Source organism: Schistocerca gregaria, chromosome 2 (genome assembly GCF_023897955.1).
Source record: "Schistocerca gregaria isolate iqSchGreg1 chromosome 2, iqSchGreg1.2, whole genome shotgun sequence".
Taxonomy (NCBI): Eukaryota; Metazoa; Arthropoda; class Insecta; order Orthoptera; family Acrididae; genus Schistocerca; species Schistocerca gregaria.
In genome coordinates, this window is record NC_064921.1 from 822,838,923 (window position 1) to 823,101,898 (window position 262,976).

At 41.4% G+C, this 262,976-nt stretch overlaps 1 protein-coding gene across 1 annotated transcript; it reads right to left on the minus strand.

The window, feature by feature from the left end:
* Window positions 1-92,966: 92,966 nt before the first annotated feature.
* LOC126335157 (juvenile hormone acid O-methyltransferase-like) lies at window positions 92,967-242,063 on the minus strand. Its single transcript, XM_049998130.1, has 6 exons — window positions 241,880-242,063; window positions 190,672-190,900; window positions 167,434-167,654; window positions 164,320-164,452; window positions 134,556-134,703; window positions 92,967-93,395 (listed from the first exon to the last, which is right to left on the minus strand). Exons 2-6 carry the CDS (start codon window positions 190,849-190,851, stop codon window positions 93,211-93,213), a joined length of 867 nt encoding a protein of 288 aa, XP_049854087.1. The 5' UTR covers window positions 190,852-190,900; window positions 241,880-242,063; the 3' UTR covers window positions 92,967-93,210.
* Between the last annotated feature and the right edge of the window lie 20,913 nt (window positions 242,064-262,976).

Below are 262,976 nucleotides of genomic sequence, written 5' to 3' on the forward strand. Positions count from 1 at the left end.
CTGCCAGTGCAGCAGTAGGCCGGCCTAACAACTGCGCCAGACACTCGTTGTCTTGCATAGCCGCTGCCAACCGCAGCGCCCTATTCTGCCTCTTTACATATCTCTGTTTTAGAGTACGCATGCCCATAGTACAGTAGTTTCTTTGACGCTTCAGTGTAGTATTCACATTGAGGTGAAGAAAGAACGTTTACGAGAGATAATGAAAAAGAAAGCCGACGCACAAATACGGCGTCATGACGCGATATCGCAGTTTGCTAAGTTCAAAAATGGCAGCCTAGTTCTCGTTAATGAAAACGACAAATCAAGCGAGACTGATATTAAGATTCCAAACTTTAAATTGATTTATGGTGGACCATTTAAGACTGCCAGTATACCTCACACGAATGCTTACTGTTTAGCTTCTCCCAATTCTGGCAAGCTGTTACGTGTTCGTAACATTGCTGACCTGAAGTTGGATCAGACAAGAACTGATTATTCTGAGAAATAATTTCCAGTGACGACCTAATTAAAACTGTAATTTTCAAGATTCATTCAAAATTTATTTCTTGAACCAGACTATCATCAACGAATTTTAAAACAGTATAACGAGAAATTTAGCATAAAGCGTAAATGTTCTGGAAGCAACTGAAATGAAAGGGAAACCCAAGCTGTGACCAATATGTGTAAATGTCACTCTGGTATTTGCATCATCTGTCAGTTTGTAAATAATATATTGTAAAAATCTTTGTTACCATGTATTATGTAAGCGAATACCGAAGCACTCAGAAAATGTGTAAGTTTCAGGTGTGTGTATGCGTGTGAATATGGACAATGTTGAGTTACCCAGATTGACAGAAGTATGAGGAATCTTCTAGATTACTCGGGAGTGAGTGTCCGAAGCATGCAAAGCAGGTGGAAGTTCTGGAATGTCACAACACAAACTGAGAAATCAAACGTGCCACTGCGCCATACGCAACAACGCCAGCTCGGCACTGTGCCGCTGCGGGCTCTTGGAACGCTGTGGCGTCCTTTGTAAATAGGCGTGTGGAACGCAGTGTTTCCCTTTTCAGCACAACCTCTGTAAACCTTTGTTGTAGACATTTGCTTCCTCGGGACGCTTGCTTGAATCACACAAACTCTCATAATGAGAAAAGAAGTCTATTAATAATTATGATATTTATGACAAATTGTCTAAAGTAAACATTGTAACAAGAGATTTCGTGTCTCGCTTCTTATTCTTTTAGTCATTTCTTATATAGCTTTAACTATATTCCTTACGTTTTCTTGTACAGCAGTGATTGGAGTTTTCATTTAAAATGTATTGATTTTTTAAAATGTTATGGTATACTGTGATGATTTGAGTTATAATGTTACAAATGGTTCAAATGACTTGGAGCACTATGGGACTTAACAACATAGATCATCAGTCCCTTAGAACTTAGAACTACTTAAACCTAACTAACCTAAGGACATCACACACATCCATGCCCGAGACAGGATTCGAACCTGAGACCGTAGCGGTCGCGCGGTTCCAGACTGAAGTGCCGAGAACCGCTCGGCCACACCGGCCGGCTGAGTTATAATGCCACAGTGCTGTCATGCTAATTAAATTCCCGCACTTAATTATGACAATTAATGAGATGCTTAATGAATGGTTAACAAATTTTATGTAAACAAAATTGAATGGATTTACCCTTCTGCATTTCCTTTTGTATTCGTCAGACATTCCCCGATTCTTTTTTACCTTAGGAAAAACTCAAAGAATGTAGGGCATATTTACACCAAAAATGCAGATGAAATAGCTTCTGTACCATACAATTTGTTTCACCGTTTGATATCCGTTCATAACTAGTGCTGTAGTTTTGATTCTGAATGTGTAAGCTTTATCACAGAAACTATATTTAATACATAATCGATTCAACAGTGTATTTATTTCTGTGTACACACATCAAAAAAAGTTTTGCATCACCTCGGTTCAGAGAGTTTCGTAACGTGTACAGGAAATTGGCATAGAGATAAACATAAACAGCATTTCCGACCTTTTTATTGCTTATGAAAACCACAAATTGCATGTTGTACCACCATACGGCGAGACCTGCACAGGTAGCTCTCCATATAGCTGTACACACCGGTACTTCTAACACCCACTAGCATGTTCTCTTGCACTGATGCATACCTGTATTCGTCGTGGCATACTATCCACAAGTTCGTCAAGACACTCTTCTACAGATTGACCCACTCCTCAACGGCAGTTCGGTGTAAATCCCTCAGGATGGTTGGCGGGTCACGTCTTCCATAGACAGCCCTTTTCAGTCCATCCCAGGTATTTGCGATAGTGTTAATGTCTGCAGAACATGCTGACCACTCTAGTCGAGCGATGTCTCAAGATGAATGTCTCTCCAATATGCTGCCGATATGATTCCGCTACCGTTCGGAGGATGGCATTCCTGTATCGTACAGCCATGACCACCAGCGACATACGTCGGCCCCACATAATGTCACCCCAAAACGGCAGGGAACCTCCAACTTGCTGCACTCGCTGGAGAATGTGTCCAAGGCGCTCAGGCTGACCGGGTTTCCTGCAAACGCGTCTCCGACGAGTGTCTGGTTGCAGGCATATCCGACACTCATCGGTGAAGAGAACGCAATGCCAATACTGAGCGGTCCATTGGGCACGTTGTTGGGCCCATCTATACCGCGCTTCATGGTGTCGTGGTTGCAAAAATCCACATCGCCATGGAAGTCGCGAGTGAAGTTGCGCATCATGCAGCCTACTGAGCACAGTTTGAGTTGTAACACGACGTCCTCTGCCTGCACGAAAAGCATTATTCAACATGGTGGCGTTGCCGTCAGAGTTTCTCCGAGCCATAATCAGTACGTAGCAATCATCCACTGCAGTAGTAGCCCTTGGGCGGCCTGAGCGAGCCATGTCATCGACAGTTCCTGTCTCTCTGTATCTCCTCCACGTCCGAGCAACATCGCTTTGGTTCACTCCGAGACGCCTGGTCACTTCCGTTGTTGAGAACCCTTCCTGGCACAAAGTAACAATGCGGGCACCATCGAACAGTGGTATTTACTGTCTAGGCATGGTTGAACTACAGACAACAAGTGCCGTGTACTTCTTTCCTGGTGGAATGACGAACTGATCGGCTGTCGGACCCCCTCCGTCTAATATCCTCTGTTCGTGCATAGTTGTTCACAACCCTGGCCGAGTTTAGTGACATCTCTGAACAGTCAGAGGAACTGTGTCTATGATACAATATCCACAGTCAACGTCTATCTTCAGGAGTTCTTGGATCTGGGGTGATGCGAAACTTTTTTCGATGTGTGTGTAATTGATCGTAATTATAATGAATATACTGTAAATTGCTGGGTAATAGCCAAGGGAAGTTTATTTAACTGTCCCGAAAGCATCGACGAAATGGCAGTAGCTGTCCCATTGTTTATCTTTGCGTATGGAGAGTCTCTGTCGCGTTGCGAGGAGAGAGGAAGCAATGTAGCTTGAGTCATGAAAGGGTGCGCAAGTGTTTGTTGGGCACTCCCGCAGACGCAGTGTTCCGCTATGATCGCGCCAGTGTTTGCTCACCAAATTCGTTACTTCGCGAGTATTGACAACACGGTAGGAGCGGACAGGCAGAGGAAGCTGCAACTGTATCTATTGCCTGCACCATAATTACCCGTGGCTCTGGAGATGACTCGCGGTTACCAACCAGCCTCAGCAGCAATAGCGACAGTTCAGCATTGTCGTCGGCTACATTCTACGTCGTCTACACAGCTACAATTATAAACTGACACAGACATTACCTAGAGGCATTTCTTTCTCAAAGTATCGCTCTTCTGAATAGTAAAGTGCAATAGCTATAACTTTTAGGGTACCTGCGTTGTCATAGTCCTCAGTTTCAGTCTAAATTTTCTGCCTCAGTAACAGTAACTGTTCATTCTCATATTGTATAACAGAGGCTTAACTAATTTGCAATTTTGAGTGTTCATTCGTTTAAATTTACCCAAACTTTCAATGGAAAAACTAGTAACTGAAGATACAGCAGAAATTAAGAGCGCACAGTTTCGTTTATTCAGTATTTAGCTTAGCGAGTGACTTCTTTTGGCTTGGTATGTATTTTACTGTTGTTATTTTAAAATTAAAATCAGTTCCTCACTCGCTTACAATAAATTCAATTCAATCTTTCAATAATCAAAAGTAAATTGCTTGAATTTTTCTAATGTTCAGTAAATGTGTAGCCAAGAAAGATGTATTGATGGCAAACACGTTCCATGTGCGGCGTAGCTTTCGTGGAGCGAGGGCGGAATGTTGTGTTGATGCCGTGGCGTCCAGCACCTATGTTACAAGTTATGGAGAGGTAATTGAAAATGTTTACCACACAAATTTTGCGTTTAATTTCCGTGTTCACAACGCAGTATCATTATTTATCCAAAAGTTGATGTATCTCGGTTTCCTGTGTCGTGTTGGGAGAACAACATTCAACCGCGACGCTACGGTTACGAAAAAATAATGTGGACTTGTATAATCCTGATTGCAAGTTCTGCATGAAAGAAACACATATCGTTTTGACTGGCTGAATATCACGACAGCAGGTACTTTCTCGTTCGTATATTGTACCCGAAATTTTACGGAGCATCCGCGTCGCGATTGGGTCACGAGCATGCTAGTGTTATAAGCTGTTCAATTGTGTAGCACCCTAGGAAGAACTGTGCCACTTGTCGACTGATAAAACATCCGTTGAACAGTGATTATGTTTTCTATACACCGTGTTTTTGCATTGGATGCCATCAATTATACAGAAACCTTACACGGTTCTAGGCGCGCAGTCCGGAACCGTGCGACTGCTACGGTCGCAGGTTCGAATCCTGCCTCGGGCATGGATGTGTGTGATGTACTTAGGTTAGTTAGGTTTAAGTAGTTCTAAGTTCTAGGGGACTGATGACCACAGCAGTTGAGTCCCATAGTGCTCAGAGCCATTTTTGAGCAACCTTACACATCACAACAGACACCTACTTGGAGTACAAATACTGATCACGACCATTGTGGAATAATGTTAGTTGTGAACAGTGCAGCCCCACACTGTGCGAATGCTTAACAGAACACAACGAATTCTACCAGATCAGCTTGGTATTGTTGGTGTGAATGGCTGGTGTGAATGGCTCCTGTCCGTGCTAGACAATAATTATTACAGGAAACATCATTGCAGGCAGTGCAGAGAGCAGCAGATAACCGCCACGGGAAAGACCAAGTACGTGGGTTTAGGCATACGGTCGATAAATATCCAGCCCCGTTCCTGTGTGTAAGGAGTGTTGTACAGTCTCGAGTGCTAAAAGGCTAGCTTTTATTTGTACTGTATATCTACCAACTTTCCCTGCCAGGCGTGTTACAAGCCTTCTGTTTCCACGCCAGTGGTTATTTGCTTAAATTTCTTTGCTATTACATTTCTGAAGATTGTGGGGACTCAATTCCCTAGAGAACTGGCGATCGTTTAAATGTTTCATGCAGTAGTTTAGTCTATCTGGATATATCACAGTAACTACAATTAACGAAACGATAGGCAGATCAACATGAAGCTAACGAATTAATCTGTGAGATGTGTGAGAATCAAACGTTTTACCAAATAATGTCCTTATAATCGATTGAGACAGACTGCAGGTCGGTTGGGGGCGCGTGACATTCAGCTTCACCTCGAGAGTTAACTGCGGTTGTCTGAGAGTTCTCACCCTGTAGGTCTTGACGTCAGATGCCGAACAGGACTCATGACTGGCCAGCGCAGAAAGCATTCAGGGAACCTTATAAGGACTTACCAGGAAAACAGTGATAGAGCTATCATGGAAAATTTATCTACTGTAAGGACGTTTCCAAGAATTCTAGTGAAACAGAGAGAATTGTCTGGAGAGTTTAATACTTTGTACTTGAGTTTACAATCAGTTTAAAATCAGATTCCAATAAATTCCATGAATACACGGGGACATCAGAGCCTACATTTGATTATATTTGGAAAAGCTCAGTGGACACTTGAGAGTAGTTGCACCAATTTCCATTCAACTATATTGCCAGAGGAAAAGCTTATAGTTACCTTGAGATAAGTAGATCTGAAATTTTTGTTGGTTTTTCTCAATTTTATTTTTAACGAAAATAGTTTTAACAATTGCTTGTAATATAATTGCGTACGCTTCCGCGGCCGCAGTCAGTCGACATAAAAGTTTTCTGGGTGTGGTACCGCGTCATACGTATGAAACTACTGCTGCTGGAGAAAAACTAACGTTTCGGCCACGGTTGCAGAGGCCGTCGTCTGGGTCTACTGGTGCGTCAATGGTGCATAAATTGACATTCACCCTAAATAACGAAAAGTGTGAGGTCATGCACATGAGTGCTACAAGGATTTCGTTAAATTTCGATTACACGATAAATCAGTCAAATCTAAAGGCACTAAATTCTGCTAAGTACATCGGAATTACAAACAATTTAAATTGGAAAGAACACACAGAAAACGTTATGGGGAAGACTAACGACAGACTGCGTTTTATTGGCAGGACACTTAGAAAATGTAACAAATCTGCCTACACTACGCTTGTCCATCCTCTTTCAGACTACTGCTGTGAGGTGTGGAATCCCTACCAGATAGTTCTGACGGAGTAGATGAAAAAGTTCAAAGAAGAGCAGCATTATTTGTACTAACGCGAAATAGGGAAGGGAGCCTCACTGAAATGATACACGATTTAGGAGGGACATAATTAAAACAAAGGCGTCTTCGTTGCATAGCAATCTTCTATCGAAATTCCAATTACCAACTTTCTCTTCCGAAAGCGAAAAAAATTGTTGACGCCGACCTAGATAGGGAGAAACGAACACCATGATAAAATAAGAGAAATCAGGGCTCGTATGGAGAGATATACACTCCTGGAAATGGAAAAAAGAACACATTGACACCGGTGTGTCAGACCCACCATACTTGCTCCGGACACTGCGAGAGGGCTGTACAAGCAATGATCACACGCACGGCACAGCGGACACACCAGGAGCCGCGGTGTTGGCCGTCGAATGGCGCTAGCTGCGCAGCATTTGTGCACCGCCGCCGTCAGTGGCAGCCAGTTTGCCGTGGCATACAGAGCTCCATCGCAGTCTTTAACACTGGTAGCATGCCCCGACAGCGTGGACGTCAACCGTATGTGCAGTTGACGGACTTTGAGCGAGGGCGTATAGTGGGCATGCGGGAGGCCGGGTGGACGTACCGCCGAATTGCTCAACACGTGGGGCGTGAGGTCTCCACAGTACATCGATGTTGTCGCCAGTGGTCGGCGGAAGGTGCACGTGCCCGTCGACCTGGGACCGGGCCGCAGCGACACACGGATGCACGCCAAGACCGTAGGATCCTACGCAGTGCCGTAGGGGACCGCACCGCCACTTCCCAGCAAATTAGGGACACTGTTGCTCCTGGGGTATCGGCGAGGACCATTCGCAACCGTCTCCATGAAGCTGGGCTACGGTCCCGCACACCGTTAGGCCGTCTTCCGCTCACGCCCCAACATCGTGCAGCCCGCCTCCAGTGGTGTCGCGACAGGCGTGAATGGAGGCACGAATGGAGACGTGTCGTCTTCAGCGATGAGAGTCGCTTCTGCCTTGGTGCCAATGATGGTCGTATGCGTGTTTGGCGCTGTGCAGGTGAGCGCCACAATCAGGACTGCATACGACCGAGGCACACAGGGCCAACACCCGGCATCATGGTGTGAGGAGCGATCTCCTACACTGGCCATACACCTCTGGTGATCGTCGAGGGGACACTGAATAGTGCACGGTACATCCAAACCGTCATCGAACCCATCGTTCTATCATTCCTAGACCGGCAAGGGAACTTGCTGTTCCAACAGGACAATGCACGTCCGCATGTATCCCGTGCCACCCAACGTGCTCTAGAAGGTGTAAGTCAACTACCCTGGCCAGCAAGATCTCCGGATCTGTCCCCCATTGAGCATGTTTGGGACTGGATGAAGCGTCGTCTCACGCGGTCTGCACGTCCAGCACGAACGCTGGTCCAACTGACCTTACATTATTTGCGATAATAAAAATGCACAGGTTTGACGTCATTTTCTTTTGTAATACTTCTCCAGCTTATTATGCTTAGAAACGTAAACACTTTAAGTTTTCTAGTGGCACTTTCTTCACAAACCTAAATAAATTCATGCCACTACTGCCCACTCTGAAAACATTTAGATATGCATAGAATCAAATATTGGGCAACAAAGAGCTTCGCTGAAGATTGCTTTTCTGATCGGCTCTTAACTTCAAATACCACATTGTCTGATTACGAGGGCGTGTAGAAAAGTAATACATCCGATTTTTTTTTAATATCGGCTGTTACATGACAATTATATTTGCCGGTAGACTTTTCCGCATCGCTGACGCAAGTTGCAACCCTCTACCGCTAGAGGGCTCCAAACTATAGTATCCAGCATGGCGATGTGTAACGTAACAGTGTCAGTGTGCTACGAGACACTCAGAAACCTGAAGGCGCGAATTCCACGATTTTGTCCGCATATAGAACACCCTGTCCTTCAGCACGACAATGCCAGACCACACACGAGCGCTGCGACATCTGCAACAATCTGACGTCTTTGGTTCACCGTCATCGACCATCCTAGATACAATGTCGACTTGGCTCCATCCAATTTTCAGCTGTTTCAAAACCTTAAAGAACACCTTTGAGTACTTCAGAAGTGAGGGCGTGGCTCCGTCAACTACGTCAAACATTCTGTAGTGACGATATTAACAAACATGTTCCTCCTTGGAAGAAATGTGTTATCCGCCAGGGTGCCTACGTTCAGAAATAAATATGTAGGAATGAAAAATGAAGATGCATTATCTTCATCAGGTTGGATTATTTAAAAGTTGTAAGAGTTTTCATACATAAAATCGGAGACATTACTTTTCAGCACGCCCTATTAGTTCACACTACTTGCGGGGTAAACTTTCTGCTTGTGGCATTGTTGGTATTGCAGGGTACACAAAATTTGCCATGAGACTAAATTATGCATTAGTAACCCCTTTCGTAATAATCTGTGTTGCTTCTCTCAGTGATTACCAGTGAAGGTATAAATTACAACTCTTCTTAACAATATATTTCCTTTCGCCATCATTGTCGACATGAAGAACGACTAAAGGTGCAAACCTTTAGTAGTTTCTCTGTTCGGTTACTTCACTCCGTTCGATTGGTAAGCTTTCTGCTTACACTTCTGTTGGTGTTTATACTATAGCAGTAATCCTTTAGTAGTTCTTTATTTCGACAGAGGTGCGAAACGAATCACTTATGTGCCTGATGTTCAAGTGAGAGAGAAGCCAAGGAATTAAGGAAGCAGGGGAGCACCATGTTGACATCCTGGTAATAAGAAACGGAACACTAGCACAGTTGTGATATCTTTGACAGGAGTACCGTCAAAACTGTGCAGATCAGGATACTCTTATAGTGCCATTTAAAACTGACAGGCTTTTCCAAACAGATAGATTACGGGAAGATAATTACATATAAATGTCTATAGTTAAATCTCTGTTAACAACAGACTAGCCGGGGAATTTTGTTTGTGCTCTGTGTTGTTTGTCATTTCCGTTATTAAATATTGTATCTTGTTCAAGCGGTGGTGCATAACTCCCAATTACAGTTTTCTGGCCATAGCCACCATTATGTTAAAGTGGAAGTAGTATTTCGGCTCTTCACTGCTTCCAACGTCCTTTGATAATCCATTCAGTTTCTCCATACGCTGTAGCAAATCATCTAAGAAATTATCTTTCTGGTCTTCCGGAACTCGGTTCAGGAATGGACATACTGACTTCAGAAAATCTAAAAAAATAAAAAGGCAAATATTAGGTTACGATGAAAAATCACAAAGCATACAAATATTATATCTGAATAATGATTTAAGATATCGAAAGCAGCATTTTATCAAGACAAAGTTCGAAAAAGAAGGATGTTCTGCAGTATGTTCAATGCTTCAGACTTTATCTATCGAGGCACTGTTAATTAGTTGTTTGTTCATCCATAGAGAATTTACAGACCGTGTCAGACATATCATCTTAGTAGAAAAACAAAACAATTTTAAAAAAATCGAAGGTGCAGCTCTAGGAAGCCTACATAATTAATTTTTCCCTTTATTGTTTTGTTTTATTCATTGTGTTTAGTACTAAACGTAAGGCGTTCAGATAGTAGCTCTACCTGGACATTAATTTTTCATTGTTTCTGTTCATAATTATCTATTCTACAGAACCGCCCATTTTCGACAACACAGGGTGATTTCTTCCCCCGGGTACCAAGTCTATGGATTGATCCATGAGAGGATACGGAACAGAAACGTCTAATGAACTTGTGTCCGGAAATTCATGATTTCTTGCTATTCGATCACACAATGTTAGCCAGGCTGCGCTCTAATGCACGCTGCACCATGCAGCCATAGCTACAGTATGTGTTGAAAATGATTTTCGAGTGCCTCAAGGCATGTATGTACGCGCTGTAGCATACGCTGTCTCACACGTTCACGTCGGCCAGGCTGCATCCGAACAATGTCAAAGGCAGCATGAATATACTCCTTCCTTGTCTACATATCTGGAACGGGTTTCTGTGTACAGGATACTTCTGCGGTGGCTCCATAACCAGAAACCACACCGGTTGAGATCCGGTGAAGGTGAGGCCATGCAAATGGACACCCTCGTCCGGTCCACCGACCTGGCAAGACACGATTAAGATCCGTCCAGTAGGCTGGATAACCATCATGTAGCCGCCACGTAACCGTTCGAATCATCAAGGCACTTCTTCCAGTAAGGGAGACAAAGTCACAAAGTCAACCGCAAGAAACGCCGATAGTTCCGGCCCGTTAGGCAACGCTGAAGGAAGACTGGCGCCAAAAGACGATGGCCAATTATCCCGGCCCACACATTCCGGCTGCTCTGATGCTGATAATTTGCTGTCACCATACTATGGGGGTTCTGCATATTACAGCACAGATCACTCATACGAAAGTTGAACATACCACTCCTCGTAAAGGTAGTCTCAGCTGTGAATAGGGCAGACAACACAAATCCCAGAATCGTGGTTGCCTGGTGAGGAAACCAGTGACGAAACTGCTCCCGATGTGGAAAGTCTGTCTCTAGAACGCCCTGCACACGTCTGAAGTGATGAGGGTAGTAACAACTGGCGGGCAAACCGAATGGTACGGTCGCCTTCCTGATGTGTTAATCATATTTTCTTCCAAGTCTGGTGTTCGAACATTTCGGGTACGTTCTTCATGGTTTCCTGTTTCCTGAAACGACCCTGTATCAGACAGATGGCGATACACTGTTGCAAATATTGAATGCTGTGGCTACTGTCGGTGAGGATAGCTCTCCTGGTACAATCTTGCTGCTCCCCCCCCCCCCCCCCCCTTTGCCATTTGCTTTTCCGCAAGTGAACACTATGTCGGAACCATTGTGTACAACACAGTATGATGCCCACTTCAACCTAAATCACATAGAGAAGTGAATCGGATACAACGTTACCAATTACTATGGCAGGAGAGGGTTCTAGGGCATGACATCTGAGGAGCTGTACCACCCTCTAGGAGAAAACCATGCATACTGTAAGTGTGGCTGCATGGTATTGCAGCTCGTATTAGACCGCAGTCTGTATCAAACTATGATTGAATAAATGATCTCTAGCGTGGAAACCATGCATATTAGGATGTATGTGCATTAGACATTTTTTCAGTATACTCTCAGTGCATGGTGAAGAAAGAGACCCTGTAGAGACTTACCAATCGAGTTGTAGGGCCGTGAGTAACATGAGAACGCGGACTGCAGACATGTGGCATGGCTGGTGCGTTGGTTTTCGTGCGTTAACTCACGGATAAATCATTTAAATTAATACGTGTGCGTATTGATGGGAACTGCAGAAAGAGAGCGAGTAATATAATGTGAACTGTGTGTCTCAGATTTGTTCTTGAATAAAGTGTGACAGGTTTTGGGCACAAATCGGTAGGTCACTGGTTTGCATGGTAGCTCGTTTGAGTGTTTCGAAGACTGTACTTTTACGTGAGTTAATCTAAAACGGACCCAAAAACATTTTTACTGTCGTCCAATACCCAACTCGCCATACTATCTTGGAATACTGCAGCCGTGTGAGCTGCAGTCACAGCGAGGATTTTTGAAAAAGGCTGCTAAGCTTATAAGGCTCTTAGCTGGATAAATAATGTAGTACGGTATGAGATTTTCACTCTGCAGCGGAGTGTGCCCTGATATGATACTTCCTGGCAGATTAAAACTGTGTGCTGGACCGAGATTCGAACTCGGGATCTTTGCCTTTCGCGGGCAAGTGCTCTACCAACTAAGCTACCCAAGTACGACTCACGCCCAGTCCTCACACCTTTACTTCTGCCAGTATCTCGCCTCCTACCATCCAAAAGGCGAAGGTCCCAAGTTCGAGTCTCGGTCCGGGTTACAGTTTTAATCTGCCAGGACGTTTCAATGCACTACGGTATCTGGTTTGTCTTTAAAACAGAATTTGCTCTGGTCATAATATTTTGTCAATCTGGTTTCCCGTTAAACAAAATTTGCTCGAGTCCTAATATTTGCTCAATCTAAGACAATGTTTGCAAAATTTTTGAAAGCATTTTGTAGATGGAGCGTAGCGATCGATATAAAATGCTAAAGAACCGTAATTACACGAATCTCGCTCCGTCTGGTGTCACCAGCAGCCATAACGGCAGAAAGAGCCTTAAGATGGTTCGAGAAACGAGCCGAAACCTGTTGCTGACAAATGAAAAATCTGGAAACGCGATCAGGACTGTTTTTATTTAATTTTTAAGACAATGTTGTCATTGGAACAGTACGAACACATAAATGTACTGTTCGCTCCATTCCGCACCCTATAATTTTTTTACTATTTAGTAAATTGGTAGCCATACTTGCTCTCATTCATTCAGTGGATGAACCACGTTGTATAGCGTCATGTTCCTGACGTAATACATAAATAAATTAATGAAATGAAGATATATACAAATCCATTACACTGGGGGCTGACACACCTATTACAAGTGTACTTGGTTCTGACCGGTCGAGAACTGTAGCCTTTGCAATATTCAAACCTGACAGCTGGTGTACATGTGTTTGAGGTTAGTTAGTTTACAACATTATCTTAAATTTAAGGGTTGTGCAAAATTAGTGTATTTCACGTAAATACATATTATTCAACAACATTTTCACAGTATACTTGTGGGAACTAAATGTCAGAGAATGACTCAATATTTCATACTGCCCAATGTTATTGGCTGTCTGTAGGTAAGATTGAAAGTTGTGTAATATATTATACAGCACGCTGACGGATCTACTGATATTAGATTTTAAGTAAAATCTCTCATGCTAATGGCGCTGGCTAATTTTGAATGCCTATCAGAGCAGTCTGTTACGGTATTTATTTTCTGCATTTTGATGTGTTGTGAAATGGAAATGGGTTCGAAATAGAGGAACGGTCATTTATTATTGAAAATATTTAGTGGTTTCCAGTCTCAGAAAGTACCTAATTGTTGCATTACACATTTACACAGTAAATTAATATTGATGGAGAAACGCTATTTAGGAACATATTTTTTATTATATTTGAAGTATTTCCCGTAACTTACAAAGACGTACTACAACAAGAATGGAACATATAATATCTAGCATACATACCAAGACTACATATATTGGGCCAGGAGGTCTATACATGTCAACTCAATGCTGACACACATAACACATATTTCGAGCCCGAACATTCAACACTTCCTGTTGAACAAATGCTTTATGTGCTCACAATAATCATGAACACTACATCGTTTCGGAGCACTACGCATTGTACTCTATGTTGTTAAACCATACAGTTTTTCAAATACCTGGAATTTGTCTTTACTGAGAGCCTTGGTCAATAAATCAGACCTACTTCCTCCCTAAACAAACAGTTTATAGCCGTATCCTTCTGTTTTAGGCCATACCTAATACAATGGTACCCAATATGAATGTGCTTGAATCGTACACTTGTTATTTGCTTCTCAGCTAGCTTTACAGTTACCTTGTTGTCGGAAAACACGTTGGTAGGCTCAATAATCGTATGTGGCTCAGTTTCACCTATTTGAGTTCTTAATCATAACTCTTCTGGTATGGTGAAAGACAATGCCATATACTCAGCCTCAACTGTAATCAAAACCACTGTTGGTTATTTCTTGCAAGGCCAGGATGTTAATCCTCCCATCAACTTGAAACAGCTGCCTGTAATAGAATGTCTGTTATGCAGTTCTTTTCCCCAGTCTGCATCAATATAACTTTCCAGGTTCTAGTTCACTGTTTAACAACTACTTAATTGGTAATCAACAGTTCCCTTTAAATATATAAATTTTCTTTTAACTGCAACCCAACGATTAATTCTATGGTCTTGGCAAATTTTGTTCACAATATTAGTAGTTAAGGCACTATTTGCCGTGGAAGTTTGAGCTGATTATAAAAGAATTGCCACTGCCTGCAAATAAGGAAATTGCTTTTTCACATTCTACCTTCGTTTTCTACTAACAGATTTGTGGCAGCCGTGCCGAGAAATGCGCGACCTGTAGCTAGTGCCGGCTCAAACTAGCGGTGCCCGCCGCCACTACACCAGCAGATTTACCATTTGGCTAAATTTTGGGAATGGTGCGAAGTGCACATGCTCGCACAAGACAAAGTAGGGACCAGTGTGAGCTGAGCAACGGACCAATATAGACGTGTATCCATGTGTATAATTCTGTTTGCCGCAAACCAAAGCGTCCAGCTCTGGACCAAAGTGTCGAGCTTAAACTGAGTTCGCCACAACGCGATCTGAAAATTTTAGACAGCACCACCCGCACCGTTACGTCGCGACCACAAAGTACACGGCGCACAGTGTGTGGGAAGACGGTTATTGGTTTTGTCTGTTCACGCGTCCATTGTTTCATTGCCGTTACGCGATCGGATCACGTACTCCATAGTTAAGTAGTGTTTTCTTTCCTTGTGGTGCACTCGTAAATATCATTCGTAGAAAAAGAAAATGGTTCAAATGGCTCTGAGCACTATAGGATTTAACATCTGAGGTCATCAGACCCCTAGAACTTATAACTACTTAAACCTAACTAACCTAAGGGCATCACAACATCCATGCCCGAGGCAGGATTCGTACCTGCGATCGTCGCGGTCGCTCTGTTCTAGACTGAAGCACCTAGATCCGCTCGGCCACATCGGCCGGAGTAGAAAAACTCTCTAATTCCTTTTCTGTAGCTTTCTTCCAATAAACTGCACTCGAGATAACCAAGGCTTCTTCAACTGTAGGAGGTTACTGTTGAATATTTGAGCATCCACACACATTCTATATTCTGGATACAATTTAGATTATATTGTACACGATGAACGCAGCAAATTTACGTCCATTGCTGCTGGTGTTTCCTGGTTCTCATTATCCTTCTCATCTTCAGTGATCATATCTGATTGTACATGAACAGCTCTTTCATGTACTTAAAATTCAAAATTTTCTGGTGCTTTTGAACGCTCTTGGACATCTTATTCTGATTAATATGTGCCCATAGTTTTTCACTATACGTTTCATTCTCACCAATTATAAAAATGTTACCTCTCTGCTGGTTAGTCCCATTTTTGATTCATGCTTACGATTCAGTAACCTTGGAAATCTTCACAATTTCCAATAAATATGATTTTTAAATTTAGAGCCCCATTTTCTTCTAAGTAGTTGGGGAACTTGTACCATGGCGTTACGTTTAAATATTCTTAGATGGTCTAGATCTGCCTTCTTTCCAGTCCAAATTTCATATGTGGTCGTGTTTGCTAAATCTTCAGTAGGCGATTTACTATTCAGATACTCTACACTTGATTCTGCTTCTGCCCATTAACATATGAGTAATTATGGATCCTTTAAACATGCTCCTTGCTTTTTATAGAATTTTTCTGTTAGCCAGTTTTGCTACTGCGTTATCGTCAGAACTAAAGCAAGCTGTAGTTTGATTTCTGATTCCAATTTCACTCAGTCGTTGTCTAAACTTTTTATTGACGCATTCGGTACTATTTTCTTACCTGATCACTTTTATATTCTTACTATTCCTTCTTCCAGCTATGACGCGAAAGTGGCAAATATCTCGCTCACTTTGTCCTTGGTTCCAGGGAAATAAGCGTCGGTATATCTCGAAAAATTACCAATCAAGGTAAGAAAACAACAAGATTCCTATTCCATGGGCCCAAACGTATGTGCGTATCAGCTGTGAAAGCTCAGTACATCTATTTTTACTTGTTTTAAACGATAATATGGCTTAATTTCATTGTAAACAAGACTTTTTCTTGTGTAATTGTTTTTCCTTGGCATTTATAACATCGAACAGGTTCTTCTTTTTATATTTTCGATACGAAACCATTCCTATGTCCTGGATAGAATATTTTTATATATTCTTAATATCTTGAATTTTACGCTGTCACCTGTAATTGGTTTACCTGAATTCTCTAGGCCCATTATTATGTGGGAGAACGTAGAGGTAGTTTCACTAGTAACAAGGTACCAATCCATTTATTAGAGATGTCGAATCCAATATTTCTTAAACGATTCAAAGTGGAAGAAGATTTTGTTCGCATATTCATCAACATTTTTACATTTGTCTAGACGTGTGGTGATAAGCTCTCTTTACAAATTCATTTTCCTAATCAAACTGCATTCTTCAAAAGCTCTTCTTAGATTGTCCCATACTTCCTTCGCCGTACTGGCCTTTTCTGTGTGAAGATAATTAACATGATCCGACTAGAAGAATTAATTTGGATTTTGCCTTACGATCTTTGTTCTGGAAATCTGAATCTGTGAAATTCAAGGTTCCATCAATGACATCCGAAAGATCGTCCAAGTGCAGATAAGCTTATACTACAGACTTCGAAGCTGCATATTTATCTAGACCCATGAACTTCTCAATCTGCCTCATTTGTGCAGAAGTTCTTTGCGCAGTTGCAATACAAGTACTTTGAGTTAGGGACTTCCCACAAGTAATATTAAGTATACCACAATTTACTGGTCAAAGTTATTCAATTCGGTCTTCCTAGGACCATAACCAATTGAATTTTATATTTGTACAGTAAAATAATATATGTGGAGAAATACTGTTCACGAAAATAGATTTTATTTATTATATTTAAATTGCTCCTGGCAGTTTGCAAAGGCAAACACACAAAAGCATACAACGCAAATCTAACGTAGATAGCGAATAATACATATAATAGGTGAAAAGGTCCATACACATTAACTCACTGCCAATACACATAACAAATCTTTTGTTCACCAAATCTGAACATAAATGGAACGATTATAGCAGTCACCATGAGAAAATGGAGCAATTCTATCAGTTGTTGTCGAAATATAGGGAAACTTGCCTGGGAGCACATAAGCTTCATTTAGCAAAGAAATTAAATTCATTGTTTAAAAATTATAGGAAAGAACTGAAAAGAATTACAAGTGCATCGAAAAGCGAGGCTGGTGGTTCCGAGCTATTGGAACCACCACTTTGGTGTGTTGGTGGCTTGAGTTTTATGCAAGGGCAAGAAATTTTTTAACGCAGTTTAAGTAAAATTATGTGTACTTCTTGTTTTCAAAACTCGATGTAAATAAATAAATAGTAATCATATATAATCAGAATTATAGATGTAATCACGTGAAACAGTGTATCTCATGTCGAGCGTCCATCCTCAGAAATTTCCGATACTCATTTGGCTCGCTTTTTGTCAAGTCACTTAGGACGTTTACATGTGTCAATTCTCCTCTCTTATTATATCACTCCTTTATTCGTCTACGTTTTCTCTTTTCTCACATGAGTACAAAACCAGCACAAGAGCCATATAAGAGCTGGCATCAGTATTTGCCATGTTTGCAAATCCGGGATTTGACACCAAATTGTGCCATGTCGATTCATTGTCTGGAACCAGCTGTTGATATGTTGCACGATATTGCTGCGCAATATTATTGATAGTTTAGGGGCCACTTAATGAGATCAGGCAATCACTTGATTCCACAGTCATTAACACTATTTGAACTTGGTCGACCATTCACATTGTATTTGAAAGTTGTCTTATAATTTGTCAACTTCCAAATATCGTATTTCACGCACCTCTTAAGGCCACGTCGCACTTCCCATCGTGTCGTGTCATGTTAAAATATTCCACTTCAAATAATAGCACTCACACTGGCCATCACATAACGTCACATCAAGGCAATATCGAAGTTTCTCGGGTTCAAAATTTTGAGACAGCTGACGTCATCGTCCGTTGTTGACCATGTGACCTCAGGTCATTTCTTCCCAACACTCAGCCTTGCTCTTCGTTTCAGGTTACGTCATAATATTGTTTCCTGGGTGAACATTTATTATTGAAAGGGGGAATTTTCATCAGGATGACTCACTTGAAAGCTACAACAAGACAACCAATGTACATATTGGCGACCCTGCCAAGATGAAAGAACGTAAGTTTCCAGAGTTGTCTAACGAATATAATTTACGTATCGAATTGTTATTTTTGTTAATGTTCAGAAATATTTTCATCTATTTGTTGATCATTTTGTTCTCTAAAACAGTTATCAGTTTGGCATGCATTTTATTACAGAATATCGTTGCTTATGCTGAGAACACAGAACAATTTGCGTTAAAGCATATGATACACGTTCTCTTCTCTCTTTCTTTAAGCACTTAATTGATCAGTAATGAGTGCATACTTGGCGTGGCTCAAAAGAGTTTTCTCACTTCGTTCTTGACAAACTCACTGTGAGGGAGAATAGTAAAGAGTACTTTGTCATGCTTATGTGATAATTACTGTGATATTTAAGGACAATATGGAAAGTAATTTTTTGCTGTTTGTGGTCTAAACACGAATGGCGGTTGCTAATGATTACTTCTTGCATTATTCTGCATACTGAAACAAGAGATTGTCGAAACCGGTGAAACATTTCTCGAATTAAAAGTATAATCAGCGTTTTGTTATTTAAGTTTAAATTTGGAGTGTTATATTTTTTTCAGATAGAAGATTGGCAGATGTTAAGCATCAGGATGTTTACGATTGTTGCAGAGTGAAATAATTTACTTTTCTTGCAAACGTTTTTTAGTGTTAAATTGATAAACATTTTCTTCTTACCGTGTGTTGAAGTGTTGTACTGTGTTTGAAGAACTGGATTCTGCATTGCTAATTTTCATTCTTAATCATTGTATATTTTGGCATGTGAGCTGATTTTCTGGATTTGGATGCTTGTTCTTTGGAAGTGTGTTTTCTGTGTAGAATATTGGTGCTGATATACCATTTATTTTGTTGAACTTTGAAAGTCGTCTGAGCGGCTCTATGCGCTACAGTCTGGAACCGCGCGACCGCCACGGGCATGGATGTGTGTTATGTTCTTACGTTAGTTAGGTTTAAGTAGTTTTATGTTCTAGAGGACCGAGGACCACAGAAGTTCAGTCCCATAGTGCTCAGAGCCATTTGAATCATTTTGAAAGTCGTCTGCTCCTAAAGAGAAGCAAATCTGGAACTTCTGTGATGTGTTTCAGCAGTTGATTCTATGATAGCATAGACAGTACTACAAATGGCTGATTCAGTTTTTAGTGACTGTGGTGTCGAATTAGAGGACCCCCCCCCCCCCAGGTACCCTTTATCGCACTTGTTCTGCACGGAAGTGCCAAGCAAACTGGTATAGGCATGCGTATTCAAATAAAGAGATACGTAAACACGCAGAATACGGCGCTGAGGTCGTCAGTGGCTATATAAGACAGCATGTATATGGCGCAGTTGTTAGATTGCTTGCTGATGCTACAGTGGCACGTTATCAAGATTTAAGTGAGTTTGAACGTGGCGTTATAGTGGGGGCACGAGCGATGGGACACAACATCTCCGAGGTAGCGATGAAGTAGGGATTTTCCCGTACGACCATTGGACGAGCATACCGTGAATATCAGGAATACGGTAAAACATCAAATCTCCAACATCGCCGCAGCCGGAAGAAAAACCTGTAAGAACGGGACCAACAACGACTGAAGAGAATCGTTGAGATTGACAGAAGAGCAACCCTTTCGCAAATTGCTGCAGACTTCAACGCTGGGCTATCAACAAGTGTCAGCGTGCGAACCATTCATCGAAACATAATCGATATGGGATTTCAGAGCAGAAGACCCACTCTTGTATCCTTGATGACTGCACAACGCAAAGCTTTACGTGTCGTCTGGTCCCATCAACATTGGCATTGGGATGTTGATGAATGGAAACGTGATGCCTTGTCAGACGAGTCTCGTTTCAAATTGCATCGAGCTCATGTGCGTGTACGGGCGTGGATACATCCTCATGAATCCATGGACCCTACATGTCAGCAGGGGACTCTTCAACCTGGTGGAGGCTCTGTAGTGGTGTGGGTCGCGTGAAGTTGAAGTGATATGGGACGTCTTATACGTCTAGATACGACTGTGACAGGTGACACGTACAGAAGCATCCTGTCTGATCACCTGCATCCATTCATGTTCATTGTGCACTTCGACGGACTTGGGCAATTCAGTGGTGTCCGTTCCCTCCAGCACTGCTTCCGATGTTAGTCGAATCCATGCCACGTCGTGTTACGGCATGCTCGCGGGGTCCCAACACGATATTCGGCAGGTGTAATAGTTTCATTGGCTCTTCAGTGTAGAAGACTGATGGAAGAGGGATTTTCAAATAATTTAAAGCATACTAAATTCATTCGTTACTTTAAATTCCTCTCATTTCATTAAATTTACCTTATTTAATTTTTGGTTGGAGCAATCTAGAACTTAACAAGCTTTGCTTAGGATTTAGGGTCTGGTGTGATGTTAAGGATACTGAAGGATAGTGTAGAGTATTTAAGTTATTGAGTACAATCAGGCAGCGCTTCATATAAACACCTTTCAGAATGTTGTTAGTTATTACAATTTTACCAGCATTTTCCTTAACGTATTTTCAGCTCTTAATAGTTTCCCGAACGAAACCATGTCTCGAAACATGGGAGAAAATCCAACGAGAGTCTGATCGTATGTGAGGTACACCAGTGGCAAGACGCAATCCATACATTTACTGAGCGATAACAATGCTGACGTCACTGTCGACAGTGCCACTAAAGTAGAGTTACTAAACACAGTTTTCAGAAACTAGCATACCAACGGAGACAACGTAAATATTCCAAAATTGCAGTCTAGAACAACTGCCAACATATGAGTAACTTACAAGCAAATATCATAGGTTTAGCGAAGCACTTAAAACACTTAAGGAAGGCAAATCTTCCGCTCCAGATTGTGTACCAATCAGCTTCCATTCAGAGTACGTTGACACAATGGCTCTGTACTTATCAATCATATACAGTCGCGCTCACGTGGAAAGATCCGTCCCCAAGTACTGGAAAGTTACACATGTCATACCAATACCCAACAAAGGAAATAGGAGTAATCCGCTAAATTACAGACTAATATCCCTAAGGCAACCTGCAGAAGAATACTGCAACATAAACTGTGTTTGACCATTATGAGTTACCTCAAAAACAACGATTTATTGACAAACAGTCAACATAGATTAAGAAATATTGTCCTTGTGAAACACAATTAGTTCTTTATTCTCAAGAAGCAATTACTGCTATCGACAGGACGCGTCAAATTGAGTCCATATTTTTAGATATCAAAAAGGCTTTTGACACCGTTTCCCCACAAGTGACTACTAATTAAATTGCATCCCTATGGAGTATCGTCTCAGTTGTGTGACTAGATTCGTGATATCTTGTCGGGAAGGTCACTTTTAGTAATAACTGACGGAATGTCATCGAGTAAAACAGAAGTGACGTTCGGCGTATCCCAAGGAAATGTATTAGGCCCTCTGTTATTCCTAATATGCATAAACGATTTAGGAGATATCAGAGCAGCCATCTCAGATTTTTTGCAGGTAATACTGTGATTTACTGTCATATAAAATCATCAGATGGTCATATTGAATTGCAGAATGATTTAGACAAGCTATCTGTATTGTGAAAACAGTGGCAGATGAATCTAAATCATCCATGTGATCACTAAAAAGAATCCGCTGAATTTCAGTTGCAGGATAAATCACAAAATTCAACAGGCTGTAAACCAGCTAAATACTTAGGGATTACAACACAAATAACTTAAATTGGAATGAGTTCACAGATAATGTTCTTGGGATATCAAACCAAAGATTGCGATTTATTCCACATGAGACAGGATTCATGAAGGCCACCTAAGAAGTTCAAAGAAGGACAGTTCGTTTTGTATTATCACGAAATAACGGGAAAAGTGCAAGGGATATGATAAACGAGTTGTGGTGGCAGTTATTAAAACAAAGGCAATTTTACCTGCGGCAGGACCTTCTCATGAAATTTCAGTCTGCTATTTATCCTCAGAGTGTGAAAATATTTTGTTGACAAACACCTACATAGGGAAAAATGATTACCATAATAAAATAATAGGAATCAGAGTCCGCACAGAAAGATTTAAGTGTTCGTTTTTCCCGCGGGCTGTTTGAGGGTGTAACTGTAGGAAAGTAGCTTCAAGGTGTTTCGATGAATCTTCTGCCTGGCACGTAATTGTGAATTGCAGAGTAATCCTGTAGATGTAGATGTGAATGTTGTAGTACTGATTAGAAAGAGACCCACTATTTTAGCTTGACTTGTTGTGTTACCCAAAACATGTGTTGTTTTGTGGGTAACTAATTACTATATACTGTGCTTTTTTGATAGTAATGATGTTGTAAAAAAACAGAATTTCCAGTTTGGGTGCTTCACAGTACTAACTGATAATCTGTAATCACTGAAACAAAGTAAAGACTACATGATGCAGAAGATGTTTACTGTTACGATCGTTTTGATAGTCATTTCCTTTCACCATTAGTGTAGTGTGTGACTCAGTAATGACTCCTTCTTCTTATGCACTTTTCCTTTAGGCTTTACACGATTCACATTTTATGGGCAAGTTGCTGTAAAGGTTACAATGTAAACTTGTATTACGTAAATTAATCTTCTTTTTATGAAACGTTATGAAGAGAAAAGAAAGGGCGAGGGTAATTCGTTTCAACGGTCTTGATAAGAAAATAAAAACCAGTAATCTAGAACTGAGCAAAAAACTTAGCTGAGAATATAGAAAATAGTGTTGCTACCGTGAAGGGACAGCTGCAGAAATATGAATCTGTTAATGGAGAGGTTACCATGAAATTCAATGTATTTAGCTTTCAGTAGAGGTGGGATTTCCACACAAAATTTGATGTAAGAATTTCTAAAGTTGAGGCTAAACCTTCCATTGTTGCGCAGAATTGGTTAATCTCTGGTGGATTTTAATGAACAAATAAGCAGTTGCAAAATAATTTTCAAAGTTTTAGGGAAGAGTGTTAAAACAATAAGACAGCAGTGGAACGAAATCAAGCAGTAGTTACTCACATTGAAGAACAGATTTCAAGTCATGCTACATTGAAACCGGTGTTAGAAGATAATTCTGAAAAGTTAAGGCTTACTTCAAAAAATAAATGTCAGAGGGTAAGGAAGAGATTACTAAAATGGATAAGAATGTTCATGAATTAGTTTATGACTGTTATGGTTTTACTCTCCGTGTTGCTGTCTGTGAGTATGAAGAGATGATATCACTGTTGAGGTTTAAGGTAACGAAGATGGAAAATATCAGGAGGACAAGGGAATTAGGACAAGATTGTCTATGACTGAAGAAAGGTTAAGTGTAGGTACTGCATGTCACTGTTACAGTAGAGATCACGTACTGCAAAGTGATATGGATTCAGATCATGAAGACGAACCAGATCCTTTGTGCCATTACGGAGTTGGAAAACCCAGTGTAGTCATAGAGAGGTTGATCAAAAGAATGAGATTTCTGAGGGTGTGTCTGAATTTGCTTATAGTAATTCCTTACCTGTCAGGAATACAGCAATAGTCATTCATCCTCATGTTTGTTGGAGCAATTTGATTTTATACTTCTGCCTAGTCTCCCCGCTGGTCACAAGACTGCATTTGTGAACGGTTACTTGGAAAGTGAATTTGCTGTGCAGGTACATATATTAACTAGAAATTGTGAATCCTATGAGGTGTTTAGGCCTATGTGCCTGACTGCTTATTGGTCTGAGGCAGCACAATACTGACCTAAACACGGACTTGTAATGATGTAAAATTTTTGCAATTGTGGCTTATACAATCCTGCTTGATTATTTGAACATATGTTATTGAAAAATCGATTCTTATACAGCCCTTATAGTCTTGCAACGTCGATTCGTATTTGTGTAATGAAACTTTTGTCACATTTACATCAAATTATTCTAGCTGCTTGAGTGAAAGATGACATAGGTTGTCAGAGTTCATTACAGATGTTGTAATATGATAATAGTGATGAGAATACTTCTGGAAGGAGTAATAATCAGTCTGTGTATCTTGACTGAAGTCTACAAGGGATTAGAAATTACGATCGCGAGCAATATATTGACGACGAAATAGATGTAATGGTAATCATGATGATAGGACAGGTAGAGACGGTTGGAATGGTAGACGCTTTATTTACAATAGAGGTAGCAGGTTCATAGATTGTAGTAATCACGCAGAGATGAAACGACTTGCTCAACATTGACTAGTGTGGGGAACTGCATCATACTTGCCATCAGATTAAAGATCACAACAATAACAACAAGAGTGGCGAGGCCTTTGCCATAACGGACCTGTTGATATTACATGTATGCACTATCAACTTAACCAAACACGGCCATATAATTGGAAAGGTACACTTACTTCAACGAGACCATAACCATGTTCAAAGATTAATAACAATGAAGTCTAAAATCCAAATTCCACGGAGTATTCAAAGGGCAGATGCGATTCATTTTGGAATGTTAGCACCATGGAAGAAATAAACAACGGCTTTCCTGCAATGTCTGCCACTGCCGTTTGTTTACCATCTCTGCAATGCTCTCGCGTCTACTTAACGCGCTGCTCCTTACTGGCTCTATCTCGTCTGTTAACCCAACTTGGTAAGGATCTTACTCACGAGTAAGCCTTAAGAGTGTTTTGTGAGGTACTCGCTTCGTGAATGAATTACATTTCCTCAAGATTTTTCCTTTACTTAATTCTAGATGCGTGGTCGCAAACATTCCTGTTTAAGAGCCAAGACTTACGTTGTTGGGCGGTAGTTAAATCTGTTTTAGTGGTCGTCATATGTTTCTGTAGAAGAGCCAATACTGGCATTGTGGGGTGTGTGATGCCATGACTAATAACGATACATAATTTTTTTCTTTCTTTTACTACCTTGTACTCCATAGGTATGTTTCTGATGACGTAGAATAATTTTCATTTGGTTATATACTGTAGCACATGAAGTGTGTGTGCCTATACCGGACATTTCGTGTGTTAGACCGGTTTGAAATCTGACTTTATGGTGGATGTCCTAAACGGACGTTGTATTATGCAAACGCTGTTGGTTTTGCAGAACGATGCCTGTGACAGTGACAATACACTCGTGAACAGACAGTATAGTCGTCGGTTTAGAACTGAGCAGCACTCCATTAATTGTGAATTTAATATTGCGCTTTTTCTTGACTACGATATATGACATGTGCCAAAACACTAACTGCCAATGTGGAAACTGTGAACTGTTTTGCTATATTAGTGACTGACTTCGTGAGAACGGTAGATGGACTGTCTAGCTTCGCAATTGGCAAAGTATAGCAAGTGGAAGGTTAATTTAAACACGATGTGGACTGTGCCAAACTATCCCCTGTGAAAGTTTCAGGTGAACTAATACGACCCCCAGGTGCTTCAGCAGCAGTTACTTTGTTCCGGCCTACGACAAATGGATGCTACGTCACTTATTACCACTGCCAGCCAAAACAGCATGAAAAGAACGAGGATATTTTAATGCCAGGGACATGACTGGATGAACAACTTACAATAGTCATATCAGCAACTTCACACTGTTTACACCGCCGTCGCCACAGCACGCCGACCCAGAACAGATAAGACTTAAAAAACATTGTCCTCTTCGAGAAACACAATTGTAAGCAATTTAATTGCTTTATGCTCTGCAACAGACTAACGCCTGTAAATAAAAGTAGTGTATTGTAAAGATTGTTCACCTTCAGTGATTGTTGACTCGATCACTAACAGCAGTAACTCTCATCATCTATTTGGTTTTGCTCTTCAGTGTATTGGTACTAGTCGTTGCATGAGTTGTATGTGTCTTTTGGAAGGGTGTGCTTCGATGTGTGTATACAGTAATTTAGACAGGAGAATTTATGTGTTGCACTGGCGAAATGCGGCCAGACGTGTAAGTTGAGGCATCTGCCATTGAAGTTATTTACACCGACCAATTACAAAGGTGTAGCTTATACGCCATTGCTTCAAGTTAGCGTATTAGAAGAAACTTTGAATCTGACAACTGCCATTGTACGTGAGCTTAATGTAATATTTCCATTCATTCATGTTTAGATGCTTATTTATATGGGTTTGACTATTACTGGTAAGCAAAGCTATAGTACATTGTGTCATTATTTATCAAATTAACTTCAGATTGTTTTACTGTATTCCAAAATCAAAGGATTTTATTATCAGAATTTTAACATGGTTGGGAAACTTCTCATATGAAGGTGTGTCTTTGAAGTTTCCGGAAGTAAAACCGGTTCGTGGGGTTTACACAATTTTTTTCATATAGTTTTTCTTTAAACCTTTTCTGATTACAGATTCACGGTCATAGTGAATCTCCAGGAATCGTTTCGTTCACAGGTGGCACCTGGGGCCTCATATGTACTGATATTATTATTAATCAGTAACCTACACGTTACACACCTACAATAGACTAACTGTAGAAAGGGCATGATGAGTTGGATGCAACCCTACGAGAAGAGAAGTACAAGAACCAGCATATCCAAAAATGAAACAGGTAAGGCAGTCAGTCTGCTACAAGCTACAGTACGCGTAGTTCAGAATCCCCGAGAAGACACAACGACAACACGATGCCGACAACAATGTTTAAATGAGCTTGTGTTTTGATAACTGTGTCTTGACTTGCAGCAGACTTTAATTCTGCAAACATTAAATCCTATGAGTGTTGTTTACCATTTGAATGATTGCATTGTCATATTTAAACAGAACAAAAATTTACTAATGAAGATTGTCCTCATGTTAATGTTTTTGTATTCTCAAATAAATATGTAATGAAATGTTCAACCTGTGTGTAAAGTAGTACAGTCCTCCCCCCCCTTCCACCCACCCCCTGCCACACACACACCATTCCTCTCTGTGAGTTATGTTGTTCACCCCTAATGGAGTGAGGACAATTGGCACTCAATATCTAATTTAAATTTCAGTCTCTCCATATGACAAGAAAACCAACGACACTCTGCACATCTGCTCCTATGGCTCGTTCTACGAGAAGTTGGGTCAAACCTGCAACCAGCTCGTCCTGGAACTGGTCCACCAAAAACACTGCTGGCCTGTCGAGACATTGTCCGGAACTGATGCGGGAATAATTTTCTCCACAGAATCCTGAGGACACCTCATCTTCGCGTCAGCTGAGGTCAATCTTGCAGCGAGAGAAAATTTCTCCACAGCAGCTGGAGGGCAAGAATCTTCATATTCCCTGAGGCCAGTCTACCAAGTCCGGGTAGTTGTAACATCACAACGAGGGGTTCATCAGGAATAACATTCTAATGTTTAACCTGCACACACACTGAGCAAGGAATGCACACTAGATAAGCGATTAGCGACTAGAGAGGCAGGGGGTCTGTAAAAGCATTTGATTTACAGTTTGGGCCCACGTTTGCTGCTTTCACCCAAACCTCCAAGGTGCCACACACTCAGATCCGTACGCCATATTGGATGTCTATAGAGCATCAACCAAAACACCGATTTAATTCGAGCTGCGTGCTGTCATCTGGTAGAATATGCGTAAACGGTAATTAAAAGTAACACTACGGAACACTGGAAAAGCGTATTGTGAGCGATTGTTTTGTAGATCTCGGGGTGTGTTAGTTGGTAGAGTGTGAGGTCGTCGTACCATAGGTCCCGGGTTCGCACCCCTTTGATTAAAAATCCTTTTAAGTGTTTAAGCGTGAAATTTATATGGGATAAACTACTGCTAATACTGGATTCGTATGAACCCCACGAAGACATTAGTGTTCTTCGTGACAAGCTCGCACAAAATAACCTACCAGGAAACAAAATTGCAATTCACGTAATTCCAGCAAACACAACCTTAATTTATCAACCATCCGATGTTCGTTGCTTCAGAGTGTACAAGCATATGACGCGTAAAATGTGTGATGGTGCTCTAGACTCTTCGGAAGAGATTAGTCAGCAACAACGGAAAAATCTTAAGCTGCAGCACGTCACATACAGTCAGTTTGGTTCTCCACATTTGCATAATGCTCACCGTCACCGGTAGATAATGGCTTAAAAACTTCGACAAAGTTCTGTTTCAGACACAATGTTTCATTCGGCAATCTTCAGGGGGGATCCACAAATGTAAGCTTTATCGAATGTTCTTGGTGAACAAAAGTAATTTTCTTCATACCCTTCTCCTTAAACAGCCAGTACCGTGAAGCCTTAATTCCTGAATGGATCACGCTCTTTATTATTACGGCTATTACTTTTATTACTGCGACCATTATTATTATTAGTATTACTTCTGGACATGTGATGGAACTGTTTCTTCCTTTTTGTTCTGGTTGTATATTCTGTGAAACTGCAAATGTACTCTGTAGGTTTACTACGTGCTTTCAATGAAACGAATCGAAAACAGACTGCCAAGTGAACAGTTCTATAAACATGACGTAGTTCCATATAACACTTTCACTCGTAATGTAGTAAAGAAAAATTGCAGTCATTCGGTTTTAAACCCAGTATACTTAGTACAACGATCTATTGCTCTACCAACTTCCCCACGGAAACTATACCTGATAGTTACTGATCGTAATGCTTTTTGTGTGCTACATAGTTCTCATGTTGCTTTTAATTAACGTTACGTCGTTCTACTGGACGACAGCACATAGTACAAACTAAATCGGAGTTGGTTGACACACTATCGACATACAACGATTGGTACAGGTCTGAGTGTCGGACAGTTGGAGGTTTTGGCGTTAGCTGCACCCAGGCACATGTAAAGCGTTGTTTCTGAGACACTGGCTGACACTAAAGGTAAAGGAGCTGCTCACCTCTACGCTGCATCTCACTCGGAAAGAAGACCATCTCCGGCGTTACGTCGCAGCGCAGCACCTGGTAGCCCTCACTCTGCAGCAGCTGGCGGAAGTCGCTCTCTGGGTCCTCACTGTGCTGGTACGGAGAAACGAACTGCTCCACGTCCTGAGAGGAACGGCAAAATCCGTGAACATCGACGCTCCACTACAACGCTTGCAAACGATTTGTCTACAGAAAAGAATACACCACATTCTACTCCCAATCCCATGCCTCATGGCACATATCCCCGTAATAAACCTAGATGCAACAACTGTCCCATACGTCCTTCTATAACACCCCCCAACTTCCCGGGATTTGCGAAATTACATGTTAACAACGACCGGGAATTATGAATTTTGACCCGTGTCGGGATAAGGCATCCGAATCCGAAGTAAAGAATGATTATTCCGCGGGAAACAGGAGACTTATAAATTGATCGTTATTGAATGAGTAATTTCATAATAATGGAAATAAATTGGATGTAAATTTTGCCAGTGGAAATTTTGCCGAAAGAAATGATTAACTTGTAAAAGCAATTAAAAAATCGGTCGCCAGCTCAACTGATTAGCGAAAGTACTGTTAAGTACGTGAATAATTGTGTCAAAGATAAAGTTTACCTGTTTGTAGCGCAGCAAGTGGAACGTGAACACTTACGTGAGTGCTGTGTCAGGCTCAGTAGTCAGATAAAATAATGTCATAACAATCTAACTACACTTAAACATTAGTGGTTAACTTTCAATAAGTATTTTGATACTTATTTTGTTCATAATTTGTCAGCTAAGTGCAATGCTGACACCACAGATAATTGTCTATCTAGATTTTGAATAATGGACTGTCATTCTGTCTTTAAAATTACCTACTTTGCACTGATTAATCTACTGATAATGAAATATATTGCCAATAATAGATTAACTATGTTTTGAATGATAATAATTCATTAATGAGGCGATTGTCAGGTGGAATAAGCTTTATAATTTCATGAAATATCCTTGAACTAACTTCATCTGAAAAAATGGTTCAAATGGCTCTGAGCACTATGGGACTTAACATCTGAGGTCATCAGTCCGCTAGAAATTAAGAACTACTTAAACATAACTAACCTAAGGACTTCAAACACACCCATGCCCGAGGCACGATTCGAACCTGCAACCGTAGCGGTCGCGTGGTTCCAGACTGAAACGCCTAGAACCGCTCGGTCACACAGACCGGCCACTTCAGCTAAATATGCACGGAAATAAATATTAATAATCAATTTTATTACTTCATTCTATTATTAAGTTAGTACGGTTGGCATAAGCTTATAGAGGGCAACAATTAACTATGAAAGCCAATCGTTCAAAACAGTTTGAAAATTACTTTTCACCGTCTATGCTAATAATTTGATAATTAACATATTTTCTCTTGATAATGGCGTGACACACTCAGTTCAATAAGATAAGTAAGGACCGGAAGGAACCTACTTGGTGTTATTGTTGGGAGGAATGCAACATTTCGATTATGCAATGCTTGTTGTTAATTGTTCATTTTCAGAGAAAAGCACAGTCACTGGCAAACCTACTACAATTTTATCCTACGAAAATTACGTACATCTTACTTCCCTCGTTGTCGGTGGATCGACGGAAGTCTACGGCGGCGACACAATGTGGCAGGGGGCTTTTACTGTTGCGACTTGGGCCCACAGTGCGCTTCACATTTAAGCCCTCGTTTCTTGAGCACTATGCCCATTAATCCATTATAACTTGCTGGGCCATGTTTCCAGATATGCCGACCATTACTTTCGCGTCGTACTTAGATCGACACAGTAGCCGTTAGATGTAACATAGCTAGGAATAGCAGCATTAGACTGTACATCTTACTCCGAGCACGTCGCCACTGTTGCTACTGCCCGCTGGCGCGCTCCCGCGCCCAGCGGCACGACAAAACAATCTCTCTGACTTCAATATGCCCTGACTTGCCAGTGTAAAATATTACATAATTTAAACATAGTATTTACAACACATATTTACACTAGACAATACATCGTATACAAACCGTTTCATGTGTTAAGTAAGCGAAAAAATTCATAGCAAGGACTGCGTTGTAGCGTCACACTTCCACCATCACCTACTCCAGTCCATCAAAGGCAGGGCTACCTGTGAAACCAGTCAAGTGATCCAAAAGCTAAGCTGCAATTACTGTGCTGCATTTATGTGGACGTGACTGCTAACAAGCTGTTCGTCTGGATGAACGGCCACTGACAAACTGTGGCCAAGAAACAGCTGGACCACCACATTGCTGAGCATGCTGCCAGCACAACTTTCTTCATGTCAATGGTTGCTTCACAGCCTGCACCACCTCAATCCTTCCCACCAACAGCTTTTCTGGAATGCTTAGGTGGGAACTCTCCCTGCAGTATATTCTACGTTACTGTAACCCTCCTAGCCTCAACTGTCGTTAGTCTTTGTTCTACTCTCTAGCCCCTTGCCTGTTCCCTTTCCAGCACTACACAGACCCACAGTCTTTCTATTAGTCTCCTTTCCCGTTAACCCCCCAACCCACCCTCTGTCTAACCTCCCGCCTGCACCTAGCTGCCCTACTCGTTCTCCATGGTCCCTGTAAGCTCCCACAGGTAGCACTTTAGCGTCCCCCAGTCCACACTGCTCTCTCTCCCCCTCCCCCCGCCACCAGGCTTCTCATTACCCACACCACAGAGTCCCGTCTCCCATTATGCGCAGCTGATCCCAGTGTTGCTTCAGCAGCCAGAGACTGCTGTGGTCTCTAAGGGGTGTAAAAATTGTAAGGTTCCAAGTCGATGCAGTCAAAACATACAGCTATGTATGTCACATATTTCCATATTCGCAAAACTCATTCATCAAGACCTATAGGATACTTACGTTGACTTAGAATCATGAAATTTGGCTAGAAACAAGGTTTCACAGTACAATTGTAAAGCAAAAAAAAAATCGAAAATGCTTAATTTGTAAAACTATAACATGAAAAAATATTTTTTGGGTGTTTTTCTTCCATCTGTTTGTCTGTCCTTCCCTTAAGACAAACTTTCTCTGTAACAGGTTGGTGTATCATATTCAAGTTCTATGGCCCCTTCACAGTGTAAAAATTTAAGCTTCTAAGTCAATACTATCAAAAGAAATGGCCGATTATCACATATTTTGATACTTGAAACCTCACTCACCAAAACCTATAGCGTACTTCCCATTGAATTAGCTGTATGGTACTTGACTTAGAATCAAGAAATTTTGTAAGAATCAAGGTTTCGCAGTACAAGTAATTTAAAAATCCGAAATTATTAATCTTTAATTATATAACACGAAGAAAAATAATCCGTTTGTCATTTGTTATCGACTTCAAATTTGAAGGTAAAACATTATCGAATGTCTTGGAATCCCTGCGGCCGATATCTTGCCAATATCAATAACGATAACAGGAACAACTAGTCAGCATCATCATCGATTCCCATAATAGAGGGAAATGACACCATGATTCCTGCAGTGCTGTCCATAATTCCGTATGAGTGCGAGGGGTTGGAGATCTCTTCTGAGCACGTTCCAAGGCGTCTCAGTTATGATCAAAATGTTCATGTCTGCGGAGTTTGGTGGCCAGCGTCAGTGTTTAAATTCAGAAGAGTGTTCCTGGAGCCACCCTGTAGCAATTATGGATGTGTGGGGTGTGGAACAGTCCTGCTGGAGTTGCCAAGTCCGTCGGAATGCACAATGGACATGAATGGATGCAAGTGATCAGACAGGATGCTTACGTACGTGTCACCTGCCAGAGTCGTATCTAGACGTATCAGGGGTCCCGTATCATTCCAACTACAGACGCCCCGCAGCATTGCAGAGCCTCCACCGATTTGAACAGTCCCCAGCTAACATGCAGGGTCCATGGATTCATGAGGTTGTCTCCATAGCCGTACACGTCCATCCGCTTTACACAATTTGAAACGAGACTCGTCCAGTACACGAGAAAGCCTTCTGCTCTGAAAGCACATATCGATGAAGTTTCGATAAATGGTTCGTATACTGACACTTGCTGATGGCCCAGCATTGAAATCTGCAGAAATGTGTGGAAGACTGTCATGCTGAACGATTATCTTCAGTCGTCATTGATCCCATTCTTTCAGGATCTTTTTCTGGCCACGGCGATGTCGGAGATTTAATGTTTTACTGGATTCCTGATGTTCGCGGTACACACGTGTAATGGCCTACGGGAAAATCCCCACTTTATCGCTACCGCGAAGATGCTGCGTCCCATCACTCCTGGGCTGACTATAACACCACGTTCAAACTCACTTAAATCTTTGTAACCTGCCATTGTAGTAGCAGTAACCGATCTAACAAACGCACCAGACACTCTTTTGTCTTACGTAGGTGTTCCCAGCCGCTGCGCCGTATTTTGCCTGTTTACATCTCTCTGTATTTGAATGCTCATGCCTCTCCCAGTTTCTTTGGCTCTTCAGTGCAGCTTAAAAATATTCCACATGTGGTTCAATCTGCATGGGTGTCAGATTATCTATAGACAATGAGAGTAGGACATTTTGGTAGATTATATCTCAGTTCTAGCTCACTAACTGATTCGTTCCTCGTGAGCTAGCTCACTAAAACTTACATAGAACTTAACAAAACATCTACTTTTCAGGTCTAAATCACTTAACTGCTTATAAATTACTTAGAAAAGTTAATGAATCTGAAAATTTTTTCGTATCACGTTCACCAATTTTCAAATTATTATATTTTTCATACAGAAGGTGAATGCAAGAAAATAAAATTTAATATTTCATATTAAATGTAAATGTAAGAAAATAAAATTTAGTATTTCCTTATAAAAAGTGAACGTTTGAAAATGAAACGTAATGAATCATGGTGAATATAAGAAATTTATCCTTTGCTCAACATTTTCCTAATCCTTTTTTGTTGAGCAGCCATACGATTTTTATGAACTCTCGATTGTACTTAATTTTTTAGTGTCCTTGTTTTACCAACAGTTCTACCACATTCACATGTAACTTTAATTTTCTTATTTCTCGATACACTTTCTTTACAAATCCATCTTTTCATTACTTATCTTTATGAAATTCATTAATATTCTTTTTTCTAGACAGTCACCACACTGCTTTAGCTGTTTGATATTGTCCATTTAAAGATTATGAAATTTAATAGGACACAATTAACTTCATTCCTAAAAAGTGCAAACACCGTCCACTGTGCTAGTCCTATAAACCGAGCTTCCGGGCACTGACCTTCCCTACGTCAGTGCATCTTGCTTCTGAGGTAAAAGAGGGCTCCATTATTTCGGGATGAAACACACCATCCGCTCCTTAGGACGGGTCTTAAACTTACCCTTACGTGGTGATAGATCGTACAGAAGCGAGAATAGGAAAAGTTTTGTCAAATAGCTAGTTCTTCTGTAACCACTGACGCTTTGATGATTTCATGAGATAATGGTCAAAATACTTCAGTCTTCATACTTGGTTTAGAGCTTTGACACAGTAAATATCCTCTAAAATGGTATATATATTAGGTATTCGAGTGACAAAGTACATTCTACAAGCACTACTTCCATCAGTTCATTTTGGATGTAAATAAGTTATTTTCTTCACATTTTCGTATTTTATTTGAAGTGAAGAAATGTGAATAACATGTAAATGATAGTATGAATACTGAAGATAACTTTAAAAAAAATTATTTTATGTTTAAAGTAAATCATGTTCCGCTATTATTTTCAATGGATCGTCCATCACCTCCATCTCTGAAAGAAGTTTTGAAGTGCATTAGACTGGCGCGAGAGAATGTTTCATGTAAGTCATACTACAAATAGAGCAAAAGAATGTATACGTAAGTTCACTCAGTGTGCACTGACGGAAATTGTTGCTCTAGGTCAGTATTATCTTTATCTAGAGGCCACCTGCCACCGGATAAAATACGAGTTGCAAACTACTAGTTCAGCTGAAGCACACTTGTCCTGCTGCCAGCGCTTTCCATCGATCTCACGCAAATCTTTATTGATTTTGAAAATTCAAAATGCTGATATAATCTACATAAAAAGAACTATATACAAGAAATACAAAGAGTAATCATTTTCTAATTAACATACTAAATTTTTCAGTTTTGTTTTCTTTATCTTCCTGAAAATATTTTAAAATGAAATGAAAACATGATTTTCAAATTTCTTTAACTTTTTCTAATTTTTATTCATTAATATAGTTAAAAACGTTCAGTAAATATTCTGTGCCAAGCATTCTAAGTTAAATTTTTCTTACTATACATTCCTACATACTTTGAAGTATCTGAAGGAATTTGATCATTAAAAGTTCCACGCAAAAATTCCTAGTGCTTTCCCATGAACTTACAATATTATTTCTACATGTCACGTTAGTCACATAGATAGGATAGTTTATAATGAAATTACATGGAATTACGTCAGCATCTGATATGAGTACTGTAACTCATTTAAAATCGAGAAATGGATTGTATGCTTTGAGAATATTATTTGGTGGGTCAATATTCCAGCTTTCCTGTGGGAAAATTTCATTTGTTCCATTTAATGTAATCGAATAACGAAGAGTGAAGTAACTGATTTTTTTACAATATCTATGAAATGTAATAAATTCGAAATATGGCATATCAAATTCTGCAGAGCTATGTGATATCTAGTTCGAAATTTTTCTTACTACTCAATCCTGCTACTTCTACAGTTGTACTTCATAAAAAGATATCTTAACGTTCAATTTTTTCAGAATATTTTCTCGTTGTTCTAACTTGTAAGTTGATTCATATTTTATAGTTAGTACACGAATTTCCATCAATTCTATTACAACTTTTCCTTCCTTAGGAAGTCTATCTATAATTTCATTCCAGCAACATTAAAATCAAGCCATCTAAGAACTGCCTCTCCAGAACTAGAAGACCTACTAAAAATTGCGTTATCGCATGTAACCTTTAAAAAATCCACCAGGAATTGATAATAGATAAGGTACTATATTTTTCTTACTCTTTTTTCTGTTGTCTAGAATATGTCCTTCTAAGCTTATTTTATTAGTAACAGATAAAGTCAAATGTAACAGAGCTGTTGATAAAATCAAAGAATGTGCCACACTTACAAATATTTACTATTACAAACAGTCTTGATCACGATTTATTTATCAAAGTGACCGGTTTCGACCACTACTATGGTTGTCTTCAGATCTACAGGTTGTATACAAAGCTTTAATTAGAGGGCTACATACATTAAAGAAGATACATAAAGTTATAAAGCTATAAAAACATGAATTACCATTGAGTAGGAACCTCTTTCTGTCGGAGAATCAATACTGGAGAAACCAGTTTTTCTTCTTTATTGTTATTTTAATCACCTTATACAAAGGTGGGCTGTCAGCAGCATATTACGCTCCTCTTCAGCCGCCAGTGGTACAAGAAATATGACATAAAGGTAGTAGAGATAATACAATAAAAATGGCGGGCAAAAACTGTAGACACGATAAACAATAAACACGAAGCCATTCACGCTGGACGAGAAAAAACACTAAAACCCGTTGACACAGCAAACAAAACACGGACGACTGCGATGACACAGGTGAACATTGGTGGCGTAACGTCTAAAGAACACTAAACACAAACGAAGACACACAAACCAGACACAGATGGCGCACGAATGTCCACTGAGTGTGTACGACTCCAGGCACCTGCCAAGAGAGGAGAATGGGGGATGGGAGAGGGAGAAGAGAGAGCAGAGATTACATGGGCAGGAAGAGAGGGGGAAGGAGGAAGGGAGGAAGGGGGAGGGGAAGCCCAGGGGAAGAGGGGTGGAGGAATGGGGGATGGGGGAAAAGCAGAGAGAAGGGAGGTAGGGTGGCCAAAGGAAAAGACACCGGAAGTGGGAGGGGAGGATCAAAGTTGATAGGAGCTATAGTGTCAGAAATAAAAGAAATGTGAATTAGCAATATGCAGTCTAAAAGCATATAAGCAAAAATTCTAAAACAGATAGTCAGTCATAAAATAATGTTTGGTGAATAAAATTACAATGTAAAGATAAAATATATCCTAGAAGTCTTGATATTTTTTTAAAAAAATTTAAAAAACAAAGAACAGAAAAGTAAATATTCTAAAGAAGATCAGCAAAAAGCTCAAAAAAAATGTTTATCTTTGAACTGAAGGTGTTCGTTTAAAACATATAATGGATTACTTTTGTGAAGTGAAAAGATTTCAATTTCTTCTAAGGTATTTAGCAGTTTTCCCTTTAGCGAGCGAGGTGGCGCAGTGGTTAGACACTGGACCCGCATTCAGGAGGACGACGGTTCAATCCCTCATCTGGCCATCGTGATTTAGGTCTTCCGTGACTTCCCAAAATCGCTCCAGGCAAATGCCGTGATGGTTCCTTTCAAAGGGCATGGCCGCCTTCCTTCTGCATCCTTCCCTAATCTGATGAAACCGATGACCTCGCTGTCTGGTCTCCATCCTCAAAAACAACAACAACAACAGCGGTCCTTTTGGCACAGTATGTAATATTTTCAAAGTGTTAGGAATGCAACCCTCAGAATGTTTGTAACCATCAAGATGTCGACCAAATATTGATTTGGTACGTGCAGTACCAGTAGTATGTTCTTTGAAACATGTTAAAAAGTTATGGCCAGTTTGGCCAATATACTGTTTTATCACAGTCATTACATGTTATTTTGTAAACGCCTGACTTTTGGTATATATTTGAGTCTCCAATTGTGTGTTTCAGTTTCATTTGTAGGGGGTTATTTGTTTTAAATGGTATTGTCACGCTTGTGTTCTTAAATTATTTATTTATTATATCTGAAATAGGTCCCATGTATATCATTTTTGTAAATTTCTTCTTGGAATTTGTAAGAGCATCCTTTGTTTTTTGTAATTTTTGATATAACAGATCAACCTGATGGGAATTATAATTGTTAGCAACTGCTATCTGTTTTGATGTATCAGTTTCCTTCTGGACTGAATCATATTGGAGAGGAAATTTCAGTATCCTATGTATCATAGTTTTAAAAATGCCATTTTTTATCATGATGGATGGCATGATTTAGCATTTAATATTATGTCAGATGATGTGGGTTTTCTATAAATAGAAATTTTATTTGTAATTGTGAACTCCAGCAAATTAATACTATTGGTACTTTCGTATTCTACTGTAAATGCAAGTTTTGGATGTAATTATTTGAGTTGTTAGCGAAAGCCTCAATTTCTTCCTGTAATTTAGCTCTACAATTGAGCAATGCAAATATTAAATGTAGGATTGCTGACGTAAAGATTGCTGGAAAATGTGCACAATTTATTAAGTCTGTAATATGTGACATTGCACATAAAACTAAAAATACCATTACTAATGAAAAAGATAAAAACAGACATAATAATGAATTAAAACTAGTAAAACAAATCAACCAGAAGTTAATAACTAATAAAGCTATTGCAATCAAGGCAGCTAAAGGAAAGACTCTTGTCATTGTTAGTGAACATGATTATGTTCCCAAGACTTTACAACTTTTTAACACTAATGGAATAACTGAGGTTAATAATGACCTGACTTCACGATTTCAAACAAAAATTAAAAAGCTGATTGATGACAGCAATTCTTTACTTTCACCTAAAGATAAAATAACACTTATAGTTATGAACCCCACTTTACCTAAGTTGAGATCACAAATCAAATTACATAAACCAAATTTACAAATTTGTCCAATGTTAACAATACCAATAGTCCCTCTTATAATGTGAACAAAAAGCTTAATCAGATCCTAAAATCCTTCTACATTTATAAAGAAAATTATAGTATTAAAAACAGTTTTGAATTAACGAAGTTAATTTATGATGTGGATATTCCAAAATCGCAAGGTTCGCATCGTTGGACTCACAAATCTTTACACGAATATACCTATTCAAAACACCATCTCTATTATTAATGATAACTTAACGATCACAAAATCAAGAGCCCCAAAGTAATAATAGAATTCATCAATCTGTTATGAATTACTCTAGATTTTAATTATTTTTCATTTAATAATAAAATATACATACAGGAAGATGGACTTGCAATGGGGAATTCCCTGGCTAGAACTATAGCAGATATCTTTGTCAATTATGTTGAAATTCAATTTTTCAAAAATAATCCAGAAATAAAAAATAGAATTATGTGCTACAAAAGATATGTTGAAGACACTTTGCTATTATATAACTGCTCTAAGGAAGAAATTGATGCTTTCGCTAACAACTCAAATAATTTACATCCAAAACTTGTATTTACAGTACAACACGAAAGTAACGATAGTATTAATTTGCTGGGCCACAAAATTACAAATAAAAATGGAAAACATAATATTTCTATTTATAGTAAACCCACATGATCTGACGTAATAATAAATGCTAAATCATGCCATCCATTAAGATACAAAATGGCATTTTTTAAAACTATGATACATAGGATACTGAAATTTCCTCTCCAATATGATTGAGTCCAGAAGGAAACTGATACATCAAAACAGATAGCTGTTGCTAATAATTATAATTCCCATCAGGTTGATATGTCATATCAAAAATTAAAAGAAACAAATGATGCTCTGACAAATTCCAAGAAGAGATTTACAAAATGACATACATGGGGCCGGCCGCAGTGGTCTCGCAGTTAAGGCACTCAGTCTGGAACCGTGTGACTGCTCGTGACTGCTACGGTCGCAGGTTCGAATCCTGCCTCAGACATGGATGTGTGTGATGTCATTAGGTTAGTTAGGTTTAAGTAGTTCTAAGTTCTAGGGGACTGATGACCACAGATGTTAAGTCCCATAGTGCTCAGAGCCATTTGAACATATATGGGACCTATTTCAGATAAAATAAATAAATTATTTAAGACACAAGCGTGAAAATAGCACTTAAAACTAATAACCCCCTACAGATGAAACTGAAACACACAATTGGAAACTCAAATATATACCAAAAGTCAGGCATTTACAAAATAACATGTAATGACTGTGAGAAACAGTATATTGGCCAAACTGGCTGTAACTTTTTTAACATGTTTCAAAGAACATACTACTGGTAATGCACGTACCAAATCAATATTTCGTTAACATTTTGATGGTTACAATCATTCTGACGGTTGCATTTCTAACACTTTGAAAATATTATGTACTGTGAAAAACGGACCACTGCTAAATAACTTAGAAGGAATTGAAATCTTTTCACTTCAAAAAAAGTAATCCATTCAATGTTTTAAACGAGTAACTTCAGTTCAAAGATAAACACTTCTTTGAGCCTTTCGATGATCGTCTGTAGACTGTTTATTCTTCTGTCCTCTGTTTTTTAAAATTTTATTAACATTGTTAAGACTTTTAGGAAATACTTTATCTTTAAACTATAATTTTATTCACCAAATATTATTTTATGACTATCTGTTTTAGAATTTTTGCTTGTACGCTTTTAGACCACATATTGCTAAATCACATCCTTTTATTTTTGACACTATGACTCATAATTTTGTAATTTTTCTTCGCTTTTCATTATTTTTATTTGCTTATAAGACTGGCATATAACTTGAGGCATGGCAATACCTTTAAAAATTGTCACTTCATAGACAATATTTCATATATACAGACAACTACTTCGTATTGAATTTGTGCAGAATGTAGTATACATGTCAGCTACAGATTATTGCAGCTTACCCATTGAAAATCGTTTCAATAAAGACATGTTGCAGCTCAATAATACATCGTCTGACGCGACACTCTTCGCCATTCCACTTTCACAACAACTTCATTGGACTGATGCCTGCTGCCACACCTTGGCACCGTTGTTTGCCCTCACCATGGCAACCAATAGTTCGACTATCGACTTTACAACAACTATCAGTGGAAAGAAGCCTGCTGCCTCATCTTTGGAACGGCGTCCAACTTCACCATGGGAACTAGTGGTTCCAAATGGTTCACTAACAGGCCTTGAGAGGCCAACCCATGTACTGCCAAACCAAAGTTCATTTTTCCTACATAGTTAAATATTTTTAACGCTTCCTAATTGACAATAGCTGTTTAATAAGTTAAGTTTAGTGTGTATTTAATTCTTGACAATGTTCTTTTAACTAAGAAACTTTAAATTGTCGTTAGACTTATAACTCATTCGTTAGTAATGACATCATGCAGCCTGAAGTGGGTGGAGCCTCCATTATGTATAGTAAGACGTGCACTGGTCTCTCCAGTACTGATTCTCCAACAGAAAGAGGTTCATACTCAATGGTAATTCATCTCTTTATAGCTTCATAACTTTATGTATCTTCTTTAATGTACGTAGCCGTCTAATTAAACATTGTATACAACCTGTGGGTCTGACGATGACCACAGCTGTGGTCGAAACAGGTCACCTTGATAAATAAATAGTGATCAAGACCGTTTTTAATAGGAAATATCAAATAATGTGCGATTCTAGATAAAATGTTATTTCTTTCCTTTACAGTCACAAAATGAAACAGTTTTGTTACATTATTATTGGATTTTCCTTAATACGATTCGGATTCATCTGAATTAGCTGTAACAGTTCTTAAGTTCACCAAAAATTGTGCATAGTTTGGATGAAGTCATCAATATTTATTTCATTCTCTGTAACCTCGTTGGGTACAATGAAATTATGTTTACTTTTCTCATTTGCTAGGAATGATTTTTTTTTTATTTCCCGCCACTTTCAAGTTAACAAAAGCGACCTAAGAAGTGTGTTCGTATTCCCAGGTCCACCATCTTGGATCGCCATCTTGTATTCTGATGTCATGTCAAATATTACATTATATCCTAAGTGATAGTACTTTCGATAATAAGCGAAATTGTGAGATTACATGACATATAGACACATACTCTGCAAGAAACTTCACAAGGCATGGCAAAGGATAGATAGTGTTGTAGCTCACGTTAGGGGTTCTCTGCCACACGAAAAGTTGTCCCGAGTAGCGATAAGTCGACGACGTCTGACAGAAACGAACATGGCGCCCTTGGTAGTAGAGGGGGCGTGGCACGGTCGCTTAAAGCTGTCACTGCAGAGAAGACTCACCTCGCGATGGACAGGTATAGGTAGCGACGCGGAAATGTCAGACTTACGCGTGGTTGGTGCGTCCATGTACTGGTCATCTGATTATGTGCGATGCTTGTATTCGAAACGATTTACTTTTGTGTTTGTGTTTCTGTACCATAAAAGGTCAGAGAAGCATAATATATCCTCTTAAAGAGCTCGAAAAGCTGAATATTTCATTATAATTGTATCAGTAGCATATAAAATTAACAGAGATTCGTTGCGGCGAAGAAAATGGTAACGCATAAATCTTGGAAAGCTTGTCAACGAAACATGATAAAATAACAATCTAGGAATCAGATGCATTAGTTACAAGAAGTCTGTGCTAACAGAAAAGGACGTAATTTGCCATTGGAATGATACGACTCTTTGTTTCCTAATAGTAATTTTAGGCAGTTTCAATAATTTAGAGATAGTGTGCAGTCATTGTAGTTATATTTGTTATCATTTATGGGAGAACTGTCGTGTAAACTGGTGTCTATCTCGGATTCGCCTGCGATGCCGTCAACCCGCAACGCATCTCTGTGCAGCGGGTTATCGTCAGTCCATCTCCTGCGGTCATGCTGGTTCCCTCAGTATCTTGCTCAATCCACAGAGGGCGTCCCGGTAAGCAGCTAGAGGGGCAGAACAGGCGTCACCCCACACACGTATCTCTAGCTGCATTCGCTGCAGCTTCGCTGGACAATATGGAAATTATAACCTTCCGCCACGCGAGTATTTCTCCCAGCGCGGAGCCGGTCAGGCAGTTCTGTCTTCGACAGCCAGCGACTAGAGTACCACCACTATTTGGATACAGCCTCAGATGGGACGTCGCCCGCGATGTGCGCTCTGAGCCTTTGTGTTCCGCGCCGTGGACAAGTGGCGCTGTCCGTGAGATTCAACTTTGCATACGTACTTTGTTTTGAAGACAGACTTTTCATTACTCACGAGAACGTAATCTAAGCTCTCAAGAATCTATTTCGGTTTCGTTTAAGAACTTGTTATTTGTGATGAAACTTTCCTTCACAATACTAGGAAGAATCGCTGGAAAACGTTTATTTACTTCCGTTGCGCTGCTTCAGAAACAGTGAATTTGTTCTAAGTTTACATTTTCAAATAAACGAAGTTAAATTATGTCGACTAGTGATATTGTGGAAATATCTCGATTGAGAAACACTTCAATCACATCTTAATGTAACATCTTGAATTAATCAGCACAAAAGCGATCATTAGAATCAGGTGACCTTAGTGATATAGGGAGGGGGGGGGGGCAATTATTGAACTACATGAAATAAAATCATCACAGCTTCTCTGAATGGTTTGCGTCAGGAAGTTCAAACTGGACTGTGACTGCACTGTTGGCTGCGTAGCATGGTGGGAATTAGCATGCGCGTTGTTGTTTGGCTTAGCAACGAAGCTCACCTTCGTTTGAATGGGTTCGTCACTAACCAAAATAATCGCGTTTCGGGGACTGATAATCCGAATTTCGCCATCGAGAAGTCTCTTCACTCTCTGCAGGTGACTCTGTGGTGAGCAATGTCTAGTCACGGATTGTCGGTTCGATTTTCATTGATTGTTGATGCCACAGTGACTACCGAACGGCACGTTACGGTTTTGGAAGATGGTTCCATCTCCATTAATCAAAGTGACCCTCATTTCGACAAGATATGGTTCGTGAGAGACGGAGCTCGACCCCATCGAAACAGGAGAGTGTTTGATGTTCTGGAAGAGCTCTTTGGGGACACACATTATGGCTTTCAGGTACCACTGCATGGGCCTCAAATGGCCGCCATATTCTCTGGATCGGAACACATGCGACACCTTTTTGTGAGGCTATATTAATGACCCCTTTAGCAGCAATAACCCCAAAACCATCACTGAGCTGCAAACAGCCATTCAGGAGGTCATCGACAGCATCGCTGTTCCGACACTTCAGCGGGTCATGCAAAATTTCGTTATTCGTCTGCGCCACATCATCGCCAATGATGGCTGCAATATCGAACATGTCGTAATCTAAATCCGAATATTTGTAGTGACGTTCATATGTTGATTAAATTGTGTGCACACCGTAGTTTGTAACTAATTTACGTTTTATTTAAATAGTTCAATAATTCTCACCCTGTAGAAGTCGTAATGATATACTGGTGCAGATTCCTCTCCTAAGAACTGGTTGGCTTGTATCATGCGATTGTTTTCATTTGCGATGTGTTCAGAACACCAAATCAAACACACAGACATTTGTGTAAGGACAAAATCCTCTGCTTCCCACAGGAGGTTTTTCACAGAATTCCTGGGCTAACGTTAATACGTTCAGACTTGAAACCTTCGCTTATGTATCTTCGACGGGATTATCAAGGCAGCCCTTGTCCAGTTTGTCCCACTCTCCAGTGACGATTCTGCGCAAGTCGCAGAGTATATGGTCGTTGTCGATGTGCGATTGGTTTCGCACTATCGAAGATGAACAGGTGCTCAAGGCCATAAAGCATGAATTTTACAGTCAATGTTTACTGGGCATTGTTGGTTCAAATGATCGTTCCTGTCATATTTCTCAATACTGATCACTGCTCTCTGGATACCCGCTAGGTTTGTGGCTTGAGTTCAGTCGAGAATCGTATTTGAGAGGATGTGCTGAACTTGAATGACTCCGAACTTTTTTAATTCGAAAACTTGCAAAACTTTTTAAATAAAACAAACTTTATTAATATCTACTTCATTATCTTTCATGTCTATAGACTTATTTCTCAACGCAGTCACCTCGGTGACGAAGACATTCCCCCAACTAGATGCCAGTTTGTTGATCAGTCATTGTAGAATATTTGACTTTCTGACGGAACGAAAACCTTACCTCTAATTACACTGCTTCATAGCTATTAAAGCGAATTTTCTAAGCTGTACTTTAAGCTTTGGAAAGAGTTTGTGCTCTGTCACTAACAATGATGTTGTTGTTATTGTGCCCTTCTGTCCGAAGACTGGTTTGGTGCAGCTATCCATGCTATTCTATACTGTGCAAGTCTCAACATACCCAAATAAATACTGCAGGCTACAAGGTTTCTTATCTACTTACTGCACTCATCTCTTGGTCTCCTTCGACGATTTTAACGCCCTTCATTACGAGCACGAACAGCCCAGCGTCGGACATTAGTGATGACGATACAATCATCGCCATACACAACTTTCATTCTTCTATAGATTTCAATTAGATGCACGTTGTAGGCGGTTAGACACTCCATTACAACACATTGTTTCTTACGCACCGACATAGTAACGATACCTACCGCTATTTTACACGCTACAATTCGAAACCACATTACGTCAGTCGACTGAGAAATAAGCCAGACCTTTAGTACCTCTACCAGTATTGAGAACAGAATTTCCAGCCGAAGTGGGCGAGCGGTTCTAGGCGCTACAGTCTGGAACCGCGCGACCGTTGCGGTCGCAGGTTCGAATCCTGCCTGGGGCATGGATGTGTGTGATGTCCTTTGGTTGGTTACGTTTAAGTAGCTCTAAGTTCTAGGGGACTGATGACCTCAGAAGTTAAGTCCCATAGTGCACGGTGCATGTTTCAGATCGTCCAGTTCGTGCGTCGTGGTCTGGTACGTGGGGGTGGCTCGCCACTCTGTACTACGGAACATAGCGCACCAGCCAGAGGGATGTACAGGGCGGTCGGTGACGTCCTGGAAAACTTGTAAGGGTGTTGCAGGGTAGGTTGACTGGGAAATAATTATTAATCATTTCTGATTCTGTTATTGTTGAAGTTAGGTAAACAAGTATTTGAACGCGTGAATTCAAGCAGCGTACCGGAGAAGCTTTTTCTAAATGGGTTCTTCCTTCGTTTCCTCAGACAGCACAAACGTAGCTTCTCCTCACCTATCTTAAACTTATAACTTCCGGAAAAGGCACATTTTAGCTGGTGATGAGCATTTGAAGAACTGGTAACTCACAGACTAACAGATGTCTGTGCATCACCGCACTTTTGACCGTGCCAGTGCTTGAATTGCTAATTAAATCGGACTTGCCCCAACGTATGAATTTTGTCCTCAGCAATTACTTCTCAGTACAGCCTACCCTGCTACCCCCCTACAAGGCTTTCAGACTGTTTATGACCACCCTGCGACATCAAAACTATAGTTACTTCCAGTTCACCTAGAATCATTAATTTAGGCAACAAGCAATATTGCACAGTTTAAGTAAATTTGTAATTGTATCACTAGAAAAAATATCTTTTTGTCATTTGATATCCGACTTCAAACATGAAATTAAAACATTCTCGAAAGCCTTGCAATTTCTGAGACCAATATTTTGCCAGTATCAATGTTGATAACAGGCAAAAGTTGTCGATATTCTCGGTTTCCGGTACGGATGAACTGTCTATATGCATAATTAAGATTGTATCGAAACCTCACAGCGCGAGACCTGAACGCAAAGGCCAATGTTTCGCGATACTGGAAGTTAAAAAAATCGTACGGTATATTGAAAGGTGGCAGTATGGACTAAAACAAGAAAAAAACTCCAGTTTACATGGGATAGAAAATGTATAACTTAAGTGCTATGAGCATTTGTTCATATAGGCTCGTGTGAAAGAAATTTCTAATACTGAACAAATGGTCACAGCTCTTAATACATACGTTTTAGAATCCAAGTTTACTGGATATTTTTGTCTTGGTTTGGACCACACCATCACCTCTCAAAAATAAAAACTCCGTCCGAACAGGCCCTGAAAGACCGAACGGTACCGATTGGTTATCGTGTCATCGTCCGCCCACAGGCGTCACTGAATGTGGATGTAGAACGGCACGTGGTCAGCACACCGCTCTCCCGGCCTAAGTGAGTTTACGAGACCGGAACCGTTACTTCTCTATCTAGTAGCTCCTCACTTTGCTTCACAAGGGCTGAGTTCACCCCGCTTGTCAACAGCGCTCGGCAGACCGGATAGTCACCCATCCAAGTGCTAGCACAGCCCGACTTTGGAGATTTGACGGATTTCTTCCTGTGGGGATATTTAAAAGATAAGGTGCAACAGCATGTGGCAACAGGCCGTGAAGATATGGTCGACAACATCGGAAACGGCTATGCTGCTAATCCCGCATCTATGCTTCTGTCCTATGTACGGTCATTTGGAAAGTGGATCATTAAGTGTACCACTTAATGGCGACACTACATTTGAACACTTACTCGAAATGGAAAAGGAGAGTAGAGTTCGTCGCGAGCCATGGCCACAGTGCCGCGTCAATTACTCCCTTGTTCGATGTGTCGGAGGAATACGACGATGCGAATGGGGTTCCAATTAAAAGTTGCGAAATACTGGCCTGGAGGTGCGGGCCCAAATGCTATTCAAGGGCCACTGAGTATCATCTCATAAATGACGAGGGGGACCATTTCTGTTCCTCTGATTACAGCGTCATCTGTGGCGAAAAGAAGAAAATGCTTCAGACAATAGTATACAGATTTGGCCGTAAAATCATAATCTGCAATAAAAAAAACAGGGGTTCCCATTAAAGATTTCAAAGTTGCCCATACCAGACACGCACGGTGTTAGGTGTCTGGTTGAGTGTGATATCATTGGATGTCCCCCTCCGAGACAAGCAAATTGGAATTTTAATTGTTTTTTGATCCGAAGTGTAGTGCGAACAAATTGGGAAATTCAAACAAAATCGGGGTCAAATTAATACGCAACACAACAGAGAAATCCGGGAAGTACAAGATCAGCTGACACAGGTAATATAATAATTACGTATTTCAGACACTCGCGCTCCAATACGGGAAGAGGGACATAGAAATACGGAACAGCCACAAAATAATAACACGGGACCCTTCGGAAATTATAAAAGAAATTGGCAAGGTACACCGAATTTTGAGATGGAACCGCCGAAACGAAGTAACAATGACCGACATGCGACTCGCCGACATGATGATTTTGACTATAAGCTGTTTATTACTGCACGTAAATTCAAAAGATTTTAGAATTCCGGCAACGACATTCATCCACAAGCGTGGCTTCATCAATTCTCTCATTGTTTTCCTCCCAACTGGTCATTAGAGCACAGATTAGAATTTATGTATAGCTATTTAGAGAATGAACCAGCTGTAAGAATGCGATCGGCCATTCACGATTGCCACAGTGAAGGAGAATTTTATCATACCTTCCTCTCAGCATATTGGTCTCAAGCTACACAAAACCAAGTTAAACATAGCATCATAATAATGAAATATTTCGAACAATCTGAATTTACCAGTCTTGTGAAATATTTTGAAGACATGTTGCACAAGAATAAGTACCTGCCAAACCCATACAGACCCTCAGAACTCATCCGCATTTGCTTAATGAAATTACCTGAACATTTGCGACATATTATTCTGACAGGACGTTGCAAAGACGATATTGAAGCTTTTCAGGGACCCTTACAAGAATTGGAAATTGACACTGACAATCGCGGGATACGAAAACAGGAATACAACAATTACAGGTCACATCCGTCACAATTCCGCGATGACAGAAATAATAACTGGACACGATAAGGCTATTCTTACAACGCAAATCGTGAACAAAACAGACACCACCCATATGACAACCACTGGTAGAGTAATATTTACAGTGAAAGATCGCATTTCCGTAGTAATGAATATAACAGAGACAATAATAAAAATAGACAATATGGCAACCAGAACTATTATTATCACAGGAGACAGAATAACTTCATTCGCAACGGTCCACCGTACAGTGATAATTCTGGAAGAAATTCTCCACCACTTAACCGACAAGAAAGAAACTACAGGAACTACCGACATGGCGACAGACGAAATAATCGTAACGACAGACTTGAATTGCATCTGAACTGGCGAGATTCAAACAGGGCAGGGCCCTCTCGACAGTGTGAATTTGTAGATGTTAGGCTTCCAAATCACAATAACGACGCTAGCCAACAAAGAGACAGACAATGACTTGCGCCGCAGGCAGCCACGTGCGCCGGCTGGCTCAGAGAAAAATAACATAGACGCTAACCTTGAGAAGAATTCCAGTATTCTTTACCACTGTATACGGCATGATAATTGCATTCAAGTTCAAACTATGAAGAGTAAAGGATTGCACCACACTTCACATGTAAAACTGTTTGTTGAAAGATAATCTGCTTTTTAACTTTGTCTTTGCCATAAAACTTTTCACTTCACATTTCTAGTATGCTTTGTCAGACTTAAGAAACTGTTACTTCGCAACAATGTTTGAAGTTAAATATCCAGTCAAGAACCTGGGCAACTTATTTAGACAGTAATTACGAATGTATTGTTATAGTGACCAGACGACACAGTGTTACTGTGTGTGTACATTCTTGATTGTTAGTTGCACAATTACGTAACGACTATAAGGCTCACATACTTAGAACATGTTCCGGTACTGCTAATGAGATTTTAATGCAACATTTTGATGTACTTGAAAATACATTCTGGATTTAAAGTACTTTCTGAGAGATACCAGATGACACAGTGGTTTCTTTACTTGACAGCTACACGATTATATCACGAAGATACTAATGAGTGACACAATTTATATTATTGCTTTTGTGCTGTATTTGCTTTATATCTGCACAGTTTTTCTGAATTCTCCTGGAAAGTAAAACATGTTTCAGTACTAACTTTGGGGTATAGCTACAATAAGACAGCCTTTTTTGTAGCACGACAATATGTTACAGTGTAGTACTTTCTTGATCACGGAACTGTACGTAATAAGTACGATATCTATACTCACAGCATTTCGCTTTTGTTTATTATGAGGTAAGTACATTGACTTCCACAGAACTTTGCTTATGGACGACGATAATTACGACACTTGGCACATTTTTTAATCTTAAGTAATGACAGAGATTATGTTACAACAAGACGCACAATTTAGCGCTACAGGACACGCATTTGAGTGATTAATTTTGAGGAGAGTTTTCCGTGATACATTTCATTCCATTGCTGTAATCTCTAACACCTGAGGGTATAATTACATTAATCCTCAGGGGGGTACACGCCTACTTTGTGTACCATGTGTTTGGCAAGCACAAGGAGCCCTAGCTAATATGATATTTGCTTATACAACTTCACACATCGATACCATATTTCTCTAACACTTAAATTACACAGCTATCTGATCATTTAACTGAGAGAGACAAACGTTTATTTTACTACATCGGTCATAAATGTTTAAGTAATTACACAGTTGGATAACTTCACACTTATGAAATTGTATTTTGACTGTACTTTGTGAACTGTTCATATTTTTTCGGAACCATTGTGATACTATGAGGGCTCTGAATGATGTATTTGATATGGGATCATGATTTTAAAGTACATTTGAGGTAGATGACACTATTGAAAGAAGCAGAGAATTATTTTTGGTTTTGAAATTATTGTAGGAAGTTACGACGATTTTGAGACTTGGATGAGCTTTTATGATGTTATTATTACGATGACGATGTGTATTATGCTGTTGAGGTATGTTTATGATAAATAAGCTGAAGCTATATGAGAAATTTGATTATGCTACACATTTATTATGATGAAATATTGGTGTCGATGAATATTTACATGTGTAATAAGGTAAGGAATAATGAGTGGCGGTTAGGGACTCTGACTTCTGAAAAAAAGGATGTAGGAAACCAAGAATCGTACTTTAAGAGTTATGAAATGTGTGTAAATGAGTTAATGTATCACAATGCCAGAGAAAATTTTTTGGACACTGTTATAATTGTAGGATATCGTTTCTACACATTTGTAACGCAAATATTTCGACCTGTGGAATTATATTTCTATCAAACTGTCATTGTAGCAGAAACTGATGTAAATATTTCGGTAAGGAAGGTAGGTCACTGTAAGCACCCAGCTGCGTGACAGTCGCCTGGAAAAAAGCCATTAGTGTGTGCCTTTCAGAGGCACAAGTGAAAAAAAATAGGCCATTATCCTCGCTATTGACATTTCTTTGTAGAAAGCATCGCAAATACGACACGCTCAAACTTGAAAACATATGATTACACAGTGGAGCTCTTAATTTATGATATTTACTAAACTGCCTAATGAAATGATGAGAATCATTTCTACATTTATTGTCTTTCTAGCTGAGAGATTGCTCATTTTGTTTAATATCTAGTGTCTAGCTGCACTGCAGCATTGGTTAAAATAAAATTTAATAGATGTACTAATATCACTATTTTCTGTCTACAGACCCAGTAAAGAATAATTTTGTGATGTACTTTCATATAAAAGGGAGCACAAATAGACATCTCCCTTCACAGGAATTGCATAAATAATTTCTAATGACTTGGTAACTTTCTTGCAGAGTAAGTTTTGTGATACATCACTCTAGTGTTAAGAGGTGACATAGGTATTAGACATGGCCATTTTTACTGTAATATTTTTTCTGCTTGACCTTCGCCAAGTTTAGGTATAAGTTATAGCATTTGCTGTTGCTGTTAGCTATGCATAGTGCTACTGAATGTCTCTTTGTATTACTTTGTTAAGCCAGTTTTACTACTGATTTATTTTTCTTCTTGCTGCACATTGGCTCATATTTGTTGTAATGTTGCATTTGCTCTGGTTATTTAGATTTGCTGCTGCTTGCTTTGACAATTACCATTTTTTTCATTGCTGTTCGTATTAATTGTTTTGTGCTGCTGCATTGCCTGATCCTTTAGTTATCTGAGTTCAGTAGATTTAAGTTAGCTTAAGATGGGGTAGGCTATATAAGAGAACGAGCTGTGATGAATTGGAAGAAATGCATTGAGAAGCTATACGAAAATGGTTTGGCCAAAAAAGAATTTTGAAAGAGGATATGAACAAAGAAGTCGGGTTTATGGACAACAGGTATAGGTAGGATTTTCTTGGAAATGAATGATGAGGCAAGATAATGGAAAATAAATAATGAGGTAAGAAATATGTGAACATATAAATACAGAAAGAATGCTTGGATAGGATTTTTTTGGTGGAAACAAATGTTGAAATAAGAGAAAAGGTCTATGGAATGAAGTTTTGGGTTGGACTGCAGAGCCAAATGTTACACTGAAAACGAACCCTGTCTTTCCTTTCGTATTATTCCGCTATATGTGTTTATGTACCCTTGTGTATTTGTCTTTTTCCTGTCTTTATGTGTTTAGATAATAATATTTATGTTGTAGAATTTTTCAACTACTATGTTATTTTTTTCATAAAGATGTTTAGACATTATTTATTCTGTTTTGCTTTAATGCTCATGTGTGAAATTAATGTTTTGAAAACTATTCTCATTATTTTATTTATTTACTTATGTCATAATTCCTGTAACACTGATGTATATGTTATTTCGATTTTTTTGTAAAGCCCGTATTACTACTAATGTTATCTGTATTGTTATGTTCTTTAATTATGTATTTTGTGGCTTTGTTACATTATTCTCATGTTATAAAATTAAAATTGACACCAGTTCATCAAATTAAGTAACTTGTAAGCATTCATTTCACTGCACATATTTCTGTTGGTCATAGTATATACACAATATGTGAAAAAAAAGAAGACCGTTAGTGTTTGGACGTGTGTTAATAATTCAGCAAGGGACTTCTTAACAGCATTGCTGGTTCTAAGGACAATTCCAAAAACTTTGTGAGTGGTTTGTGAGTGGTTTATGGACTTGCTATATTCTCTGCAAGATTCTTCGATGGTGATTGTGCACCTGCACAGTCGCAACAAATGACTGCTGGCTGCCTCTACAAGGACTACAGTGGGTCTGCATTTTTGATGGCCCAGCAACACCATTATTTCTACAAGGACTGCAGTGGGTCTGCACCTCTACTGGCCCATCAATACCATACATTTTACCAGGACTACAGTGGGTCTGCTGTGTGATGACCTACCTACCAACATTCTTCACAACTTCGACTGACTTTGTGGTGGGTTGGTTTGCTCTGTTGTGGCCCATCACCTGTTTGCATGTCAAGAGTCAGCATTGTCTTTCCGTTGGAAGGACAACACAACTTCTTCAAGACTACATGGAAATCCACTACTTCCGTGTGCATTTTCTTTTAATCCTCAGACTTTGAGAAAAACACTGTTATTTTACTGTGATGAACGATCAGAACTGTCTTTATGGACTGTGAGAAATCTTTCATTTGCTAACTATGCCTATCACTAGTTAGTGCCTTCAGTAGTTTGAATCTTTTATTTAGCTGGCAGTAGTGGCGCTCGCTGTATTGCAGTAGTTCGAGTAACGAAGATTTTTGTGAGTTAAGTGATTTGTGAAAGGTATAGGTTAATGTTAGTCAGGGCCATTCTTTTGTAGGAATTTTTGAAAGTCAGATTGCGTTGCGCCAAAAAATATTGTGTATCAGTTTAAGCACAGTCATGCATAATTGTTCTCAGGGGACGTTTCAAAACCAAGGCCGAAATAAACTGACTATGGCATCCCAGTTATTTACGCTTTAATGAAATTTATCGTTAATAATATACCTCATTTTTTAAACCAACAGTTCGCCACGTGGGAACAATTTTTAAGTATCTTTACAAAAGTTTAAGGTTACATACTCCAGTCCGGACAGGTGTCCATTATTCAGAAGCACACATTAACAATATATTTCCAGCAGCCATAACGACATTAGCTAGTAGTAAAGTTCAGTTTAAGAAGATCATAACGGATTTATTGGTGACCCACTCCTTCTATTTCATTCCTGAATTTCTTACTAGAACCGTTTATTGGACACTTTGTATATATTAATAACATCAAATAACACGAGCTTTTCGTAAAATAAGACTTCTGTACATCTCCAGACCCGTAATGTGATCAGTATAAGTAAATGTTGTGAACCGATTTTGTCTTTGGTGGTGCACGGTTAGAACAGCCTGAAAATTATAATATACACCACAGTGTACCATACGAGTACGTTTACATGTTTCATGACAAGTTGGTTACTAATAGCATACAGATTATAATACGAGTTGCTGTTTTCCTTTTTCTGTGTATCTCAACGGCGCTGCGTTCATAATCACTTGGGAAACCTCCCTGGTGGATGAAACCGATTCTATCGTTCAATAACAAAATTACAACTGATGCCGTGGTATGTTTCCAATTAGTTACAACATGCGGATACCATAAACAATCATTTTAAAATTTAACCCTTAACTGCACATAATTTAACTTCCAATAGTCTTTCCCTGCATTTTTGTATGATTTTTTAATACGATGACATTAATCATGAGACCGTGCACGCCGTTCTGCTCTCTAGCAGCTGCGCATATGTCTCTGTGTTAAATGGCAGCATCATAGACCACACAGTAATTTTTATGACTCTGTACATGTTTGTACTACATTTGACGAGTTACTCACTGTAACGAAATTGTGATACTATGCTCAGTCATTTTCTTTTATTTTTATAGGGTAAATATTGTAAGGAGGTAGAAGTATTTGCGAACTAATATTTTCTGTCTATTTTAAATATGAAAATCATGAGTTACCAATCGACACAGAGCATCTTTTTATAGATGTGCGATCAAGACAAATTTTATATTAAAGATCAAGATAAAGTACTCAACAAACTTTGATCGTGTCGGGTCTGATAGAATTTTAGTTAACGTTCCTTCGAGGGTTGTACTCTAAATGGCACCAAGCGTATGTCCCTTCGTTATCTGGTGGTGATAGTGGGGGGAGACCCTGCATCAGTTAAGTGACAGTCCTAAGTGGCACATGAGTTGCTCCTACATAGACTCATATGATTTGTGGTCGCTCCTGTGTCTGGCGTAAGAAATCTGTTGGTTGTTTCTTAAATAAAAATTTAAAATAACTCGACTGTTTACATGAATAACGCAATTCACGCCAACGTGTACTGAGACCCACCATTTACTTCTGAAAATTTGTTACAAAAACACAATGGCGCGTTAGCATTGCGTCCAATAAGCTCCAGGTTTACCAGAAGAAAAGTGACATCTGCCTCTCACTTTTTTTAATGTCGCTGGAGAAAGTGAGACGGCGTCAGAAATAAAATCGCTCACGTGAGCTTCCAATCGATAGCGAAGAATACTTGAGAAGAAAATATAAAGATGAAAACGCTACATAAAAGCACGAAACCGAACGGAAGGTTACTTCATCGCAACTTGGGGAGTTCTGATGCAGTACAATAGCTGTAAGAGAACACTATATCATTAGGCTGGTGACAGAAATGCAAGCGACTACAAATCTGTGCAGCTAAGACGAACCCATTTCTGTTAATACTATTGAACTTTGTCTATCAAACTGTTCTGGGTTGTTGGCCGCATTGTCAATACACTAACTGTCCGACGTTTCGACCACTACTGTAGACGGCTTCCTCAGGGCTTTGTGCTGAGCTACACTTAATGAGAGAGAGAGATTTGAGAGCGGACAGGGCGCAAAGCGACTTACACATCCGAGCGGAGCACCGCGATGATCGTACGCATACTGAGCGAGGGCACGTCGCTGCCCTCATTTGACAACGAGTAGGAAGTGCTACGTCCGTTTCTGATTCGCCTGTTTCCACGAATGGCATGAAGTAATCTAAACGCCAATGAGATACGTCCTTACCCACCAATGACAAGGAATAATATAAAGACTAACAACGTACGCCGAACACCCCTTCTCCTATCCTCAAGTGCCCCATACTGCCGCCTCCTGAAGAAGCTCGTTTGAAGTAGTGGCCGAAATGTCGGGCAGTTTTATATATTGATAATGCTGTCAACAGCTCAGAAGAATTTTATTGATAGTGACAGCTAACGGGCTCTGCTAACCGGTATACTACGCCTTCCACATAGCTGGCAACTGTTTCTACACAATGCTGGTGTCTACTTTGAAGGACAGTAACAGGTGCTAACATGTAACTCTTTTGTATCGGCTGTGAATAAATAGTTCCCACTATTTATGTTTCAACCCTCGTATAATACTTATGGTTAGCTGGCTTTCTAATGTCACGTATTTTAGTAATGTTTTAAATTTCACTGTGGAAATTATTATACAATTTTATTCCGTAACAGGAAATGGTGTTTTAAGGTTTTGTTTGTTTTTCTTTGGTAAATGTAATTACGAAGTGGCTTTCGTCCTCTGGTGATTTGAAGAACTAATAGTGAAATACTTATAAATTAGCTGTACACTTCATACAAAATGGCCTTAATTCAGCATACATATTTGTTGCTCAGTAAAGTTTTAATCTGTCCTAGATCAGGTGCAACTGCCACAAAAAGATCATTACATGGGATGTTGATCGAACTAACTGACTATGGCATCGGGAGTATTATACGCGTATTTGTTATACTGTAATACATTCAGACAATTGAGCGAGGTACACATTTTATGTATCTGCATGGCCTGTTCCTTAAAAGATACTTAACGACAGAAAGAGTGGATATATGGCTGCAGTTTGTTTCACACTATCGTCTAAGTCTAAGTCGTTGCTGAGGCGTGTTGACCCCGGCTTATGCGTTGCTTTAAACCTTGGCTGTTACTCTGCGTTTTGTTTCCCGCGGTTATTGCGGTTATGCCGTGGTTCTTCCTCTTTTTATGTGTGGCACCAACGGTGTGTATCGATATTTGCACCGTATACCATCTTCGGTCTGGTGTTTATAGTTCCAGCTTGCCGGTGCGCAGCCAATCCGTCAGTTGGAGCGGATCAGCAAGCAAGTCTCCGCGTGGCGCAGTCGGCCGGGCCCGCTGTCGGTCTCTGTGCATTGTCAGGGGGCGTGGGGGCTGTTCCCAGTGCTACGAGGTTCGTGGCTCACCGGCCCAGGACATGAAAGTTGAGTGGTGATCTAACTACCGAAGCCACGTCTGTTCACGTTGTTCCCTTGGTTGGTGGTTCGCTGTTGGTGGTATTCCTGAGAGCAACAGCAAGTGTTCGAGTTGGTGAAGATTTAGCCTCCGTGTGGTGGAATTAACTACACTCCTGGAAATGGAAAAAAGAACCCATTGACGCTGTGTGTCAGACCCACCCCACCATACTTGCTCCGGACAGTGCGAGAGGGCTGTACAAGCACGGCACAGCGGGCACAAGAGGAACCGCGGTGTTGGCCGTCGAATGGCGCTAGCTGCGCAGCATTTGTGCACCGCCGCCGTCAGTTTCAGCCAGTTTGCCGTGGCATACGGAGCTCCATCGCAGTCTTTAACACTGGTAGCATGCCGAGACAGCGTGGACGTGAACCGTATGTGCAGTTGACGGACTTTGAGCGAGAGCGTATAGTGGGCATGCGGGAGGCCGGGTGGACGTACCGCCGAATTGCTCAACACGTGGGGCGTGAGGTCTCCTCAGTACATCGATGTTGTCGCCAGTGGTCGGCGGAAGGTGCACGTGCCCGTCGACATGGGACCGGACCGCAGCGACGCACGGATGCACGCCAAGACCGTAGGATCCTACGCAGTGCCGTAGGGGAACGCACCGCCACTTCCCAGCAAATTAGGGACTCTGTTGCTCCTGGGGTATCGGCGAGGACCATTCGCAACCGTCTCCATGAAGCTGGGCTACGGTCCCACACACCGTTAGGCCGTCTTCCGGTCACGCCCCAACATCGTGCAGCCCGCCTACAGAGGTGTCGCGACAGGCGTGAATGGAGGGACGAATGGAGACGTGTCGTCTTCAGCTATGAGAGTCGCTTCTGCCTTGGTGCCAATGATGGTCGTATGCGTGTTTGGCGCCGTGCGGGTGAGCGCCACAATCAGGACTGCATACGACCGAGGCACACAGGGCCAACACCCGGCATCATGGTGTGGGGAGCGGTCTCCTACACTGGCCGTACACCTCTGGTGATCTCAAGGGGACACTGAATAGTGCACGGTACATCCAAACCGTCATCGAACCCATCGTTCTACCATTCCTAGACCGGCAAGGGAACTTGCTGTTCCAACAGGACAATGCACGTCCGCATGTATCCCGTGCCACCCAACGTGCTCTAGAAGGTGTAAGTCAACTACCCTGGCCAGCAAGATCTCCGGATCTGTCCCCCATTGAGCATGTTTGGGACTGGATGAAGCGTCGTCTCACGCGGTCTGCACGTCCAGCACGAACGCTGGTCCAACTGAGGCGCCAGGTGGAAATGGCATGGCAAGCCGTTCCACAGGACAACATCCAGCATCTCTACGATCGTCTCCATGGGAGAATAGCAGCCTGCATTGCTGCGAAAGGTGGCTATACACTGTACTAGTGCCGACATTGCGCATGCTCTGTTGCCTTTGTCTATGTGCCTGTGGTTCTGTCAGTGTGATCATGTGATGTATCTGACCCCAGGAATGTGTCAATAAAGTTTCCCCTTCCTGGGACAATGAATTCACGGTGTTCTTATTTCAATTTCCAGGAGTGTATATTTGTCGGTTTGGAATTCAAGTTCACCAGTGGAATTTTCTGCCTTGTGGCCGTTAGTGTTCCGGTTACCTGCCCAAGTCGCTGACGTAAGATCAGGCAGTGTCCTTTCCTCACCTGTTGTCGCTGACCAACATGGTGTGCATTTTTTGACAGCTTAATGTACTTTTGGTTGTGGGCGGCTACGTCTGTAACTTTTTGGTTTTGGGTTTCTCGTATACTGGTCGGTGGTTAGCAAGTCGTCATGTCGGTGGGACCCCTGACTGTTTCTTGGTTGTGTTGCCGGCGGATCGAGTATAGTTTGGCCGGCTTCTTGTCTCACCTAAGCTAACGTTAAGATTTCAAGGGCAGACTGAGCCCCGTGCAAACTTCTAAGCACCGTTGCCTTTACTGCCTTTCGTGTTGGCGTTTAAATGTGTATTTTTAATGGCTCATAGCCGATGGTTGGAATTTGTGTTCTTGTAATTTCTTTTTTTTAAATCAAAGGCCTTCAGCTGTTATAAAAGTAAGTTTTTCTAAATTGGGAAAGTCTTACACTGTCTGAAGAAAAAGCTTGGACCTTTTTGGCTGTTGAAAATTTATTGTATTGTTTTAAAGCATCGGCCTTCAGCCGCTTTAAGTTTTAAGGTTCTTACTTATCATGTATTACATTCTTTCAAGATAAAGCTGTGGGCCTTCTGCCTGTTCAAAATTAATCGTAGTTGTCTTGTCCTTAAAACAATGGACCTTCAGATGCTTTAAAATTTTCGATTCTTTCTTATCATGTCTTACATCACTTGTGCTTATATACTATTTAATGTTAAAGCATGGATCCCTCTGTCTCAAAAAATATTTATAGCTGTTGTATTTAATTCATGGGCCTTCAGCCATTTTAGAGTTAATGTCGTTTTCTGTCGATAATCAAGCTTAGAAGTTGCTCTGTAATGTTTGGACAACTACATAAAGTGTTATGTTTGGAGTGTAACTGACAACCGCTCATTCTGGCCCACTTCAACATTCATACTACTTGTCCTGTCCTGTGGGTTTAGCTGGACGTCTCAGCTGCTTTCAGGCATTTTATTCAGGTTATCGCAAATGCAATTGTAACACCCTTAAGATGCTAGCATATGAGCAGTAGGGTACTGAGGCTCCCAGGACACTTTTGATATCAAATTGATATGTAAATTTATTCAGTTGATCAATTATTACTCCCACCCCCACCCCTATAACAGTCCCACCACCCACTGCCACCTACACCCCCACCCCAAACCCACCACATCCCTAGATGACATCATGTGTTTTCCTGGACATTGCTCCCCAACGCCTCACCCTCACCCATTCCCATTGGTGCGAATTGCAAATATGATGGCAATTTCGAATTATGGCGAAAATATCGAAATTTGATGGCAATTAGTTTGTCCCTCCGCTACCCTGACATCCCACCCCACCCCCACCCCACCCAGGAAGTGGTCTGAAATTCAAAATGATGTTGCTATTTCCACGACTCGAAATCTGGTCCTTTTGGACAGAAAGTCCAAGTGCACCCGCAACACAAGGAAACTGTCCAGATGCAGGAGAGGAAGCTTAGGTTAGTATACTTTATTTAATTTGGTTGGGAAATTGAACTACAGATTGGTCTTAATTATATAATTAATCGTAGTTATCAGTCCTAATTACACAACTATATGCATAGCACTACGTAAGTTATGCAGAAAATAGCAAGATGACTCAAAAATTTCCATCCAACTGATGTTATCTCTCTCGGAAAAGATTTCACAATACCACTCAACAGAGAGAAGTTGATTGTTGTTCTGGTCTTCAGTGCTGTGATTGGTTTGATGCAGCTCTTCATGCTACTCTATGCCTTGCAGCTTCTTGCTTCCCAGTACCTACCGCAACCTACATCCTTCTGAATCTGCTTAGAGTATTCACATCTTGGTTTCCCTCTACGACTTTTACCCTCCACACTGCCCTCCAATACTAAATTGGTTATCCCTTGATGCCTCAGACCATGTCCTACCAACTGGTCCCTTCTTCCCCAATTCTATTCAATACCTCCTCATTAGTTATGTGATCTACCCATCTAATCTTCAGCATTCTTCCGTAGCACCACATTTCGAAAGCTTCTATTCTCTAACTATTTACCGTCCATGTTTCACTTCCATACATGGCTACACTCCATACAAATACTTTCAGAAATGACTTCCCGACACTTAAATCTATCCTCGATGTTAACAAATTTCTCTTCTTCAGAAACGCTTTCCTTGGCATTGACAGTCTACATTTTATATCCTCTCTACTTCGACCATCATCAGTTATTTTGCACCCCAAACAACAAAACTCCTTTACTACTTTAAGTGTCTCATTTCTTAGTCTAATACCCTCGGCATCTCCCGACTTAATTCGACTACATTCCATTACCCTCGATTTGCTTTTGTGGATGTTCATCTTATATCCTCCTCTCAAGACGCTATCCATTCCGTTCAACTGCTCTTCCAAGCCCTTTGCCGTCTCTGGCAGAATTACAATGTCATCGACAAACCTCAAGGTATTTATTTCTTCTCCATGGATTTTAATACCTACTCCGAATTTTACTTTTGTTTCCTTTACTGCTTGCTCAATAAACAGATTGAATAACATCGGGGATAGGCTACAACCCTGTCTCACTCCCTTCCCAACCACTGCTTTTCTTTCATGCCTCTCAACTCTTATAACTTCCATCTGCTTTCTGTACAAATTATAAACAGCCTTTCGCTCCCTATATATTACCCCTGCCGCCTTCAGAATCTGAAAGAAAGTATTCCAGTCAACATTGTCAAAAGCTTTCTCTAAGTTTGCAAATGCAAGAAACGTAGGTTTGCCTTTCCTTAATCTAGCTTCCAAGATGTCGTAAGGTCAGTATAGCCTCACGTGTTCCAATATTTCTACGGAATCCAAACTGATCTTCCCCGAGGTCGGCTTCTATGAGTTTTTCTATTCGTCTGTAAAGAATTCGCGTTAGTATTTTGCAGCCGTGACTTATTAAACTGATAGTTAGGTAATTTTCACATCTGTCAACACCTACTTTCTTTGGGATTGGATTTATTATATTCTTCTTTAAGTCAGAGGGTATTTCGCCTGTCTCATACATCTTCTAAACATTCATGGTGGTGTCTGTTTGTTCTATATTGTGTCTCCCTACCACTTTCACTCAACGACGCTCTGATCGTGTTTTTTAGGGAATTAACTAGTTTGAACCTGGGACCTGTTGCTGGCAAGGAGACTCCAGACCACACATTACATGTAGAATTCAGAAGAGTTCAGTGAGACTAGCGATGATATAACCAAATACCTAATGATCTCAGCGTCAGCTCCACTGCACTCCCTGTGAAAGAATCTTAACACTAACTAAATTTAGTGGAAGGGGTTCAAGGCTTTCCTATTTTTAGTTAGCTGGTAAAATAACGTCGAAATAGCAGTTACGCTTACCATTGGAAATTTTATTCTACTCACAAAACATCGTTTATAAATTGCACTATTGATAAAAGGAAGTGTTTTAATACAGGATGGTAAAAACCAACTGCGTTCAACAAAAATGTGAAAGAATATTCCCTGAATGGGTTTTCAAGCTCTACAATGGATCGAAGGATGACCTATGCCATATCACATCTATAATCTAGGTGTAAATTAAGTTTCACAAAAGAGCAAACTATCAAAATGTTCTACAATGACCCTCAATTATCATTAATTACTTATCTAACTTGTCGTAAATTACAGTGGCTGATGTGGTTTCTCAATAACTGTATAACAGAAAAATCATCGCGTTTCAGATTTTTACTTCAAGTGGCAAATATGAACACCATGAGTTTTAATTAACGATCAGATGAGACTTCTGCAGTTCTGAGTGAAGCCTTATGCGGTCATAAATGCGGCATCGCGTGCCTTCGTTACCTTGTCGGTGTTTAGGCAGCGTCAGGGCAGCGGCGGGCAGGACAGCTCCGCTCACCTCGCCATCTCGGAACTAACTCTCCTCTTAACTTCTCCTTACTACATTTACCGAAGTTGGTTTAAAAATAAAACTATCTGGCTGTGTTTTCATCTGACCAATCAGGGTCTCAATGTTAAAGTAAAGCTCCGCCTACAAAAATTCTGTCTACCCAATGAGAAACGTTATACTTTTCGTGGTGGGGCAATGTTTTTAAAGTTTACAACGTAACAGAGACGCTAAAAAGTCCCACGCTAAAACCTGCAGCTGGTGTGGTCCTTTTAGCGTTATCGTAAGATCTATACTGTTCTTCTGGAGGGCTCTATCTTTTAAAATCTGCTGGGGGGGGGGGGGGTGATCCTTGACGTACCTGAGACGCGAAAAAGTCTCACGCTAAAACGTGCCGGTGGTAGTCTTAGCGGTAGGCTGCCGGAGTGGGTGTCCAGTCCGTCCCTTATTGTAGGGCCTTCTAACTTAACACGGTTCTGATCTCGGCTTCTGTTCTCGTTTCTCCCCTCGGAACTGCGTCGGTCTCACGGTGGGAAGGTACGACATGCATTTAGGCATTCTTGTGTTAGTCTGTGGTATTCCATCTGCTCACTCGTTACTCGTATTACTTTGGTTAATTTAATGTCACGATTTATTCGGAGCTCTGTGACATACTACTGGATTTGCTTCTCATGTCAGGGTTTTCATGGAAGGTGTTGGATTTGCCTGACACCTTACAATCTTGCTCACCGGATGGTAGAGTTTTGTCAGGACTGGCTCTCCCAAGGCCGTCAGTAGTTCTAATGGAATGTTGTCTACTCCCAGGGCTTTGTTTCGACTCAGGTCTTTCAGTGCTCTGTCAAACTCTTCACACAGTATCATATCTCCCATTTCATCTTCATCTACATCATCTTCCATTTCCATAATATTGTCCTCAAGAACACCGCCCCTGTATAGACCCTCTATATACTCCTTCCACATTTCTGCTTTCCCTTCTTTGCTTAGAACTGGGTTTCCATCTGAGCTGTTGATGTTCATACAAGTGGTTCTCTTATCTCCAAAGGTCTCTTTAATTTTCCTGTAGGCAGTATCTACCTTACCCCTAGTGACATAAGCCTCTACATCCTTACATTTGTCCTCTAGCCATCCCTGCTTAGCCATTTTGCACTTCCTGTCGATCTCATTTTTGAGACGTCTGTATTCTTTTTTGCCTGCTTCATTTACTGCATTTTTATATTTTCTTGATCATCAATTAAATTCAATATTTCTTCTGTTACACAAGGATTACTACTAGCCCTCTTCTTTTTACCTACTTGATCCTCTGCTGCCTTCACTACTTCATCCTCAAAGCTACCCATTCTTCTTCTACTGTATTTCTTTCCCCCATTCCTGTCAATTGCTCCCTTATGCTCTCCCTGAAACTCTGTACAACCTCTGGTTTAGTCAGTTTATCCAGGTCCCAACTCCTTAAATTCCCTCCTTTTTGCAGTTTCTTTAGTTTTAATCTACAGGTCATAACCAATAGATTGTGGTCAGAGTCCACATCTGCCCCTGGAAATGTCTTACAATTTAAAGCCTGGTTCCTAAATTTCTGTCTAACCATTATATAATCTATCTGGAACCTGTCAGTAGCTCCAGGCTTCTTCCATGTATACAACCTTCTTTTATGATTCTTGAACCAAGTGTTAGCTATGATTAAGTTGTGCTCTGTGCAAAATTGTAAAAGGCGGCTTCCTCTTTCATTTCTTACGCCCAATCCATATTCACCTATTATGTTTCCTTCTCACCCTTTTCCTACTACCGAATTCAAGTCACCCATAACAATTAAATTGTCGTCTCCTTTCACTATCTGAATAATTTCTTTTATTTCATCATACATTTCTTCAATTTCTTCGTCATCTGCAGAACTAGTTGGCATATAAACTTGTTCTACTGTAGCAGGCGAGGGCTTCGTGTCTATCGTGGCCACAATAATGTGGTCACTATGCTTTTTGTAGTAGCTTATCCGCATTCCTATTTTTTATTCATTATTAAACCTACCCCTGCATTACCCCTATTTATAACCCTGTATTCGCCTGACCAAAAGTCTTGTTCCTCCTTTCACCGAACTTCACTAATTCCCACTATATCTAACTTCAACCTATCCATTTCCCTTTTTAAATTTTCTAACCTACCTGCCCGATTGAGGGATCTGACATTCCACGCTCCGATCCGTAGAACGCAAGTTTTCTTTCTCCTGATAACGACGTCTTCTTGAGCAGTCCCCGCCCTCAGATCCGAATGGGGGACTATTTTACCTCCGGAATATTTTACCCAAGAGGACGCCATCATCATTAACCATACAGTAGAGCTTCATGCCCTCGGGAAAAATTACGGCTGTAGTTTCCCCTTGCTTTCAGCCATTCGCAGTACCAGCACAGCAAGGCCGTTTTGGTTAGTGTTACAAGGCCAGATCAGTCAGTCATCCACACTGTTGCCCCTGCAACTACTGAAATGGCTGCTGCCACTCTTTAGGAACCACACGTTTGTCTGGCCTCTCAACAGATACCCCTCCGTTGTGGTTGCACCTACAGTACGGCTATCTGTATCGCTGAGGCACGCAAGCCTCCCCACCAACGGCAAAGTCCATGGTTCATGGGGGAAAGAGAGTAGTTTAATAATTGTATTACTTGTAAGCTTGCAGCTGAGGACTGTATCTATCGCTGTTTGGCGTCAGAGTTCGCTACAGATGCCTGCTCGAAAATCACACTACAGCCCAGGTAATCGAAGCCAATACATGCTACTGCAGCTGACGGAAAACGGTTCACTGTTTTAATTACACAGTGAATTGGTCGTGAAAAAAAAAATAAATGGGGAAAAATGTAGTTCCAAAAGATGGCCGAGGGGTGGCAGTTGAACATGCATTTTCATCATGGTACAGCTAAGAACTAGCAAAATTACAGGCACTCCCACCTCTCATAATTCACTCTCCTACCTCCCTCATCCCTCCTTCCACCTTCTTTATGTGGTGTGGGGGGGGGGGGGCATAAGCGCTTTCAACTACTCAACTGCTACAGTGTGCCATGCAGTTATCTATGGCATACTCCCATTCTCCTTGGTCGCTGGCTGTACCCAGCCTTGAGGTGATGGTCTAGGCATCGGCCCTTCGCAAACATAAAATGATGTAAACAGTATGAGGTAAATTAGTGCCTGCAAAAAAAAAAACCCTGTCGTGTGTGTGTGTGTGTGTGTATTACGAACATTTCAGACACATGAACTAACACAGAATGCAGCCCTTCACTCCATTTTCTCCACGTCAGAGAAAACACGATCATTTTACATTCGACAATAACAAACCATAATTGAAGAGGACAGTACTCTTTTGTACATTATGGCAGGACCAGTTTTACCACTGCAATGCTATATCACACTAGCGTTTACAAAATGTTCATTAGAGTCTACCTTGTAATAGAACTTCCTATAAGATTTTATTGTGTCTATCTCTTCCGATACATCGAAACTATATATTGTCTGCGTGCTTACATATGACATTATTGCTCCATAATTTTAAACATTGGTGTAGCTTTGAGATACCTATATCCAACCAAACTTTAATCAATTACACCATTCCTTATCATAGAACCTCCTATAAGATTTTACCAAATCTCTCTGTCTTCTGATGCATCGAAAAAAAAATCATCTTTGTGCCGACATCAAGCACATTACATATACACGTGTCACTCCATTGGAGTTGGTGGGCAGTGGTCGAAGTCTCTTGCGCAGATGTGCACAAAGATTTTCAACTATATTGGAGGAAGACCATATCCAACAGACCATCAATAACAAGAGAGGATTCCTCTGTTATTCCTTCATAAGCAGTTTAGTATATTGTTTTGTCTTTTTTGTTGTTGTAACAGTTCCAAGCTGTATACAACTACAGCTTTGTGCACTGCCACTTTTTCTACTATGTCCTCAAGGTCTGTTTCACGTGCTAAACCGACATTATTACGTTTCAGTCCATTGGCTCTTACAGAAAGCTGAACACCGCATGGTGTAACTATGCAGCTACCACCACATACAGGTTGGTAGAAATAAAATGCACAGGTGATGTTACGCAGTGACAAAAGTCAGGAATACATCGCAAGAAGTTGAAATTGGAAGAGCTGGCGGCATTGTAGAACATTTCCAAGAGCTATCTGCAGGTGGTACCCCATACAGTGAATCTCATCTTCCACAGCGATGGGGTAGCGGATATCTCAGCGTTCTGTTTCGAAGAGCATTGTTACCTCATTTTTCAGTCATGTACATGATTACTGTTCTAGTGTTGACCCTCGCTGAAAGGTGTTTTCACAGCACATGTGCGGCAGTAATAATAAAAAAGGTACTGTTATCTTACTGGTGGAAAGAAACCATCTGATGGCCATTGCAGCATATAGAAATAGGATAGGTCTCCAGAATTAAGAAAAGCATCCAAATAACTGGGAAAGTGATGACCCCAGCGTTTAATACCATGCTCCACAGTGACAAGTATCATATATCCAGTGTTGCGACTAGGCTCTTTCCATCTCAGCCAAATGGTGTCAGTCGATATTATGTGGCAATGAAAAGCTTATCAGTTGATGGATTGGACTGTCAAAAGTCTTTCAATATGGGATGATGCACTGTAATACACGCTGCAGTTGACGGTGTGCGAATTTTTGGAGTTTCACCAGTCGTTCCGTAATTTCAATCAATGCCAGCCAGTGACACAGCACAATGCTTCCCAGTTTCTATACCAACACTAAATCCCCCCTCCAATACTTTGTAAGTACCATATCCCAGATTGTGAATGCAGATAGACGACTGCCCAGTTCGACCACTCGGTCATATACACCACATACTAGATTGCGAAAGCAAATAGATGACTGTACAGTATGTCCATTCAGTCACATACACCAGACTATACCACTTGTTCCACAGTTTGGACACCACACAGCAGAATGATTACCAGATTCTGTATCATAGCTAAATCACCCGTCCACTACAATGCAAGTACCGTATACTGAATTGTGACTGCAAATAGATGACTGTCATGTACATACATTCGGTCATATACTCCAAAGTATATCAGACAGTGTTCCATACCGATGCAGGTAGGTTATCTATATATTCCACCACATCTATCATAGTGCACAATATATGGTTTCGACTGCTCATCTTTCCCTGTATGATGGTTGTCATGGAGTATTCTCGCATTTGTAGGATAAAATTGGAGATTGGCAGACCCCTCCCACATTTTCCTTGTCGAATCCTCCCTGGAACACTGTCGCCAAATTAATTAATTTATTTTTTATTTATTTACACTTCAAATTCCGCTGGACCAAATTGAGAAACAAATCTCCAAGGTCATGGAATGTGTTAGTCCATGACATAACAACTTAAAGTAATAACAGATAACAATAAATGTTCATGAACCCGAAAAAAGTTAGTCCACAAGTTTAAGTAAACGCTATCAACAATACAATAAGAATCAGCTTAATTTTTCAAGGAACTCCTCGACAGAAAGAGTCCCCCTTGAGGAAACTCTTTAGTTTCGATTTGAAAGATCTTGGATTACTGATAAGATTTCTGAATTCGAGTGGTAGCTTATTGAAAATAGATGCAGCAGTATATTGCACACCTTTTTGCAGAAGAGTTAAGGAAATTCGATCCAAATGCACGTTTGATTTATGCCGAGTATTAACTAAGTGAATGCTGCTTATTCTTGGCAATACGCTAATATTGTTAACAAGAAATGACAGTAAGGAATATATATATATTGAGAGGCCAATGTTAAAGTACCCAGACTCGTGGACGGGGTCGACATCAGGTTCGTTAACTTGCTCCTCTTATTGCCCGAACCGCCCGTTTCTGAGCCAAAAATATCCTTTTAAATATAAAACCATGCGACATAAGCGAATGAAAATAAGCGAAGTAGACTAATTTTCGTCTCGAACGATCGGTCACTTATGATACCGTTCGAATAGTGAAAGTGGCAGTATTAAGTCTTTGAACAAGATCCTGAACGTGAGCTTTGCACGACAGCTTCCTATCTGAAACCTAGAAATTTGAACTGTTGCGTTTCACTAATCGTATGCCCATTCTGTGAAATTATAACGTCAGATTTTGTTGAATTGTGTGTTAGAAACTGTAAAAACTGAGTCTTACTGTGATTTAGCATTAGTTTATTTTCTACAAGCCATGAACTTACATCATGTACTGCACTATTTGAAACCGAGCCAATGTTGCACACAACATCCCTTACTAGCAAGCTAGTGTCATCAGCAAACAGAAAAATTTTAGAGTTACGTGTAATACTAGAGGGGATTTCATTTATATAAATAAGGAACAGGAGTGGCCTCAACACTGATCCCTGGGGCATCCCCCACTTGACAGTACCCCACTTAGACTCCACATCACAGCCGTTATCAACATTGTGAATAGTGAACTTTTGCTGCCTGTTGCTAAAGTAAGAGGTGAACCAGTTGTGAGCTACTCCCCTTATTCCAAATTGGTCCAATTTCTGGAGCAATGTTTTGTGATCAACTCGATCAAATGCCTTATTTAAATAAAAATTTTTTCAAGCTTTCGAAACCTTTTGTTTAGCCCATCCAGTACCTCACAGAGAAAAGAGAATATAGCATTTTCAGTTGTTAAACGACTTCTAATACCGAACTGCACATCTGGTACATAACCGTGTGATATAAAATGATCAATTATCCTTACATACAAGCCTTTCCAATAACTTTTGCAAACACTGATGGCATAAAAAAATGGTTCAAATGGCTCTAAACACTATGGGACCTAAGATGAGGTCATCTGTCCCCTAGAATTTAGAACTACTTAAACCTAAGTAACCTAAGGACATCACACACAACCATGCCCGAGGCATGATTGGAACCTGTGACCATAGCGGTCGCGCGGTTCCAGACTGAAGCGCCTAGAACCGCTCGGCCACACATGCCGGCACTGATGGCATAGAAATAGGCCTAAAATTATCTACATTATTCCTTTCTACCTTTTTATAAAGCGGCTTTACTAATGAGTACTTTAATCGCTCAGGAAACTGACTTCTCCTAAAGGAAAAGTTACAAAGATGGCTAAATACAGGGCTAACATGTGGAGCACAGTACTTTAATATTCTGTTAGACACTCCATGATAACCATGAGAGTACTTAGTCTTCAGTGATTTAATTACTGACTCAGTCTCCCTCGTGTCTGTAACACGGAGGAGTAATTCAGACATCAATCTCGGAAATGCATTTGCCAAGAAAGTTATATGATTTCCTGTATAAACTAAATTTATATTTAATTCACCAGCAGTTCTCAGAAGAGATTGTTAAATACTGTACATGTATCTGATTTATCAGTAACAGAAATATTTTTACTGCGAACTGACTTGATATCGTCGACCTTGTGCTACTGACCAGACACTTCGTTCACAACTGACCACATGGTTTTAATTTTATCCTGTGAATCTGCAGTTGACACCCACTACATTCCACGTCTCGTGAAGAAACAGAGCGAGCAGTGACTGTAACTGCCATTCAGTAAAGACTTCCGCATCAGTCTTACCCACGGCATCCATCCTAATGCACAAGACGTCTCCAGATCAGTGCATATCGAGGAGGGTAGCACCTCTTATCGGTGTATAGTAGACCTGATAGTGTTTCAATGATATAACGGATGGATAAGAATAAATGTGTGGTTTATACACGATGGAGCTCCAGACAGACGGAGTTTGAAACATTTCATGTATATCAACTGTGCTATCAATTCTGAAGTATTATTACACTGTCTGGAGTCACTACCAGGAAGGTACCAGCATGAGAGAAATGATTATAGGGCATAAACACGCATTTCTGTAGCTACAACATTCTGCCCCTGAAAATGCTATATTGCTAAAGCCATATGGTTTCTGAAGTATTAATCATGTGGAATTCAACGCTCTTAACACTCCAATGCACGATATATTTGTGTGACATCGGACAGTTACCCTGCAAGTTTACTGTCTCAATCACTAATTCGACAAACTTTAAAATGATAAAACTACTTCGTTTTGCACTACTCTGGTGACCTAGGAAGGCATCGTCAGTGTATAACCACTGCTCGAGCAGCTTACAAACTAACTAGAGCGAAGACAGGACACTGCTGTCTGTCTCTTATGAAATTAATGGTTTTTATATGTCTTTTTGAAAAGGAAGTTGGAAGACACTATCCCAACAACGTAAAATTTAGTGACTTGGCTTCAATGCGTTTCCGGAACCCCTGTTGCCATTGACATTAAACTGTATGTTCTGAGTTTACTGAACTACAATAACTGCTGTCGGAAATAAAATTTTTTAATTACACAGTTAAAATTTTGTGCACTTTTTTGTACGTTATCCTAAATAATTTTAGTTGTACATAACATTATGTTCTTGTTTTAATTCAGTAGACTCATATATATATATACTCCCTGAAGTTTGAATACTCCATTCAAAGTGATTTTTGAGATTAATGGAAAAATGCAACAGAAAACGTAAATTCTCATGAACGGCTTCTGAAGTTTCGAAAGACTGTAACTCACGTAATATATGCTAATTTTTTTTATTTTTTGTCACTCAGAAGCATCCTGCACCATAGTGTGTATCATACTCTTGATATTTTTTGCGAGTTTATTCTTGTTTTCTTCTTTCTGGACTCCTTAGTGGCCAAGTGTGCTGCATACACTGCCTTATCAATGCAAACCTTGGCACTTTTCAGGTTCTCTGATGCAGTTTCCTCCAGCATTAATTTCCACATACTGTACCACTTTCACCGTACCAATGTAGCCATCACTAAAAGCAATAACATTACTGAGCCCCCACTTCATTCTAACAAAAACATTTTTTGGTAAGGGAATCCATATAACATTATTTAACGACTCATTTGGATTTTGAGTCTGACTATGCACACTTCAGCAATCCTGGATTTTCCAGGTATCTCATCATCATCATCATCATCATCATCATTTAAGACTGATTATGCCTTTCAGCGTTCAGTCTGGAGCATATCCCCCTTGTAAAATTCCTCCATGTTCCCCTATTCAGTGCTAACATTGGTGCCTCTTCTGTTGTTAAACCTATTACTTCAAAATCATTCTTAACCGAATCCAGGTACCTTCTCCTTGGTCTGCCCCGACTCCTCCTACCCTCTACTGCTGAACCCATGAGTCTCTTGGTATCTGTCAATAGGATTTATGATATCCATGACTGCTTCTGGAAGGGAATGATTACGCTGTATGAACTGTTTGAGTAGTGGGCATTGCGGTAACTGCACCATGAATCAGGTCCAGGAGGGCAAAGGTGGTGTACTTGTTTTTCATTCCCTTTACTCCAAATCTATTACCATGAAACCCACGTTTCTTAAAAACAATTCGTTTTGGAGTCGTACTTTACTTTTTGAGAGATTTACCAATATATTCGTCACTTTTCCTCGGAAAAACGTTAGCACTTCTATATACAACGCGTGTTTATACTGTGAAACGATACGACACTGTTTTTGACAGTGCTACCAATACAAATACGTAATTTAACCTTTAGAACACACAAATCCACAGCTTTCTACATACAAAATTACCGATTTTATTAGATCTTGAAGTAATACACCTAAAAATTTTAACACAATCGGGGTAGATTATATTTAAAAAATAAACTAAAATACTTCGCATATGAGATAAAAATCCGAAAATATGAAAAAAAATTCTGTACTAACTGGCCTTAAGTCGGTAAAGTATGTACCCTCAGTGAGATTTGCCGATTCAGTTGTGCTTATTATTAGTATAAAGGGGACAGCTATGTCTCACTAGAAAACAGAGTGTGGGAAAACCGACCTGAATATTTTCGATAGCTGATACATTGAGGTACAACCCACTCCGTGCTACACGAAACTGCACACGAAGAAGCAGCTGCTGCTTCGTACGAGGGACTAAGCCACATGAAACGTAACTCTCTTATTGCTGTTTACAGTAGCATCACCACAGCTCTGGTACCATTCCTCTTGTACAAAGAAAAACTGGTCAGATCTTAGATAGTTTTGCTCATGTGGGATAATACAGCAATTTCATCCTAACACCACATATCTTGAGTATAATCTTATCACACTAATGAGGGTGGTGTACGTGGCTTCAGTCCACTCTCCTACAGAATACGCTAGGGAATGGGTTAAGTCTGATAAACGCATTGATTGTTCTTATTATTATTTAAGGAATAACATGGGTTGTGAGAACCAACTATAATTCAGTAATATCTACATTTGACAGCATGTGTGAGAATACAGCTATGGATTGGGATATATATGTTTCGCCTGCTTTAAAATAACGCCTTTGTGTAATACATATGTCGCCTCTGTTGAAGTATGTGCTACGAAAATCCACATAGCTTGCAGAGGGAGGGGGTGGGTTGAAACTGAACGCAGCGAGAGAGTAATTGTTAAGCTTTTCTCAGTCTTGAGTGTCCTGGTGCCCCCAACCCACCTCAATTCCCTGCATTTCATGATTTTTTCCCCTAAGTTTATATATCCTCAGACAGTTTAACTAATTCTGAAAGCTTTTTTCGCGATTTTACAAATTTCATTGTATGTCCCTATATTTTACTTATTTTCACATTTATTCCTCATAATTATATAAAGTTTTCCTCTATTTTTAGCAATTTTATGCCATCTGTTTCATATTTTTCCGTATGTATATGGTCATATTGCTGGCGTATCCATGCGCCGTTTGATTTTATACGAGGATATTTATGTGTTCTGTACACCAACCTACTAAGAAATATTAAGAATTCCCCTCTTACCAATGATCTAAGGGCATTCATTTTTGGGTACGAAGTTCATGAAACGTATAGTAACACTCGCCTCGTACCTAAATGAGACTCAACGAATGGTATAGATTTGCGACTCGTAGTCTGTGAACAAATCATTGTACTGCTATGAAACATCTGAGAGATTTGTTGCAGACTCATGTAGCGATGCAATTGGTGGAAACTCAAAGTCTGGCAATGCTGTACACATTCATCTGATCCTCCCTCTGTCGTGTATGGATATGCAACAGGAAGTTGACTTGTGTACAGAATTGATTTCTGCTGCTGCTCTCATACCTTTTCCCATAAGTATATACTCTTATTTCTTACCAGACAAGCTTCGCTACTTTTCATTAAGAGTTAGTTTTTCCTTTTAATCCTAGTAATATGTTATCCGTTAGCGGACAGTGTGTCAACTGCACTGAGTACCCTGGAATGCGAGAATTTCCCTTCCTCGTACCTACAGAGTACACACCCCTGGCAACGTAATTTATATACAAACAGCAAGTTATGCTTTTGTACTGCAACCATCCACCGCTGACAGCCCTCCATGCATGCATGCATGCATGATAACAACTGCGGAGTATCGGTTTCAGCAGCATCTACGTTATTTTAGACGCTGCTACAGCCCCGCAAATAGCGAAAAACTCTTTGCAAAACGATTCTATTTTATTCTGCTAATGAGTATAACATCAACATCTTCGATGCAAATTATTTTACCAACATTTCGTAACAATATTGTCTATGTTCTCCAGTAATAACCAAGGCATCCTGCTACGCCTACCACAGCTCTTAAAGATGCACGTCGAAGGCACTTTACCAACCAAATTTCGCTATTTTGTGTGCTAGATGTCCGCTGGATGGATGGAGCGTCCTTCGTGAGTATTATTCGTATGTACAAGGTAGAACAGAACATTAGTCGAATGGTGTAGCATAGCTCTGTACTCGGATGCTGCCACTCACTATCAAATATTCTACAGAAGCTATGTATTACCTCTATTTTCTGTATGTTTGTAGCCATGTGTTTGTTGCAGATGGCTCCAATAAACCCGACCCGGTCTTCGCGCTGTTGGATCCACCACGCATTATATCCAGAATTGTGTTAAGAGGATTAATCGCAAACCACTGTGTCTGAGATAGAGTTCGAAGTGGATCCACCAGCGAGAGGACGAGGTAAGATTTATGGCAGTCATCCATGACACTCGCATAGACATACACATTCAGAAAAAGAAGAACATGCATTGCATCTGTAGAATATGTGGTTGTGCGTGACTGGGTGCATTCAAGGACGATGCGATACAATACCGTCTGACGTATGTGCTATTCTATCTTGCACGTAGGAGCAATACTCACGAAAGGAATGTCGCCCTCCGTAAAACTGACACCTAGCACTCAAAATAGCTGAACTGGAATGATAAGATGCATTCATTGTAGATCTTCAAGAGTACAAAAGGAAGAGTGATAGGGGCGGCAGGATGCCTTGGTTTGTTGTTAATACTGATGATTACACACAATATTGTTAAGAAATGTCGGTAATACAACTTGAATCGAAAATGTTTTGATCTTTAGCAGGATGAACTAAAATATGCTTAGATCCATACAGAATCGTTATGCAAAGATATAAGAAACTTTCACCCTCGATTGCGGTAATGAAACCAACCTTTACCTAGGTTTCTGCCCAAATAATTGAGCCTTCGTCAAAAGATATATGTGAATCTATAATTTGTCTAAGAGGGCATGGTCTAGAAATAAAACTAAAACAGCCTGAATAGGCGTAGTCAGACTTTAAAAATGCGGTACATAAGTCCTACGTCAACATGAAGACTTTACTTTGCTCTGGCGTGAGCCTTATCTCCATGGACGCCGTACGGTGAGCCTCGGGAGCTCACGTTAAGCTAAGTAGGAGTAGATAACGTGCTGCAAATCAACATGGCCCGTCATGTTGATTTGCAACGGGTTATCTAGTCCTACTTTGTTTCACGTGAGCTTCCGAGGCCCGCCATGTTGGTTTCAAAGCGTTATCTAGTCCTACTTTGTTTCACGTGAGCCCCAGAGACCCGCCATGTTGATTTGTAACGCGTTATCTAGTCCTACTTTGTTTCACGTGAGCTCCCGAGGCTCACCGCACGGCGTCCATGGAGACGAGGCGCACGCCAGAGCTTAAGTCGAGTCTTCATGTTGAATTAGGACTTATGTACCGCATTTTTAAAATGTGACTACGCCTATTCAGGCTATTTCAGTTTTATTTCTAGACCATGCCCTCTCACACAAATTATAGATTCAGATATATCCTCTGAAGAAGGCTCAATTATTTGGGCTGAAAACTAGGGAGTTGTTGGTTTCATTACCCCAATCGAAGCTGGTAGTTTCTTATACATTAGATTATCACGATTGCTGACTGTGCTGCAGTGTTGAAAGTACTAAAAGTTTTGCAAAGAGTTTTTTGCTATTTGCGGTTCTTGTTGTTGGCACACCAAGTACATCATCGAAACAGATGACTATTATCACGTAGCCTGTAGTCATTGCGGACCACGGAAATATAGAGAGAAAAAAAGTTAAAGGGAATAACAAATAGAATAAACATTTACAATAAGTATCAGAGAGTGAAAGTGACCAACTGCTGAAATCGTGGCCCTATGCAGAGTATTATACCTGACGATGTACTTGAGATAGAGTTGAGAGCCAAAGAACTGGTACACCTGCCCCGCGAGCACACAGAAGTGCCGTAACACGACGTGTCATGGACTCGACCAGTGTCTGAAGAAGTACTGGAGGGAACTGACACCTTGAATCCTGCAGGGCTGTCCATAAATCCGTGAGAGTACGACGGGGGTGGAGATATCTTCTGAACAGCACTTTACAAGGCATCCCATATATGCTAAATAAAGTTGATGTTTGGGGAGTTTGGTGGCCAGTGGAAGTGTTTAAATTCAGAAGAGAGTTCCTGGAGCCACTCTGTAGCAAATCCGGACGTTTGGGCTGCCCAAGTCTGTCGGAATGCACAGTGGACATGGATGGATGCAAGTGATCAGACAGGATTCTTACGTTTGTGTCACCTGTCAGAGTCGTACAAAGACGTATCAGGGGTCCCATACCACTCCAACTTCACACACCCCACACCACTACAAAGACTAAACTAGCTTGAACAGTTCCCTGCTGACATTCAGGTCACATGGATTCATTATGTTATCTCCGTACCCGTACATGTCCATCCGTTCAATACAATTTGCAACGAGACTCGTCCGACCAAGCAACACGTTTCCAGTCATCAACAGTCCAATGTCGGTGTTGACAGGCCCAGGCGAGACGTAAAGCTTTGTGTCGTGCAGTCATCAAGGGTACAAGAGTAGCCTTTCTGCTCCGAAAGCCCGTATTGATGATGTTTCGTTGAATGGTTCGCACGCTGACACTTGTTGATGGTCCAGTATTGAAATCTGCCGCAATTTGCGGATAGGTTGCACTTTTGTCACGCTGAACAATTTTCCTCAGTTGTCGTTGGTCCCGTTCTTGCAGGATCTTTATCCGATATGAGAGATTTAATGTTTTACGAAGTTCCTGATATTCATGGCACACTCATGAAATGGTCATAGGAAAAAATCCCCAACTTCGTCGCTACCTCGGAGAAGCTTTGTCCCATCGCTCTTGCGCCGTCTATAAAAACACGTTCAATCTCACTTAAATCTTGATAACCTGCCAGTGTAGCAGCAGTAGCCAGTCTAACAACTGCGCCAGACACACGTTGTCTTAAATAGCCGTTGCCGACCGCAGCGCCGTATTCTGTCTCTTTACATGTCTCTGTATTAGAAGTCGCATGCCTATAGTAGTTTCTTTGACGCTTCAGTGTAGTATTCACATTGAGATGAAGCAAGAACCTTTGCGAGAGGTAATGAAAAAGGAAGCCGACGCGGAATCACAGTTTGCTAAGTTCGCAAAAGGCAGCCTCGTTCTCGCTAATGAGAACGAGAAATCAGGCGTGATTGATAATGAGATTCCAAAATTTAAACTGATTTATGGTGGACCATTTAAGATTGTCAGTACACCTCACACTAACGCTTACTGTTTAGCTTTTACTAGTTCTGGCAAGCTGTTAGATGTACGTAACTTTGTTGACCTGAAGTTGTATCAGACAAGAACTGATTAATCTGAGAAATAATTTCCAGTAAAGACCTAGTTAAAACTCTAATATTCAAAATTTATTCCAAATTTATTTCTTGGACCAGACTACCACCAACGAATTTTAAAAAAGTATAACGAGTAATTTAGCATAAAGAGTAAATGTTCTGGAAGCAACTGAATGTAAGGGAAACCCAAGCTGTGACCAATGTGTGTAATGTCACTCTGGTATCTGCCTCATCTGTAAGTTTGTAAATAATATGTTGTAAAAATTCTTTGATACCATTTATTATGTAAGCCAATACCGATGCACTCAGAAAATATATGAGTTTCAGGTCTGTGTATGCATGTGAATACAGACGGTGTTGAGTTACCCACTTTGACAGAAATATGAGACTCCTTGAGATTACTCTGGAGTGAGTTTTCGAACCCATCAAAGCAGGTGGACGTCCTGGAATGTCACAACACAAACTGAGAAATCAAGCGTGCCACTGTTTTCAGAAAAACCTCTACAAACCTTTGTTGTAGACTTTTAAGTTTTCTCGGGACACTTGCTTGAAACAAACTCTCATAATGAGAAACTAAAACTGTTAATAATTATGATATTTATGAAAAACTGTCTAAAGTAAACATTGTAACAAGAGATTTCTTGTCTCTCTTCTTATTCTTTTAGTCATTTTTATATACCTTTGACTATATTCCTTACGTCTTCTCGTACAGCACTGACTGAAGTTTTCATTTCAGATTTAATGATTTTTTTAAAAATGTTATGGTATACTATGATGATTAGAGTTATAATGACACTGTGTTGTCATGCTATTTAAATGTCCACGCTTAATTATGACAATTAATAACAATCTTAATGAATGATTAAAAATTTTTATGTAGACAAAATTAAATGCATGTACCCATCTGCATTTCCTTTTGTATTTTTCGGACATTCCCCGGTTCTTTTTCCCCTTAGGATAAAACTCAAAGAATGTAGGGCTTATGTAACACCAAAAATGCAGATAAAATACCTTCTGTACCATATAAAATTTTTCGCCTTTTAATATCCGTTGATAACTTGTGCTGTATTTCTGATTCTGGATGTGTATGCTTTATTACAGGAACAATATTTAATACATAATCGATTTAGTAGTGTATTTATTTCTAACCGTCTACACACCACATAAAAGTTTTGCATCACCTCGGTTTCGGGTGTTTCGAAACCTGTACAGAAAATTGGCATAGAGATAAACATAAACATCATTTCCGCCTTTTTTATTGCTTATGAAAACCGCACATCGCGTGTTGTACCACCTATATAGCGAGACTTGCACAGGTAGTGGTCCAGATTGCTGCACACACTGGTACCTCTAATACCAAACAGCATGTTCCCTTGCATTGATGCATGCCTGTATTCGTCGTGGCATACTATCCCCAAGTTCATTAAGGCACAAGTTCATTAAGGCAGGGCGTGGATCCCTCAGGATGGTTGGTGGGTCACGTTGTCCACAAACAGCCCTTGCTTGTGCTATAGGGTTCATGTCTGGAGAACATGCTGACCACTCTAGTCGAGCGATGTCATTATCCTGAAAGAAGTCATTCACAAGATGTCCACGATAGCGGAGCGACGAAGACGTATGTCTCGCCAATATGCTGCCAATATGGTTGCATTATCAGTCGAAGGATGGCATTCACGTACCGTACAGCCGTTACGGCGCCTTCCATGACCACCAGCGGCGTTCGTCGGCCCCACGTAATGCCACCCAAAAACAGCAGCGAACCTCCAACTTGCTGCACTCGCTGGTCATGTGTCTAAGGCGTTCAGCCTGACAGAGTTTCCTCCAAACCCGTCTCCGAAGATTGTCTGGTTGAAGGCATATGCGACACTCATCGGTGAAGAGAACGTGATGCCAATCCTGAGCGGTCCATTTGGCATGTTGCTGGGCCCATCTGTACCGTGCTGCATGGTGTCGTAATTGCAAAGATGGACCTCGCCATGGACGTCGGGAGTGAAGTTGCGCATCATACAGCCTATTGCGCACAGTTTGAGTTGTAACAAGACGTCCTGTGCCTGCTCGAAAAGGATTATTCAACATGGTGGCTTTGTTGTTAGGCTTCCTCCGAGCCATAATCCATAGGTAGCAGTATCCACTGCAGTGGTGGCCCTTGAGCGGCCTGAGCGAGACATATCATCGACAATTCCTGTCTCTCTGTATCTCCTCCATGTCAGAACAACATCGTTTTGGTTCACTCCGAGACGCCTGGACAGTTCCCTTGTTGAGAGCCATTCCTGGCACAAAGTAACAATGTAGACGCTATCGAACAGCGGTATTTACCGTCTAGGCATGGTCGAACTAAAGACAACACAAGCCGTGTACCTCCTTGCTGGTGGAATGACGAACTGATCGGCTGTCGGACCCCCTCCGTCTAATATCCGCTGTTCGTGCATAGTTGTTTACATCTTTGGGCGGGTTTAGTGACATCTCTGAACAGTCAAAGGGACTGTGTCTGTGATACAATATCCACAGTCAACATCTATCTTCAGGAGTTCTTTGAACTGGGGTGATGCAAAACTTTTTTTGATGTATGTGAAGTTGTTTGTAATTGTAATAAAAATACTGTAAATTGCTGGGTATTATCCATGGGAATTTTATTTAACTAATTCGATAGTATCGGCGGAGTGGCAGTAGCTATCCCATTGTCTATCTTTGCGTATGGAGAGTCTCTGCCACGTTTCGAGGAGAGAGGAAGCAAAGTAGCTTGAGTCATGAAAGAGTGCGGAAGCGTTTGTTGGGCACTCCCGCAGACACAGTGTGCAGCTATGATCCCGCCAGTGTATGCGCACGAATTTCGTTAATTCGCGAGTATTGACAATACGGTAGGAGCGGACTGGTGGAGGAAGCTGCAACTGTATCTATTGCCTTTCCCATAATTACCTGTGGCTCTGGAGACGACTAGGTGTTACCAACCAGCAGCAGCAACAGCGGCAGCCCAGAATTGTCGTCGGCTACATTCTCCGTCGTTTACACAGCTACAATTATAAACTGATGTAGGCATTACCACGCGGCATTTCTGTCACAATGTGTCACTAACCTTAATAATAACCTGCCATAGTTAAGACTTGTAGAGTACCTGTATTGTCATTGTCCTCAGTTTCAGTCTAAATTTTCTGCCTCAGTAACTGTTCATTCTCGTATTGCATAATAGAGGCTTAACTAACTTGCAATTGTGAGTATTAACTTCATTCATTTAAATAAACGCAAACTTTCACTGGCAAAACTAGTAACTAAAGATACAGCACAAATTAAGAGCGCACAATTTCGTTTATTCAGTATTTAGCTTAGCGAGTGACTTCTTCTGGCTTGGTATGTATTTTATTGTTGTTATTTTAGAATTAAATCAGTTCCTCACTTGATTACAATTAATTCAATTAAATCTTTCAATAACCAAAACTAAATTGCTTAAATTTATCTAAATTTTGCATTATGTTGCACTGAGGTTACTGAAAGTCATGTTTTTCCTAAAGTTGAAGTTAAACCAGGCATTTATTTAACCAGTAGCTTCATTTACTTTACTTTCAAAATTTAGCATTTCAGAATAAACAACTGCAAACTCAGTGTTTTATGATTCATTTATATTTACGTGAAGTGTTCTGCTGTGGAATAGCGTGACAGCCTGTAAACATAGAACTGAATCGTTGACTATCGATAGTCGCCTCTCTGCCGAGCGCAGAGCAGGGGTGGGGAGTGTGGCGTAGCTTTCTTGGAGCGTTGGCGGAGTGTTGTACGAGGATACCGTGGCTGCAACACGTATCTTACAAGTTATCGTCAAATAATTGTAAATGTTTGCCACACAAATTTTGCATTTACTTTCAGTGTTTAAAAGCAGTGTCAATATTAATCCAAAAGGTGATGTTTCTCGGTTTCGTGCGTCGTTTATCGAAAACAACAATCAACCGCGACACGACGGTTACGAAAAAATGTGGACTGGTATGATGCCAATTGCAAGTTCTAAGTGAAAACAAAACACACATCGTTTTGACTGGCTGAATATCACGAGACTTTCTCGTTCGTATATCGTACCCGAAAATTTATGGAGCATCCGCGTCGCAATTCGGTTACGCACATGCTAGTGTTATATGCTACTGAATTGTTTAGCACCCTTGGAAGAACTGTGCCAATCGCTGACTGATAAAACATCCGTTGAACAGTGATTATTTTTTGTTCTGTGCACCGTGTTTTTGCAATGCATGCCATCAATGAGACAGCAACCTTACACATCACACTAGACACCTACTTGGAGTACAAATATTGATCACGACCATTGTGGAATAATGTTACTTGTGAACAGAGCAGCCCCACACTGTGCGAATGCTTAACAGAATACAACGAATTCCACCAGATCAACTTGGTATTGTTGGTGTGAATGGCTCCTCTCCATGCTAGACAACAATTATTACATGACACATCACAGCAGCCAGTGCAGAGAGCAGCAGATCAACCGCCATGGGAAGGACCATGTACGTGGGTTTAGGCACACGGTCGTTAAATATCCAGCCCCGTTACTGCGTGTAGGGAGTGTTGTACAGGCTCAAGTACTAAAGGCTATCTTTTATTCGTATTGCATGTCTACTACCTTTTCCTCCCAGGCGTGTTAAGTCTTCTGTTTCCACGCCAGTGGCATTTCTTTGCTATTACCTTTCTTAAGATTATGGAGACCATTGCCCTAGAGAGCTGGCTACCGTTTAATTATCTCCTTTTTAGTTAAGCAGTATTTTTTGTGTTACTAGTATATATTTGTATTTAATATTACCTGGTACGCTTTACCCTCTCCCCTGTGTGGTTCGTGAGCAATTGCACTATATTCCACCGATTCCAAAATTATCATCAGTAATTTGCTGAAGTTTAGACTAGACTCATCCTTCAGAAGGGTCTCTTGTACACTTTCCTCCAACTAATTCTGAAAAAGGACAATATTCATTAGTCTCAAGACAAAATATTTAGCGAAAGAAGATCAGTTATCGATTAACGCAACAGAACCCATATAATTACGATGATTATGGTACCTACAGCCTTCACTTTGTATTGATTTCAATGCAAAAAAAACTTATATTCCATTTAACAAAATTATTCTGTGATGTAAGTTATTTTTTTCATGCTGATAGCAGACCCATATATCGGCAGCTCTTGGACAGATGATGATAGTATCTAGTGACCGGTAGTCAGCACTAATATTGCCCTTTCAAAACTATATAGCAGATAACATCTATCTCGAGATACAGGCTCATCATTGCACAGGGAAGAAAAACGAAATAGGTACGAGTTAGTAATTATTGTTATCACCAGATACTCAGGTTGTTAAAGCTATTAAATATTGTTATTAAAAGTGACTTAACAGCAGAGGCACATATCAGGTGAGTGACGATGTAATGGCAACCATAATGTAGGCAAAATTCACTATAATCTGATGGTAAGACTAAAAAATGACGAGGTCTAGATAACTTTATGACAATGTGGCTTACCATTGTGAGATCACTCTGGTTCGTTCCATTGTTTCACTGAAGCGCCTTGTCGTCTCGACTGTGTGATAAACTATATTAGCATTATCGCCAGAAGATGACAAATTTTTTGTACTGCTAGATAAAGTTGATGATCATGCATTGCGGTCACTATATCTTTGGGTAACTTTTCGATTTTAATTCAACTACGATATGTGTCTGACAAAATAATACAGGCAGTTTATACTTGGAGTAATATTGTTTACTTTTGTGCAAAGGTCAAACTATTCTTGTCGACAAGTACACTTTAAGCTATTACGTTATATCAGTAGTAATACCTGTAAGTGATTTGTCGTGTTACAGAGCAAACTTTTATGCATTTCGCTAAATAATACACACCGTTTTGGTATTATTGAAGTTTGATACCAAGATCGGTCTTAGCTCATCGACAAATGACATTTAACCTGTAGGTTAAATTAATAGTGCTATGAGTGGTTCATGTCTATTTTTCTAACGTTACAAAACAATCAGGCTAGGTGGGAATGCCATATGTATTTGGTACTCGAAATATTACGGATGTTGATAAATAATTTTATTTTGGTCCAAAGATCGTATTTTCGTTCACCATTAGAGATATGAAATTGTACTTACGTACTGTGATAAGCAACGTGTGTGCGTGTGATGTACTAGAAATAATTAGGCATTTAATGAGTACTTTTAGTTTGGTCAAAGATTGTGTTTACAAGATACCAAACTCTCACCTCCATGCGGAAGTATGTTCCATCATTGCCTCTGGTGGTGTGGGCATGTTATGTGTTTTCAACTCATATTTGGAACATTGTGAAGGTATATATATATATATGTACTCCATCACCTCTATATTGTGATCTAAGTCTATATCTGTTCCTGGTTACGTCTTACAATCCAGTATCTGATTTCGAAATCTCTGTCTCGCGATGAAGTAAACTGACCGAAACATTCCCATATCACACAGCCTTTTCCAAGTATACCTCCTCCTCTTGTGATTCTTGAACAGAGTATTCGCTATAACTAGCTGATATTTGTGACAGAACTCATATTAATCTTTCTCCTCTCTCTTGTCTTGTTCCAAGCCCATATTCTCATGTAACCTTTTCTCCTACTCCTTCCCCTACAGCTGCATCCCACTCTCCCATGACTATTAGATTTACATCTCCCTTCACGTACTGTATTACCCGTTCAATATCATCATACACTTTCTCTATCTCTTAGTCTTCAGTTTGCGACTTCGGCATGTATACCTGTGTATCGGTGTTGGTTTTACTGTCGATTATGATGAGAACAACCTTATCACTGTACTGTTCACTGTAACACACTCTCTGCTCTACCTTGCTAATCATAACGAATCCTACTAATGTTATACCATTTTCTGCTGCTGTTTACATTACCCTACGCTCATCTGACCAGAAATTCTTGTCTTCTTTCCACTTCTCTTCACTAACCCCTACTATATCTAGATTGAGCCTTTGCATTTCCCTTTTCAGTTGTTCTAGCTCCCCTACCACGTTCAAGCTTCTGACTTTCCACGCCACAACTCGTGAACGTTATCCTTTCGTTGGTTATTCAATGTCTTTCTCGTTGTCGCGTCCTCTTTGGCAGTCCGCCCCTGGACGTACGAAGACTATTCCAGAATCGAGACTATTCTGGAATCTTTTGCCAATAGCGAGATCATCATGACATCTTTTCAATTACACGTCAGATGTCTTGTGGATACACGTTACGTGTCTTTAATGCATGGTTTCTATTGCCTTCTTTATCCTCTTGCCGTTGTTCATTGCTGATACTTCCGCCCTTAGGTGCAACTTCCCATCCCGAGGACAAGAGAGTACCATGATTGTCTGTCTGTTCCGACGTCCTCATTTAAATGGCTGCTGGAAGAATGAGGGTGACTTCCTATGCTGGAAATCTCCAGCTGTCAACGGTCATTATCAATCAAGCTGTGGCAGTTTTCGAACTCGGGACCGATTACGCTACCGCTACACCAGGAAAAATCAAGTCTTTTGTATGTGACCGCAACTTTTAAAATATTCAGTTATATTGTAATGTTCCTGCACGCAACCGACAACTTACCTCGTCTTTCCGCTGCAACTGTTTGAATATTCTGCATCCAGCAACATACTAAAATAATTCAAAAGAAATACTGCGATCCATGCAGAGTGCAACGCATGCTCACAACCAATCATGCAACCACTCCCCTTTTTTTTCATAGAAATTAAATGTCAGGAATGGTTTAGTCAACAACCCTTAAGCGGTGAAAAAAATTAAAAGAATCAATAAAAAATTTTTATTCGCTATATTCCGAAAACTGACGATCCACACACTGACAAACCTCAATCAGACCTTCCTTTTCCTTGAACATTTTGAAAACATCAATTATTCTACAATTTCGTACATCAATAATTACGTATCTGGTGACAACAAAGACATGAATATTACTTTCAATGTATGCACAAACAAAATTAAGAAAATCCCCTCAGCGCTCAACTAGGCGCACCAAATTGCAAATTACCCGAAATCCTCGATTAATACAGACCTCTCCCCCGGCGCCACCATCACGGTCAGGGCGGGCTGCAGCATCTCCTGAAGCGCGGCTTCTCCCCACGCCAGGCTGCGTCCCACTGCTGACAACACCTAGCTCTTCGCGCGCTACTACTAGCAATAATAATACTTCAGACTTAGAGTTGGTGTATGCACGCAACAGCAGAATCAACAGCCAACTTTCCAAACTAAGATATGAACATCCAACTTTCAAACTCTATCGGTGCTCAATCCGTTTAAATAGTAACTAGAATATGGCGATATGGCCACTCCAATACAAAGTATCTGTTTCAAACAGAAGCATACATAGATTCCTTCCGTACTACGAACTTGAGTAAACGCGCTATAATAGCTGCCGTTAAATTCAGGCTGCTCCATTCCCAGAAGTCACACTACTCCGGGGCAGCAATCACTCAGTGTGTGCGGTGGGCCCATAAACAAAACACGTAGAGAGCTTGTGGAGAAGCTCTTCTTGAGCTAACAAGCGACTGCCTTTATTACTGGTTCCGACCAACGACCAACTCACTGATCTCGTCTTTGTCTTGATTGTTGCCAATAACCACCTCTGCCAACAGAGAGGGAAGAGCACAATCTACTAGGCAGTATAGCCAACCAATGGGCTGGGGCTACTAATGCAAACATAGGCAATAGTGCCGCATACAGCACAGTACATCTCCTTATGGCGCACTGAGTGTGCAACTGGTATTGAGCCAAACAAATTTACATTACATAAAAGTGCATCTTTTAGCTATGTTTTGGCAAGATTATAAATAACCTCCACTGATTTGTATCATAAACGTTCAGTATCACTACAAAGAGCCATATGTTCTTCTATAAATAATTTTACTTGTTGTGTTTCTCTGTTCCCGTACAAAGAGAATGAGTCCCCAGGTAACAGGTGTTTTGCTTCTAGTCTACGCCCGCACAGTTTGGCAGGATCTCTTCTCAGTCAAGTCATGAGTTAAATCACGTACATCGTTTTAAATAAATAATTATGGCACATAATCTTTTTATGGCTTGTAATCACCACAATCATCGCATTCATTTTTCGTGCTGGTCTCCCCTCGCAAATTCTTAAGAATCTATTTGGGTTTGGAACAGGGAGAGATTCACAATACGCAACTGGTCGCAAGGGCGAAGAAATGATAGGATATTTTGTATCTTTCTTTCTTTTTGTGTCCAACAATAACCATACAACAGCACCAACGATATACATGTTTTTGCAGCTCCCTCCACACTATGGGAATTGCAAGAGGCACTGATTTCCTCTTCTCATTATTCCAAAATCTCAGTCCCTCAATATATGCACGGTGCACGTTGTAAGGTGCTCAGCTTTTGTCTTGATTACCAAGTCTTATAATAAAAAAGTTTGTTTAGTAGACTTTTTCAAAAAACTATTAATTATCTATCTTTTTTTAGCAGTTACATAGCTAACACAAAAACAATAGAATACGTTTGTGTTATTCAAACACTTGTTGAAACTCATTTCTAAGAAACTGGAAATATAGATCTAACAACACAAATGTAGTCTCACGTCACTGTAGCATGTCCACTATCAACTAAAGCTTCCCTGTAGCAGTCAGATTGTTGTCACAAGTGTAACCAGCTACTCCATATTATTAAAATAAAATTTCCCTTACCTGCAATATAATTTCTCCTTGTGAAACTTAAATCTAAATGAAAAATGAGTTTACTCGGCTTGTGAGAAACCTGTACACGATTTAAAAAAAACAATAACACATCAGAAATCAGTAAGAAAAAGTACTCCAAGAATAGTGAAAATTACACAGAATCAAAAATCATATTGGGTTGTACAATTGAATGTGGCACAAATCGATATCGTTGAGATACTTTTGAACATAGTGCAGTCTTGGATTGTTGCGTCAGCAGTCTTGCAGGGTATAAGTGGCATACTTAAAACGTTTTTGGATTTTTTAATTTCTCTAACTTAATTGATTTTAATTGCCCTCTAGCACAACTGGGTTGCTTTCACATCTTGCAATTTCGAGCTTTCCACCATCGCTATCTTCTGCTTTTGATTTTACCACCAGCGTCAATGTGACGTGGGACACTCGTTCAAGGATACTTCAACCCAATACAGACAAGGCATTAATTACCAATCAAACACAAACCCTGGATTGTAATTTCGAACATATTTTATTTAACAGTTACATGGCAACAACAAAATGTGGTTACCCCAGAATAATATACATAAGTACACTAGAAATTGAAACATTACTAAACATACAAAATGTCTACGGGCGTCAAAGCAAATTCCAAACAAATAATTTGAGAACTCTCTTTACATGAATCTTAAGAACTGTACAAACAATAAATGGTTTAGTGACAAACACTCCCACAGAAGCAAGAAACCTTTTAAGATATAACAGTAGTAAGATTTTAAAAACCCAGTAGAATGAAAGGCATCTTTCAGGTATTACAAAATTTCAGTAACAAGTAATGCCAAATCAGAGGTGCGCGGAAACTACAGCTGAGATAGAGACTGAATGAAAGAATACTCAACTCAGATTTGCCGAAGAGCTGCAGTCTACCGGTGAACACGGCGACCGCGCTATCGATTACAATTCAAACTGGCACCGCCAAGGCGTCGTCCCCCAGTTAAACGACCAGCTACAACGGTTGACGCCCACAGCTAATTACACCACTTGAACAACAACATATAACCACACAGCAACTGGACAGTATCCAGAATAACAAAATCCTTAAAAGATTAGAAAATTCCAAAACAGGAATACGGCCACAAGGGATCCCCAAGCCAACCACTTAAAATATCTGCACTACTTCGTCATTAATAATACGTGCAGACACGCTTACTACTGCCAGAGCAGGAAGAAATGATCTACTCAAATATATAAGAAGCTGGTCATAGTGCTAAATCAGGCACTCGTAACTTAACTCGTAATATAACCCCAGGGCCTATTAATTATAATATATATATTCCGTAAACACACACTCAATAATTGCAGTACGACAGTACTCTAGCACGCAATAAATTTTTCGTTATTACGCCCCCGCTTGTTTACCTCTGGACACATTACCTAAATACCAGCAGACACCCAGAATATCGAACCTGTGGTTATTTCAGAGTGCACAGACACACACTTAGATATACACTCCTTGCCTGTATCTCAATGCTTCCAAAACAGCAAATCTCGTCCACACAGGTAACTACTATTCAAAAAGTTGTGCACCAGTGGTCAATACGGAACAGATAACATGGCCGTCTAAACAATGGAAGAGGTGTTCACTACAAACAGCACGAAATTCAGTATACATATACACAGCAGGACTTTAAAAAAACCTGAATAATTCCCACCATTTCATTCTTTAGCGTATCCGGTTGCAGGCTGATATATACGAAAGGCACTTTTACAAGTTCACTTCGCTTAGCAGCACAGACAAGACCATCGCCGTCTCACTGGACGCACTACACACGCCGACCGCACGCACGATCCGTCCGCGGCCCCAGTGCCCACGTGACAGAAAGAGGCGGAGAATGCGCAAAGAGCGACACACCGGAGCGCCAACCAACCGACCAACAACCAGCCATCTCCCCACAGCGTAGTGCGCTTAAATAAACAAAGAGCGATCAAAGAGGAAACCCGCGGCCACGCGGTACAGAGTCAGTAGCTGACACCTCAAACGGATACTGAGAAGCGACTGGCGCCAGCAGCGTCAAGTATAAGTCATCTTGGATTTTTTTTCATTTATCACCAGCGCCACCTTGGATCATTAAGAAATTTTCTGCCGTCGCCATCTTGGATTTTTTCAGCAACTGCAGTGCAGATTAATGGTGGACTCTTGGGTTGTGCGACAGATCTCTCATAACCATACTACTGCCGCACAATTTTTCACCCACTTTGTCTAAAAGTTTTAAGCTAGTATTTGACAGGTACTATCTTATCCTTTAGAAGGTAGTCATAAAGAATCCGTTTTACTTCCCGAATACCTTTCCAACAGAAGATACAGACTTGACTTTTTAGGGTGCAGGGCCAGTGTTGCCGTTTTATTTCTGCCGTGAAGTGTTGACCCATATCTAATCCACGATAGTTAATCGATGTACGAACTCTATTACATTTCTTGTAAAACGCTCTAATTTATTTTCGCATTTGCTTATGGGCAGCATTCAGCTAGGTCTGCAACTATCTCGCAGACACTTTTTTTTTAAAATTCTCCATACTGAATAAACATAATAATTTTCAAATGCCTGTGGCGTGTGCTACGTCTTACACCACTGTGCTCTTAGGATGCCACGGATGACAACCAACGGGGCCCTGCCATGAAGACAAATGGCGCCCCAGACCGTCACTGCTGATTGTCACGACGTGGGGTGGGTGAGAGTCAGGCTGGTATCCACCACTATGGACTCTCATTGACTGGAGTGGAACTGCGTTCAGTGATGTGTCCTGCTTCGAAATGGACCCTGATGATCAGTCAGCGGCCCCTTTCAGCGCTGCGCACGTCGTTGATACTCTACTTCATGGCAGGCCATCCTAGACTTATATATCGTCGCGATTGTGCCCGTCGACACACGACGAGCGTGTGTGAAGACTGCTTGCCTTCGAGCTTGCCAGACCCTGCTTTTCAGCAGAGTTGCCGGATCTCTTCCCAGTTGAGAACGTTTGGAGCATTACGGGAAGGGATTCTGGCGACCTAACACGCCAATTGGACAGTAGGACATCCAACAACCCCATTAATCAATGCCAAGCCAAATAAGTTCTTGGGTAAGTCTCAGTGTTGGACCAATGCGTTATTGGCTTACTGAATTTATGGAGCTCTTTCATTTAAATAAATCATCCAATTAGGCTGAAGCTGTAATTGTTTGCTTGTCTGTAATGAACATCAGATCTACTGATTTCCATCTCATTTGAATAATTCGTTCGTGGTGCATCTTCTTCTCTTGTCTTAGATGAAAAAATGGTTCAAATGGTTCTGAGCACTATGGGAGTTAACATCTGGGGTCATCAGTCCCCTAGAACTTAGAACTACTTAAACCTAACTAACCTAAGGACATCACACACATCCATGCCCGAGGCAGGATTCGAACCTGCGACCGTAGCAGTAGCGCGGTTCCGGACTGCGCGCCTAGAACCGATAGACCACCGCGGCCGGCTCTTGCCTTAGAGTGTACATTAGTGTGAATGAGATATATATCGTTTTAATACTAATAAAAAAAGTCAGTTTTTATTGCAGAAGATGCTTGTCATCAGTGATTAATTTTGTGTGGCAGTAACGAAGGCAGTAGGCACATGGTTTCATAATATTTCTGGTGTGAAAAGTTTGAAAGTTGTCCCCCTTCAAAGGATCTGCCTACAAATTAAGTGAACTGTAGTATTTAGTAAAATACGGCGCAGCTTACAATTTCTGTAGCCTAAGAACTGTCCAAAATGATAATATGACAGCCTTTGAACGACACACCAGACTAAGGACGGATCACGTTGGTGATTCACTTCTGTTGCTACTTACTCAATATGGAAATAACTAAATAAATCTTTCATATTAGTGCCATCTGTTTGTAGAGTTACCAATGTTACCTACGGTAGAGCTTTTACAGTGATGCACGTTTTTTTCTTCTTTTCTTTAAAGAAATAAATCTGGCCACAGTTGTTTTTAGAAAATGACCAGATTTTTTCTAACGAAGTTGCACTTCGTCATCCAACGAATTTCAGAGTTTCGTAATTAGACTGAATGATAAGCTGCACTCATTTTGCCATATGTTTTTCACAAGGTTTGTTACCAAAGGTGCAACTGTTTGGAGAAATGATGCATTCGTAAGCGATATCTCGATTTAAGATCTTTGATTTATTAGGCATTGTCTCAATATTTTAACTTTCTGATACGAATGCTTGTTAGCTAATCTTTTGAAGTTGGAGAATTTTGTATGCTGTCGTGTTTAGAAGTGCTGTTTCAATGAGAAGTTTGGCTGAGTACTGTCGCTGTATGTGAGCGTTTTCTACTAATTCGAAGTATCCCCTATTATTTTCTCCTCATACTGATATTAAAGTATTTTTATTATCCCAGTGTGTAAAATACAAACAGTTTTTTGATTTTAAAATAAATAACTGTTAGCCTTTTTTAAAAAAAAAAAAGATATTCTGCTTTTTGTGAAGCACTGTCCTGGTTTCGTAACTTTGAGTTGGTACACCTGTCTGCGTGTCAACCAGAAAACTATTTCTCTTACCCTCCTACTATTATTTTCTAGACCGTAAATGCAGAGGACTGTCGTCATTTTACTTTGTGCCACTTCTCCAGCTTTTGCTTAGCAACGTAAACACGTATTGGCACTTTCTTCACAAATATGAATAAATTCTTGCTACTGCTGCCCACTCTGAAACCGTTAAAAACGCATCGATATTAAATAATGGGCAACAAACAGCTTCGGTGATGATTGCTTTTCTGATCAGCCTTTACCTTCAAATACCACTGTCCGATTCTTTTTATTTTGTTTCCAGTATATCGGTTGTTACATGTCATGCGTATTAATCGGTCGACTTTCCCGCTCGCTGACGCAAGTTGCAACCCTCTGCCGCTAGATGGCTGCGAACTGCAGTGTGCAGCAGGGCGAAGTGTTACGTAACTATGTCGATGTACTGCAAGACCCTCAGAAAACTTGAAGCACCAATTCGAAGAGATCGTCCACGTATGGAATACCCTCTCCTTCACCATAACAGTGCCAGACCACACACGAGCGCTGCGTCATCTGCAACAATCCGACGTCTTGGGTTCACCGCCATCGACCATCATCTATACAATCGCGAGTTGGCCCCACCCATTTTCACCAGTTTCAAAAACTTAAAGAGCACCTTCGAGGACCTAAGTTTTACAGTGATGAAGCGTGCAACGAGAGGTGAGAGCATGGTCCCGTCAACTGAGTCAATCATTCTACAGTGACAATATCAACAAACATGCTTCTATTTGAGAGAAATGTGTTAGTCGCCAGGGTAACTACTTTGAGAAATAAATACGTAGTCATAAACAACAATGATTCATAATGATCATAAAGTCTGATTATTTAAAAAGTTTTAAGAATTTTTACATTAAAATTTCGGAGACACTACTTTTCAGCACGCCCTGTAACTTCACTCTGTTGGATGGGTAAACGTACTGCTTGTGCCATGTTGGTATTTACAGGTTTTACAAAATTTGGCATGACACTGAATTATGCAATAGCAGCCCCTTTCGTAATGATATGAGCTGGATCTCTCAGTGAATACCAGTAACGCCATAAATTACAACTTTTCTTCACAATAATTTCTTCCTTTCTCCACCCTTCCCGACATGAAGAACTGCTAAATGTGCAAACCTATATTTGTTCGGTTCATACTTCTCTTGGTGTTTGCACTAAAGCAGCAAACATTTAGTAGTTATTCATTTTGACAGGGATGAAAAACGAATCATGTATGACCATGGTGATAAAGTGAGGGAGAAACCAACGAATTAAGGGAGCAAAGGAAAGTATTGTCGACATCCTGGTAATTAAAGACGGAACATTAGCACAGTTGGAATATATTTGACAGGAGTATCATCAAAACTATCCAGAAGAGGACTCTCGTATAATGTCATTTACATCTGAGAGGCTTCTCCTAACACATAGTTTACAGGAAGATAAGTACATATAAATATCTATAGTTTAATTCTCTATTAACAAAAGACTAGCTGGGGAATCCAACGTAGATTATGATTTCTGCCATTAAACATAGTTTCTTGTTCAAGCGATGGTGCAAAACTCCCAGTTATAATTTTCTGGCCACAGCCACCATTATGTTAAAGTGGGTGTAGTATTTCGGCTTTTCGCTGCTTCCAACATCCTTCGATAATCCATTCAGTTTCTCCGAACGCTGTATCCAATCATCTAAGAAATTATTCTTCTGGTCTTCCGGAACGCGGTTCAGGAATGGACATACTGACTTGATAAAATCTAAAAAATAAAAATAAAAAGGCAAATATTAGATTATGATGAAAAATCACAAAGCATACAAATATTATATTTGAATAATGGCTTAAGATATCGAAAGCAGTATTTTATCAAGATATAGCTTGCAAAAGAAGGATGTTCTACAGTATGTTCAATGCTTCAGACTTTATCTATGGAGGCACTGTTAATTAGTTGTTTATTCATGCACAGAGTGTGTCAGACATGTCATCTTAGTTGAAAAACGAAACAATTTTTTAAAAAATTGGTGGTATAGCTCTAGTGAGCCTATATAATTAATTTCTCCCTTTATTGTTTTGTTTTATTCGTTGTGTTTAGTAGTAAACGTCAAGACGTTCAGATATTAGTTGTATCTGAACATTAATTTTTCATTGTTTCTGTTTATACTAATGCTATAAAAGTGCCCGTTTTCGACAACAAAGGGTGATTTTTTCCCACCGTGTACAAAAGTCTATGGACTGATCGATGAGAGGATGCGCAACAAAAAGTGTGTAATGAACTTATGTCCGGAAATGCATGGTTTCCGTGTATTCGATCATACACTGTTATACAAACTGCGGTCTAATACACGCTGCACCGTGCAGCCACAACTACAGTATGTGTTGAAAATGATTTCCGTGTGCCTCAGCGCGTGTATATACGTGCTGTAGCACGTTCACTTGGGCGAGGCTACATCCGAACAGAGTAAAAGGCACCATGAACATCCTCCTTCCTTGTCTGCATACCTGGAATGGATTCTGTGCAAACGATGCTTTTGAGATGGCCCCATGACCAGAAACCACACCGGTTGAGATCCGGTGAACGTGAGGCCATGCAACTGGACACCCTCGTCCGGTCAATCGACCTGGGAAGACACGATTGCGATGCGTCCAGTAGGCTGGAGAACCATCACATAACCCTTCGAATTATCAATGGCATTTCTTCCAGCAGGGGAGGCAAAGTCAGCCGCAAGAAATGCCGAACGTTTCGGCCTGTTAGGCGACGTTGAAGGAAGACTGGTCCCAAAAGTCGATCGCCAATTATTCTGGCTCACACATTCCGGGTGCTTTAATGCTGATAATTCGATAATAGGGGTTCTGCATATTATAACACAGCTCACTGACACGAAAGTTGAAGATACTGCTCCGCGTAAAGGTGGCCTCATCTGTGAACAGGATGGACGACACAGATACCAGAATCGTGGTTGCCTGGTGAAGAAACCAGTGACGAAACTGCCCCTGATGTGGAAAGTCTGTCGCTAGTAAGCCCTGCACACGCTGTAAGAGATAAGGATAGTAACTACTGTCATGGAGAATGTTCCACATGGTCGTCTGGCTTGCTCTGTACCTGCGGGCAAACCGCCTGGTACTGACTCGGGGTCGGGTTCCTGGTGTGTTAATCATATTATCTTCCACGTCTAGCGTCCGGACTTTTTCCTATACGTTCTTTATGATTTCCTGCTTCCTGATCAACCCTCTCTCATACAAATGGCGAAACACTGTTGCAAACATTGAATGCTGTTATTATTGTCGGTGGGGATAGCTGATATAACCTTGCTGGCCCCCGTAATGTCATTTGCCTTTCCGCAAGTGAACACTATTCCGGAACCATTGTGTACAACACTGTATCACATCCACTACAAAGTGAGACACACAGAGAAGTGAATCGGAGACAGCATTACCAATTACCATGGCAGGAACGGGATCCAGGGCATGATAGGGAATTGTAGCACCCTCTAGGAGAAAACCATGCATACTGTAACTGTGGCTGCATGGTACAGCGCGTGTTAGACCGTAGTCTCGGTAACAAAGTATGCTTCAATAAAAGGTCAGTAGTATGGAAAACATGCAGTTCCGGACGTAAGTTCATTAGACCATATTTGTTCAGGTTCCTCTGATCGATCAATTACTGGAGTTTGTACACGGTGGAAACAAAAATCACCCTGCAGAGACTGAACACTCGAGTAGCAGGGCGCTTAGTAACAAGAGAACGCGGACTGCTGACATTTGGCATGGCTGGTGAGTTGGTTTTCGTGCGTTAAGTCATAGATAGCTCATTTATATTAATAAGTGTGCGTATTGATGGGAACTGCAGAAAGAGAGTGAGTAATATTATGTGAACTGTGTGTCGCGCTTTTATTCGTGAGTAAACTAAGACAGTTTTTGGGCACAAATCGATAGACCACTGGTGGAACAATGCGTGTGAACGGTACCTCGTTTGAGCATTTTGAGGACGGTACTTTTATCTGTGTATACATCAAACTGTGTCATATAAGTCACTGAACTGAAAGGGTGTCGCAAGTTCCACTGGGTATGACAGTGTATAGACGTTTGCAGACCGTAAGAATGCTAGTTCCGAAAGTTTCAAATTGAGTATAATCTAGACATGCAGTTCCACAACATGAAGCTCACGCCGACAGCTGCGCCGGTACCGGAGTTCTATTTCTACCTGAAACAGATGTATAACGGAACTGGAAATATTTTCAGCAAATTACCGTCCAATACCAGACTCGCCTACCATCTTGGTACACTGCAACGAAGTGAGCTGCAATGAAAGCCAAGATGACGACATAAATCTCGGATGAACAGCCTGGTATGAGTGTGTAAAGGACACAATATTTCGGCAATCGATCACGTTGCCATCATCAGGTGCGCTAATTTGCTCGCGCAACGTGGTCGATTGCTGAAATATTGTGTCCTATGCACACTCATACCAGGCTGTTCACCCGAGATTTATTTCGTCATAAAATACGCCTGGAGAAATTGACGAATCACAAAGCCAAAACTTTTGGAAAAGATTGCTATGTAAATAAGGCTCTTAGTTGCAAAAGTAATGTAGTACCGTATCCGGTTTCTCTTTAAAGCAAGATTTGCTCCCGTCATAATATTTTGTCAATGGCTGCTGCTGGCGGCAGACGGAGCGAGATACATGTAACAACCGTACTTCCACGGATCGTCTGCCGTCACCAGTAGACATAATGCCAGAAAAAGCCTGAAGATGGTACGACCGGCCGCGGTGGTCTCGCGGTTCTAGGCGCTCAGTTCGGAACCGTGCGACTGCTACGGTCGCAGGTTCGAATCCTGCCTCGGGCATGGATATGTGTGATGTTCTTAGGTTAGTTAGGTTTAATTAGTTCTAAGTTCTAGGCGACTGATGACCACAGATGTTAAGTCGCATAGTGCTCAGAGCCATTTGAAGATGGTACGAGGAAATGGCCTAAAATGGTTGCTAACAAATAAAAAAAATCTGAAAACGCGATCGAGACTGTTTTTATTTGATTTTTATGACAATGTTGTCATTGCAACGATACGAGCACATAAATGTAGAGTTCACTCCACTCACACTCCATAATTTTTCTACTGTTTAGTAAAATAATAGCCATGCATGCTCCCATTAACTCAATGGATTCATCACATTTTAGAGAGTCATACTTCTGACATAATACATAAGTAATCTTATGAAATTAATACATGTACAAAACCATTACACTGTGTGCTCGCACTCCAATTATAGATGTGCTTTGTTCTGACTGGGCGAGAACTGTAACCCTGCAGTATTCAGATTTGACAGCTGGTGTACATGTGTTTGTTTACAAAATTACGCTAAATTTGAGGGTTGTGCATGTCAGTGTATTTCAAGCAAATATTTCTGGGTGCCTGCATCCATATTATTCAACAAGATTTTCATGGTATACTGTGCGAACTAAATGTCAGAGCTAAATGCAATATTTTATATTGCAATTTTACTGGCTGTCTGTGGGTAAAACTGAAAGTTATGTAACATATTGTACGGTATACTGACGGATCTAATGAAATTAGATTTTAAGCAAAATGTTTAGAATGCATAGTCTCTGGCTAATATTACATGTCTGTGAGCACAGTCTGTTAAGCTGTTTATTTTGCGCACTTTGGTGTGTCGTGAAGTGGAAATGGGTTCGAAATAGAAGAACAGACATTAGTTATTGAAAGTATTTAGGGGTTTCTGGCCTCACAAAGTACCAAATTGTTTCATTACACATTTACACAGTAAAATAATACTGACGGAGAAACACAACCTAGGAACATATCTTTTGTTATATTTGATGTATTCCCAGTATGTTACAAAGACATGCTACACAAAGAATGGAACACAGAACATCTAGCATATATACCCAAGAGTACAAACATTAGGCAAAGAGATCCATACTCACCAACTCACTGGCAACACACATAACACATATTTAGTACACTAAATTTCAACACCCTATTTTTATGTGCTCACAATAATCTTGAAACTACACCGTTTCAAAGCAGTACACATGGAACTCTACGTTGTTCAACCATACAGTTTTTCCAATTTCTGGAAGTTGTCTTACTAAGAGCCTTGCTCAATAAATCAGAAAGTATTTTCTCTGTACGCAAATAGCTTATAGTAATATCCTTCTGCTTTAAGGGATACCTAATAAAATGGTGACTAATATCAGTGTGCTTGGATGCCACATTTGTTATTTGCTTCTGAACCAGCTTGATAGTTCCCATGTTGTCGGAAAACACTTCGGTAGATTCAAAAATCGTATGTGGCTCAATTTCACCTATTAGATTTCTTAACCAAAACACTTCTTCTATAGTGACAGACAATATCATATAGACAGTTTCAACAGTATTCAAAACCACTGTTGTTTATTTCTTGCAAGACTAGGATATGAATCGCCCCATAAACTTGAAACAGCTACCTGCAATAGAATGACTGTTATGCAGTTCTTTTCCCCAGTCTGCAATCACTATAACGTTCCAGATTCCAGTTTCCTGTCTTACAATTACTTACTTGGTAATCAACAGTTCCTTTTAAATATCTTAGTGTTATTTAAACCGTAACCCACTGTTTCATTCTGAGGTCTTTGCAAAATTTGCACACAGTATTAGCATTAAAACCAAGATCTAGTCTGAAAGTTTATGCTAAATACACTCCTGGAAATTGAAATAAGAACACCGTGAATTCATTGTCCCAGGAAGGGGAAACTTTATTGACACATTCCTGGGGTCAGATACATCACATGATCACACTGACAGAACCACAGGCACATAGACACAGGCAACAGAGCATGCACAATGTCGGCACTAGTACAGTGTATATCCACCTTTCGCAGCAATGCAGGCTGCTATTCTCCCATGGAGATGATCGTAGAGATGCTGGATGTAGTCCTGTGGAACGGCTTGCCATGCCATTTCCACCTGGCGTCTCAGTTGTAATAGCGTTCGTGCTGGACGTGCAGACCGCGTGACACGACGCTTCATCCAGTCCCAAACATGCTCAATGGGGGACAGATCCGGAGAACTTGCTAGCCAGGGTAGTTGACTTACACCTTCTAGAGCACGTTGGGTGGCACGGGATACATGCGGACGTGCATTGTCCTGTTGGAACAGCAAGTTCCCTTGCCGGTCTAGGAATGGTAGAACGATGGGTTCGATGACGGTTCGGATGTACCGTGCACTATTCAGCGTCCCCTCGACGATCACCAGAGGTGTACGGCCAGTGTAAGAGATCGCTCCACACACCATGATGCCGGGTGTTGGCCCTGTGTGCCTCGGTCGTATGCAGTCCTGATTGTGGCGCTCACCTGCACGGCGCCAAACACGCATACGACCATCATTGGCACCAAGGCAGAAGCGACTCTCATCGCTGAAGACGACACGTCTCCATTCGTCCCTCCATTCACGCCTGTCGCGACACCACTGGAGGCGGGCTGCACGATGTTGGGGCGTGAGCGGAAGACGGCCTAACGGTGTGCGGGACCGTAGCCCACCTTCATGGAGACGGTTGCGAATGGTCCTCGCCGATACCCCAGGAGCAACAGTGTTCCTAATTTGCTGGGAAGTGGCGGTGCGGTCCCCTACGGCACTGCGTAGGATCCTACGGTCTTGGCGTGCATCCGTGCGTCGCTGCGGTCCGGTCCCAGGTCGACGGGCACGTGCACCTTCCGCCGACCACTGGCGACAACATCGATGTACTGTGGAGACCTCACGCCCCACGTGTTGATCGATTCGGCGGTACGTCCACCCGGCCTCCCGCATGCCCACTATACGCCCTCGCTACCAGTGTTAAACACTGCGATGGAGCTCCGTATGCCACGGCAAACTGGATGACACTAACGGCGGCGGTGCACAAATGTTGCGCAGCTAGCGCCATTCGACGGCCAACACCGCGGTTCCTGGTGTGTCCGCTGTGCCGTGCGTGTGATCATTGCTTGTACAGCCCTCTCGCAGTGTCCGGAGCAAGTATGGTGGGTCTGACACACCGGTGTCAATGTGTTCTTTTTTCCATTTCCAGGAGACTTCCTACTGCCTCCAAATAAGGGAATTCCTTTTTACGCATTTCACCATTTCTGCTACTAACAACTTCGTGGCAGCCGCGCCGAGAAATGCGCGAGCCGTTGTTAGCACAAGTTAGCTGTGCTCGCCGCCGGCGTACCCGCAGATTAACCGTTAGGGAAAATTTTGGCAACAGTGCGGCGGACGCGGGTGTGCTCAACACAAAGCGGAGAGCAGTGCAAGTTGAGCAACGTACCCGTTTAGACGAGTCTACAGGTGTAGAGTTCTGCTTGTCTGGGGTCACATTGGTCGAGCTTAACGTGAGTTCCCCACAACGCGTGGGGAATTATTTATACAGCACCGTCCGTCTCGTCACATCACCAGCAGGAAGTACACTGTGGCACGCGGCTGGGATGACAATTATTGGTTGCGGCCGATCACGCGTCCACCGTCTTTCCGCCGTTACGCGATGGTATCATGTGCTTGTCTACTGAGGAGTGTACGCTCTCCGGGAACAGTTTTTGTGTACATCGATTCTGCAATGCCCGTTACTGCTACAATGTGATAGCGAGAGCACAGACTTTCGGCATCTCAAGGTATTTTCAACTGGTTGTGTATTTCTTTGGCACAAGTAAATGTACCATTATGCAGATATGTTTCCTGTCAATTATCCTCACTACATCCTCCACCATGAGCACAGTGTGTGGGTGCGGCAAGAAGACCACCCCAGTGCAAAATGGTTCAAATGGCTCTAAGCACTATGGGACTTAACATCGGAGGTCATCAGTCCCCAAGACTTAGAACTACTTAAACCTAACTAATCTAAGGACATGCCCGAGGCAGAATTCGAACCTGCGACCGTAGCAGCAGTGCGGTTCCACACTGAAGCGCCTAGAACCGCTCGCCCACAGCGGCCAGCGCCCCAGTGCACCAGTAACTTGTATCTAGCTATCCCACACATACCCACTTCAGCTCCAACCTCTGTTCCATAGGTGAGGAAACTGGCTTACATGCCAAATTTATCTAGTATTCTCTTTCTGTACATTGAGTGGACAATCAATACTTCTTCTTCATGGTCAGTTCTTATGACGTTCATAACAAGATATTGTTTCACCTCACGTAAATCGTGGATATGAATTTCAGATTGAAGTTTTCCGTTGAAACTATTTACTGAACTTTCACGTTTTGTAAAAATAAAGATATCATCAACATACATAGGGAAAATTAAGGTTTTCTTCTGTGATGCATACAAGGATCAGCTGCTGATTGACTCCATCTTTGTTTATGGTTTACGTAAGCACTGATTCCACCACTATCCACGCTTTTTAAGACCATACATGATCCTTTTCAGATGATAAATTGTATTCTTTTGTTGAAGATTTCTTCCTCCATTTCTCCATTGAGATGCACACATGTGGTGGATTAATAAATTTTCTTTTACAGCAAGGCACAAGAGATATCTTAAGAAACATATTTCACTGCAGCTGTGAATATTTATTTATAATCTATGCCCTCTACCTGAGAAATACCTACAACTACCAAACAAGCTTTAAAATTTCGTTCTGCATCTTCAGTATTTTTAATACTAAAGATCCATATCACTTATAATGGTTTCTTACCTTGTGATGCATCTACCTATTCATAAATATTATTTATGTAAATGAATAATTCCTGTTCTATATTTCTCCCAGTAAACTGCATGTGGGCTGGCTAAGGCTTCTTCAACTGTAAGAGGGTTTACTGTTGCATGTTTGAAGAGCCATGTACATCTCATAATCTGGACACAATTTAGCTTACATTGTACATGTTGAATGCTGTAAATTTATTTCCTTTGCTGTTTGAGTTTCCTGGTTCTCATTATCCATTTCATCTTCAATAAACATATTTGACTGTTCCTGGACAACTTCTTTAAGGGCTTTAGCTTCTAAACTTACTGGTGCCTTGCATGTTCTTGGAAAACTTCTTCAGGATTAATAAATGCATATAACTTTTCACGATTCGTTTCGTTTTCACCAGATTATAAGAAGGCTACAACCCTTCCAGTTATTACCCTTTTGGTTTCAGGCTATAACCTATGGAATCTTCACAGTTTTCAATGAAAAAGATTTTTTCAGATTTAGAGTCCCATTTTCTTCTTCCTTTTTTTGGCAATTTGTACAATGGTCTTATATCTAAAACTTCTTAGATGATCCAGAGAAGGTTTCATTCCAATCCAAATTTCATATGGTGTCGTGTCTAGTGCTACTTTAGTAGATGATTTATTATTTAGATACACTGTACTTGAAAGTGCTTCTCCCAAATAACTTTTTGGCAATCCTATATCATTTATCATGTTCCCTGCTTTCTGTACAATTTTTCTGTTAGCCAGTATTGCTCTTAGTTATGAGCAGAACTAAAGCGAGTTGAAGTTTGATATCTGATTCCAGTTCACTCAGTTGTCTACACTATTTATTGACATATTCAGTACTATTATCTTACCTGGTAACTTTTATATTCTTACCGCCATGACGCGAAACTGGCAAATATCTAGCTCAGTTGGTTCTAGGGAAATAAACGTGGATATATCTCATAAAATTAGCAATCAATGTAAGGAAATAACAACTGCCTCTGATAGATTCCTTTTCCATAGGCCCAAAAAGGACTGTGTATCAACTGTGAAAGCTCAGTAGATCTATTTTTAATTATTTTAAACTGTAATCTGGCTTCATTTCATTGTATAAAAATTTAACAACGCAAATTAAAACACTTATATTCCTTTAACCCTGTTGTTATATCTTTTAACAAGGCCATACTTTGCCTATTAAGATATCCAGTCTTTAATGCCATAAAAAATGTGGAATGTATTGGATAACTATTTCCAACTTGAGGAACATTTAACTGATAAATAACCTTTTATTTACTAGCTGTGGCTATCCCACTGCCACTCTGATCAATTATTACTCCACTATTTAAATAAAATCAATATCTTGCAATCCTTATTCACTTTTTCACCAACTGAAAGCAAATATTTAGCAACATTCTTAATATAATGTTCATTATGGGCTGTAATACCGCGTGATTGTGCTTTAGCATTCAAATTAAACTTTATCTTTCCTACCCATCCACATTGTAATTGAGAACATCCACTGTTGGAACAGCAATGTATGTTTTAGGTGAAACATCGCATAAAACTCATTGGTCTTTGGTAATATGCATTGAAGTTCCAGAATCAAGAAACCAATCTGCACTCTTACTTCTAATTTTTCAATAAGAATAATAAGCAGTGTCTTACCTTTACTGATTGCCTTCCTTTTGAAACAAGACTTTTTTATTGTGTACTTGTTTTTCCATGCAGTGCAATGCGAAATGTCCCGTTTTTTGCATTTATAACATCGAACAGGTTTCTTATTTTTGTATTTTCGATATGAAGCCGTTCCTTTGTCGTGGAAACAATATTTTTCTACATTCTGAACATCTTCTAATACCGTGACTTGCGCGCTGTCGCCTGTAATTGATTTACCTGAACTCTCTAGGCCCATTATTGTGTGGGAGAACTTACCAGGTAGTCCCTCTAGTAACAAGGTACCAACCATTCATCAGCAATACCGAATCCAATTTTTCTAAAACGATTCACAGTGGAGTTGATTTTGTTCACATATTCATCAACATTTTTACATCTGACTAAACATATGGTAATAAGGTCTCTTTGCAGGTCAACTTTCCTAGTCAAACTTCCGTCTTCAAAAGCTCTTCTAAGATTGTCCCATACTTAATTCTCTGTGCTGGCCTTTTCTGTGTGAAAGTAATTAACAGGATCGACTAGAAGAGTTAATTTGGATTTTTCTTTACGATCTTTGCTCTAGAAATCTGAACCTGTAGATTTTAACATTCCATCAACGACATTCCAAGAGTCGTCCAACAGCAGATAAGCTTCTACTACAAACTTCCAAGTTGTGTAATTAGATAGGTCTCAATCCACCTCATTTGGGCAGAAGTTAATTACGCAGTTACAATACGATATTACGTTATAAACTGCTCGCAATCAATATTAAGTTTAACACAATTTACTGGTCGAACTTATTCAATTCAGTCTTTGTAGGCCCACACCCTGCTGGATTACATACATGCACAGTAAAATAATATTAACAGAGGAATAATATTCAGACACAGAGATTTTTATTTATTATTTTTAATGTGCTCCTGGCAGTTTGCAAAGGCATACTACATAAAATCATAAAACATAAACGTCTATCATAGATACCTCAGAATAAGTACCATAGACAAAGAGGTCTATACACATTAACTCACTGGCAACACACATAAAACATATTTTGTCCATCAAATCTGAACATAAATGAAACGAATATAGCAAACACCTTGAGAAAACGAAGCAATTCGATTAGATGTTGTCGAAGTATAGGGAAACGTATCTGGGAACAGATAAGCTTCATTTAATAAAGAAATTAAATTCATTGCGGACAAATTATAGGAAAGAACTGAAAAGAATTACGAGTGCATTGAAAAGCGAGGCTGGTGGTGCCGCGCTACTGGAACCAACACGTTGGTGCTTTGATGCCTTGAAATTTTTGCAAGGGTAAGAAATTTTTTAACGTAATTTATGTGTACTTCTTGTTTTCAAAATTGGATTTAAAGAAATAAATACTACTCAGATATAATCTGAATTATAGGTGTCATAGCCTGAAACAATATAACTAATGAGCGAGCATCTATCCTCAGAAATTTCCGATACTCATTTGTCTCGCTTATAGTCAACTAACTTAGTAAATTTACATATGTCAGTTCTCCTCTCTTCTTATACCACTCATTTATTCATCTACACTATGTGTTTTCTTGCACATGTGCAGGCCAGCCCAAGAGCCAAATAAGAACTAGCATCAGTATCTGCCATATTTGCAATCAGACATTTAACACCAGTATTGTGCAATATCGATTCATTGTATGGAGCCAGCTGCCAATATGTTGCGCAGTATTAGTTCCCAATATTATTGCCAGTCTAGGGCATACTTAATGAGATCAGGCAAGCTCATTAACACTCTTTGCCCTTAGGTCGACTTTTCACATTGTTTGAAGGTTGTCTTGTAATTTGTCAACTTCCAAATACACTACTGGCCATTAAAATTGCTACACCAAGAAGAAATGCAGATGATAAACGGGTATTGATTGGATTGATTGATTGATTATACTAGAACTGATATGTGGTTACATTTTCACGCAATTTGGGTCCATAGATACTGAGAAATCAGTACCTGGAACAATCACCTCTGGCCGTAATAACGGCCTTGATACGCCTGGACATTGAGTCAAACAGAGCTTGGATGACATGTACAGGTACAGCTGCCCATGCATCTTCAACACGATACCACAGTTCATCAAGAGTACAGACTGGCGTATTGTGACGAGCCAGTTGCTCAGCAACCATTGACCAGACGTCTTCAATTGGTGAGAGATCTGGAGAATGTGCTGGCCAGGGCAGCAGTCGAACATTTTCTGTATCCAGAAAGGCCCGTACAGGACCTGCAACATGCGGTCGTGCATTATGCTGCTGAAATGTGGGGTTTCGCAGGGATCGAATGAAAGGTCGAGCCACGGGTCGTAACACATTTGAAATATGACTTCCACTGTTCAAAGTGCCGTTAATGTGAACAAGTGGTGACCGAGACGTGTAACCAATGGCACCCCATACCATCACGCCGGGTGACACGCCAGTATGGCGATGACGAATACACACGCTTCCAATTTGCGTTCACCGCAATGTCACCAAACACGGATGCGACCATCCTGATACTGTAAACGGAACCAGGATTCTTCCGAAAAAATGACGTTTTGCCATGCGTGCACCCAGTACACCATTGCAGGCGCCCCTGTCTGTGCTGCAGCTTCAAGGGTAACCGCAGCCATGGTCTCCGAGCTATAGTCCATACTGCTGCAAACGTCGTCGAACTGTTCATGCAGATGGTTGTTGTCTTGCAAACGTCCCCATCTGTTGACTCAGGGATCAAGACGTGGCTGCACGATCCGTTACAGTCATGCGGATAAGATGCCTTTCATCTCGACTGCTAGTGATACGAAGCCGTTGGGATCCAGCACGGCGTTCCGTATTACGCTCCTGAACCCACCGATTCCATATTCTGCTAACAGTCATTGGATCTCAACCAACACGAGCAGCAATGGCCAGATACGATAAACCGCAATCGCGATAGGATACAATCCGACCTTTATCAAAGTCGGAAACGTGAAGGTACGCATTTCTCCTCCTTACACGAGGCATCACAACAACGTTTCACCAGGCAACGCCGGTCAACTGCTTCTTGTGTATGAGAAATCGGTTGGAAACATTCCTCATGTCAGCACGTTGTAGGTGTCGCCACCGGCGCCAATCTTGTGTGAATGCTTTGAAAAACTAATCACAGCATTTTCTTCCTGTCGGTTAAATTTCGCATCTGTAGCACGTCATCTTCGTGGTGTACTAATTTTAATGGCCAGTAGTGTATCATTTTTCGCACACCTCTTTTAGGCCAGTTCACAGTTGCCGTCATGTCAGATCATGTTAAATCATTCAACTTCAAATAATAGCTTTTACACTGTAATATAACGTCACATCATGGCAACATCAAAGTTTCTCGGATACAAAGTTTCGACAGCTGGTGTCATCGTCTGTTGCTGATCATGTGACGCAAGGTCATTTCTTCCCAATACACGGCCTTGCTCTCATCCTCCACACTTCGTTTCATCCTGCTTCCATTAGGTCGTGGTTTGCATTGTTGATATCAGTTGTTATTCTAGAGCTATGTTATTAATTGTTTTTTATTCATTCTTTGTTATTTTTCGTTATTTGTTATCGACTGCAAACAGTTTAAGACAGCCACAAGAGTTGATATCATGCGATCTGAACTGATGTGACGTGACATGACATGACACAACACGATGGGCAGTGTGAATATACCTCGGCGTGATGGTGCCGTGACATGATGGCCAGTGTGAAGTTTTTGCTGTAATACCTGTGCCCACTGGTCGATTATCTATGCAGTTTCTTCCGCTCTGCTAGTTTGTGTTTATTAAGGTATGTGAGACAAGGGCAGGCTCAGCCAACGAGAGCTGAAGGCAGCTGTACTGACCTCATGTCTTGCAAGTTACAAGGGAACAAAGTTTTTTTCATTCCATTTTGTATTTTTCTGGCTTTGGTGGTGTGAATTTTGCTTGCGTATGTAATGATGTGATAATAAGCAGGGCTACTCATAATTATGCTGAGAAGGAAGCAGAATGGTGCAGGAATGCAGCCTTGGGTTTTCATATGTGAAATTATACTGAGAATTGTGTACTATGTTTCTTCTTGCACCAGTGCTGTCAGGTAAGATAATATTTTTTCCTAACTGCGAGCTTGGTGAATCGTATTGAGAAAGCAGGTTGCTTTTGTAGGGAAGCAGCATGAATAACAAAGTGGGACCCGAAGTTACAACTAACATGAGATAGTTTTTGTTCTCTTTATATTGCACATTGATTCGTAATTGAGTTGAGGAGCAGGTTTATCATTTACCAGACGTTTCTGTCAGTTTCTTAGTGTCACAAATACTACGTAGATTAAGACATTGTCTTAATGTGGCTATGGGTACCACATGCGTTTGTGATGTAAGCTGTGATGTTGCTTTTAAGAGTATTAATTTTGTACCTGGTAGGTTTAAATAACCGTAAGATATAACAAATTTGACCTTGATATCTATGAGGATAAGTGTATTTACATCATACAATAAAGGTAATTAATTATGATCGTGTTCCATCAGCATGACTTATTTCCATAAGACGTATTTTCGTAAGTTATAGGTTCTTCAAAACTGAAAGTTGCTTCCAGTATTCCAGTAGACATATTTCAGGTTCCCAAAGGTAAGGTTACGTCTAGAACTTTGTATCAGTAGTGGTACTGACGTGTCTCCATAAAATGTTTTGTAAACATTTTGTGCTCTCTGCTTTTCTATAGAAAAGCGTTCTGAATTGTAAGCAAGAGCCAAGCATGGTCCTTTCAAACGCTTTTCATATAAGGAAATGTTTCTAGGATCACATGTTAGTTTCAGTCGTAAGGAAATTACTTATCACAAAGTAATAAAAAATTCTGATGATTGATTTTACTTCTTTGCTTAGTACGTGTACTTCTGTTGAGGTATTCGCGACTGGTACTCAGGCTGCGTCAAAATATTATTTCCTGGGTGAATTTTCATGATGGAAAGAGGGAACTTTAAAAGAAGACTTACTTCAAAGCTACAACACAACAGTTGATGTACATACTGGTGATCGTGCCAGGATGAAAAACAGGATTTTCCAGAGTTGTCTAACAAATATAATTTATCTGTCTAGTGAGTATCCTCGTTAGTGTTCAGAAATCTTTTTATCTATTAGTTAATAAATTTTCTCTGAAACATTTATCAGTTTGGCGTACATTTCATTACGAATATCATTACTTATGCTGAGAACACAGAACAATTTTCGTCTCAGTTTTGTGATTTGATTCGTGATTTCCTGTCGGGAAGGTCACTATTCGTAATAATTGAAGGAAAGACATCGAGTAAAACGGAAGAAATATCTGCTGTACCCCAAGGAAATGTTGTAGTCCGTCTGTTGTTCCTAATCTACATAAACGATTTAGGAGACTATCTGGGCAGCAGTCTTAGATTGTTTGGGGAAGATGCAGCCACTTACCACCATGTAAAGTCACCAGACGAACAAAAACAATTGCACAATGATTTAGGCAAGGTATCTGTATTGTGAAAAAGTGGCAACTGACTCTCAGTCATCCTCATGAGCACTAAGACGAATCCACTGAATTTCAGTTGCACGATGAATCTGAAAAATCTGAAGGCTGTAAACTCAACTAAATACTTAGGGAAAACTGTACAAATAAGTTATATAGGAACGATTTTAAAGATAATTTTATGTGGATAGCAAACCAAAGACTGCGATTTATTGGTAGTACATTTAGATAATGTAGTCTATTACAGAGACTACTTACACTAAACTTGTCCGCCATCTTAGGGAGTATTGCTGTGCAGTGTGAGTTCCCCTTTAGAGAGGATTGATGAAGGACGTCAACAAAGTTCAAAGAAGGGCAGTTCGTTTTGTATTATCGTGAAATATGGAGGAGAGTGCCAGAGATATTACAAACGAATTAGGGTGGCAGTCATTAAAACAAAGGCATTTTTATCTGCGGCAGAACCTTTTCATGAAATTTCAATCTCCAATTTCTCCTCAGAGTCCGAAAATAATTTGTTGGCGTCCAACTACCAGGAAGAAATGATTATCATAATAAAATAAGAGAAATCGCATCTCCCACAGAAACAGTTAAATGTTCGTTTTCCTCGCGCGCAGTTCGAGAATGAACTGGAGAGAAGTAGCTTACAGGTGGTTCGTTGAATCCCCTGCCAGAAGCGTAAATGTGAATTGCAGAGCAGTCGTGTACATGTAGATGCAAATGTTATATTACTGATTATTAAATGTTCCAGTGTTTTAGCTAGACTTGTTGTCTTACACATGCATGTGTTGTTTGTTCGGAAACTGATGACTATTCAGGGTGGAGAAAAATTGTGTCACGAAATTTTAACACTGGATAACTGATGCCAGCAGGAATCAAAAATACTAATGTTGTGTAGGTCGACAACGCACAATTTTTAAACTACGGAAACTTGGCGCCACGGGCTACGATTGGCCGCGGGATTGCCCTGTTGCCAGATGCTCTGAACAAGGCATGACTGTGAATGCTTTGCCTCCCGGTGATTGCGCCGTACCCATGGCGGCTCGCACGCTTGGTGATAGCGCGCCACTTTTCACTCTGGGGCCCTATAGGCGAATCCATTGGGGTCCAGACACATGCATTGTAGTTTCATGATAAGACGTACCGGGGACGAACCCGTCAACAGCTGTTAGTTCGAGTACAGAAAGTCTTTCAAATATTGTGTCAGCCGTGAAAAGAGCATTTTTGGAGGCAGGACATTGTTTACTTATATTAGATGCTCGAAATGGCGATCCTCTGACGCGACACAAGCCTGGTAACGTCGAACAGTGTTTTGCTGAACTCTTTCAAAGATTGCTGGCATTTCCCTGATGTGACAGGCAGCGTGTTGAAAGCGATACGTTGATTCCTCATCGCTTGTAAGTGGTTCGCGTCCGGGTGCGTTAAGTAGAGCCTTGAAGAATTTCCACAGGAAAAAGATCGGCGGCGTGAGGCCTGGTGATCGAGGGGGCCATATCCTACAAGCACCTCTGCCAATTATTACCCGGCGGTCGAAGAGTTCATTCAAATATCCGCGCATAGCATGACTTATGTGCGGGCGTCCCATCATGCTGCAACCACATGCATAGCCATATGTCCAGAGGAACATCTTCCAGCAGGCTGAGTAGAGTTTCTTGCCAAAAGTGAAGGTAATTTGCCCCGTAAGTCGTGGAGGTAGACGGACCTGCCCAGTCAGATGGCCACCCACTATGCCTGCCCAAATGTTGAGTGCAAATCGTTCCTAGTATCCGTGGACGTACGTGACGTGAGAATTTCCTCTGGCCAAAAATTAACGTTTCGAGGGGAGGGGTCCTAGTTCAAGCACCCGGACGCGAACCCCTTACAAGCGATGAGGAATTAATGTCTCGCTTTCAACATGCCACCTATCACATCAGGGAAATGCCACGAATCTTTGAAAGAGTTCGGCAAAACACTGTTCGACGTTACCAGGCTTGTGTCGCGTCAGAGGATCGCAAGTTCGAGCATCTGCTATAAGTAAACAAAGTCCTACCTCCAAAAATGCTCTTTTCACGGCTGACACAATATTTGAAAGACTTTCTGTACTCGAACTAACAGCTGTTGACCGGTTCGTCCCCAGTACGTTTTATCATGAAACTACAATGCATGTGTCGGGACCCAGCAGATTCGCCCTTGAGCCTCAGAGTGAAAAGTGGCGCGCTATCACCAAGCGTGCGAGCCGCGATGGATACTTCGCTATCACCGGCAGGCAAAGCACTGACGACCATGCCTTGTCAGAGCATCCGGCAACAGGGCAATCCCGCGGCCAATTGGAGCGCGTAGCGCCAACTTTCCGTAGTTTACAAAATGGTGCATTGTTGACCTACATAAAATTAGTAATTTTGGTTCCTACTGGCCTCAGCTATCCAGGGCTACAATTTCGACACAATTTTTCTCCACCCTGTATACTGTGCTTTGACAATATTAACTTTGGTAGTGTTGATGTTGTTAGAAAGAATTTCCAGTTATGGGTGCTTGCACAATCTGGTAATCTCTATGTCACTGAAGCTAAGTAAAGGCTACACGATTCAGGTAGATGTTTATTGTTATAATCGTTTTGACAACAATTTCTTTTCATCTTTAATTTAATGTGCGATTCGGTAACGACTTCTCCTTTTCTATGTATAATTCCTTTAGGCCCTACATAGTTCACATTTTCTAGGCAAATTGATGTAAAGGTAACAACATAATCTTATATTACGTAAATGAATCTTCATTTTCTGCCAAATTACAAAAAGAACAAAAAGGGATAGAGGAATTCGTTTCAAAGATCTTGATAAGAAAATGGGAACCAGTAATCTGGAGTTGAGCATGACATTTAGTTGAGAAGATAGAAAGTAGTGTTCTCCTCGTAAGAACTGCGGGTCTCATGAATGCTTGGTTTGGACTGGATCAGCCCATGGCCTGGAGTTGACTACCACTGCTCCAGACGGCTATTCCTAGATAGTTTACACTGATTTATCATCAATAGTGTAATAGTACAATGGAGGATTTTTTCGTCTATGTACGCGCAATAATTATACTTATTTACGTTCTGAGGCAACTGCCAGTCCCAGCACCAACCATCAATCTTGCTCAAGCCTCCCTGCATTTTGCTACAACGTCCCCACGGAGATAACGACGCTATACACTGGACTGTTTGTGTGTTCTGCTTCATACCTCTCCCATGGAGCACTTCCAAAACGCCACGTAACATTTTTCGACATTGTCCCATTCGGAACAAGTTATTGCATTTTATACAGGATCTTGCTGTAACAGGACACAGAGAATTTTCCACTGAACAATTTCGGGTAGGGTACCTGGGGTCGGAGAAGCCAACTTACGGAGATATGTTTACAACTAACATGCGTACAAGTTTACACGTACTGTGTTGTTTATTTGCATGCATATGATTATATTCTTTATTTCATGCAAGGAATCAACAAGGAGGACGAGCCTGATCACCAGAAAGTCGTGATGCAGGCTTTTTTTTTCCTCCACAGTGTGGCTCTGTTGTATCGTATTTACATTGTCCCGTGACAGAGTGTGCTATGGATCAACGGCAGACCCATTCATTACTCGTGATGCTCACACAATACAATACGATGGAGCAGTATCGGTACAGTATTTCCTGGTCGCTGGATTGGAAGGGGACGTCCTATTCCATATCCTGTGAGGTCACCTGACATGAATCCCCTAGATAATTTCCTATGGGGATACTAAGGTTCAAAATGGTTCATATGGTTCTCAGCACTATGGGACTCAACTTCTGAGGTCATAAGTCCCCTAGAACTTAGAACTACTTAAACCTAACTAACCTAATGACAACACACACATCCATGCCCGAGGCAGGATTCGAACCTGCGACCGTAGCGGCCTCGCGGTTCCAGACTGCAGCGCCTAGAACCGCACTGCCACTCCGGCCGGCTAGATACTAAGGTCACTTGTGTGTGATACAGAGAAGGATACAGAGAAGGAATTAGTTGCCATAATTGTAACTGCCTGTGATATGATTCGAAACACAAGCGGGATATTTAATAGAGTGCGTCAGAAACTTTCTCGCCAATGTTATGTTGCATTGAGGTTGGTGGCCGTTAGTTTCAGCACATTTTATAAGATAGGGTACAAATGGTACGTTCATTGTATCAATAATGGTATTTGCAGTTAGCTGTAACTATTGTAAGTAAAAAAAGTACACAGTAATGTAATTTTATTCCTATGATCTACTTAAGATGGCTTCTCCGACCTCTGTCTCAAATAGTTCAGTGAAGCATCCTCTATGTACTGTTAACTTTTGGCATTCTCTTACGGAAACACCTTGTACGCTACGACAGGGTTTCAAAGCAAACGTGTTTCTCGAGCAGAGGGTGAATGCAAGCCTGCGAGCAGCGAGCACTGTACCTGCTCCATCGTCACAGGTAGGGGAGCCGTTTGGAGACATGTGTAAATGAGGAAATCAGTGCTGAGGTAATTATATTGCCCGTCGCTTTACTTCAAGCTGCAGATCAATGCGAGTTGGCTACAGAAAGCATTTCCTTGTTCCCGATTACTTACGCTATGGGTCCCGGATTTTTTCCAACACGACTGGCGCCCCTTCTGCAGACAAGTAAACTGATAAATTCCGTGACCAACCTAACTTTCCTACCCTTACTTCAACGCTGCTAACAGTGACACATCCCGCTGTGTACCTGCGATACCTGCTCTGCCACAGAGCACGAAAAGGGTAACCAACAAATTCTATACAAGGATTTTTGTAAAATGGCTCTGAAATTCGTCTGCCATAGTGTGATGGGAATCATGATTGTCACGTTTGGTAATGGCAGCTCGCAAAATTGTTCTACCTGAACTGGACATAAATTTACAGTTGCAACTGCAGAGTATTCTGTTTTTAAGTCTCCATCCGTGAAAGGGCGCAAGGACTTTGCTAAAAGTAGTACAGTTTTGTATCTCATCTGAACAACATGCAAGCTTGATTATTCATTCTCTTAGTTTTCCTCTTTAGACAACCTGCTCTTAAGTTTTATGGCCTCTTTGTACACGCTGGGTGGTTCATATTTTCTGTTTCCGTATTCTTTGACTTGGTAAGGCATGTAGTGTCTTGCCGGCCGTGGTGACCGATCGGTTCTAGACGCTTCAGTCAATAACATCGCGACTGCTGCGGTCATAGGTTCGAATCCTGCCTCGGACCTGTATGTGTCTGATGTCCTAGCCGGCCTCAGTGATCTCGCGGTTCTAGGCGTTCAGTCCGAAAGCACGCGACTGCTACGGTCGCAGGTTCGAATCCTGCCTTGGGCAAGGATGTGTGTGATGTCCTTAGGTTAGTTAGGTTTAAGTAGTTCTAAGTTCTCTGATGACCACAGATGTTAAGTCCCATAGTGCTCAGAGCCATTTGAACCATTTGATGTCCTTAGGTTAGTTAAGTGTAAGTAGTTCTAAGTTCTACGGGACTGATGACCTCAGATATTAAGTCTCATAGTACTCAGAGCCATTTGAATCATTTTGTACTGGCTTTATATACTGAACTTACTGAAAGTATTGAGCCCTTTACGATATACTAAATCTTTGTGAACACATCTTTTTGTTTGAAATGATAACATTCCTCGCACTGTGGATAGAAGGAGGAAGACATTTTCGGTGTTAGACAACACCAACTCGCCATTGCTGTTGTTAGAAGGCTCCGCTGTCAGAACTGCTCTCCAGTTTTTCATAGGTGGCTCTTCTGCCATGTTGTCGGGACAACATGGCTCGGGCATTTACGTTACTTTCCGCCGCGCCGCAACTGGCCAGCTCGCGAGCAAGAGCTTGAGTAGGTGAGAGTATATACCCTCAGAATCAGAGGGTTGATAGGCCCTGTGCTAGGACGACCTGAATCCAGTCACAAGTGTGGTTCAATACTCGGTAAGCTCGTGTTTTTTTTTTTCCCCTCTCTGAACGACAATGCGGAACTGTATCAAGCGCCTTCTGGAAGTCAAGGAACACAATATCAGCCTGGGCGCTAACGACAATGACGCCTAGATCTCATCGACAAACAGAGAAAACTGAGTTTCGCAAGATAGCTGGTTATGGAATCCATGCTACTTTTGTACAGAAAATTTTTCCCCCTAAAAGTGTCATATATGAGCATAATTCTACGACAGACTGACATCAGTGATTTTATTTTTGTGGGTCATCAGCTATCTGACTGGTTTGATGAGGCCAACCACGAATTCCTCTGCTGTGCAAACCTCTTAATCTCATAGCAGCATTTGCAACGTACGCCCTCGATTGATTGCTGGATATATTTCAAACTACGTCTTCCTCTGCAGCTTCCTCTTGCGCCATGGAAATGATTCCCTGATGACTTAACAGATGTCCTATCATGCTGTCCCTTCTTTTTGTCAGTGTTTTCCACATATCCCTTTCCTCTCCGATTCTGTGCACAGCCTCCTCGTAACTTATCTTATCAGTCCACCTAATCTCAACATTCGTCTGTAACACCACATCTCAAATGCTTCGATTCTCTTCTGTTCCAGTTTCCCACAGTCCAGTGCCAGTCTGCTTTTGATGTCCTCCTTGCTCCGTCCGTCAATGATTATGTTGCTGGTCCCGGCGGAGGTTCGAGTCCTCCCTCGGGCATGGGTGTGTGTGTTTGTCCTTAGGATAATTTAGGTTAAGTAGTGTATAGGATTAGGGACTGATGACCTTAGCAATTAAGTCCCATAAGATTTCCACACATTTGAACATTTTTTGATTATTTTGCTGCCTAGGTAGCAGAATTCCTTAACTTCATCTACTTTGTGATCATCAACCGAGATGTCCTCTCCCCATGAACCATGGACCTTGCCGTTGGTGGGGAGGCTTGCGTGCCTCAGCGATACAGATGGCCGTACCGTAGGTGCAACAACAACGGAGGGGTATCTGTTGAGAGGCCAGACAAACGTGTGGTTCCTGAAGAGGGGCAGCAGCCTTTTCAGTAGTTGCAGGGGCAACAGTCTGGATGATTGACTGATCTGGCCTTGTAACAATAACCAAAACGGCCTTGCTGTGCTGGTACTGCGAACGGCTGAAAGCAAGGGGAAACTACAGCCGTAATCTTTCCCGAGGGCATGCAGCTTAACTGTATGATTAAATGATGGTGTCGTCCTCTTGGGTAAAATACTCCGGAGGTAAAATAGTCCCCCATTCGGATCTCCGGGCGGGAACTACCCAAGAGGACGTCGTTATCAGGAGAAAGAAAACTGGCGTTCTACGGTTCGGAGCGTGGAATGTCAGATCCCTTAATCGGGCAGGTAGGTTAGAAAATTTAAAAAGGGAAATGGATAAGTTAAAGTTAGATATAGTGGGAATTAGTGAGGTTCGGTGGCAGGAGGAACAAGACTTTTGGTCAGGTGAATACAGGGTTATAAATACAAAATCAAATAGGGGTAATGCAGGAGTAGGTTTAATAATGAATAAAAAGTAGGAATGCGGCTAAACTGCTACAAACAGCATAGTGAATGCATTCTTGTGGCCAAGATAGATACGAAGCCCACGCCTACTACAGTAGTACAAGTTTATATGCCAACTAGCTCTGCAGATGATGAAGAAATTGAGGAAATCTATGATGAGATAAAAGAAATTATTCAGGTAGTGAAGGGAGACGAAAATGTAATAGTCATGGGTGACTGGAATTCGTCAATAGGAAAAGGGAGAGAAGGAAACATAGTAGGTGAATATGGATTGGGGGGAAGAAATGAAAGAGGAAGCCGTCTGGTAGAATTTTGCACAGAGCATAACTTAATCATAGCTAATACTTGGTTTAAGAATCATAAAACAAGGTTGTATACATGGAAGAATCCTGGAGATACTAAAAGGTATCAGATAGATTATATAATGGTAATACAGAGATTTACGAATCAGGTTTTAAATTGTAAGACATTTCCAGGAGCAGATGTGGACTCTGACCACAAACTATTGGTTATGAACTGTAGATTAAAACTGAAGAAACTGCAAAAAGGTGCTAATTTAAGGAGATGGGACCTGGATAAACTGAAAGAACCAGAGGTTGTAGAGAGTTTCAAGGAGAGCATAAGGGAACTTTGACTGGAATGGAGGATAAACTGAAAGAACCAGAGGTTGTAGAGAGTTTCAAGGAGAGCATAAGGGAACTTTGACTGGAATGGAGGAAAGAAATACATTAGAAGAAGAATGGGTAGCTCTGAGGGATGAAGTAGTGAAGGCAGCAGAAGATAAAGTAGGTAAAAAGACGAGGGCTAATAGAAATCCGTGGGTAACAGAAGAAATATTGAATTTAATTGATGAAAGGAGAAAATATAAAAATGCAGTAAATGAAGCAGGCAAAAAGGAATACAAACGTGTAAAAAATGAGATCGACAGGAAGTGCAAAATGGCTAGCAGGGATGGCTAGAGGACAAATGTAAGGATGTAGAGGCCTATCTCACTAGGGGTAAGATAGATACTGCCTACAGGAAAATTAAAGAGACCTTTGGAAAAAAGAGAGCCACTTGTATGAATATCAAGAGCTCAGATGGAAACCCAGTTCTAAGCAAAGAAGGGAAGGAGGAAAGGAGGAAGGAGTATATAGAAGGTTTATACAAGGGCGATGTACTGGAAATGGAAGAGGATGCAGATGAAGATGAAATGGGAGATACAATACTGCGGGAAGAGTTTGACAGAGCACTGAAAGACCTGAGTCGAAACAAGGCCCCGGGAGTAGACAATATTCCATTAGAACTACTGACGGCCTTGGGAGAGCCAGTCATGACAAAACTCTACCATCTGGTGAGCAGGATTTATGAGACAGGCGAAATACCCTCAGACTTCAAGAATATTATAATAATTCCAATCCCAAAGAAAGCAGGTGTTGATAGATGTGAAAATTACCGAACTATCAGTTTAATAAGTCACAGCTGCAAAATACTAACACGAATTCTTTACAGACGAATGGAAAAACTGGTAGAAGCGGACCTTAAGGAAGATCAGTTTGGATTCCGCAGAAATGTTGGAACACGTGAGGCAATACTAACCTTACGACTTATCTTAGAAGAAAGATTAAGAAAAGGCAAACCTACGTTTCTAGCATTTGTAGACTTAGAGAAAGCTTTTGACAATGTTGACTGGAATACTCTCTTTCAAATTCTAAAGGTGGCAGGGGTAAAATACAGGGAGCGTAAGGCCATTTACAATTTGTACAGAAACCAGATGGCAGTTATAAGAGTCGAGGGACATGAAAGGGAAGCAGTGGTTGAGAAGGGAGTGAGACAGGGTTGTAGCCTCTCCCCGATGATATTCAATCTGTATATTGAGCAAGCAGTAAAGGAAACAAAAGAAAAATTTGGAGTAGGTATTAAAATTCACGGAGAAGAAATAAAAACTTTGAGGTTCGCCAGTGACATTGTAATTCTGTCAGAGACAGCAAAGTATTTGGAAGAGGAATTGAACGGAATGGACAGTGTCTTAAAAGGAGGATATAAGATGAACATCAACAAAAGCAAAACGAGGATAATGTAGTCAAATTAAATCGGGTGATGCTGAAGGAATTACATTAGGAAATGAGACACTTAAAGTAGTAAAGGAGTTTTGCTATTTAGGGAGTAAAATAACTGATGATGGTCGAAGTAGAGAGGATATAAAATGTAGACTGGCAATGGCAAGGAAAGCGTTTCTGAAGAAGAGAAATTTGTTAACATCGAGTAAAGATTTAATAGTCAGGAAGTCGTTTCTGAAAGTATTTGTATGGAGTGTAGCCTGTATGGAAGTTAAACATGGACAATAACTAGTTTGGACAAGAAGAGAATAGAAGCTTTCGAAATATGGTGCTACAGAAGATTGCTGAAGATTAGATGGGTAGATCACATAACTAATGAGGAGGTATTGAATAGAATTGGGGAGAAGAGGAGTTTGTGGCACAACTTGACAAAAAGAAGGGACCGGTTGGTAGGACATGTTTTGAGGCATCAAGGGATCACAAATTTAGCATTGGAGGGCAGCGTGGAGGGTAAAAATCGTAGAGGGAGACCAAGAGATGAATACACTAAGCAGATTCAGAAGGATGTAATTTGCAGCAAGTACTGGGACATGAAGAAGCTTGCACAGGATAGAGTAGCATGGAGAGCTGCATCAAACCAGTCTCAGGACTGGAGACTACAACAACAACAACAACCGCGATGTTAAGTTTCTCACTGTTCTCATTTCTGCTACTTCTCATTACTTTCGTCTTTCTTTGATTTTCTCTCAAGCCATATTTGGTACTGAGACTATTCACCTTATTCAGCATGTCAGCGATATGTGTCTAGAAACACACTCATGTGTGCTACGAACCTTCTTGAAAAGAATTGCCAGTTACCACTCAGTGGTTGGTACTATTAACTACTGCTAGAAAGGAAGCAACTGCTTTCATATATTCTCTGTAGAAAAGCCTTTCCATTATTTGCGGAGTTTAGAGAACTTTTTATTCCATGATCACTTATCTGTCATTTTGGTGTGTGTGTGTGATGACCGTACGTTCGTATGATTGAAGTTAGTTTTACGATTTTGCGGGGTGAAACATTATCGGAAGACCGAATTCAATAATTTGATCTTCTCTTTGTAATCTTCAGCTTTGATGTCATTATAGTCCCTGCGTGACTGAATAGCTGATTTATGTTTGCTTGCTGACTTTACTTACGACAAAAGTTTATTTGAATATCTTTGCATATGGGGTGTCATAGATTCATTTTACGGTTTATTTAAGACCTCTAGGATTGGATTCCTGCTCATTCTCCTTCGATCACGTGCTTTACGTCAATTAGACGAGCTCTTCTTAAATCTACGAAGTTTAGATCAGCCATTTGGTACCCTCAGTTCGTTGTGTGCCCATGTGCTACGCAGTTACGTTCAGTGAGTTATTGTTTATGTAGCATCTTGAGCTCTTCAGCCCAGAAGCGCCACAGTCGGGTAATTTTCTCTTTTGCATGTATCTACCGTACTCTTTCAGTTAGTCCTCGCTGCTCTGTTTGTATTTTATGAGAGGGTATTCAGTTTTTTACCCAGTAAGATGTTGTGAGCGGACGCATAGAAAACTGCCTGCAGTCCATAAACAGCTGGACGCTATGTTGGTCACAGTCGAGAGACTCTTGGCTGCTGCCCAAAGCTGTGGCGACATCAGGACACTGGTAATTAGATCTGCGACACCCGTGGTGGCGTTGGAATTCCTTGGTAACCTGGTTGTTACTGTGTCTGCTGACATGCAACACCTGACCTGTTCATCATCACTCGAGAGCGATTGGTGGACAGTTGTCTGTTCGCATGTCATTGAGCAGAAGGCGACAGACAGAACAGACCGAGTGGCTGGCTCCTACAACATAGCAATAATTATAAGGTGATACTCAATTCTGATAATTCTCGTGGTTTAGGGGTTGCGTCTTTGATTCATAACCTAAAACGTCTTCGGTCCTGACTTCGAAACCCGCCACCGCTCAAATTTTCATTAATAATCAGTATTGGCGACCAACGACTTGTGGCATAAAAAGTTACCCTCACTCTGACAACGGCCTTTTCAAAGAGGGCGGAGGAGAGGAAAGAGATTCAGGGCACTCTCTTGACCTTGGGGTGGGAAATTGCCTGCAAAGGCGGAAGAATCAGCAATGATCAACGGCATGAGGATTCAGAAGGCAGTGGAATTTAAAGACACATATCGCCGATCCACAGGACATGTGGCCTGTAACTGAGAAAGGTCCAAGATGATCTTTCCATTGGCAAAAGTCCCCCATTTGGATCTCCGGGAGGTGCTCATGAGCAAAAGGCTGAATAATCAACGAAAGGGTACTGTTCTACGAGTCGGGGTGTGGAATGCCAGAAGCTTGAATGTGATAGGGAAGCTAGAAAATCTGAAAAGGGAAATGCAAATGCTCAGTCTAGATGTAGTAGGAGTCAGTGAGGTGAAATGGAAAGAAGACAAGGATTATAGGTCAGATGAGTATAGGGTAATATCAACAGCAGCAGAAAATGATATATTGGGAGTAGGATTCGTTATGAATAGGAAGGTAGCGCAGAGAATGCGTTACGGTGAACAGTTAACAGATTAGCTATACATTCCGATGTCGCAAGTTGAAAATTAAGAGACAGAGAAAATATATGAAGTTACTGAAAGGGTAATACAATTCGCAAAGGTAGATGAAACCTAATAGTCTTGGGGGACTCGAATACAATTTAGGGGAAGGTGTACAAGAAAAGGCTACAGGAGAATATGGGTTTGGGACAAGGAATGGGAGGAGAAGGCTAAATGAGTTCTGTAATAAATTTCAGTTAGTAATAGCGTATACTGTGTCAAGACTCACAAGAGCAGGAGGTATATATGGAGGCCCGGTGATACCGGAAGATTTCAGTTAGATTACACCAATGTCAGACAGAGATTTCGAAATCAGATTCTGGATTGTAAGGCGTATCCAGAAGCAGATGTAGGTAGAGTCAGATCACAATGTAGTAGTGATGAAGAGTAGACCGAAGTTTATAAGATTCGTCATGAAAAATCAATACACAAAGAAGTTGGATACGGAATTACTAAGAAATGACGATATACGGTTGAAGTTCTCTAACGCTGTAGATACAGCAATAAAGAATAGTCCAGGAGGCAGTACAGTGGGAGAGGAATGGACATCTCTAAAAAGGGTAATCGCAGAAGCTGAAAAAACATAGGTGCAAAGAAGGTAACTGCAAAGAAATCATGGGTAAGAGAAGAACAACTTCAGCTGATCGATGAAAGAAGGAAGTACAAAAAATTTCAGGGAAATTCAGGAATACAAAAATATAAGTCGCTATAAATATGAAGTGCAGGGAAGTTAAGTCGAACTAGCTGCATGAAAAATTGAGGAACTCGAAAAAGAAATGATTATCGGAAGGCTTGACTCCGTATATAGGAAAGTCAAAACAGCCTTCGGTGAAATTAAAAGCAACGGTGGTAACATTAAGAGTGCAGAGTAGAGAGCGTATAGGTGGAAAGAGTAAAACTGAAGGCGTCTAGAAGGGGGAAGATTTGTCTAATGTGATAGAGGAAGAAGTAGGAGTCGATTTTGAAGAGACAGGGGTTCCGTTATTGGAATCAGAACTTAACATTTATTTGGAGGACTTAAGATCAAATAAGGAAGAAGGAATCGATAACATTCCATCAGAATTTCTAAAATTATTAGAGGAAACAAAACGACAATTCACGTTGTTAAGTAGATTCTATGAGTCTGGCAATATACCGTCCGAATTTCGGAAAAATATCATCTACACAATTCCGAAGACTGCAAGAAGTGACAGGTGCGAGAATTGTCGCAGAGTCAGCTTAACAGCTCATGCATCCAAGTTGCTGTCAAGAATGGTATACAGAAGAATGGAAAAGAAAACTGAAAATTTGTTAGGTGGCGATCAATTTGGCTGTAGCAAAGGTAAAGGCATCAGAAAGGTAATTCTGACATTGCGGTTTATATTGAAAGCAAGACTAAAGAAAAATAAAGACACATTCATAGGATATGTTGACCTAGAAAAAGAGTTCGACAATGTAAAATGGTGCAGGATGTTAGAAATTCTAAGGAAAATAGGGATAAGCTATAGGGAAAGACGGTTAATGTACAACATCTACAAGAACCAAGAGGGAATAATAAGAGCCGACAACCAAGAGTGAAATTCCCAGATTAAATAGGGTGCAAGACAGGGAGGTAGTCTTTCACCCCTACTGTTCAATCTGTACATCGAAGAACCATTGATCAAAATAAAAGAAAGGTTCAGGAGTTAAATTAAAATTCAGGGTGAAAGGGTTTCAGTGATACGATTCGCTGATGACATTGCAACCATGGGTGAAAGCAAAGAAGAATTACATGATCTGCTGAATGGAATGAACAGTCTAACGAGAACGAAATATGGGTTGAGTGCAAATCGAAGAAGGGCGAAAGTAATGAGAAGTAGCAGAAACGAGAACAGCGAGAAACTTAACATTCGGATTGATAGTCACGAAGCAGATGAAGTTAAGGAATTCTGTTACCTAGGCAGCAAAATAACCACTGGCGAGTGTAGCAAGGAGGACATCAAGAGTAGACTATCTCCGGTAAAAAGGGCATTCCTGGCCAAGAGAAGTCTACTAGTATCAAATATAGGCCTTAATTTGAGGAAGAAAGGTCTGAGAGTACACGTTTGGAGCACAGCATTGTATGGGAGTGAAATATGGACTGTGGTAAAATGGGAAATAAGAGAATCGAAGCATTTTAGGTGTGGTGATACAGACGAGTATTGAAAATTAGGTGGACTGATAAAGCTAGAAGAGGAGGTTCTGCACAGTATCGAGAGGAAAGGACGTGTAGAAAACACTGTCAAGAAGGAGGGACAGTGTGATAGGATATCTGTTAAGATATCAGGGACTGACTTCTGTGGCACTAAAGGCGACTGTAGAGGGCGAAAACTGTAGAGGAAGACAGAGATCAGAATACATACAACATACAGTTGAGGACGTATGTTGCAAGAGCTACTCTGAGATGAAGAGGTTGGCATAGGAGAGAAAATCTTGGCCGACCGCATCAAACCACTCAGAACACTGATGACTAAAAAAAAAACTGATTATACTGCGGAGCCATCACGGGATGCTGTGGCCGATTTTCCTGTGCAATTCGGACAAGTATAGAGAGTACATCTGTTTGTCGTTGGGAGGTCCAATGTTAGACGAGTAATGACGCCTGGGTGCTGAGGCCATCCTCCATGACTTCGACGGATGAATAATTTGATGAAAACAGATAGCATCGCGCATGGGGTGCACGCCAAGCTCACTATTTGTATTGTGTCTAAGTAACCCGCTGATTCATGTCTTATAAAATTATATAATAATGAAGTTATAAGTTCTTATTTACGTGTGTTTACCTTAGTTAGACACCACCAATAAGTGGCGACCCTGACGTGATCGGCGAGGGGAAAGAAAAAAAAAACCTGCAACATAGTTATCGGCGAATTGGGCGAATTGTCCAACGCGGAATCTGCTGGAATTCGTCGTAGACAGTGCTTAATAAAAATACTCAAAATGCCGACAGGAGGTGGACTTCAGGGGGCAGTCCCATGAGTACCCCGGAAATCAATAAGATAAGCGTAAAGCTTCCTCACTTTTGGGTAGAGAAGCCCAATATTTGGTTTTGCCAAGCCGAAGCTCACTTTATAATTGCTGCTATAGCAACGGAAGCAACTAATTTCAAATACCTGTCGGCCCAGCTTGAACCGAAGTATGTAAAAACATCCGGTATCTGGTAACCAGTGATGAAAATAATAAATATTCGCTGGCTAAAGAACGATTCTTAACTATTTTCAGGGAAAGTGAGGAGCGTAAAATAAAACAACTGTTAAGTGGGTTGGAACTGGGCGATATGAAACCTAGCAGTTACTACGAAAAATGCGAAACTGTGTTGGGGCCAACTAGTCGGAAAACACTTTAACTCTAGTTGAAGTATATTAGTGATATCGCAAGAAACGACGGACAAAATCGCGCAGATGGCCGATCGTATAGTGGAGATGCAATATGCTGAGGAGCTTCAAATTACCTCAGCCCAGTCAGTTCCTTCCACATCCTTATCAGTCCAAGATCTTCTTGTAAAAATTAAATTCTTACAAAATGAAGTTCAGACGCTTCGAGAATCAAACAGATGATGGCGCAGCAGAAGTAGAAACAGAACACAATTCAAAACAAATGGTAAATGTTGTTGTTATCACTTCAAATTTGGCTCCCGATGTAAACCTGAAAAGTGTGTACCGTCTTGCCAATGGAAAAACAAGGAAGGGTAGAGTCAAAAGCGTTTGAGTTTTCTACTCTAGTTCCCATAATAAGCCGCCAATATCGATTATTTGTTAAAGACAGAACTTATGGACGATCTTATCAGGTAGATAGCGGTGCAGATTTGTATGTTATACCAGTGTCAAAAACTAAAAAACTTGAACCCTCTGACTTTAGTCTCCTTGCCGCAAATGGTTCTGAAATAAAAACTTACGGGCCAAAGCTGTTAACCATTGATATAGGTCTTAAATGTAAGTTTGAATGGTTATTTATAGTACAAGATGTATCAAAGGGACTATTGGGAGCCGATTTTCTCCATCATATTGGTTCACTCGTAGATGTGAAAAATAATAAGCTATAAATAACATTAATGAGTTAAAAATTTCGGCAAAGGTAACCACTGTGAATGCTAACGATTCAGTAAACCCACTCTATGCAAAATGTCAGTATTCAAAGCTGCTACAAAAATTTCCTGAGCTAACAAAACCATCTGTAGTACCAATGGTGTTAAAGCATAAAGTACAGCATTACATCACCACTTATAATGGGCCACTGGTGTATAGCAAAGCTCGTTGTTTGGACCCACATAAATTGCAAATATCTAAGTAAGAATTCCAGTTTCTGTTGAATAATGGTATTATACGTCCATCACAATCATTCTGGCCCAATCCACTGTACGTTATTATGAAGTCAAATGGTCAGTGGCGAGTTTGGGGGGATTATCGTCGTCTTAATGACAGGACTCTCCCAGACCCGTATCCAGTCCATCGAGTAGATGACGTAAATTTTATGCTGCAGAATAAGAGATTCTCCTAGATTGACCTGCTTTATCAAATTCCTTTAGCCGAAGTAGACAAACCAAAGTCTGCGGTTATAACACCTTTTGGTCTGTATGAATTTAATTATATGCCCTTCGGACTTCTAAGTGCACGTAGCACATTTCAGAGGTCTATATATGAAGTTGAGAGATAGCTGGATTTCTGCTTTCCATATCTGGATGATATTTTAATAGTATCAGAATCTCAGAACAACATATTGAGCATCTAAATTTTCTCTTTAAACAATTGAATCAGTATGGTCTGGTAATAAATGTTGGAAAATCTGTATTTGGAGTGCAAGATCTGATATTCTTAGGACAATTAATCATATCTGCAGGAACGAAGCCGGATCCAGAAAAAGTGTCTGTGCAGATGAAGCTACAAGCGACCTGAAACTCTTAGCGAACTTCGAAAATTTTTAGGAATCATCAATTTGTATAGTAGGCATTTAGAACATGCTGCAGAAAACCAAACCTCGTTAAATGATTACCTAAAAAGAAGAACTAAAAATGACCGAAGATACTGACTGGACAGAAGAAGCAATTACTCAGTTCCAAAAATGTAATGCAGGTCTCGCAAATGCAACATTTTTAACATTTCCGGGTTTGCACAGCCAACTCTCATTATTTGTGGATGCAGCAGATTTTGCAGTTGGTGCTTTGTTGCAACAGTGGCAAGATGTACAATAAAAAACCTATTGGAATATTTTCCGAAAAATTCACAATGGCACAGAAGAAGTATTCCACATATGACAGAGAACTACTTAGTATATATATGACTGTCAAGTATTTCAAATATCTGTTAGAAGGTAGAGACTTTGTTATTTATATTGACCGTGCCCCTCTAACATATGCATTGAAGCGGAAGAATGAGAAAGCAACAACAATCCAATTACGTTATCTCCAATATAGCGAATAGATTCGCGACATATTTCTGGTAAAACAAATGTTGTGACTAATAGCTTTTCAAGGCTTGAAGAATTGGTTCCAATTAACTATGAAGAGATGTATAAAGAGCTTCATCAACCGCAATCTGCCAATGATACTTCGCTTAAATTAAAATACTATTTGACTCAGACAGGAAAACAATTGTGGTGTAATGACTCGACAGAAAGTATTCGACCTTATATTCCTGAACAATTTCGTTATGCTATTTTTCAACATTATCATAATTTGGCTCATCCAGGTATCAAGACAACTGTAAAAATGATTACATCAAGATGTGTCTGAATGAATATAAGAAAGGACATTGCAAATTGGTCACGAGCATATAATGCTTGTCAAAAAACAACGTACCACGACATGTGCATTCACCAATAGGACACTTTATCGACGCTGATGAACGTTTTAAAGTAACTCATCTGGATTTGATAGGGCCAATGCCTCCTCCTGATGAATATACGTAACATGCATCGATACAGTTACGAATTGGACAGAGGTAATACCACTTCGGATATACACTCCTGGAAATTGAAATAAGAACGCCGTGAATTCATTGTCCCAGGAAGGGGAAACTTTATTGACACATTCCTGGGGTCAGATACATCACATGATCACACTGACAGAACCACAGGCAACAGAGCATGCACAATGTCGGCACTAGTACAGTGTATATCCACCTTTCGCAGCAATGCAGGCTGCTATTCTCCCTTGGAGACGATCGTAGAGATGCTGGATGTAGTCCTGTGGAACGGCTTGCCATGCCATTTCCACCTGGCGCCTCAGTTGGACCAGCGTTCGTGCTGGACGTGCAGACCGCGTGAGACGACGCTTCATCTAGTCCCAATCATGCTCAATGGGCGACAGATACGGAGATCATGCTGGCCAGGGTAGTTGACTTACACCTTCTAGAGCACGTTGGGTGCCACGGGATACATGCGGACGTGCATTGTCCTGTTGGAACAGCAAGTTCCCTTGCCGGTCTGGGAATGGTAGAACGATGGGTTCGATGACGATTTGGATGTACCGTGCACTATTCAGTGTCCCCTCGACGATCACAAGAGGTGTACGGCCAGTGTAGGAGATCGCTCCCCACACCATGATGCCGGGTGTTGGCCCTGTGTGCCTCGGTCGTATGCAGTCCTCATTGTGGCGCTCACCTGCACGGCGCCAAACACGCATACGACCACCATTGGCACCAAGGCAGAAGCGACTCTCATCGCTGAAGACGACACGTCTCCATTCGTCACTCCATTCACGCCTGTCGCGACACCACTGGACGCCGGATGCACGATTTTGGGGCATGAGCGGAAGACGGCCTAACGGTGTGCGGGACCGTAGCCCAGCTTCATGGAGACGGTTGCGAATGGTCCTCGCCGATACCCCAGGAGCAACAGTGTCCTTAATTTGCTGGGAAGTGGCGGTGCGGTCCTCTACGGCACAGCGTAGGATCCTACGGTCTTGGCGTGCATCCGTGCGTCGCTGCGGTCCGGTCCCAGGTCGACAGGCACGTGCACCTTCCGCCGACCACTGGCGACAACATCGATGTACTGTGGAGACCTCACGCCCCACGTGTTGAGCAATTCGGCGGTACGTCCACCCGGCCTCCGGCATGCCCACTATACGCCCTCGCTCAAAGTCCGTCAACTGCACATACGGTTCACGTCCACGCTGTCGCGGCATGCTACCAGTGTTAAAGATTGCGATGGAGATCCGTATGCCACAGCAAACTGGCTGACACTGACGGCGGCGGTGCACAAATGCTGCGCAGCTAGCGCCATTCGACGGCCAAAACCGCGGTTCCTGGTGTGTCCGCTGTGCCGTGCGTGTGATCATTGCTTGTACAGCCCTCTCGCAGTGTTCGGAGGAAGTATGGTGGGTTTGACACACCGGTGTCAATGTGTTCTTTTTTCCATTTCCAGGAGTGTACAAAGAGAAGCTGTAGCTCAAGCTTTCTTCAGTTGTTGGATTACTAGATTTGGCACACTTTATCAAATAGTACCTGATCGCGGAAGACAATTTTATTCTGAGCTATTTCAAGCACTATCAAAAATATTTGTTAGTAATCAAACTCTAACTACTGCATATCATCCTCAATCCAATGGAAATATGGAAATATGTCATCGCACACTTAAAGCAGCAATCCGATCACATTCAACTACTAAATGGACTCAAACAATATCTGTAATCCTTGGCGGTCTTCGTTGCTCAAACAGGGAACACACGATTGCTCCGATAGCGGAAATGGTTTATGGTGTTTTTTGTTTCAGAAGGCGGACCAAAAAGATATTCAGACAAACCCCAATTGGTTTCACAACTAAAACAATATATGAACTGGCTGAAACCTGTGCAAATGGCTCATAAAATAAAAGAGACACCATTTGTATACAAGGACCTCAGCACGTCAGCACACTTATTTGTAGCCGGCCGCGGTGGTCTCGCGGTTCTAGGCGCGCAGTCGGGAACCGTGCGACTGCTACGGTCGCAGGTTCGAATCCTGCCTTGGGCATGGATGTGTGTGATGTCATTAGGTTAGTTAGGTTTAAGTAGTTCTAAGTCCTAGGGGACTAATGACCACAGCAGTTGAGTCCCATAGTGCTCAGAGCCATTTGAACCAACACTTATTTGTAAACGTTGACAGAGTTAAAAAGTCGTTAGAACCTCGGTATGAAGGCTCATACGAAGGGAGAACACCAAAATTTTTTGGACTCGAAATGAAAGACCAAGTAAAAAACATCTCCATCGACCGACTGAAACCTGCATATGCGCTAAACAAAGACGTTAAATTGCCGGAAGATACTCCAGCACACAACGTGAAGATAAAAAAAACGCGAACTTCAAGCTCGGGTCGCGTAATTCGATTTTCCTCAAGACTAGTGGAAGTGGTACAGAGAATTGTGACAGCCTTACTGAGAAAGTGGTCATGTGGGAGCAGGTTGTTGTGCCATACGGTGTTTTGGTGTGCTAGTGAGTATTTCGACATCGGTATGGTTGGCTTCTGAGATATATGTTCTGTGACATCATAAGGGACGAAAGTAGATTGTCTTGTTTTAGAGAGTTGTGAACGTATCATTGCCAAAGTAACACGCCGGTTCATGTCTTTTAAAATTATATAATAAAGAAGTTATAATTTCTTATTTGTGTGTGTTACCTTAGTTAGACACCACCAATACCATTGTACCCAGGGTCGATTGCGGACCTATGATTTGGAGCAGGGTGGCTCTGGCTCTGAGCACTATGGGACTTAATATCTTAGGTCATCAGTCCCCTAGAACTTAGAACTACTTAAACCTAACTAACCTAAGGACCTCACACACATCCATGCTCGAGGCAGGATTCGAACCTGCGACCGTAGCAGTCCCGCGGTTCCGGACTGCAGCGCTAGAACCGCGCGACCACCGCGGCCGGCGAGCAGGGTGGAATGCGTCGGTCGGAGAGTAGGTCGGTCCTGAGACGGTGTCGGGTGGAGAGCTGTAGGGTGCCCCTTACAAGGTCAGGCATGCGATACACTGCAGGTGGGGGCGCTCTTAGGTCAGATAACAGCCCCCCCCCCCTCTCATTGTTATCAGAGTCAAACTGCGTTCCAGAATCGAAGTTACATCAGCCACAATGGTTACAGTGAATGCTAGTTTTCCCATATCGGATATAGGAGAGTTTAAAATGAAATTAGCAAACTGCAGGAGCATCTATGAAAGATTCCAGAATTAGTATTGCTAATTGAAGGTTACACTGCTCAGGTAGTATTAGGAACAGAAAGTTCGTTGAAACGAGAAGTGAACAACAACGAATTTTTATGTTCAGATCGGAATATTTATCGATACGACAAGTTAGTCGCCGATGGTGGCGGCATATTTATTGCTGCAACGAATTCGATGAAAGCAAGGTTATCACGGATTCCGAATGTAAATTAATCTCGGTAAAGTTAGGCACAAAGGATGGTCGAAAATGATAATCAGACGCTTTTATAGACTGCCTGGGTCATAAGGGGAGATGTAGTTTTAGAGCGCTTCAGAAAGAAGTAGCGGAATGTTGTTAGTAATATTCCTGATGATGCTATTGTAATTCGGGGTGAGATTGACAGAGTCAGCTATCGAAACTAGGATTCTTGTGATATTATTCTGAGTGTCAAGTCCGAAAATTTGTTCGAGGCAGTAACTAGAGAACCAACTCGTGAAGGTAACGTCTGGGATCTCCTAGCAACGAAGAGACATGAATATACCCAATCACCTAACGTAGAAGAAGGTATCAGTGATCATAAGAGTGTGATAGCAACTATAACCACGGGTTTTACAATGAATGTTAAAAAAGGTAGGGAAATATTTTCGCTTAGCAGGAGCGTCAGGATAAAAATTGCAGAGTATCTGCTGTCTCGTCAGTGGCCTGGGCAACCAGGTGCACCGGCGAACGACTACGATGTGGACTGACCTGCTGCGTGAGTAACTACGAGCGCCCAACACAACAAGAACAACAAAGGAAAAACAACAAGTAAGCAGTGCAACAAGAAGACCTACGAGAAGTATAAGATACAGCACACCCAAGAATGAAATAGGGAAAGCAGTTTGCTGCATTAGCTACAGCACACAGAGTTCAGGGTCCTCGATTAGGCACGATGGCGACGACGACAACAACGTTTAAATGAGCTAATGTTTTGGTAATTGTGTTTTGACTGGCAGCTGACTAACTGTACAGACATTAAAACTTCTGGGTGTTGTTTGCCAGGTACACGGTAGCATTGTGATTTGTAAACAGAGCAAAAATTTCCTAATCAAGATTGTCTTCAGGTTAATGCCATTTTTGTATTCGAAAATAAATGTGTAATGAGAAGCGCAACGTTTGTGTAAATTGGTACAGCTCACCCCTCACGCCATTCCTCCCTGTGAGTTTTGATGTTTTGGTATTGTGTTTTGTTGTTTATCCCTAATGGAGGGAGGATAGATGGGGCTCAATAACTGCCCCTATGATTCCTTCTACGAGTAGTTGGGTTGACCCCGCAACAGGATCCTCCTGGAACTGGTCCACCAGCAGCAAGCCAATCTTGGCGCGAGAAAATTTTCTCCATCGCAGCTTGAGGACATCCCCTGAGGCCAGTCCAGCAAGTCAAGTAATCATAACACCACATCGAAGGATTCATCAACAATAGCATTCTAATGATTAACCTGCAAACATGCTCATCAAAGAATGCACTCTACATAAGCGACTAGTGAGGCAGGATGTCTACAATAGCATTTGATTAACATTTTTGATCAACCTTTACTGTTGACACCCAAACCTCCAGGTGTCAGACAGTCAGACCGGTACCAAATATTGTATGTCGATAGAGCATCAACCAAAACACAGATTTAGTTTGAGCTACGTGCTGTCGTCCGGTAGAACGTGCGTAAACGGTAATTAAAAGTAACACCAGAACTACGGAGCGCAGGAAAAGTTTATCTATCAGCAACTGTTTGCTGGATCTTGAGTGGGTAAGTTGGAAGATCGTGAGGTCGTCGTACCAAAGGTCACGCGTTCACACCCCACAATTCTGTTTAGGTGTTTACGCGTGAAATGTATATAGTACAAACTATTACTAATATTGGATTCTTGTGGGTCCTGCAAAGACACTCGTGTTTTTCTTGAGAAGCACGTACGAAATAACCTACCAGGAAACAAAATCGTAATTCACGTAGTTCCAGCAAACACAATCTTCATTTCTCAACCGTCCGATCTTAATTTATGCAGAGTTTACAAGTATATGGCGCGTAAAATGTCTGATGCTGCTCGAGATTCTTCGGAAGATATCAATCAGCAACAGCGGAAAAATCTTCTTAAGCTGCAGTCCGCCACACAAGGTTAGCTGGGTTCTCCACGTTTCCCTAATTCTCACCATCACCGGTGGATAATGGCTTTAAAACTTCGACAAAGTTCTGTTTCAGACACAAACTTTCATTCTGCAATCTACAGGGTGGATGCGCAAATGTTAGATTCATAAAATGTTCTTGGTGAACGAAAGTAATTTGCTTCGCACACCTCTTCGTATGCAGCCAGGATTATGAAGCCTTTATTCCTAAATGAATCACATACTTTATTATTACTGCTATTAGTTTTATTCTTATTACAGCTATCGTTATTATTTTATTAATAATAATAATAATAATAATAATAATAATAATAATAAAGAACAATCAGTAACAGATGCAGAGGTGACATATCAACGTAAAACTAAACAAAGATCGTTACACTACGCATACATTGATTACCAAAAAGCTTTTGATAGTTTACCCCACTCATGGTTACTACAAATATTGGAAATATACAAAGTAGATATTAAACTGATACAGTTCCTAAACATAGTAATCAAAAATTGGAAAACCACACTTAATATCCAAACAAATTCAAATAATACCACATCGCAGCCAATGCATATTAAGCTTGGAATATACCAAGGAGACTCATTAAGTCCTTTCTTATTCTGCCTTGCTCTGAACCCACTATCGAACATGCTAAATAATACAAATTATGGATATAATATTACTGGAACATACCAACACAAAATCACATATTTGCTATACATGGATGATCTGAAAATACTGGCAGCAACAAATCAACAACTCAACCAATTACTAAAGATAACAGAAGTTTTCAGCAATGATATAACTATGGCTTTTGGAATAGACAAATGTAAGAAAAATAGCATAGTCAAGGGAAAATACACTAAACAAGAAGATTACATATTGGATGACGACAGCGACTGCATAGAAGCGATGGAAAAAACAGATGCCTATAAATATGTATGATACAGACAAAAAATAGGAATAGATAATACAAATTTTAAAGAAGACCTAAAAGAAAAATATACACAAAGACTAACAAAAATACTGAAAACAGAATTGACAACAAGAAACAAGACAAAAGCTATAAATACTTATGCTATCCCAATATTGACCTACTCATTTGGAGTAATGAAATGGAGTAACACAAACCTAGAAGCACTCAATATACTTACACGATAACAATGACACAAATATAGAATACATCACATACATTCCGCAACAGAAAGATTCACATTACGCAGAAAGGAAGGAGGAAGGGGATTTATCGACATAAAAAACCTACATTATGCACAGGTAGACAATTTAAGAAAATTCTTTACAGAACGAGCAGAAACTAGCAAAATACACAAAGCAATCACTCACATAAATACATCGGCTACACCATTGCAATTTCATAACCACTACTACAACCCTTTAGATCACATATCATCAACAGATACGAAGAAAGTAAATTGGAGAAAGAAACTACTACATGGCAGCACCCATATCATCTAACACAGCCACACATCGATCAAGAAACATCCAGCACATGGTTAAGAAAAGGCAATATATACAGTGAGATGTAAGGATTCATGACTGCAATACAGGATCAAACAATAAACACCATATATTACTGCAAGTATATTATTAAAGATCCCAATACCACAACAGCTAAATGCAGACTCTGCAAACAACAAATAGAAATAGTAGATCACATTACAAGCGGATGTACAATACTAGCAAATACAGAATACACCAGAAGACATAACAATGTAGCAAAAATAATACATCAACAACTTGCCATACAACAATGATATAAATGCAACAACAGTAGATCACATCACAAGCGGATATACAATACCAGCAAATACAGAATACACCAGAATACATGACAATGTAGCAAAAATAATACATCAACAACTTGCCATACAACAATGATATAAATAAATACAACAACACATTCCCACATACAAGTATTCACCACAAAATGTACTGGAGAATGATGAATACAAATTATACTGGAACAGAACCATTATAACAGATAAAACAACGCCACATAACAAACCTGACATCATACTCACCAATAAAAAGAAGAAATTAACACAACTAATCGAAATATCCATACCCAATACAACAAATATACAAAAGAAAACAGGAGAAAAAATTGAAAAATACCTCCAACTGGCTGAGGAAGTCAAGGGCATGTGGCATCAGGATAAAGTTGACATTATACCATCAACTACAGGAGTCATCCCACACAATATCCACCAGTACATCAACGCAATACAGCTACATCCAAACGTATATATACAACTACAGAAATCTGTAATTATTGATACATCTTCAGTTACCCGAAAGTTCCTAAATGCAATGCAACATATACCGTACAGTTAAAAGGAAGTCATGCTTGATAAAGGTCCGCATCATTCCCCATTTTTAACCAGACATAACGTCTGAGAAACGAAAAACATAATAATAATAATAATATTACTTCTGCACGTGTGATGCAAAGATTCTTTATTTTCTGTTCTGGTTATATATTACCCTTGGAACGATGATCTAACGCTCTACCAACTTCCCCATGGGAAATATACGTGATAGTTACTCGTAATACTGCTTTTTCTGCCCCGTAGTTCTGGTGTTACATTTGATTAACGTTTACGCCGTTCTGCTGGACGACAACACATAGTACGAACTAAATCGGAGTTTTGGTTGACTCACTATCCGCATACAACATTTGGTACACATCTTAGCGTCTAACATCTGGAGGTTTGGGTGTTAGTTGCACCCAGACACGTGTAACGAGTTGTTTCTGGGACACTAAAGGAGCTGCTCACCTCTACGCTGCATCTCACTCGGGAAGAAGAGCACCTGCGGCGCCACGTCACAGTGCAGCACCTGGTAGCCCTCGCTCTGCAGCAGCCGGCGGAAGTCGCTCACTGGGTCCTCACTGTGCTGGTACGGAGATACGAACTGCTCCACGTCCTGAGAGCAACGGCAAAATCCGTGAACATCGACGCTCCACTACAACGCTTGCAAATGGTAAGCCGTCAGAAAAAAAAACATCACATTCTCTTTTATTTTTTGGTGATCAATAACACTTATCAGATTCGACATTAAATTAATGAATGGTACCAACACAACAGGACTAATTGTGGACACTTGCTGAAACGTAATAATATAACTGACACGCATCCTTCTGTTGTGTGTTCCAGAAACTAATATTCGGGTTAGGGCCCAATTACCGTTTTGTCGTCCTGTTGTCTGTCTGTCTCTTCGACTGTTAAGGAACATTTTCTCAGGAACGAGTCGACTATCAAGGTCAACTTTATGTCAGTTATTAAGGGCTGTGATCTCTCAGCGGTGTACAAGTTTTAAGCTTCTAAGTCACTACAATCAAAAGATACAGCCATTTATGTTACGTATTTTCATATTCGTAAAATTCACTTACCAAAACCTCTAGTGTGCTCTAGTTAACCCAGAATCACGAAATTTGGCAAGAAACAAGGTTCCACAGTACAAGCAAAGCAAAAAAAAAAAAAAAAAACGAAAATTCTTAATTTCTTATAATTGTGTGACATGAAAAGATATTTTTTCTCATTTTTTATCCGTCTCTCTATTTGTCGGTCCGTCTGTTAAAACATCTTTTTTTTGTAACAGGTTGGCGTATGAAGTTCAAATTTACATTACATACTTAAGTCTATGCTCTTAGCGGTGTAAAAATTTAAGCTTCTAAGTGAATGCGATGAAAGGATTCGGCTTTTTATCACATATTTTCATACTCGAAAACTCAGTCATCAAAACCTGCAGGTTTTTGGAACCATGAAATTTGGCAAGAATCAAGGTTTCACAGTACAAGTAAGAGTAAAATCTGATACTGTTAATCTGTATTATACAACACGAAGAAAAATATTTCTTTTGTCATTTGTTATTCGACTTCAAATTTATAAGTAAATTATTATTGAAAGTCTTGGAATCCCTGCAACCATATGTTGTCTATATCAATGTCAATAATAGGCCAAAATCATCAATATCATTGATTCTCGTAATGCATAAACTATCTATATACGTAATTAAGTTTGCAATCCACCTTCAGAATGCGAGTCTACTCACACGTATCCAATTCTTTTTTTCTTCTGCTTTTTATATATATGACTTCTGTTTCATGTTATTAACCCATGTTCTAGTATAATGAGCTTTGTAACAAGGACGTATATAAAATAAAAGAACGTTTCAACACTTCCGCTTCCCACAATGAGGTATACAAGTAATAGCATGTAAAGTTTAGGTGTTGTACCAGTGTTAACTGGCAAAACCGGCATTCCCACGGTATTCATTTTGCCAATTTTCTATTATAAACGAAAACAAAAAATTAAATGTTTGTAGTGAACTATTGAAGAAAATTCATTTTCATGTATTCGTGAAAACAGTTCTCAAATTATGAAACACTCATATAAAGAAATATGTGTAATATACAAATGCATAACTACAGTATCCTAATTAAGGAACATGATCCCGTACAGAGTAAACGTACTGGGCCCAGGCGCTTCGCGTGTCTACAACGCGATTTTGTAAACGTCTCTACTGCAATGCCTGTAGATAGCTCTATAGATGGCTACTGTTTTCACGTACGTCGTTTGCCCCTAGCAGTTGAAAGTTGGAAAAGGTGTTGCAAGATGTCAGGTGTTTCCTCAAACTGACTCGACTGTACGAGTGTCTCAATTGTAAAGAATGGTTCAAATGGCTCTGATCACTATGGGACTCAACTGATGTGGGCAGCAGTCCCCTAGAACTTAGAACTACTTAAACCCAACTAACCTAAGGACATCACACACATCCATGCCCGAGGCAGGATTCGAACCTGCGACCGTAGCAGTCTCTCGGTTTCGGACTGCGCGCCTAGAACCGCGAGACCACAGCGACCGGCAATAGTAAAGAACAAATGTATTAAAAGTTCATGGATGATTAGCCAATTTCTCACTCATCCTAGTGTTTATGACGTCAAATCTCTTGAACTGTGTGTTGTACAATGATGTATTTGAGTAGATACATTCAGTGACATACCGGGTGATCAAAAAGTCAGTATAAATTTGAAAACTGAATAAACCACGGAATAACGTACATAGAGAGGAACAAATTGACACACATGCTTGGAATGACATGGAGTTTTATTATAACCAAAAAAATAAAAAAGTTCAAAAAATGTCCGACAATGGCGCTTCATCTGATCAGAATAGCAATAATTAGCATAACAAAGTAAGACAAAGCAAAGATGTTGTTCTTTATAGGAAATTCTCAATATGTCCACCATCATTCCTCAACAATAGCTGTAATCGAGGAATATTGTTGTGAACAGCACTGTAAATCATGTCCGGAGTTATGGTGAGGCATTGGCGTCGGATGTTGCCTTTCAGCATCCCTAGAGATGTCGGTCGATCACAATACAATTGCGACTTCAGGTAACCCCAAAGCCAATAATCGCATGGACTGAGGTCTGGGGACATGGGAGGCCAAGCACGACGAAAGTTGCGGCTGAGCACACGATCATCACCAAAAGTCGAGCGCAAGAGATCTTTCACGCATCTAGCAATATGCGGTAGTTCCAATAAAACCCCACGTCATTCCAAGCATGTATGTCAATTTTTACCTCTCTATCTACATTATTCCGTGGTTTATTGAGTTTTCAAATTATGCTGACTTTTTGATCACCTGGTAAATGGTTATTTTCTCGAAAATATATTATGAATAGAATTAGTAGCAAAGGAGAAATACCTTTAAACGTCAAGCACAATGAGGCAGTTTTTCACGAATGTCAGTGTTTAGACGTCATATCTTCTAAACCACGTGTGACTTCATGAAATAATTTTGTAGGTGCATTTAGCAATGTATGTGGATACCGTCTGCGGAATTTATTGCAAATACAGTTAATAGTACAGAAGAAATAAATTTAAACGTCATGGATGGTGTCGCATTTTTCAACGCATTTCATTTTTTGTGATGTCATATCTCCTGAACTATGTTAGGTAGGTGGTTCTTACCCACACAGCTATCGTTGCCTGAGAGTAAAGAATATGTTACCAAGTATAGTTGAAACTGCTCCAGTGGTTTAGGAGATCATGCGCCAAACACACACACATATATGTATTATATATAATATGTCTGGATTCATTGGTTGGTACACTTCCTAACTGTGCAAAATGACATACGTGAATCGCAAAAATAGACTACAGAGTGAAACTTCCAAAAGAACACTATACTATGTAGAAATGGGCAGTCATTCCTTGGTTTATTTCGTTATGATCCATCGTGAACTGGAACCTTAAGCATTGTGAGGTATGTCAAGGTCTATATCAACAGAGACATAAGCTGTTAAAAGCTGTGACGGTAATCCAGATCAACAACACTAAAAAAACTGTTTTACTTTATTGTCAACCTGTCTAGTGGAGACAAGCATATCGTATATACACTGATGAGCCAAAACATGACTGCTGGCCACCGCAAGACTTAAGGTCGCCTGGTGATATTGTGTGCATTCGACAAGGTAAGAAAAGGAAACAGGATGTTAGGTGTATAAATGCAGATGTTTCTGTTAATTACTGAGCACAGTGTACTAAAAAACTTTACATCAGTGTTAAATTCATTTGTAGACTAATAATTTTAGGTATATAATCAGCATGTTTTTAGGTTGATTAATATCTCCATGTAAACGTGACACAAGCAAGTCATTGATGTTCATTTTCATTTGTGCAACTCCTCATGCATTGAGGTGTGGATGTTTGGAAACAAAATGGATTGTCTATACTGACAGGTGTAGTCCACTACATGATGCAGTTACGACCATGCAGGAAACATCAGGCAGTAAACTGTCATTTGTTTGCAGGAAGATTATTAGATGCAGAGAAAAACCAACTAACACACTGAAGTAGTTACATATTAAAATAATGTCTGTATGTAGACTCTTTACATCCTGTATATGTGAAGCAGACACAGATGGGGGAGTCACTCCAGCAACTATCTGGGCCACAAAATGGAGAGTCCACATCCCAGAGACAGCAGGGCTGGGTGGCAGTTGATGTGCTACTGTCGCAAGTTTCTATGGAAAGTGCTTGGAGGCCAGCAAAAGAACAAGTAGGGGATGTTGTAATAGATGTCCACACCACATCACAGGACTTGGAGGTTGGATTTCCCACTTCGTGTTTACAATAGATGGAGATCTGTAGCAGAGCTGAGGGCAGAGTACAGTGCTGGGACAGGCACAAGTGTGACAGAGCACAGCATGCAGGATACTGAACTTGGGGCTCTGCAGAAGACGATCCGGATTTTGTCCCTAAGTTGACCCAACAATCTCATCTGTTGACAGACCAGAATCGTGGAGACTGGACAGTGGCTCAGTGCAAACTTGAAGCTTGACCAGATAATTCATGCTTTTCTGTTACACCAGATATATGATCATGACCAGATACACCATCAACCATGCACTGCCCACAGATGTAGACCAGTGGAGGCAATTATGTGGTATGGGGTATATTCATATGGGTTTCCATGGGAGCTGTGATGCTAATCGAAGGCATTTGACAGTTCTGGACTAATGAACATTATTTTGTACCACCTGCATCAATCCATGCCTCATTCTTCATGTTTTTTTTTTCTGAAGACGATAGTTTCTTGCACCAAAATTTGTCGGAGCCACAAGACCAGAATTATGCTTACAGTAGTTTAAGGGGCATGATAATGAACTCAAGTTGATGTCTTGGCCACCAAGTTCACCTGATCTGTAGCCAATGGAACACATCTGGGAATCCATTGGGCGCCAGCTCCGCATCCACAACTGCCAGCTCATAATTTATGGGAACTGTGTGGCGTGAGCATACACATCTTATGTCAGATACCTCCAGAAACTACGAGATCTCTGCTTCGACATCTTTGGTCAGATATCTTTGCAACCTACCAGTGGCATAATATATGGGAACTGCATGATCGGTGCACAGGTATCTTTATGTCATATACCTCTGGTAATCCACCAAGAGCATAGAACTGCATGGTCTGTGCTAAGACATTACAGATACCTCTGGAAACCTACTAAGGACTTGTCGAATTACATGGCATGCAGAATCGCGGATTATTGCGTTAAGCAAGTAGTCAAAGTATTTTGCGTCATTGTCGCAAACAAATATACAAGTAAGAAAACATGAGAAGAAATGAAATGTGTGTTTAGTAGAATATAATGCAACATGACACAGATTTGCGGTAATCTGTGTTATCACAATCGTCAATGAGTAGCATGAACTGGTTTGTGGCACGACACAGCATAACGAACGTGACAAAATGCGCATAACCAATTTTAAGCTGGCCATGAATATTGGACATATATGGGCTCTTATTGAGACAACTATGAACTGATTGAGCATACATTAAAGGAACTCTCAGACCCAATCTAGACGAAGGTATGGTAATGCCATCTCATACTGAACGCCCAAAATGCTGGAAAATTGGCAGTATACAATACCAATGTGAATAATATATACCAATACAAAATGGTCTGCTGTTTGTAACAGCGCTGCATCGCAGCTAATGTGACCTAAATTAAAATGGTTATGAAATTTTAAGCTGCTGGAAGCACATTTATTCTTTAGCCAAAATTTAAAAAGTTATGGGAAATTCAAATTTCTCCTAGGTTTGAAATGACAAAAAGGCGACACATAAATTATGCAGGTAAATTAAACAAAAACTACAGAAGCATATTAATATTCCCATGGGAACACTTATACATTGACTCAGAAGATGAAGGAAAAACATGTACTATGATCTTGTTAAAAGTTTCATCAGAAAAACTTCATTTGTTGGGTGGACGACAGCTGTTAAAACAAGCAGTAACTTGCCTTGGTCATAGCCAAAACACAGTTGCCACACAAACGTGTTGATCTTGTCTGCACCCATCATGAATCAAGCACATCTAAGAATCAAGCACACTTATTCAAAGCAGGAAGTCGCACTGTAAGCCTCAAAAATATCAGAAACATGTATGATGAAAAAAGACTTACATTTCATGATGGTAGCGAAGTGTAAAACTTAACTGAATGTCAGCTGCAGGGATTAGTGGCAGCTACTGAAAAGATGTTTAACACAGTGTCCACCTACTGTAGATGCAAATTTCAAAGCAAAATAGTCTCAGCAATACTACATTGGTCTGTAGGACACAGGCCTTTAAGCGCTGTATAGCAACCTGACGTTTTCCTCACAACGTAGACATGGATACATGACAGCCAACGTGCAATGTTACTCCATATAAGAATGTTCGTACTCGGCAGTGTACAGGTTCTGGACGTTGTGGCCGAATGAGATGTTACGGACGAGTGCGGAATAAATCGAAGAGCCGCGATTTTCGACAGTCGTCTCGATGGACGTTCGCCCACTGATACAGTTCGATTCTTCGGGTATCCGAGATCTGCTGATTACGATACTGTCGCTAAGAACAATGATTCGGAGAATTCTGGGGAAAGTTCTGGTGAAACGCCGAGTAAACCTCATTCGAGGGAAAGCGTGTCACCAACAGCGGCAGTCGTCGAAAAGGCTCAGGCGCTGATTTCGGAGGAACCGTGGCAACCGCTGAGGAAACCGGTGTCAGTATTGACTGTCAGCGAGCAAATATGTATCGGATGGCAAGGGGGGATCTCATACGAACCATGTAGTCCAAGACTGGCTCTCGCATGACGTTGACATGTTCTGGTCAAAAGAGTTATGGGCCCCGCATAGCCCATAGACTATTATGTTTGGAGCACAGTCAAAAACGTTACCAATAAGACGAGGCACCCTAACGTCGCATCTCCGCGCACCGCTATCGAAGCAGCATTAGCGAATATGTAGAACTCTGTTTTAAAGAGTATCTGAGGTCGCTTCAGCGCAAGATTAGAGGCAGTCATTGCGTCTGAAGGAGGTTGCATCTAGTACTGTTACTCTTGAAAGATACCATTGATTATATGTGAAAGTATTTTCATTTTCATTTGTATTTTGTTTTCATAAATTTGCTTTTAAAAAAATTCGTCTGTCCGGATTTAAGCGACGTGTCCTGCATGATCAAACTTCTCAGAACGGAGGGTCTAAAACAGTCCGAAATATTGAATTTTTTGCGGCACAGTTCGGACGGGGAAAGCATCCTGAAGAAGATTCAAGTCTACAAATGGTACAGTTTTTGAGAAGACGAGAAACTGTTCAGAATGCAGCACACCAACGCCGACTGAGAACCAGCGTGACTGTCTAAGATTCTTGCGCATGTCTTTTCTGACTTTAAAAAATGGTTCAAATGGCTCTGAGCACTGTGGGATTCAACTGCTGAGGTCGTAAGTCCCGTAGAACTTAGAACTACTTAAACCTAAGGACACCACACACATCCATGCCCAAGGCAGGATTCGAACCTGCGACCGTAGCGGTCGCGCGGTCCAGACTGTAGCGCCCAGAACCGCTCGGCCACTCTGGCCGGCTTCTGACTTTAAAGGAGGTCTCATCGATTTTCTGCATGCCCTCCGTACCACGAACGGTGCATACTATTACCGAAAAAAAACGTGCGTCGTGTCAGGAAAGGCAGTCGTTCCAAGCCGGGATGTGATTCTGCTTTATGCCAACGCTCGACCGTCCACAGCTACCCGAAATCAACTAAAATTTACGAAATGTTGTGGAGCACACTCGAATATCCATCCTACCGTCTGGACTTACCGCCCTACAATTTTCTTTTGTTTGGAACACTAAAGAAAGCAATCGGAGGTCAGAGATTTGACGCTAAGGAAGTGTTTGCGCATAAATGGTTGCCGACACAGCCACATTCATTTTATAAAAATGGGATCAAGTCACTGCCTGTCCACTGGGAAAAATGTGTTTGGGATTCAGGAGACTATATGGAAGCCAGCTCTCCTCCAACAAATGACGCTTTGATGCCTTTATGAGATAATGGCCAAAATCGTTCAGTCTTCATACTTGGTTTAGATGTTTGACAGAGTAATGAGGCTAATACAAATATAATTCGAGTGACAACGTACGTTCTAGAAGCACTACTTTCATCAGTTTATTCTGGATGTAAATAAATTATTTCCTTACACTTTCGTATTTCATTTGAAACGTACAGTCGTGCTCAAAAGTATCCGAACGACCTGAATGGCACTTCGCAGGATTCGCATGCAACGCACATAACGCAGCTGTCTAGCAGGTCCTCTAATCGCTCCTTGGTACAGTCGTTTGACTATTGAAAATGGCTCCAACAAGTCACCACCAGAAAACACTGCTCTGTATCGCAATATCTCAAAATGTAAAGTAATACCGAGGTATTACAAATATCAGAGAACCCCTTATCACAGATAAGACTGTCCGTAATGCCTGTAGGCACACATTTATTACAATAAAAGACATACCTGAAATGCTACCACTCTCAATAATTACTTCAGATAGGTAAATCACGTAGTAATTTCGTCCTATTCATGATTTCCTCTTCAAAGTTACATACCGTACTTATAGTTTAACACAAAATGACATTAAAAATTTAAGTTACCCACGAGTAGCTAGTTGAGAAAATCTTCAAACGACACGACGAACCGTCTCGTTCTGCATATGGATTCAAACCCAGGTCATGCATACTAAGCAAAGACTTCGTGAGTGATGGAAACTAACAGTCATTCCTGACCAAGCATACAGAGAGCGATATACCTCAATTTTAGACAGTTTCAGTTGGGAAATATCAACTTTAAATTACATAACGTAAACATTTTTAACGGACGCGAATTCCTACCCAGCATCTATTGTCATTTTTAACGAATTACGAGAAATGTTAAATATTGCTTGTTCACAAGTAACTTACTTGAAATGCCGTGAGGTAAAGCTTTTTTGTGTTGCACAGGGATTCGAACCCAGAATCTAATCGGCTTGTTATCGAAGCACAATCAACTGTGACATATCGGATTTTCTAGGCAGTAGCTAGATGTTTTAATTGAACTGACGAGACGAAACATTAATTTTTTCCTTTCCAGGACTCCAAAGTGGCGCGAAAACGAACGTTCAATATCGGTTTGTTACACCGGCAGCAACATGTGAGCACGTTTGAACTAGAAATAATATGACGAAGATTTCAGTGCTGACTGGGAATCGAACCCCACACACATTGTTGTTGGCCAGCCGTTGTAGCCGAGTGGTTCTAGGTGCTTCAGTCCGCAACCGCGCTGCTGCTACGGTCGCAGTTTCGAATTCTACCTCGGGGATGGATGTGTGTGATGTCCTTAGGTTAGTTAGGTTTAAGTAGTTCTTATTGTAGGGGACTGATGACCTCAGATGTTAAGTTCCATAGTACTTAGAGCCATTGGAAACATATCGTTGTTGACTGCAAACAAAGAGACGTCAGCTACCGAATTTTTCTCAACCTGCAGCTCGGAATAACATCTTTGAACTTACAGTGACCTCGCAAATAGTTCTGTGTCTCACTGGGCGTCAAAAACGTCAGATAACGTTAGTGTTGGCAACGAATAAAACTACAGTCAAAATATAAATTATTATCCACCAGCAGATAGGTGTTCTCATGCTAGAGCTTGATAATACATAATGGAACCATCAGTGCCGGGCCAGAATTCGAACCCATTCACGCGCTATATGTGCAGATGTTGAGGAATCTGCTGTTGAACAAACAACAAATTGTAGTCGAGGTGTATTGTCACGAAAGGATCAAATTCCGCGTTAAGGGCGGTCTGAGTTGCATTCCCAGTTCAGAACCAATTTTATTGACATACAAAAGCTCAAATAAAATATGAAATAGGTGTCCTGTGACCCTACATAGCTTTTGTTTCCTCACTAGAAATAAAGAACTAGTATAAGATAGATTACTGCTGATAGAGTTTGTACTTGATGCGACTCCTGACGTTATTATGCTTCAATTTAACGTCTACTTAGTAGAGAAAGAATATCATGTTTAACGTGAATTTCACACCACAAGAAGACAATGTCTCTCCTTATCAAACTCATCAGGAGAAGTTGGAATTGAACTCACACCACAGGTACAGGAACCTATCATCAATCTAATAGACCACCAAATCTTCTTCTGTGTGAAACATTTTTCTATTGTAAAACGTTGTTCCACACTGGATGAGAATTCTGACACACAGGCTTCCTGTAGTGGTTTGAAGCATGTTCAGTACATTCCTTTACTTGGTTGACCGAATCGCGATGAACTAGCTGCCTCAGCTACCCAGTGCATACATTCGACTCTGTTATGTAATCATCGAAATAATATCATGTAACTGCAACCTACACAGAACTGCCAACAGTGTATGATGCAGAAATTTAAATAGGAAGTGTTCCTTTCCACTTCAGCTATTCTATTACGCTATCCGTTTGTTGAAAACGCCGAGCAGTGCCAAAGAAAAACTGTCTGTCTCTCAGGAGTTATCAGTCTAATGGAACTTTGAACATAATTCCCTTCACTTCTCAACCCAGAATAGTCCCATGTGGAAAAAGAGCTGACTTCTGGACATTTTGTTCTTTTCAGGTTTAATAGACGGCCAGTCAGTAGATGCATCTAAAAAAGTTTGTATTATGTATGGGGAGAACTGTTATAGAGAACATCAGAGAATTCGCAGATATCATTAATGATTAATTTCTCATGTTTACTATTGTTTAAACACTAAAAGAAACCTTACGAAAATTGTGCATTGTATTATAAGAAATGAAATAAAATTAACCATGATAACCTTACGACGAAACTCTGTTTCAATAAAACTGAGTATCTATACACAAGGGTGTGTCTATCGGCAAGGATTAGTGAAATACTATTAACTTAGATTTCGATTGGGTTTGTGGTTGATATGCTGTGTCATACTCAAGTGGTATGCAAATGTGGTGTTTCATAAATTAAGATATGTATTCCTAGAAACCCAAAATGTGCTTGTCAGCAATGTAAAGAGGCGTTAGCTCTTGTGCAGCATTGTAAGTTTTTCACCATTGTACTATGAGCAGAAAGTATTTCCTTGCGATTTCCTGATCGATGTTTGATCTGACTGCTTGTAGTTCTTTCACAGAAGGGATAAAAACGTTAGAGTCAAGAGACTGGAACCGCAAACAATAACAGCCGCTTTTTTACAGCTAAGCGCGTAACCACAGGGCTATGGAAGATGCATGTGTTTACACTTCCTTTCACAAGGCCAATAGTGGCTATAACTCATAAACCGCTATTTGAAGGACGAGATTATTTGCGATTTTCATGTGCAACGACTTTCCTGGGCTGAAAAACGTAAATTTACAACCTTTTGTTATACCTCAAGCGATAATAACTCAGATTATTCAATCGAAATGACAGGAAAAATCAAGTGAACTTTGGGGCTTGATTCCGTGCACACCAGGAAGTAACTCGTCGATCACAAAGTTGCCAAACATACGTTGCCTTGTTGCCAAATCTCAGTTATATTACCAGCGGGAAGAAGACGAACCGATGTGATCCTACAGCGGGCTGGGAAGTGAGCATAGCTGGCGTCTCAAAGACGTGGCTGCTACAGCCTGAAAACTTAATCCGTCCGATTCATCTTTCTGTAACTAGGTTTACGAACTGGAGCGTAGTTACTAATAATACTGACAACTGACTACAAACTAACCAACATAAATCAGTAGCTCTCATAGTTTTTATATTTCTTTCGTAAGTGTACTCAAAACTAAGAAACTCATTGACAGACGTTTTCGTGCCTCGCCGATAGTCGAGGACAACAAACGAAGATGTAATGTAGCGAAGACTGTTTGCTAGTGCTCTTTCTCACCAGAAAATATGCAATTCACTTATTGGGCTCAGTACACTGTAACAGTAATTTCTGTGTGTATGCAATGCATACGAAATAGAATTTAGTGATGCTCTCTCTTCCACTTCTGTATACAATATGCCTGACCTAAAGGGGCCCTTTATCATTACAGGCCCTGGGCAGTGCAACATCATACTGACAACAGTAATGTGCTTATACTGACAACCTCACTATTCATTTCAGCTGATTTTGTAATCGTTTAAATAAAACATACCTTTCAGTGGGAGACATTTCGTCGTCCTTTTCCTTCTGTGAAATTTGTCACTAAGCTTTTTGCCTTCCAACCAGCGAAATGCGCCACAGTAAGGCCAGTAAACGATTCACAAACCAGGATTTAGTGCCGTTAAGACGATTTCTTCAAACATTGTCGTAGCTGATGGAATTTACTTTTATTCGTTAATCGTCTTATGCAGCAACGTTCATAGATATCTAAAACAGGAAAATCTCTTTATCCAGGTACAAAGGTTGTTAAACAAAATTCATACAGTATGTGTCAGGTTGAGCCTTTCATCTGATAGCACTGCGTAAGTATTTTGTGTAAGAGGTATCACAGGTGTGTTCCTGTAGCTATGGGAACCGTTTGTTGTAAATGAGTAACACCAACTGAGGCGTATTTATAATATTGATGCTAGACTGTGTATCGTTGTCTTCCGTAAGTGGGCATTGGAAGGCATTTACTGACATGTATACAATACAATGAATACTTCGAACGCTGTAGCTATCGTTGCTCTCATAAACTAATTTAGTTTTGTTTTATTTCTTCTGGGTCATCATTGTGCAATATGAGCTGTAGATACAGCCTTAGACAAAAAAAACTGACCGCCGAGTTGTTCAGGCAAAGTGGACAATACAGTCGTGCTCCCCTAAGCATTTTATGCCCGGAAATATGCTCGATCTGGCTACATTGTAGACTGCGGCACTTCCTGGACGAAGTCTTGACTGCAGTCTGAGTACATCACTCTTGTCTACGACCATAGTCTTGAGGTAAAACGTGAGACTAGCTACTACGAGATCTGGCAACCGAAAGCACAAGCAACAAAATTTTTATCGCCCCTTTCCTCTCGATGATGAAGCTCTGAGTGTATTTCAAGCGAATCTAAAAAATATTTCGGTTTCTCTCACATTGGTAATAACAGTTTGGCTCAACAATATTTTAGCGAGAGATTTCTTGGCCGACCATCTGCCTCTCAAAACCACGTGCGTCTGAGTTCTCTGGGACCCGTTTACTGCCTACTGGTAGGAGCTGAGGCACTGTGCTGCCTCGCCTTCTGCCAACAACGTCTGCTCCACTCCTCACTCTCGACGATGTGAAATGCTTTAATGTTGTTGAGTGGTGACCCATAAAATCTGTCTACGATTTGTGTTTCACACTCGATAGCAGTGGAGACACAAAATCGGTTTTATTTGGTTAGTATTTTATTACACTAGTATGCAATACATCAATGTGGCACAAAATTAATTTCATTTTTTTTGATCCAGTGCACTATAATTAAAGTGTCATACCCTGTTCTTTTTCCTTTCGCAGGAGATTCTTCAAATAATTTATTTTTGTCATGGATTGCAATGTAATGCAATGCAATGTAATGTGTTTGGTTTCTTTCTTCGATTCCCTATGGTAAATGGATGCGAAACATTGTGTCAATATCTTTCAGTCCATACATTCATTAATGAAGAAGTGAACGCTGTTCAAAAGTGACAGTTAAAATATTCAATTGTATTTAAGCTGACAAAATTGCCCATATTTGAAGCTACCCGGAGAAAAAGTAAATTCCTAGAGCCGCGGTTAGCAAATGTCTGCAAAGAGTTGCTAATTGCTACTATGAAAATTTAGCATAGAGGCCCTATAGCAATCAAGAGGTTCATTTCCTTCATACTTATCACCCTGGCATGTGAGTCTTAAGTGAAGAACAATATTGAAAATCGTATTGTTGACAGTCAATTCGAATTTCTTCAGAGACGCTTGTATTGTGAAGCAGCTTGGCAGTCAGGAAGCCTAGATCTATCACCATTAACATAACTTACTGAGTCGAACTACCAAGAGGACGTGACGGGTAAAGGTTTTCTTCTGATTTCCTTACAGCATTTATCTGGAAATTCGTAGCTCCATAAAACAAGACAGAAAGAAGCTCGCATACCCTCTCCCCTACCATGATGAGCTGACGGCTCATTGCGCCATTGCAACACAAGACACAGGCGGTACGACAGAGCTATGGGCACACTGCTGCCAGCACGCCATTTTCATCATGGTCGATCAGCCTCATAACGCATCATGAAAGATAATAAAAGTTGTCACTTATGTGATGAAAGCACTTCAGCCAAAAAATTGAATTTTTAGTCTCAGTGTCATAGTTTACATGAGGATTATAGCACGAGTCATTCAAAGGGAAAGGGAATATCAAGCGAATTTAGTGAGTCAGTTCAGTACCATACGCTGAAGATATTGCACTGTGGCAGTGTTGCCAAATGTTTGTGACGATGATGCCATTTCTCCGCTGTACTAGGAACACTGCTGTAGTGGTATGCGAGGAGAATCCCATGTTTGTGTCATAGGAGGATACGGAGACAAGGCGTGAGGTTCGGTTAATATGCAGCGTTTTCTCCTACCAGTTATTTGAAACATTCAGGTATGTAATCTGCCACCATGATTATAGTTTCCCACAAAATATATACAAATCAAACACTTACCTTGTTACGTTGTGACAAAAAATTATTTCAGTAAAATAAGAAGTCTCTGGAAATCAACTTTGCCCACCTGTCACGAAAAGTAAGATAAGAAACTCTTCGCACCTCGAAATCGATTGCATCTATGTGCAGTCTTGTCAACATACAAATAGAGTTTCATGAATTGCACGAGAATGCAGAAAAATCTTCGTGTGAATGGAAGATATGAGAAACACAGTTAAGTAATTATTCTGTGCCATGTAATAGTCAATTCATCTGAAAATTCTGAAGAGAAGAAACTAAAAATCATGCCCATTAAGACAGAAACTAAAGTGCACATGCGGGCACTGTGCAGATCTGCGCCTTTTCATCAGATATATACAAATAATGTATACTAAGCAGTGTATTCATTGCTTTCGTAATGCTTCCCTCTTGTTCAGTCTTCTAATGATGAACTGGATTCACACCCATGAGTCTTATTGTTTCTTTCTATCCTTCCATCTACTATCTTTGTGTGTTATTGCACGGTGTTCAAAAACCAAAATATTATGCCTGCTCCCACGAGGTATTTGAACGAGGTAGCACGAAGACTAACGAATTATAATCAAAATACACTGAGACGCCAATTAGTCTGTCGTCATGTTGTTAAGTCGGCAGAAATAGTTGAGTATTATTGCCTGCATCACCAGCACTCCGTTATCTTCTTCTCTTACTGAGATTTTCATATTACCCTGAACACAAGACGCAGAGAGAAATGTGTATATTCTCCGTGACGAAACATCTCATATTCCAGTCATTTTGATCCATTCATTACCAGCGGCAGCAGTGTTTGCTGACGTGAAAAACGCCTAGATGCACTGTGGTCCAAAAGCCACGTTAAACTGTAGGTTCCCCTATTAACTGGCTAGGTAAGTCAACTGAAAGGTCGGAGGAAAGCAACGGCATACAACCTCCAACACGACCGTGCCTATTAAAGCACTGTGGTGTTCAAACCAATTTTCCGACTGATGACTGCTTTACTTTACTATGGATTCCAAAGCTAATGATCTTCGGGTTATTAACATTTTTGTATTTTCATGCTGTAGCTTTGATACCAGCAAACGTAAGTAACCGCCCGAGCACCGTCACCACTGGAGTTGTCAAGGCGGTAGACGACGATGTTGTCTACCCCAGTTACAATCTTGGTCATGGCTATGTTTCAGTCGAATACCAATATGTGCCTTTGTGCATATTTCAAGATATACTTTTATACACTTGGTACACATCCAAATCAATATCTGATAGAGCTGTATTTAGCAACATGAAGCAGATATGTTTTCCGAGCAATATATTGGACAACACGTCAGTGCAGCGAGATATCGTTTGTGTGTTGCGCATGGTGCAAGAAATATTTGTGTTTTGCTTGCTTCTGTGATAGGTTTCACCCCACTGAATGCGAGCAAGCTAACGAATAGACTGTCAATAATTGTAATTACGCAATAATATTTTAAAACGTGTATTTTTCCGTTATGCATCCCGATGAAATTAACTGTAAATAGATTATATGCCTACTTCTCAAAGCGACAAGAGAAAGACATTATAATCTAGAATCCGCATTAAACATCACGTTCCTTCATTACAAACTGGGCGGAGCAGGTTTACGTTGGGAAATGACATAGGCGGAAGTCATGGTAAACAGAAATACTGTCACCAGTAAACTTACTTACATTAGAAAATTTTGGTTTAGTTGATGAAGCGATAGGCAATTAAAGGAACTGGACTCTTATTTTACTGGCACTCGATTGAACGAGAGACGTTGAAAAATTGGGTGCTGGACTGTGATTCGAATTCGTATCTCCTCTTTCAAGGATCTGAATCTCTAGAAACAGAATAGTTCAATCATTTCGTTCCTTTTCCCAAGACTGCAATCTTCTCTCGATCTCCTCCAAAGGTAAGTATGTGGGGCCGAATCCTGATCAAGTACAAACATATTCATAATTTCATTTCAAGCCCTATTACGTGCACACCGGCCTGATAGTCAAAATTAACGTGCATTTTTAATGTATGTTCATGTGTTGCCAACAATCGAAATAGGTGTCGTTATTTCTGGTCAAACATGCACACATCTTACTATTGGTGATCAAGCAATTGATACTTAAGCTGTATTCGTGGATTATAAAGAAGGACAGTATGTGTGCGGTTCGATTGTGGTTCACGCACAAAAATTTGAATCCTTATTTTAGATTGAACCACCTAGCAGATTTAAGACAAAGCCCAGGAAAGTCGTTGCACGTGAAAATCGCGACTAATCTCGTCCTTTAAATAGCGGTTTATGAGTTCTAGCCCCCATTGGCCTTGTAAAGGGAAGTGCAAACACATGCATCTTCCATAGCCCTGTGGTTACGCGCTTAGCTGTAAAAAAGCGGCTGTTATTGTTTGCGGTTCCAGTCTCTTGACTCTAACGTTTTTATCCCTTCTGTGAAAGAGCTACAAGCAGTCAGATCAAAGATCGATTAGGAAATCGCAAGGAAATACTTTCTGCTCATAGTACATTGGTGAAAAACTTCCAATGCTGCACAAGAGCTAACGCCTCTTTCCGTTGCTGACAAGCAAATTTTGGGTTTCTAGGAATACATATCTTTATTTATGAAATACCACATTTGCATACCACTTGAGTATGACACAGCATACCAATCCAACACAAACCCAATCGAAATCTAAGTAAATAGTGTTTCACTAATTCGTGCCGATAGAGACACCCTTGTGTATAGATACTCACTTTTATTGAAACAGTTTCGCCGTAAGGTTATCATGGGTAGTTTTATTTCATTTCTTATAATACAATGTACAATTTTCGTAAGGTTTCTTTTAGTGTTGTTTAAACAATAGTAAACATGAGAGAGAAATTAACAGTCCGACAATGCACATGCATTTTATTGATTAAATGCGTGTAGGAAACTTGTTCTGAGTAAAGCTGTCAAACAGGGTTTGATGAAGAAAATGTCATTAACACACGCCAGTTAGTGTAGGAAATACCTTTCTTACGTATTTTTCTCGACGTGGCCCGCCCGGGTATGGCCGAGCTCTCTAATGCGCTGCAGTCACGGACTGTGCGGCTCGTTCCGCCAGAGGTTAGAGTCCGCTCTCGCGCATGTGTGTGTGTGTGTGTGTGTGTCTATAGGATAATTTAATTTAAGTAGTGTGTATGCTTAGGGACTAATGAGTTTAGCAGTTAAGTCCCATAAGATTTCACACAGATTTGAACTTCTGACACGATGCGTTCTCCCCATACATAATACAAAATTTTCGAGATGCATCTACTGCCTGGCCGTCTATTACACCTGAAAAGAACAAAATGTCGCAGAAGTTAGCTCTTTTTCCACATGCGACTATTTTGGGTTGAGAAGTGAAGGGAATTATGTTCAAAGTTCCATTAGACTGATAACTCCTGAGAGAGACAGACAGTTACAGTTTTTCTTTTGCACTGCTCGGCGTTTTCAACAAACGGATAGCGTAATAGAGTAGCTGAAGTGGAAAGGAACACTTCCTATTTAAATTTCTGCATCCTACACTGTTGGCAGTTCTGTGTAGGTGGCAGTTACATGATTTTATTTCGATGATTACATAACAGAGTCGAATGTATGTACTGGGTAGCTGAGGCAGCTAGTTCATCGCGATTCGGTCAACCAAGAAAAGGAATGTACTGAACAGGGAGCCTGTGTGTCAGAATTCTCATCCAGTGTTGAACAATGTTTTACGATAGAAAAATGTGTCACAGAGGAGAGGATTTGGTGGTCTATTGGGCTGCTGATAGGGTCCTATACCTCTGGTCTGGGTTCGATTCCAACTTCTGCTCATGGTTTTTGATAAGTAGAGACACATCCTGTTCTCTTCTGGCTATGTCAAGTTAAGAAGGTATAATGGCATTGCGGTCTGAAATTCACGTTAAACATGATATTCCTTCTCTACCAAGTAGACGTTAGATTGAACCACGATAAACTCAGGAGTAGCGTCATGTAGAAACTATCAGCAGTAATCTTTCTTATGCTAATTATTTATTTCTAATGACGGAACAAACGCCATGTAGGGTCACAGGACACATATTTAATTTTGTATTTGAGCTTCTGTATGTCGATAAAATTGGTTCTGAACTGGGGATGCAATTCAGACCGCCCTTAACGCAGAATTTGATCCGCTCGTGACAAAACAGCTCGACAATAATTTGTTGTTTGTTCAAAACTGTAGATTCCTCAACATCTTCACATTTGCGCGTGAATGGGTTCGAATTCTGGCCCGGCACTGATGGTTCCATTATGTATTATCAAGCTCTAGCATGAGAACACCTATCTGCTGGTGGATAGTAATTTAGATTTTGACTGTAGTTTTATTCGTTGCCAACACTAACGATATCCGACGTTTTTGACGCCTAGTGAGACACAGAACTATTCGCGAGGTCACTGTAAATTCATGTATGTCTTTCCGAGCTGCAGGTTGAGAAAAATTCGGTAGGTGACGTCTCTTTGTGTTCAGTCAATAATGTTATGTGTGGGGTTCGATTCCCAGTTAGCACTGAACTCTTCGTCATATTATTTCTAGTTGAAACGTGCTCACATGTTGCTGCTGTTGTAACAAACTCATATTGAACATCCGTTTTCTGTAGAATATAACAGTGATAGGTGCCATGTTGGAGTCCTGGGAAGAAAAAAATTTTTCGTCAAGTCATTTCCGTTAAAACATCTAGCTATCCGATATGTCACAGTTGATTGTGCTTCGATAACAATCCGATTAGGTTCTGGGTTCGAATCCCTGTCCCACACAAAGCTTTACCTCAAGGCATTTCAAGTAAGTTACTTGTGAACAAGCAATATTTAACGTCTCTCGTAGTTAGTTAAAAAGGACAATAGATGCCGAGTAGGAATTCGCGTCCGTAAAAATGTTTACGTTATGTAATTTAAAGTTGATATTTGCTAACTGATATTGTCTAAAATCAAGGTATATCGCTCTCTGTATGCCTAGTCAGGAGTGACTTAGTTTGCGTCAGTCACGAAGTCTTTGCTTAGTATGCATGACCTGGGTTTGAATCCATATGCAGAACGAGACGGTTCGTCGTGTCGTTTGAAGTTCATAAATTTTCTCAACTAGCTGCTCGTCGGTAACTTAAATTTTTAATGTCATTTTGTGTTAAACTATAAGTACGGTATGTAACTTTGAAGAGGAAATCATGAATAGGACGAAATTACTACGTGCTTTACCCATCTGAAGTAATTATTGAGAGTGGTAGCATTTCAGGTATGTCATTTATTGTATTAAATGTGAGATTACAGGCCTTAAGGACAGTCTTATATGTGATAAAGGGTTCCGTGATATTTGTAGTATCTTGGTTTTACTTTACATCTTGAGTTATTGCTATACAGAGCAGTGTTTTCTAGTGGTGATTTGTTGGAACCATTTTCAATAGTTAAACGACTGTACCGAGGAGCGATTAGAGGACCTGCTAGACAGCTGCGTTATGTGGGTTGCATGCGAATAAGACGAAACGCAATTAAGGTCGTTCGCATACTTGTGAGCACGACTGTACATTATGGTATAAATACTGAAATCAATTGCAAAATAATTAATTTGTGTTTAAAGTGGAACATGTTCCACTATTATTTTCAATGTGTAGTCCATCAGCGCCATCTGTGAATGAAGTTGTGAATTGCTTATATCAGCACGATAGAATGTTTTACGTAAGTCATGCTGACGTAAATTCACTCAACGCTTTACGTCGTTTGCACTGACGTAAATTACCGCTCTACGTCAGTATTACCTTTATCTAGAGGCCACACGCTGCTGAATAAAATATGAGTTGAAAGCTCCCAGTGACAACTGAAGGAGGCTTGTCCTGCAGCTAGTGATGTCCATCGATCTCACGCAAATATTAACCGATTTTGGAAATTCAAAATGCTAAAATCATTGACATGAAAAGAACTATTCAGAAAAAATACAATGAATAATCATTTTCTAATTAACATTATTCAGTTTCTCCTTCGTTCTGAAAATATTTCAAAGTGAAATGAAAACATGATGTAAAGATTTCTTAAACTTTCTCTAATCTTTTATTCATTTACATAGTTGAAAACATTCAGTAAGTATATCTGTAAAAAATTTTTCACTAAAAGTTCCAAGCAATCTTTCATAGTCGTTTTCTGTGAACTTACAATATTCTTTCTATGAATGACGTTAATCGCATAGATAGGACAGTTTCTTATGAAGTTATATGGAGAAATGTCAGTGTCTGACTTGAGTAGTGCAAGTCGTTTAAAATCGAGAAACGTATCGTATACTTTGAGGAAACTACTTGGTTGATTAATATTCCATATTCCCTGTGGGAAAATTAAGCTTCTTCATTTTTTTCTGTAGGGTAGGTTAACTTGGTCGAATAATGAATAGTCAAGTAACTGATTATTTTTGCGATTTGTCTGCAATGTAAGAAATACGAAATAAGGTATATCACATTGTGCAGAGTTCTAGAACTCCATCTATTCGAAATTTTTCTTACATCTCAATCCTGCAACTGCTACAATTTTTATTTCATAAAAAGATATCCGAACTCATGGATTTTCCAGAATATTTTTTTCATTGTTCTAAGTTGTAAGTTGGTTCATATTTAACAATTACTACACAAATTTCCATCGATTCTATTAGAATTTTTCCTTTCTTAGGAAGTGTATCTTTAATTTCAACTCCAGCATCATTATAATCAGGCCATCTAAGAATTGCATTTCAGAACTACAAGACCTAGTAAAAATTACTGTTAAATATCCTACCCACCTAATTTTTTATAATCTATAAAAAATCCACCAAGAATTAATAATGGATAAAGAACTTCATTTCTCATGCTCTTTGTTTTTCCGTTATTAGTTTATCCTTCTAAGCTTACTTTAACAGTAACACATGAAGTCAAATATAACACTAGTGCTGATGAAATAAAAGGATGTTTGATTGTAGATAAAATATCATTTCCTTTCTTTATGCTCACAAAATCAAACAGTTCTGCCACATACTTATCGATTAATTTTTATTGGATTTTCCATCACATGTTGGATTATCTGATTCTGATCTATCTGGGTTAGCTAGAACAATTCTAAGTTCATGTATAACTGTGCATAATTTGGATGAAGTCATGAACATTTATTTCAATCTCTGTATCCTAGTTGGATGCATTTAAATTATGTTTACTTTTCTCATTTGCAGAGATTGAGTAGAACTGATAACACTATTTTGTTCATGATTTATTAAGGATAAAATTTATAAAAACATTTTAAGAACAACTGTTGCACAAGCACAATTAACATCAATCAAATTGTTATTTTCATCCTTACAGTAATTTCTACATGTTGAATGGGATCTAAAACAGGAAGATTTACAGGATAATATGGTTCATAAATTATTGTTCTTCCAAAGTAAGCATTTGGTTTAAATGAAGCAATAATACTGGTTTCCCTGCGAAAACGATCAGTATGTTTAACAAACATTCCACCAACCAAATTAAAATTTATATCAACTAATTCGAATGGAATAATTTTAGGAATATCTTTAGCAACAGTATTTTTATTAGCTTCGATAATTTGATTATTAAATTCTAGCTCTCTTCCAATATTATCTTCTCTTGTATCCATTCATAACTTTACAGTACTCTCAGTAACAATTCTATTTAAAATTTCATCTGGCTTAATACGAATATTTGAATATTTCGAATGAAGAAATTTTTCTTTTTCACTATTCTCATCTACAGGAATTTGTTGCTTCTGTGTCGCAAAATAATTAATTATTTTTCGATATTATATTGTAGTTAAAACGTTTAATAAAGACCAATTAGTGAAATATTGTTGTAAGTAATGGTTAATCATTTTTCAAAAATAGATGACTTATCGCACAATTGAAATAAGCCTTCCATTTACATTAATAAAAAATGTATTTAAAGAAATGAGATGCGGTCATGACTGTTTTAGCGGTCGCACAGATTGGGAACCAAAAATAAGAATTCCAGAACAGAAATTAAAAAATAAACATGGTTTTGTTTTACGAAAATTCAATTCGATTTGCAATCATAGGACCAATTGTCCCACAATTTTTCAGTGTGGCTGTTCAACATGTAATCCAACATTTTTTTCTCAGCCACTTTTGATGGAAAGAAATGTGGAATTTGTTGTGGGGCTTCATGAAATATTCTCGCTTCAAACAATTTAAATTCATGAGGTGCCCATCGGTGGCGGCGCTATGTACAGTCTTCAAAATGGAGTCTGTAGCAGAGGTGTGTTCCCAGCAGAGAGTTTCTTTTGGCGGAAGACCAAAGCATGGCAGACACTCAGACACTTGTAGAATGTCTATATAATCCGGCCAGTAAACAAACGCACAGTCACTGGGAAAGGCATCCATCATTATCGAAATATGGTCATGCATATCTATCTGTCTGATCTAACGCATTCCATCAGCCTGCACGCAGCTGTGACCTCTGCGGAGTTGAAACATGCGAACACTCACGTTCGAGGTGATTAACGGATCACAAAAAAACACCTCGCTGGACAACTGGGCGTCTTTGTCGGAAGTGCTGACACACATGTCTACTGTTGAGGTATTCATCAACCCTACAGCCCGAATATCACACTTTCCATTTGTTTTTTCCGATGAAAAATGTACTCCGCAGAAACCAGTACGTGGTTGATAGGGAGGTTATTGATGGACCAAGACGTTGGCTCTGACAACGAATACAGTGGTACCATGTGGACATACAGACCTCCCAGTAAGGTGACAAAGCCACCGTATTGAATGAGAGTACGCTGAAAAATAGGGTTTTGTTGCCTAAAGAGAGGAATAATACGGTATATTGAAATACTGAATAAGATAACATGTTTTCAGGAAAAGTGATGCAATACTTATTGAACGGCTCTTGTATAAATAACCGTCTTCCATTTTAAAATTTCCCGAGCAATTTAACTTTGGTCGGCTGTGACTGCACCACCATCGCCAACATCATGCTAGTAGCGGAAACAGGAGCTATTATTCCCCATTTTCCGTTAGGTAGTTGAATAAGTAGTATGAGTGTAGCATCTGTCATCAGCCAGTGGGTGGGGTTTGGTGCTCGTCACTCCAACCCTCTGGCGATGTCTGTATACCCTGCTACTTCGGCCTTTCCGACATGCAGAGGCCATCCACAGCGTGGAATTTATGTAAATAAAAGCATAAAAACTCCTGTCCTATCCCAGAAGTGGCGTTAGTTGTTTAATAACATTACACATGAACTTAAACGTAAGGCAAATGAAGTGTAATATCACAGGTGTGGGAGAAACCAAGGATTTTTTTCATTTCCCACCAATTTCAAGTTAAGAAATGTGAACTAGCAAGTGTGTTCGTATTACCAGGTCCATCATCTTCGATCGCCATCTTGGATTCTGATGTCATAGACCTGTTAATTGGCATATATGAGGTCAAAGGGACGATGGTAGAGTAGGTGGAGGTGTAGGGATAGGGGAATACCTGGCAAAAGAGCAGACTGTCATAAGGGAGAGAAGTCTGGCAACAATGCAGGTTGTGCTCGAACTGGCACAAGTTATACTACTGATGGGTCACACAATAGTTCCGTAAACAGACTTCTCTGTAGACTGATTGCATTTTCCTATTTCCCTATCAATGAACTGAATTCCGCCAACTAGTTTACAAATGACTGACCTAAGCAGTCATACCATTTCGTGCTCCTTGAAGTTGTGATACACAGATATTCGGGCAGGAACATTACAGTTGGGACTCATTGATACTGCAATCGTAACATAATACGTTTTTCAATTCGTGAAGTTCACTGCTTTACATCTCTGAACTTTTGAAACAAGTTCTCAATATTAATTCGTAAGAAGATGTGGCTGATATCTGTAAATCCTTTCTGTGATAGTATTTTGTTACGGGATACTGCAACAGCTGCATAACTTCTGAAGTTACTATTAGATTTTTCTGCTAGGTACTTACTTTAAAATATGAACAGCAAGGTCTTGTCTCTGGTTCACAGCTCTGTTTATTTCTTTATCTGTTTGCGACCATCCGTCCCAGGTAGCACGTGCGTCGTCCCTACCAACAAATCTTCATTCCATTTACAAATATTGCATGATATCCCAAGCCATCGTACTTTCGACAATAAGTTGACTTATGGGACTACGTGACACATATATATACGTGGCTGGAACGCCCGTGTACTAGGCATCTGATTATGTGCGATGCTCGTATTCGAAGCGATTTACTTTTGTGTTTGTGTTGCTGCACCATAAAAGCTCAGAGAACCATAATACATCCTCTTAAAGAGCGCGACACCCCGAATATTTCATTATAATTGTATCAGTACCAAATAAAATTAACAGATTCATAGAGGCGAAGAAAATGGTGACGCATAAATCTTAGAAAGCTTGTTAACGAAACTTTATAAAATAACAATCAAGGAGTCAGATGCATGAGTTACAAGAAGTCTGTGATAGCAGAAAGAGGACGTAATTTACCATTGGAATGATACGCCTCTAATTCCTAGCATTAATTTTAGGCAGTTTTAATAATTTAGTGATACTGTGCAGTCATTCTAATTACATTTGTTATCATTTATGGGAGAACTTTCGTGTAAACTGGTGTATCTCTGATTCACCTGCGATGCCGCCAACCCGCAACGCATCTCTGTTCAGCGGCTTATCGTCAGTCCAACACCTGCGGTCATGCTGGTTCCCGCCGTATCTTGCTCAATCCACAGAGGGCGTCCCGGTAAGCAGCTAGATGGCGCAGAACAGGCGTCACTCCAGACACGTATCTCTACCTGCATTCGCTGCAGCTTCGCTAGCCAATAGGGAAATTATAACCTTCCGCCGCGCGAGTACTTCTCCCAGCACGGAGCCGGCTAGAGGCAGTTCTGTATTCGCCAGCCAGCGACTCAAGTACCACCACTATTTGGATATAGCCTCAGATGGGACGTCGCCCGCGACCTGCGCTCTGGGCCTTTGTGTTCCGCGCCGTGGGCAAGTCGTACTGCCCGTGAGATACAACTTTGTATACATACTTTGTTTTGAGCACAGACTTTTCATTGATCACGAGAACGTAATCTAAGCTCGCAAAAATCTATTCCGGTTTCTTTTAAGAACAGTTATTTGTGATGAAACTTTCCTTCACAATACTAGGAAGAATCGCAGGAAAACGTTTATTTTCTTCTGTTTCGCTGCTTCAGATACAGTGACTGTGTTCGAAGTTTACTTGTTTAAATAAACAGCGTTAAATTATGTCTACTTATGATAGTGTGGAAATATCCCGAGTGAGAAACACTTCGTTCACATCTTATTGTAACATCCTGAATTAATCAGCACAAAAGCTCGCATTAGAATTAGGTGACCTTGGTGATATAGGGGGGGGGGGGGGGGGGGAAATTATTGAACTACATGAAATAAAATCGTCACAGCGTCTCTGAATGGTTTGCGTTAGGAAGTTCAAACTGCACTGTTACTGCACTGTTGGCTGCGTAGCATGGTGGGAATTAGCATGCGCATTGTTGTTTGGCTTAGCAACGAAGCCCACCTCCGTTTGGATGGGTTCGTCAGTAACCAAAATAATCGCATTTGGGGGACTGATAAACCGCATTTCGCGATCGAAAAGTCTCTTCACTCTCAGCAGGTGACTCTGTGGTGGACAATGTCCGGTCACGGATTGTCGGTTCGATATTCGTTGATAGTTGATGCCACGGTGAGTACCGAACGGCACGTGACGGTTCTGGAAGATGATTCCATCTCCATTATACAAAGTGACCCTCATTTCGACAAGATATGGTTCGTGAGAGACGGAGCTCGACCCCATCGAAGCAGGAGAGTGTTTGATGTTCTGGAAGAGCTCTTTGGGGACACACATTATGGCTCTCAGGTACTCGGAAGCCACTGCATGGGCCTCAACTGGCCGCCATATTCTCTGGATCGGAACACATGCGATACCTTTTTGTGGAGCTATATTAATGACACGTTTGCAGCAATAACCCCAAAACCATCTCTGAGCTGTGAACAGCCATTCAGGAGGTCATCGACAGTATCACTGTTCCGACACTTCAGCGGGTCATGCGGAATTTCGATATTCGTCTGCGCCACATCATCGCCAATGATGGCTGCAATATCGAACATGTCGTAATCTAAATCCGAATATTTGTAGTGACGTTCATATGTTGAATAAATTGTGTGCACGCGGTAGTTTGTAACTAGTTTACGTTTTATTTAAATAATTCCATAATTCTCACCCAGTAGAAGTCGTAATGATATACTGGTGCAGATTCGGCTCCTTAGAACTGGTTCTTTTGGAAAGTCTCGCTAGAGTATGTCTAAAGCCCCTTTTACGTGAACGATTTTGTTGTCTCCATTGACTACACGTGACAAGTAAGTCTACTGCAGGACCTCTGGCGTTGTACTAATGTAACAAGTCTCGTCTGTAACGAGAGGTTGCTCTTGTTGACACCTCAGCGCCAAAAGTGCTTCGTTGTGAGAGCTGTCTGCTCAGCAGCTTGGCTCTCGAAGTGAGGTTATGAAGAGCAATCCGTTTTACTAAAATAAAATCTAAATAATGTAATAGAACTGAGAAAAAGCAATGATGATAATGTTTATTATTCATGATCAAGGCGGAATTCATAGCAGATTTCAGGACAAAGTACGTATGCTTAATTCTCCACTCTCTGGAGAAATGAAAGATTAGGCAAATTGTCACCCAAACACTTCGAAACATCTGCATTCATTTCCTCAAAAAAATACACGCAACAACAAATGTTGTGCATCGCCCTTTCATTTGGAATTCACGGGACAGAAAACAAAAATTGGCTTGAATCATGCGATTGTTTTCATTTGGGATGTGTTCAGATCACCAAAGCAAACACACAGACATTAGTGTAAAGACAAAATACTCTGCTTCCCACTGGAGTTTTTCACAGCATTGCTGGGCCAACGTTAATACGTTCAGACTTGAAACCTTAGCTTATGAATCTTCGATGAGATTATCAAGTCAGCCCTGGTCCAGTTTGTCCCACTCTCCAGTGACGATTCTGGATAAGTCGCAGAGTATATGGTCGTTGTCGATGTGCGATTGGTTTCGCAGTATCGAAGATGAACAGGTGCTCAAGGCCATAAAGCATGAATTTTACAGTCAATGTTTACTGGGCATTGTTGGTTCGAATGATCGTTCCTGTCATATTCCTCAATACTGATCACTGCACCCGGAAACCCGCTAGGTTTGTGGCTTGAGTTCAGTCCAGAATCGTATTGGCGAGGATGTGTTCAACTTGAATGACTCCGAACTTTTTTAATTCGAAAACTCGCAAAACTGTTTTATTAAAAAACTTTATTAATATCTACTTCATTATTTTTCATGTCTATAGACTTATTTCTCAACGCAGTCAACCTGGTGACGAAGACATTCCCCCAACGAGAGGCCAGTTTGTTGATCAGTCATTGTAGAATATTTGACTTTATGACGGAACCAAAACCTTACCTCTAATTACACTGCTTCATCGCTATTAAAGCGAAGTCTTCTATGCTGTTCTTTAAGCTTTGGAAAGAGATTGTGCTCTGTCACTCACAATGAGGTTGTCGTAATTGTGGCCTTCTGTCCGAAGACTGGTTTGATGCAGCTCTCCATGCTATTCTATACTGTGCAAGTCTCTTCATACCGAAATAAATACTGCAGGCTACATGGTTCTGAATCTACTTACTGTATTCATCTCTTGGTCTCCTTCGACGATTTTTACTCCCTTCATTACGAGCACAAACACCCCAGCGTCGGACATTAGTGATGTCGATACAATCATTACCATACATAACTTTCATTCTTCTATGGATTTCAACTGGATGCACGTTGTCTGCGGTTAGACATTCCATTACAACACATTTTTTCTTACGCACGAACATAGTCGCGATACATAACGCAATTTTACACGCTACAATTCGAAAGCATCTTACGTCAGTCGACTGAGAAATAAGCCAGACCTTTAGTACCTCTACCAGTGTAGAGAACAGAATTACTTTTCTACAAGTCCTCGTATCTGTCGAACAGTGACTTACTTGGCGCATCAGCGCTCACAAGTTAGAAATTTTACATTGTTATCTACGTTGTATGGAGGTACACGAGACGATCTATGGACTTTCACATTTCCTTTTAAGCACATCTGGTGCACGATTTTGCTTTAAATACCAGTTGAAGCTGACAAAAGGCACCAGGAAAAACTGCTGAAATAAATTTTTAAATTTATTGCAAACTCTTTGCATTGGCCACAAAATTTACTGTAACTTATTTGTTTGTACAGTTCAAGGGAACTGCATTCATTTGAATTATCGATTGAACAAGAACCGGCTGATGAAATCAGACACCTAGACAACGTAGAGACATAGGCAGTAGTGTGATTGCATTCCAGTTCAGCCATATTCCAAGGGATAGTGCAGTATAATTTATTGTTATCAGCTTGGCTGGTAATACCGCATCTTCCGGTTCTTATCGTACATGAAACTCGGGAAGACTGAGAGCTCGGATGCTCTCTCTGCGCTCCCTGTTCTTTAACCACGGGACACTAGAAGACTCCTGTTGACGATCGCATCAGGTGGTCGAAACGTCGAGTACTCGAGAACGTTGAACAACTCAGAATCTTAAAGTCAATCGTAATGTGTACGACAGTCCTCAGAATTATAAAAGAAAATTCTTCCTGGCTAGTAACTTTGGTTTCGTTTGAGGAAAAGGCAGAATGCAGTGGTGGTCATCATGGTCCCTCCCACCCACATGTGGGCGTTTCAGCTTTCGTGGTGGGCGGTAGCCGGTAGGGATTTTGAAAATAGTTTTATTAGGCTTTAAAGAAAAATTTTGAGAATAAGGGACTGACTATTGTATGTTTTAACTTGCTGTAGCTCGGCTTTATAAATTTTGTGAAGTAAACTTATCCCTCCTTCGTAAATCATATTTACTGTGCAATCGGTGGACAGTTAGAAAATTTTACAACTAACACAGAAACAAAAGTGGGTGGCAGGCTAAACAAGTTGACTTTTCCTGAGATAGGGCATTTTTAGAATTATTAAACATAATATCCCAAGAATTTCTAAGATTTAGGAGAATATTGGGTAGACCTAAGGGTTACCTGCATGTACCGTGCCCAACGCGAGTCTTTCGCCATTTCTTCAAACGCTGTGTAAAACACCATGTTAGCTATTACGCTGAAGACAACCTCTCCTCCAGGCACCAACAGCTTGTGGATGTTCTGGACAGCGCGCCTATGAAAATATTAATGTATTAGGTGGCGTTGCCTCAGTGGAGGATACATAAGACTTCCTGAATTTTTTTTTAAGATTCAATTAAACGAATTACAACAAAACTATTTTGTGGTGAAAATGTACAAAAATAATGCTAAAAACCCACACAAAATAAGGTGTTTTTAATTTCACATTATGCAAAAGAAGTTAAATTAACAGGCTTGAACTTGCTGTTCACAACGCCGAACACATGAGAACGATAACATTGTAAATGTGAGCACAGAAATGAAATTACGGTAAATTCAGTGTCGTTATAGGTCTCCAATGTAATCATTCCTTGCTCTCTGTTGATATCTTGTGCTATTTGAAAACCAGCAGATTGAGCACACCTTGGTGAAAATTCAGAATGGCACTTCATTAATTCCATAAAAAAATTACTGACTACACCTTTTTTGTTCCTGTGGCTTCAAATGTTGCATAAAAATAATAGACTAATTGTAAAATTACTACTTTTTAGGGCCAAAGAACAGTTTTTCTAAAAATTTAAGATGTCTATTCTCCAACCGATTAATGAAAGAGTTATTAAATTTATCATACGAATATACCATTGTTGTACATAGCCCGGTATTTAAGCGACATGTTCTTCTAACGGACTCTTAGGGACAGGGAAGGACCCTGCTCCTGAATTTTGCAGCTAATGCGCTATCGACGGCATTTTACTGTCACTGCATCCCATTGTGATTTCTTTGAAATTCTCATTCTGGCACGATGAAAGGGATACGTTTTCACGTCCAACAACTTTCCTAATATTATTTCATAACGACCATGTCTTCATTTTCTTCTGCTACATCACACAGCTCGAATAGATGCCGATACTGTGGACGGCGGGGGGAGGTGGGAGAGAAGCCACAACGGGATATACCGTTTTATTTTTAATGAAACCAGCAGCTTCTGCCCTGTACCTATCTATAGTGTCCTTTCCTTCTTTTTCCGTTGAGGTGAAAGCGTGAATGAGATTTTTTCCATGTCTCGTAGACACCAGAGGGGTTTAATTCCTCCAAAGTAGTTTTGCAGCTTCTAGATCTACACTGCTCTCCCCGTAGCCTCTCGTTCAAAGATGCCTTACAGAACAACCTGTAGCGAATCATGAACTTTTGTGGTTCTTTCTGCATATCCAGAAGGAACATATTCAGTAAACAGTACGCCTTTGAAGCTTTTATTTTTCTACCAGTTGGCTAGTCGAACATGTGCCATTCCTCTTCTAGTAAAAAGAAATCGTTTCTAACGGGAGCGCAGAGGCGTGCTCCATCCTTTAAAATTTGTCTCCATCTAAAAATAAAAAATAAAATACTTTTTAGTGACCGGACGCTAAAAGTTTTCAAGAAGGGGTTGGTTTGCGATAGAAATTGTCACTGCTAACACGATTAGTCGCGGCAGTGTGCAGATTACTATGTGGAAAGTATAAGGTGGCAGTGTCTTTCCGGTGTGAGTTAGGGCAGCTCGGTGAAGGACAAAGCAAAACACCAGCTGAGGAGACAAAGGAACGCTCTATTTTTTTTAGAGTACCATATCTGGGTGTAGTACGCGAAAAAATTTGCAGACGTATGAGATGTAAAAACATTACTTCAACATATTCTACATTTTCGGATACATGCAAAAAACGCAGGCACAAGGAAAAAGCCGTGGGAAATAAACATACAAAAGCGGGCGTATACTGCATTACATGCAATGACCGCCGTAAGAAATATATAGGACAAACCGGTAGGCCATTACAGATTTCAGGAACACCGTATCTTAAATAACAGCGCACTTAACGAAGAGGGACACAGCATCACAAACCGTTCAGAAATTTAAAAATATTCCATAAGAAAGAAAAAAGCCTCATTTTGAATATGTTATAAAGAGAAGAAGTTTTTAGACATAAGAACGAAAACGCACAGTTGACGGTGGATAACCAATTGAAATTAAAGCACTCTATCATTCTTGCTAATTTTGACTGTTTGTACGATTAGGTGTTAGTACCTAGTAAAATTGTGTATTATTCTAGTGTGTAAAGGTATCGACCTACCGCTCCTAGTCATCAGTACATGACGTCACACTATCCATATGGATAACTTCCGTTTCGCCAGCCAGCTAGTCTCTCTTCGTCGGTCGTGCTTTTGCTTTGTCCTGCTCTGCTGTCCCACTGGTAAGACACTGCCACTTCACACTTTCCACACAGTAATTTGCGTAGTGTCGCGGCTAATCATGTTAGCAGTGACAATTTTTCAATGCCAATCCGGACTTATTGAAAAACTTTTGGCGTCCACTCACTATAAAACATTTTCTTCCGTCTTTTTCCATGCAAGCAAATATTAAGGAACACAGCACGCAGTAGTATAGACGATATTCACAGAACAGTTAATTTTAACTAGGAGCGACGGATATTCCTGCAATCTTTTTAAGTTGTGGCTGTAGTTTAGACATTCCTTTATTAATTTTAATATTCAGAAAATTTGCTGACACTGTACTTTACTTTTCACAATGTATGTTGCACTTGATGATGCGGCTTTAGGCAGCGAAACCCACTGAGTTTTAATGAACAAGAATTTCACCTACTCTTAGCGGACTTCTTCCTAACGTCATACATTTCAACAGCTGCACCTGCCCTGAACATAAAATAGTTTATTTCTATTTTGAACACTAATCTTTACCTTTTGACTTGCCCTCGTAGTTACACGGTGCTCTGTGACTCCGTGTTAATACACTAGACATCCTTCCTGCAGTTTGACAAGCCTTACATAATCTAGTTTTATCAATAACAAAAGATATAAATATCGATGAACTTAAAATATTATTGGGGAAAATGTATGACGGATTGTTACGCTATTTCTTAGTCGTTGAAGTACCACAATAGCAATAGTTGGAGTGTTCAAGTTTTATCCCTCTTGAACTACAATCGGAAAATTAAGACAGGCCAGCTGCTGCACAGTAGTTGATAAGGCGACAAAATGAGCACACACCTGTTGTCAGGCACCCAATGCAGCAGCAGCAAACAGAACACCTTGCCGAAGGGCGCGTACTGCCACACGGCGGAGTTCTCCAGGTCGGGCTGAACCACGTCCAGCTGCTCGTACGTGATGGTGCCTGGCAGCGCGTTGTGCTGCCTGCAGAACTCCAGCATCTCTGGGCTGATGTCGCAAGCCACCAGCTTCGTACCCGGTGGCAGCCGCGGGGCTAAAACCTGCCAGTGCAGAAATATACTTTTTGATTTGCTCTTGTAAGCTACGCAGCATGTAAAGTTAATCTGCGCTTCGGATTCTTCGAGGACAAGGCGATAAACAGCGTGCTGAGTCCGACTTCCAGACTTGTCGAGAATTTAGAAAAGTGGAGATTGGCAGAGGAGGTCACAGTTGTCGAATGGAGAGCACGGTGCAGGTTCCACATCTTCCAGTTCGTGTGTCGTGACCTGGTACATGAGGGTGGCTCGCCGCGATGTGCCATGGAGCATAGCTCACCGGGCCAGCTAAAGCCTGAAGGATGTACAAAGCTGTCGGGAACGGTCTTAAAAGCTTGTAAGGGTGTTGCAGAGTAGATTGCTCTGAGAAATAATTATTAATTGTTTCTAATTTTGTTATTATTGAAGTTAGCTAAACAAGCCGTTGAAAGACAGCACAGACGTAGCTTCTGCTCACCTTGCTTAAATTTATAACTTCCGGAAAAGGCACATTTTAACTGGTGATGAGCATTTGAAGAAGTGGTAACTCACGGACTGACAGATGTCTGTGCATTACCGCACTTTTCCTCGTGGAAGTGCTTGAATTGCTCATTAAATCGGACTTTCCGCAACGTATGAATTTTGTTCTTAGCAATTATTTCTCAGTACAGCCTACCTTGCAACACCCCTGCAAGCTTTTCAAACTGTTTCTGACAACCCTGCGACAACTGACAGGTAGTTCAAGCGGCGCATCATCAAACGCTGTCCATTTGAAATCCCGCCCGTATTTTGGGAACTGCATCGGTTGTGTAGGGCTCCGGAATACACGGGATGTGCTTGTGGGGCCTGTGCCCTCAGCAAGAGTTTAACGCGTCTGAGCGGGACATCGGATGTGTTTGAGCTTTGTTGGAGCTGTATTCGTTTCCAGATTAGTGTGTCTTTGTGTCAGAAACTGCCATAAACTGGCGAAAACACAATAAACCTACAATTCGTTTCTTTTTAGGGTTCCTTTCTTCAGTCGATAAAATGGAACCCCTGTTGGATTACTTTTCTGTCTGTCTACCCTACTGTGAAAAACCATTTTTCTCAACAACGGGTAAACATATCAAGTTCCAGTTTACGCCACATACTAAGGTGTACCAAGTGCACGTTTATGTCACATACTGAGGCCGACTGTCCCTTGACGGTGTAAAAAAGTGAAGCATCTAATGACAGAAAGGAGGCTTTCAGGACCGGATGACGTACTCCTGTTAAATCCTTCTAGGTATAATGTTGTCTTCTGATCCTGACGTTCTGCCCTGTACTGCGCTGGACGTCTTTAGAGGCGTTGCTCTTTCATGACTCAAGACTCAACGGAGGTGCAAAGTCTCTGGAGATGTCCAGCCCAATTCAGGAGGGAACGCCAGGAGCAGAACAGTTTCGTGGATCACGACATTATACCCCGAAAGGTTTACCAGCAGCAATGAAGCTTCTAAGTCAGTGAAATCCAAAGTAGGACCATTTGTGTCAAATGTTTTGGCATTCGCACATTCATCCATTAAAACCTATACTTCTTTCCCGGTGACGTACAAACATGAAATTTGGCAAGAAGTAAGATTTCACAGTACAAGAAAAGGAAACAATCAGTAAATTGTTAATTTGTTATTATATCACCAAACAATGTTTATGTCGCTTGCTATCCGACTCCAGACTTAAAATTAAAACATTATCGAAGGTACTGGAATCCCTGGGACCAATATTTTGCCAGTATCAATGTTGGTGACAGGGAAAAATGGCCGAGATTCTCGATTTCCAAGGTGGATGAACTATCTGTATACGAAATCAAGTTTGTATGGAACCCTCACACATTCAGTCCTAACTAAACGCACAGGATAATGTTTCGCGATACAGGATGTTAAAAAAATCTTACGATGCATTGCGAGGTTACAGTATGGACTAAAACAAGAAAACAGTCCAATATACATGGGCTCTAAATGGAATGCCTTAAGTGCAATGAGGCTCGTGTGAAACTAATCTCTAATACTGAACAAGTGGTCACAGCTCTTAATGGATGCGTTTTAGAGCCCATGTTTACTGGATATTATTGTCTTGGTTTGGACCACACTATTACCACTCAAACTATGGGATAATTTTTTAACAGCTTTCATGAAGAATCCTTGCTTAACGGGGAGCACCATGTTTTTTCTTGCTTTGGAAAAGGATACATTGATCTGTTACTTAATACACAATGGAAAATTCGAGATGCAAAGTAACATTATTATGAAAAGGACAGTTTCTACTCACTATATAGCGGAGGTGCCGAGTCGAAGATAGGCACAACCTGTGATATTATTGGATTTCAGACATTTTGCATATGAGAAAAGGACAGCCATCCAGCTGTAGTTTGTAATGATACTAAGCATGACAACGCGAGGGTAAAGAAACGAAATCTATTTATAACGTGCGTCTATACCAAGACGCGCGACCAGCATTTAAAAGGTACTTTTAAACACTATGACTCGCTGGGCACAGATATTTAAAATCATTGCCGCAGCGCTTGATAGCAAGAAGCTGCGTAACAGAAGAAAGAACAGTTTACCATTTGTTAGGAAAAATTCTAGAGTCTTTATAGTTAGTTCTATTTCTGGTCTCCGATAAGTTAACATGTACTTCATTATCTTTGATGTTTGGTCGCCGACTTAAGACGTGATGTGTAGCACCGCTACAAGTTATATTTCATTTAGTGTGAAAAACCACGTTATCACCAAGAAGAAAAACGCTTTTGGAAACCTTGTGACGATAAAAAATACTTACGCGCACGCCAGGACATTTAATTTTTACAAAATATCACACAGACAAAAGTAGCGATTGTTGGACTGCTCCATGTACGAGAAAAACATAAAAATGTAAGTTTTGTATTCATTGTAAATTATTAAGTTTATAGTTTAACGCCTTTGTTCTTTGAGAATATATTGATGCTTCACTGTACACAACATCTATGCTTATTCTTTTCTTTAAATTAACCACAAACAATGGATATGTTTAAACGAACTTTGTTACAGGTTCGCTCTTTATCGCGGTGTCTCGATTGTATTTGGGAGACCATTAATGTGATCAATTTCCGATCTGACAACTTTTTTTGCATTCATTTTAAATTTTTTAATTGTTCAAATAGGTCCCTTAGCTAATTTCATTGAAGAGCCTGATTGCGTGAAAGTAATCCGGTTTGAGATGTCATTTTAGAAACTGTTTTCGCGCAATCAATCTGTATGTCTCCTGAACACAATCGATAACCGACGCACCGGCGATCATTCATTAATATTTCTCTTTTTGCAAGTTGTACCAAAAAACGGCTAAGGAGAACTGCCGTGAGTACGCAATCTATTGTTAAAGGTTACATTCTTTATCTTGTCGGCAAACATTGCCATAAATTATCATCATCAATGTTATATTTGGTTAAATGTGAAAAGCAAAACCTCTTAACGCTAGATGTGGTGCCCGAACAGGGACTTGTCTAAAAAACTAATTTGTTCTTTTTACACTCCTGGAAATTGAAATAAGAACACCATGAATACATTGTCCCAGGAAGGGTAAACTTTATTGACACATTCCTGGGGTCAGATACATCACATGATCACACTGACAGAACCACAGGCACATAGACACAGGCAACAGAGCATGCACAATGTCGGCAGTAGTACAGTGTATCACCCTTTCGCAGCAATGCAGGCTGCTATTCTCCCATGGAGACGATCGTAGAGATGCTGGATGTAGTCCTGTGGAACGGCTTGCCATGCCATTTCCACCTGGCGCCTCAGTTGGACCAGCGTTCGTGATGGACGTGCAGACCGCGTGAGACGACGCTTCATCCAGTCCCAAACATGCACAATGGGGGACAGATCCGGAGATCTTGCTGCCCAGGGTAGTTGTCTTACACCTTCTAGAGCGTGTTGGGTGGCACGGGATACATGCGGACGTGCATTGTCCTGTTGGAACAGCAAGTTCCCTTGCCGGTCTAGGAATGGTAGAACGATGGGTTGGTTTGGATGTACCGTGCACTATTCAGTGTCCCCTCGACGAGCACCAGAGGTGTACGGCCAGTGTAGAAGATCGCTCCCCACACCATGATGCCGGGTGTTGGCCCTGTGTGCCTCGGTCGTATGCAGTCCTGATTGTGGCGCTCACCTGCACGGCGCCAAACACGCATACGACCATCATTGGCACCAAGGCAGAAGCGACTCTCATCGCTGAAGACGACACGTCTCCATTCGTCCCTCCATTCACGCCTGTCGCGACACCACTGGAGGCGGGCTGCACGATGTTGGGGCGTGAGCGGAAGACGGCCTAACGGTGTGCGGGACCGTAGCCCAGCTTCATGGAGACGGTTGCGAATGGTCCTCGCCGATATCCCAGGAGCAACAGTGTCCCTAATTTGCTGGGAAGTTGCGGTGCGGTACCCTACGGCACAGCGTAGGATCCTACGGTCTTGGCGTGCATCCGTGCGTCGCTGCGGTCAGGTCCCAGGTCGACGGGCACGTGCACCTACCGCCGACAACTAGCGACAACATCGATGTACTGTGGAGACCTCACGCTCCACGTGTTGAGCAATTCGGCGGTACGTCCACCCGGCCTCCCGCATGCCCACTATACGCCCTCGCTCAAAGTCCGTCAACTGCACATATGGTTCACGTCCACGCTGTCGCGGCATGCTACCAATGTTAAAGATTGCGATGGAGCTCCGTATGCCACAGCAAACTGGCTGACACTGACGGCGGTGGTGCACAAATGCTGTGCAGCTAGCGCCATTCGACGGCCAACACCGCGGTTCCTGGTGTGTCCGCTGTGCCGTGCGTGTGATCATTGCTTGTACAGCCCTCTCGCAGTGTCCGGAGCAAGTATGGTGGGTCTGCCACACCGGTGTCAATGTGTTCTTTTTTCCATTTCCAGGAGTGTATTTTCATGCTACCATCTGGAGAAAATTGGAAGTCGAAACCAGTGATAAAAAAAGGACGCATATGCAGAAAATCGCAGTAAGAATCCACAACAGCAATAAATAGCAGCGCGCAAGCCAACTAATGTGAGTACGATTATTCATCGCGCTTGAAGCTTTGCGTACCAAGCATTCAGTCGGCTCGTGACATTCACTCTACGCTTTTTTCCTTTTCCTCAAGCAATTTAATTTCCAAATTTCTGTTTCCTTTTGCTATTAGGTCCGCCTCTATCATCATTTCGCTTACAATAGTTAGAAATAGTTAGCAAGAATTTCCATTGTTGTGCATTTTAGTGAATCACAATGGCCGCTATCTGTGTCAGTTTCAGTGCTCTATAAGTGCTTTTCATTTATTTTATCACTCCCATTGCCATATTGACATTTTCCTGTGTAAGAGTTTCAATTGTTAATAACGCGCAAGCAATATCTGAGAAATCAGGACGCGAAATTCCTGGTGCACCTGACAAGTAAAACCCATAATTAAAAAAATTATTTTTTCTAGCTCGTGCAGTGTAACTATTTTAAATTTACGTTGGTTGATGAACAACCAAGGCAACTTAGACCGCGCGCGAGTGTAAACAAACCCGAATCTCGTAGTGAGGGAACAACAGACGACGAAGCGACACGTGAGCTGTCGGCGCCACAGACCGCGTCGCAGTCACGTGAATGTTCGCTGTCAGATATACTAAAATTGTTTACTGATATGAAAACCAGTTTTGAAGCAAACATGGCACAGCTTACAAACAAGAGTGGTAACATTGAAGCTCACATGGGTAATCTTGACACTCGACATGGGACAGTTAACAAACCAAAGCGACAATATTGAAACGCAAATCAGTCAGTTAGCAAATCAAAGTGACAGCAGGTTCAACAGTTTAGAATCAAGGACAGGACACTCAAGTGCGAATGAACAATATAAATTCTGTTATTACGGACATCCAAGCACAAATCAAAAATTCGAATCACACCATGGAGGAAAAAATTATAGCTATTACCACTGCTTACGCAAGCGAGCTAAGCGCAAGCGTACACGCAAAAATTGATAGTGTTCTTTCGATGGTGGAATCCGCCGAGACCAATATTCGTAGCAAGTTCACAGATATGCAGGCCCAAATACATCTACATGCATGACTACTCTGCAATTCACATTTAAGTGCTTGGCAGAGGGTTCATCGAACCACAATCATACTATCTCTCTACTATTCCACTCCCGAACAGCGAGCGGGAAAAACGAACACCTAAACCTTTCTGTTCGAGCTCTGATTTCTCTTATTTTATTTTGATGATTATTCCTACCTATGTAGGTTGGGCTCAACAAAATATTTTCGCATTCGGAAGAGAAAGTTGGTGACTGAAATTTCGTAAAAAGGTCTCGCCGCGACGAAAAACGTCTATGCTCTAATGACTTCCATCCCAACTCGTGTATCATATCTGCCACACTCTCTCCCCTATAACGCGATAATACAAAACGAGGTGCCCTTTTTTGCACCCTTTCGATGTCCTCCGTCAATCCCACGTGGTAAGGATCCCACACCGCGCAGCAATATTCTAACAGAGGACGAACGAGTGTAGTGTAAGCTGTCTCTTTAGTGGACTTGTTGCATCTTCTAAGTGTCCTGCCAATGAAACGCAACCTTTGGCTCGCCTTCCCGACAATATTATCTATGTGGTCCTTCCAACTGAAGTTGTTCGTAATTTTAACACCCAAGTACTCAGTTGAATTGACAGCCTTGAGAATTGTACTATTTATCGAGTAATCGAATTCCAACGGATTTCTTTTGGAACTCATGTGGATCATCTCACACTTTTCGTTATTTAGCGTCAACTGCCACCTGACACACCATACAGCAATCTTTTCTAAATCGCTTTGCAGCTGATACTGGTCTTCGGATGACCTTACTAGACGGTAAATTACAGCATCATCTGCGAACAGTCTAAGAGAACTGCTCAGATTGTCAACCAGGTCATTTATATAGATCAGGAACAGTAGAGGTCCCAGGACGCTTCCCTGGGGAACACCTGATATCACTTCAGTTTTACTCGATGATTTGCCGTCTATTACTACGAACTGCGACCTTCCTGACAGGAAATCACGAATCGAGTCGCACAGTTGAGACGATACCCCATAGCTCCGCAGCTTGATTAGAAGTCGCTTGTGAGGAACGGTGTCAAAAGCTTTCCGGAAATCTAGAAATACGGAATCAACTTGAGATCCCCTGTCGATAGCGGCCATTACTTCGTGCGAATAAAGAGCTAGCTGCGTTGCACAAGAGCGATGTTTTCTGAAGCCATGCTGATTACGTGTCAATAGATCGTTCCCTTCGAGGTGATTCATAATGTTTGAATACAGTATATGCTCCAAAACCCTACTGCAAACCGACGTCAATGATATAGGTCTGTAGTTAAATGGATTACTCCTACTACCCTTCTTGAACACTGGTGCGACCTGCGCAATTTTCCAATCTGTAGGTACAGATCTATCGGCTAGCGAGCGGTTGTATATGAGTGCTAAGTAGGGAGCTATAGTATCAGCGTAATCTGAAAGGAACCTAATCGGTATACAATCTGGACCTGAAGACTTGCCCGTATCAAGCGATTTCAGTTGCTTCGCAACCCCTAAGGTATCTACTTCTAAGAAACTCATGCTAGCAGATGTTCGTGTTTCAAATTCTGGAATATTCCATTCGTCTTCCCTGGTGAAGGAATTTCGGAAAACTGCGTTCAATAACTCCGCTTTAGCGGCACAGTCGTCGGTAACAGTACCATCGGCACTGCGCAGCGAAGGTATTGACTGCGTCTTGCCGCTTGTGTACTTTACATACGACCAGAATTTCTTCGGATTTTCTACCAAATTTCGAGACACTGTTTCGTTGTGGAACATATTAAAGGCATCTCGCATCGAAGTACGTGCCAAATTTCGCGCGTCTGTAAATTTTAGCCCATCTTCAGGATTTCGCGTTCTTCTGAACTTTGCATGCTTTTTCCGTTGCCTCTGCAACAGCGTTCGGACCTTTTTGTGTACCACGGCGGATCCGTTCCATCTCTTACCAATTTATGAGGTATGAATATCTCAATTGCTGTTGCTACTATATCTTTGAATTTGAGCCACATCTCGTCTACATTCGCATAGTCAGTTCGGAAGGAATGGAAATTGTCTTTTAGGAAGGCTTCTAGTGGCACTTTATCCGTTTTTTTTAAATAAAATTATTTTGCGTTTGTTTCTGATGGATTTGGAAGAAATGGTATTGAGCCTAGCTACAATGACCTTGTGATCACTAATCCCTGTATCAGTCATGATGCTCTCTATCAGCTCTGGATTGTTTGTGGCCAAGAGGTCAAGTGTGTTTTCGCAACCATTTACAATTCGCGTGGGTTCGTGGACTAACTGCTCGAAATAATTTTCGGAGAATGCATTTAGGACAATCTCGGAAGACGTTTTCTGCCTACCACCGGTTTTGAACAAGTATTTTTGCCAACATACCGAGGGTAGGTTGACGTCCTCACCAACTATAACCGTATGAGTGGGGTATTTATTTGTTACGAGACTCAAACTTTCTCTGAACTGTTCCGCAACTGTATCATCGGAGTCTGGGGGTTGGTAGAAGGAGCCAATTATTAACTTAATTCGGCTGTTAAGTATAACCTCCACCCACACCAATTCGCACGGAGTATCTACTTCGACTTCACTACAAGATAAACCACTACTGACAGACACAAACACTCCACCGCCAATTCTGCCTAATCTATCTTTCCTGAACACCGTCTGAGACTTCGTAAAAATTTCTGCAGAACTTATTTCAGGCTTTAGCCAGCTTTCTGTACCTATAACGATATCAGCTTCTGTGCTTTCTATTAGCGCTTGAAGCTCAGGGACTTTTCCAGCGCAACTACAACAATTTACAACTAAAATTCCGACTGTTCCTTGATCCAAGCACGTCCTGTAATTGCCAAGCACCCTTTGACATTGCAGCCCATCCCGCACTTTCCCGAGGCCTTCTAACCTAAAAAACCGCCCAGTCCACGCCACACAGCCTCCGCTACCCGTGTAGCCGCCAGCTGAGTGTAGTGAACTCCTGACCTATTCAGCGGAACCCGAAACCCCACCACCCTATGGCGCAAGTGTGTGTAAATCAACTGCGAGTGACTCTTTGAAACATTTCAGTGATTTTTCAAAGAGAGTAAGCCAATTGACAAAAGGTGTCAACCACATTGGCGAGCTAGTTGAAGACCTTGCTCAGCAAATATCCGATGTCAATATTGACAAAAAGATTGCAGATGTCAACACCGGTATAAGCAATACACTTAATAGGGAATTTGAAGAGTGGATGCAATCCAAAGATCAATATATTGTCAGCAAGGTACACGCTGAACTAAAGGGTGCGGTTAAATCTTCTACAGCAGAAATCGTAACCGCTCCCGGTACTTCTGGTGACATTTTAACCAGTGAATGAGGTGAAATGAGACGAGCATCTAGCCACGATCTTCCGGAATGGAAACGTCAGCTAAGCAATGATATAGATCAACTGAAACGACAAGTTACGGAATTGCAGGGTGACAAAGTGAGTACTCCCTACCGCCAGAACACGATAATCGTCAATATCATGAGTGTCAGGTACAATTCTCACCAACAGTAAATAATACTCGTGACGAAACTTCCACGTCACGTAGTCATGCCAATCAACTAACACTCGTTGAACTAATGCGGGACGAGCGAGTGCTAAAACACAGAGTTTTTCAGCCTTTTATACCTGAAAAACTAAATATACATCCCATGGTATTTCTAAAATCATTCACAGGTGCTTTTCCAGAATCATGGAAGGACAGGCAGCGGATGCAGTTCATCTTAGGCTATGTACACGGTGAAGGATAAATTTGGGGTACAGAAATAATAGACAAATGTCACACCTATGCAGATTTTGAAAAGCATTTTTTGAATAAATTCTGGAGTTCAGGTATACAACAAAGACTCCGAAAGGAGGTTTATAACGCCGAAACCTTCAACACCAAAGGAGGAGGTTTGAGATGTTATTTTGAAAAATATCTACGTAAAATTCAGTATTGGGACACGCCTATCTCAACCAATGATGTAATCATGATCTTAAAGTCAAAACTACCTGTGTCAATAAGAGAAAAACTAATGTGAGTGAAGAAGACCCAGAAGCCTTTTTTCTGTCCTTGACAATTTGAATATGATCTACGAGGATGTGCGGGCGAGCGCGCGGAATAACTATAATAATGGACCGCCCGCTCCGCAGCAGCACAAAACAAACTGCGTCAATGGAATGTCGTACCAACATAACACGGGACAACCAAACGCTCAGCCTTACGGCAATCATAACAGTTTCAAAGTAATGGAAAACAATATAACAAATATCCACACCAGAATAGATACAATCCGATTTATCAAAATACACAGCAACAATACGGTAATTCACCGATAAATCACAACGGTAATTACCAGTACCAGAACAACAACAAAACGAATAATGGAAATCGTCACAAGGGAAAGAAATGAAACAATTATAACAGACCACAACAGTACAGTCAGTCGAGTCACTTCACTCCCTCTCACCAAATGAATTTTTGACAGCCGAAATATGTGAAATTTTCTCACCAACCCAACCAACAGTTCAGGGACAATAGTCAGGACAATTCGTCTCATGCTTTTCCTGATACCGCCGGTCATAACAGCCAAGGAAATCCGACCATTTTCTACACACCAAGCACCAAACGCGATTTCAAATAACACGCAATCAAGAGATGCACAAGTCGCATGGGATACGAACGCAAAATACTAGTCAAGTAAAAATGACTGACATTTTCAGCTCCACCCCAGTCGGAAAACCATTAGCAGCTTCTTTAGGCCTCCACGGGGAAGCTGCGGAACCAATGGGGGGGGCAGCTTCATTAAAAGACATATCAACGTAATTAGATAAGACAGAGACTTACGGGACGAGCTATTAGACGAAAAGAACACCTACGAAAACAACGGCCTTTGGGAAAACCAAGTACAAGCGTCAACTCTGATTCACATTTATGACATACCAATCATTTCCATCATCGACACAGGCGCAAATATTAATGCTATGTCTATGTGTGTATATAAAAAGGGGTGCTCTGTAACAAAAATTCCTCCACTTCCCGTACAAGGATGTGCTGTATCCGGAGCAATAGGCTCCCTAATACAGAAGGTTAGGTTGCAAGTACAAGCAACAATACAATTTAAATCCAACTGTATACATGCACATTTTTAGTAGTAAACAACCTGTCAGTGCCATGCTTGTTAGGAATGGATTTTCTATGAAGAATTCGTGCCATATTGATTTAGCTGAAGGTAAGTGCACGTTAAGACTAGATGATAGGACACTGGTCATACATCTAATGAGAACCAAAGTCAGGATAACCAACCTGGAACGGAAAGTGAAAATACGTTGACTTTCTGACAGGTAACATTACCACCGTGCGGTTTACGAGTTCAGTGACGTCCACAATGACCCTGACTTATTACCAACTGCCGACGAGTTACGCATAAAAATTGTGAAAACCGACGGACTCGACGACAGACAGAAGTATGAACTACATGACCTATTATCAACATTTGTGAACATTTTTTCCAGAAAACCAGGTGTCATAGCAGACTATGAATTTAACATGAGAGTGAAACCCCATGATACTTTTTGCAAAACAACCTATTCAGTTCCGCAGTCCCGTAAAGAAGCCGTCAAACAAGAAATACGTAAAATGCTTAAGTGGAGAATCATAGAACCGTCCGACTCTCCCTACAGTAGGCCGTTGTTACCTGTTTTCAAACACGATGGAAGCGTCAGACTTTTCTTGGACGCAAGGAATATTAATAAAATCATACCAGTATGCACAAGACCAGAACCACTGGAGGAACAACTACAAAAATTCCATAGTGTGAGGTTCTTATCCTCAATAGACCTCCGAAGTAGCTATTGTCAGGTGAAACTATCATCATCATCGAGGAAGCACACAGCCTTCATCTTTGCCGGCAGATCATTTTCGTGTAGTACCTTTCGGTCTCAACATTAGCTCTGGTGTTTTTATTGCAGCACTTGATCATGTGCTAGGACCAGAGTTACTTGACCAAGTCACAGTCTATGTTGATGATTTAGTGATAGCAACGACTTCCTGGGAAGAACATTTAACTCTCCTACAAAAGATCTTTCAAAGATTCTCTGATTTTGGTGTTACCGCAAATTTACAAAAATCCAAATTTGCCAAGAAAGAAGTCAAGTTTTTAGGATATATAATTTCTTCGGAAGGAATCTCACCAAATCCCAGCAAGTTAACGGCAACAGAAAATTTCCCTGTGCCTTCCACTAAAAGGCTTCATTCTTCCGTCGCTTCATTCCGAATCAATCATTGAACAATCCCGCAATGTTGAATTTGCTCAAGAAAAACGTCCACTAGATGTGGACTTCTGAATGCCAAAAAGCCTTTGACAAGATCAAAGAAGCTCTTCTAAAGAGAAACATTTTAAGTCATTCAAACATGAGTTTAGATTTCTGCATTTCTTGCGATGCATCGTTTCAAGGATTAGGTGCATGTTTATTTCAAATAGACAAAACTGATGGGCTGGAGGAAGTCAAAATAATCAGTTTTGCCAGTCGGGTCTTAACCGAATGTGAGAGATTATATTCGGTAACCGAATTAGAGGGATTAGCCGTTGTGTGGGGTTTTCGCCGCTTTAATTACTATATTTATGGTCACAAAATCGGAGTATACTCAGATCATCAAGCACTGAGCTTCTTACTCTTGCAAACTGTATCATCCTCGGCTTACTCGATGGTGTTTATTTCTACAAGAGTATGATTTAGAAATTATTTACGTAAAGGACAAGAATAACATTACTGCTGATGCATTGTCACGTATGCCGGAAGGATTGCCGGAGCCTACTGAATTAATAGAACAGATTTCTAATCACAAAATTCTTCTTATGAAAGATCCTCTACATCGGAGTTAGTTTTGGCGTCTTTGCCGCCAAATGAATACTCTCCAAGACACATTGGCTAGAAATTAAACAACTTCTTCAAAACAACACTGATCACTCGTCAAAATTTTATAAAGTACACAATGGAGTTTTGTTTCACCGAACTTCTCTGTTGACAGGAAGGTGCTGTGTCTGTATTCCTAATGATTATGTTGAACATCTCATTTGGTACACTCACCTCTCCTGGGGTCACTATGGCCCAGAAAAATGCAAAAGCAAGATTTCAGCATACTGCTATGTACCTAATCTTCACAAGGTGCACCAATTATTAAGAAATTGTTCCATTTGCCAAAAGGCGAAACCTTTCAACTTGTGAAAAGCCTTACCTTTAAACCCGATACGTACAGAAAGATCAAACCAAATCGTAAGTTTGGATTATGCAGGACCACTTCCTCAGGGAAGAGGAGATGTGAAGTATCTGGCCGTATTGTTAGATCTTTTTACCAAACACGTGAGACTCTATGCAATGAAGTCATCTAATATACTTCCACTAATTAGACGTATTGAGAAAGATATTTTCCTCGCTTTGACAAGCCTGAAGCCATGTTATCTGATAATGCATCAACTTTCGTGGGGAAACGGTGGAGAAATTTCCTTGCAACCAACAACATCAGACAAATTTAGATATCCCGGTACTGACCGCAAAGTAATCCCACAGAAAGAGTATTCAAAGAGTTCAATCGTTTCATACGAACGTATATTCCAAAACAGCAGACACAGTGGATTGATTTCGTCACACCCATTGAAGAGATTGTTAATAGTTTAGCTCACACATCAAGTGGTTTCACACCATCAGAACTAGTCTCTAAACGACTAGAAAGAAATGAATGGATAGACCCCATCCCAAAATTACAACACCTTGAAGTAACATTAGACGACAAGTTAAGACAAGCTCTCATATCTTTAACCACTCATGCCAACCTAAGAAAAGGCGCATGACAAACACATTAGCAAAGTCTTATCGTATCGTATAAATGATCGAGTGCTATTAAAGACCCACTTCAAACCATCTTTCGAGTTCCCGGGTTCGATTCCCGGCGGGGTCAGGGATTTTCTCTGCCTCGTGCTGACTGGGTGTTGTGTGATGTCCTTTGGTTAGTTAGGTTTAAGTAGTTCTAAGTTCTATGGGACTGATGACCATAGATGTTAAGTCCCATAGTGCTCAGAGCCATTTTTTCAAACCATCTTTCATTCATCATAAGAATCGCAAGTGGCAGCACTTGTATGAAGGACCAAATATTATATTAAGAAAGCCGCACATTGGATGCTATCTATTAGCTGACCCTGTATCTGGACGAATAAAAGGATCGTTTCATCACGCAGACTTGAAGAAATACCGAGTCAACCACTGAAAATATCTGATAAGTTGAGCTGCTAAAATAAAATATACACACACTATCAGTTGTCATACTATGTGTGAAGTAGCAACGTATGTAAGAGTAATGCACAGAACAAACACCCTGTCGACCTGCCACAACACAATAAGTAACTTGTGTGAGCACCTGAAGTAAAACATTTACTCTAGGACAGCAAGATTTGCCTTAGATGTAAGTGAGTTTTAAGTTAATTGACCCATGAGCGGCCACAGACGAAAGAGCTACAAATAAATATCATAGTAGGGACGTGCTAAGTGCCACCTGCTACCACTAGACTTAAGTATAGCAGAGCTCTCTCCTCTTGAATAAAATAAATTAAAATGATCATTCAGACCAGAATGATTGCCCGTAGGCAACAAAAATTCTTAAGGTCGATTACTCTAATGAGACAAATGTTATGTTATCCATAAGGAGTGCGTGACAATAAAATTTATGAGACCACCTATGAAACGCAGCAGGCAAAAGCAGCAGCTTAGTGTTGTGCTTGGCAGGAGAGCCAACCGTATGGTTAAAGGAGGCCGATATGTACGCGTTTTTGCTCACGCAGGCTGGCGTGAGGTCTGGAACATGACAAGGGAATTAGAAGTAAGAAAAACGGACGTAGCTGGTGGAATACTTAACTTTAATCCATTCTTGGAGAACGTCGCTCTTTATAGTACATGATTCACAATATCAATAGTACGGATACTGGCGCCTTGCTAGGTCGTAGCAAATAATGTAGCTGAAGGCTATGCTAACTATCGTCTCGGCAAATGAGAGCGTAGAAGTCAGTGAACCATCGCTAGCTAAGTCGGCGGTACAACTGAGGCGAGTGCTAGGAAGTCTCTCTAGACCTGCCGTGTGGCGGCGCTCGGTCTGCAATCACTGATAGTGGCGACACGCGGGTCCCACGTATACTACCGGACCGCGTCCGATTTAAAGGTTACCACCTAGCAATTGTGGTGTCTGGCGGTGACACCACACTTAGCATATAAGAATCAAGTAAGTCAATATCGATCCAGGTAGCAGGAAAGAAGTGCGCAACTCAATTATTTTATTATAATACGGAGAAAACCGTATACGCTCATAACAATTTTACGGCACATTGCAGCTGAAATACTTACAAAGATCATTTACAAATAAACTAATTTAGTATTAGAAATATCTATTTCAGGTCCTCAAGATACAACGATTTTTTTTAGAAAACCAATTTTACGATACATGGAACAGAAGATAGTTAACAGATACAGTTCACTGCTAATGCATGGTTTAAGTAATTCTAGATATGCATAGAAAATTGTTTAGAGAGCTGGATCAGACGACACTGAAACTACTGTATCGATTTAATTATGCTATTTGTCATGAAAAACTAAGGTGATAATAATTTATGTTAAGCTCATCATATTATACGTCATTAACACTGTGTCTTCAAATCTCTTCACTCCATAAAAGTCGTTTGTGTTTTCCTCTAACCAGTATCCTTACCATCCTACCTTATCCAGTACAGAAGTGAATTTTATGAACTGGCTGCATGATTGATACATGCAGACTATACGAATGGATAGTCATGACACATTGGTTGTCGACGGGCTATGCTTATTTTCTGCAAATTGCGAGTTCAATTAACATTTGTTATGTGCAATTGCACGACAGAGAACACAAAGCTTCCCAATTTCCCTAATGGTAGTTTGAACACGAACTGTTCATCACGTGACATTGACTATGTCTTCAAACTAACGACGTAATAGAGAGAAAATAAAGGAGTTGAACTTGAGAAAAGAGTAACTATTGTAAAAAGAAAAGAATAACAAGATTTCGAAAAAAGTGTAAACCTAAAATGTCTTGAAAGCACAAACTACGAACAAGAGACACGCTTTTCGTCAGGCCTTGTAGTCACAGAGACTAAATATTTCTTTGTAAAGAATTTTTACACATGATATGTATACTAAATGTTACCTGTACTTTGTAGTAATAATGCAGTCACTAATAAATGGAGACGTATATTCTGCTGCGTGTGAACCGACTATAGACAAGTAATTAATGGACACGTATAAAAGTGGTGCGTGTGAACCTTAACATGACGACCAAATAAATGTGAACACGAATTAATAATAACGTGTGAACTGAAAAGGTGATAACTCCAAGGACACGTGTGAAATACCGCGTGTGAAGTAATGTTATAAGTACTTGTACCGCGAAACCACGATGTAGAAAGCCGAAGAGTGAAAGTGAATAAGTGTTGTACTTACCACGAACGGTACTGTACGCCCTTCCACGGACACATTTTTCGAAACAGCTGCGGGAGTCGCCTCATCTGGCTGCTTCCGTAATCCAGAGTCGATGAAAAACTGTGTAAAACCTCACACCACGGCTAGTAGACACCAAACGCTCTGCTTCTCGCAAAATACTGCTGCTAGCGTTGTGGAACTGTCAAGTTATTATCACGTGATTGTGACCAACGGACGTAACACTGTGTACGCTGAGCACTCAACAATCAATTTTTCTTTGCACAACAAACGCGTATGCCAAATGTGTTTGAAATGCATTCAAAATAAAATATGATAAAGCAATGAATTAAGCACTCATGTACCTTGTGATATTATAAAGACACTGATGGGAAGAGTATTAAGCTCGATTTTGACAATTGCTACCGAATTTACTGACCAGGCCGAGTAATGACGAAAACGTGTCGAACCAAATAAAACCAGAAAAAAAGATAAATATGAGAACTAAGCATTCCTAAGAGAATAAGACCTTATGTACATAAACAATTGTTATCCTTACCCAATCCAATTTTCTTTTAGACTAAGTTATTAGTAAGTAACCACATTCTAATACAGATTTTTTTCTGTATTTTTCTTGTTTTTTTTTTTGGGGGGGGGGGGGGGGGGTCATCAGTCTACTGACTATGCTAACCTCTTCATCTCAGAGTAGCACTTGCAACCTACGTCCTTAATTATTTGCTTGACGTATTCCAATCTCTGTCTTCCTCTACAGTTTTTGCCCTCTACAGCTCCCTCTAGTACCATGGAAGTCATTCCCTCATGTCTTAGCAGATGTCCTATCATCCTGCCCCTTCTCCTTATCAGTGTTTTCCACATATTCCTTTCCTCTCCGATTCTGCGTAGAACCTCCTCATTCCTTACCTTATCAGTCCACCTAATTTTCAACATTCGTCTATAGCACCACATCTCAAATGCTTCGATTCTCTTCTTTTCCGGTTTTCCCACAGTCCATGTTTCACTACCATACAATGCTGTGCTCCAGACGTACATCCTCAGAAATTTCTTCCTCAAATTAAGGCCAGTATTTGATATTAGTAGACTTCTCTTGGCCAGAAATGCCTTTTTTGCCATAGCGAGTCTGCTTTTGATGTCCTCCTTGCTCCGTCCGTTATTGGTTATTTTACTGCCCAGGTAGCAGAATTCCTTAACTTCATTGACTTCGTGACCATCGATCCCGATGTTAAGTTTCTCTCTGTTCTCATTTCTACTACTTCTCATTACCTTCGTCTTTCTCCGATTTACTCTCAAACCATACTGTGTACTCATTAGACTGTTCATTCCGTTCAACAGATCATTTAATTCTTCTTCACTTTCACTCAGGATACCAATGTCATCAGCGAATCGTATCATTGATATCTTTTCACCTTGTATTTTAATTCCACTCCTGAACCTTTCTTTTATTTCCATCATTGCTTCCTCGATGTACAGATTGAAGAGTAGGGGCGAAAGGCTACAGCCTTGTCTTACACCCTTCTTAATACGAGCACTTCGTTCTTGTACGAAAACATAAATGGAAGCACGGACATGTGTCAAGTAAAATAGAGACCGCCACCATACGGCTCAACATGTTGCAGAACCAATCTTCCAGTTCCTGACCCACGAAGTATTTCCAACGCAACATCACACCCCGACAACTACTCCAACTTCCATAATGAAAGTGATGCCCTACTTTTCCTCCACTGTGAAAGTGTAATCAATTTCCCCACTCAAGTGCAGTGCTATCATTTATACCCGAAGTTCTACCACTCCCCGTGCAACTCATACCTACCCAAGTGTAGTGAAACTTTTTTTTTGCAGGTCATGAAAGCCACAAATAAGTAAAGTGCTACGTATTTACTGCAAGAAATCTTCGACGAAACAACGACAAAAATATTCCTATAATATGTCATAGTAAAACAAGAATGTCAATTTTTTTGGAACATATTTTTTCCACGAGTGCACACAGCACCCAGACTTCCTGCGAAGTCAAGTAATTTATTTCTTTGTTATTTTTTAATATTTATTATGCCATGTCTAATGTATCTATGTATGTGTGTCTTTATCTTAATTTCATTATCATGTAGTTACCCTATGGACAAATTACTATCAATTTCAGTGGTACGAATATACTTACCTGATACTCTGTATGTTAACCACTTTGCCTGATGTAGTGTGTAAAATCTATTGTAAAGAATTTTTGCAAGTAATACTAACTTGTTTCACGAAAGCAATAATATCACGACTACGCGTGAGTCCCGATGATCCTGACGGAGTCATCGCTCCTGACGCGGGAAGCAATGTGATATTATTGGATTTCAGACATTTTGCATATGAGAAAAGGACAGCCATCGAGCTGTAGTTTGTAATGATACTAAGCATGACAACGCGAGGGTAAAGAAACGAAATCTGTTTATAACGTGCGTCTATACCAAGACGCGCAGCCAGCGTTTAAAAGGTTTACCAGCAGCAATGAAGCTTCAAAGTCAGTGAAATCCAAAGTAGGACCATTTGTGTCAAATGTTTTGGCATTCGCACACTCATCCATCAAAACCTATACTTCTTTCCCGTTATCGTAGAAACATGAAATTTGGCAAGAAGTAAGATTTCACAGTACAAGAAAGGAAACAATCAGTAAATTGTTAATTTGTTATTATATCACAAAAAAATGTCTTTTTGTCGCTTGCTACCCGACTCCAGACTTAAAACATTATCGAAGGTACTGGAATCCCTGGGACCAATATTTTGCCAGTATCAATGTTGGTAACAGGGAAAAATCGCAGAGATTCTCGATTTCCAAGATGGATGAACTATCTGTATACAAAATCAAGTTTGTATGGAACCCTCACAGATTCAGTCCTAAACGCACAGGCCAATGTTTCGCGATACAGGATGTTAAAAAAATCGTACTATGCATTGCGAGGTTGCAGTATGGACTAAAACAAGAAAACAGACCAATATACATGGGCTCTAAAAGGAATGCCTTGAGTGCAATGAGGCTGGTGTGAAACAAATCTCTAATACGGAACAAGTGGTCACAGCTCTTAATGGATGCATTTTAGAGCCCATGTTTACTGGATATTATTGTCTTGGTTTGGACCACACTATTACCACTCAAACTATGGGATAATTTTTTAACAGCTTTCATGAAGAATCCTTGCTTAACCGGGAGCACCATGTTTTTTTTTCTTGCTTTGGAAAAGGATACATTGATCTGTTACTTAATACACAATGGAAAATTCGAGATGGAAAGTAACAGTATTATGAAAAGGACAGTTGCTACTCACTATATAGCGGAGGTTCCGAGTCGAAGATATGCACAACCTGTGATATTATTGGATTTCAGACATTTTGCATATGAGAAAAGGACAGCCATCCAGCTGTAGTTTGTAATGATACTAAGCATGACAACGCGAGGGTAAAGAAACGAAATCTGTTTATAACGTGCGTCTATACCAAGACGCGCGACCAGCGTTTAAAAAGTACTTTTAAACACTATGACTCGCTGGACACAGATATTTAAAATCATTGCCGCAGCGCTTGATACCAAGAAGCTGCGTAACAGAAGAAAGAACAGTTTATCATTTGTTAGGAAAAATTCTAGAGTCTTTATAGTTAGTTCTATTTCTGGTCTCCGATATGTTAACATGTACTTCATTATCTTTGATGTTTGGTCGCCGACTTTTTAAGACGAGTTGTGTAGCACTGCTACAAGTTATATTTCATTTAGTGTGAAAAACCACGTTATCACCAAGAAAAAAAAAACGCTTTTGTAAACCTTGTGACGATAAAAAATACTTACGCGCACGCCAGGGCATTTAATTTTTACAATATATCACACATACAAAAGCAGCGATTGTTGGGCTGCTCCGTGTATGAGAAAAACACAAAAATGTAAGTTTTGTATTCATTGTAAATTTGTTAATGTTTATAGATTAACGCCGTTGTTCTTTGAGAATATATTGATGCTTCACTGTACAGAAAATCTATGCTTATTCTTTTCTTTAAATTAACCACGAATAATGTTTATGTTTAAATGAACTTTGTTACAGGTTCGCTCTTTATCGCGGTGTCTCGATTGTATTTGGGGGACCATTAATGTGTTCAATTTCGTATCTGACAAGTTTTTTTACAAAATTTCAGTGCTTTGCATTCCTTTCCAATTTTTTTTATTATTCAAATAGGTCCCTTAGGCAATTTCATTGAAGAGTCTGATTGCGTGAATGCAATCCGGGTTAAGAGGTCATTTGAGAAACTATTTTCGCGCAATCAATCTGTACGTCTCCTGAATCGAGAACCGACGCATCGGCGATCATTCATTAATTTTTCTCTTTTTGTAAGTCGCACCAAAAAACGGCTAAGGAGAACTGCCGTGAGTACGCAGTCGAGTGTTAAAGGTTGCATTCTTTACCTTGTCAGCAAACATTGCCATAAATTATCATCATCAATGTTATATTTGGTTAAATGTGAAAAGCAAAACCTTTTAATGTTAGAAGCCAAAAGACAGTAGGAAAATGCGTGCGTGTGTGTGTGTGTGTGTGTGTGTGTGTGTGTGTGTGTGTGTTTATTTTCGACGAATGCCTTCTTAGCCGAAAGCTCACTTTCTGACAGTCTTTTTGTTGTGGCTGTCAGGTATACGATGAGTAACAACTGTCCTTTTCATAATATTGTTAATAATTATAGGTATCTGAAGTTTGGTGCACCTGTTGTGTACGAGGTGGTACTGTAAATCAGGATATGATCAAGGAATATGCAAGTAAAATACAAACCCCACAGAATGTCTTAAATCTATTGCTGTACATAGGATGTTACATATCGCTTTCTTTATTAAAATTCATAAATGGGTGTGATAAATGAAAGCCCTTGTTGCTGGTGGTGATGAGTTCTCTGTGAGCGGAATGAGCATTGACATTATCTGATTTACTCAATCTGTGCAGCGACGCGTTAAAGCTACCATTTACTCGTAATCTGGCATATAAAATTGTTTTTGAAGGAGAAGCTAATCAAACAACTGTAATAGCGGCAGTGCACCACAGTCTACGGGTAAGCAATTATACCGCGATTTCGATATGTCTGTAGGTAGTATTGTCACACTACTGCATTAGTATTGTCACAGTACTGCATTGTCATAAGGATCATCCACATCACATGTCGCTGCATCAAGAACTTCATGGCGCCGTTTTCCATAACCGGGTAGTGTTTTGTAAATGGCCATGTCAACAAATGCAATCGACACCCACGTTATTTACCCAGATACTATTTTCTAGTCAGTCTACATTCATAAGGCATGGTTGCGTTACCGGGATAATATGCATTACTAGAGTGAAGACAGTCTCCACTGGTTACAGCAAGTTGACCATCAGCGTCCTTGGTTGGTTAACATATGGTGTGACGTCATAGGAAACAAACTCAGTCCGTATCTTATCGACGGCACGTAGAAGGGGCACAAACAGGAACTATGGGTACAACTGTAAGACGGTGCCCCGGAAGTTCGACAACGTATGTGTTATCAGCATGACGGTTGCCAAGTGCATTACGCAATTGAAGCACCGGAGCTATTAAACCGTGTATGGATCAGGAGATGTGGCCCTATTAATTGGTCTGATATGTCGCCGGATTTGATGTCCTCGGATTTCTCCGTGTGGGATATTTAAAAGATAAAGTGCAACAGCAAGTGACAACAGTCCGTGTAGACATGGTCGACAGCATCAGAAACGCCTGTGCTGATATTCCCGCATCTATGCTTCTGTCCTGTTTACGGTCAGTTGAAAAGTGGATCACTAAGTGTATTGAAGTTGACGATACTGCGTTTGAACTCTTACTCGAATTGGAAAAGTAGAGTAGTGTTCGCCACGAGCCAAATAGTCGCCTGTTCGATGTGTCGGAGGACAACAGCTTTGCGAATGGGGCTTCCAATTAGAAGTTAGGAAATACTGGCCTGCTCTAACATCGCAGCATGGTGGTGGAGTCCCAAATGCCACTGGATATTCAAGGACCGTTGGGTACCACGTCCTCAATTACGATGGTGCACCCATTCCTTTTTCTCCGAATACAGCGCCACCTGTGGCGAAAGGAAGGAAATGCTTCAGACAAAAGTATATAGATTTTGCCATAAAATCGTAAACTGCAGCAAAAACTTGGGGTTCCTAATGAAGATTTCAAAGTTGCCCTAACCATCCTGCACAGGGTTGGGCGGTTGTTTGAGTGTGGTATCATTGGATGTTCCACTCCGAGACAAACAAATTGGATTTTGAACTTTTTTTTGGTCCGATGTGTAGTTTCGAGATACTTAAGTGTCTTCTGTTAAAATAACCACTCTGTATACCTCCTTTTCTCGGTGGTCATAGATATCCAGGAGCGACAATACTTTACAGAATACAAGAGAGTTGCTTAGTCGTCGATTGGTCTGGTGGAGTAGTAACGTGCCTGAAAGTGAAGAACCCACCTTCCTTGCGACGTCACCGGGCCCGCAGCCAACGTCGAGCACGGGCAGTGGCTGCCTCGGCCACGTAAGGACCGACCACAGCTCGTCAACCTGTTTGGCGGCCAGCACCGTCAGGGGAGCACACCCGAGGTTGTACAAGTCCGGCTTATCCATGCTGATGTACACGTCTTGTTCATCCATGCTGGTTAGAAGTCTATCCCCCTCACGATCAGGAAGAGGACGCTGATGCCTGGAAAAAAGGTATTTTTAGAGAAACCTTCCTGCACATCGGATACAGTTTAATGGGAAGGTGGACGATAAGCTTTTGTCATTAGAGACGGAATAATGGTCAATTTCTGTAAGACGAAAGAAACTGACTGCTGCTTCCCACTCACTTATGCGTTAATGAAATTTATGGTAAATAATTTATCTCATTTACAAGCCAACAGTTCAGTCCATGGAAACAGTTTACAAGTATCTTCAAAAGAAAATTTAGTCACCTACGTCAGTCCAGAAAAGTGTCAATTATTCAGAAACACACATTAACAATAAATTTCCAGCAGCCATAACGACTTCAGCTAGTAATAAAGTTCAATTTAAGAGGATCCTGAGGGATTTATTGGTGGCCGACTCCATCCCTGAATTTTTTACTATGAGGGTTGAATGAAAAGTAATGCCACCACCTTCGTTAATTGGGTTTGGATGGGAATATTTTAATAAATCAAACCCAGAAATAATCCTCAGAATGTGATCTTTAATTACCAATATTCACCTTTCCACATAATCACCAGCGAATTGGATACATTTCTGCCAACGATGAACAAGTTTTATGTAGCCGTCACGATAGAAGTCGACACTCATTTTCTGCAACAACAGTCTCACAGTTCTCTCAACGTCTTCATTAGAAGCATAATGATGTCCCCGCATATCGTCTTTCATTATCGGGAACGGATGGAAGTCAGACGGTGCTAAATCTGGACTGTATGGAGGATGCCGTACGGTGGTGAGATTCAGTCTCTGAAGTTTCGCTGTGATGGCACTTAAGTGTGCGGTTTGACATTGTCATGCTGCAGGAAAACATTACCCTTTTCCTTTAGAGCCCTTGTTAGCCGTCATTTCAGAGTTCGCAGCGTTGTGATGTAATGCTCTGAATTTATTGTTGTTCCACGATCAAGGAAATCAACATTGATAACACCGTCTGCGTCCCAGAACACTTTGGCCGTGATTTTTCAAGCTCAGGGCTGCGTCTTTGATTTCTTTTCCTGGGGCGACCCTTTGCGTCGGTATTCCATTGGCTGACGTTTCGTTTCCGGGTTGTAATAGTGTACCCACGTTTCGTCTCCTGTCACAATTGAATGGAGAAAGGCGTCACCTTCATTCTTGTAACGCGAGAGGAGTTCCTGGGAAATTTCAAGTATGTGCGCTTTCATTGCAGGTGTCAGCATCAAGGTGACCCACATGTTCTTGTGAAATATCGATTGTGCTTGTAATTTCTCTCCGAGTGATACGACGATCGTCCTGATCAGTCAACATTTTTCTTGCGAAACTCGGTGTTTGCTGTCACAGGAAGTCCAACACTTTGTTTGTCACACAGGTCAGATGTTCCCACCTCACATCAACACAATCACCATAAACTGCTTTCATTCTCTGGTGAATCTCCTTTGGGGTGACACCTTCTGCTGTCAAGAATTCAGTGACTGCACTTTGCTTAAATTGCATTGACTGACCGTCTGCGCAAGGTTCCATACTTTACACTGTAACAACACAACCGTCCAGTGCCAAGGCTTTCCCGCCAACTGTAGCTGTAGAGAAGAGGTTACGACACAAGCCGCTACCTGCCGCATACCAATGTTGCCAACTGTTGAAGAGTACGAAGGCGGAGGCATTACTTTTCAGTCAACCCTCCTAGAACCATTTGATGTGCTTTCATACATTAGTAATAGCAAATAACACGAGTGTTTCGTAAAATAAGAGTTTTGCACGTCTTCACGCCAGTAATGTGATTAGCGCAAGTGTTGTAAAATGATTTGGTCTTTGGTGATGCACGGTTAGAACAGCCTGAAAATTATAATATGCACCTCAGTGTACTGGACGAGTACGTTTGCATGTTTCTTGGCAAGTTGGTTAGTAATTGCAAACAGGTTACAGTACCAGTTACTGTTTTGCTTTTTCAACACCACGACTGGTCAACGTCTACGAATGTCCACGGCGCTGCATTCATGATCACATGGAAAACGTCCCTGCTGGGTGAAACCGGTTCTAGCATTGCAAAACGAAGTTGCAACTGATGCCATGGTTTGTTTGCCGTTCATATTCACTTGGAAAACGTCCCTGCTGGATGAAACCGGTTCTAGAATTAGAAACAACGTAGAAACTGATGCCGTGGTTTGTTTGCAATTGACTACAACACTTGTGGCTAACGTAAAGAATCATGTTAACATGTAATCCTTAACTGCACACAATTTGACAATCCTGTCTACAGCGCAAGAGAATTTTATTGAGTGCGACAGCGGGCGGAGAAGCCTACGCTTACACTATAGAACATTTTTTAAAATTTTTATTGAAGTTTTCACACGCTACCGCGTGCTCCTGGCACATATAGTGAGTCTAGGCTGTCAGCTCAGCACCCAGTGTATCTTTCGTACCGGCTAAAGTCTGTAGACGGACTCGAGAATCCCTACACAGTTTACTCACCACTGTCACATTATGCATCCTGGGGTGATAACTATCATAACAAATCAAAGGTAAATTACAAACTGAGTGCAACTTTTGAGTGTCGTTAACTCGCGACAGTAAATAGTGCTGCCTGTTCGTTAAACCACTAATAAATTCATTTCTCGAGGGTTGCCAGTCATGAAAAGTTACGAAGTTCTAAACAGCAATTACTATTTAATAACAGCGCAAGCTCCCATAACAGGAGGGAGGAAAGTAAAACTCATTAAATATTTTCGGTGACTGAACTAGGACACTGAAAAATTTACAAGCGCTGAGAGCACACAATATAAGACGGTGGGTCAGCCTGGAATATGTTGCGAACCGACATGGATCCCACACAGTTCGTGGTCCAAAACTGCAAGTTCCTCTGCATTTTCTTTTTAACATCGGAAAAGGGTGGAGCCCGTCCTCGCTCACAAAGACGTGGCGACCATCTCAGAAGATCTACTGTCTCCTCCATATTTGTTAATTACTGACAGAGGACTTCATCGAATGTGGGCCTGTGACGTTACCCGTACATCTACTGTTGGTAAGTCCTCCACCCGTACCTCAGTCGTCAGCCCGACAGACTGTCAATCCTAAGGGTGCGGGTTCGATTCCCGGCTTGGTCGGAGATTTTCTCCGCTCAGGGAGTAGGTGTTGTGTTGTCCTAATCATCATCATTTCATCCCCATCGACACTCAAGTCTCTGAAATGGTGTCAAATCGAAAGACTTGCACCCGGCGAACAGCCTACCCGACGGGAGGCCCTAATCATACGAGATTTATTTATTTTACTGTAGGCAGTATTACCCACCAACACGGTCGCATCTAGGAGATAGATAGTGGACGTAAAACGAGCCAAGGGCAGCAGTTTCAAGGGTAGAGGGGAAAATGTGCCAACGCAAGCGCCAAGGGAAAAAAACTTCTGCGATTGTTTGATCGGGTAGTAAGATCAGTAGCGAATTGCTTGCTATCAGTGACACAGCATGTGAAGATAGGGTGGATGTTAGTTTTGGGTCTCGTGCAATGCCCGGTACTGTTGTCATAGCTTTGGTCGACATACGAAGTGTTCGAGAAGGGGTACCGCTGGGCTGGGCACCTACAACATACTTTTTAAAGAGATATTAATATGTACATATGGTCGTGAAGCTGGAAATACTGAATAGGACAATCATTGTGAAACGTTACGTCTGCTACTACAACAGTTTCTTGGGCTATGTTTAACTTTAAGATTTGAAAGAAATGCGGGATCTGGTGTATGGCTACATTAGAAACGATGAATATTTTATGCAAAATTTTAGAATGTAAATGACCTGACTACATTACAGTATTTTCAGAAGATGGGTACAAATTATCGCCTCAAACCCCCTTGGTACTGCAAAGGTTAATCGACCAGAGTTAACGAAATACGAGACAAAAAATGTACATTGATGAGATTTTACTTCATCAGGAAAGCAAACAAACTGTGGTCTCTGCCTCCTGTTTTCCAACACCGAAATTAACTTTATTGTGTGTTATTTCTCCTTGCCTTTCCACAGCACCCTTAAACACAATAGTATGAGTCCCTTCATAGGGAGCAGCGAAAGCTGTGACTCGAGAGAGAAGTGTAGAAGCTAACCCCCTCCCTCTTACCCCTTTCTCCACCTGTTCTTCACACTTGCCATTTGGTGGCTTCTGTGAAGTTTGGAAAGAAGTGTGAGATGAGGTACTGGCAAAAGTAAAACTGTGGAGACTGATCGTGAATTGTGCTTGGGTAGCTTAGTAGGTAGAGCAATTTCCCACGAAAGGCAAAGGAACTGGGTTCCAGTCCAGGTGAGATGCACGGTTTTCATCAGCCAGGAAGTTTCGTGTAAGTGTCACTCCCCTGCAGAGCGAAAAGCCATCTGGAAACATTCCCCCAAGTCTGTCAGTCTAAGACAACACGTCGTTCAGTTCTTAAAATCAGTGTTTTATTTCAGCCATGAACGAGAAAAACAGTGAATGTCGGCTCCACTTCCTACAGTCAGCAATGGCAGAAATAAAGCATTTCGCTCTGCATCACACTTCTTACATTTAGTTTCAAAACTTGATACGTTAGAGGTAGGGAGCACACGTTCTATACAGGGTGCTACAAAAAGGTACGGCCAAACTTTCAGGAAACATTCCTCACACACAAATAAAGAAAAGATGTTATGTGGACATGTGTCCGGGAACGCTTAATTTCCATGTTAGAGCTCATTTTAGTTTCGTCAGTATGTGATCAGATTGTGAATTTTCACAATCTACATGTGTGGGCTGACGAGAAACCGCACGCAATTGTGCAATCACGTCATCAACACAGATTTTCTGTGAACGTTTGGGCAGGCATGGTGATGTCTTGATTGGGCCCCATGTTCTTCCACCTACGCTCAATGATTTCATACGGGATACTCTACTTGTGCTGCTAGAACATGTGCTTTTACAAGTACGACACAACATGTGGTTAATGCACGATGGAGCTCCTGCACATTTCAGTCGAAGTGTTCGTACGCTTCTCAACAACAGATCCGGTGACCGATAGATTGGTAGAGGCGCACCAATTCCATGGCCTCCACGCTCTCCTGACCTCAACCCTCTTGACTTTCATTTATGGGGGCATTTGAAAGCTCTTGTCTACGCAACCCCGGTACCAAATGTGGAGACTCTTCGTGCTCGTATTGTGGACGGCTGTGACACAATACGCCATGATTAATGTGATTTGAAGAGAAGTAATAAAATGAGCTCTAACATGGAAAGTAAGCGTTTCCGGACACATGACCACATAACATATCTTCTTTCTTTGTGTGTGAGGAATGTCTCCTGAAAGTTTGGCCGTACCTTTTTGTAACACCGTGTGTACGTCTATGATCTACACTCTAGAGCACGGATGTGCAACCGGCGGCCAGCGGACGGAATCCGGCCAGCGTTTGGTTTCAATCTGGCGCGCGGAAGAAGTTCGTGGGAGAGAGAGCGAGGCATTGGAGAATTTTGTTAGGAATTTCTTCAGACAGCTATTGTGAAACCTCATAAGTGAATAAATAATGTTTACTATGCGTAAACAAATGTAAACACTTGATCACGTACAGTGAATGAACCCCCAAAACTATTTGTTCTGAAACATAATTTATTGACGTGGCGTTTCAATAAAGAGATGGCGGTGCGTTATCCCATATACATTAACGACAGGCACGCTGTATCTCTGCCTTTATACGCTAAGAGCCCTGCTGTCGCGTCATGTGACGAGTAGGCCCACGAGATACGTACGTGAAACTGGCCCACAGTGCATCAAAAGTTGCCCATGTCTGGTCTACAGTGTCGACACTACGTGCCGCCATCTTCCTTGGCGTGTGCTCCCAAAGAGCAGGACATTCGACGCTCAGATGGACGCACATGCGCTGGCAGCTCCACTCTAGGACTGTTGATATTTTTATAAACATGGGGCATTCGAAATTCGGTATTTAAAGATATAGCACTATCACACATCTATATATCGAGGGAAAGTATCGATACATCGACTGTGAAATATCGACTCGACGGACTAAAAAATGACGGCAGCTCATTGTAAATACACTGCCGGTTTTAGAGCTGTGTATTTAAGTACTGATTTATTAATAGATATTCTGTGGAGCAAACAGCTAGCAGCCTCCTTATTCCCTTTAGAGCAAGAATAGAAGATGCACGTTCACGCTTGGCGATAACCAGTTTGCTAACAATGGTAATAAAATTACCATTGTATGTAAGTGGCACATTAAATGGTGTCTGATGGGTTCTTCATTCGATTTCGTCACATATCGGACTTGTCCAGAACACTTCACCCCGACTTTTCCATTTTTTTCATTTCTGCAAACTTGCCGATTACGCCAGCATTTACACTCACACGTACCTGCCCACCGCAAAGACCAATCTTGTCATTGAAGAAGAACCATGTAAATATTCATTCTTTTATTTGTATTTATTGTCGTTTCTCTTTTCTGTAAATAGTATATGAAATGAAATGAGTGTATGGCATCGTTGGCTGGGAGGCCCCATGCGGAGAAGTTAGGCCGCCATGTGCTAGTTTTATTTCAGTCGACGCCACACTGGGCCACTTTTGCGCTGGTGATGAGGGTGAAGTGATGATGAGGACAACACAGCACCCACCCCATGAGCGGAGAATATCTCCAACCCTTCCGGGAATTGAACTCGGGCCCACTGACATGGGAGGTGAGCTTGTTACCACCTAGCTAAGCAGGTGGACTGTAAATAGTATAATAACTTTCAAGCAGATTTATTTTCAAAGATGTATATAAGCTGTAGGAAGAGATAACGTTGAAAAGAATGAACCACTTCACCTTCAGTTTTTTTTTTCTCGACGAAGAGCCGTCTTTCGTTATCTGTCAGTCCAATTATAAAGACGTATGAGGATGTGACTTGTGCAAAATGCTGAATAATTACCATATAAAAACGTATCAACACTGTTTTTCATTGACAGTCCAACAATGCCACAACCTTGGAACCCCGCGAAGTTATTTCTTGAAAATTTTCTTTCCAAAATTTCATAAAATATTTTACTCCGGTCTTCGACACGACGCTTCATATTAACTGAGGTACTTGAATGCACTTATCTACTTCCTTTTGTGGCCACCATATTTAATTTTTGTTCTTAGGTCATGGTAAGCCGCGACCAGGAATGTGTAACTATTTCCTTTTCACAAAGTCGAATCGAGTCTACATCTTTAAAGATAAAATAATTGTATTTTTCCCCCAATTTTTCTTTATATAGGCCACAAGGGACAGGCCGTGCGTGTAAAGAAGTATGAGAATGTGACGTGAGCAAAATGCTGAATAATTACCATATAAAAACGTATCGATACTGATTTTCATTGACGGTCCAGCAATTCCACAGCCTTGAAATCGAGAGTTTCACATAGTGACAAGTAACTAACAAGTATAAATATTTGAGAAACATAGGATATTTTTTTATTTTTGGTCTCATTTCATCGCGAATGTACGTCCTCTCTTATTCTTATAGCCAGTTCGATGCCGTATTTTAGTAACTTTTGTTCCATATCTTAATCTCACCGCCGCTTAACGGCGAAATTTATTACGCGGTTTGTAGGAAAGCCTTCTGTTCCCAAATTGCCGCACCGATTGGCCGAAATGTACAACAATAATCATTAGTAGAAGCAAATGGAAAACTTAAAATAGCGACCGAATGCCATAACCATTATTATTGCAGAATTCATAAAAAACTATTCAACTGAAGTATTTAAGTAATTTTTATTCAACCATTGTTGTGGCTATAATAAATTTGTTCTTGTTGCAAGTTACGCCAACCGCGTACATTACGAGGAAATCACTAACTGGTCCTGCGTACGCAAACCAAATTTAAAGGGAATTTAAACTGAGAAAATTTTGAAAAAGGGAATTTTATTTCACTTTTATCAACCAAAAGGGCTGCCCGACGCAGGAGAGATCGTAAGTTAAGTATAACAGCACTATTACGCTTCTACTGGCAGTAAATGTGAGCTAGTTCTTCATTTCTCCGACACCCACTGCGTAGAACGCATTAATTTTTCCAAATTTCTTGCTATGAATTTGCGTAAAATTTAGTAGTTTTATTACACGAGGATATATTATAAGACTGTGGATCATCTTCATTTACTGCGCGCGTAGAAATCACTTATCAGTCTTGTGTTTCACGAGAAACAGATTTTACTACATTTAATTTGACTAACGATCGCGACATCATCTGTGATTTGTTTACATGTAGTACGAGCTGCAATAGTAGTGAAGTTCAACTGTACGCTGATTTACGGCTATATACAGCTATGGCGAAATTAAGATCACAAACAAAAACGATAGATAATTCATCCGATGAGGTATCAGTTTCTCAATCTATGCCCAGCACAGAAGTAGAAAACATTGCAGATAGTGATAGCGCAGTCGCAACGACTAGTGATACTCAATTGCAAGCGACAGGCGATAATATTTCAGCTGTGGAAACTGTATCAGATTCCGCAAATGTACAAGGTCCAGTAGAGCCAGTCATTATGTAGATGTTTAGAGTAATGCAGATAGATTTGATGTCACAATTTGTAATTCAGATAAAAGCCCAAATTAATAGACAAATATATTAGACAGATATATTAGATTAATTATTCATTCTGTAGACCCACAAAAGAAAGGATCGTTCTGGATGTGGAACATGTCAGATAAACAGATTACAAAAATGTAAATAGAAAAATTTGAGTTTCATTAATTTTAATGATTCTCAGTCAATAGACAGTAAAATTATGTGCATGAATTAAAATTAAACTACTAATATTTTCTGGTTTAATACTTACATCTGCCTTCATTAAATCCATCATTCACACAGTAGGTAGTTACTTGGCTGTAACAACCAATATTTAAGACAGTCTAGGAATGTTCCTGTGATAAGTGATTGATTACACAAATAAGTTAAGATATGACTAAGCTCACATGAACACTCTTTTATTAACTTTGTTTATATGTTATCATAACCACTAGAATGCTTTGATTTCAAGGACTTCGTGATGGATTCCATTTCTTGGGATGAAGTTAAGTGTCAGTTCCATTTTACTGAGATTGCTTGTGTGCTCTGGTCTAAGATATTCCGTTGCATTATTTACTGAGCCTGACAACCCAATGCTATTAGTAACAGACACAAAATACTTGTTGGGGAATGTAAAAGCTCAGATGAGAAATGTCACTACAAAGGTAGACAATGTCGCAACACAGGTAGGGAGTGTAGCCACTCCAATGAACAAGATAGACAGTGATGTAAGAAACCTTAGTGGTTTCCACAGTAACCTGAAAACATAGCTGGCACCACTAAAAAGATAGATAGCAGTTCAGGTAATACGAGTAGAAGTGGTACGTGAAGATTTAAATAAGTGAACTGAAAATGAGTGTACAGCAAACCGAGTTTAAAAAAATTCAGGGTGCTGCAAATCAAGTTGAGGACATAACAGAACAACAAAAACAGCAGTTTGAGGATTTTCTAGAGGAAAAAGACACACACATAAACCGTACTCTAGAAACAGTTACAAAAAGCCATAAGTAACACAATGGAACAAGTATACACTACACAAAACACATCTGTAGTTTAACTGCAAATTGACATAAGCTAGAAACAGAAAACTTTGACACAGGACTTACCAGGCTGGCAGAATCAAATAGTCGCCCAGCTTAACTGGAAACTTAGTACAATGAAAGAATGACACCAGGACACAGAAGAAGAGCTTGACAACATACCCACAGGTAAGAGTTATAGTGCAATTAGTGACTATCCTACCCCAAAAGTACATGTGTGTTCACCAAATTATGAGATGTTTGGTAACCAACGACAACGTGATGGAAGAAGGAAACAGCAGATAGCTGAACCCATTTTGTCATTAGTTTTGTTAGAAGAGAGTCTTATAAAACACCGGCGTTTTCAAGTGTTTATCCCTGAAAATAAGTCTGTGCATCCGGTAATTTTTATAAAGTCATTAAAAAATGTATTGCCTAAAATATGGTTGGAACAGCAAAAGATAAAATGTTATGGGTTACATTCAAGGTGATGGAGGGTTAAGGACTATGGAAATGTCAGAAACTTGTCAGACATTAGAACAGTTTGAAATCGCGTTTATTTCAAAGTATTGGTCACATGGCTTTCAAGAGACATTAAGAAAAGCCCTATTCAACCCTGAGCAACATAATCAAAAATTTGGATCATTGCGAAAATATTTAAATAAAACGAGGTTCTGGGAGGAGCCAGTGGCATACTCTAACGTCCTATGCATTCTGAAAGCTAATCTACAGCTTAATATCCGGCAAAAGCTAGTACAAGTAGCCAAAAACAATTTGCAGTATCTTCTATCTTGGACTATATTGACTTAAGTAATGAAGATTCAAGACAGAGCCACACTAACCAAAATAATTCCCGTAGCAGTGGTGGCAACCAGCCTCCGCAGTGCCAGCCACAGTACGGCGTCACGTAGCGGCCGAATCACAAGCGGCTTTTGTCGATCCCGCCGTAGCAGCGCACATGCCATGCCCGAGTTCGGGAGGCAATTTTTGTAATAACTATAACCAAAAGTTTAGCCCAGGGTATAAACCTGTCATCGCCTCCCTACGGGAGCGATACAGATGCCATATGCCGTTTTTCAGTATCTCCGTCACAGACTCCCCTGTGCCAAACACACTTATGCCCTATAATGTCCCAAAAGCATAATGCGAATTTAGTGTATCCGAGAAGCTGTTACTATTGGAGCAAATAGAGAGTTGGCGCAATTCATCGCTTTTTAATTAGTTTAATTAACTGTCACTTTCAAGGTCACCTCATCTACATCTACATTATACTCCGCAAGCCACCTAATTTTGTGTAGTGGAAGATACTTTCGGTATCACTATCTGTTCCCTCCAACCTGTTCCACTCGTGAATAGTGCGTGGAAAGAATGATTGTTGATAAGCCTCTTTATTGGCTCTAATTTCTCGAATTTTCCCTTCGTGGTCAATACGCGAAAGGTATGTGGGGGGGGGGGGGGGGGGGAGTAATACCTTGTCCGACTCCTCCTGAAAAGTGCATTGTCACCTAGTCTTGCGTCCCCCCCTTTTCAACAATGGGCTGTTGTAACTATGACATCACTAAAGAAAGCGGAATGTGAAGTCGCTATCAAACCTTTCCCCCCTTCCTCCTCCCCCCTCCCCACTTCTCCGCATCAGTTCGGTGATTTAAAATGGTGGGTAAGGCTGCAGTCGCTAAATTTCCACTGCCACTCGTATTTTATATGTCATAGATTCAACATCAGCATAAATCGTGGAATTTATTAATGATTTATGACCAAGGAATGGTGATTCCTTTCAAAAATAGATGGATATTTGAAGACTGGAGTTGATGCATTGTCTTACTGCAGGGAGGAAAGAGCGCAGACTGCACGGTTAGCAGATGTTTTTAAAACATGTTAAATTTCACTACCAGTCCATAAAAAGTTATTCCAAGTTTAAAATGATGGGCAATTTAAAACAAATCCTAGTGACATAACATGGTCTATTAATACTGAAGTCATGTATCTGCCAAAAACAAAGTTCACTCTTGTTACACAATAAAGCACAAACCGTGTAGGCACCTGGTTGACGTAGCACACTCTAGGTACCAAACAATTTACAGTGTGGAGATCCGCAATTCACTGTTTCTGTAAAGAAAGCCATCTGCACCTAACGTGTGACTCTATTTAGCATATCAAGTACACCTGTGTCCAATTAAGTCTGCTTGCTCCCAATTTAAATGCTAGATATCCCGCTGTTTTATTTAAAAACCAATTGCATTTACACATGAACAACCACTGTAGCCACTGACCACATACACCACAGACCGCAAATAAGACATCTTGATAGCCTCTAGATACATGTTTCAACAAATTTTTGAAGGTGTCTCTAATCCATTCTGATCTTACAGGAAGTATGGAGACTATAAATGACAACGCCTTTATTATTAATAACAAATACAGTGAGCTGTGAGTCCAGCTGCTGCCGGACAGTGCGGTTGGCCGTCCAAGACGACAGTGACATCCTGCTGGCGTCCACGGTGTGTGTCCTATGTGTGACCAGCCAGTGTCTGGAGCACACTCCACACACACCAACAAGCTGACGCCTAGTGTGGCCACCACCCACTTGCCACAACATGCAGCTGCATGGGTCTTAATTCAGTTAACATCAACTGCGGACAGCGTTAGGGAGGTAAGTGCGGGGACTGGCAGGTTGCGGTATGTAGCCAGCCTTTGGGGACTTCTGACACTATAAAGGCTACCCCAGCATGTGTCTTGATTCAATTACCACATTCTCTCGCAGGCAGTGACTTCATTTTAATGCTCAGTGTCGACAGACTGCGAAAAAACCATACCAGACATACCTCACCACATACAGTGATCTTTGGCACAGGGCTTGGGCAAAAATATATATGGAATCACCACAAGCAATCCATGCTTGAATATAAATGCAGATGCTAGCTATGCCTGCTTGAAATTGTCTTATTATTCCCCACTATCGCTCTAAGTGGTTAGTTATTTCACATGTTCCCACATCTCACTCCACAGAGCACAGTCATTGTCTGACATATCATCAGACCTTGTGTAAAACTTGTGATGCCTAGAGCTCTGGAAACTGAGAGGAATCCATTGCAGCACTGGTTTGCTACTATACTAAATCTGCTTATGATTTATAACTACCATATGGAGTGTGATGTAAGTAGTAACAGCAGACTTCCCTAACATGGTCATATCTAACTTTGCTCAGCAAAAAGACTTTCCATACTAGTGGCTTCCTGAAGGAATAGCTCATCCATTCATCAAAAATGACAGAATAATCTTGTAGAAACAAGAGATGTTTATAACACAGTTATAGATGTCTATCTAGCAGACTGTTGAAGTTAGGACTAGAGTACACCAGATGTATGCATTTTCCTGGTGAAGTTTCGACTACATCCAGGTATTTTTTTTAAGTCCTAATTCTAATATGAATACATCTGAATCATCTAATTCTTTCCTCAACCAAAGCAGGTATACTCTGGAATTCACCAGCTTGTCATTTAAGTTAGTAATAAATTCTACACTGGTTAGTCTTTCTTATATTTTAGGTAACATGATACTGGGTGTATTACTTGTATTGACGAATCTGATAAATACAATAATCGAATGAAAGTTTGTATTTTCCTAAGAGAACACTTAGATGCTGCAGAAAACCTATTAAAAGAGACTGCATACACCACACTTACTATCATACTCTGTAGGGAGGTGGCGAGGTTATTTCTGTATGGTAAGGGATCCTCACCAGATAGGAATGATAGAGGACATCGAAAAACAGTTCGAAGAAGAGCAGTCCGTTTTGTATTATCGCAAAGTGGTGGAGGAAGTGTCACGTATATGATGCTCGGCTTGGTGATGACAACCTTACCTCTACAATTGTTTGTTGCAAACAATCTCTAGCAGTTATTGACGCCTTGGAATATTGATATGCACCTTAACATTACGTCACTTTCTGGAAAATGATCCAATCCAGATACTATTGTTAAATATTTGCACCTGACTCTCTGAACTGGTGTTCCAATTACAGTAGTTTCGTGTGTGTGTGTGTGTGTGTGTGTGTGTGTGTGTGTGTGTGTGTATGTGTGTGTTTGTATCTGTGTGGGTATCTGTGTGTAGCAGGTGACTTTGGAGACAAGTATCAATACAAATGAGTTAAAACATCACAAACACCTGCTTGATAGTGTGCGGGTCTACATTTTACATCCAACACGACAGCGATACTGCATGGCGTGGATTGCAAATGGGTGGTTTACCAAAAATTCCCGTCACGTTTGGTTTGGCAACTGTTTGTTCCACTCATTCAACAGAATACATGGTAATCCGAAGAGTTGGAGAATTCTGTCAGTGAAACATGTTTCTTGGAGAGTTACACAGATAGTCAAACAGGTGTAAATTGATAGTTTCAGTTCTTTCAGATGACAGTAACATCCAAAAAATCGGAATTACACCATGCTTTTAAATCAGAATCAGAAAACCCTTTAGTGTCATGGAGGTGGAACTCGTGGTGGTGGCTACAAACACCCCAGCCACCAAGAAACATGTGGGGAACTTCACGAGTTACCTGCACATCCGAATGTAATGTTAAGAAGAAATTACAAGGCTTATGCTTAATGTAAAGCTTCACGCGCACGTGCATTGTGTTTTTGGAACTATGATAGCGACACACACACTGTCAGGTTGAGACATAGGAACTGCGTACCATTCTTCCTAAGTGTGCATCCTGTCGTGCTGTTGTTGCTTGCAAATTATATATGATTTGACAGTTGTGTAGGATAATTTTTTTATTGTTGGTATGCTTGTGGTATGTCTATGTCCTAAAATTAAGAATTTTGCGTTGGGAAGTAAGCATATGCCATAAGGAACAATACTTTCAGCGTTTAATATACTCAGTCTCCCACTGAGTCAAACAGACTACAGTGGATAGTCACACTGCTGTAAGTCACTGGTATTTATAATAGCACTTTACACTGAACTTGGATCTGAGATATATGACCGGGCGACATTTATTTATTTTTTATTTATTTAAATGTCAAGTTCCGTAGGACCAAATTGAGGAGCAAATCTCCAAGGTCATCGAACGTGTCAGTACATGAACTTACAACATAGAAAGTAATAACAGATAAAAATAAATGTTCATGAACCTGAAAGAAAATCAGTCCATAAGTTTAAGCATACACTATCAGCAATACAATGAGAATCATCTTAATTTTTCAAGGAACTCCTCGACAGAATAGAAGGAGTGACCCATGAGGAAACTCTTCAGTTTCAATTTGAAAGCACGTGGATTACTGCTAAGATTTTTGAATTCGAGTGGCAGCTTATTGAAAATGGATGCAGCAGTAAACTGCACACATTTTTGCACAAGAGTTAAGGAATTCCGATCAAAATGGAGATTTGATTTCTGCCGAGTATTAACCGAGTGAAAGTTGCTTATTGTTGGAAATAAACTAATATTGGTAACAAGAAACGACCTTATGGAATATATATATTGAGAGGCCAATGTCAAAATACCCAGACTCGTGAAAAGAGGTCGACAAGAGGTTCGTGAACTCACACCACTTATTGCCCGAACCGCCCGTTTCTGAGCCAAAAATATCCCTCTAGAATGGGAATAGTTACCCCAAAACATAACACCATACAACATAAGTGAATGAAAATAAGGAAAGTAGACTAATTTACGTGTCGAAATATCACTCACTTTCGATACCGTTCGAATAGTGAAAAAGGCAGTATTAAGTCTTTGAACAAGATCCTGAACGTGGGCTTTCCACGACAGCTTACTATCTATCTGAACACCTAGGAATTTGAACTGTTCTGTTTCACTGATCATGTGCCCGTTCTGTGAGATTAAAATGTCAGGTTTTGTTGAATTGTGTGTTAGGAACTCTAAAAACTGAGTCTTAATTAGATTTAACGTTAGTTTATTTTCTACAAGCCATGAACTGAGGTCATGTATTGCTCTATTTGAAACCGAGTCAATGTTGCACACAACATCCTTTACTACCAAGCTAGTGTCATCAGCAAACAGAAATATTTTAGAGTTACCCATAATACTAGAGGGCATATCATTTATATAAATAAGGAACAGGAGCGGCCCCAACACTGATCCCTGGGGCATCCCCCACTTGACAGTATCACACTCAGAACCCCCATCACAGCCGTTATCAACATTGTGAATAATTACCTTTTGCTGCCTGTTGCTAAGGTGAGAGGTGAACCAATAGTGTGCTACTCCCCTTATTCCGTAATGGTCCAACTTCTGGAGCAACATTGTCTGATCAACACAGTCAAATGCCTTTGTTAAATCAAAAAATACTCCAAGCGTTCGAAACGTTTTGTGTAGGCAATCCATTACCTCACAGAGAAAAGAGAATATAGCGTATACAGTTGTCAAACGACTTCTAAAGCCGACTGTACATCTGATAGCAAATTGTGTGATATAAAATGATCAATTAACCTTACATACACAGCCTTTTCGATAACTTTTGCTAACACTGATGGCCTAGAAACAGGTCTAAAATTATCTACATTATCTCTTTCTCCCTTTTTATAAAACTGCTTTACTACTGAGTACTTTAATCGCTCAGGAAACTGACCATCGCCGGCCGGAGTGGCCGAGCGGTCCTAGGCGCTACAATCTGGAACCGCGCGACCGCTGCCGTCGCAGGTTCGAATCCTGCCTCGGGGATAGATGTGTGTGATGTCTTTAGGTTAGTTAGGTTTAAGTAGTTCTATGTTCTAGGGGACTCATGACCACAGCAGTTAAGTCCCATAGTGTTCAGAGCCATTTGAGCCAAACTGACCATTCCTAAAGGAAAAATTACAAATATGGCTTAATATAGAGCTAACATGTGCAGCACAGTACTTTAATATTCTACTAGACACTCCATCATAACCATGAGAGTCCTTAGTCTTCAGTGATTTGATTACTGTCTCAGTCTCCCTCTTGTCTGTATCACAGAGGAGTATTTCAGACGTCAATCTCGGAAAGGCATTTGCTAAGAAATTTATATGATTTCGTGTAGATACAAAATTTTTATTTAATTCACTACCAATGCTCAGAAAATGGTTGTTAAATACTGTACATATATCTGGTTTATCAGTAACATAAATATTATTACTGCAAACTGACTATATATCGTCAACCTTGTGCTGCTGACCAGACACTTCCTTCACAACTGACCATATGGCTTTAATTTTATCACGTGAATTAGCTATTCTATTTGCATACCACATACTTTTTGCCTTGCTAATAACATTTTTAAGCACCTTACAATACTTTCTGTAATGGGCTAATGTAGCTTGATTGTGACTACTTCTAACATTTTGATATAATTCCGCTTTGTACTACATGATATCCTTATCCCACTAGTCAGCCAACTGGGCTGTCTATTACTGCTAGTACCCCATTTAGAATGTCCTAATGGAAAGCAACTCTCAAAGAGCATGAGAAATGTGTTATAGAAAGCATTGTATTTATCATCTATATTATCGGCACTATAAACATCTTGCCACCCTTGTTCCTTGACAAGCTTTGAAAAACTCTATTGCTGGTGGAGTAACTTTCCTACGTAGTTTGTAATTACATACGACATTGGTTTGAGTACAAAAACCTTTTATTGTTAAAATTTGTGCATCATGGTCTGAAAGTCCATTCACCCTTTTACTAACAGAATGCCCATCTAGAATGAATAAAAATATTGTCTATGACTGTGCTACTGTTCCCCTGCACCCTAGTTGGAAAAAAACATAGTTTGCATCAGATCATATGAATTTAGGAGATCTACCGACATCTTTTTTCTTGCACAATCATGTACAAAATTAATATTGAAGTCACCACATAGAACTACTTTCTGGTACTTCCTACAAAGTGAATCAAGGACCCTCTCTAACTTAAGCAAAAATGCTCTGAAGTCGGAGTTAGGGGACCTATAAACAACAGCAATTAGAAGTTTAGTTTCACTAAATTCAACTAATGCTGCACAACTTTCAAATATCTGTTCAGTGCAGTGTCGTGATACGTCTATGGACTCAAATGAACTACTGTTTTTTACATACAGAACTACTCCCCCACCCCGCAAGGAACTTCTTGAGAAACAGCCAGCTAATCTGTAGCCTGGTAAAGGAAGCCTCTGAATTATCAAATTATTTAAGTGGTGCTCTGATCTACCAATAATTTCAGAGTTAACATCTATTAGCAGTTCACTAACTTTATCTCTAATACCTCTTATATTTTGATGAAATATGCTAATTCCTTCTCTACTTGGAAACATTACATTCTCTGGAGGTGAGCCCTTAGTTAGAGGCACTTCCTTTGAGCAGGTATACCTATCAGCTGACTTCAGTCTAAAAAAGGTGCAGCTCTAACACCAACTACTATAGGAATTTTTCCATGAGTGATACCACTACCACCACCACCCACTACACTGTCACCTATAAGCTTAGCCAGCCTCCCCTTCCCATACCTATTGAGGTGCAGGCCATGTCTAGTGAAACCCCATCTACTGATAGACCCAACTAGCACCACTGAGATGTGATCCATGCCCTCCACCATCAGTGCCCTCCCCAGCCCCACGTTAACGCGCCTAACAGCCGCATTAAGGTGAGGCCGATCATGACGCTAAAACAGTTGCACGAAATGCACATTAGTACCACCAGTTTCAGTAGCTATCTTAACCAAGTCACCACTGACGTCATATTCCCCGTCCCTATTGAGACTTCCCTGCTCCACCCACTATCACTATCTGATCCTCTTTCGTAAAATTCTTACATAACTCCCCTATGCTTTCAGTCACCTGAACCAACCCTGCACTAGGCTTCACAATTCTGGTGACCTGGTACTCACTCCCCAACACTTCCTGCAACTGCTGGCCCACACCTCTACCGTGGGAACTACCTAGCAGGAGAACCTTCTTTCTGCTAGACTTTACAACTAACCTAGGCCTCCTAACTGCTGAGGACTACTGCAAGTTACCTACATCTACGGCTACAAGAGGCTCCTCTCCACTCAACTCTGACAGTTGGTCGTATCTATTGCATGTATCCAAAGTAAAACTGTCTGAGTACCTCATCTTCCTAGCTACCTTCTTGCCAACTGCCGTTTCCCATTCCCCACCACCCTTCACCCTTCTCAACCCGTCTAGTTCCGCCTTTGCGCATTGTAACTGCACCTGAAGGGCGCAGATCTTACGCCCCTGCTCCTCTATTAACTTGTTTCTACTGCAGATTCTATATTCCCAGGAGAGGATCTTCCTAAAATGACCACTGGCTTCCCCACTGCATTCCTCCCAATGAAAATACTTTCAACAATTCCCACACCGTAATCCACTACTCACAAACCTACGACAGAGCCCACACTTTTCACTCATGGTAAATGTTACAGTTACTGAAAAAAAAACTTTATGTCTACGTTATCAAAGTTCAGTTACACCAGTAGAACTATTTAAGAACTAACAATAATGGTCTCGAAATTCTCTGCCTACTAAGAAAGCAGCTACTTGTATTAATACTACTACAACACAGCCGATACCAATACCAGCAAAACTTCACAAAGTTATTAGCTACAACCAAAAAATTAAAACTGTAACACTAAGCGAAGTTAAAACACTATATGAAAATTTTACTGAAATATTACACTAGAAAGAATAATAAATGTCAGTTGAAAACTAAAGCACGAAAAATACTAACGACAACACACTGAAAACTCTCTAAAATACAGCTAGCGAACGATTACAAAAGTTTATTAAGTTGTTATTTCGCCACAAACGGCACGCAACACCGCTGAAAACTATTAAATTTAGTAACTGTATTACAGAGCACAAATAAGTTTGTCAGTACTTAGCTTATGACCGCTACAGCTGCAGTGCACGCCGCAAAATGTAAACACACTACTGATTTATTAATATCAATAGAAATGTGCGCAGAGCCCATCACTCTGAAATGGAAGGTGTTAAGTGGATTCTTGAAGGCTGTGGTCACTGCTAAACTGGAAACATCTCTACGTTTTGGGCATAAGCAGATTAAGTCCCTTGGTCGCCTAATTAACTTGGATGTCATAATACTGGATTGTTCAAAGATCGGTACAATAGCAAATTTTCAGACTCCTTGGATGACGTCATAAACACTGAGGTGTGTGAAAAAGTAGCTTTTCTTGTAACGGAGAGCAAATTACCAAGACGATAATCAAGTTTTGGCAATAAGAGGTCTTAGCAACTTCCAGCAAAATTTAAACATTATTTCAAACATTTTCTGATCTTTTTCTCGCTTACATAATAATGAAAGGAAAACATTTTATCGCTTAGTAAATGTAAATTGTTTGTGTGGTAAAGCTTCGGCATCAAGCGAGACTTATTAATTATAAGATTTATAACTTAAATAGCAAACTGCCATAAGTATGGTTTCAAAATTGTTCAAATGGATCTGAGGACTATGGGACTTACCATCTGAGGTCTTCAGACCCCTACAACTACTTAAACCCAACTAAACGAAGGACCACACACACATCCATGCCCGAGGCAGTATTCGAACCTGCGACCGTAGCAGTCGCTCGATTCCGGACTGAAGCGCCTAGAACCGCTCTGCCACAACGGTCAGCGCTAAGTATGGATTAATAGATTTTGGTTGACTCAGTTCATTACCCATTTCGGATTTATTACAAATCCTTTTTCAGGTGGCTCTTACAGATTTCCTAGCTTTCCTGGTAGGGCCTCATTTGGACTCGTTATTTCAGAAACCTACACTGGTTTGCAGACACGCATTAAAGAACGAAATCCAAAAGCACATTATGTGTCGTGTGCAGCACATTCTTTGAATTTAGTCGACACTAGTGCTGCAAGCTGTTGTCGGGAAGCATGTTTATTTTTGAGTCTAGGGTAAAGCCTTTATAATTTTTTCTTTGCTTTTGCACAGTGCTGGGATAAACTTCTTTCTTTCATGAAATCAGGACACAAAAGAGTAAAAAGTTTATCAAAAACACATTGGTCAGCAAGAGAGGAAGCGTGTGTTAGTCTATATGAAAAATGCGAGGGCGTTGTCAATGCCCTCACACATTTTGCCAATAACACGCTTGGAAAACTAATCGTACGAAATGAGGCTTCACCTTTATTGAATCAACTCAGCAGACTAGAAACAGTATTCGTGATGACTGTTTTGAAGGGCATACTCCAGAGATTTAGTAGTGTAAACCTGAAATTACAAAGTGTAAATATTGATACTAAAATAGTGCATGAATAATATGAATCAATTGTAGGATTTATTCCATCTATTCGTGGCATGTTCGACTATTATGAAAATAAATCCATAGGTATTGTGACTGACATGGGCTATGAATGCACCTATAAAAAATGACGAAAACGTAAACTTCATGATGACGAAGAAGCGGACTCTGAAGAAGTTTTTCTGACTGGAAAGGAAAAATTTAGAGTCGAAACATTTCTCCCAGTACTCGACAACTTGTACGCCGAATTAGTGAGAAGGAAGGAAAGCTATAGAACACGATTGGACTCCTTCACAGTTTTCAGTAACCTTAAGAACAGATTAAAACTGTGTGGCGGACCGAGACTCGAACGCGAGACCTTTGGCTTATGCGGGGAAGTGCTCTACCATCTGTGCTACCCAAGCACGACTCACGACCCGCCTCACAGCTTCAATTCCGCCAGTACCTCGTCTCCTAGCTTCCAAACTTTACATAAGCTCTTCTGCAAACCTTTCAGAACTAGCACTCCTGGAAGAAAGGATGTTCCGGAGACATGGCTTAGCCGCAGCCTAGGGAATGTTTCCAGAATAATATTTTCACTCTGCAGCGGAGTGTGCGTTGACATGAAACTTCCTGGCAGATTAAAACTATGTGTGCCGGACCGACACTCGGTCCTTTGATTTTCGCGGGCAAGTGCTCTACCACTGTACTATAACTTAGAGCACATTCATTGGATTTACAAACTACGTATTACCTGAAACTTCCTGGCAGATTAAAACTGTGTGCCCGACCGAGTCTCGAACTCGGGACCTTTGCCTTTCGCGGGCAAGTGCTCTACCACTGTACTGTAACTTAGAGCACATTCATTGGATTTACAAACTACGTATTACCTGAAACTTCCTGGCAGATTAAAACTGTGTGCCCGACCGAGACTCGAACTCGGGACCTTTGCCTTTCGCGGGCAAGTGCTCTACCAACTGAGCTACCGAAGCACGACTCACGCAAGGTACTCACAGCTTTACTTCTGCCAGTATCCGTCTCCTGCCTTCCAAACTTTACAGAAGCTCTTCTGCGAAACTTGCAGAACTAGCACTCCTGAAAGAAAGGATATTGCGGAGACATGGCTTAGCCACAGCTTGGGGGATGTTTCCAGAATGAGATTTTCACTCTGCAGCGGAGTGTGCGCTGATATGAAACTTCCTGGCAGATTAAAACTGTGTGCCCGACCGAGACTCGAACTCGGGACCTTTGCCTTTCGCGGGCAAGTGCTCTACCAACTGAGCTACCGAAGCACGACTCACGCCCGGTACTCACAGCTTTACTTCTGCCAGTATCCGTGGCTAAGCCATGTCTCCGCAATATCCTTTCTTTCAGGAGTGCTAGTTCTGCAAGTTTCGCAGAAGCGCTTCTGTAAAGTTTGGAAGGTAGGAGACGGACACTGGCAGAAGTAAAGCTGTGAGTACCGGGCGTGAGTCGTGCTTCGGTAGCTCAGTTGGTAGAGCACTTGCCCGCGAAAGGCAAAGGTCCCGCGTTCGAGTCTCGGTCGGGCACACAGTTTTAATCTGCCAGGAAGTTTCATATCAGCGCACACTCCGCTGCAGAGTGAAAATCTCATTCTGGAAACATCCCCCAGGCTGTGGCTAAGCCATGTCTCCGCAATATCCTTTCTTTCAGGAGTGCTAGTTCTGCAAGTTTCGCAGAAGAGCTTCTGTAAAGTTTGGAAGGTAGGAGACGGATACTGGCAGAAGTAAAGCTGTGAGTACCGGGCGTGAGTCGTGCTTCGGTAGCTCAGTTGGTAGAGCACTTGCCCGTGAAAGGCAAAGTTCCCGAGTTCGAGTCTCGGTCGGGCACACAGTTTTAATCTGCCAGGAAGTTTCATATCAGCGCACACTCCGCTGCAGAGTGAAAATCTCATTCTTCTACGTATTACCTGTTCATTTTACAATTTCCGATGGCAGAACGCGGAACTAAACCTCGTTTACGTGCAGACGTGACAAAGGCGCCCGGCAATATTAAAAATACCCGAATGACACAGGCCGCTCGGCGCCGTACAGTCAAGTCATACTGATACCATAGTATATCACAACTGATGCCTATTCTTGGCGTCTGCTGAGGTGTATAGTCATCACGGAAATATACGTTATCGGAGAATATGCTCATGTGAAAAAGTTTTAATAAATAACGTAGTTCAGTTCTGTCGATATCGTTATAAAGAGCTATGGTGAGAGTGGTAGCTGCAGTACAAAACTGTTCAGCCCTCACGTGGATTAAAAGTATTTTGTACACTTATTATGCAGCATCTAACTACACAGACGCTAATGCTTTACACTTTCACTATTAGATTATAAAACAAATTTGATTTTTCCACACTGGTCTGTAAAATTATGTAGTAGCAATCAACTTCTGTGTTTGCTCATCTGGATTTAGATATTAGTTTGTTCACCGAAATCTCTTTCAATTTCATTTCTTACGGTTTCCCATACCGAACTTGTTTTTTTCTGTATCTTCTACACATTCAAGTTATAAGACCGTAAAACGTCAGTTTAATTTTAATTTTGCACGCATCTATGTAAAAGTACGTATTAATTTCTAATGTATGACACGTTCGCCTCAATTTTTAGATCGTAACACAAATTTTTTATTTTCATTTTCAACAGTTTCGTTTAAAAGGACATATTAAAAGTAAATGTATAACAAAAATCCGTTGTCTCCTACACGCTCTGCTGAATTTTTAGGCCATAAAAGAAAAGTTATTTTCCTTGTTTCCGTTTCTGTTGTCTTTCGACAGAAGATTGTGTGAATACAATGCAGTTTTATGTTTGTTTTATGCGCTGCCATACAACAAATGCAGTTCAGGAACCATATTACATTTTGATTGACCGTGACTAGGCCTCTGGCGCGTCCTTCAGAACAACGAATAGCAGAGTACGGAAACAGCTCACAGCGCTCCCACAGTTGTGAAGTGATCGGGTAATAGTCAGTATTTAAAACATTTTATGTGGAGGGGAGGGCGCATATAATATGCTGTGCCTAGGGGCGCAAAATTTTTAAATCCGCCACTGCCCTTCAGGCGAAATGACAGGCACGTACCAGACTCATCTATGGTTTGCCAAACTGACAGTGTGCGATTCGTGAAAAAATAGTTGTTATTGAGGAAAGTAAACAAATGATACGTGGCACAACAGAATGTCCAGTGTATCGTAAGCAGCTCAGAATAATGCGCGCGGCAGGAATGCGGAAGCTAACCAAGCGTGCTTTGTGAGAGGAAGAGTTCACGTCGTTTGAAAAACATTGTCATGTAAATAGATCTGCCTTTGTCCGCAATACATTTCAACAAATTAAATGTATTTAATCTCCGCACTCGTCTGGGATACTCATATTTTCGGAATAATACTGATCACTACCTCATTTGTGTAGCCTGTTGTATTATTAGTTTATTAATACTGATACTGTGTATGCAACCACTGAAATGCTTTTTCTTGTCACGACGAGCCGATTAAAACATCGTTTTTCGTGACGACCGTCCCTAGCTTTCAGGGTAAATGTGATGTCCACATGTACGTAGTATAATGTCTCTTATTACCTTCATGTCCAAACAATGATAGTGAAGCTTTTGTACTTCATATGTTGGATACTTTTTACCATGAGCTCAAAGGGATCATACCTGTGGAAATTACGCCATTTCGGCTTTTTGTAACGGATTATAAAGATACACCAGCATAACAGGCAGCAAGCACATAACATTGTTTTAGTTTCCTCCCTTGCTTCTACATCACACGTTTTTATAATATCCCTTACTTCCTCATTCGCTATCCTCACGATGAATTGTCTGTCCCTTCTTACGATCTGAAAACATTTTGGAGGCAGAAGATACGATTCCAGTGGGTAATGGCTCACCACTAATTGAACTGTGCACTGTTCTTCACAAATGAATAAAATAAACAAAAAAGTATACAGATAGCTAGCTGGAACCTATTATGTACTAACGAAAAGAGATGGAGCGCTTAAACGGCGAAAAACGAAACACTCTTCAATGACAATAAAATTCATTGTACCATAAGGCTCTATTTTTCGGATGGGCAATACTTCCACTGCCCACACGCGCCATGTCGAAGTGAGCATATGGCAGGAGAGTACCTTCCCGCTACCCGCCTCACCCCTCCCTTAGTGCTCGCGTGGCGCGAGAAACTGTCACAACCTCAACGCCGCGCGACCTGGCTCAGGCGCGTTTCGCGTCCCAATTACGTCGCGTGGTGATTTGCGCAATCCCATTTGAACCTGTGAATTTACAAGCAAGCGCCGTGCGCTGCGCCGCGCCACCCGCGCTATACGCGTCTCAATTTGCGCCCAGCGAAGGCTTCTCCGTCACTCAGCGTGGCGTGTCGGTTTGTCTTTTTCGTAATTTTGGAACTTTCTCTATGGACTTTATGCAAGCCTTCTGTGTTTTAGAACCTATAAATCTGATTGAATCTTCCTTCTGCACTGTTTGTTGTCACTGATTTAAACGCTTTAATGCATGTTTTCCTACTTTTGCCTATAAAATGGCTGAAATTAAAGTTTTCGTTCCGAAGGGTAATTTCCAAGAATAATTGCCAATCCGAGTCACTGGGTCCAAACGATAAATACCGAACGTGCTGTCGGAAATTGATCGTGCGACTCAGGTGGCGGGTGTTATGAGTGTATTTAGTTGGTCACTACAGCAGCGACAAAAGAAGAGCGTTACAAAAATACTTGTAATTGTAAAGGAGACGACTTACCTTACTCATCGTCGGTGTTGTCATCATGTGAAAGTCCATTACGGTGGTCTGGATGGATAATTTGGAAGAGTCGAACCATGTATTCTTCCTGATACTCATCTGTTTTCCACACAGTCCGCAATGATAATTGTAACGGTATTTCAGCATCGAAACCGTTCATACGAAGTTTTACACACTTCGCACCACCACAGTCTGCACAGTCCCTTCTGTCCTACTTCGCCTATATCGGTCGATCGTCCGCTCAAAGCTGGATTATGGGAGCTTCGTATACTCCTCGGCACGGCCGTCTGTCTTACGCCGCCTCAACTCTATACAACATCGGGTTTTACGTCTTGCGATCGGAGCGTTCTATACTAGTCCCGTCGAGAGTTTTCATGCTGAAGCCGGTGAATTGCCACTAACCTACCGGCGCGATATACTGCTTTGTCGGTATGCCTGTCGGCTGTTGTCAATGCCCGACCACCCGTCTTACAGTTCCTTTTTTGACGACTCTCTCGACCGTCAATACGGGTTGTACGTCTCTGCCCTGCTACCCCCTGGAGTTCGCTTTCGTCGCCTCCTTCAGCACCTTGATTTTTCACTCCCTGCAACCTTTCGAGTGGGCGAGAGCCAAACGCCACCTTGGCTCCAGGCTCAGGTTCGCGTTCACCTTGACCTCAGCTCGCTCCCAAAGGAGGTTACCCCCGGTTCTGTATACCACTCCCGTTTTGTCGAACTTCGTTCGAAGTTCATTAACACGATCTTCATTTATACAGATGGCTCTAAGACCAGTGACGCTGTCGGGTGTTCTTTTATTGTCGGGGCACACAGTTTCAAATACCGGATCCATGGCCATTGTTCGGTCTTCATAGCTGAGCTATTTGCCCTCTACCAGGCTGTTCTTTACATCTGCCGCCACCGACATTCTGCTTATGTCATCTGCTCAGATTCTCTGAGCGCCATCCAGAGCCTCAGTGATCCGTATCCGATTCACCCTTTCGTGCACCGGATCCAACGCTCTGTTCAGCAGATGGCGGACGACGGTTCTCCGGTTACATTTATGTGGGTTCCTGGCCATGTCGGTATCCCTGGAAACGAAGCTGCAGATGCCGCGGCCAAGGCTGTGGTCCTCCAGCCTCGGACAGCTTGTTGTTGTGTCCCTTCATCAGATTGTAGCAGGGTCATTTGTCAGCGCATTTTATCGCTGTGGCCTGCCGATTGAGCTACACTTACGGACAACAAGCTTCTGGCCTTGAAACCTCTTCCCACGGCTTGGACGACCTCTTCACGCCCTTCTCGGTGGGAGGAGGACGTTTTGGCCCGGTTACGAATTGGGCACTGGCGGTTCAGCCATCGCCGTCTGCTGATGGCTGCGCCGGCGCCATTCTGCCCGTGTGGGCAAGTGCTGACGGTCCGGCACATTTTAACGTCCTGTCCAAATTTTAATACACCACGCATTGATCTTGGCCTGCCATGTACTCTGGATGCCATTTTAGCGGATGACCCAGGAGCAGCTGCTCGCGTTCTTCGTTTTATCCACTTGACAAACCTATCTAAGGACATTTGATTACGCTGTTTTTTTAATCCTATGCCTGTTAATACGTCTTTTATAGTGTTGTCCCTTTTAGTTGCTGTTTTAACCTTGTGCTTCGCGGTGCATTCCTAACTTAGTCTGGGCGCTAATGACCATTGTAGTTGTGCGCCCTAAAACCACAAAAAAACCGTCCCTTCTTTCCTCGTCCGGTAGTATTCCATATTTGCCACAAAAAGTGGAACAATTTTCTACGCTCGATAAACATGGAATTAGATTTTTCCATGTGAGAGAATTCGCTGAAGAGACGTCAAGAACACCAGACATCCTACTCACTAACGACATAAAACGTCTGGGTTTCCTTAGCAACTTATAAACAATTCGTGGAGGTGTGTAATTTAGTGCAACTAAGGGAACGACGGAAAACAGATAAAAATGACGATCACAAATAATTGATCACAACACTCACCACCGGAGTCGGATGATCGATTTACCATCGCACGTTCGATATGTATCGTTTGGACCCCGCGACTTCGTTAGGCACTCATTCTTGGAAATTACCGAAACCTAAACAGTCACTTCCCTACACTATACTGTTATTTTGTCACAAATTTCGTTTAAATTTCACCAACCCTTTACAAGAAAACCCCTACCGTATGTTACCACCTATGAGTCATCATAAGAGAAATTTCTTCCTTGTCACTTCTACACTACTGGCCATTAAAATTGCTACACCACGAAGATGACGTGCCACAGGCGCGACATTTAACCGACAGGAAGAAGATGCTGTGATGTGCGAATGATTAGCTTTTCAGAACATTCAAACAAGGTTGGCGCCGATGGCGACACCTAAAATGTGCTGACATGAGAGAAGTTACCCACCGATTTCTCATACACAAACAGCAGTTGACCAGCGTTGCCAGGTGAAAAATTGTTGTGATGCCTCGTGTAAGGAGTAATGCGTGCCATCACGTTTCCGACTTTGATAAAGGTCGGATTGTAGCCTATCGCGATTGCGGTTTATCGTGTCGCGACATTGCTGCTCCCGTTGGTCGAGATGCAATGACTGTTAGCAGAATAACGACTCGGTGGGTTCATGAGGGTAATAAGGAACGCCGTGCTGGATCGCAACGCCCTCGTATCACTGCAGTCGAGATGACAGACATCTTATCCGCATGGCTGTAACGGATCGTGCAGCCACGTCTCGATCCCTGAGTCAACAGATGGGGACATTTGCAAGACAACAACCATCTGCACGAACAGTTCGACGACGTTTGCAGCAGCATGGATTATCAGTTCGGAGACCATGCCTGAGGTTACTGTTGACGCTGCATCGCAGACAGGAGCACCTGCGATGGTGTACTCAACGACGAACCTGGGTGCACGAATGGCAAAACGTCGGTTTTTCGGATGAATCCAGGTTCTGTTTACAGCATTATGATGGTCGCATCCGGGTTTGGCGACATTGCGGTGAACGCACATTGGAACCGTGTATTCGTCATCGCCATACTGGCGTGATAGTATGGTTACATGTCTCGGTCACCTGTTGTTCGCACTGACGGCACTTTAAACAGTGTACGTTACATTTCAGACGTGTTACGACCCGTGGCTCCACCCTGCGAAACCCTACATTTCAACAGGATAATGCACGACCGCATGTTGCAGGTCCTGTACTGGCCTTTCTGGATACGGAAAATGTTCGACTGCTGCCCTGGCCAGCACATTCTCCAGATCTCTCAGCAACTGAAAACCTCTGGCCAATGGTGGCCGAGCAACTAGCTCATCACAATACACCAGTCACTACTCTTGATGAACTGTGGTATCAAGTTGAAGCTGTATTGGCAACTGAACCTGTACGCGCCATCGAAGCTCTGTTTGACCAGGCGTATCAAGGCCGTTATTACGTCCAGAGGTGGTTGTTCTGGTACTGATTTCTCAGGATCAATGCAACCAAATTACGTGAAAATGTAATCACATGTCAGTTCTAGTATAATATATTTGTCCTATGAATACGTGTTTATCATCTGCATTTTTTCTGGGTGTAGCAATTGTAATGGCCAGTAGTGTAATACTTCAAAGGTGGCAGTTGCTTGTGTTAATTGTTCCTAGAAACGTTAGTAGCGTTTCTTAGTTGTTAGTTGATGAGTAGTACCTTTGGTGAGGTCCAAAGTATTTCCAAATTGTGTGGCTCCGATATCACATAAAAAGCACAATTTTCTCTGAAATTACACGACAACATTTTTTGCACTGTATTCACATCAGACTTTTCCGTCGATGTACACTGTTTTTCGAGTAGGAGGCGCTACTTGTACGCGAAAAGCGACGCTAAAACTGTATCTTCACGAGCGCGCGTGGTTGCTGCTACTGCCGCTTCGTGCGTCAGATGCGGCAAGGGCCGCATCGGCGCCCCCGTCCTCTGGGTCAGGCGACTGTCTCTTCTAGGTGGTCCCGGAAGTGGTCACAGTCTGTGCTGCTTGCGGCCCACCAATGTTGCGACGAGATCGAAGATCACAGGAAGGTGATCGGACGACAGCACCACGCGTATCCTAGCCATGGTGTCGTGTGCGGCACTCTTGATGATAGCGACGTCCAAGGCGCCGGCGCGGCCGCATTTGGGATAGTGTGTGGGGTCAAAGGGCCCCACCATTATCGCGTTGTGTTGTTGGGCCGCTCGCAGTAGCCTCCTCCTGCTGGTGGTCGAAACCTTCGAGTTCCACTTCGGGTGTTTGGCGTTGAAGTCGCCGCCGATGAACAAGTTGTCACGCATCGACAACAGCCAGTAGAAATCTCGCGGTTGTAGCAGCCGTCCTGGTGGTCGATACGCGGCCACGAACTTCACCTGACCCGGTGAGGTGTTGACCACAACAGCAGTGGCCTCGACTGTGGTCAGTTCAGGCAGCTGGAACTGATGGTGGCGTAGCGATGTCATCACATACACCACCGTTCCGCCGCCCACCGTCTCTCGGTCGGTGCGGTGTAAGTAGGCTGTATAGGTTTTTATATTGGTAACGCCACCGCCACCTAGCGCTCTGTATGAAAATCACTGGCTGTGTTGCGTGCAGTCTGTGGCTGTTGGAATTTGCTATTGTTGTGCTGGACAGTTGCCTGTTAACAGCGCGTAGCGTTGCGCAGTTGGGGGTGAGCAACACGCAGTGGTGGATGTGGGGAGTGAGATGGCTGAGTTTTGAGAGTGGATGATCTAGACAGAGACAGTAAATTTGTAATATTTGATATAATGGACTGATATATATACACTCCTGGAAATTGAAATAAGAACACCCGTGAATTCATTATCCCAGGAAGGGGAAACTTTATTGACACATTCCTGGGGTCAGATACATCACATGATCACACTGACAGAACTACAGGCACATAGACACTGGCAACAGAGCATGCACAATGTCGGCACTAGTACAGTGTATATCCACCTTTCGCAGCAATGCAGGCTGCTATTCTCCCATGGAGACGATCGTAGAGATGCTGGATGTAGTCCTGTGGAACGGCTTCCCATGCCATTTCCACCTGGCGCCTCAGTAGGACCAGCGTTCGTGCTGGACGTGCAGACCGCGTGAGACGACGCTTCATCCTGTCCCAAACATGCTCAATGGGGGACAGATCCGGAGACCTTGCTGGCCAGGGTAGTTGACTTACATCTTCTAGAGCACGTTGGGTGGCACGGGATACATGCGGACGTGCATTGTCCTGTTGGAACAGCAAGTTCCCTAGCCGGTCTAGGAATGGTAGAACGATGGGTTCGATGACGGTTTGGATGCACCGTGCACTATTCAGTGTCCCCTCGACGATCACCAGAGGTGTACGGCCAGTGTAGGAGATCGCTCCCCACAACATGATGGCGGGTGTTGGCCCTGTGTGCCTCGGTCGTATGCAGTCCTGATTGTGGCGCTCACCTGCACGGCGCCAAACACGCATACGACCATCATTGGCACCAAGGCAGAAGCGATTCTCATCGCTGAAGACGACACGTCTCCATTCGTCCCTCCATTCACGCCTGTCGCGACACCACTGGAGGCGGGCTGCACGATGTTGGGGCGTGAGCGAAAGACGGCCTAACGGTGTGCGGGACCGTAGCCCAGCTTCATGGAGACGGTTGCGAATGGTCCTCGCCGATACCCCAGGAGCAACAGTGTCCCTAATTTGCTGGGAAGTGGCGGTGCGGTCTCCTACGGCACTGCGTAGGATCCTACGGTCTTGGCGTGCATCCGTGCGTCGCTGCGGTCCGGTCCCAGGTCGACGGGCACGTGCACCTTCTGCCGACCACTGGCGACAACATCGATGTACTGTGGAGACCTCACGCCCCACGTGTTGAGCAATTCGGCGGTACGTCCACCCGGTCTCCCGCATGCCCACTATACGCCCTCGCTCAAAGTCCGTCAACTGCACATACGGTTCACGTCCACGCTTTCGCGGCATGCTACCAGTGTTAAAGACTGCGATGGAGCTCCGTATGCCACGGCAAACTGGCTGACACGGACGGCGGCGGTGCACAAATGATGCGCAGCTAGCGCCATTCGACGGTCAACACCGCGGTTCCTAGTGTGTCAGCTGTGCCGTGCGTGTGATCATTGCTTGTACAGCCCTCTCGCAGTGTACGGAGCAAGTATGGTGGGTCTGACACACCGGAGTTAATGAGTTCTTTTTTCCATTTCCAGGAGTGTATTATGAACTTTGAACACTATTAAGGTAAATACATTGTTTGTTCTCTACCAAAATCTTTCATTTGCCAGCTATGCCTATCAGTAGTTAGTGCATTCAGTAATTTGAATCTTTCATTTAGCTGGCAGTATTGGCGCTCACTGTATTGCATTAGTTTGAGTAACGAATCCCGGCGAGGTCAGGGATTTTCTCTGCCTCGTGATGGCTGGGTGTTGTGTGATGTCCTTAGGTTAGTTAGGTTTAAGTAGTTCTAAGTTCTAGGGGACTGATGACCTAAGATGTTAAGTCCCATAGTGCTCAGAGCCATTTGAACCCTTTAGACCCGGTCAAGGTCGTCCGACGGGAAGTCCCGAGGGAGGTGCAATGCCAGACGTAGGATCCGGTTCTGAAGTAGCTGGAGTCGGTCGACGTGGGTCGCTGCAGTATTGCCCCAAAACACAGCGGCGTAGTCGATAATCGGACGTATGAGCGTAAGATAGAGCGCAACACCCAGTTCTGGCGGGAGCGCAGGTGTCGGATTTAGAAAGAGAAGAGTTGAGTCATTCTACCCCTGACCTTATTGACGATGTCATCGATATGGTGTCTCCATGTGAGCCCTCTATCCAGCGGCACACCCAGGCCCTTAGCGGTATTGCCCCAAGGTACGGCGGTTCCCTGATGTCGAACGACGGGCTGACCGTGTCCTGTATTTATGCCTGGACGGTATCTGGCGTTCCCTGTGCCGTCCGCTCCCACTGCGACCGTGTCGGTTGGTCGCCATATGTTCCGTCTTCCGTCTGCGCCCGCTTCCACAGTTTTCCCCGGTGGCGGCCTTTTCATGGCGTTCCCTACTAGGTGCGCGGACGCCATTCCTAGCACTGTCGACAGTCTGCGTTTGCGTATCTTACCATCGATCTATTTCCTATGTGGAGGCCAATATTATGGACAGACTGAAGGAGTGGCGATTGGTAGTCCCTTGTCTCCGGTATTGGCAAATCTGTTTATGGAGAGATTCGAGGATGAGGCACTTACGACCGCTGCCTACAAGCCGACCTGTTTCTTTATGTACGTTGACGACTTTCATCTGGCCACATGGTCGGGAAAAACTGCACGAGTTTCTTGACCTTCTCAACTCCTGACATCCCAGTATTAAGGGGGGTAGGACGTGAAACGGGCCGACTTGGGGCAGGAGAGGCACCACAGGACATTTTAACTTACACTGTCTATACGTTTACAAATAAATTCATACAACTTTGTTAGCATGACCAGGAAGGATTCATAAATCACACTCATAGCAGACATAGCAGAGGAAGTTCAAAAACATAATAAAACAATTTTTTTTTTACTTGTGAAAATTCATCATTTTTTCACTTGGTATTGGCTGCATTTGTTGCTGTAGGTACACTTTTCTTCATAAGTATGAGAGATTCTTCAATGAATTTTGTACAGAATACAAACCATACTTACAGGTGTATGAAACTCTAGAATTTCCCAAATCTGTTAAAAAATATGGAAAAAAGTGAGATAATTAACTATAAATTTCGAGTTCTCTCTAAACACGAAGTTTAAAACGTAACAGCCCATGCATTTTTCCATAGATTAAATAAATTCTACAGTTTCATACACCTGTAAGAATGGTTTGTAAGCTGTGCAAAATTTGTCGAAGAATCGCTCTTAGTTATGAAGAAAAGTGTACCTATAGCAACAAATGCAGCCAACAGTAAGTGAAAACAATCATGAAATTTAACATTTAAAAAATATTATTTTTTCGTGTTTTTGAACTTCCACTGCTATGATCCTGAATCCTTCCTGGTCATGCTGAAAAAGTTTTAAGAATTTATTTGTAAAAGTATAGACAGTGCAAATTAAAATGTCCTGTGGTGCCTCTCCATCTCGAAGTCAGCCCGTTTGACGTCCTACCCCGCTTAAATTCACAATGGAACTAGAAAATAATGGTCAACTTCCTTTTCTGGATGTCCTCGTGAAAAGGAAGACAGTCGGCACATTAGGCCATAGTGTGTATAGAAAACCTACACACACCGACTTATACCTACCGGCTGCCAGCTGCCAGCATCCAGCACAAAAGAATGCGGTGCTGGGGACAGTTGTTTACCGAGCCAAAACTCTGTCCGACTCAGACAGCTTGACAGCAGAGTTAGAACACCTACAGCTAGTGTTCGCAGACAACGGATACTCAGCAAGGGAGTTTCGCAAGGTGCTATATCCCTCCAGATGACTTGATACTGAGGGAGAAGAACGAGAAGAAGAAACCAGGAGGGTAGCCTTTCTACTGTGTGCAGGACCTATATCTGCTAAGATCAGCAGAATACTGAGAAAGCACAATATCAAGAGTGTGTTCTGCCCATCATACAAGATCAGGGCGCTCCTTGGAACGGTTAAGGATGAACTGGGGTTGAGAACACCTGGTATCTACCATATACCATGTGAATTCGGTATGTCTTACATTGGCGAGACCACAAGGACCGTGGACATAAGATGTAAAGAGCACCAAAGGCATACCAGGCTACGCCGGCCGCTGTGACCGAGCGGTTCGAGGCACTTCAGTCCGGAACCGCGCTGCTACTATGTACGACAAGCCACTAAATCGGCAATAGCAGAACATTACTTGGAACTTGAGCACACCATGATTTATGATAAAATCTGGATCTTATCTCAGACCCCCAAATTTCGGGATAGCTTCATCACTGAATCGATCGAAATCAAGATGACAGAGAACTTGATAAACCGGGCAGCTGGATACCAACTCAGCACGGCGTGGAACCCGGTTTTAGACCTATTACAGAAACAACGGAAGAAAAGACAAGACCAGGAGAATGATAGGGGTGCTGGAGAAAGTCGGAACGGTCACCAACAGCAAACGCAGCCTGTCAGCAGTGCGAGGAACGCGCCATGAAACGGCCGCCACTGGGGAAAACAGCGGAAGAGGGCGCGGACCGAAGACGGAACACCTGAAGACCAATCGACACAGTCGCGCTGGAGAAAGTCTCCTGTACAAGCTCTTAGTGCAGGGGCTCCCCATGCCCCATGTTCGCCTCATCCACAGTTACCTGGCAGATCGGACGTTCGATATGTGGGCCCAGACTGGGACGTCCACCGACTGCCGCAGCCGGGCAGGTGTGCCACAGGGGTCAGTCCTCAGGCCGATCCTCTGCACCCTGTTCACCGCGGATACTCCGAAGACTGACCGCGTACCGCTTGCTCTGTACGCGGATGATACTGCTGTCTTCGCCCGATGTACGGGGCCCCATGTTCTGCAGCAGAGGTTCCAGCTCGTATGCGACGATCTCGTCCTTTGGGCGGTCAGCTGTCGTCTCCGCTTTACTGCAGCGAAGACTCAAGCCCTCATTGTTACCCGCCGTCGCGTCCCCTTGGACCTCCGACAACTGACAATCGCCGGCAGTGCTGTTCCATGGAGCGACACCGCACGATACCTGGGCGTCACGCTCGACCGCCGTCTTACGTGGCACCGACATATCGCGGATGTCAGACGAAAGGCTTCAAGAAGACTGTCTTCTTTATCCCCTCCTCAACCCGAGCTCATCGCTACCTCCTCACCTCGGGGTGACTCTCTTTAAGGCGCTGCTCCGCCCTGTACTTGAGTACGCCGCGGTGGTGTGGGGGAATTCTGCTGACGTACACGGCCAGAATCTGCAGACCCTGCAAAATCGAGCCCTCCGGCTTGCCTTCCATGTGGATCGCAACTTCCCTTCAGCGGTTGCACGCCAGATGGCCGGAGGGCAATGACTGCGGAAACGTTCCCGCGAGACAGCGCAACTCTTCTATCAGAAGACGCAAGCTTCGTAAATTCCGCAAAAACGGGCGCTTGGGAGGAAAATTCACTTTCGAGCATTCACCCGTTGGCCAGACCTGCTAGTCGACCGGATCGGTTAGCCAGTGACGACCTCCACTGACGGATCGCCCAGAAGCCAAACATCCCACGATGTCCACATCTGGCACCAACTCAGACTCGGGAAGAGAAGCCGCAAGGCTGGACACTCCATATACATACGGGTTGAAGTCCAACCCCACTGAAGATCCGTGGCGAGCGAACCTGGAGAAAGTCGGAACGCTCACCAACAGGAAACGCAGCCTGTCGGCAGTGCTAGGAGCGCGCATGGCGGGTGCGGACCTAGTAGGGTACGCAATGAAACGGCCGCCACCGGGTAAAACAGCGGAAGCGGGCAAGGACGGAAGAGGGAACATCTGGCGACCAACCGACACGATCGCAGCGGGAACGGACGGCGTAGGGAACGCCAGACAGCGTCCATACATAAATACGGGACACGGTCAGCCTGTCGTTCAGTCACAGGAAGCACCTGGTGAAGACGCCGACGTACGACGTCGAAATATTGTATTAGAAAAGCGCAGACCACCGGCAGTATACCCGATTCACCGAGATGTCACAAAATCGCTGGGAAAGACTAAGAAATTACATTGCTGATTTGCTTTTTTGTCCACAGGAGTACCGTATAAAAGAATCTGTTCCTCCAGGACAAATTGTCAACCAAGTGTTACGCTGGAAGACTGAGGAAAAGGGAGAATCGAGTGAGACAGGACATTGCAGACAAGTGGATACTGCGTCTTGACAACGCCTCATGACACACGGCCGCTTTCATCACGGAATTTTAAACCTCAAAAGGCATTCCTGTTGTTCCACAGCCCCCCTCCCCTCCTTCAACTGATCTGAGTCTTTGTGACTTTCATCTTTCCCCGAAATTTAAACATGTCGTAAAAGAACGTCATCTTGGGACTCTGTACAACATTCCATACAATGTGACCGAGATGTTAAAGGTCCTGCCAGTTGAAGCCTTTCAGGGCTGCTAGCACGACTGGAAACAACGACTCCGCCAGTGCATAGCTGCCCGAGGGTACTACTTTGAAGGGTTCATTCTTCTACAGCTACATCTAGGTGATTACCCTGCTACTCTAAAGTGCGCGGAAGAGTGTTCAGTGAACCACCTTCATGCTGTCTCTCTACCGTTCCACTCCCGAACGGCGCGAAGGAATAACGGCCGACCATTGTGGCCGAGCGGTTCTAGGCGCTTCAGTCTGGAATCGCTAGACCGCTTCGGTCACAGGTTCGAATCCTGGCTCGTGCATGGATGTGTGTGATGTCCTTAGGTTACTTAGGTGTAAGTAGTTCTACGTTCTAGGGGACTGATGACCTCAGATGTTAAGTCCCATAGTGCTCAGAGCCATTTGAACCATTTGAAGGAAAAACGAGCACTTAAATTTTCCTGTGCGATCCCTGTTTTCTCTTATTTTATCGTGATGACCATTTCTCCCTATGTAGGTGGATACCAACAGAATGTTTTAATGGTTGCCACACAAATACACATATCATGTCTGTGGCACTATCTCGGCTACTTCGCGATTATACAGAACGAGCTGCCCTTCTTTGTACTTTTTCGATGTCATTCGTCAGTCTCGCTTGATGCGGCTCCCACACCGCACAGCAGTATTCCAGCATAGGGCGGACACTCGTGGTGTGAGAATTCTCTTTAGTTAGATCTGTTGCAACTCCTGTTATTCCAATGATTCACAGTTTTTGGTTTGCTCTACCCACATCATTACCTATGTGATCGTTCCAATTTAGATTATTTGTAATTATAATCCCTATATATTTAGTTGAAATTACAGCCTTCAGATTTATGTGACTTATCGCGTTATCGAAATTTAGCGGATTTCTTTTAGTACTCAAAATAACTTCACACTTTTCTTTATTCAGGGTCAATTGGCACTTTTCACACAGTACAGATATCTTATCTTAATCTCTTTGCAATTCGTTTTGGTCATCTGATGACTTTAAAAGACGGTAAAAGACAGCATCATCTGCAAATACAAATACGTGCTGCTGAAAAGAAGTATGAACAGGTTCACTGCTGCAGGAAACTGAAATTAACATTTTCAGGAAAATAAGGAATCTGAGTTGATGTAGGTGTGCAAAACAGTCCACTAACCTTACCACCGACTGTTTTCTGCAGACAGATCTTCAAAAACACCTAGGAGAACGTCATGATAGATTTCCAGTGATTCTGTTGATTGTACTCCCACCCAACACCTTGCAGGACAGAATGGTTGCAAAATCAGTCTGTAAATGTTTCTTTACAAAACTGTCTGCGTTGTCTTCTTGTGGCGAGGGAAACACTACTAGCGTCTTTGACAAATATCTTGACTTGAGTTCACGAATACTGTAGAAAGTCTTGCGCGTAACTAATACCTTCCATTGCATCTTGCGCTACCAAATTCAAATTATGAACAAATATAGCTCTCTGCTCCAATTGAGTAATTCTATTTTGTAGTCCTGTTAAATGTCCACTGACATTCCTCTCACCATCATAATACTGATCGCGACAGGGATAAACGTCTTATGACACCCTCGACAGCTTGTACTTCAACTTGAAGATTTTTGTAGACAGATCTGAAGCATATGGATATTTATTCCTTCACTTATATGTCGGAAGTCTCATGTACAAAGAGGAAAAGTGTTATGCTGCCTTCATTTTTCCACGGTATTTTGAGAAACAATTTCATTCATTATATAACAGGGAAATCCCGTTTATATGTAGTTCGACGCAACTAAAAATTCAGCCGGCCGGAGTGGCCGAGCGGTTCTAGGTGCTACAGTCTGGAACCGCGAGACCCCTACGGTCGCAGGTTCGAATCCTGCCTCGGGCATGGTTAGTTAGGTGTAAGTAGTTCTACGTTCTATGGGACTGATGACCTCAGAAGTTAAGTCCCATAGTGCTCAGAGCTATTTGAACCATTTTTGAACTAAAAATTCAGCTCAGGAGCATCTGCTGCTCTACTCAGCAGCAACTGGTGATTTCGGCCAACAAAGGCAAATCTGGCGCTGTGAATGCAAGAAACACGTAGAGAAATGTTTCCATATGTAACGGATTAGGAACGGGACGTGTGCAGCAAAGGTCAAGGAAGCGAGAAAGGCATAATGTTGATTTTATAGATAAACACAGCTCACACAATTCGTTCAATACGAGCACCGGGAACGTCGACGAGATGCAGCATGTGTCAAAAGACGTGATCAACAGTTGCTCGGAGCAGTTCCGTTGGAATCTCAGCAACATGTTCCTGTATAACGGCGTTCAGATCAGGTCGAGGCTGAACGTGTCCTTGGTAAACACGAGTTTATTTACATATCCCCAATACGAAATATCACATGGATTCAGATCAGGTGATCTTGCAGCCCACGCATCCGGAAAACCTCTGGAGATAACAAGACCCTGGAAGGTTCACTAAGTATATCTTTCAATGAGCGAACGAAATGAGGTGTAGCGTTATATTTCATGAAAACAGCGGTTTCAACACAGTTGAGCTCTTCCAAAGCAGTCACATTCAGCGAGTGTAATGGCTGTTTGCGCACAGCGCGCGGTGTAATAGTACCCCAAATTCGGTGGTTCTGTGTACTCACTGCATTTTGTAGTATAAAATGTGCCACGTCAGTCCATAGAGTGATTTCCCTAAATCACTCCAGGGAAATGCCGGGATGGTTCCTCTGAAATTGCACGGCTGACTTCCTTCCCCATCCTTCCCTAATCCGATGAGACCGATGACCACGCTGTCTGGTCTCCTTCCCCAAACAACCAACCAACCAGTCCACAGAATATTGCCCGGCCACATGTCATCAACTTCGATCCGTGCCAAGGGCAAATTCAGAACCTTGCCGTGGATCATGAGGTTTTCTGGTGCTCCACCGTCTGGATCTTGTAGGGGTACCAGTTTAGTAGACAGAACGCACTCATATCCGTTCTGTTGACCACGGGATGCATGATTCTCGGGAGACTGCGCGCGCACTAGCGCTACCCAGGTCATGATCTGCACGGTCGTTTGCAGCAACAGCAACTCCGTCGATAACTTCCACAAGGGTAAGGCGCCTTCCTCTTCCAGGCACCGCGCCAAGTTCACCTGCGTTTTTGAATTTCGTTCTCACCTTCTTTAGAACATTTAGTGACACCGGACATCTCCTTAGAACGTTCATTCGGCATTACTCTTTTAGCGCAGCACTGTAACTGATACCGCTCACACAAAACAGTTTCACTAAAAGTGCACTGTCTCTATCCTCGATAACCATCCTGTTCACTCAGGTCACGGCTTCTCAAATAACACCGTTGGTGCTATGCCGTCATTCAAATGGTGTAAAGCTCCAGCTTCCCACCTGGTGGCCAAAACTGGGAGTAATTTTTTTCCAGTGTAAATAAGTTCCGCACCAATGCATTACCATTCCTACCAAGCGTCGTTGGATTTCGGCGAGTAGTTTCACTTTAATTAAAACCAACTGGTGCCTTTTTCCATCCTTCGTGATATACAACCTGTCTGAAACTTGTTCCTGTTATACTATAGGAAATTACGGAAGAAACATTCTCGGATTCCTCATTTTCTGACTGAATGTGCTTTCCACTGTGTTCAGTGTCAGTAATCTGCCCATGATGACGACGACAGACGTATGACGAATTCATCCAAAGTGAGTAGCTCGAATTCGAAAGTACGTAAAGAGGCAATACTCAATTTTGATACAGTTTTCCACATGCGTCCAGTAGTCGTACCACGTTTAAAGACGGCGAAACTTTTTGCCCGGCGAAGAGCTCTTGCCCCAAGCATCCGGTCGGTAGACCCTTTTCGTACTAACTGTTAACACGGTAACAGCCATTTTTCTGAAAATGAGAACATTCCTATAGACAGTCTAAACTGCGTTGTCCTTCCACGTCATTATCTCTCGGAGAATGATAACAAGCTAGATTACAGGAAAACAACTTCACTGAAATCGTAAACCACGTTGCTCTTACCTGATTAAAACAAAAGACAAAAAATAATTACTGAGGCAGCCGATCACAATCGGAATCCTTATGTTTCGTTTTATTCTTTATTAGTGCTCAGTATCGACAAATACTTATTTTAAAACAAATGTTGACAAATTAGTGGGCAGATTGTTGCATTTCTCTTGTAAGGGAACATCAAAGGAACCTGAAAAGATGGGATTCTATTCACACTATGCTTCCATTGTTATTCTGGGGACTCCATTGATTCGACCAGAGATAGGCGAAAAATCGCAGAAGTTTTCCCCCCTTCGCTCTTGCCTTGGCACTTTTTTTTTCCTCTGCTCTTCAAACCGCTACCCTTCGTTCAACTTTCGACCCAATCTATCTCCAGATGAGCTCGTATTAATGGTTAACCTTAAGCAGACGTACGCAAACATCGCAGTACCCACATCCTGCACTACCTCACTTTACTGATAACTAAACATCATGCAGAGTTGGCAGTAGAGCTTTTGTGTTGGCCATCATGCCGGTGTGGGCGTGGAAAAGATTGCATAAAAACATTTGGAACTAACAAATACGTTTTAGATGTTACAAATGTTAACTTCCACCACAGTCTTTGAATTTCTTTTTTTAATGATGGTAAAGAGAAATATTTATTTTATTCTGTTTTCATCAAACTAACAATCTTATATGTATGGGTGCTCGACCCAGAGTATTGGACGGAAGTCTTCGATCCGTTTAGCGATTATACGTAGGACCAGAATTTGCACCGGTTCTCGGGCAGCATCTTTCGCAAAGGTACGATGGTGGTAGTTACTGTATGTTTCGCGTATCGTTCTTTATACAGACGCACGAATCTCTACCGATGATTGTCAAACGTCATTTGCCATTTCTGTTTTGAACCGAGTGTGGTTCTTTGGTTCGTCAAGATTTACCGATTTTTTTTCCCACAATTTCTCCATGTTTATCATACTGGAATTAAATGGTGTCATCTACAAAATCAAATAGGGGTAATGCAGGAGTAGGTTTAATAATGAATAGGAAAATAGGAATGCGGGTAAGCTACTACAAACAGCATAGTGAACGCATTATTGTGGCCAAGATAGATACGAAGCCCACACCTACTACAGTAGTACAAGTTTATATGCCAACTAGCTCTGCAGATGATGAAGAAATTGAAGAAATGTACGATGAAATAAAAGAAATTATTCAGATAGTGAAGGGAGACGAAAATTTAATAGTAATGGGTGACTGGAATTCGAGTGTAGGAAAACGGAGAGAAGGAAACAGAGTAGGTGAATATGGATTGGGGCTAAGAAATGAAAGAGGAAGCCGCCTAGTAGAATTTTGCACAGAGCACAACTTGATCATAGCTAACACTTGGTTTAAGAATCATGAAAGAAGGTTGTATACGTGGAAGAACCCTGGAGATACTAAAAGGTATCAGATAGATTATATAATGGTAAGACAGAGATTTAGGAACCAGGTTTTAAGTTGTAAGACATTTCCAGGGGCAGATGTGGACTCTGACCACAATCTATTGGTTATGACCTGTAGATTAAAACTGAAGAAACTGCAAAAATATGAGAAATTAAGGAGATGGGACCTGGATAAACTGAAAGAACCAGAGGTTGTACAGAGTTTCAGAGAGAGCATAAGGGAACAATTGACAGGAATAGGGGAAAGAAATACAGTAGAAGAAGAATGGGTAGCTCTGAGGGATGTAGTAGTGAAGGCAGCAGAGGATAAAGTAGGTAAAAAGACGAGGGCTGCTAGAAATCCTTGGGTAACAGAAGAAATATTGAATTTAATTGATGAAAGGAGAAAATATAAAAATGCAGTAAATGAAGCTGGCAAAAAGGAATACAAACGTCTCAAAAATGAGATCGACAGGAAGTGCAAAATGGCTAAACAGGGATGGCTAGAGGACAAATGTAAGGATGTAGAAGCTTATCTCACTAGGGGTAAGATAGATACTGCCTACAGGAAAATTAGAGAGACCTTTGGAGAGAAGAGAATCACGTGTATGAATATCAAGAGCTCAGATGGCAGCCCAGTTCTAAGCAAAGAAGGGAAGGCAGAAAGGTGGAAGGAGTATATAGAAGGCTTATACAAGGGCGATGTACTTGAGGACAATATTATGGAAATAGAAGAGAATGTAGATGAAGACGGAATGGGAGATACGATACTGCGTGAAGAGTTTGACAGAGCACTGAAAGACCTGAGTCGAAACAAGGCCCCCGGAGTAGACAACATTCCATTAGAACTACTGACGGCCTTGGGAGAGCCAGTCATGACAAAACTCTACCAGCTGGTGAGCAAGATGTATGAGACAGGCAAAATACCCTCAGACTTCAAGAAGAATATAATAATTCCAATCCCAAAGAAAGCAGGTGCTGACAGATGTGAAAATTACCGAACTATCAGTTTAAGAAGCCACAGCTGCGAAATACTAACGCGAATTCTTTACAGACGAATGGAAAAACTGGTAGATGCAGACCTCGGGGAGGATCAGTTTGGATTCCGTCGAAATGTTGGAACACGTGAGGCAATACTGACCTTACGACTTATCTTAGAAGAAAGATTAAGAAAAGGCAAACCTACGTTTCTAGCATTTGTAGACTTAGAGAAAGCTTTTGACAATGTTGACTGGAATACTCTTTTTCAAATTCTAAAGGTGGCAGGGGTAAAATACAGGGAGCGAAAGGCTATTTATAATTTGTACAGAAACCAGATGGCAGTAATAAGAGTCGAGGGGCATGAAAGGGAAGCAGTGGTTGGGAAAGGAGTGAGACAGGGTTGTAGCCTCTCCCCGATGTTATTCAGTCTGTATATTGAGCAAGCAGTAAAGGAAACAAAAGAAAAATTTGGAGTAGGTATTAAAATTCATGGAGACGAAGTAAAAACTTTGAAGTTCGCCGATGACATTGTAATTCTGTCAGAGACGGCAAAGGACTTGGAAGAGCAGTTGAACGGAATGGACAGTGTCTTGAAAGGAGTATATAAGATGAACATTAACAAAAGCAAAACGAGGATAATGGAATGTAGTCAAATTAAATCGGGTGATGCTGAGGGAATTAGATTAGGAAATGAGACACTTAAAGTAGTAAAGGAGTTTTGCTATTTAGGAAGTAAAATAACTGATGATGGTCGAAGTAGAGAGGATATAAAATGTAGACTGGCAATGGCAAGGAAAGCGTTTCTGAAGAAGAGAAATTTGTTAACATCGAATATAGATTTATGTATCAGGAAGTCGTTTCTGAAAGTATTTGTTTGGAGTGTAGCCATGTATGGAAGTGAAACATGGACGATAACTAGTTTGGACAAGAAGAGAATAGAAGCTTTCGAAATGTGGTGCTACAGAAGAATACTGAAGATAAGGTGGATAGATCACGTAACTAATGAGGAGGTATTGAATAGGATTGGGGAGAAGAGAAGTTTGTGGCACAACTTGACTAGAAGAAGGGATCGGTTGGTAGGACATGTTTTGAGGCATCAAGGGATCACAAATTTAGCATTGGAGGGCAGCGTGGAGGGTAAAAATCGTAGAGGGAGACCGGGAGATGAGTACACTAAGCAGATTCAGAAGGATGTAGGTTGCAGTAGGTACTGGGAGATGAAGCAGCTTGCACAGGATAGAGTAGCATGGAGAGCTGCATCAAACCAGTCTCAGGACTGAAGACAACAACAACAACAACATCTCCTTGCTTTCTTGATCGGTTTATCAAGTTAAATAACTAGCGGTCTCTATGATGACATCATGATGACTTGCCCCGTATCTATTTACTGCCACGGTGGATATTCATCATATTGATGGAAAGTTGAACTGTAAGAAGCACGTCACTGAGCTGCTCAAAAAATTGCGTTCAGCTACACTTGCTCTACGTACGACTGCTAGTTTTGGGAGCTAAAGAATCAGCCTCCTGACATTGTCTGAGTACTTTCACTCAATAATGTCTTACGGAATAATTTTCTGGGATAACTGAGCACTTAAAAGGAAATATTGGTTGCACGGAAGTGAACAGCAAGAATAATATACGGTGTTCACCCGCAGTCTTCATATAAGAACCTCTTGAAGGATTTAGGCGTTTTAGCTGCACCATCACAATACAAATAATCGGTAATGAAATTCGTCATAAATAACTCACTGTTGTGCCTGTACCCTCTTGTAACGTTTTGTGGTTCCTGGCTGCATGAGGAGAAGGTGCTATGCTAGGTAGGTGGCTGATTTCCTCTCACTTCAACACAAAATGCACACGTGGTTAAAATACACTGTATTACAGGAATCAATTGTGTACTTAACATCAATTATGTCCAGTCTGAAGTTCTGTGGTTAACAGCAATCAAATAACATGCACTATTTCTTGAATCTTGTGCGTGTCCTTATCACAACTATACAAAATGACCCAGGTTCCCCCATAGCTAGCTAAGGTGCGAGGCTACGACTACCACTGCGCAGGACTTGAAAAATGGAAATGCGTGTACGGCATTGTGGGCCGAGAGTCCCCCATTCGGGGAAGTTCGGCCGCCGAGGGCAAGAACTTACTGCATGCGACGCCACATTGGGCGAGCTGCGCGACGGAGATGGGTATGAAATGATGATAAAGACAACACAACACCGGGTCCCTGAGCGGCGAGAATCTCCTGCCCCAGCCTGGAAACGAACCCCGGCCCTTTGGCGTGGCATTCCGCCGCGCTGACCACTCAGCTAACAGGGGCGGACTGGAAGACTAGAACATAGTGCGAACTGACTCCCAACGCGACGTACTTTTTTTTCTTATTTTTTTTCTAAATTGTTCGTTCACTCAGTGTTTTTATTACAGAGGGTAGCTAAACCCTCTGACCGAACACTCTGAGCTACCTTGCCAGCTACTGAGATACTCAGATTGACAGCTCGGTCGGTAGAAGCGGCCTATTTGCACACTGCCCAGGGGGCGTTGCCGGCGCGTAGCTTGGGGGCGTGTCTTGGTTTTCTCTTGTCATAAGCGCGCGTATTTCAGCGCCTGCTATACAATATTTGCTACTACTGACCGGTGTGCTGGTGAAGGCGCACGCCAGCACACCCACCACAGTAGTCTGAAAAGAGTAGTGATGGCCGCACTTCCAACACTGGAGAAAAAATACCTTTATTGGCCATTACTGAAGCTGTTAGTAGTTGAGATAGGAGTTCATTATGCAGAAACAAAAATTTTTGATCATTTGTACAATAACATACCTGACAGGTAGCAAAGTAAATTTTAAATCAATGTAACTTGTAATCCTGTCTTTTATTCAATGGAAGGTTGTTTTTTTATTTAAAACCCGATTTGGTTTTTATGTTGCATAAATGCATGAGTGGAACGAAAATGGCATGTTCATTAATTTCAATACTAATGACTTGCGTACATATCCTTTAAACTGACTCTTTCTACATCATTTTGATAAAAGAGCCGTTCCAATGGTCTACGGAACATGTAACTTTCTTACCTAAATTACAGTGGATGATTTGTTACGTTACATAATGTACGTTCTGCATTCCGTTCCAGTTTTCTTCCTTTCGCATTTGTTCTTATACTTTAAAATAAGGATACAAAAGTTTATAGGTTTCAAGTGAATTGACATCGAACTAAACTTTGAAAAAACCACTACATGCAGTTCAGAACTTGTAATGGGTGTCCCACGAGTATATGCCTAACATACGATGATAAGCAGATACAAGAAGTGGACAGTGTTAAATTCTTGGGATTACAGTTTGATTATAAATTCAACTGGAACGAGCACACCACAGAACTGCTAAAGCGACTTAACAAATGTCTATTTGCAATGCGAATTGTCTCACACATAGGGGATATAAAAATGAAAAAGCTGGCATACTATGCTTACTTTCATTCCATAATGTCAAATGGGATTATTTTTTGGGGTAATTCATCAAGCCAAGCTAAAGTTTTCCGGGCACAAAAACGTGCAGTAAGAGTTATATATGGTGTGAACTCAAGAACATCCTGCAGAAGCCTGTTTAGGGAACTAGTGATACTAAATACTGCTTCCCAATATATTTATTCCTTAATGAAATTTTTCATTAAAAATATATCACTTTTTCTAACCAACAGCTCAATTCATGGAATCAATACTAGAAATAAGAATAATCTTCATAAGGATTTAAAGTCACTTAGTCTTGTACAAAAAGGTGTACATTATTCAGGAACACACATTTTCAATAAGTTGCCAGCAGCCATTAAAAGCTTAAAAACCAATGAAATTCAGTTTAAGAGAAGCCTAAAGGATTTATTAGTGGCCAACTCCTTCTACTCTGTTGATGAATTTCGCAGTAAAACCAACTGATATATATATATATATATATATATATATATATATATATATATATATATATATATTAACTTGTGCACATTTTCAGTGCAGTAATGTGTTCATTGTAAATGTGTGTGTGTGTGTGTGTGTGTGTGTGTGTGTGGTTTAGTTGTAAATGTTTGTCATGTATTGTTGTTTTTCTGGCATGTTCTACATCCTGGAGGACCTCCTCACTACGGATCAATTGGAATGAAAGTAAATCTAATCTAATCTAATCAGCCCTGTAATTTGCTGTATCACACTTTCCGGGTCCTTGCATGGCTTAAGAATGACAAATGTGGTGTCCTCTTTTTGCTATTGCAGCAATTTGTTCCGTTACATATGCTCCCTTTTGTATAAACCATGTTACAAATCAGTATAAAAGACACAATTTGAATTCACCGGATATCTCATTCAACAGTGTAGTTGGCTGTCTACTTGGGGCGCTGCTGTCGCAGGTGTATCGCGACTGTATATGCTAAACTGTATTTCAACTGTGATATTGTTCAAATCATGTCCAGTATTCCACACGCCGTTCGGCCAACCCTTTCGAAAGTACAATTTGCTGACCACAATGTAAGAAAACTTTGATGTGTAAAAACCCACCTGAGCACAAGTTATCCTAGAATGAACTGCGCCTTAAACCACAGAACGCTGTCGGATCCTGAAGTGACGATGATGCACCAAACGTAGAACTCACCGGCCACAGCGTGAAGACCGCGACCCAGATATAGACACAGAAAGAATCGAGGTCGCCCGCGTTTATACTGTATATCTACCCACCACCCCTACAGCCCGTCAGACGCTCTATCCCACCTCATAAGTTACCAAGTCAGCTACACTCAAACGCTGCAATCTCTAACTTTTCGTCGTATGAAACGCGCTAAAAGAAATGTTGTTGGATGCACACTTACTTGGTGATTGATTTGATGACATATTAGAATATACAATCAAAAAGCTGCTATCACACTTTATTTTGCTGCAACTTATTTTTTACTGTTTCAACATAATCTGGCAAACTTGAAAGATTATGTGCGGCGTTCTTAGTTTCAAAGCCTGCTAGATTGTGATAAAATAATAAAAGAGAGTTACAACAAAATAAAGTTAAATACCAGGTGGCAGAAATAATACTTTTGTTCAAAGGAAGTGGAGCAAAATTCAAAGACGATTTTTCGCAATGAATTCCTTAATTTAATATTTAGTAATGAACTTATGACCGAGCGGTTCTAAGCGCTTCAGTCCGGAACCGCGCTGTTGCTATGGTCGCAGGTTCGAATCCTGCCTCAGGCATGGGTGATGTCCTTAGGTTAGTTAGGTTTAAGTAGCTCTAAGTCTAGGCGACTGATGACCTCAGATGTTAAGTCCCATTGTGCTTAGATACATTTGAACCATTTAATGAACCTACACATAGCTATAAAAAAAAGTGGCGTAAATTTTATTACTACACTCAACATGATACCTACTTTAACACCTTCTTTTACGCATAATACTTGGAATAGTTTCTTGGTGTATATTTTTGCCGAAAATTATAATATTTATCAAATATTTTTATGGGTTCTGTAAAAATTACGCAATGGATTAGTCTCCGAATTTTCATTGTGAAACGGAAATTGGGAAATGGAAAAACGGACATATCAAATTGAGCAGCGTGAGGTCTAGTTTGACAACGAAGAAATTAATTCTTGAATGTAATCATGACAATTAAGAAGACTAATTAGTAATTGAGTGAGGGAAAATTTTGTCCTAATTTTCATACCCAAATTATGGATGACAAAGAGATAAATTGAGTACCACATTGACGAGCGTGAGATCTCGTGCAAGAAAAAATTTTAATAACTTTAAAGTAACCCAGATAATTAAGAAAAATTTAATTAGTGATTTCAGGAGAAACTGGTAAGTGAATTTTCATAGCCAACTGACGAGTAGGAAACAGGCAAATGTGGTACAAAATTGACCAGTGTGAGATATAATTCTGTAAGAAATAGATTTAATTGCTTGAAAGTACTGATGACAAATAAGGAAAACTGAATTAGTGGTCAGAGGGAAAACTGAAATTTTTTACGAACACGTACACAAATGAAGTGTCAAAAATGTAAAATGTCAGTAAAAATTGAAACTAGTTTGCTTTCACTCTTAATACAATACAAATTAACTCTGAAATATATTGTATTTCTTGATTTATGAACAAAACTTGAAAATAAAAAAAATTAAAATAAAAGGTAACATGATTTGCGAAATGATTTGTAAGAACTAAAACAAATTAGAGAAACATTTGACCTACCTTTCCATGATGCTCCAAATGATATAAAACAAACGAGGTGGCCATTGAGAACTTGAAGTTCAATGCTTAACTTATATTATACGTTAATACTTATAAGTCAATACTTATATTATAAGTATTTTATAGGGTATTGGAGAATATTTTTCTTCCGGAATTTTACTCACTGATCTCCTTATTTCACTAACAGTCACTAACATATTAGCATCTCATCTGGGGTACCTAAATTCGTTCACCATTCAGAGACTGCTCAAATATTTCTCCAATGTGTTTTATTTCTTACTCTTAGTCAAATTATTTCTCAAAGAATTGTTAAATCAAATTATCACCGAATAAGTCGTTGTTATTTGTGTCGTCATTGTTAGGCGACATGTGCGTTTATTCCATATTCATCAACAGTCATCAAACACGAACAAGGTTAGTTACTTGTACGTGAGATTTTCCGTCTCTCATTAAAATTTACGAATGATGTCCCACTGTGTAATATGTTATCTCCAGCATCCTTCTTGCTCTGTAACATGACACATTGACATATGACTTTAAAGTGACTTAGTTTGAATTAACTAACGTACGTTACTGAAGCTTCCAGACACATTAAATCGGTGTGTCGAACCGGGATTAGAACCCGAACCTTTACCTTCCATAGGCAATGCTCTTACTTGTAACTTACCATTAGTCTTACAATTTACACTGAAGCGCTAAGGAAACTGGTACAGGCATGTGTATTCAGATATAGAGATATGCCGAAATCGGCAGCACCTATATAAGACTAAAACTGTCTGGCGCAGTTCTTAGTTCGATTACTGCTGCTATAATGGCCGTTATCAAGATTTAAGTGAGTTTGAACGTGGTGTTATAGTTGGCGCTCGAGCGTTGGGAAGTGCATCTCCGAGATAGCGATGAAGTGGGGCTTTTCCTGTACGACCGTTTCAAGTGTGTACCGTAAATATCGGGAATCCCGTAAAAGATCAAATCTCCGACATCGCTGAGATCGTGGAAGATCGGGACCAACTATGACTGAAGAGAATCGTTCAATGTGACATACGTGCAACGCTTCCTCAAACTGCTGCAGATTTCAATGCAGGGCCTTCAACATGTGCCAGCGTGCGCGCCGTTCAACGAAACATCATCGATATGGACTTTCGGAGCCGAAGGCCCACTGTGTACCCTTGATGACCGCACGACACAAAACTTTACGCCTCACCTGGGCCCGTCAACACCGACATTGGGCTGTTGATGACTGTAAATATGTTACCTGGTCGGACGAGTCTCGTTTCAAATTGTATCGAGCAGATGGACGTGGATGGATATGGAGACAACCTCATGAATCGATGGACCGTGCATGTCAGTAGGGGGCTTTTCAAGCTACTAGAGGCTCTGGAATGGTGTGGGGCACGTGCAGTTGGAGTGATATGTGACCCTTGATAGGTCTAGATATGACTCTGACGAGTGACACGTCTGTAAGCATCCTGTCTGAGCATCTGCATCTATTCATGTCCGTTGTGCGTTCCGACAGACTTGGGCAATTCCGTCAGGACAATGCGACACCCCACACGTCCCATATTGCTACAGAGTGGCTCGAGAGAAAAACTCTTCCGAGTTTAAACGCTTCCGCTGGCCACCAAACTCACCAGACATGAACATTATTGAACATATCTGGGATGCCCTGTAACGTGCTGCTTGGAAGAGATCTCCACCCTCTCGTACTCTTACGGATTTATGGACAGTCCTAGAGGATTCATGGTGTTAATTCCCTCCAGCACTACTTCAGACATTAGTCGAGTACAAGCCACGTCGTGTTGATGCACTTCTGAGCGCTCGCGAGGACCCTACAAGATATTAAGTAGCTGTACCAGTTTCTTTGGCTCTTCAGTGTAGATCATTTAATCAAATTAATTTCCTCTTCGAAACATTTAAAATGATGTCCTCTTTCAGCTCCATGACATATTCTGACCTTTATGTGTGCTATCTCCCAAGTGCTTTCGGGTTCCGACGTATTAATCCTCTGGCCGTCAGATCCAGCTGCAACTCCTTGTTCCACGTTTACGTTTAACAGCTTGTGCTTGCTCCGCCCGCTGCAACTGACTTCCTCCATGCCTGGAGTTGACTTCGCGCAACGTTTTACGAGCGGCGCCTAACTACCTCTTAATCATAAGTTTCTCATTTTGTGGTGCTTACCCACAGTGTTGGCGAAAACAGGGCGCTCGTTTACTGCAACAGAGTGACACGTGTCGCGAACGTGTCCCGCGGACGCTTCAAGTTCTGCCTGAGAGACTGCGGTCATAGTGACACCGACACCGGCGGATTACGGCAACGACCGACATTTCCCGAAGACGGCCGAACTTTTCAAACTGCCACTGCGAGCGCGGCCACGATGCAGCCGGTCTCATCGTCCGAACGTACAGAATTCGGGCGACATTCAACTCAATTCAAATCAGTTTTTACAAACACAACGTAGGCTACTGTAACTGCTTCTCTATTGGATGCTAAGTCAGGCCAGCATAGTCACTCACGATGGACGACGTCGGTCAACAATGGGGCACATAATCACTTCACATCGGATCGGGAGAAATACGAATCAGGTGTAAATGTAGCCTAGGGCTGCGGTCACATTGGCACCGACTGCATTCCGCCGACGACCTACATTGGCTGAAGGCGACCGATCTTTTCAAAAAAAATACGCCAGTACGTACGTGGTCTTGCTGCAACCGATTTCACTCTCAACGCTCGAACGTACAGCCTTCGAACGACGGTGTCAGCAGTTCGTGGTCTCGCGGTCGCGTTCTCGCTTCCAAGCGCGAGGTCCCGGGTTCGATTCCCGGCGGGGTCAGGGATTTTCACCTGCCTCGAGATGACTGCTTGTTTGTGTTGTTCTCATCATTTCAATATCATTCATGAAAGTGGCGAAATTGGACTGAGAGGTTGGAAATTTGTACGGGCGCTGATAACCGCGCAGTTGAGCGCCCGATTAATCAAACATCCTCATCGTCTTCATCGAACGACGGTGGGCGGATTTCAAATCAGTTTACATATTGCCTTCTTTGTTTTGCGGTCTCTTTCTTCCTGAGTCGCAGTTACATATGTTAATACCGTCTTCCTGCGACTGTTATAAAAGCCATAGTAACACTACATGCGTTTCACTTTATACTCGTAATAACATATCTTCAGTGTTCGCTGTGAAAATAAGTCTTTTCTTCACATTTTGTCTGCTACGATCACGAACAGTTATCATTCTTCAACTTACTACTGTAAACAATATTAGATTATCATGGTTACCCTTTTTTGTTTCTTACATCCTTCTCCATGTTCCTCTACAAATATGTGGTTGTTTTTCGCAAACTGATGCAGAGTTCAATGGTGGGCCTCAGCAAGTGTCAGCGTGCGCACCACTTGTGTCTAGGAACCCTACATACTTGGTGCGCTAGACAAACAGTCAGACAACTAGTATTAATGAGTTTTTCTATAACAAGACAAGGACAAATATTTAACTTTGAAAGATGTGTCGCTAGCATGGGGCGACATACAAAATATACCTTCTTCAGAAAAGACAGACACAAGTCTAAATAATAATTAGTTGAAACCCTCAGCTGCCGACAGGTGTTGTTGATGTACCTTCATGGGGACAGCTGAAAATTTGAATCCCGACCGGGACACGAACCCGGGATCCTCTACTTTCATGGCAGTCGTTGCAGACGTCACATTACATCCGGTCAAGTTGGTTTTGTTGATCCTTCCACTCAGTTTTTTTTATTTTTTTATTTCAGAGGCCAACAAGCTCTCTGACCGAACACACTGAGCTACCGTGCCAGCGTGAGCTACCGAGGACACCGATGAATAGCGCGACTGCACGGACTTATCCCTTGCACACTTCCCGTGAGAATCAAATTCCCAACTGTCCACAATCTAGATACGAAATGTTCCTAATAGATATTTGCCCATACACACATTACTCGCGCACACTAAGGTGACGATTCCAGTAAGAGTTCGGGCAACTTGTGCGCATCTGCACTAGCTTCATATACAGGGTGTTACAAAAAGGTACGGCCAAACATTCAGGAAACATTCCTCACACTGAAAAAAAGATAATATGTTATGTGGACATGTGTCCGGAAACGCTTACTTTCCATGTTAGAGCTCATTTTATTACTTCTCTTCAAATCACATTAATCATGGAATGGAAGTACACAGCAACAGAACGTACCAGCGTGACTTCAAACACTTTGTTACAGGAAATGTTCAAAATGTCCTTCGTTAGCGAGGATACATGCATCCACCCTCCGCCGCATGGAATCCCTGAGGCGCTGATGCAGCCCTGGAGAATGGCGTATTGTATCGCAGCCGTCCACAATACGAGCACGAAGAGTCTCTACATTTGGTACCGGGGTTGAGTAGACAAGAGCTTTCACATGCCCCCATAAATGAAAGTCAAGAGGGTTGAGGTCAGGAGAGCGTGGAGGCCATGGAATTGGTCCGCCTCTACCAATCCATCGGTCACCGAATCTGTTGTTGAGAAGCGTAAGAACACTTCGACTGAAATGTGCAGGAGCTCCATCGTGCATGAACCACATGTTGTGTCGTACTTGTAAAGGCACACGTTCTAACATCACAGATAGAGTATCCAGTATGAAATCATGATAACGTGCTCCATTGAGCATAGGTGGAAGAACATGGGGCCCAATCAAGACATGACCAACAATGCCTTCCCAAACGTTCACAGAAAATCTGAGTTCATGAAGTGATTGCACTCTTGCGTGCGGATTCTCGTCAGCCCACACATCCCACACATGTTGATTGTGAAAATTTACAATTTGATCACGTTGGAATGAAGCCTCATCCGTAAAGAAAACATTTGCACTGAAATGAGGATTGACACATTGTTGGATGAACCATTCGCAGATGTGTCCCGTAGAGGCCTATCAGTTGCCTGCACACGCTGTACGTGGTACGGAAACAACTGGTTCTCCCGTAGCACTCTCCATACAGTGACGTGTCAACGTTACCTTGTACAGCAGAAACATCTCTGACGCTGACATCAGGGTTATCGTCAACTGCACGAAGAATTCCCTCGTCCATTGCAGGTGTCCTCGTCGTTCTAGGTCTTCCCCAGTCGCGAGTCACAGGCTGGAATGTTCCGTGCTCCCTACGACGCCGATCAATTGCTTCGAATGTCTTCCTGTCGGGACACCTTCGGTCTGGAAATCTGTCTCGATACAAACGTACCGCGCCACGGCTATTGCCCCGCGCTAATCCATACATCAAATGGGCACCTGCCAACTCCGCATTTGTAAACATTGCACTGACTGCAAAACCACGTTCGTGATGAACACTAACCTGTTGATGCTACGTACTGATGTGCTAGATGCTAGTACTGTAGAGCAATGAGTCGCATGTCAACACAAGCACTGAAGTCAACTTTACCTTCCTTCAATTGGGCCAACTGGCGGTGAATCGAGGAAGTACAGTGCATACTGACGAAACTGAAATGAGCTCTAACATGGAAATTAAGCGTTTCCGGACACATGTCCACATAACATCTTTTCTTTATTTGTGTGTGAGGAATGTTTCCTGAAAGTTGGGCCGTACCTTCTTGTAACAGCCTGTAAACACAAGTCTGTGCTATGTAGAGGCTATGATACTTTGGGTAACAAAGTGGCTAACGCTGAAGCTGCCATCGAAGTGGACTGCCACCAGTCGGGCGCGGCAGTTATGTGCTCTTCCCTTAGAGGCCGCTGCTGTGTCGTTGGACGCTCTGATAGACCGGAAGCTGTGGCTGTACGGGACATCAGACTTCCGATCGTATCCCGCCATCCAGCCTACGCTCTGGTGGAAATGTCTCCCGGTAAACGAAGGGTATGCGTCCACTTCCTGAGGCCCATACCCTGATGTAGAAGGTGTCGGCAGCTACGGCGTGGGCGGGTCCAGGTTCATCGGTAGGACGAGAGGAGGCGAAGGAGGCAAAGGCTCGGTCTCCTTGGGGTCGTCCCGCGGTTCCGTGATGACGCCCTCTGGCGGATGTTGTGGCCGCGCTGTCCTCTGGACCTGTGAATTTGGGGGAAGAGATATACACTCCTGGAAATTGAAATAAGAACACCGTGAATTCATGGTCCCAGGAAGGGAAAACTTTATTGACACATTCCTGGGGTCAGATACATCACATGATCACACTGACAGAACCACAGGCACATAGACACAGGCAACAGAGCATGCACAATGTCGGCACTAGTACAGTGTATATCCACCTTTCGCAGCAACGCAGGCTGCTATTCTCCCATGGAGACGATCGTAGAGATGCTGGATGTAGTCCTGTGGAACGGCTTGCCATGCCATTTCCACCTGGCGCCTCAGTTGGACCAGCGTTCGTGCTGGACGTGCAGACCGCGTGAGACGACGCTTCATCCAGTCCCAAACATGCTCAATGGGGGACAGATCCGGAGATCTTGCTGGCCAGAGTAGTTGCCTTACACCTTCTAGAGCACCGTGCATTGTCCTGTTGGAACAGCAAGTTCCCTTGCCGGTCTAGGAATGGTAGAACGATAGGTTCGATGACGGTTTGGATGTACCGTGCACTATTCAGTGTCCCCTCGACGATCACCAGAGGTGTACGGCCAGTGTAGGAGATCACTCCCCACACCATGATGCCGGATGTTGGCCCTGTGTGCCTCGGTCGTATGCAGTCCTGATTGTGGCGCTCACCTGCACGGCGCCAAACACGCATACGACCATCATTGGCACCAAGGCAGAAGCGACTCTCATCGCTGAAGACGACATGTCTCCATTCGTCCCTCCATTCACGCCTGTCGCGACACCACTGGAGGCGGGCTGCACGGTGTTGGGGCGTGAGCGGAAGACGGCCTAACGGTGTGCGGGACCGTAGCCCAGCTTCATGGAGACGGTTGCTAATGGTCCTCGCCGATACCCCAGGAGCTACAGTGTCCCTAATTTGCTGGGAAGTGGCGGTGCGGTCCCCTACGGCACTGCGTAGGATCCTACGGTCTTGGCGTGCATCCGTGCGTCGCTGCGGTCCGGTCCCAAGTCGACGGGCACGTGCACCTTCCGCCGACCACTGGCGACAACATCGATGTACTGTGGAGACCTCACGCCCCACGTGTTGAGCAATTCGGCGGTACGTCCACCCGGCCTCTCGCATGCCCACTATACGCCCTCGCTCAAAGTCCGTCAACTGCACATACGGTTCACGTCCACGCTGTCGCGGCATGCTACCAGTGTTAAAGCCTGCGATGGAGCTCCGTATGCCACGGCAAACTGTATGACACTGACGGCGGCGGTGCACAAATGCTGCGCAGCTAGCGCCATTCAACGGCCAACACCGCGGTTCCAGGTGTGTCCGCTGTGCCGTGCGTGTGATCATTGCTTGTACAGCCCTCTCGCAGTGTCCGGAGCAAGTATGGTGGGTCTGACACACCGGTGTCAATGTGTTCTTTTTTCCATTTCCAGGAGTGTAGAAGGACCACCATGCACATGACAGTGGCGAATTTGATTGTGATGTCACTGCAATCCTTCTGGGCTTGAAATGAGATATATATATGCGCCAAGTCGACGAAGGATCTTGTCTCGCGCCCACCGTTTGCTGCCGCTAAAACCCCTGAAAAAGACAATATCATGAGGCGCGAAGCGCTACTTGCGGCCTTCCTTCGACGCCTGATGTTGAGGCAGATGGAGCAGTGTCCGATGGCGGTGACCGTGAAGCAATTCCGCTGGCGATGGTCCATCTCGTGGGTGCGAACGATAGGAAGCGAGAAACAGTTGCAATACTTGATCCGCGGTGTGTGCGGTACGACGTTTGGCCATCTGCTGCTTGAAGGTCCTGACGAAACGTTCCGCTTCGCCGATTATCTGTGGATGGAACGGTGCACTAGTGAGATACTGGATGACATTGCGTTCGCAAGATGTTTCAAATGCATTTGACGTGAACTGAGGTTCGTTGTCCGGCACTATGACTTCAGGCAAACCTACGAGGCCAAAAATAGAGGTTAACTCCTGAACTGTGCTATATGACTTCGAATGCAGTGCCACAGCAAAAGGAAACTTGCTATAAGAGTTAACCACAATCAACCAACAAATGTTCCAAAAAGGATCTCCACAGTCGATGAGCACACGTTGCCATGGTGAATGCGACTTAGGCCAAGCAGAGAATTTTTGTGGCAGAGCGGACTGATTTTCTGTACATGCGTGAAACTGTGACGTCATCTGTCATATTTGGGCATCCATACCCTGCCAAGTACAGTGTCGACGTGCTAACTGTTTCGTTCGTGCAATCCCCCAGTGTCTTGGTGAAATAACTGCAACACTTCCTTTGGTAAAACTTTAGGGGTCAACACACGGGACTGTGCACTGTCATTTTGTTCAATACTTCTGTACAGTGACGCTATGCCGACATATGTATCAGTACACTACAGAGTTCTTTATGCTATGCAATGAGCGAAGCCAAGATGTGCGAAGGTATTTTAGCAAACTGTTCAAATCTGAATCAGCTTCCGTGGCCTGTGCAATTTCCTATAGTTCAGAGGAAAAGATTGAAGCAATTCAGAATCGTGAGCATCGATGTGACAACAAGATGCAGCAGAAGCGTCAAAGTCTGTATGATTGCCAATCTGAAGACCTGAAAGTGCGTCCGCATTACCATGCTGAGCTGTCGGACGATACATAAATCTCGTACAGGTATTGAGACAACAACAGAGCCCATCTTTTTTGGTAGTTCGTACAGAAACCGTTTTCATCTGATGCAACAAGGACTGCAATGGCTTGTGTAGAATTTTCTGCTAGAATTTTCTGGCATACAAATAGTGGTGGAATTTGGTGACACTATACACAGTATCAAAAGCCTCTTTCTCTATTTGTGAATAGTTCCACTGAGCACTGGACAACACTTTTGATGCGAAGGCAATAGGCCTGCCCTTATCACCAATTCTGTGTGAAAGCACTGCAGCGATTCCGTAAGAAGAAGTGTCAACTTGCAGCAAAACTGGTTTGTCAGGATCAAAGTGAACAAAGCATAGATCACTGATCAATGCATCTTTAAGATTTTGAAAAGCTTCTTGGCACTCATCTGTCCAAACAAAGGAGACGTTCTAGCGACGCAACTGATGCAATGGAGCTGCCATTTGTGCAGCCTTTGGTATGAATCGAATATTATAGATCAGTTTTCCTAAGACTGACTACATTTCTATGACGTATGGTTAACAAATGTGACTGAAGAAGATATACACCTTGACTGTTTATGACATGACCAAGATACTTCGACTCAGGTTTTAAAAAATAACGCTTGTCCAATCTATATTTTAGTCCTGCGTCAGATAAAACACGAAACAAAGCATGCAGATTTGGAATGTGTTTTTCATTCGTATGACCTGCTAGTACAATACCGTCCAAATAGTTTGAACAGTTTGCTACTTGAGCAGTCAGCTGTTCCAAATACCGTTGGAAAATGGCCAGGAGCAAAATCACTACCAAAAGGCAAAGGCAACTATTTAAACCAGCCCCAGGAGTGTTCACAACATACACTGTTTGAGATTCTTCAACTAATGGTGTTTGAAGATACGGGTAGCAGAAACCAGTGTTTGAAAAGTAGCGACCAGCACCTAATCTCTTCATGAGATCGTCTGGGGGTGGCAATGGATAAGTATCAAACACAGTTTGTGGGTTGACTGTAGACTTAAAGTGAACACAGAGGCGAATGCGAGCTGAAGGTTTGGGGAGCAAAATCGTTGTACTTGCCCAATGACTAGCTTGTATGGGCGCAATAGCTCCGCTATCTTGCAATTCTTTAAGTTCAGCAGAGACTTTGTCCCATAAGGCAATGGGAACAGTGCTGGCCCGGCAAAATTGTGGCTGAGAATTGTCTTTCATAGTAATATGTGCAACAAAATTGTTAGTCTTGCCTACCATTCAGAAAACAGTTCAGAGAATTCTTTCAGCAAGCTAACAACACTGTCTTTGCCACTGAATGCAGTAACTGACAACACATTGTCCTGAATTTGAAAGCCAAACAAATCAATCTAATCAAGGCCACAGATGTTCTCACAATCGTGTGATTGTAGCACAGTGAAAGTCGCAGTTCGCATATGCGAGCAACACGTGGATGGCAAAGTACATTTTCTGAGCATGGGAATGTCTTGTCCATTATAAAAAATCAGGTGCGTGCGAATTTTCGACAGGCGTGGGAAGCCTAACAGTTCGTATGTGTTATCATTCAGTAATGTAACAGAGGCACCTGTCACCAATTGAAACTTCACACATTTTCCACTAAGGTGCGAATGAACAAAAAGTTTGTTGGACTTGCTTATGCGAGCTAACATCCCATAGATGTTCAGGCTCACATGCGGTTCCTCTTCGTCGAGATGTCTTGGCTCAAACTCGTCTATGGGTTGAACCGCACGTGTCGCATTAAACGCGATAAATGAGACACTTGTGACGCTTTGGTTAAATTGTCTGGCTGATGGCAAGTTTGCGAAATACGAAGTTCATGCAACATATAACAACAGTAGTAATAATATCGGGAAAGAAATTAACGACCCATAAATGATGTACGCCACATAGTTGCGATTTGGTCAGAATAATGTTTATTCAGAAAGCAAACTAATAGAGAAAATGGTCGTATTTAAAGTTACTGTTAGACTCGAGCGCATATCCATTTGAAACGGTTCGATCATTCACAATCTCATCGCAAATTACAAGTACAGAACTCTACCTCGTTGTTTACAGGAAAAGCTAGAGTTCACACCAGGCGCGCCGCTGCTCACCGCTCACAGACTAAGTCCCTCGATACCACACAACGCGAAATTTTCTAAGTCGTTTCACCTCCGAGCTGCCGAAAGACCGACCGTTTGCTTTCGCGTCTGCATCCGAACTGTCCCTCTCTGCCCGTCTCCGGCCTCATTTTCCCGCGCGCCGAATATCCTAGCTCAAGTGACTAGGGCAGTTCCCTTTCCTGAAGCTGTCCAACTGGTCGATTATAGCTTATTCTACATTATTTTACATTTCAACACATTTAAATAATCAAAGCTAGACCACTTTCACATTCTAAATAAAGTAACAATAATATCCATTACATAATAAACGTCAAAATCTTTCATAACCATGAATGTCACGGCCAGTAGCCTAGCACTAATGTGCTTTCTGATAAATAAATAAAGAAAAAAATTATCGATTGTGCACTATACTTTACAACAAATATTCTGTTACCTAATGTATCAATAAGGTGTCGTGCTGTCATCGTTCAATGTGATTTGTGTGGACGAAATAATAATCTAATGCTTAACTGAAAATACTGATAGTTTAAATTCACTATTTCTTTTAAATAAATAAAGTTACAGAGTTGATATTTACAACATTTGTCATTTTAATGATGAGCTTCTATATGAAATGTCGATTGTTAAGATCGACCAAAGCGTTCAGATTTTAGCATTCAGGTCTTTGTTACAAAACTTGTTAATTTCACTTTAACAGTAAATACTAAACTATTGTAGATATGATCAGTATTCAAGTTTTATTGGGATCACCACGAAAATTTGTTGAGCATGGTAGATTAAAATTACTGTGGCTTCATTCCCTGAATTACTACAGGATTAAACAGTTTTCATAAATGTTTCCCTTTATGGCCAATCTTAGATCCGCCTTATTTAACACAGATACGTCTTCCTGGCCACAAACAGCTTGAACGGGGTTTCCCTATGACATAGGTTCTTGTCTGTCTCACTGGACACTACAGCACCTAGGCGTCACTCAGCACAGTAGACGCCTGTGAATTTCCCACCCGCATCTCGTGGTCGTGGGGGCGCCGGCACGGTAGCACAGCGTGTTCGGTCAGAGGGTTAGCAGCCCTCTGTAATAAAAAAACTGAGCTAATCGATCAACAATGAACTTAAACGGATGTCTTACGACGTCCGCCCCGAGCAGATGCAACGAACGAACGCGAACAAAATGAGATCAAAAAAAAAAGTTAGCCTTCTCTCTTCCCACGCCCGGGTTCCCGGGTTCGATTCCCGGTGGGGTCAGGGATTATCTCTGCCTAGTGATGGCTGGGTATTGTGTGTTGTCCTTAGGTTAGTTAGGTGTAAGTAGTTCTAAGTTCTAGGGGACTGATGACCATAGATGTTAAGTCCAATAGTGCTCAGAGCCATTTGAACCATTTTTTGTGAATTTCCCCATCTCTTGGCGAATTTGCACTCTTTGTGGCACACGGTCCCAGACGACGTGGTTCGTTGCACAATTCCTGAAGGCTGACTCTTGCGGCCATATATTTAAATGAGAGCGAAATGCTAGTTAACTCACACACAGCACTGAAGAAACTGTCTGCTTGCTAGTTTTGCTAATGCCTGCAGCAGGCTTTGAATTCACTGCACTAATTACATGACTCTTGTGACTAGATTTTTGTGAGTGGGCAGAATTATTATGTTTGTTCCAGTGCAAACATACAGATTGTACGTGACCTTTCTTGTCACAAGTGGATCACTGTGTTTGTCTGAACGGGGAATCATGGCGCTTGTGCCGTGAATAGCAAACGAGAAAATGACTTAACTCTATTCACTGATGTGCCCACCTGTTTAAAAAACTGTTTACACATTTTGGCGCACTCGTACTGTTGCTACCAACTGGTTCAGCCGTGGCCAAGGGAAGACTCAACTCCATAAACTGGCGGGTGCTCAAATTTATCGGCCGCTACGGTTCAAATGGCTCTGAGCACTATGGGGCTTAACTTCTGAGGTCATCAGTTCCCTAGAACTTAGAACTACTTACACCTAACTAACCTAAGGACATTACACACATCTATGCCCGAGGCAGAATTCGAACCTGCGACCGTAGCGTTCGCGCGGCTCCAGACTGTAGCGCCTAGAACCGCTTGGCCACTCTGGCCGGTTTAAGATAAGAGAGATTAGGGCTCATACAGAAGCATATAGGCAGTGATTTTTCCCTAGTTCTGTTTGGGAGTGGAACAGGGAGAGAAGATGCTAGTTGTGGTACGAGGTACCCTCCGCCAAGCACCGTATGGTGGATTGCGGAGTATGTATGTAGATGTAGATGTAGACCGCTACCCTCGCAGGTTCGAATCATGGTTAGGTTTAAGTAATTCTACGTTCTAGGGGACTGATAACCTCAGACGTTATTCCCATCGTGCGCAGGCCATTTGAAGCACTTTTGAGCTAACAGAGTGGCTAACATTGAAGCTGCTATTGAAGAGGGCTGCCACCGGTCAGGCTCGACGCTTATATCCTCTTCACCTATGGGCCGTTGCTGTGGCGTTGTCGTCCTGGAGGGAGATCGGTCAGCATGCGATTGGCTGACCCCTTCTCAGAGCCGTCTCTTCTCTGTGGTTCCCGACTGGAGTGCCAGCGCTAATTTACGGTGTAACAAAGTTCGACGAACATAATCGATATGAGATTTCGGATCCGAAGGCCCACTGTGTACCATTGATGACTGCACGACACAAAGTTTTAAGCCTCACCTGGGCCCGTCAACACCGATAGTCGACTGTTGGTGACTGGGAACATGTTACCTGGTCGGACAAGTCTCTTTTCAAATTGTATCGAGCAGATCGACGTATATGGGTATGGTGACTACCTCATGAATCCATTGACCTTGCATGTCAGTAGGGGACTGTTCAAGCTGCTAGGGCATGTGCAGTTGGAGGGATATGGGACCCTTGGTCGGTCTGGATATGACTCTGACGAGTGACACATATGTAAGCATTCTCTCTGATCATCTGCATCTATTCATGTTCGTTGTGCATTCCGACGGACTTGGACAATTCCAGCAGGACAATTCGACACCCTAAACGGCACATATTCCTACAGAGTGGCTCGAAGAACACGTTTCTGACTTTAAACACTTCCGCTGGCCACCAAACTCACCAGACATGAACATTATTGAGCATATCTGGGATGCCTTGCAACGTGCTATTCAGAAGAGATCTCCACCTTCTCGTACTCTTTCGGATTTATGGACAGCCCTAGAGGACTCATGGTGTCAATTCCCTCCAGCACTACTTCAGACATTAGTCGAGTCCAAACTAGGTCATGTTGCGGCACTTTTGCGTGCTCTCGAAGGCCCTACAACATATTAAGTAGATGTACCAGTTTCTTTGGCTTTTAAGGGTATAAGGTGGTTTGCAAATGTTATGTGTGCTTCTCCCCTTTCAGTGCCTCAGCTGTTCATAGTATTTTATTCTAAAATTTATATTCTCCCCATAAACTGATGAAGGAGATCGGACTCACTGTGACCATGTTGTCGATTGATGTTACCGGGCAGCCTCTGGCGACGGCGTCTTCCAACCGTTGATGGTGCCACCATGAACCTCTTCCGGACACGTTCAGAAATCATCACGGCAACTGTGGTGCAACATACTCTTTTGTGGAGCAGGCAGAAAGAAGTTGTTTAATACTGATCCAGGTTTAGGATTGGAAGAAAACGTGGAAACACCGCAAACAGAACACGGTGCCACGCTCACTACGGTGTAGGGAACTCGTTGGCATTCAAAACAGATACCAGTCGCCTCGGAAAGGAGAAATTCAGGTCCTATGTGGTCAAGGAACTCTCAAGCCATTCGCTCTGCAAGACAGTCGAAAGTTCAGGTAACGATGATGTGGGTGGATAATGACAATGCGTTCTTCTCTTCAGAGTAGACCACAAAAGTTCAATAATACTAAGATCTGGTGACTGTGGTGCCCGGGCTAGGAGTGACAATTCATACTCACACTCACGAAACCAATATTGGGCGATGTAAGCTGCTTCAACAGGGGGCCCCGTCATCTTCAAACAGAGCCTCACCACTGTGGAAGAAACATTATACCATGGGATGTGTTGAATATCTGTAGCAGACTACCCCTACAGATTGCCATGTTGACTCAACGACATCGTCAGTTACGACTGCAGTGGGTGTGGGATAATCGAATTTGGATCGTGGCTCGAAGGAAACTTGTCTTCTGATCAGCAACATTCTTGAGAACGGGGCTCTGCAGCAGACAACACGCATGTGTTCCCACAGCCAGACAACTAAATCGTTAGTTTTTGTTGCACTGGTCATGGAATCATTGAAACTGGACCATTGACCAATAAAAATGTATCTCCTGCTTGTGTGAATCACGTTTCTTGTTACATCAGATCGATGGTCATGCCAGGGTACACCTTTATCCAAGCGAAAAGCTGCTCAAAACATATACCACAGCACTCATGTAAGCTGGTGTCGGCCGTTTTATAGTATGTGGAACGTTCATCTGGACTTCCACGTGCCAGTAATCTAAGACACCATGACAGTTGTGGACTATGTGTACATTACTGCAGACCACCTGAATCCCTTCATGCTTGGTGTCTTCCAGAACAGCGATGCATCTTCCAGCAGGATAATGGTCTGTGCCAGTAACGTGCTATAGTGGTTTGAGGAGCATTGTAGTGAACGTACATTGATGGCTTGGACGTTATTGGGCGCCAGCGCCAAAGCCAGCAACCACAGGCCTGCAATTTACTCGAACCAAGTGATTTGCGTTTATGTGTCTGCTGTCAGGTACCTCCAGAAAACTACCAACCACTTGTCGAATTCATGTCGCTCAGAATAGATGCTGTGGTGCCTTCCAAATGTAGATCACCACGTTATTATTCAGGTAGTTTTGGTGCATTAGTACATATCAGAAAAAACATATTAGACTCTCCATGAGGAGGATTGTTCATAGCAACAAGCAGAAACATTAGATATATAGAATCCCCAGACGAAAGCAATTACGAACTTATAAAGACAATAGTTACTATGGTTGGTGGACTTAGGTTATTAACAAATGGTTCAAATGGCTCTAAGCACTATGGGACCTAACATCTGAGGTCGTCAATCCACTAGACTTACAACTACTTAGACCTAACTAACCTAAGAACATCACACACATCCATGCCCGAGTAAGGATTCGAACCTGCGACCGTAGCGGTCGCGCGGTTCCGTACTGAAGCGCCTAGAACCGCTCGGCCACACTGGCTGGCATTAGTGAACTCAATGCTTTTACAGGAGTAATGATCACAAAAGACGAAAGGGTCACCAAGAAAGCTAGGAGTGGATTTGTATTTGGCCAACCGCATAAAGAGATGTTGTCAACATGCAAATATAAAATTCATATAAGTCGGTGCTCACACATTTTTTTATTTTATTTTTTGTAATGGTTTCAACATAACATTCATTATCGAGATCCCTCTATAATAAGAATCAATTAATAAAGGTACATTTTTCAACATTGCATTTCCAAATTAAATTAATGCACAACCACACTAAATTAAACATAGATTACAATGTTTTTTCGCCGATGGCTATGCACATGTACAGTAAGAGTGGAGATATTCTCCAGGTTCCTACTAAATAACTGAGTGGAACTAGCCAGTCCTTGTATAACTAGTGTGTATGAGAGCCATTACAGTTTGATTTGTAAATGTGATTTAAAATGTAAGACTCGTCCTGAACTAAAGAGCTTCTGAATCTGACAAAATTTTACAGTCTGTCTCTCTTTGTTATCTATTGGTCTTGAAAGCAGCAGAAATTTTGACTCACCAAGCTTCTGCAGTACGGGTTGGTGAGCAACGTAACCATATTTATTCCTTCAAATATGATATTATTTCAAGAAAGGTAGCTTATGGATACTAATAGCTTCACAGCATGAGCATACAGATCGAATATCAGGATCTGCCATGATTGGTTCTCTAAGTCTCACAGTGTAATCAAGGGCACCCCTCCCCAAGTACTTTTTACAGGAGATGACAGTTATGAGTGAAAAAACAGAGTATAATTCAGCTATGCTGTTTTCCATGCAGTCGAAACTTAAAAGCTTTTTCATATTACTTTAAATTAGAAAATATCCAAAGATTTGATGACTATGAATTGATTCTGAAGTACAGACGACTCCCCAATAGACAATTCAATCCAAGAAACTTGTTGTTTCAGCTATTTAACAACAAAAATGGGTTTCTGTGCACAAGAAGAAAAATGTTTTGATGCGTCCTGATAAGGTAAATATAGGGGCTTGAGGTCACTTCTACAATAAAAACGATGATATTGGAAAAAAGTAAATAATGTAAATACCTGAAATACGTAAAACGTTGAATACTCATAAATAACGAAAATACCTGAAACATGTTAACTGTAACTGATGTGAGTTCACATACCTTTTACTCATTACCTTGATTTACATTTTTCGGTGGAAATCTAATGTTCCATCATAACTGCCCAGATAATTAAAAACACTGTGTGCAAGGACATTGTATGTAAATATATTACTTGTAAAAAGTTCATTTGCAAATTTATTTTAAGCTTAGAGATTTTTATTTTTCTCCTTCCCAGTCCCTGTGTTTGTGCTTCATGCAGTGTAACATCAGCGAGTTAATGTATGTCCTCTCTCTCTCTCTCTCTCTCTCTCTCTCTCTCTCTCTCTCTCTGTCTCTCAGCAGACTCAGCTGGTGTGTGTGTTATCAAGACATGTGTGTTATTAATGACTTAGATCGAGTATATTTACTTTTTTGAACTGGTGCATACAGTTCATATGTATAATTTTCTGTATACTTTTTTCACAAAATTCAGGTATGTGTGTATGTATGAGTTTTTGTCTATTACTAACAATAAAGCTCGAGTACTAATACCTTTCTGAACATGATGCGAAAATTCGAGACCACAGTACAGTGGGTGTAAGCTAATCACTGTAGTTTTCTAATGTTGTGTGACCTCACATTACATATGACGTGTAATTATGAGGCAAAAGTGGAAGGAAGAGAGAGAGAGAGAGAGAGAGAGAGAGAGAGAGAGAGAGAGAGATGTGAAATTCACTGTAATCTACAAGAAACACAGATATATATGTAAGTAATTTTAATGATGACGCAGCGAAAGTGGAGAGACAGGATAAATGTTTTGTGATGAAATGTAGATGATGGGGCATTAGAGTATTTACAGAGCTATATGCCCCCACCCTATAGTATGCAGGATAATATGTAAACTAACCATAGCCCTCCACAGACCATCAATGTCCACTGAACATCATTGTGTGACAGTTTTTTACCATTTCATGTAACATGATGATGTATGGAGCAGTATGTTATAATTTTGTTGGTTGCTTATCTCCAAGTGAATATACAGTAGACGGCAATTTGTTATAATTTTGCGGGAGTTTGTTACAGTTTGGGGGGAATTTTATACGGTTTGGATGGGGGGGGGGGGGGGGGAGGAGCTGAAACAATTTGGTGGTAATTTGACACAGTTTTAGGACAAGTCGACACAACTTTTGGAACAAAGAGACACTTTAGGTGACAAGACAATACAGTTTTGGGGGCATGTTGATACAGTTTGAGGCCAAAATTACATAGTTTGCATGGAAACTTCTTACAATTTGGGGGCAAGTTGATATAGTTCAGCGTGAGAATGGTGGTGTGTTTTAACGTCGCTTTTCTTAAGGTTTTCTTAAACAACTCGGAAACCCTCTGGCGAAAAGGTATTACAGTACAAAATTGAACTACGCTAAATTTACTATAGAAAAGGTCATATTCGTTTTCCTCTATAACAAATAGTTTACATGATGTGGAGGATTGAAAAATCGCAAATTATTAAAAATGATATTTCATGGGTATAAAATCAAAGTACAGAATGTTATATTTTTCCATCATTGACTGGAGTTACATAGCACTTTCCCTATGGGCGAAGAGATTTGTGTACTGTGTATCGAGAGGTCTATACTAGAGTTAGTTTAGGTACCAGAAGGGTTAGCTTTGCTGCGCATATCGAATACGAGAAGCCATATGAAGTGTGTCCCACAATCCCACAATGGCTTATTGATTGCTTTCTCCTATCCTAAGCCAGTCCTTACCACACCTATGTTCCTGTTGTCTCCAGTTAAAAGTAAAAGATAGAGTAGACTCTTAGACACAGGGAAGCCTGTCTCCCTAGAGGGGGTTGGTAGGCCGCAAAGTGGCAGTCCCACTGTCTACGCTTGAGCAGGCTCATCAGGCGGCCAGGTGAATCTTCCCAACTATTACTAGTACCCAATACTGCCTCGGGCAAGTTCAGATAGACAGATGACTAACCCAGAGATGAGAAAGGTAAACAATAAAAAAAATTCCAATACAATTAAGGTAGCTGCACGAGATTTCAGAGGATTAGCAATCAAAGAGCAGGAAATAGTAGATACTTTAAAGAAGGCCAAGGTAACAGAAACAAAGAAAAGGGTAGAAGGTAGCAAATATGTAGGAAAATATTTGATGTTTCATAGTCAGCCAGGAAAACACGAGAGAGCAAGCAAAGGTGTAACCATTTAGATACATGTGTGGAAAAAGATTGATTGATTGGTTGATTTGAGGGAGGGGGACCAAACAGCGAGGTCATCGGTCCCATTGGATTAGGGAAGGATGGGGGAATAAGTCGCATGTGTCCTTTCTAAGATAGCTTACCATCTCGGAATTTCTCTGAAGCGATTTAGGGAAATCACTGAACTAAATCAGGATGTTTGAACCATCGCCCCCCCCCCCCCCCCCCCCCGAATGCGAGTCCTAATCACTGCGCCATATCGCTCGATAAAGGAAAAAGAATTACAGGTTATAGTGATATGAATCAAGAATTGTAGTTTTAACTGACAAAGAGGACAGAAAAGACTTGACTGTCATTTCAGTTTAGGCACCTGAAGTGGAAAAAATAGGAGTCTATAGATATCCCTGATAAAAGACTATCAGTTCTGACAAACACATAAAAAAAAGTTTTGCACCACCCCAGTTCCCAGAACTCCTGAAGATAGACGTTGACTGTGGATATTGTATCACAGACACAGTCCCTTTGATGGTTCAGATATGTCACTAAACCCACCCAATGGATATTATACCACGACGAATACAGGTATGCATCAATGCAAGAGGACGTGCTACTGGGTATTAGAGATACCGATGTGTACATCAGTCTGGGCCACCACCTCTGAAGGTCTCGCTGTATGGTGGTACAACATGGATGTGTGGTGTTCATGAGCAATAGAAAGGGCGGAAATGATGCTTATGTTAATCTCTATTCCAATTTTCTGTACAGGTTCCGGAACTCTCGGAACCGAGGTGATGCAAAACGTCTTTTGATGTGATGCTTGGGGGCACTGACAAGAGATTTAAACGCCAGAGTGATGAGTAAGCCTATTCTGGAGTTCGTAGTAACGATGAGAGAAAACGTTAATAGAGTTGGAAGATTGCTTAGAGACTTTGTTTCTGTTAACAAACTAAAGATATCCTCTTTTTTTTTAATAATGAAGAATCTTCGAACAGTTTTTTGTTGAAAAGAGCCTTATGAATTGATGGGAATCCCAGTGAATGAAAACTCTTCAAGCCGCTTTAGCTGTTTTATAGTTCTTTATTGGAACACTACTGGTTTCGCACCGTTACAGGTGCATTCTCAGGTGACGCACAGTTAATGAAAAAGTAGTTTTTTTAGAATGTGATTTTGTAGAAAGGGAGCGTTTTTGCAGACGCCTTCATAACAGCATAAAATAAGTAAAAGCATTCTGACAAACGTGTTTCTCCAACACGTAATAAAATATGATATACTCACTTAAAAACATTTGCAGCATCTAATTAGGCGACTATAAGATGATTGATATCAGATAATAAACCATGAATTTGTCACTGAATATAGAAGTGTGACACAAACAGTGATATAAACAGTTGTGAACAAATCATATCATAAAAACAAACAATTACTTGTTGACACATTGTAATGCGTATAAATTACATCGTCAGAATACAGGGTGATTTTCTCCACTGTGTACAAACTCTAGGAATTGATCGATGAGAAGTCTAGTGAACTTATGTGTGGAAATGTATGGTTTCAATGCTACAGACCATCTACTCAATCATACCTTGTTACAGAGATTACCGTCTAACACGCGCTGTACAATGTGGTCACAGTTACAGTATGCATGGTTTCCTCCTAGGGGTGGTACTGTCCTTCATTCGTCATTCCCTAGCGCCCTCTCCTGCCATAGTCACTGGTAATGTTGTGTCCTATTCACTTCTTGCTGATTCACCTTGCAGTGGATGTTATACAGAGTTGTACACAATGGTTCAATATTCGAATCGAGATCTTGCGATATGGTGTTCTCTTACGGTAAGGCAAATGGCAATTGGCGGCGGGCAGCAAGGTTGTATCAGGAGACCTATCCCCGCCGACCATCACCACGGCAATCAATGTTTGCAACAATGTTACGCCGTTTGCCGGCAACAGGGTCGTTTCAGGAAGTAGGAAATCATGAAGGACATATTACTACCCTCATCACTTACAATGTGTGCAGACTTGCGACAAACTTTCCACATCAGGAGCAGCTTTGTCAGTGGTTTCTTCACCAGGAATTACAATTACGGGATTTTTGTCATCTAGCCCATTCACATATGAGGGAGGCTACCTTTACGCGGAATGGTATCTTCAACTTTCATAACAGTCATCTGTGGGATAGTGTGCAGAACCTCCATCATATGGCACAGGGAATCATGAACATCGGTGCGGCCGGAATGTGTGGGCCGGGATAACTGACGACAGTATTTTGGGACCAGTCTTCCTTCCTGGACGCCTAACAGGCCGGAACTACTGGGGTTCCTTGAGGTGACTTTTACTCCCCCACTGGAATAAGGGACATTTGATTAGATTATGTTTACTGTCATTCCAATTGGTCCATAGTGAGGAGGTCCTCCAGGATGTGGACCATGTCATAAAAACAATAATATATGACAAATATTTACAACTAAAACAAATAAGCTAATGTACCATTCCACATGTTAATTGGAATGATCGTCATTTTTTAATGAAAACTATATGAAAGGATCATTTTACAAATACCAATGCACTGAATTTAAAATAAAAAAGTTTATTTATTTATTTATAAGGTAATAAACGTGTAATACAACTACTATAATACTTATTTGGAATGAACACATTACTGCACTGAAATGGTGCAGAAGCAGTTGGTTCTACTGAGAAATTCATCAATGGAGTACAAGGAGTTGGCCACCATTAATGACAAATTTAATTAAAGAATAAATATATTGGGAAACAGTAGTTAGTATCCCTAGTTTCCTAAAGAGGCTTCTGCAGGATGTTCTTGAGTTCACACCACATATAACTCTTACTGCACGTTTTTGTACTCGGAAAACTTTAGCTTGGCTTGATGAATTACCCCAAAAAATAATCCCATATGACATAATGGAATGAAAGTTAGCACAGTATGCCAGCTTTTTCATTTTTATATCCCCTATGTCTGACACAATTCGCATTGCAGATAGAGATTTGTTAAGACGCTTCAGCAGTTCTGTGGCGTGTTTTTCCCAGTTGCATTTATTATCAAGCTGTAATCCCAAGAATTTAACACTGTCCACTTCTTCTATCTGCTTGTCATCGTATGTTAGGCATATATCCGTGGGACACCCCTTACAAGTACTGAACTGCATGTAGTGTGTTTTTGCAAAGTTTAATGACCAAGAACTGCCTAGGTGCCAGTGATTAATGTCCACAAATATTTTATTAGCTGATCTTCCTAAGACTACAATTGATTTGCTATTTATTGCAATGTTTGTAACATCTGGTAACCAAACGAACTTGGCATCTGGTAATATTACTGATGAAAGGTCATTGATAAACACAAGAAAAAGTAAGGGCCCTAAAATGGAACCTTGTGGGACCTTACATATAATTAGTTCTCGGTTGGATAATGCCTGCTAGCTTGATACACGTCTCTTTCCTAATACCACCCTTTGTTTTCTGCCAGAGATATAAGATTTGAGTCATTTTGCAGCATTTCCTATTACACTATAATATTCTAATTAGCTTAAAAGGATATTGTGATTTACACAGTCAAATGCTTTTGACAGATCACAAAATATACCAGTTGCCTGCAATTTTTTTATCTAATGAATGAAGCACATTTTCTCTGTAAGTGTAGATAGCCTTCTCAATATCAGAACCCTTTAGAAACCCAAACTGTGACTTTGACAGTATGTTATTTGAGATAAGTAGGTTATAAAGCCAACTGTGCATTACTTTTTCGAAAATTTTTGAGAATGCT

Bases quoted from the DNA above. Each gene is read 5' to 3' on its own strand.
- LOC126335157 (XM_049998130.1), bottom strand. From the start codon at position 190,851: ATGGATGAACAAGACGTGTACATCAGCATGGATAAGCCGGACTTGTAC. The intron at 164,453-167,433 runs GTGTGTGCTCAT...ATATTTTCATAG, and splicing joins CATTGGGTGCCTGACAACAG to GCGCGCTGTCCAGAACATCC. The intron at 134,704-164,319 runs GTAACCCTTAGG...CGTTGCTCTCAG, and splicing joins GTTGGGCACGGTACATGCAG to GACGTGGAGCAGTTCGTATC.